Below are 288,358 nucleotides of genomic sequence, written 5' to 3'. Positions count from 1 at the left end.
GAACCCAATGTGGCTGGAACATTAGACTGTAAGAGTTTGCAACAAAAACAGTATGAGGCATTCTGGGGTTTTGAGTACATAAGCCATGGCGTCTCCATTTTGTCACCATGGGGGTTTTCATACCAGTAATGTGTTGGATGGAAACTTCTATTTTCATTGTCTTTGGGGAACATGAAGTTTTTCACTTGCTGTGGCCCAGGCAGTACAAGGAAGTCCCTCAGGCTACTGCTCAAGTGGGTCCACAGTCCTGGATCATCTAGACTTAAGGAACTAAACTCAGCAGCAGCTGTTTCTTGCGCCTCCACCACACTCTTCTCTGATCTACACTTTTCTTCAGGAATGTTCATGGTTACATCCATTTAAGATGGAAATATGGATGCTGCAGTATCTGCCAGGTCACCTGTATCTGACTAACTGGAAGATCAGGCATCTCCTCATCACTCACCTCCTCACTGGGGCCAGAAGGCTCACCGTTAACATTTGTGTCTATGTATCTCAGGAGAGCTCCTTCCTGCTTAGATAAGAAAGCAAAGGAAGCTTTTCTTTTTCTGAATGCTGCCCCAAAGGGTGGTTTCTTCTTTCACTTATGACTGCTGTTCTGTCCCAGCTATAGTGGCTCTCAACACTCAGTTGAAGGGGACAGATAAGCAGGCTGGTAGCAGGGCCTGAGTGAGGGAAGATAGCAGCATCTTAAGGGCCTAACTAGCTCCTACTACTTCAGCTGACTGCCCGTTCTCCTCTAGTGGGTTCAGGGAAGCAGCAGGAAGCTCCCTGAGAAGCTGGTGTTAATCAGCCCAGGCTCCTGGGGGTGCTAGAGAGGTAGATAAGAGGCTGCTCCTCCTCTCTCTCTCCCAGCAGCTCCTGCTGCTTTCTCTTATTCCCTCTCACCTTTTCTCCTGCCTGTTATGTCTCTTGTGCCCTCCTTCCTCCAGCACAGCACTCCACCATCTCTGTGCATCTAGAGTAGAGATAATACATCTGCGCCAGCAGCAGACACAATTTTCTACACTCTGGGTCCTAGTGGGGTGGGGTGGAGTAGGGAGGGATAAGGCCACACTGTACTTCAAAACGTATTGAATGCCAGCCTTCTGTTGCTTGGGCAGCCCTCGGGGGTGCAGTGGTTGGGTGCCCGGAGGCGCCCCCCCCACACGTTCTTGGGCATTTGGGTGAGGAAAATATGGAACTTGGGGAGGAGAGCGGTCGTTAGACTACCGCTGCAGCCCCTGTGTATGCTCCTATTGCTTTTCCTGGAGCTCAACCATACACTGGAACATATCAGTTTGACCCTCCAGTAGCATCAGCATTGCATCCCGCCACCTCTCCTCTTGCTCCCACCACCTGTCCTCTTGCATGTCCCTCCATCCTCACGTTCATTTTGTGCTTTCCTGGACTCTGACATTGTCTGCCTCCATGCATTTTGCTAAGCTCTTTCAGTGCGGGAGGACTGTATGAGCTCAGAACACTTCATCGCAAGTGCTTTCCCCCCCCCCCTCCTTTTTATCTAGCCTCTGGGACAGAGATGATAGGGGGAGTGTTGAAACATTTGCAGCTGCAGGAGGGGGGAAAAGGGAGAGTAGTATTTAAAAAGACCAATTTTTTATTTTTAGAGAATAATGGGTAGACTCTTTCACGGTGAACCAAGCTGTTAACATTACATAGCACGTGTACTTTCAGTACAAGGTTGCATTTTGCCTCTGAATGTCCCCTTAATAAAATTCCTGTATTTCAACCAGGTGACATGAATGATATCACCCTCCTGAGTACAACACGGAGATAAAGAACGGATGTTGCTTGAATGCATTCCAGTAGCTGTACTGACTGTGAATGCATCCCAAGTCTTCAGGGCAAATTAATCATTAAACATGTTTGCTTTTAGACTATGTAGTATAGTTACAAAGGTACACTCACCAGAGGTGCCTTCTCTGCCTTCAAGGTCTGGGAGCCCACCTTGGGAGGATATTGTCTCCAAGGTGATAAAACAGTTCCTGGCTGTCGGGGAGAACGCTTTCTCTGCTTGCCTGCCGTGCGCTACCCTCATCTTCCTCATCCCCAAAATCCTCATTTCTGTTGCGTGAGACTCCCCCCCCCCCCACCACCACCTGTTGCAGGAGTCCACGAGCAGAGGTGGGGTAGTGGTGGGGGCACCCACTAGGATTGCATGCAGGTTATCATAGAAGTGGCGTGTCTGGGAGTCTGACCCGGAGCTGCCGTTTGCCTTTTTGGAAGGTTTGCCTGAGCTCCTTAACTTTCACACGGCACTGCTGCAGATCCCTGTTATAGCCTCTGTCCTTCATGCCCTTGGAGGCCCCCCCCAGTATTTTGCATTTCACTATTTGGAATGGAGTTCTGATCGCTGTGTGGGGAGACAAATCCGTGCTATCAGATCCAGTACCTCCCATTCGGTCCATGCTGGAGCTCTTTTGCAATTCTGGGATTCCATAGTCACCTCTGCTGATGAGCTCTGCATGGTCACCTGTGCTGATCAGCTTGCCACGCTGGCCAAATAGGAAACGAAATTCAAAAGTTTGCAGGGCTTTCCTGTCTACCTGGCCAGTGCATCTGAGTTGAGAGCGCTGTCCACAGCGGTCACAATGGAGCACTCTGGGATAGCTCCCGGAAGCCAATACTGTTGAATTGTGTCCACACTACCCCAAATTCGACCCGGCGATGTCGATTTTAGCGCTAATCTCCTCATCAGGGAGGAGTACAGAAATCTATTTAAAGCCCTTTTAAATTGACAAAAATGGCTTTATCATGTGGATGGGTGCAGGATTAAATTGATCTAACGCTGCTAAATTTGACCTAAACTCGTAGTGTAGATGAGGGCTAAGAAGGTTAGGTGGAACACTGGTACAGTGGCAAGAGGATGTAGAGAACCTAGTAAGCATTACTCACCGGTGCAAGAGGAGAGTGTCTCATGGATACCTCCACATACTAGTAGGATATGGTCCACCCATGGAAAAATCAGAAATCCTTGAGGAAGAGATAATAAAAGTGAGAAGGCATGAATGTCAGAATAAGAGCAGAAAGGAGACATCTGACTGAATGATGGATGAAGGAATTGTCTTAAAGCAGGGGTTCTCAAACTGGGGGTTGGGACCCTTCAGAGGGTCATGAGGTTATTACATGGGGGTTGCGAGCGGTCAACCTCCACCCTGAACCCCGCTTTGCCTCCAGCATTTATAATGGTGTTAAACACTTGTTAATGTATTTAATTTATAAGGGGGGTCATACTCGAAGACTTGCTGTGTGAAAGGGGTCACCAGTAAAAAAAAGTTTGAGAGCCACTAGTCAAGATTGTTGCACAAACGTGACAAGTCAGAAAATTCAGGGCTCAAAATTCCTACTGGGTAATGAGCTTTCTTGTATTATAACTTGATCTGGCTGACCATTTTGTAATACTCTATTGGCGTATAAACTAAAGCCAAGATCCTGTGCGTTTGTGAAGTCTCTCTATTTTGTAGGATGATATTGTGGTTAATAGAAAAGACAGAGTTGGAGATCTGGGCTCTCAGCTCTGCTACAGGCTTCCTAGTAATCTTTATGCTCTTGGGAAGTCACTTGACCTCTCTAGTCTTGTCTACACTGAGAATCATCTGTTGCTGACAAAAGTGTTAGCTAAAGGGTGCCCTTGAACCTGGTTTAATTACAGTATAGTTGAGGACTAATTCCAGTTTAAAAGCAGCATTTTACCTTGACTTCTGAAACTGCATAACACTGTTCATCTTTGGCTATACTTGATGGTAAACCAACTTCAGCATGAAGCTGCATCTCTTGTAGATGTGTTAGCAGCCACAGCTTAATTACTTATTTCCTGCCATGATGGGAGAGAAGTGCGTATGGAGGAGAGTTTTGTTCTTTCACAAAAGTTTAGTGGTATCCACCTGAACTGTGAATATCTTTTGTATGAACAGTATCAAAAGCGTAATATTAAAGTATACATTTTGGTGACTAGATGTTAGAGAATAAATATATATTGCTTTACCTCCTCATAGTGTAGCTTTTTAAAAATTCCAGTTACTAGTTTCTTCTTAAAAAAAAAAAAAAAAAAAAAAAAGTGATCTTTCATTGTTCAAATAAAAGAAGAGCATATTCTTATTTGTGTCCTTCTCTTCCCCCCTCCCCCCATTGGCTTGCTTTAATTATACCACTCGGTATTAAAACTACAAACCAATAAGCAAGATACTTTACTTTTGTTTGTTTGTTTTTAATCATTTAGCAAGGGGATGTGCCAACTGAAATGTGTGCAGTCTGGCAGACTCTCTTCCTAGACTGGTTTACCCAACCCATAATCTCCCCAAGGTTGATGTGGTGGTTCACACATTGCATTCATTAAAACAGTATGTATTAGCTTGAATAATAAACTCAACTTAAGTGGCTATAGAACTCTGCTGACAAGAAGCCTAATAACTGTATCCTATGACACGTCTACATTCATGACCATGACAATTTAACTGAAATCTATTCTTTGACTATTACCTTCCTTTGCACATACCCTGGCTTATTGTAAGATGTATTAATACTAGAGAACTGTGGGTGGTGGTTTTTTGTGTATGTGTTTTTGTTTTAGGAAAAGTTTATGGGCTGGGGTGGGAGGTTACATGTGTGTCTACACAGGGAAGAGAGACTCAAAATTGCAATCAGCTTTATCTATCCATTTTATTTTTCAGAATTATTACACTTTAGACCATTTTAAATTGAAAACAAGTTTTTGAAAAGGTTTTTCCTTATGCCAAAGTAGTAATCTTGATCTCTAAAATATTTTACTTACTGTCTTAACTTTTTTTTCAATTCAGCTACACTTATAGATTCTGTAACAAATCTGAGAAAATTCTGTAGAACTAACTTGTACTTACTGTAAGCTGCATGGTTTTGGAATAGCTTCCAGCACATGTGAGAACTCTCACCCAAATATTTGCCCACTTAATGCGTGTATATATAGTTGCTCTGTGGTCATTGTCCTGTGAATACAGCCCTGGCATGCATCTGATAGGATGACCAAACGTCAAGTGTGACAAATCCAGATGGGGGTGTGGGGGGGTAATAGGAGCCTATATAAGAGAGACCCAAAAATCCAGACTGTCTCTATAAAATCAGGACGTGGTCACCGTAGCCACTGAGTCCACCACCTGCTGCAGAACTGTAATCCATAATCTAAACTTTCATTTTACTTACAAAATATTTCTATATGCTTGCAAAGAAAACACTGAAATATGTACAGTGAGATAATGGTCTGCCTGAATCTATAAAAGGCTGAAATGATAGCTCAGAGGTGTGAACTGCCTCAGTCTTCTTAACAGGGTTTTAATTGTGAAACTTAGAAATGATTGGTTAAATATTTGCTGTCTATTTTCTGCGTATTTCAAGCAGAAACTTCTAACGAATGTTAACAAAACTTTCTACAAGAGTAAAGCTTTTCTGTGTGGGAGTCAGATCTGTCTCACGTAGGCTGGCCCAAGACTCGAATAAACTCCCCCAGGACCCGGAGTACCATCACAGACCTCACCACGTCCCACTTTTAGTGCAAGGTACATTTCTTTGATCCTTGACTTATCAAACACATACTTGAGTGTGGATTTATTTTTTTTAAAAACAATAAACAAAACACTCTACTGCACACACTTCTCCCCCTAGGGAGAAAGTAAGAACAAATACGTGACAGATATTAGTTCCATTGCTTAATGCACTACTAAAAGGGCTTGGATACTATCATGATGAGCACAGTATTAGAACCTATATAGAACAGGATTATGGGATTCTTCTCTAACATGTCTCCCACACCTCCCCAGATGACTAAAGCCCCCACTGTCATCTGCATAACCACAAAAACCTCGAGTTACCTTCATGACTCTCTTCCAGTATAGTTATACCTTGTCAATACAAAATCTGTATAGGAACTGCATCATATTGAATTTTTTATAAAAATTAATGAACTGAATATGAACATATGGAACAATTATTATAATAGCCTCTTTTTTTTTAATCTATATTTTTTTTATCTTAAATGAAGCTTTAACAGAACTTCTAGTCTTCTGCACTCCTGCCACACAATCCAGGGAATCTCCCACAAAACATATATTGCTTATCATAGAGTATGTGGGCTTTTGACTGTAGGGAGGGTGAAAGAAAAATAACATTTTTATTGTCATAAGCATTCTACCTATATTATGTGAATACTTTAAAAAAAAATATATCTGCTTAACTGAAACTGTATGAATACAGTTGGATTTGTTTATTGTGCATTAATGGAAAGAAGTAGGTGGTAGGTATTTACATGGCTTGTGTAAGGGAACCCTGATGGAAAAGCAGTTAAAAACGTCTGCCTTTTTCAGGGCAGATACAAATCTATTTTTAAAATTTTGGCTTTTTACACATGCCTCTTTTCTAAAAATAAATCTAGTTAAAATTTGAAATGAAAACTTATGTTAAGGCCTAAAGCTATTGTAATCTATTAAACAGTTTAATGAAACATAATACACTACATTAATGAGCCCGCACACAGACACCTCAAATTGTAATGAGTAAAAAGATGCTGCTTTTTTAATACAGAATTGAGGTGGAAAATCTGCAACTTTTGAGGTCAACTCAAGGTTTATAAATGTCATTTTCCATCTGTCAACTCACTGATTCTACAGTTAAACTTTGTTTAATCAGTTTTAAATGCAAAACAAGTCTTCAATTTTTTATTTTTTCCTAATGTATCAGTGCATTTAAAGTAGTTTTAATTAATAAAAACAGTTTTTTAAATGTTTTTGTGCATCCTCAGTTGAATTCCAATTTCCATCTAAATGTAACTTACACAAACTAGATTTTTTTGTTTTAAACTTGGAAGTAAGAAATGCCAATTTTCAAACAAGAAACATTTGTATTCTAAGTTATGTTAAGATATATCTATATCTCTAATGAGTTTTTATATTGCATCCTCCTGGTTAGTACAAAATCTAGTTAGAGTATATTTAGTTTCAAATAAACAGTTTTAGTGGTTAAACCAACCACAAAGAATGAACCTTTCTTTAGGAAAGTAACTAAAGTACAAATGCAAAACCAAGATTCAACTAGATGGCTTAAACTGAGGTTTTTTGCTTGCTGACTTGATTAAAACTAGTGATTTCTAAATTTATCCACTATGGCTTTGGTAATAGTACAATAGGTTGTCTAGTGAGGGATAAATCCTATGCATTTTAAGGGTACATCTGCACAAAAGCTGAGAGGTGTAATTCTTGCTCATATGGATGTATGTATACCTGCTCCGCTGAAACCGATGCACTAAAATTAGCAATGTAACTGTAGCTACAAGGCGGTGGCTAGGCCAGCCTGCTGCCTATGTAGCCATGGCTTCACAGTGTGAATTTTATCATTCTAGTGAAAGCAGCAAAGAGTCCTGTGGCACCTTATAGACTAACAGATGTATTGGAGCAAGAGCTTTTGTGGGTGAATATCCACTTCGTCCGACGAAGTGAGTATTCAGCCACGAAAGCTCATTCTCCAATACGTCTGTTTACAGATCCAGACTAACATGGCTACCCCTCTGATACATCACACTAGTGGTATCTCAGTGTAACCTCTCATCCTTCCTTGTGTGGTGGCTTTATGAAAAAGCATTATACTAACTGACATGTAGTTCTAAAATTGTGCTTCATTGGCAAGCTCCTAAGAGCTCTTCCCTCTCATGTCCTGGGCTTTTATTAATGGGCCAGTTTTAACAGCTATCTTGATATTGTTTAGCTGTTGGATGCTTTATATCGTGTGGGTACTAGACAAAGATTTGGGGTTTCTCACAACAAATCTGGCCTCTTGTTAGTACAAAGGCTCTCCCAAATGTAAGGATACTATGAGTTGTAACTATCTACGTTGGCTGTGAACATTGAGCCTTTGTCTTTGGGCCTCAGTACGCTTTAGATGTGATGTAATTGCTCAGTATGTCAAGTGTTGTTGGTTGTTGTTACTGAGCAATTTTTACAGTACACAGATTAGCTTGTAAAAAGCTACACAAATTTAAGCATGCAGGCTTTACTTGTAACACATTCCTGCTCTCATTTGTAGAGAGCAAGAAATTGCTCCCTTCCAGAACTGCTATAATAAGACAGCCAACCGTTTAATGTGAACAGTAACTCTGCATCTAAACAATATACAACCTCATCTCCGGTTGAATTGTGTGGCAAAAGGCCCAAGGTAAAGTACCCTTCAACTACCTGAGAAATAACAGTAATATTTATAACAGTAGGTATCAATACAGTGGTATTTCTCAAATTGAAGGGTTGCTTTCCTAAAATGTCATCATTGGGCTATATATATAAATTTTTGTAAAGAGATGCACAGGTGAAGCTGTTGTCCCTATATACCACATGGATATTTTTTCTTCATCTTCACACCCTAATGCCACCCCTCATCCCCTTACAAAAAAAACAAAACACCAACCCTCTCAGATCAGCTGCTTGTAGGTAGGTTTAGTCATCTAGTAAATTTTTACAAGTCCTGGTTCTGCTGAGTAATTCAGATGACCTCCCAAACCATGAGTACAGTTGAATTTTTTGCCATATCCTAAGTACCATGGCTTTTTGTTTCATTATAAATCTCAATTGGGCGTCTTTATATTTACAGATTGAATGTTTGAAGAGCTTGTTTATATTCCATATTCCAAAACGGGTGGTGACTCATAGTATAACACAAATGATGTCACAGAATAGTTAATATTATCTGTTCATCTATAGGATCTTTTGATGCTATTTAGCTTTTTTTTTAAAAAGCTGTTACACTCACACACAATTGTGACTATATCCATCAAGAGTCAACTTTAAATACCTTGATTATGTGCCAGACTGGAATATACAAGTGTGTGCATGCACAATTAGTTTAAAAACTAAAATGTTAACTTGCTAAGTTTTTTTTTTTTTTTTTTTCTCATGCACTGACTGCATAGGACTGGTATTGAACTTGAACATCCTTTTTCCTTTTGCATATTCAACTCCCATTAATACTATGCTTAGTATACGGTCACACAGAGCTTGAGAATATGGAAGAGAAAATAAGTGCCTAATGACAAGTGTATCGTGCCATACAAAAACAGGACTGGATATTGCCTGTGTCTTAACATGCTTCCTCACAGGGTGAGATTTACTTTACTTGCAGAAAATCCAGTTAGTTAAGTGTTGGAGTGGGAAGGGAGGGTGAGAAGGTGAACATCATCCAATGCAGGATACCTGCATATCCTGTCAGCCACTCAACCCAACTTACATATTAGGACCACCAGATCCACAAATCTAGTGGTGGTCTTGGAGGCTGCCCTGCTGTCATTTCTCCTCCCCAACACACTGGTTATTCTAAATGGTGCAGAAGGTATTGCATGGGTCCTCCAGACTGAGGTTATTTTGCTCACAAAGCTGAAGAAGTCTACTCTGGATATCTTAGTACTGCTGGGGGCATGTGGTGGTGTGAGAGGAGAGCCTTTAGAATTCTAGGGAAAGAATATAAATCAAAAAAAACTACTGTCCCACAGATTCCAAATGCATAGTTTGGAAGAATGAATTGTGAGTAAGATGTTGTCTCCTCCCATCCCCCTTTGCACCCAAAGGCAGGTTGACACAACTCTGGGCAAGTAACTAATCACTCTAATATATGGAAGATAATTAAATAGGGAGATTCATACTTAAGATTTGGATTAAATTACTTAACCAAATGCCCAGCTTCCATGGAAGTTGACAGTGTCTCTTTGTCATGAGATTGTTTACCTGGATGGAATAACATGTATATCATCTGGGTCTCTCAAATAGCATTTAATGTTTCTAAAATCTTTCCTTCTCTTTACCAAGGCAAGAATACAATTAGAAAGGTTCAGTAAATCCAAAAATTTTTGGAGTTTACTTGTCATCTCTGCAGCATATAATGAATGACTTATTGTGATCACCTGTGGATGTAAAGAAAATACAGGACTTTAAAAATTTCCGTTTGTTCAAGAACTCCTATATCTATATATACACTTTCAATTGTAAACCAGGAGACCAGTGGCTAAATTCAGTTACAGTGGGTGCATAGGGGGCCTGGTGGAGGAAAATTTAAATTCTGCAGACTTGTAGCAGCTGTTTTAACGATTTCTAAAACTTGGTAATATAGGCTTTATTTTCAAGGTACGCTTCTCCATCCCCTCCATATCAGATAAGGAATGCCCCATGGTGAAGACTGTCTCTGTGGCAGCTGGAGGCAGACCAGATCTTTGCTCTGAGCCAGTACTTAGGACTGCCCCTCAGAAAGAACATCCCAGAATAGTCTGCCTCCAAGCAGAACACATTTTCTTTTCCATATAATCAGATTGATTTACATGTCAGAATCAGTGCAGACCTCTAGCCCTCTGTTGTTCCACCTTCAGTGGGTTGTCTTCCCCCTCATTACAATGACAGATGGATTTCTAATATGCTCATCTACAGAATCTAAATTATTAGTTTTTTCATGGCGTTGTATCAGAATTTTCTGGAATAGAATCACTGTCTAGCTTAGTGTATGAAGTCTGTGAAGAAGACAGTGACATCAGGTCTCTTGTTGGAAGGATTTTTGGCATATTTACTTCTCCCACAGGGATTGTTGAAATATTGTTGGACCCCTCTGTCGGTTGCTCAGATCTTCCTCTCTATATCAGCTTCTCTGTTGGGGTTGCCAACTTTCTAATTGCACAAAACCGAACACCCTTGTCTCGCCTCTTCTCCAAGGCCCCGTCCCCCAATCACTCCATCCGCCCTCCATCTGTCACTGGCTCTCCTCCACCCTCGCTCACTCATTTTCACCAGGCTGAGGCAGGGGGTTGGAAGTGCAGAAGGGGATGAGGGCTCTGGGCTGGGGGTGCAGGCTCCCGGGTGGGGTCAGAAATGAGGGGTTCAGGGTATGGGAAGGGGCTCTGGGCTAAGGCAGGGGGTTGGGGTGCAGGAGAGGGTGTGGGTTCCAGGTGGCGCTTGCCTCGGGTGGCTCCCCAGAAGTAGCAACATATCCCTCCGCTCCTAGGCAGAGTGACGGACAAGGGAGCTCTGTGTGCTGCTCCCGCCCTGAGCACCAGCTCCACAGCTTCCATTGGCCAGGAACTGTGGCCAGTGGGAGCTGCTGGGGTGGCACTTGTGAGTGGAGGCAGCGTGCAGAGCCACCTTGTCCATCTGTACCTCCGCCTAGGAGCTGGGGGACATGTCACTTCTGGGAAGCTTTGCAGAGTCAGATAGGGAGACTTCCAGCCCTGCGCCAACTGAACTTTTAGTGGCCTGGTCAGCAGTTCTGACCAGAGCTGCCAGGGTGCCTTTTTGACCGGCTGTTCCAGTTGAAAACCAGACACCTGTCAATCCTATTTTCTGTAGTTACTCTATATAGTGATTAGTGGAAGCTTTAAGTGTCTTGAGATGTAGCTAAAGTAGGCAGACCCCTGGAAAATATTCTGCAGCAGGAAAATCTTAAGGCTTCATCCTGCAGCCGTGGTCATATAAATGCAGATTCCAGGATCAGTCCCTTGCATTGTGTCTCTACCTCACAAAAGTAAGTCTTAACTCATTCATGAAGCACTTTGAAATCTTCAAATGGAAGAGTGTTATAGAAGGGCCCAGTACTATTGCAGGAGGATGGGACTATTACTAAAGAGATCTTCATTACTACAAAGTGGAATATTTTATATGCAGTATAACTTTTGATTTCATCAGTTTGTATAGTGTGGTATTGCTTACCTTCTGATAAAATTGCTTGTCTTCTGATAAAAATTGTAACCCTTTGCTAAAAGGGTGTCTAAAATATCCTTAAGATAGGAAGACATCTGACATATATGATCAAAAACTACCACATTCATTGACTTTAATCTTGGAAAGAATTGCACCCTGCTCCCTCCCACTTTCAAAGTAAAATTGACTAGGTTGCCAGTGGCTGAGAATGTCAGGTGTAAGGTGTTGGGGAAGGAAGAGTGCTATGTGGGTGCTCAATAATAAACTTGCTCCGTAATTGGAGGTTAACAGGCTCCACAAAGAACCTGTTTGTGGATAAAAAATTGAATTAAGATGACCACTAAACATACAAATATCTTGAGAAAAGGAAGAAAGTGAATAACCAAACCTGGCTGTTTTGGACAATTTATTTAATAAACACAAATCTACTTTTGGAAACTTGTTGGCCTGATTTCACCTTAGCTCATTCCCAGAAAGCCCCCCCAAACTCTGGGTGCCTTGGACAGAGAATTATTTCTGTATCTTGGAAAACACTTTCGACTATTTCTGGGAGCTAAAACTTGATAGACATCTCAGGAGCCCTGCTTTATTTACAGCATGCTTGAAAACACAGGGAAAATGACGTGTTTTTTTTTTTTGTTTTTTTTGTTTTTTTTTTAAACACTGCTTCTCACTATGTAACACACACAGTCTTCCTGTATGATACTTTTAAGCAATTCATACATTTAGGGAAAAGTAGCTTCTCTGGAGTCTTGTAAAACTGAGTTTTATAAAACTGTCAGTTACTAGTAGAATTTTGTTGCTGTGAATTTGTCTATAAAGCAATCTTATCTACTGACATCTTATAAACTCTGAGGTTGGAGTCTTTTTTTTGTATGATGTTGGGGATGCATTCTGCACTCAACTATCTTTATTGCCAAAACCTGCTGCACCTTGTCTAGTCCTGTGACCTCTTGCCAAAAAAATCAGCTTTTCTTCAGTTAGAAGGATTATCTGTAAAGCAAGTCTACTGTTAATAAGAGCCAATTCTACTATGCTAGTGTTTCTCTATTTAAAAGTCTGGCAGTACATACTCTGTACTTCTGTTTTTAAAAACATAGTGATTTTGCAAATAATCAAAATGCCTAACCCTAAGTAGGAAGATCTAGAAAAGTATTTTTATCCGTGATATTCACTTCCAAAGCTTATTCAAAACTTTGTTTGGGGTTTTAATGACTAAATGGTAACATTAGATTCTAAAAGTCAGGGGCAGGAATCATGTCTTCTGTAAAAATTCCCGGCACTCTCTCTGGGGTACTGTAAAACAAAGAATAAATATCACAAGAAGGAAACCGTGTAAGGACATAGTCATAGTACACATTTGAATGCTACCATTAATTTCATTAGTCACTAAAACAACCGGTAATCTTGCAGTTAGTAAGCAGTGAAATGAACTTTAACTTAAGCATAGTGATTGTGCAGATACTAGCGCACTCACAGCCTGGAAAAGAGATTTTTGTGGTGTTTCCAGTGGCTCTTCAGTGAATTAAAAAAAACCTTTAATTTTTTTTTTGTTATACAAAACTGGGTGGGGGAGAGGAAGGAGATGTATAGTGTTGATAGGTTGCAGATGACAATGTCTGGATGTCTAAACTAGTGAAGCTCAGTGAGTGACTGAGGAGGTGAAGTATGGAACTTGGCCATCAACAGAGATCTCCTGGGCACAATTTAGTTGTGCTTAGCCATGTGGTCATGATCAAGGAAATGGAGATGGGTGGGCAAAAGTTTACTACTGACTTGCATAGTTTGTGTCTCTTTCTGGGGGAAGCCGCTAATTTCCCCATATCTCAGACTTCTGAAGAATGGCAGAGGATTGAAGTTAGACCTCAATATTTCATTACTTACAAATGCAAATACACTAAAAATATTCAAAATTTTAAAATTAAACTACAGTTGTGTAAGTGATGATAGTGTCTCAATATATTTTGTTTACTATGAGATTAAATTGTGGCTTTGTTTTTTTTTTTCTGAAATATGTGGGAGATACGCAAGTATACTGAAGGTGCATGTTCCTATGCATAGTGTACGTCCACAGGGTTAGAGGCAGGTAGAATGCCTTGAAGCACTGGGGTATGTGCTGTATAGTGTATAGCATTTATACACCTTCTCTTGGAGTTTCTCCCACCTGCCTTCTCTCCTCATTCCAACACTACATCTACTGTAAGATGCTGTCTTGCTTTGAGCTTGGCAGACCCTGGCAGTACCAGCCTATGGCTTTGTCTACACTAGACTTTCATCAGTAAAACTTGTGGGGAAAAAAACACACACCCCTGAATGACAGAGTGCCAGTATGAACAGCACTTTGTTGGTGGGACAACTCTCGTGCCGACAAAGCTACCACCACTCATTGGGGGTGGAAGTTTTTTGTCTGTGGGAGAGCTCCCTCCTGCCAACAAACAGTGGCTATACTGCGCACCTTTTAGTGGCACGGCTGTAGCGGCACAACTGTGTCACTGAAAGTGTAGTGTAGTAGACATAGCCTTAATTGTGCCTCTGTTTTTGTGGGGAATGCACAAAGCTGAAGAGACTCCTCTTTTTTACAAACTTATCTGTGCTGGGACAGATGATCTGCTGATCCTAACTAGCAGGGTTATTCAGTAACTCTCACAGCAGGCTTCTTCTGAAGAGTCTGAGAATTTCCTAAAAAGCTGCAAAAACAATTCGTAGGAATATTGAATGTTAAGTAAGTGGAGGACAGAGTAGTAAACTTGTCTTACAAGTAGCTTAGCAGTTTTAACTTTTTGAGTTTAGCTTTAGTATCTTCTAAATAGCATAAAAGACTTGCTTTATGATTGTGCAGAATTCTTTTTATTCTAACTAGCTTATAAATATATTTGGCATTTTGCTATCAAACAAAACAAATTTAAAACCCTTTTTGCGTCATAGTGGTGTCTTGAAAGCAGCCTTGAAGGAGGTTTTTGAGACCCTGCTCTCCAGGAGGCAGTCTTTAAACTCTCTGGAGGGCTTTTCACAAGCCCACAGTAGCAGAAGCATAGATAAAATTGGTGCCTCTGAAAGTCCTGGTCTTGGAGGACATAATGGGGACATGTTAAATTATTTATTTATTCATGTACACTAGAGCACACTTCCAAAGCAGTTAGGAGAAACTTGTTCCAGGGTTAAACGTTGGTTCCTCTTCTGCAGTACTGTCAGTATTGTGAATAGGTACCAAATGCTTTCATGTTTTTGTTTCACTTACTTGAGTGAATCTAAAACTTTGTTGACAAATAGGAAATTGGGATGTAGGTATATCTGACTCTTGTCCTTCAAAATATAGGTCTAGCTTATAATATGTAATGACTCTGACTGTACTAGGTTCTCTGACTTTCTGTGGTGTCCACTGCCCTCTAGATTTAAACTTCAGAAGTGGATGAAAATTAGTTTTAAACCTCAATCTTATGTATGTCCATTGTTGGACTGAGAGAAAAACAGGCTGAAGTGTAAAACTGCAGGAAAAGGCTTGAGTAACGAGTTGAGGTAGAGAGGCTGGGGAAAATGTGGGTTTTTTTTTTTCTTTAAAGTAAATCTGAGGTAAAAGCATCAATGCTACTACATAATCTAACAGTTTTAAATTAGTCTGACACTAATATTAGTCTGACACTAATATTACTTAACTATTGGTATGGCTGTGTGTTAACTATATCATTTCTATTACAGGAGTCTTATCCCTCTTCATCACCAATATGGTTTGTGGAATCAGATGACCCAAACCTGACTTCAGTGTTGGAGCGATTAGAAGATATTAAGAAGAGCAATACTCTGGTGAGGAACTAGTGTTTAACTTTAACTGCAGTTCAGATTAAATGAAAAGTGGTTTCACATGGCAAGGCTGCACTCCCACCCCAACACTTTTTTGGCTGTTTTGCATATACTTTCACATCAGAATACAGCCAGCTCTTTTTAAAGTACTTAAATAGTAATTCCAAAAGGCTTGAGTTTTTTGCGTGACTTGAAATTGTCTGAGAGAACACTTGTTAAATTGTCAGTGATGTAACTTATGCACTCAAAGTAGTTTTGCACATAAGAACTTAAAACCTATTAATTTCTTAATGGGAAGCATTTGAATATTAGTCATTGGTAATTTCTGCATAATGGAAATATAATTATTTCATTACTTTTGGAGTAGTTTAATGTGTGGTTTTAGAGTAAGTGTGCTACAGAATTCAGCTGGAACTGTGGTTTCAACAGCTGTAAAATTTCTCAAATTTAAACCTGAACACTTTTTTCAGACTCTTTGCTTTTAGTAGGAAAGATTTTTAACAGATAACTAATTTGTCCTAGACAGCTTTGCATCAGGTGGCAATGAAATTGGCCACTGACATGATGGACTTGGAGGACTGTAATGTACAGATTGTTTAAATTGAAAACTGCTGGAGTAAAAGTTCTGTACCAGTAAAGGCTGTTTGGTGGCATTATTTTTGGCGTGAGAACCCTTTGGTGCAATTATTAGAATTGTATCAAATCAAAACATTACTTTCTTATACTGTGCAAGGAAGGAATGGCTTATTTTAATATAATTTGGAAGAATTATTAATTTTATACATATATGCTTAGTGTTTTTTGTAATGCTATGAACTCTCTCTACAATACAGTGAAGAAAAACCTGATATGCCAATCAAAATATATTTGTAAAAATCAGAAAACATTATTTTTAAAGGTACACTGCTACCCCGATATAATGTGGTCACGGGGACCCAAAGATCCCTACGGCGTTATAAGTGAAATGCTGTTATATTGGGATAGCGGTGGGAGGGCTGCAGCGGTGATTTAAGGAGCTCCAGGCTCCAGACGCTGCAAGGAGCTGGGGCCCTTTAAATTGCCAGCCCAGCCCTGCTGCCACAGCTCCGTGTAGCAGCAGCAGCAGGGCTCTGGCAGTGATTTAAAGGGCCCTGGGCTACCCGCAGCAGCCGGAGCCCTGGACCCTTTAAAGCGCCACCGGAGCCCCGCTGCTACCGCACTATATGTGAACCTGTGTTATATCGGGTCGCGTTATAGCAGGGTAGCTGTGTATTTAGTATTTTTTTTTTTTTAGACTAAAATATAACTGCCTAACAAAATGAAATGTTCTTGTATTTTAAGGAAGGTGACTTTTGATTGCTACAGTGACTTTTGATTGCTACAATGCTTTTGGTTTTTGTTTTTTAAAAAAAGGGGAGGGTGATACTAATTTTTTTTGCAGGATATTAGTTGCCGTGTGGATTAATATTGGTTATATATGATTCATCATATATTCATTTGTTTGAGGGTGGGGGGAAATGTTCAGCATGTAGACTTGGTTCTTGACATGTGGCTTTTAATTATCTGGATGTAAAAATGCACAGTATAAACTACATTTAGGAGACCATGCAGAAATAGCAAGGAAATTACCATATGTCTTCCAATAATTAGACATAAAGGGTAATTTCATCTTCAGTTGTTAATGTCAACACAAGCATTTTGGAGCCTTCAGGAAGAAGGCTCCCAGCTCAGGTCAACAGACTTGGGTTAGTGAAGCTTGCGCTAATGTACTAAAGATAGTTAAGGGCTTGGCTACACTTGAAAGTTACAGTGCTGGTGGTGGCTTTACAGCGCTGTAACTTACTCCCCATCCACACTGGCAAGGCACATACAGCGCTGTATCTCGCTGGCTACAGCCCAGGTTGTACTCCACCTCAGCCTGGGGAATAATGACTATAGCGCTGCTCTTGCAGCGCTGGGCTGCCAGTGTAAACAGTGATTAATCGTACTACGCTGTAACTGACCTCCAGAACCTTCCCATAATGCTTTTTAAGTAAAGATAACACTTTGTTTTGTTGTGATGCCTCTCTTTGTTTTGTTGTGAATTTGGGGCTCCCGGAACTGCTTATCTAAAAAACAAACACAACTCCTGTTTGCTCGAGCATAGGCAGGCAGGGGGATCCCTTAGTGTTTGCTTGAGGAGAGAAGCAGCCCAGAGGGAGTGGGGGGTCCGTTTTGGAGCAGCTGCGTATCTGCTCTGAAGGCTGTCTGCATTTAGTGAATGAGAGAGGGGTTGGGGAAGGGATCAAAACTTTTAAAATGATTGATTGAAGGTTGGTGTTGTGCATCTTCAAGTCCTTAGAACTTGCAAGACAGGGAGCTGACACAGTCAGCTCCAAAAATCCACGCTCCCTGTCACACTCCTCCCTGCCCCCTTTTTTGAAAAACACGTTGCAGCCACTTGAACGCTGGGATAGCTGCCCATAATACACCACTCCCAATACTGCTGCAAATGTGGCCACACTACAGCGCTGGTAGCTGTCAGTGTGGCCACACTGCAGCGCTTTCCCTATAGAGCTATACAAAGACAGCTTTAACTCCCAGCACTGTACAGCTGCAAGTGTAGCGTAAACCCTAAGGAGGGGGATGGGCTTCAGAGCCTAAGGTCCTGCCCAAAGTGCTGTCTATATGGCTGTATTTAGAGCGCTAGCATGAGTCCTGCTACCAGAGTCTGACGCAGGCTGCAAGGTTCACTCCTGGAGGCTCCAAAATGCTATGTGCACATACCTGAAGGGGCACCCCCTTAACGACTTAATGCACCCTGTTGGACCTACTTATGAGAGGAAATATGGTAAACTTCACCTTCAGTTGTGGATTTCCTTGTTGCTTTCGGTATAAGTGGAACATTCTTCTCACTGTAGTTCTTGGTTTAGTTTTGAACAATTTAGCTTTTTAATACAACCTTTAGCAGGAGGGGTTATAATGATGGTTATGTGTTCAGGTTCTGGCAGTGATCATCAGTAGACCATATGGCCAAACAAATGGTGTCCTGGGATACAACTGAAGAACTTTCCAGAACTTGCTTGGCTTGTTTAGTCTCTTTGTGAATTCATCATTGTTCAATAGTAACAAATTATTCAATAAGCACGGAATACTTTTGCTTTTATGTTTAGGTTCGGGCTGTCAAGCGATTAAAAAAAATTAATTATGCTGTTAAGCAATAATACTATTTATATAAATATTTTTGGATGTTTTCCACATTTTCAAATATATTGATTTCAATTATAGCACAGAATACAAAGTGTACAGTGCTCATTTTATTTGTTTTTAATTATAAATATTTGCACTGTAGAAATAAAAAGTTGTATTTTTCAGTTCACTTAATACAAGTACTGTAGTGCAATATCTTTATCATGGAAGTTGAATTTACAAATGTAGAATTATGTACAAAGAATAACTGCACTCAAAGCCAAAACAATGTAAAACTTTAGAGCCTACAAGTCCACTGAGTCCTCTTACTTGTTTAGCCAATCACTCAGACAAACAAGTTTGTTTGCATTTACAGGAAATAATGCTGCCCACTTATTTACAATGTCACCTGAAAGTGAGAACAGGTGTTCGCATGGCACTGTTGTAGCTGGTGTTGCAAGATATTTATGTGCCAGATGCACTAAAGTTTCATATGTCCCTTCATACTCCAACCACCATTCCAGAGGACACGTGTCCACGCTGATGATGGGTTCTGCTCAATAATGATCCAAGGCAGTGCAGACTGACACATGCTCATTTTCATCATCTGAGTCAGAGCCATCAGCAGAAAGTTGATTTTTCTTTCTTGATGGTTCGGATTCTGTAGTTTCTGCATTGGAGTGTTACTCTTTTAAGAATTCTGAAAGCAAGGTCCACATCTCGTCCCTCTGAGATTTTGGAAGGCACTGAAGATTCTTAAATTTTGGGTTTAGTGCTGTAGCTATCTTTAGAAATCTCACATTGGTACCTTCTTTGCATTTTTGTCAAATCTGAAGTGTAAATGTTAAAATGAACAACATGCTGGGTTATCCATCTAAGACTGCTATAAAAGGAAACCTATGGTAGAATGCGGGTAAAACAGAGAGCACGAGACATAGTTCTCCCCCAGGGAGTTCAGTCACAAATTTAATTAGTGTATTATTATTATTTTTTTTTTTTAAACAAGTGTCATCAACATGGAAGCATATCCTCTGGAAGGGTGGCTAAAGCATGAAGGGGCATACAAATGTTTTAGCATATCTGGCATGTAAATACCTTGCAGTGCCGGCTACAAAAGTGTCATGTGAATGTCTGTTCTCACTTTGGGCAGCATTATCTCCCGTAAATGTATACAACCCTGTTTGTCTGAGCAATTGCCTGAACAAGAAGTAAGACTGAGTGGACATGTAGGCTCTAAAGTTTTACATTGTTTTGTTATTTGAGTGCAGTTGCGTAACAAAACAAAAAATCTACATTCGTAAGTTTGTGCTTTCACAATAAAGATATGCACTCTGGTACTTGTATGAGGTAATTGAAAAATACAGTTTCTTTTGTCTATCATTTTTTACAGTGCATATATTTGTAATAAATAAAAAGTGAGCACTGTACACTTTTTGTATTCTGTGTTGTAACTGAAATCAATATATTTGAAAACGTAGAAAAACATCCAAAATATTTCATGAATTTAAATTGGTATTCTATTGTTTAACAGTGTGATTAAAACTGCGATGTAATTGTGATTAATTTTTAATTACAATTAATTTGAGTTCATCTCATAAGTTAACTGCGTTTAATCAACAGCCCTAGTTTAGAGAACTACATGAGAACTTGTGACAAAGCAGTAAAACTTGTCACAAACTTATCCATGGTTTGTCTTGTTGAATTGCATTGCATATATGCACAGTGTCTGTTTTGTGTGTGCAAATAGAAAGCTCATGGCTGGAGGAGTGAACACAGATTTTTCGTTATGCACTTCATCAGGAATGCTACCTTCATAGGGAAAGTTACTTATTTTGTTAGTGACACCTAGCAGTGACCTGTTCATCTCACCATTGTAGTTTTATAGGATATACTGCCTGTCCTGGGCCTCAGAGGGACAGGCGAGTGGTTTAGTCAGCCAGGGATTCCAAGCAGGGCCCAGAAGTAACTGTGTCCCGTTAGCCATCCTGGACCACACAAGAGAGAGGAGCTAGCTACCACAGGCAGGGAGTGGCTTAAGAGTAAAGAAGCCATGCTGAGGGAAATCTGCAGGGACTCTAGACACGGTAGAGGGGTGACCCTAGTGTCAGGTGTGCCTTTTTGCTGCTATCCTGTGTAAATTTTCCCCCAACTCTGGTCAAATTGTAAGCCTCTGGAAAAAATGCAGTTTGTACCTGCACAAGAGAGGCTTGTTAGAGTTAAGTCTCTCTAAATGTTCAGTCAGCACCAGGCATGCTCCAGCCTGGGGTGAGCAGGAGTCTTCCTGGCAGCCAGAGGGTACTTATCTGGGCAGAGGCACTGAGAGCAGGGAGACAATTGCTCCCGTGTTTTCAGTGCTCATCCTGCTGGTGGCCAATCAGAAAGGAGGAGGAAACAGCATGACTCAAATGCAGGGAGTGTGGGGGTGGAGGCATTCAGAGGAGGGGAAGGTGCATGAGTGGTTAGCTGGGGTATATGGCAGGGGGCAGAAGGATGTCTGAACACATTCTCCTCTGGGGCTCCTAGGTGCAGTTCTAGGTCCTTAGTCTTTTCTTTCCTCTGTCAGTCCATAGCTGTAAAACCCACTGACAGTCTCTCATCCCTTTTCTAGTGTCTTATCTACATAAAGGAAAACAGACTACTAGAGCTACTAGTTAGAGTAGTAGAGATCTGTGCTGTGCATCTGAGGATCTGGACCCTGCTGATGACCCAGATTAGGCATCAATATGATACCACTTGGTTTTTTTTTTCAGTTTGTTTCTTTAAAAAGTGGGAAACTACTATTTATCCAACTATACTACTTCAAAAATTTGTGATTAAAGACCATCATAATTCATATGCACAAGGGAGCTGAATGAGGGTTGCATGGACAACTTTATTTCTGGCATTTCTGAAATTTTTAGTGCTTGACTTTGCAACCTTGATAATGTGTTTTTTAATATTTTTTGACACAATACAGATATCTGTAATGTGGATAAGTTAATGTAACTATGAGCATATTAAAACTTCCTGATTTTATGAATTAAAACAAAAACAAAATTTTTCTTATTTCAGTGAAGAACATAATCTCCCTCATACAAATTATTCAAACAGTAGCAACTGTGTTTCTGCTGGGATCACTAAGGGTATGTGTTAGACGCGGCTGGCCTGTGCTGGCTGACTTGGACTTGGGGGCTCAGGATAAGGGGCTATTTAATTGCAATGTAGTCATTTGGGGCCAGGATGCAGCCCAGGGTCCAGCCAGAGCATGAATGTCCACACTGCAATGAAACAGCCCCTTAGCCCAAACCAGAGTCATCTGGCTTGGGCTAGTTGCAGGTTTTTAACCATAATGTAGACGTATACTAAGGGATCATGTAGGATGGAAGCTTCATTTTTGTTCTGCTAAAGCTTTAAACAGCTATGGAACATGCTTGGACGCAATATTTCAGTCATAGTAAGAGTTGATGTTTCTTTAAATAAAGTGACACATATGAAGCAAGATATTCTCTACTTTTTTTTTTTTCCTCCCTCTTCCCCTTCATGCTGTCCCTCCCCGCCATATTCTCTATCTATTTCCTAGAGTGGAAGGCTAGCACTTATTGCTGCATTGCTATGTATTCTTTTATCCAGTGTGTTTCCTAGGTGGTCAAAGGCACTATGCTTCACAGTGGAGCCAGGGAATACGTTAATTTTACAATTAAGGATCCCTAAAATTCTTTGTGCTGTAATAGAAAATCTCTGAAGACCATATAAAAGGGCCTCTTGTGTGGGCCAGAGTTAAATAAAACTTGTTGTCATATTCATAAAACGTGAACACAGGAATTTGAAATAAATGTCTCTAAAAATCTCTTAGAACTATAACACATCACAGCAATTTGCAAGAACAAGTTTGCAGGACCCCAGAGGGGTATAAATAATTTCATAGCTCTATTTGGAGTCACTCAGTTACCATGATATAACTCAGGTGTGTGTAAGACTATTTCACAGTTCTCTTGTGGTGTTTGTGTTTTTTAGGAAAACATCCTAATGTCCTTCTGCCTCCTGCAGAATCTTTTTTGATGTAAGATTCTGCTAAAAGAACAAAGTAGATTTTTCTTGGTAAGTGTTAATCCTGATATTAAAAAGTCAGGTATTGAGATATGAGAGGTGTCTCAGTCAGCCTACAACTGAAGTTTCCGTTAAAATGGTGCACAAGTTGAGGTGGGTAGGTATCATAGCATTCCTTCTCAGATCTGAACCTAAGAGTTCAGAAAATGAGATACTAGCACCTGAATCCTCTAAGCTTAATTACCAGCTTAGATCTGATAGCGCTGCCACCACCCAAAAATAGTGTTTTGGGGCACTCTGACCTCCCCAACCTTCCCTGGGGACCCCAAGAACCCAGATCCCTTGGGTTCTTAAAACAAGGAAAAAATAAACCATTCCCCCATCTTTCCCCCTCCCAGAATTTCTCTCCCTGGGCTATCCTGAGAGATACTGAGCCAACCTCTTAAATCACCATACAGAGAAGCATCTCCCTTCCCTTCCACAAAGAGGCAAACAGATTCAAGGAAAACAGAGAGAGATTCTATCTCTCCCCCCCTCTCCCCCATCTCCCCCACCCATCCTGGTGAGTTATCCCAATCCCCTGGAATAAAACAGGGGAAACAAAAAGAAAATCAATCAGGTTCTCTAAAAAGAAATCTTTTAATAAAAGAAAGGAAAAAGTAAAGAATTATCTCTGTAACTTCAAGATGTAAATAGTACAGGGTCCTATAGCTTACAGACTCCAGAGAGAGACTTCCCCCCAGTACCAATACAAATCAAAATATTCCCAGCAACTACACATATATAAAAGTTAACCAGCCAGATCCACAATTGCAAATAGAGTAAAACAATCAAAAAGCCTAAACTGCCTGTTTTTACTTACTATTTGGAAAGAAACTTAGAGAGCCTGTAGTAATGTCTGGTCTCTCTCAGACCCTCCAAGAGAAGAACACACAACGGACAAAGAACACACACAAAAGCTTCCCTCCACCCAATTTTAAAAGTATCTTGTCTTCTGGTCAGGTGTCCAGTTCCCTGCTTGTAACCCTTTACAGGTAGAAGAGACATTAACCCTTAACAATCTGTTTATGACAGTAGGTCTCATCAGCTATGGTCATATCCTTCTCTAAGCCATCCTGTTATGGCACCTATCTCCTGAAGATTCTCTGGCTTCTCAAATCTAGGCTGTACTCAGATACTTGGCAGGGAAGAGGAATCTAATGCACAAGAGTCACTGGTGTTCTGTCTTAGAGATTGCATCTTTCTTGGATAGCCTGGATCTATAATATCTAGCCCAGATTTTCTGAGAATTTGGGAGCCGTACATTTAAATAACAAACAAAACTCCCCAAAACAAACAACTCAGTGATGCTAAACATAGATTGACTTGGACAAAGCAGATGATAGACTGAAAGGTACATTCTCTCACCTGAGAAATGGCTTGACATGGCAGCCAGAATAGTGCAGGATAAAAGCTGACAATGTTTGTTTCAGAAGAGCAATTTGGGGCAGAGGGAGTGAGGGGAAGGCATCTGACTGTGGCCAGAGTTTCTCTTTAGTGTGTCTTAGCAGGGAAGGCTCTCAGAATACAGCTTCCTCTTTGGTTTTGAGCTGTTAACTGGGTGTTTCCTCTGAGGGTATGTCTACACTACGAAATTAGTTCAATTTAATAGAAGTCTTATTTATTTATTTTAGAAATCAATTTGATACTGTCCTTTGTGTGTCCCCACTAAGCGCATTAAGTCAGCGGTGTGCATCCACAGTGTCGAGGCTAACATCGACTTTTGGAGCATTGCACTGTGGTAACTATCCCATAGTCTCCACCCCCCCATTAGAATTCTGAGTTGCGCTCCCAATGCCTGATGGGGTAAAAACATTGGCACAGGTGGTTCTGGGTACAGGTCGTCAGCCCCCTCCCCTCCCGCCCCCCATGAAAGCAACGGGAAAAATCATTTCTTGCCTTGTTTGCTGGGTTACCTGTGCAGATGAAATACCACGGCGAGCATGGAGTCTGCTCAGCTCACTGTCCTGTACGTCTGCTGGGTGCTGCTGACAGACTCAGTACTGCAGTGCTACTCAGCAGCAGCTCCTTGCCTTTGCAAGTTGGCAAAGACTGTTACCAGTCAGTGTACCGTCTGCTGCTGTCATGGGTGCTCCTAGCCAGCCTCGGTGAGGTCGGTTGGGGGTGCCTGGACAAAAATGGGAATGACTCCCCAGATTCATTCTCTTTAAGTTTTATCTAATGGAGATTCAGTCTTGCCTAGAATATCAGGCAAGCCTGCTAAAGAACCACAGATGCAAACGGCTGCTCTGGGTCAGAGCCTCAGATATCCCGCAGAAATGATGAGCTGCATGCCATTCTAGGAGGTGCCCCTGCAACAACCCCACCCGTTGCTTCCCTCCTCCACCACCCCACTAGGCTACCGTGGCAGTTAGCCCCCCCCATTTGTGTGATGAAGTAATAAAGAGTGCTTGAATTTCAAACACTGCTTGCAGAGGCAATAGAGTCAGATCAAAGGGAGGAGGGGAGAGCGGATGGCTTACAGGGAAGTAGAGTGAACCACCATTCTGCACTTGCTCAGCCTGTAGTTGGACTGCTCCTTACTACTATCCAGGCTTCATGAGCCATGAGAGCAAGGGGTAGGCTGGGGTAGGTGCGACCGTGCAGTGCTGACGACTGGGAGAGCAGCCTGAGGCAGAAGCCTCCAGCTGGCATGATATTCCAGGCAGGACTGAATCTCCATTACAAAAACTTAAAGAGAATGCCTGAAGTCATTCTCAGTTTTGTCCAGGCACTCTCAACCAACCTTACCAAGGCCAGCCAGGAGCACCCACGGGATGACGATGATAGCTACCAGTCATACTGTACCGTCTGCCATCGGCAAGGCAAGGGGATGCCGCTATGTAGCGCTGCAATATCATGTCTGCCAGCAGCATCCAGTAGACATAATGGTGACAGTGGGGGAAAAGGCAAGAAATGATTTTTTTTTTTTTTTCCCCTCAGTTTCTTTCATGGGGGGCGCTGATGACATGTACCCACCCACAACAATGTTTTTGACCATCAGGCACTGGGAGCTCAACCCAGAATTCAAATGGTTGGCGGAGACTGCGGGAACTGTGGGATAGCTACAGTCGTCAGTTTCCTCTTCCTCAGAGCCACCTGTGAATGTCCCCTTAATTAAATTCCTGTATTTCAGCCAGGTTACCATGAACGATATCACTCTCCTGAGGAGATAAAGAATGGATGTTGCTTGAATGTCAGCAAACACTGGGACCATACGCTGCCAGGCTTCGTCATGCAATGATACCAGATTACTTGCTACTAGCATGATGTGGTAAAGTGTCCTACCATGGAGGACAGAATAAGGCTGCTCTCCCCAGAAACCTTCTGCAAAAGCTTTTAGAGTACCTCCAGGAGAGCTTCATGGAGATGTCCCTGGAGGATTTCTGCTCCATCTGCAGACGCACTAAGAGTTTTTTTTCCAGTAGCTGTACTGGCCACAACTGCATCCCAAGTCCTCAGGGCAAATTAATCATCTAAAAAACGCTTGCTTTTAAACTTTTTTTTTATATTTACAAAGGTACACTCACTAGAGGTACCTTCTACGGCTTCATGGTCCGGGATACCACCTTGGGAGGGTATTTTAGTCAGGGTGAGAAAAAGATCCTGGCTGTCGGGGGAGAATGGCATGCTCTTTGCTCTCCTCAACCTCCTCATTGTCGTCATCCTCCTTCTCATCTTCCCCATCCACAAAATCCTCTGGCATGGCAACTGAGAGTACCCCATCATCTCATCGGAGTCCACAGACAAGAGTGGGGTAGTGGGGGCGCTGCCCCCTCCCCCAAATTGCCTGCAGCTCAGCGTAGAAGTGTCATGTCTGCAGCTCTGTCCTGGAGTGTCCATTTGATTCTTTGGCTTTCTGGTACGCTTATCTCAGCTCCTTAAGTTTCACGGGGCACTGCGAGTCCCTGTTGTGGCCTTTGTCCGTCATGGACTTGGAGATTTTTTTCAAATGTTTTGGCATTCTGCCTTTTGGAAAGGAGTTCTGATAGCACAGATTCATTTTCGCCATGCAGCGATCAGATCCAGTACCTCCCGTATGGTCCAGGCTGGAGCTCTTTTTCGATTCTGGGACTCCATGGTCACTTGTGCTGATCAGCTCTCTACGTTGAGCAAACAGGAAATGAAATTCAAAAGTTTGTGGGGCTTTTCCTGTCTACCTGGGCAGTGCATCCGAGTTCAGATCGCTGTCCAGAGCGGTCACAATGGTGCACTGTGGGATAGCTCCCGGAGGCCAATATCCTGTATTTGCATCCACACTAACCCTAATTCAAACCAGCAATGTCTATTTCAGCACTACTTCCCTCATCGGGAAGGAGTGTAGAAATAGATTTTAAGAGCCCTTTATGTCAACTAAAATGGCTTTGTGTGGACAGATGCAGGGTTAATTTGATTTAACATTGCTAAATTCGACCTAAACTCGTAATGTAGACCAGGCCCTAGGCTTGTCAGAGCATTAGTACAACCATTTGTGCTGCTTGCTGGTTAATGCCAGTTAAAACAATTGTCTGATTCTAATGCCTTTCAGAAGTAGCTGCATTCCTTCTGGAATAGTGGCTGATTTTTCTGTCTTCTTTTCAAGCCCTTGAACAGAACACGGGGGTTAATCACAAGAGATGTCTATCCTTCAGTCATGATGGTCAGCTGCCTCATTTGTGAGAAAGATTAAGGACTTTTAAGTGAAGAGCTCATCTGCAGTAGAAGGCAGAATTCAAAGTTGTAATCTTTCTGATGCCTGTGCGGCTAGTAGAAAAATGAACGTGATAAGGTACAAACAGGTTTCTTGTGGCCTAGAGAAATATAAAACTTTATGAACTATTCATTTCCAACCCCTACCAAGTGCATGTAGCAGGGAAAATGTTAATGACCTATCTTTTGACAAGAAAAGGCTGCCAGCCTGTTGGAATCAGTGTCACTGCTAACCTGTAAATGGCTCTTTGAGTGCATCTCTTTCCCCGCCCCCCTCCAAACACACACTGGTATTAGGCTTCTACCTTTGCTTGAGTGGAATTCTACAAGTTGTCCACACTGACCCATGATTGGGTTACAGCCCCTTGGGTACCAACAGTGACTGATTCAGCAGGTCCACCAGGGTTCCTGATCCTTTGGGAGCCTGTGGTAGTATATAATTGCTGTGAGATCAAAACAGCTTCTTCCAAACAAAGACTGGCTTATTTTGGCCAGAATGGATTTTAAAATAACAGACCTACAAGTGTAGTCCCTTGCCTAAACTTAGCCTCTATGCCCATCTCAGGGAGGTTTGTCTTATTCCACATCTCTGATTTGGGAGAAGCAGTTTACACTGCTTGCAGCCTTCTCCCTGTCTCCGACTGTCTGTCGATCGTTTCACTGATACATCCTGGCCAGTCTCTTTCAGCTCACCCAAAAATAATGCCTCCCTTTTCTAGGGTCTGTGTGATTTTGTAAATCTTCTTTGATCCCAGGTTTAGTCTTGGGAAGAGTAAAACATCCTAGGATGCATGGAGCCAGCGAGGTAAATTCTCCTGCCACTTGATGGCCCAACCCTCGTTACCTTAACTCCTTTAAAGCTGTGTATGTAAGGGTACGTCTACACTATGGGATAATTCCGATTTTACATAAACCGGTTTTATAAAACAGATTGTATAAAGTCGAGTGCACGCGGCCACACTAAGCGCATTAATTCGGCGGTGTGCATCCATGGTCCGTGGCTAGTGTCGATTTCCGGAGCGTTGCACTGTGGGTAGCTATTCCGTAGCTATCCCATAGTTCCTGCAGTCTCCCCCGCCCCTTAGAATTCTGGATTGAGAGCCCAGTGGCTGATGGGGCAAAAATCATTGTCGCGGGTGGTTCTGGGTAAATGTCGTCAGTCATTCCTTCCTCCGGGAAAGCAACGGCAGACAACCATTTCGTGCCCTCTTTCCCTGGATTGTCCTGGCAGACGCCATAGCATGGCAACCATGGAGCCCGTTCAGCTTTTTTTTTACAGTCACCATATGTGTACTGGATGCTGCGGACAGAGATGATACTCCAGAGGTACACAGCAGCATTCATTTGCTTTTGCATGATAGCAGAGATGGTTACCAGTCGTTCTGTACTGTCTGCTGCCAGGGTAATTTGGCAATGAGATGACGATTATCTGTTCTTCTGTGCTGTCTGCTGCTATCATGGGTGCCCCTGGCTGAGGTGGGCTGGGGGCACAAAAGCAAAAGTGGGAATGACTCCCCGAGTCAATTCCTCCTTTATGGTTTCTAAAAATAGTCAGTCCTGCCTAGAATTTGGAGCAAGTGTACTAGAGAAGCAGTGTATCAGAGAGTACAGCTGCTCCATGTCAGATCCCGCAGAAATGATGAGCTACATCCATTCATGGGGGGTGCCCCTGCAACAACCCTACCTGTTGCTTCCCTCCTCCCCCAACCTTCCTGGGCTACCGTGTCAGTGTCCCCCCCCATTTGTGTCATGAGGTTATAAAGAATGCAGGAATAAGAAACAGTGACTTGTTAGTGAGATAAAATGAAGGGGAGGCAGCCTCCCTGTGCTATAACAGTCCAGGCATGACATTAAGCGGTGTGAGGGAGAGGAGCCCAGCATCCCGCTGCTAGGATAGTCCAAGCAGTACAGAATCTTTTCTTTACACCAGAAAGGGAGGGGGCTGATGGAGCTCAGCCCCCTGTGGCTATGATGAAGACGGTTACCAGCCGGTCTGTGCCATCTACTGGGAATGACCAGGAATCATTCCTATTTTTACCCAGGTGCCCCTGAGGCCATCCAGGGGTATTCAACAGTTATCAAGCATGTACCGTCTGTCACCAGGAAGGGGAGAGGAGCGGATACTGCTCTTCACTGCTGCAGCATCGCGTCTACCAGCAGCATTCAGTAGGCATAGGGTGACATTGAAAAAAGTCAAGAAACGATTTCTTTCCCTTTTTCTTTCATGTGGGGTGGGGGAGGGAGTAAATTGACGAGCTATTTCCTGAACCACGCAGGACAATGTGTTTGACCCTACAGGCATTGGGAGCTCAGCCAAGAATGCAAATACTTTTCGGAGACTGCTGTGGACTGTGGGATAGCTGGAGTCCTCAGTACCCCCTCCCTCCCTCCATGACCATCCATTTGAGTCTCTGACTTCCCGTTACACTTGTCACGCAGCACTGTGTAGCCTGTAGATTTTTTTTTTTTTTTTTTCAAACGCTTTGGCCTTTCGTCTTCTGTAATGGAGCTCTGATAGAACAGATTTGTTTCCCCATACAGCGATCAGATTCAGTATCTCCCGTACGGTCCATGCTGGAGCTCTTTTTGGATTTGGGACTGCATTGCCACCCGTGCTGATCAGAGCTCCACGCTGGGCAAACAGGAAATGAAAATCAAAATTTCGCAGGGCTTTTCCTGTTTACCTGGCCACTGCATCCAAGCCGAGATTACTGTCCAGAGTGGTCACAGTGGTGCACTGTGGGATACTGCCCGGAGGCCAATACCGTCGATTTGCGGCCACACTAACCCTAATCCGATATGGTAATACCGATTTTAACGCTACTCCTTTCGTTGGGGAGGAGTACAGAAACCGATATAAAGAGCCCTTTATATCGATATAAAGGGCCTTGTAGTGTGGACGGGTATAGTGTTAAATCGGTTTAACGCTGCTAAAATCGGTTTAAACTCGTAGTGTAGACCAGGCATAAGGCTCACTTATTTCTGCCATGGCTTTATCTCATGTGCTACGTTCTGTAACCCCGCTCCCCCCTTCTGTAGCTTCCTCTGATGTTAGCACTGTGCATTCAGGCAGGTCACAGTACAAAACTGGCCAGAGAAATTGAGTCACACAAATAATACAGACACTTTTCATCACAGCATCTTTATACATTGTTCTGATTGCTGGGGAATTTGTGGCTTGCTAACCTTGCTGGTTTTAAGGAAGGTGGTGGTGACCTTTATCAGGGGGAGCTAATGTCTCAGACAGATTGGTGCATTCCTGGAAATAGCCAGACTGGGTGGGAGAGAATTGCCGTGTGGTTGACATGCCAACTGGGGTTCAGTTCCCAGCTTTGCAGCCTTTGTGTGACCTAGAGCAAATAGTTTTACTTGATGTCTGTTTCTCTTTATGCAAGTAATGAGGTTACTTGCATACCTTACAGGGCAGTTGAGATAAAATTTGAGCTGCTCCAGAGGGAATGTGTTATTGAATTGCTAAGTATTTTTTACTATCCAGAAAGAAGTGGGTAAGGTAGGAGATAACTGGGTCTATGGGCAGCCCATGATGAGACGCCTATTGTACACTATTTCCATAGCTCTTGTGATGGGTTTGGTCACAGAGACCACCTTGGGACTGTCACCTGATGTGCTGAAACTACTTCTGAGCCCATTTTCTCTGTCAGCTTGGGACTCCAGAACCCAGCCCTGCTGAGCCAGACATGCTAATCTGCTGGAACACAGACCCAGGTCTGGACCATGCCCCCCAAACTGCAGTCTTTAACCAAAAACTGCTCAGCAAATCACTTATTTCCAGCACCCAGACACCCAGCTCCCAGTGGGATCCAAATAAATAGCTTTTACTCTGTATAAAGCTTATACAGGGTAAACTCATAAATTGTCTACCCTCAATAACACCGATAGAGAGAGATGCACAGCTGTTTGCTCCCCAAGTATTAATCACTTACTCTGGGTTTACTAATAATAAAAATCACTTTTGTTTAAGTATAAAAAGTAGGATTTAAGTGATTTTATGTAATAACAGACAGAACAAAGTTATCAAGCAACATTAAAACAGAACACGCAAGTCTAAGCCTAATTCATTAAGAAACTGAATACAGGTAAATCTCACCCTCAGATGTTCCAGTAAGCTTCTTTCACAGACTAGATGCCTTCCTAGTCTGGGCCCAATCCTTTCCCCAGTATAGTTCTTGTTAGTTCCAGCTAAGGTGGTAACTAGGGGATTTCTCATGACTGGCAGCCCCCTTAGTTCTGTTCCACCCACTTTTATATCTTTGGCACAAGGCAGGATTCCAGTACCAGGTGGCATGGTCACATGTCCTGTGAGACCCCAAGCCTCCATTCTTCCGGCCTGGCTCATAGGAAGGCTTGCAAGTAAATAGAGCCATTTACAACCAATTGTCCTAGTCAATGGGAGCCATCAAGATTCTAAACCACCATTAATGGCCCACACTTCGCATAATTACAATAGGACTTCAGAGTAGTACTTCATATTTTTAGCTTCAGATACAAGAATGATACATTCATACAAATAGGATGAACACTCGGTAGATTACGCTTAGTAATGATACCTTACAAGAGAACTTTTGCATAAAGCATATTCCAGTTACACTATATTCACACTCATAAACATATTTCCATAAACGTATGGGGTGCAATGTCACACTTGTCTAGTAGGGATTAAATAATTTGGAATTTGTTTCAAGGTGCCTCACTTCAATTGCTGGAAGCAAGGAAGAACTCCTCTTCATCCTCTTGGATGCAGGACAGTGGGAACCTTTTTCCTTCCAACTCCTGACTTTGGGAGCTTCTCTCATCCTTGTATCCCATTGGGAGAAGGAGAGGCAGAAAGTGTCTTTTTATTCTCTCATAATCCCCCTTTATTTCCCTTTTAAAAAGTGGTGGGAGGAGGGGAGCAAGGACAGAAGTAATGAGACTTTTGTCCTCTTTTCTGCAATCACACCCCACCCTATGTTGCTGCTCATAGGCTTGTTCCCCGCCCCCATTAGTAATAGTTGAGCTAAATCTTAGTCATTAGTCTACACTGCTGGGTTAGGTCAACGTAAGATGCCTTGCATGGATCTTGCTGTTGAAGTATCTTCGCTTAAATTTGGCTCCCGCTGATGTAAGTGCTTTCCTATGCTGATTTAATAACACCACTTCCCCCGAGCAGTGTAGAGTCGCAGTCAATGTAATTAGGTCGACACACTGTTCAGTTTACACACTGCGTTGCTTACATCGATTATTACTGGCTTTCAGGATTTGTCCCACAATGCCCAACACAGATAATACAATCGATACAAGCGTTCCTGGTGAGGACGTGCACTCCTGCCACAAGCTAAGTGCATGCATGTGCACACAAGTGATATTTAATAACTGCGGTGGCTGTATGCCAATGTAAGTTAGGCTGACATAATTTGGTAGCGTGGACATTGCCTTAAAGTCCATGTGCTCAGAAGCTATAGATAGCCATGTAAAAAATGACTAGACTCTTTAGAAGTTTAACTACAGCTCTTGGGCCTTTAGAAATGCTCCTACTGGGGAGTGGTCTTACAATAAAATTCACTTTTTAAAATAAAATTTTAAATAATGTTGACTCCATTTATCTCTGAATTTTAGTGCTTTTATTCTATTCCTAGGTGTATATACACACAGGCCCTCTCAGAGGTGCAGAGAGGTCTGGGCCACTTCCAGCTTTTGAGGCCACTAGCCATAATAAAAATAAAAAATGATGACACATGATATAATTTTGTGCCATCAGAATTGATATATTTTTATTAATATTTATGAACATTTTTAACTCTTTATGACTAAATCTATATCAGTTAACAAAAAAAATTGTCATTTACCAAGTCACATCTCTTATTTGCTTAAATTTGCAGCCTTAAGCTGAGAGAGTCACATTTTGATCCAATAGGGATGCGCATAGAAAAAGTTGTGAAACTTTTATCAAATGCCAAAAAATTAACAAATGTGTAAATTTGTGGCCCCCTTTGAATTTGAGGCCCAGGCCGAATGGCCCTCCTGGGCCCCCCTCTGATTGGCCCTGTATACATATGTGGTAGAGACATCCATGTGATATTTATCATCTGCCTATGGCTGCCTCACCTGCACTCCACCCACTAATCAGTCTCCTTAGGACTCTTAACATTCAGAATACATAGAAGTGTCAGCTGCTTTTAGAAAATAAAAAGCTACAGAAAAATAGCACAACACATGAGGAGTGCAGTCTTCCCAGCTGTGTTGTCTAAATATTTCCACCACACACTTTCCTCTAGATGTATGTTGGTAGTACACAGGCTTTATTGGCATGACCTATGTTATTCATGAGGAGTTGTCAGGATGACCTGCAAGTCTCAGACAGAGAAAGTGTGGCATAAGTAAGATACAAAAGAGCTATTTAGACTTTTTATTAATGTACTGGTATTGTAATTCATAGCTTTCTGCCTGCAACTAACTTTCCTTTTTAAGGAACATCAGGGTACAAAGTGGGAAAACAATTACTCATAACATTTTTTATAAACTTTTTGAAAGCAGCTTTTCTGTCAGCTAAGAGGTCTCTTAAAAATCATTGTCTTGCTACTAGTCTGAGCTAGAAACAAGTGCTTTGTGCCATTGGATAACTTGGATTTTCAGCTCCAGTGGGATAAGTCAAGTGTATCTAGCTCAGCTAATCACAAGGCCTTGTATCTTTAAAATGGCTGCCAATTCCAGGACTAGCGATGTGAAGGAATATAATTACTAATCACCAGGGCATCTAAACACCAAAATAAACTAATTGAAGTATCTACCTTGTCCTGACTGATGAGGCTGGATTGCCTCCTTAAAGGGAATTGGGGCTTTCTGGCCTAAAAATAGCTGCTTCTACTTCAGAAAGACCTGTGTAAACAGATATCTTGTTTTGCACTCTGAAAGTGTCAGGAAAACTTTTCCTAATATCTTGCAGAAGGGAGATCTATTCCTGGCTGCAATCAGTACCTTATCTCCAGCTCCTGCAGGTAAGGTTGCCACTTTGGTTGGCCGTATTCCTGGAGGTTTTGTCACAGATATAATCTTTGATTAAAGATTTATCTTTAATTCCTGGAGACTCCAGGACAGTTCTGGAGGGTTTGGCAACCTTATTCAGGCTTCATCTTCTGTATTATAGTACATAGTCCTTGTTGATCATATAGCAAATATATTATCTGCAATCCCTGCTTCTTTGACTAATTCATGTTGTTTGAGGGCTTGGAAAGGAGGAAGGAAGGAAACATTTTGTGATTTTTTGTTTGTTTGTTTGTTTGTTTGTGAGTTGCTCAAAGGTTTGGAATGTTAGTAATCATGGAAATGAATTAATGTGCACAGTTCAAGTGTAGTGGTAAGAGGCAAAATTAATGCCACTATTCCTCACATGGAGAAGTAAAGGAATTTATTCTATGCAGGGAAGTGGGAAAAGGCATAGATCTCCTCCCTCTTCGCCCCCAACACCTGACCCTCCTCTTCCCCTTCCTCCACCATCAGCAGCCTGACATGAGCCATGAATATCTACACCTGCCCCTTGTGAATTTTAATGTGTGACCTGTGAAAATCTGAGTGGTGCGGCAATCCATGTGCCTGGTTGCAACACCACCCAATCGCATTGTCACTAAGGTTTGGCTCAGCCAAAAGGTGGTCAGACCATGATCACGGTGGCCTCACCCACTCCCAGTTCTGCAGCCTATGTATGCTGTGGATACCATGACCATGTGAAGTCTCTTCATTTACATATTAACTTTATTGCAAGATACAGTAATCAATAGCACATTAACTGCTGGAATCCACTAATTCTAGTAATTTGGGCTGAGATTATGCCTGAGCCTATTACAGGAGGACCGGTGTGAGGTGAGGAGATTACTCTTCCTCTTATCCCTGCACAAGGGCCAGTCTCATTGCTTATGCTGGGACTGCTAGCTCCCACTGCTCCAGGGCTGTTACCCCAAAGTGGGTTGAAAAAGGGTAACGCCTGGCCACATGGCTCTAGGCTGTGGGGTAGTAGGCTGCATTCATATTTAAAAAGCACATTTCTCCAAGACAAGAAGCTGAGAGATTGTGCCTCTTGAGATATAATCCATTTCACTGCTCTGAGAATAGAGCAGCTTCATGGACGTTGCTGGCACAAATTTGATACTTGAGCTGTGAAACCCAGAAGGCTTCTACAGTTTCCATTGTTGACTTGCCATGCTGGTGTTTTTCTGATTTAGGAATTTATAGAAGTGTGATCATTCTAGAGAAATAGTGTCTGAAACTTAATTACTCATGTTACCATTCTGTAGACTTAATACTGTGTGGACTTAGTTCTGTACTTTTATATGTTAAAATTACAGGCGGAATGTTCAGTATCTTCCGGTGCAGAAACTTAGAAATGTGTTAAATTGTGTTTAAAATAAAACTTTTGTCTTCTTTTTTTTTAAAATTTTTATAGCTTCTTCAACAACTGAAGCGATTGATATGTGACCTCTGCAGATTATACAACCTTCCTCAACATCCAGATGTTGAGATGTTAGATCAGCCATTACCAACAGGACAGGTAAATCCAAAAGATCTAGACATCTACTGGAAATTAAAAGCCTGTTTTTTAATTCTAACAAGATTATAAACAGCAAGAAGGAAAGGAATGATCTTAAAGTAGCCAGTGTTTGGACACACAGCATTATTGCTTTATACCAAAATTTAGGGCACCTGTCCTTCCTTTTTAATTTTGTTGTAGGATTTACTTACCTTTTCTATCATTGACAGAATAATGTACAGCTCCCCCTTCCCCCTCTCTCTCTCTCTCCCTCCCCCCACCCCCATCCCAATTCCGAATGAGGGAGAGGTTGTGGGGAAGTGTTCATGTGTACAGCCTCTGGACTGTCAGTTGTGAACTTGGCCCAAGATTTTAGTCTGGGGACTCAAAAAACAAACAAACCCCATGCAGAATATTTTCCATGCTTCTAGAACAACTTTGAGTAACAATTTTCATAGTCTTACTGCATGTATCAGGAGGTCCGTAGTGAACAAAGGACATTCCTTCTCCATCACTCTATGCCCTGAAGCAGCTAGCAAGAGGCATGTTGACAACGATTTGCCTTTTTAATGTTATTGTTCTCCTCCTGTCTATTTGCCATCCTTTGAGCTCATCTGTCAAAATTAACTCCACCATTCCCCTTCCACTTGGCTGTCACATACTGCCTCACAACTCCTGGCTCCCCTCTCTTCATCTGTCATCTACTCTTATCCATGGTGACTTTAATTTATTATATTGACTGTCTCATCTGACTCATTGGCCTTCTACTTTCTCTCTCCCCATCTCATTTGGTCTTCAGTCCTGACTCAGCTCTGTCATATGAAATGACAGCCATTCCTTGGACCAAGTCTTCACTAAGCATGGGTCTCTCTATTACCTCTCTTGCTGAATTCCTGATCTCAGGCCAATAAATCAGCATCCCACAACTGTCGTTTGTGACTTTCAGACTATCAAAATCTCTGAATTTTCCACTGTTCTTGTTGTCCTTCACATCTCTAGTCTGTCCTCCCAATCTGACTTTCACCAACTGCACTGCTGCCACCGCTACCCCTCTCCACAAATGTACTTCGCTCCAGCCATGACCCATATTGTCTCCCATGGCATTGAAATCTCTGGAGAAAAATCTAGAGAACTTCTGACAATGCAAACTTTCCCTTAATCTTTTGCCATTACTGTCTAGCTCCCCAAATGACTCTACTACTTCCTCCTTGAATCCATTGTCTGTCTGCCATCTTCAACTGCTTTCTTAGTCCCCTCTTATCTAACATGCTGCTTCATCCTCAAGGAGAGAGTTGTATTTTGATATCTTCATTTATTCCTACCCTCCTGCTCTTGCTAGTAACAGATCTTTATCTCTCACCTATTCTCTTCCGACTCATACTCCTCTGACAGCCAGCCTCTCATCTTAAACCATAAAAGTCTCCTTTGTACACAGAATGGAAAGGGTCAAATGAGCTTTGGTAAGCCACATCCTCTTAAAAACAAAAGCTTTGACTCTGACTAATATATTGCCGCCTCCTTCTACTTCATCTTTCAACTTAAACAGGCTGCCTACAACTGCTGCATTAACTTCCTCACCTCAGACCACTGGATCTATTGTAATATACCTTCCACCATCTCCATTTCATGGAAATTGATGTCACTTGCTCATTCTCTTTCTGGCTGTCATAGGGGGCCTATGTTTAGTCCTCTTTGATCTCTCATGTGCCTCTGATACTATTGATTCTTAACCCACCTTTTCTTGGCTTTCATTACTGTTCTTTCCTGGTTCTCCTCTTACCTCTCCAGCCACTTTGTCAGTGGTTTCTTTGGTGGCATCTCCTCCTCTGGAAGAGGAGTCCAAAAATAGAACCCTGAGAGATTCCACTCACATGGGCCTGTCTACTCAAGTGTACTTCTCCACTTTGGATGTCATATCTGGCTGTCTTAGACATCTCTGCCTGGATGGTTTTGTTATCTCAGGCTCCCCAGGGCCGCAACTGAGCATATCTTTCTTCCCAGATGCTTTGTTACAATTAACCTACCATTCTCCCTGTCAGCATGGGCTCTTACCTAGAATTTTCAACTCCTCCCTTCTCCAGCCAAATACATAAACATCTAGGCTGTGCCATCCTGTTGCTCTTTCCTCTGATGCTTCAAAATTCACCCACTCCACTTTCTGATCCCCATAGCCAAATTGCTTAGGCAGCCTAACTAGCTCCTGCTTTAGCTAGTCTAATCTTTTGTTAAATAATTTGGATTCATTTTGTCTGACTATTTCCCACCGCAACTTGAGTCACTTTTCTACTTCCCTGTGTATTGCACATAACATCTTGGTCCTATCTCACAGAGCCTTTGCCTAAATCTGACATGGCTTTCTCCTTTTGTGTTTTCAGCTATTTAACTCTGAAATGTAATGGTGTTGTAATTGTAGAGGTCCTGACCCAAAAGGATTTGTCGGGGTGGCTTGCAAGGTTGTTGTAGGGGGATTTGTGGTACAGCTACCCTTACTTCTGCGCTGCTGCTGGTGGTGGCGCTGCCTTCAGAGCTGGACAGCTGGAGAGCGGTGGCTGCTGGCCAGGAGCCCAGCACTGAAGGCAGAGCCACCACCAGCAGCCGTGTCGAATTAAGGATGGCATGGTATGGTATTCCCACCCTTACTTCTGTGCTGCTGCCTACAGAGCTGGGCCCCCAGTCAGCAACCACCACTCTCCGGCCACCCAGCTCTGAAAGCAGCAGTGCAGAAGTATGTATGGTATGGTATGGTATTGCCACCCTTACATCTGCGCTGCCACTGTTGGGCGCTGCCTTCAGAGTTGGGCTCCCAGCCAACAGCTGCTGCTCTCCGGCTGCCCAGCTCTGAAGGCAGTGCAGAAATGAGGGTGGCAATACTGTGACCCCCTCTAAAATAACCTTGCGGCTCCCCCCCCGCAACTCCCTTTTGTGTCAGGGCCCCCAATTTGAGAAACCCTGGTCTCCCCCATGAAATCTGTGTAGTGTAGGGTTAACACACACAGAAGACAAGATTTCGAGGTGGGAGACAAGATCTCATGGTTCGTGATGCATTTTTCATGGCCATGAATTTGACAGAGCCCTAAGTATATGTAATAAGCTCTGAGAATATTCCTTTTATTTATATGGGTTAAGATAACAACGTGGCTTCTAAACTTCTGTAGAACAGCAAATGGTTGTCATGTGGTAACATAACTTACAGTAATATAGTAATGACTAAACTGGAATGTGACCAAAAATGAGCAAGATTTTAGTTGCATAGTGTATCTGTCTCTTTCCCCAGTTACACACAAGGAAAATGAAACTCCACTCTGGGATGGACTTGTAAGTCACTAGATCATCAGAAAAAGAAAGTAGTTTCACTGAACAGTTCTGGTCACACCAGGAAGCTCGAGGCAAACCTGAGATAATCTACAGCAAGTTACTGAAGAATTGATTCAACTTGCTATTCCCTATAATATGCGACAATTCATTAAAAATTCAAACTAAACCACATAGTCAATACCTTACAATAATTGCTGCACAATTCATATTTACTATAGAAGTAAACAGATTTTAGTTAGCTCATGACTTAATTGAGGCCATCATAATATCCATGTGGACTCTGAATGTTCTGAAAACCTAGATAACTTTCTGATGTCATGACAATCATTTCATTTTAGTAGGTTACCACTGTCTTTAAATAGATATCCTTGTATCATATCCTTTTAAGCTCCCACTGTGTTAGATTTTAATGTTACAGTAGCTAAACTAATAATGTCATGGCAGCATTTTAACTTGGACTTTGAACAGAAATATATCTGTGCCACTTTTCCTGGTTATGGAATAAATAAGACTGTGCATGCATCACCTTTCTGTTTGATCCATTTAGATTAAGCTGCGGTCCTGTGTGAATCTTGGTAAATGTAAATGTCATATGTACTGCATTTCTTTCCTGCCATACCAGAGCTGCTACTGTGATGCTAATTTAAAAAAAAAATCCATACAATTCATGGAACCTAATTTTGTATTCCAGAATGGAACGACTGAAGAAGTAACGTCAGAGGAGGAGGAGGAAGAAGATATGGGTGAAGTATGTGCATATGAGAATTTGTTATACTGTAAATCTGATGTTTGTGTTCAAGAGGCTGCATGATCCTTGCCTTGATTTCTAATGAAAACAAAATGCACATATTCTAGGCAAAAATGGCCCTGTGAAAAGTGCTGCAGTATGAACATTGACCAAAAAGTTCAAAGCTTTGCTGGTGTTCTCAGATAACCCTTCATCCATGAAAATATAGCTTCTCAAAGTATTCTGCTCAAAATGAGGTACTTGTATGTTAAAACATGGACATCTGTTCATTTGTTTATTCCAACAATATATTAAAAGCTTGTGCCGTATCGGCAAGTTTGCATTGTGAACCTTTATTTCCAATAGTCTATGAATTGGCTTTGTTTATGTTTTTAAAAAGTTTCCCAAGTTGAAACTGAGGCTTCATGTTGAGAGCAAATTTGTTCACTAACTCTCATAAATCAGCTGAACCATTTAAAAAAAACTTAACTTGAGATATATTGAAGAGATCAAACTTTAAGTGGGTAATATAATTGTATAGCAACATGATACTAATTTTAATAAGCTCCTTCATATATGCAACTCCCACCTCAAATTACTTCCATAATATGCTAGAATGGCTCAAGGAGAAGCAAATGTCTGTGTTTAAACAATATAAAGGTTTTATTAGACAAGAACTGTTCAGGCTTAAAATTTATATTTTTAATAAAAAGGATATTAAATACAGTTCCCTTTGTTTTTGGAATTGAGAATTAATACAACTTTTTTTTCAAAAAGAACCTAAATATACGTACCTCATGGAATGGAATAACTCTAAAGGAGTCTGCTGTGGCCAGCTACTAGGTAGAGCAGATTTAACTAGGGTTGGAGCATTTCTAGAAGTGTCTTAGAACTTGCTTGCTTTCTGCCAACCCCATATTTCTGTATAAATGACACTGGGCAAAAGGGTTGTCTTCACTATATAGAAGCAATACATTGCTTCTATGAAGTCAGATGAGTGTCAGAAATAATCCATTTGAAATCTAGTCCAGTTTTTAAAACCATATAATTTGGAGTATTTATACCAGTAGCACTGCTTATGATTATATCCTTTTTAAAAATGTTTCATCTGAAAGAACCTCACAGATGGGAAATGCACACAAAATGCTATCAAATGCACCAAGTAAGTGAAGATACTTCTAAAACCTTTCCTAGTTTTCAGGTCATCTCTGACTACCTCAAGGTTTCCAGCATATAGTTTTATACTCCCAGTCTGGCTCTTGGGTAAATAACACTTATTTTGGAATCCTTCAATACAAAATTATGTCACATCCTGTATACTTGCGGCATTACTGAAATTCAGCCTCTGTTTAGCAAGGAGGATGTAATTGGGGGTGGGGATGGGAGGAGGGGGAATGAAGCACAACAGTAGCAGGAGGGAAAAACTTGGACAACAACCCTAGAGCAAATCCTGCTTTTTAGTAACTTATGAACTCTTACCTATCTAGGTATTTGCATGGCCCTCATAATCCTAGTACTTGAACAACTTACAAATAATGATGTTAGCCTCACAACATCCTTTGAGGTAGGGAAGTACTATTCCCACTATTTTTAAAGGCACAGAGGTTAAATGACTTGTCCAAGGTCAGAATGACTGTAGAACTGAGATTTGAACCCAGATCTGGGTTGAGGTCTAATGTCTTCAACCGTGACACATACCACCTCTGTCCTTTTTTAATGTCCATGTAATGTAGATGCTCCCTCTGGCCTCTTTCAGATGAAAGCTTCACGTAGTGAACTACATGTACTTAGTTTTTCTGTCTTTCATGTTTGGCAAGCACCAAATGTGGATTAGTAAAAATCTTACAACTGCTGAGTTTCTACTGTGGAAGTGGAAAGTTGCATTTAAGATTCTGTAGAGGATGCTCTGGACAGGTTCATTTATAGCTTCTCTGGTCACGTTCCTTCTGCTCCCTTCAAAGGTGTTCTAGACCCCTTTTTTCTACCTATCTCAGTGGACTGGTAAACTGCAACCTCCCCTTCCCACAAAGATGCCTTTTTGCCACCAGAGTCTGCCTGCAGAAGTGTAGATGAGTCTGGGCCTTGTGTACAATCACACAGCCTCTCTAAATTACAAGAGAATGTCCTGTTAATGGTGATAGCAAAGGCTAGGCAAAATAAAAGTAACATCAAAAGATGACTAATTTGGTACTCTTCACAGTACACAATCTGTGCCCCCAAACCCCAGCATGGAGAGCAATCTTTTGTGCTAACTGGACTTTACAATTCATGTGTTTCAGTGAATTTTCCTCCATCTTGTAGGACATTGAAGACCTAGATCACTATGACATGAAGGAGGAAGAGCCTGTTGATGGAAAGAAATCTGAGGATGAAGGCATTGAAAAAGAGAACCTTGCAATTTTAGAAAAAATCAGAAAGAATCAAAGACAAGACCATCTAAATGTAAGTGTACCTAGGTATTGGACTTAATACACTTACACTGCAGCAGAACCCAGTGCTACATAGATCTAGCAAATAAAGTTTGCTACTATGTATGCAAACATTGTAGCTGACTTCTACCATGTGTTGGGAAAAGAAGCCTCAAGCCATGAAACTTACGAGGAGAAGCTAAACTCTGTTAAGCTGGTTTTGGTAAAAGACTTCTAAAACTCCAGAGTGAACTGATCACTACCCTAATGTCTTCTCAAAATCCTTCGCTCTGAAGGGGATCTGCTAGAGGCCTGGGTCCCAGAGAGGCACTGTGACCACTTCAAAGTGCTCCATGGCATGCCCTCTTTCATCTGAGCTGGAAAATGCCAATTTAAATTTAATTTGTTCTGTAAGGTAGATTAAAGAATTTCTGACATTTCAGCTGAAAAACGACTTTCGTGCTGGTGAGAGTGAAAACTTGCACCAAATCCATTTTTCACACTTCATAACATTTCTTAGGTCTCTTGCCAGAGGTATCTAGCCTGGTTTTCCTTCTCCCTAGTCTGTCTCCTACTTGCCGCCTCTGATGGGAGGACTGTTTTCTCTGCAGGATCAACAGGAAGCAGCTAGGTTGTAAGCAAGAGCTGTTGCTCATACCTCTTTAGAACAATTAAAGATATAAAACGCAAAGTACAGTAATCTCTGCAAGTACTGACTGAGTTAGTTTTACACCTTTCTGAAGTATTTTTACACATTTGTGTACTTTATTTAAAAATTTAAAAAAAGTGGAGTCCTATCGCCCTCTCGACTTTGGCACAGAGTATATCAAAGAAGCTTGACGACTAGCAAAATCTGTTTGATAACCACAGAAAGCAAGCTGTAGGCTGCAAAACACCTTCCTTCTTTCTGATGGTGGAAATCTCACTGCAGTTGAGGTGTTAGTGTTTGTAGGTGTTACTTTCAGGAGGCAGAACTGGGAGCAGTTTTGATCTATAGTATCATCCTTTGGAAAGCCATTAGAAATCCCCCTAGAAAATCTAACAGTAAAAGCACTGCTTAGCCTTGTAGCATCTATCCTCTCCTCAGAGGCTTGGGAACTTCATTTAGCAAATCACACTGTCTGCCAAATAATCTTCCATCTCCACAGGTTCATTCTGGGAGGGAATTCTATGACCCGTTAATGAAATAGACCATTCTTTTTATGGGTGAGTTTCTTTTCTTAATAAAAATTAGCATAACATCTCTAAGTCAAGATTTTTTTTCTTGATTTTTAAATTGAGGTGATTCAAATAAAACAGCTTTTGAAACCTTCTATTCCTGGAACCAAGACTCCTGCTAAAGAAATGGAAATTCGATTAGAGACCACGGCATGCTTGCTATAAAATAAAATATAGTTGGTTCAGTATAGTATCTTCTTTAACGCTTTTCTGAGTGGGATTTTTGAGGACCGTCTACATACTCATGCTGTTTTGTCCCTAAATCTTTATCATGACTGTCCCACTCATAAGGAATCTTTGATTTGCTGTTGGTATTTCAGTAGATATGGGTATTTGGAGACTGTCATCTGTCTAGAATGAAAATATTGGACAAAAAGTGGTTCTGCTTATGACTGGAGCCAATAATACAATCTCAGTAGCTGGGCCAGGGACATATCCAGATCTATTTTAAGCTTTTCTTGTGATTGTTAGCCTGTGCCACCTATGAAGCTCTAAATAGTTTAGAATCTGGCTACTTGAGACAGCTTCTTCCTGTTCAGTAACATCACACTTTAAAATAAGTGGAGGCACTGCACAGTTGCAAGGTATCCACCATGAAGGTTCCTCAGCTGGAACTGCTCCTGTCCCCCCCATCAGTCTGACACTGGTTGAATTTAAGCCTGGTGGAGCATTCTGAGAGTTGTGCTTTTCTTGAGATGGTGGATTGAAGGAAATAGGGTGGCTGAATGGAGGGCACTGTGCTTTTTGTTGAGTGATTCTTCTATATTCCCATACCCTGACTTCAGGTTCTTGGGTCAGAAAGTTATGCAGTTCAGAATGTTATCCCTAACTTTGTCTTTAAAATATGTATAGGCCACCTACTTCATTGCAAAAAAAAAAATAGCAGAAAGTATCTAGGAGCAAAAAAGCAATATTAAGCATAACAAGTCAAACTGGACTCTGCTTTTGCCATCCAAGGACTTGACCATTGAAGCTTGATTTTGGTTTTTAAACATTTTTTAAAATGTGTACAACTACTTAGAGCTTCAGGATAGACACCCCTTAAAGGAATATGTATATCTAAAATTCATGATCTTATGATGATGGTACAATGATTGTAGTTAAAAAACCAAAAACTTGCACAACAGTGTGAGGTGACACAATCAAGTCAGTCTGACTGTCCATGGAAATTAAATGGAGTTGAAAATAGGCCCCATAGTGTTAATTTTATTCTTTATGGTTAAGCTGTGAATTTTCTTTCCTGAAAGATTATGTACTTCCATTTGGCAAACGTTGGCTTTTCTCTTCTCTCTTTTGGAGCTGAAATGAACATTGCTGTTTTTTTTTTTTTTTGTTTGTTTGTTTGTTTCACAGCAGCAGCTTCAACTTACATAATAGCTTTCTTATGCCAACACACTCTTGTTTATGCACGAGCATCAACAAGGTCATCTGAGCCCAGGGAATGGTGTCTTCAACTCCTGTAAAGAGCCACAGTATTTTTGTGGGTCACCAGAAATAGTAGCTCCTGTTCTGGTTAAATGCCTTAAAAGATTTTGTTCCTTCAGAGCTGAGATCTGAAAGCTACAGATACACCACTGAGCTAAAATTGCATTAATTAATCTCCTACTTGCATTAATGTCCACTGCTGCACTACTAGACAACAGATGGTGGAACCATAGCAGAATGATTCTAAAATGGTATGCAATGTGCCCTACATAGTAAGAAAAAATGAACTTTGACTCAACTCTTTGGCATTAGGCTTTCTTTTCTTATAGCACAGTATGATGGAGAATTCTCTCGGTGCATTAAGGCACAAAGGCAAATCCCAAATTCCTACCTTGGTTTTTATGCAATTACTGTTGACTTTATCTTCTTCAGAGGATGGCAAAACAAACAAGTACATACGGAATTAGAAAAAGGAATCACATTTTTAATACCCATCAAACCTTCAAATTCAAAATAATTTAAAGGAGGAGGCAGACGATAACTAGTTATAGTTTTATTTGGGATCCCAAATAAAACTATATGTACCAGTCCACCCATATTTGTTAGGTTTCAAGTTTATCTGCGGTTTAATTTAGTAAGGGCTTTCTGACAGTCAGCACAGCACCAAGTGGGTATTGGAATCCAGAGTTTCACTGGTTGCTTTGTGCTCTTTTTCATAGATTGATAGATTCCAAGGCCAGAAGGGACCACCATCATGATCATCTAGTCTGACCTCCTGTATAAGATAGGTCATAGAATTTACCCAAAATAATTCCCTGAGCAGATCTTTTAGAGAAACATTCAATCTTGATTTAAAAATTGTCAATGATGGAGAGTCCACCACAATCCTTGGTAAGTTGTTCCAATGGTTAATTACCTTCACTGTTTAAAAAAAACACATTATTTCCCACCAGAATTTGTCTAGCTTCAACTTCCAGCCATTGGATCATGTTGTACCTTTCTCTGTTAGATTGAAGAGCATATTATTAAATATCCATTCCTCATGTAGGTACTTGCAGACTATTAACAGTTCACCTTCGCTTAAACAAAATAGTTTGAGCTCCTTGAGTCTTTTGCTGTAAGGCATGTTTTCTAATCCTTTAATCTTTCTCATGGCTCTTCTCTGTAACCTCTCCAATTGTTTAACATACTTCTTGAATTGTGACACCAGAACTGGACACAGCATTCCAGCAGCAGTCACATTAGTGCCAAATATAGGGATTAAATAACCTGTCTACTCCTTCTAGAGTTTCCCCTGTTCATGCATTCAAAGATTGCATTAGTTCTTTTTGGTCACAGCATTGCACTGGGAGCTTGTGTTCAGTTTATCCACCATGACCTCAATCTTTTTCAGAGTCCCTGCTTTCCAGGATAGTCCCCCATTGTGTAAATGTCCTATATTCTTTGTTCTTGGATGTATGCATTTATATTTAGCCATATTAAAATGCATATTGGTTTTGTGCCCAGCCTACTAAGTGATCCAGATTGCTCTGTATCAGTGCCCTGTCCTCTTATTTACTACTCCCCAATTTTTGTGTCATCTGCAAACTTTATTAGTGACTTTGTTTTGTTCCAGGTCATCGATAAAAATGTTAAATAGTATGGGGCCAAAACCCGATCCTTGTGGGATCCCACTGGAATTGCACCTGTTTGATTCACTGTTTACAGTTACATTTCAAAATGTATCAGCTGCCAGTTTTTAATCCATTTAATACGTACTATGTTAATTTTATATAGTTATAGTCTCTCTTAATCAAATGTCATGTGGTACCAAGTCAATGCCGTACACAAATCTAAGTATGTTTCATTAATACTATTACTTTTATCACCCAAACTTATAATATCATAAAAAAGATAACAAGTGAGTTTGACGATATTTAGTTTCAATCAACCTAAATTGATGGGCATTAATTATATCACCTTCCTTTAATTCTGTATTAATCAAGTCCTGTATCAGCTGCTCTTTTCTCTTGCCCAGCATGGATGTCAGACTGACAGGCCTATAATTACTTGGGTCATCTTGTTTCCCCAACATTAGATTTCTTCCAGTCTTCTGGAACTTATTGAAAATCAGCATTAATGGTCCAAGCAAGCGCCTTAACTTGCATCCAAGAGTACTGAAAAAGCTGGATCTGTATGTGGACGTTGCACTTCTTGATGATCCCCTCTCATTCACTATATATTGTTCCTATTCTGCAGCACGTGAGGTAGTGCTCCTTTGAACCCACACCTATTAAACCACACAACCCTGTATGATAATTCTGTCCCCTTGTGAGTTCAGGTTACACAGACAACCTTAACTTTGCATTTACAGACTTGAATGCTTCATTTTGCTGTCTGAACTTTCATCTAATATGGCTTTTATATGGAATCTCTAGTGGGTATCTTTAAAATTCCATCCATGTGCAACTGCTAAACAGCAATAGAACTCTCTTCTCTGCCCAGTTACGTCAACTAGTGAGGCAAAGGCTACTGGAGAATGCCCCCATTGCATATTAAGGGGTCGGCTCTTTGTCTGGCTTAATGGAGACAAGTAGTCAGTTGCTACTGTAAAGGCTTTGCTTCTCTCTCCCCTCTTCATCATGCACACAGAAGGTTTACCTGGTCCACCTAGGAAACAGGGAGGGTCTGACCAGGTCAGCAGAGGGATTTGTGCCCTTCCTCCATGGGTGACCAGAAGAGAGGGGTATTTGTAAGGAGGGAGGAGGAGTCGGAAAAGCCTTTTTTTATCTGGACAATGAACCATGGTTCCTTTGAAGTATTACCTCCTTATTGTGTACCTGTGCATACCAAATAAAAGGAGACAGAGCTTCAGAGGAGCCTCTGCCTCTGTCTGCATGCCTAATTGCAGATCATATTTCACAAGTTCTGTGTATTAAGAAAAATGAGTGGAATTTCAGTTTGTGTATGCAGATCCAATGGAATACTAAGATGGATGGCCCAAGAGTAATGTCCTTTGGCTATTTCTACACTATGGACTTCTGTTGACACAGCTGTGATCCCTGACTGACATAGTGGTGCCAGCAAGAGCTCCCAGTACTTTTGCTAGTGTAGCTTGTTCCTCACACAGGAGCAGGGTTACTAACTCTCTGCATTCATGGGAGGAATGCTTTGCCATCCATAAGGCCTTTGGGTTTGTGTCTTACTTTTTTATTACTGAAAAGCTCCTGGGTTTTACAAAAGCTGTTTGGTTTATCCTGATTTTTTCACCAGAGTTTTGGACCAATCAAGTATAGGAAAATACTGAATGTTTAAAATCCATAACTTTAGAGTACGTAGATGTGTTTTATGCTGATAATAAATTGGTCTTAAGTGGAGTGCTAGGTAAACATGAAACTTTGCTTTTTCTAGGTTTTGCTTTGAATTCTGGTTCTGGTTATCATTTAAAAATTTAAAGACATTAAAGTTTGAGTTTTACATATTTATCCTGACTGTTTGCATGTATTCTAGCCCCTACATCAGGGGAGGATAAACTATGACTCATGGGCCAAATCTGGTCTGTCAGGGCTTTCAGTCCAACCCGCAGGATTGCCAGCCCCATAGTGCAGTAGGGCTAAGGCGCCGCTCCCCGAAGTGGCCACTACCATGTACCTGGGGGATGGGCGGGAAGGCAGAGGGTTCCATGCGCTGCCCCCACCTGCAGGCACCGCCCCCGCAGCTCCCAGGGGCCAGGAATGGGGAACCACGGGCAATGGGAGCTTCAGGGGTGCCCCATCCCCAGGAGCCACTGCCAGACATGCTGGCCATTTCCGGGAGCAGCGCAGAGCAAAGGCAGGTAGGGAGTATGCCACTGCCAGTCCGGTGCCGCTCGAGGTAAGCGGTGCCGGTCCGGAGCCTGTACCCTGAATCCCTCCTGTACCCCAACCCCTTGCCCTGAACCCCTTCCTGTACACCACACCCCCTCCCACACCCTGCACACCAACCCCCTGCCCCAGCCCTACATTCATGGCCCTGCATACAATTTCACCACCCAGATGTGGCCCTCAGGCCAAAAAGTTTGCCAGTCCCTGCTCTACACATTTTGTATTTTGGGGGGCGGGGGAGCTAATATTACCAGATATGGCTTTTTGAGTTCTCAAATTTTGTCTTTTTCATCCAAAGTAAGGAAGCCAGTGTGACGGATTGGACCCCCCTTCTGGGATGCCACCTGATGTGCTGTGGTTTAACTGAGCCTCCCCTGCTTAATCAGCCTGGGTTCCCTCTTACTGCTTTGCTGAATTAGGCTCTCTGGCCTCTTGCAAAACATGCGCGCACGTGCGCACACACGCACTCTGAAATCAGCTCTGTGTGAGATGGCTACCCCCACACTCACGTACCCACCCCTTTTGGGAGACCAACCCAAAATACTACTGTCTTGCACTGTAGAGAAATATTCGTACAGTGCAAGCTCATAAAACTTGCCCTCTTCCCCACTGTGAAGAGAGATGTGCATGACTTCTTGCCCTCCTATTTAGAAATTACAGAAACTAGGTTAAATAATAAACAAAACAAATTTTATTAACTACAAAAGGTGAATTTTAACTGAATATAAGAAAAGTTTACTGAACAAATACAACAAAGTATGCAAGCTAAGCTCAAAATACCTAAGAAACAAGTTACAGAATGTAATTTCTTACGCATAATATTTTAGGCAGGTTGCAACGTTTCTGTAGTTTAGAGTTCCAGTTATATTTCTTTTCAGATTGGATCCTTGTCTCAGGCTGGACTCCCCCCTGCCTTCTCTTCAGGTGGCTTTAGCAGTTTCTCCTCTTGGGCAGAAGGCCATGGAGAGGAGAAGTCCTGTTTGCCTTTCTCCCCATCCTTAAAGGATTCCTGCCTTATGTAAATCCTATTTGTTTCCCAAACTTGAACCACCCCACCCCTTCCCTTCCAGAGGAGAGTTACAGACAGTCCCAGGTAATGTTTAATATCAGGTGACAAGACCACTTGACCTTGTACTGTCACAGTTGTCCCCGATGCCTCCCAGGAGGGAGAGAGAGTAGTGTCTTCATGGCTTCGTTGGTCCTTTCTGATGGCCTGTCATCTGGTGAATGTCTTCCCAATACACACCTAGTTGTAATTGTTACATAGTTCATATTTCTAACTTTAGATACATAAATGAAACATAATTACAAATCAGATAATAACATTCAGTAAATCATAACTTTTCCAATAATATCTCAAGACCCATCTTGCATAAAGTATATCTGTTGTTATGTCACAGTTATATGATAAGTATATTTTAATAAAGAATATGGAGTGAAACATTACGACCATTATTCCTTTCCCCCACATCCTCTGGATCTTCAAACACCATTAATTTCTCTCAGTTTTAGGTAACAGCCAATTTCCTAGAGAAAGTTTATCCCATCAGACTCATTCAGACTTCTGCTATCTGAGTTCAGCTACTGATAAACTGAAAAGTGTGCCTGTATGCTTGGCTCTTGTTAATGGAAATGTAACTTGAGTGAAACCACATTTTATTTGCTATCCCCGACATTGTGCTCCATTTCAGGAAGAGGCTTCTAAATAAGTCCCTATTATTATTATTATTTATTATTATTTTTAAATTCACCGAATAGGTGTGGTGAAAAATCCCTCTGAAGTACAATATCCAGTTTAGTTTGCTGTAGCTTCATAAAGAGGTAGATACCATATATACTTGATTATAAGCCAGTTCACTTATCTGACCCCCCCCCACCTCCCAAAGATGGATAAGTAAAAATGGAAAATTTTTATAACCCGTTCATAAGATGACCCTGTAATTCAGGGTTCAGCAAACTTTGGCTTCTGGGCCATCAGGATAAGCTGCTGGTGAGCTGACACGGTTTATTTACCTGGAGCGTCCACAGGCACAGAGGTAAACCTAAGTAAACAAAGTGTCCTGGTGTGCCAGCTGCTTACCCTGATGGGCCAGGACAACAACTAGTGGGGAAATTTTTTGCAGGGGAGAAGCTGGGAGTCAGGGGAGAAACCCCTATGACCACCCCCCACATGTTTTGAGGCATTTGAATGAGGTATCAGGTTTGTAAATCTAGGCAAGAATCTGAAATGTCATTCCTGTGTGTCTTAAGTGAGCAATAATACAATACTCTTTACAGCCCTTTTCTAAGGAGCTGATTACTTCTGAAAAGGGGAATTAACAGTTACATTTTATGGGCAATTTTACAGAGCCCCTGCATTTTCTTCATCTAATGTGCTCGCTGGTACAATATAATAGATTGGGTTGAAAGACAAGAGCCATGTCTGCACTAAGAGTGCTTTACTGGTACACTGTATAGGTAGGCTTGGAAGGATAGATTATCAGCATATTTCACTGTGCACACAAACCGACAAAATATATTCCCATTGATATAAGAAATGTACAGATAGGCAGAGTTTAAAAAAAAAAAGTTGCTTAAGAACTTATTGAAGTTTGATTTAAGGATATAATATAGTTTGTATATTGAGATGTGATATTGACAGTTTGTGTTTTAACAAAGATAAAGCTTTAACTTTTTTTAATCTCAGCATCTACTGTCACAAACAATGGAGGTTGACAATTATTTTACCACCACCCCATAATTTTCCGCAACTGTGAACATTTAAATACTGTAATTCCTCACTTAACATTGCATTTATGGTCCTGAAAAATGCGACTTTAAGCAAAATGATGTTAAGTGAATCTAGTTTCCCCATAAGAATTAATGTAAATGAGGGGGGTAGGTTCCTGGGAAATTTCCCCCCCACCCCCCCCACACACACAGTTTTAAACAAACAATTTAATACTGTTGTGAAGCTTAGTTGAGGTGGAGGAGTCAGAGGGTGGGATATTTCCAGGGAATGCCTTACTACTAAATGATCTAGCCATTGGTTGAGCCCTCAAAGGTTAACTCTCGCACTCTACTGTACAAAGCAGCAGGAAAGGAGGTAGGCAGACAGAGACACACTGTGAGTGTGAGAGAGAGATGCGTGTTTTCCCCTTTAAGTATAAAGAGTGGAGTCAAAAGTGCACTGCCTTGGTAATTAGATCAGCAAGCTGAGACCAGACTGAAGCTGCTGCTGCCTGGAAGCTCCCTCTGTCATGTGTTGTCCTTGTTCTATGGAAGATGGGGTAAGCGGGGTGCGGGAGGAGGGAGACGCCCTGACATTAGCCCTCCCCTCCCCAGCAAGCAGGAGTCTCGGAGAGCAGCTCCAAGGCAGAAGGGAGGAGCAGCATGCAGCTGTTCCTCCTCAAACAGCCACAATTGCTAGCCTGCTGGGTAGCTGCCGTACAGGGAACTTAGGGGAGTGAGGAGCTGATTGAGGGGTTGGGGAGGCTGTCGGTCCACCCTGGTTCCAACCACCCACTAGCTAGCTCCACTGGGCTGCCCTTCCTGCAAGCAGTGGACAAAGCAGGTGGCTGCCAAACGGACATTAGAAAGGAGCATTACACAACTTTAAACGAGCATGCTCCCTTACTGATCAGCAACAAAACGTTAACCGGGACGACTTTAAGTGAGGAGTTAATGTATTTAGACATGTGGCTAATTTTCTACAAGATTTGAAAACAAGCTACATGTATAAAAAGATAGATGTTTAAAGCCAGCAGCTTTGTGTAGAAGTATTAGTATTTTTTGTTTGCTCTTGAAAACTGGTATGCATTTTGAAGATACTGTGGCTGCACAGTTCCTAAGCACCACTGGATTGCAGCCACTCTATCTGAACTACATTAAAGGAACTTTGGGTTTTTTCCTTAAATTTGTTGCTGCAATCTTTTGCACTTCTTCCCTAAAGCATTGTCACATGTATATATTCTTGTATTGCTGTTTTCTTTGTTAAATGTAAATACAATGTACCATACTATTCAGTATGTGAAATGTTGCTAAACTAGGATTGTGGGACTGACTTGGGGATTCTGACTACATCGGTACTTGACTTCTCAACTTGCATGAAGCTAGATCTGTGAAATTAATATACTCTACCATTTAGTGGTACCTTAATAGAGTTGAGTAGACTTTGCGAGTATACAGACTTTTTTTTTTAAAGCATTAGTAATACAAATGAAGCTGTTAACTGTTGCCTGTTTTTTTAATTTTAGGGTGCAGTGTCTGGGTCAGTCCAGGCTTCAGATCGGCTTATGAAAGAGCTCAGGGATATATACAGATCACAGAGTTATAAAACAGGTAAAGTATTCTACATTTCTCTCCTTAGAAATGCAGTTCAGAAGCTTTTTATCTCTTGGTAAATATCTTCTGCTAATAGCTCTTTGTTTTGTACTTTATTTCATTATGTGCATTTTTTTTAATCTTAGCTTTAGATTTTGAAGTTGAATTACTTGAATTTTCTTTAAAAATTCCAGCTGTAAAATTTCTTTTTACTGGCTTTCATATTTTTCTAACCTGGCTTTTTTGCTACATACAATTTCATGTTAACAGTAATAGCATTAATATAACCGCTTGAGTGCCGTCTAGAGGTGATGCTGAACTCCATAGATCACATTGACTTCAGTGGGAATTGTTGTTTTTCAGCATCTCTTGGGATCTAGCCCTCCCACCCTAGGTACATAGGGCAAAAATCTTGCAGTGGTGTCCTGGTAACGTGGTACTGCATGTTACATCTGAAGCAATTTAAATATTCCTGCCACACAAGGGATTGTACTTGATTCAAAAGCCGTTTTCTATTGAATGCAATAAGTGAGAATTAGTCTTAGCCATATTTTTATCTATCAGTTCTCCTTTGATAACACTCTCTGATGCTCGGATTCTGTATGCATACAATTAACACATACACGTCCTGCCCTTTCAACTACTGAAACGATTGAAAAAAGCATGGTTGTATGTTTATTTTGTAAACAAGTGTTGATCATTTACCCAATAGATTAGCTTAGTCAGATAAAGGCTGGCTATTCTCTTTGTGCCGTATATAGAAATTGCCTGAAATAGCACAACAATGGGGTGAGTGGATTGTGTTGTCTGGTCGCTTTCTGTAGTGAGTAAAAGTTTTTTATATGGTTGTTACTGCAGATGAATTTACTATAACTTCCTGAGCAGAACATAGCCATACTGACTTAGCCCTAATGTCTTATTTCTTGCCCACACAAGGGACAAGAGTACAAGTACAGGTCAGGGTGGGAATAGGGGCAATTCCTGATCAAAAGTCTTCAGATTTGCTTGTCTGACAGGAAAATGCCTGTCCCAGCTGTCAGGATAGGAAGCCTTGTTCTCAAATAAATTAAAAAGAATGATTGCTGCTCTGATTTTGTCTAAAGGCATTTTTCTGCATTTTGCCTGTCCTATTTTGAGTTACTGTGCCAGTTTTCTCATTCTAGTGTGCCTGACCCTCATTCAGTGGCTTTGGTATTTTAATTTATATTTAAGAGATGACAGAACTGAACAAGTAAGACCACCAGTCTGAGACTGTCTCAGTTCCATTTCAGAATATTTACTTTAATATTGTTATGGATTTCCTATATTTTATCTGGTCTGAAATACAGATCTGATCATACAGAACAGTGCTAAGCTCATGCTACATGCTGCTGTCGAGTGTTCATTTTGTGACACTATCCACCACTGTCTTTTTGTTCAGATTACCCCTTTAAACCAGCACAGACTAGTCAGTGAGGCTGAGAAGAATCTACAGTTAGGCCATTTGCTCTAATCTGCATTAAATCATGGTGTGTTTTGCTGTCTCTTTGGGGATTTCAGGTTCATTTTAGGAAAGCCGTTTCCATCAAGAGCAGTATCCTTTTGAAAGGCAAGAAACCTGGTTGCTAAAGTCTTCATTAAATATGCATGTGCACTGTCTCAGGTGGATTTAATGGTATTGAGTCATTTTAGATGCAACTACTGACCCAGGGTGCCTTATTTCAATGCCTCTGTGAAGTGTTTAGGAGATTGGCGCATTATGCCAGTCTATAGGTGGACAATTTGCTAAGATTATGCTACTTTGTAGAGTGAAAGTATTGAAACCACGTGATTGTCAAATGCTGTAGCCTGAGAGCCCCATAGATAATTTTTTTTCCTCCCTACTGATTGTCTTGGTGTTAGAGGGATGAGAATGTACAGTTGTGGTCTCTGAAAGTTCTGCATGCACTTGTCTGTCTTTGCTGTGATGCCACATATCTAGTTTGAACACAGTTTTTTATAAGAAATCTGTCAAAATACACTCAGACTTCTGAGTGACTTGGTCATCCATAGCTCACAGATTTGCACCAACACTAACAATTCCAAATGCAAAGATACTAGAATAATAACTTATAATTGATTACCAGTGATAAAATCACAGCCTTTGGTATCAAAGAATCAGATGGTGGAAGTGATTACTGGAGTTGTATATTCCTTCAGAAAGGAATGAGATTTCTACAGATTGCATAGTTACCAGGCTCTCCTGTTGGAATTATAATCTTCAGAATATTCCTGCCTGTGTAATGATGTGATTTTGTTTTTTTATCCATGTAAAAATTACATCTTTAAAAACGTACCAGTCTTGCCTTATGCAGTGAAAGGTTTACTTGACTGTTTGTGTTCCCTGTACTTAATATACTGACTCCTGTAAAATGCTGTGGTGAAGTTTAGTTATGTAAGGCAACAGGCACATTTTCAGTATATTCTGTAACTTTAATTTGTACAATAAATAGTTTAAACATACACAGATCAGAGTCTCAAATCATGCTGTTTACAGACTGCCAGAGACGGACATCCTTTTGGTCTGCCGTTAGAGAGTCTGTCACTACCCACTGTGATAGCAACCTCCTTTTTTTTTTTTTTTTTTATTTTCTATTCGGTGGTTACCTTTCTGGCAACATTGATTGGATGAGCCCCCACCTGCAAATTAGGAAATTGTTGGTTTGGATTAACGTGCATAATACTAATCTTTGTACAGGAGATGAAGCCTGTTTAGCATTGAATGAGATGTGGCTATATATGTTAGGAAATATGAAGAGAACAGAAGTGGAAAAATTCTAGAATGGGAAAGGACACTCTTGATTTGTGTGGTATTCCCATTTGAAACTATTAGGAGACTTTTTTTTTTTTTTTTTGCCACCTTATTCTGAAAGTACTTCTGGTTTCCTTTAGATAACCATATCTTGAATTGTGGCTCTTATCCCTTGATGTATCTGATAGATTAATCCTTGCTTATAGCCACAGACTGGCCTGGTCAGGCACTTAAAAGGATATAACAGATTTTATATGCTTTTCCTTATTAATGGTAAAACATAATCTGTTTGGGATGGTGTTACACAGTTAATTCAGAACAGTACATTCTGGTTCCTTAATAACTTGTCTTGTCTAATACTTCCATAGGGATTTATTCAGTGGAACTTGTAAATGACAGCCTGTATGAGTGGCACGTTAAACTTCTAAAGTAAGTTTACATTTTATTTTTAAAACACTCTCTCTCCTAAAGAACCTATGTTAATGCTGTTACACAGATTACAGTGTGGAATTGACACTGTCTAGCTGGAATGTACTATGAAAGCTTCCTGGATAGAGGTCTTTGGAATTAATGCACACTGAACTGAAGTGCATTGGTAGAGCTGGCACAGAATATGCCTGAATTTACACTGTCAAACCAGTGCTCTTTTACCATAATTTTTGACCACCAAGGTTTTCTCCCCAAACCCTTACAAAATGGTGAACCTGTTATACTGAATAATATTTTAACTTGAAGAATAAATAGGTTTTGATTCTTTTTGAGTTATACAAAAGAACAGAACTGCTTTACTGGCTTTAGCAGCTTTTATTTTTATGGCTCAACAATGACATATGCCTACAATGAAAAAAATACAATTCCAGGATATAGTCCTAATCACTGTGTGTGAACTATGAAATGTTAACAAGATTGAAAATCTTAGGCTTTTTACTGCACATGTTGGCCAATATTACTGACATAGCTATACTTTTTAAAGTGTATACATCTTTTACCTTATTCCCAGAGCAATTCCCTTGAAATCATCCCTGGTGATAGGGTAACATGCTAACCTACAGATTAACCTCTAAGAAGGAAAAACATACCCCAAACCAAGCTAGTTACATCTGTCCCCTAGAAGTGGTGAAGTGGATTCCATCACACTGCTATGAGGTTCTCCCAGAACTGCATGGACACACAGGACAACTGCTGTGAGGGAACCCTCTCTGGATGGATCCCTGACCCGCCCCCAGCTGCCATGAGCACAAGCCTTGTTTCCCTCTCTGAGGGCTTGTCTTCACTAAACAGCTTTTAGCAACACAGCTGTGTCGCTACAGCCGTGCCACTAAAAGTCAGGCAGTATAGCCACTGTTTGTCGGCTCTTCTGCCGTCAAAACTTCCTCCCGCAACGAGTGGCATTTGTGTTCTCCTGCTGACAAGGCTCTGGTCACACCGATGCTTGTTGTAGCAAAACTTTTGTCTTTCTGGGGGGTTTAACACCTCTGAAAGACAAAATTGTGTCGTTCAATTATCAGTGTAGACATAGCCTTAGTGTGGTTGTAGGCATTCAGAGAAGTGCTACTGGCTTCCAGTGGAATATCTCTGGTCTTCAGCAAAGTGCTTGATGCATCCAGCCCATATTTAAACAAACTTACAAGGGACTCTCTCTGTGTTCTTACTAAAAAGTTTATTGAGATTCCAGTTCTTGAGGTAGGATTAACCTAGCACTGCAAGAACTGATAACGGGCTGCTTTTTTTGTAATCCTGCCATCAGTGTCTGCTTATAAACAGGGTTGTTGAAATTGTGCTGATAGCAAACACCGTCGGCTTTCCTAATGCCACAGACGCAGAATTTCTGATTCTATGGTAATCCGAAGAAGTGGGCTGAAAGCTTATGCTCAAATAAATTTGTTAGTTTCTAAGATGCCACAAGTACTCCTGTTCTTTTTGCGGATACAGACTAACACGGTTGCTACTCTGAAACCTATGGTAATCTAGAACTCTGCACTATACATCAAATGTAACTAGTTCAGTTAGTAGACATTGAAGGTTTGAGTACAACTGTAAAAATCCCTTCATTTAAAAGCATTTAACTTTTAGAAGGATACCAAATTTCAGTGACGAGAAAATGAATTACTATTTTCAAACAAAAGGGGTTTGTGTTTTGTTTTTTTTTTTTTTTGAATGTCTACATTTCAAATCCTTGAATAACATAAGTATGGTAAGAACATGATACATCACAGTGAATCTTCTTGGTGCTACTTTCAACTGCAGAGTGTACCTGCATTTGTGCTTTGATTTAAGAATTGTAAAAGTTAATTGAAACTGCAAGAACATTAAAGGAGATAAAGGAACTCTTAAAGGGTAATTTTCTCTTCTGTGGAAAGCCAAATAATTCATTTCATTTCTGTTTGCTTTTCCCACCTGTTTAATTCCTAGAGTTGATCCTGACAGCCCGTTACATAGTGATCTTCAGGTCTTAAAAGAAAAAGAAGGCGTAGAATACATTTTGCTCAACTTCTCATTTAAGGTAAATGGGTATCAATATAGCACTGAGAGGAAATTTTTACTGTCTGGATGTAGAAACCATTTTAAATGGTAATAGGCCATGTGCTGTATTTCAGGGGTTCTCAAACTTCATTGCACTGCAACCCCCTTCTGACAACAAAAATTACTTCACAACCCCAGAAGTGGGGACTGAAGTGTGAGCCTGCCCAAGTCCCACTGCCCCGGGTGTGAGGAGGGCAAAGCCTGAGCCCTCTGCTCTGGGCAGGGGGGCCAAAGCTGAAGCTCAAGGGCTTCATCCCCAGGTAGGGGGCCTGCAACCTGAGTCCTGCTGCCCAGGGCTGAAGCCCTTGGGCTTTGGCTTTGGCCATGGGGCTCAGGCTTCAGTCCCGGGCCCCAGCAAATCTAAGCCAGCCATGGCGACCCCATTCAAAGGGGGTGGCAACCCACCTTGGGGTCCTGACCCACAGTTTGAGAACCACTGCTCTGTTTGAAAGATGATGGTATAGCTTTCAAAAACAAATACGATTTTTAATATATTACTATCACATTCCAAGGCTGAAGTTCTGCTAGAGGTAATGTAAACTTCTACATGAATGCAAGGTGAAGATTGAACTTTTCTAACTCTATAAACTATGCATTTCCCAAAGAATAAATTGAAATATCCTTTTCTTACTGGAAATCAGTATTGCAGCATAGCTTTTAACTCTATACTTTGTTTTCAGGATAATTTTCCTTTTGATCCACCCTTTGTGCGAGTGGTATCTCCTGTGCTCACGGGAGGGTAAGTTTTTTTTTTTCTTTTTTTTGTTTTGTTTTTTTGTTTTTGTTTTTTTTTAACTCGTATAAAAAGGTTTGTAGTAGAAACTCTGCTGAAGACACCCTTGATTTCTGGGAACTGCAACTGGATTTTAAGGCAAGACCCCACAATGTATATTGATGAACTGCTGTAGGACAAGAAACTATGACAGTGCTCAGGAAATCAGACAGACACAGAGACTTGCTTCTCAATCACTGCTAATTCAAACCAGTGAGCTAAAGTAGCTTCCAGCTAGCTGCCTATATGAAATGTGTTGGTTTAGTCCATTGTGACCTTGCAAAGTGTGTATGTACACTAATTCTTTTCCCTAGAATTCCTGCTATTGATGTTAGCGGTAGCAATGATAGGTGTAACAGTAAGGATAACTGCCGGTGTCGTTAGCTCCAGGTGATTTAATCCTGCTGTGCTCAGAGCAGATGACGTGGTGGTTATAACGCTGCTGGCCAGTCTATACTGGCTTTCACACTGGTGGAGCTGCATCTCCTGTAACAGTGGGGAGTTTTAGGGGAAAAGTTAGTGCAAGCATAGCCCAGAAGCATTTAACTTGATGACCTTCTTACTCCTAAGGATGATTCCTTTAGAGTATTACTGAAGTACATTAGCTGGGCGGTGTTGGGGACGCTTATAGATATTTATTGGGATGGGATGGAATTCGGCATCAGTGTTGCAGGAAGATAAGTGACATTCTTATTAAAAAAAAAAGTCTGAATTTATTGGAAACTGGTACTGATTCTGACTCTGCCGTAACTTATTGTCAACCTTAATTCAAGAAATAGTAATTTTGAATTGTAGACATGACTGCTGCTGTCACACAAATATATAAAAAGTAATATGAAAACAGTGCACATTCATTACCCATTTAGAAGTGCACTCTCTTCCTTAAACTCATTCTTCCTGGTGCAAAATTGCTGGAAAAGAAAAGGTTAATAGCTCTAAAGATCTAGATTTTTTTCATGACTATCGGAGAGGAATGTAACACAATTCCAACTTCAGAAATGTGTCCAGCATGCCTCTGATAGTCCAGATGAAGGAAAACAGTCTGCACTTTGGGGCTTAAAACTCATGGTACTCCATCCCATTCCCTTTGTTGCCCTGGCATGTTGTGAATTGCTGATGTTCGTTCAGAGTGACTTCACAGTATGTATAGTGCATGTTGGGGAGTTATTTGGTTTAGAAGTGACAAAATGCTTGAGAAGGTGAGTTTTAAGATTAAATAATGAATGCCCCTCTAGCCTGTCTCTTCTGTGAAGAGGAGGCCATTGCACATACTTGTAAAGTTGCTGGAGTTATGTTAAATTCCTTTTTGGAAGTAACTCTAAAAACGATCCATTTGTACTATGTCCACAATAGAGCCATCAAAAATAGCATCCCTCTGCCACATTTTTCAATTCTGACTGTGTAAACTGTCCAGACTAGCTGAGTCACTGATTCTCACTAAGACTTCCCTTGTGGTTGGACAAAGCAGATTAGTTTCTCTTGTCTCTAGACATCATTCTGCTCTATATAAATAAATGTATTTGGCTAACATACTGCAATATATTGCCCTTGAAAATGCTCCCTAATTTTTTATAGATGAGCAAACAGCGTGACAGGTTAACTCATAACAGCCTGAGGGTATAACTGCATTGTAATCTCTTTACAAACTGGTCTTGAAAGATGCCAAATAAAAGCCATGTTGAATTCAAAATTTCTAATCTAACATTTATTTTTAGGTATGTCCTGGGTGGGGGTGCATTATGCATGGAACTTCTTACTAAACAGGTGAATATAAAATCAAAATCTTTTGTATTTTCTGTGTGTGTGTGTGTGTGTGTGTGTGTGTTTTTGGTTTTTTAATTGTCAAGAGTAATGGTGAAAGGGTGCAATGCTTAGTTTGGGGGGGGGGGTGGGGGGGGAGGTGATTGTAATAGCAGTTAGCATCCTGACTAGAACGAAGAATATTTCTTAGGAATAGTAATAAGAAGGTGTTTTTTGTATGTTTGCTTAAACACCACTGCCTGTTAGGAACAAAGGGCCAAATCATACACTCCTGTGGAAATGCTTGCCATAGGGGAACAAGGTCCAGGAAGCTTGAGCTGTGTAAGGGTCACCTTACTGAACTTGCATCAGGTCTTCCTCTTCACCCTGGAGGGACTGGGGAGGGAGAGGAAACAAGAAGTCCTGTTCTTTCTCCCCACCCCAAACTTGATGGATTCCTGGAGTCTGTGAGAGAGGGACCCAGATTCAGTAAAAGGCGAGATCATTTTGTCCTGCTCCTTTGAACCCCCTCCTTCCCCCCCACCTTCTATCCTAGCAGCTGCCCCACAAAATCTGATAGGGGGGTGCAGGTGCTGAGCTTCGGTGAATGTTGCTTGAAGCAGTGTTAATTTAGGAGTAGATAGCTGCTGCCTATGGAAAGAAGATTGCAGTGGACAGCATCTCCCCTACAAAAATAGCTCGTGTAAAAGTCTAGAGACTTGTGTGAACCCTGGAAAGGTAAAACAGTGCCAGAGAGGCTGCCCAGATGTGTGTGGAAACAGGATCTTTTTGCTCACTTAATTGCTTAATTGAGTCATTAAAAGGAGTTTTTTTTAAAGCTTTAATTGCTATTGTAAAGCTAGCTGAAAATGAGTAGAATTCTATAATGTAGTTGTGTTTTTCTTTGTTTTTTGTCTTACCAGATTCTGGAAATGTGTGCAACTTGGCTTTTTCCTTTTTCCTACAAGCTCTTTATGCTAACATAGTTTACTTTAGTTTCTTGTGTTTCTCTTGGGAATAACTAATTGTTTTATAGTTTTAAAAGCTATTAACCAAAAATACCATCGTTTGCTAGAGTTTAGCAAAAAGCAACATACTTTCCAGAGTGGATTTGCAAGGTGAGCGTAAGAATACAAGCACATATTCTGTAGAAGTATTTCCTTCTTCCTTTAGGGCTGGAGTAGTGCCTATTCAATAGAATCGGTCATCATGCAGATCAATGCCACTTTAGTCAAAGGAAAAGCCAGAGTACAGTTTGGAGCCAACAAGGTAAATATATTATGTATAATTATTGAAGTGACTTTTTTGTGTTGTGGGTAGATACTTGTTTTATTTTGCATTTTATGTTGACTCTTATAGAAAGCTCAAGTATAAAACAACCGTTTGGTTTTAAGATTAATTTAATGTCCATATAAACTTTTGATTTCATTTTTGTGTGCTGAAACATATTGGTGTATTTGTGGCTAGTTTGCTGGAAATGAATGTTATGAGTTTGTTAGGAAACAATTTGTGTGTGAGCCGGAGGACAAATATTTGTTTACATGGAAGGGTCAAAGAAGCAGGTGAAGCTCCTACTGTCCTCGTTCTGGCTTCTGTTAGTAATTTAATGCAGCATAAACTTCAGCCTGAACTTTCTCCCAAGATTGACTCTTCTTAAGGCTTTCTTTGCCAGTGCTCTGTCACTCTGTCCCTAGTTCTCTGTGCTCCTGAGCAGGCTCCAACCCTTCTTAAATTCTGATTAGTGCTGACTGAATCCATCCTGTATTTTCATGCCAGGATGAGTGAGGAGCCCTGCATTCCTATGCAGGATTCTGGAGCATGTCACTCTGGTACAGGGAGATTGTTGCATCCAAACTAACTTTTAAACAACTTTTTGCCTTCTCTTGGTAGTTGAGAAAAAGTACCTGAAGAAAGCTTTTTGGTAAACATTAAATATTTTAATAAAGGATGAAAAATTAATGAAATAACTATCATAGATCTTTGTATGTGACTCTAAAAGTTGTCTGATCTTACCACTATTAAGGGGACACCTGCATAGAAACAGACTAGTAATTCACCATAAAATGAGAGAGACAAACCATGTTAGGTATTCTTAAAAATGTTTACCCAGGTCCCACTTTCAAAGTGGCTTAGGCACTTAATTCTAAGTCCCATGGACCTTTCATAAGGGCTTAAGTTATGAATGAATTAGGAGACTAGATCACGTAGGCACCCTTAAAATGCATTTTACCTATTGCTTCTACTTACCCCGTGGCAGGAGACTGCTATCCTATTGGTCCAGTCCATTGACTGTTAAAAGTTAAGCAGTTTTGCTGTTCTTATCAACTTAAATTTCATCTTAGGGTGTTAAATTATAACACTGATCAGATCTGCATTGCTATGGTCAAGTGGAGTGCTAGAGTCTGCAGGCTATTTAGGCCTCAGAGCTCCAAACTGTAGCACAAATTTGTGAACCATCTCAAATTTGTGAGCCTGTTAATGTTGGAGCCATTTCTGATATTGAGTGCATGCAAACTGTGCCATTTCTACTTCTGCCTGCTCCACTTTTTAAAAAAAGAATGTCTTACCCTGAGAGCCAGGTTTTTAATATTACAAGCCTTGTGTGGAAGATGGCTAATTAGTTTGACAGTAAGAATCTTTTAAAACACGTTAGGTAGGTTGACTTTTTTAAATCTATCCACCTGGAATGTCCCTTACCCTAGAAGTCATTCATCTATGAAATGTTATGTCTACACTGCAATAAAACACCTTTGGCTGGCCTTTGTCAGCTGCGGGACTTTAAAATTGCAGAGTAGATGTCTAGGCTCAGGCTGGAACCCAGGCTCTGGGGTCCTTCCCCCTTTCAGGGTCCCAGAGTCCAGGCTCTAGCCTGAGCCCAGAGGTCTACACTGCAATTTTATAGCCCTGCAGACTGAGCCCCTCAAGCACAAGTCAGCTGATACAGGGCAGCTGGGGGTGTTTTTATTGCAGTGTAGCCATACCATTACTGTCCTAATATTTGCCTGTATTGGTACTATGTGGAAAAATTTAACTTGTACATGATTCAGAATGCAGTGGCTTAAGATAGCAGCATATTTCATGTCCCCCTAAAAAAAGACTAGGTGCAAGAACAGCACTTTAATACAATGTACTTTGAAACCTGAAGCCCTGTATTTTGTTAGTTAGCAAGTCCCATCACACAACCACTGTACGTGGCTTTTTAGTATGATGAGAGCGGACTCTTCAGTCCCCGAGGCCATGGATTTTGCAGGTTAAGACTGCAGTTGGTTTTCTTGCATGGCACCTCTTAATAGACAATTTTTTGTTCTACTTATAGTACTGTCTAACTTTTCAAACAGTTACTTTGTTTTGCTTAAGTATCTGCCCATTTTTTTTGGTCCTGCATGACTTGATGTCACTACTTGATGGTAGTATTAAATGACTTATTTTTATTTCAGAACCAATATAATCTAGCAAGAGCACAGCAGTCCTATAAGTCTCTAGTACAGATACATGAGAAAAATGGTATGTAAATGTTTACATTTTGTAATTTTGTATGTTCTTGTCTGTACAAATTGTACAGTGGCATGGAAAAGATAGTAATGCTTGAAACTAAGGGTACGTCCACGCTACCCGCTGGATGGGCAGGTAGTGATCGATATATTGGGGATCGATTTTATCACATCTTGTCTAGACACGATAAATCAATCCCTGAACGTGCTCCCTGTCGACTCCAGAACTCCACCAGAGTGAGAGGCTGAAGCGAAGTTGACAGGGGAGCTGTGGCCGTTGATCCCACACCGTGAAGACGGGAGGTAAGTCGATCTAAGATACGTCAACTTCAGCTGCGCTATTCTCGTAGCTGAAGTTGCGTATCTTAGATCAGTTGCCCCCCCAATGTATACCAGGCCTAATATAATTGCCATACAATACAAACTTTTACCTGGTTTATTTGGTAGATCTGGTTTACATGGTTTATTTGGAAGAGATGTTTTCCATTTCCAAAGAGCTTATCTAAATATAGCCAAGACATGTGAAAGCAATAATCCAATGAGAGAATGGAGTAGAAGGGTTAGAAAGTACAAATTAAAATGTGTAGCCTGAAAACTGTTCAGTCTGGCTCTGAAGGTGGGGAGATATGCTTTCCCCCATACAAAACCAGTTGCCACCAGCTGGTGCTGCTGTTCACCTGTTGTGTGGTAAGGTGGACATGGCTCCCTCTAGATATTAGTATTACTACTTTCCAGCTTCAGTGAGCCACCTGGGAGCGGATAACTGATCTAACATCCCACATCATGATTTGGCATTGTTTTGCAACTAGACAATTCACCTAGACTAGTCAACTACTTTTAAAGTTGACAAGGCTGTTACAAAGAGAAGTACAGTAACTCCTCACTTAATGTTGTAGTTATGTTCCTGAAAAATGCGACTTTAAGTGAAACTATGTTAAGTGAATCCAATTTCCTCAACAATTAATGTAAATGGGATGGTTAAGTTCCAGGACAGCTTCCCCTACTGTGCAAGCACCAGGGGCGGGGGGCTCAACCCTCAGCCCACCCACTTCATCCCTTCCCCCGCCTCTTCTTCCCCCCCCACCTCCTCCCCCTTACTTCGCATGCTGTGTCCTGGCTCCTCCCCCTTCTCCCCAAATGCCACAAGCCAGCTGATTGCCACGTTCAGGAGGGAGCAGGGAGCCTGTGCACTGAGTCCTTGCTCCTTCCCCTCCCTCCTGCCTCCAAAATACCACAAGCCAGCTGATTGCCTTGGGCAGGAGGTGGGGAAGGGAGCAGGAAGGTGCTGCGGGGTGGGGCTGGGGAGGCTGTCAGCTGTGGAGAAAGCAGGCAGCCAAACAATGTAAGAGTGGAGCATTGCACAATTTTAAATGAGTATGTTCCCTAATTGATCAGCAACGAAACAACGTTAAGTGGGATGACTTTAAGTGAGGAATTACTGTAGCTGCTATTTATACTGCCTTGCTTTGCTGACTTACTTATCAAAGAATCTTCATCTAGGGACAGGGTATGATCCAGTGGTTAAAACCTGGCACTGGGAGCCAGGAGAGCTCTGTCTCAGTTGGACTTTGGATATGTTTTTCAGGGAAACTGAGGCACACATCTGTACAATAAGCATGTCTTCTGTACCAGTGGAAGAGATGTATATTGGAAATAGTTGATTCTAAAACACTTTGAAATGTTATGATTAGCTGCTATTACTTGAGCTTTCTGGTTGTTTTCATTCTAAAAAAGTCAATATGGCTCTTTGTTTTAGTTCTACCTATATGCTACACTGATTTACCAATACACACAGCATCCACAGTATTAAAGATGTTTAAAGGCTTCTTTGTTAACTTATGGCTACTGTAGGTCCTCAGGAACAGCTTAAGTAGGCACTGTACTAATCATACAAAACTTGAGGCAGATCTCTTAAAACTTTTGCTAGCATGGTGGGTAGAATTAAATAGATACTTTTGATTTTGGCAGTGTCCATTTAAACAAAACAAAATCATGCACACCTTGGTCTCACAGACTGAACCTTCACATGATCACAAGTTATTCTGGGTGTGTAGCAACTGAAATATATATTGAAAGGTAAATTGCTTTGTTGGCATTTCTGAACGTGCGGTTATAGTTCATCATTCCCATTCCGTCCTCAGCAGGATGAAACAGACTTGTAACACCAGGAACGTCTTGGTCTATATTTTCAAACACTTGTGCAAAAGTTGAGTGTGCACTTGCAAAATGGGATATTCATATGCATATACCAATATAATCAAACAAATGAGTGTATGCAAGGCTTGCAGGATTGAAAATCATAGAAATATAGGACAGGAATGGACCTCAATAGGTCATCTAGTCCAGTCCCCTGCACTGAGGCAGGACTAAATATTATCTAGACCAGGGGTCGGCAACCTTTCAGCAGTGGTGTGCTGAGTCTTCACGTATACACTCTAATTTAAGGCTTCGCGTGCCAGCAATACATTTTTTAACATTTTTAGAAGGTCTCTCTATAAGTCTATACTGTATAACCAAACTACTGTTATATGTAAAGTAAACAAGGTTTTCAAAATATTTCAGAAGCTTAATTTAAATTTTAAAATGCAGGTCTTATTAGTTTAGCGTGATCCTTGCCCTTGCTTTTCCTTGCTGAGTTTTCCAATGTCTGGTGGCACATATTTAGATACTTTAAGCTGCACACAGGCTTCTGAGTTATATGTTGATAACCGGCTGGCAGGAGGTCAGCGGCTGGAATCCCAGATCGGCAGCTGAGGTGAGTGGAGCTGGCGACTGGTAGGGCTGAGCAGGGCCAGAAGCCTGGACCCTGTCTGGCAGGGGTCCTGCGCTGGAAGCAAGGTGAGGGGGGCTGTGGTGGGAACCCTGGCTGGTAAGGAGCCAGCAGCCGGAACCCCAGAGCAGCAGTGGGCTGGGCGGGTCAGCCCGCCCAGCTGTGGGGTTTCAGGGGTGGGCTGAGCATCTCTGCCAGCCCCCCTCTGGGGTTTCCACCACCGGCTCCTGCCAGCTGGGGTCTGAGCCTGCTGCAAGCCTGGGGTTTCTTCCCCCAGGCCAGCAGCGAGTGCTGAGTGGGACCCCAGCTGGCAGGAGCTGGCAGTGGAAACCCCCGAGTGGCAGCCTGCCACCGCTCTGGAGTTTCGGCTGTCGGCTCCTGTCAGCTGGGCTCACAGCCCGCTGCCAGCTTGGGGTTCCTTCCCCCAGTCCAGCAGCGGGCACTGAATGGGACCCCGGCTAGCAAGGGGCCAGCAACAGGAACCTCAGAGTGCCGGCGGGCTGAGCGGCTCATCCTGCCCCGCATGCCATCAAAAATCTGCTCGCATGCCACCGTTGGCACACGTACCGTAGGTTGCCGACCCTTGATCTAGACCATCCCTGACAGCTGTTTGTCTAAACCTGCTTCTTAATAACCTCTAATGACAGAGATTCCACAGCCTCCCTAGGTAACTTATTCCTGTGGTTAACTACCCTTACAACTGGGGAGGTTTTCCTAATGTCTAACCTGAATTTCTGTTGCTGCAATTTTAAGCCCATTATTTCTTGTCTTGTCTCCAGTGGTTAGAGAAAAATATATCACTCTCCTCTTTATAACAACCTTTTACGTACTTCAAGACTGTTATCATGTTCTCTTCTCCAGACTAAAACCCAGTTTCTCAATCTTTCCTCATAGTCATGTTTCTAGACCTATAATCATTTTTGTTGCTCTCCTTTGGACTTTCTCCAACTTGTCCATCTTTCCTGAAGTGTGATGCCCAGAACTGGTCACAATACTCCAGTTTTGAGGCCTTGTAAGTGCTGAGTAAAGTGGAAGAATTACTTTTCATGTCTTGCTTACAACATTCCTGCTAATACATCCCAGAATCTGGACCTTTGTCTTAACTAAAGCAGATGGAAACTAGATCACATTACTCTTTGCTGTCTATATTGGTGTCTTAAGATTTGTCTAATTCAGCAGGATGGCTGCTGCCAACAGGAGCTCAATGTTAATGCTTTATTTTCAAATATAAATACTGGGTCTGATCTTGAGTGCTTTAACTTCCACTGAAATCAATAGGAGTTTAGAGTCTGTGGTGGATTTGTTCTAGTTTTCAAATACAATTTAAATTTCAAGTATACATCAAAATAGAGCCTAAAGCTGTGTCGCACTAAAGTTAAGAGTGCCTAATGTGTTTCTTTGTTCTTCTTTAGGCTGGTACACTCCTCCAAAAGAAGATGGTTAATATTTGTGGACTGCTGTACACCTGGACCAATGTCAGACAGCTCTTTTTTTATTTCTTTCCAACACACACACAGATTCAAGCTACGAGTGCCCCTATAACAGCAGTACTGAAGACTTTAGCTATTAGATAAGTTAGTGGATAATCTGTCAGACACATCCAGTATAGTTTACAGCCTTACCATTTTGCTCTTATTAGGTATCTTGGACTGAGCAGTTTTGGCCTTTACTGTATTTGTCCCTATGGATTAAGCATATTTGGGCCACTCCCTTCCTTCTCCATTTTTGTTTAAAAGTGCAAACTTTTTAAAGCTGGCTATTGAGTTACTAAAAGATCATTCAATAGGAGTCACTCACTACTACTTACCTTTTGCAGAATGTGGACTGCAGAGACTTGCATTGTAATGTTTCATTTAAAGCCAACAAAGTTTAATACATTGTTTGTTTAATACTGTTTTAGGAAATTTCAGGTCTTGTAAATCACAGTAGTTTTTCTGGTCTAAAATGAAAACATTTGTAGTATTGCCAAATTAAAGATATAGGAAAACAACATGTATGTTAAGTCATTAAACTTTTTTCATGGTTGTGTGAGGATATGAACTGTTCCTTGGAAGAGATACTCTTTATTAGATTGTTGTATTTTTAAGCAGAGCAAGGCTGTGCCAATAAAACCTTGTAACTAGTCACTTCCACTGGGGCATCAGAATCTTGCTGGGCTGTTTCTGCTACTTGTTGGCTCAAGCTACTTAACAAAAGGAGCCACAGTATGAAGCTTGAAGTTATTTAAGATACTAAAAATCTTTTTAGGTGTTCCATTTTATTAACGGGTTGTTGCAATCATTTGTAAACTAATGAACTTATAAAGTGATTGGCACAAATCAAAATGAAAATCCTTGAACAAAAGTTTTTATATAAAAGCTACAATAAAATACAAAAAAGACATCACCTGATTCAGAGTTGTAAAAATAATGTTGCCATAGTCATGACAGTGCTTTTTGTTATTGAAAGACTAACAGGAACTATTCTTTCATTATTAGGAAATGAATCTGGGTCTGTGTAATTACTATATTTCATTGCCTTACCTAAATCAATTCTATTTTGGTTGTAGTATTAGTGATTAGACCTTTGTACTGCCAGGGATTGATATAAGGGTGTGTACCATGGATTAAGCACTTTTTTTAGCCCAGAAGCACGTGGTTTTTAGTTACAACTATCAAATTTGTGCTCTTCTTTTCTCTATCAGGCACCCATGGGCCTTTGTGCATTTGCTTCTAGATCCAGTTTTTAAGCTTGAAAGAACAGATTGAAGGAATTTGGCACTACTCCTGATACGTACTGTGTTGTTTCAAATAGTCTTCTAGGGAGTATAGTGGATGACTTGCCAGCCTTTCTGCTTACTTGGTTGTACATATATTCATATAGAATCCTGATAACCAATTGCTCAGATAGCAACCTTAAGTGAAAGGCAGAACTCTTTAAGCATTAAAGTTCCTTAAAACCTGAGGCTAAAATCTTTGAATACATTATTGAATTCTTTAATATTCTAATGGGCTAGCAGGTTGACAGATGCACACTTGGCATGCTTTGTTTTGGATTTCATTTTTCATTGCAGAATTATTTGGCAATGTACAGTAATTTGTAAACTTGCATCAAGTTTATGAATAAAGAACCATTTTAAGAATTAGTCTGTTTGTGGTTAGTCTTTGAATATAGATAGCTTTCTGTTCATGAACATGTGTGTTCCCAACCAATGCAATGTATAAAAAGAAAAACTGGTCAACAGGTCAAAACCTCTTTGAATTTCAGGCTCATAAGCACAGGTGTAAAATGCATATATGAAAAGCACCACTAAGTATGTAGACCAATGCATTCTGCACTAGATGAAGTTCCTGTTGACTTCAGGTATGGCCCCATAAAGTACACTATAATCTAAAGTATAAAAATCACATGGATCACTGGTAGTAATGCCCATGGTGGGGAGGGGGAAATAGACTTGCACAGCCACAGATGAGAAATACTCATTCACTCCTGCTACTTTATCCTCTAAGATCAATGGGACCTTCAAACTGCACATCTTGTTAACCAACAAGTGAGCAAATGGGAGGAAAGCAATCAGATTCAATCTTCCGCCTCTCTGAATATCTTCCTCTTCATCCAAACACCTTAACTTCCTTGGAATCAAGCCTCCCATACCAGCCCTCATCTAATCTTGAGTGAATGCTAGGAAAGCCAAAAGCCTACACAATCACAATCAGACATAGTTGAAAATCATTAGCCATGTAGCCAAACCTGCCTCATTTGGTAAATAGAAGCGGACAACACTGAATGCTGGGCTACCCCACAATTGCCCTTTGTCAAACAACTAACACAATCCCAGCCTTGAGTTCACAGTCTAAATCAGAAACAGGAAACAAAATAATTGTTTTCCAAGAAGAGCATATGAGAGTTTGATCCCCATTTACCTTGCAAAAATTGGAAAATCTTCCTAAACCTAAAGAATTAAAAATGCATTAGAGTGCACCTCACCTCAACTCTACTTTAACTTACAGTGGCAGTGTCATATGGCAGTCTAAGACAAAAATGGTTCTATCCTCAGCAGTTTGAGCTGCATGTGGGTAGAGGAATTGTCACCTTCAATATAGGTGACACTAACTTTCAAGTCTTATTCTCTGTATAGAAATCTCCTGCATTAAAGGGATATTAACATAGTAACTGCTGACCATTTCTGAAAGTTGTTTACAGTGTTGTAGTTTTTAGTACTAGAATATGAGATAGAGAAAAGATGGGTGAGATGTTCGAATATCTTTTGCTGGTGGAAGAGACAGACAAGATTTTGAGCTAAACAGAGCTGCTCCAAGTTTCTAAAAGAACACTTAAAAAACAGTGTTTGGTACTACAGCTGCCCAGATCTCCCTTACAAAAAAAAGCAGGTATGTGATTTTAAATTTTTTTCATTCTCTTCCCCCTCCCCCTTCCTGCCAGAGAACTGTGCAGTTGGCTTAATAGTTACTTAATAGAGGAGTAAAATGTTGTGCAGGGTGGGGGGGATTTTACCTTAAGATGTGCTGCTGAAGGTTTATGTCCCTTTTTCTTATTCATCTAGGTTGAGAAGGGCTGTTGATCAACTCTAATCCAGCTACAGCCTGTACCTTAAAATCACTCACTCACATATGTAACTGAGCCTGGAACAAACACCTTGAGACAGGAAGTTGTTTGTTTGGTTTTTTTTCTGTTTTTTTTTTTGTTTTTTGAGGAGCAGAGGAAAATGTGTAGCTTTTACTTTCTCACATCAATCCACTTGTTCCAGGCCCAGTTAATGCAGCTTTTAGGCTGGACTCTTGTTATGCCAGTGGTCTGACCCATAGCTGATAGATTCTCCTTTCCTCGTGCAATACTTGGACAGCATGTAAAGGGAGGGCATCCAGGCATGAGGCATTGCACGCTTTTGAAGCCTGTTTGTCTTTTGTGGGCTGCGGCTTAGGATGTCGCATCCCTTTTCTCCCTCCCCCTCACCCCATTCTAAAGCTACCTCCACCCAGGCAGGCATCGCTGTCTCTCCCTCCCCGATCCCCGGCAGCGTTAACAACAAACCCCACCACAACCTTCAAGCTATTTCTCCTCAGCCGCTGTCCTCAGAGTACAACTGCGCAGGAGTCACGGCGACGCTACGAGACTTGCCCAAAGTCAGACACGAAGGCCACAGCTGAGCAGGGAACCGAACCCAGGGCTCTGCGGGCTGCACCAGTCACACATGTCACGGCTCCACCGGCTGTCGTAATGTCACGTGGTCACTTCGCAGACCTTAGCCGCCCGGTCTGCATATACACCATCCCCACAACAGGGAAGCGCTTTGTAGCTGGTCACGTGCTCTGGAGGCGGAGACCGGAAGTGGGCGCCGTGCGGATGACGTACTCAGCATGCGCCGCTGTCAAGGCTTCCGGCTCCCTGCCCGCCTCTTGGTGCGCGAGGCAGGTGCCGGGAACAGAGGCGTGGGTGGCGGTTGCCATGGAGTCGGACGGCAAGGGGGCCTATGTGCTGAGTAACCTGGCTGAGGTGGTGGAGCGGATCCTGAGCTTCCTGCCCACCAAGGCATTGCTGCGGGCGGCCTGGTGAGGACGGCCCCGGGCTTCCCCTCGATCCGCACCGGGGGAGTTGGGGTCTGCCCCCGCGGGCTGAACCCTCGCCTCCCAGCTCCTTCCCTTAGACAGCCCCGGTGTCGCCCTGAGAGCTGGCTGGGCCCCGCTCTCCCCTGGAACCGGGCCCGGTTGTTCCCCGCCCCGTGCGTAGCGGGAGCCCGAGGACAGTTTGGGATCCAAGAGCACGATCCGCTCCGAGGAGCGCGTGCCCGGGCCTGTGACGCGAGCGAGTCACTCGCCGCGCCGGCGGGGGAACGGCTGGGCCCGTGGCCGGGGTGACGTGAAGCCAGCGCACAGGCTCCAGTCCCGAGAACAATATGTAAGAGGAAGCAAGGGCTGGACTCGGCCCTGCTCCGGGCTGATCAGGCCTCGCTGCTTCTGCAGGGAGGTGGGCAGGGGATGCGTTGCGGGAACAGCCCGCGTTTCCCAGCCTCTCGTGAAGTCAGCCCCGCGCTCTTTACGTCAGCCAAGCAGCGAGAGAGCCCGCGGTGCTGCCACACCGGGGTTGTTGCTTATCTAGTTGTCTGTTGCTATCCCACGCAGCCGCCCAGCTCTGGGAGAAGCTCGTGATAGTGCTTGCCATGTTTGTAAATGTTGACAAAGTATTTTGAGCTCCTCAGATCAAAGGAGTCCTAGCAGCATAAAACAAGGTTACCTTCTCCTACTCTGACAGTATTTTGTTTTGCTGATTTATATATTTGTGCTGTAGAGAGGAGCTGGGAATGAATTGTTCAGTATGCTCTTTTGACAAGTGCCCCTGACACATTATTTGCTTAATTTATGGTACTGAACAGGGCAATTCATTATCAAAGTTGCTGGCATTTTTTGAAATTCAGAAACAAATCTTAAAACAGAACCCATACAAATAATGCATTCAGTTTGTTCTTTAATAGATGTTAGAAAGCCAATCAACAATTTACACTTTGATTTAAACTTGATTTTTTTTTAAGTGCAAGAGTTTCTCATAATGTGGGGATAGATACTTCCAAGTCAAAATTTAAAAAAAAAACCCCGAAGGTCAAATGACAGCTGCTAAAATTCCTTTTTGTATATTGTAGTAAATGTTTGTATTTTAGTGTTTGCAGGTTATGGAGAGAATGTGCCCGTAGATTACTGAGAACACAGCAGAGCATAGCGTGGGTCTCTGCACTTGAGCCTGGTCCATCTGATAGTCATTCACTGGTCCGTGCATTAGCCGAAGAACTTGAGGTAGGTAAAATACCACTGTTAAATGCATACATTGGCCATTCCAATATGAATTTATAACTACTGTGGTATAATCCACATGCACACTTGCGAGTCTGTGGTGATACATTTTTCTAAAGTCAGTTCTTCCATATTGTTGTTGTTGTGCACATTTTAAGTTTCAGTTCATATCTGTACACAGCTATATAAGGATATAACATAAGAGCGGCCACACTGCATCAGACCAAAGGTCCATCTAGCCCAGTATCCTGTCTTTGATAGTGGCTAATGCCAAGTGCCCCAGAGGGAATGAACAGAACAGGTAATCATTAAGTGATCCAGTCTCTGTCGCCCACTTGATTACCTATTCTGTTCATTTCCTCTGGGGCACTTGGCATTGGCAACTGTTGAAAGACAGGATACTGGGCTAGATGGACCTTTGGTCTGACCCAGTATGACCACTCTCATGTTTCTATGTCCTTATGCAGCTGTTTTATGGTTATGGAATGTTCAGCCGCTTGGCCTTAAGTATCACATTATACAGTTTCATGATTTGTCTGACTCTTTCACTAAAAAGACATTATAAAGCTTGGTTTGGTCATACAGATCAGACATATTTCGATTCATTTTTTCTGGTCTTGACCCCTTTATCCATTGAAGTCAGAGAAACCCATTTTTGTTTTGTGATCCCCATTGTATTTCACGAGCTATGCTTTGTATTATAACCTTCATTTTGAAGTGTGACCTTAATGTTGTCTTGCAAGTTCTTGTGTGGATTAGAGCATCTGCCGGAGGGGGGAAAGCTGCTCTTGATTGCTGTCACAATCAACACTGAATGATTCTTCCCTCTGGAGATGACGGGGTTCTATTGGTAGGACCATTGACTTTAAATTTGGGGGGAGGAAGGACTTCACCAGCTGAAGCACGTGGACCAAAGGAAGCAGAGACTTTTAAAAGAGGGGTGCTTCGCTAAGCAAGGGGGCCAGTCCACTGGCACAGGTAAAAAGACCAAACTAAAGAGGGCAGGAAAGGCTGCCATGCCTAAGGACACTGTCCAAAGCCAAGACACTCAGAAGGGGAGAGATCAGACTTGGAGCGGGGGGGCTGTGGTCAGGATTTTGTTAGTTTTTGTGTTCTTTAACTCGCTAATGCTTTTTAAGAGAAAACTTTCTATAGTTAAGAAGTTCCTTTGCTAAGCCTGTGTTCTTTGTTCTCTGCCACATTGTCCCAGAATAGTTTAGCTAGCAGCCAGAGCTCCCAAGCCAGGTGAATTCTGGAGGTAACATGTCTAAGCAATTGGGAGTCCAGGAAGGCTGTGGCACTGATTCTCAAGTCCAGGCAGCTGGAATGCAGGGTCCCACTACCCAAGAAGAGTGCCAGACATGGGGTTCTGCTCTTGGGAGTATGCCTGAGAGACATGCAGCTACAAACACTGAGTGGTCACTGCTGAGACCCAAGGGGGTTAAACACACATTGGATCCAGTGGGTTAGGTCCACTCGCTCCAGACTGATGTCTGTTCAGAGAGTGGGACTGGGCCAGGCTGTAACAATAGGCAAGATTCCAGTTTTTAAACTGGATTGTAAATTTTCATTTGAGTTTTAGTAATTAAAGGTGATCGTGATAGCATGGTAAGGAAAGTTCATTTTAAAATATATTCTTATGTTGACACTGATCCTTAATTTGAGAGAATTTTAAGCAACTTAGTCTAACCAGGCAGACAGCAGTACCGACTAGGAAACAGTGGCAGGTAGTAAGTTATCTATGACAAGTCTGGGGTCCCATTTTTTCAGCATTCTGGAGAATATAAGCCATCATTTTTCATCTACAATTTTTAAAAGTTCTAACACCTTACTTAAATACACACTAGAGAATGATCAATGCATGGTTTACAGCACTTTAAAATGAGCGAAGCTGAAGCAGGTGACGTTCACTGCTGCTGATACAAACTTCAGAGAACATGGACCACCAAATAGCAAAAGAGTGAAGTATTTCTAGTTCCAAACATCAGTGAATATTTAAATAGAATATTTCTCTGGAAACACAGGTGTTCAGATCACTACAGTTGGACAGATTTATTGTTTATATAAATCAGCTCTTGAAGTGGTAACTGGATGGCTGTAGGGATTTACAACTGGACATGGAGTGCTCTGTCTTTAGGGCCACAAATGTGGGCTATATCAGTAGTGTCAAAGTTGTTCCCATCTAACAGCTGTTTGGCCAGTTACAGAATTAATGTCAGTAAAGTGCACTGAGGTTCTTTGATAAAAGGCACTAGGAGATGTACCCATGCTTGTCATAGCCAGATCGTTCCTATCACTGGCTTCCAGGAATCTCCCTCTCTTGCCTCTAGTTCATTTTGATTTTCTTTGTGGGACAAAGGTGTGGCAGCCTGCAGTTAGGTAGCAGAGTCTGCTTTTCTTATACTGTGTTTTTCATTTATCTTTTTGTACTTTACAGAATGTGCATGTGCTGCCACGAACAGTGCTCTACATAGCAGATGCAGAGACTTTCATTGGATATGAAGAGTGTCACAGACAAAAGAGGGGTATGTTATAAATCCTGTATGTACTTTTTTAAGAGAACCTTGTTATGTACAACTGTAATGGAGTAGGATGCTTAAAGGAAAACAATCCGGTAATGTGATATTGTCAAGAGGGCATTGTCATCTTGTGTTTGCATCAAGAGATGTGAGCCATGTAAATGTAGGCAATTCTATATATAGGGCCCTACCAAATTCACAGCAACGAAAAAACATGTTGCGGACCGTGAAATATGGTATTGTAGGAGGGTTGCAGAATTGCCACCCTTACTTCTGTGCTGCCTTCAGAGCTGGGCAGCTGGAGAGTGTAGAGCAGCAGCTGCTGGAGAGCCGAGCTCTGAAGGCAGCACCATCACCAGCAGCAGCACAGAAGTGAGGGCAGTATGGTATAGTGGTGGGCAGGGTTTGTCGTTTTTTGCAGGGGGTCAGGGCGGGTATGCCCAGGGCACTTTGGTTCTGTGTCCTCACCCCTTCCCCTCCCAAACACACACGCAGACAGACCAAGGCCCCTTAAACCCACAAGTGCTGGACCTGGAGAGGGGCCGGGCTGGGGGTGCACCGGCCAGGCGATCCTGCATTGCGCCGGGCTCCAGCTGCTAGTCCAGCTGGACTGAAGATGGATGGGACTTCCTCTTCCCCTGCATGTTACACTCCTGGGGCTGGGTCAGACCCATCTCTGGGAACCTCCACTGGCTGCCGGAAGCTCTGTGGCTGCTGGCTGGGAGCCCAGTTCTGAAATTTGCCCCGCTGTCAGAAGCGGTGCAAAAGTAAGGGTGGCAATATTGCATCCCCACTACAGTAGCCTTGCAACTTCCCTCCACAATACCCTTTTGGGTCGGGACCACTGTGGCTGGAACACCATGAAATTTCAGATTTAAATATCTGAAATGGTGAAATTTAAAATTTTAAAATCCTATGATTCTGAAATTTACCAAAATGGACCTTGAATTTGGTAGGGCCCTATCTTTATAGGTTCATATAATAATTAAGGCTGTTGATTAATCACAGTTAATTCACGCGATTAACTCAAAAAAGTTAATCACGATTAATTGCACTGTTAAACAATAGAATACCTAAATTTATTAAATATTTTTGGATCTTTTTCTACATTTTCACATATTTTAATTATAACACAGAATACAAAGTGTACAGTGCTCACTTTATATTATTTTTATTACAAATATTTGCACTGTAAAAATGATTAAACAAAATAAATAGTATTTTTCAATTCACCTCATACAAGTACTGTAGTGCAATCTCTGTGTCATGAAAGTGCAACTTACAAACGTAGATTTTTTTGTTTTACATAACTGCATTAAAAAACAAAACAATGTAAAACTTTAGAGCCTGCAAGTCCACTCAGTCCTACTTCTTGTTCAGCCAATCACTAAGAGAAACAAATTTGTATAATGCTTAATTACAATGTCACCTGAAAGTGAGAACAGTGTGCGAAATTTCTAAAGATAGCTACAGCACTCAACCCAAGATTTAAGAATCTGAAGTGCCTTCCAAAATCTGAGAGGGCGAGGTGTGGAGCATGCTTTCAGAAGTCTTAAAAGAGCAACAGTCTGATGTGGAAACTACAGAACCCAAACCACCAACAACAAAAAATCAACCTTCTGCTGGTGGCATCTGACTCAGATGATGAAAATGAACATGCGTTCATCCGCACTGCTTTGGATAGTTATCATGTATGTCCTCTGGAATGGTGATTGAAGCATCAAGGGACATGTGAATCTTTAGCACATATGGCATGTAAATATCTTGAGATGCCAGCTACAACAGTGCCATGTAAATGCCTGTTCTCACTTTCAAGTGACATTGTAAATAAGCGAGCAGCATTATCATCTGCAAATGTAAACAGACTTATTTGTCTGAGTGATTGGCTGAACAAAGAAGTAGGACTGAGTGGACTTGTAGGCTGTAAAGTTTTACATTGTTTTGTTTTGAATGTGGGGGGGGGGTTGTATGTAATTCTACATTTGTAAGTTCAGCTTTCATGATAGAGATTGCACTACAGTACTTGTATTAGGTGAATTGAAAAATACTATTTCTTCTTTACAGTGCGAATATTTGTAAGAAAGAATAAATATAAAGTGAGCACTGTACACTTTGTACTCTGTTGTAATTAAAATCAATATACAGTAACTCCTTGCTTAACGTTGTAGTTATGTTCCTGAAAACTGCTATTTTAAGTGAAACGATGTTAAGCAAATGCAATTTCCCCATAAGAATTAATGTAAATATGGAGGTTAGGTTCCAGGGAAATTTTTTTTTGCCTAAGTTTGTATGTAAGTTTTAAACAAACAATTTAATGCTGTTCACAGCAATGATGATTGTGAAACTTGGTTGAGGTGGTAAAGTCAGAGGGTGGGATATTTCCTAAGGAATGCCTTACTTCTAAATGATGAACTTGCACTCGACTGAGCCCTCAAAGGTTAACACATTGTTAATGTAGCCTCGCATTCTGCAAGGCAGCACGAATGGAGGAAGGGGAGACAGCACGGCAGAGAGAGACAGAAACATACACCCTGTGTTTGAGAGAGAGAGAGACGTGTATTGCCCCCTTAAGTACACTGACCCCACTCTAAGTACATTGCCGTTTTCAGTTGATCAGCAAGTTGAGACAGCAGCTGCTGCCAGCAATCTCCCTGCGTCCTAGTCCTGAGCCCTGTCGTGTCCCTACCTCTGCTCTGTGGAGATGGGGTAAAGGAGCGGGGGAGCAGGGAGAGACACACCCTGACATTAGCACCCGTCTTTCCCACACGCACACCACCCGTCTTTCCCACACGCACACCCGTCTCCCCCCCACACAGCAAGCAGGAGGGTCCCAGGAGCAGCTCCAGAGCAGAGGGTAGGAGCAACACGGCAGTGCGTGGAGGGACACCTGAACTGCCTGGCAATTGATAGCCTGCTGGGCGGCTGCTGCACAGGGAACTTAAAGGAGCGGGGAACTGATTGGGGGCGGGGGAGGGAGCTGTGGCCCACGCTGGTTCCAAGCCCCCACCAGCTAGCTCCAACAAGCTGCTTTTTCTGCAAGCAGTGGACAAAGCAGGCAGCTGCCAAATGATTTTATAAGGGAGCATTGCACAGCTTTAAACAAGCATGTTCTCTAGTTGATCAGCAACGTAACATCATTAATCGGGACCACGTTAAGTGAAGAGTTACTGTATTTGAAAATGTAGGAAACACCCCAAAATATTTAAGTAAATGATATTCTAATATTGTTTAACAGTGCAATAAATCACGATTAATTTTTTTAATGGCTTGACAGTCCTAATAATAATTATACATCAGGGTGTACTAGAACTCATTTTTTACCTCATCCTATTCAGGGTCTTTAGTTTTTCATATTCTGTATACTATAGTTCTGTAACATACATTAGCTGTATAGGATTTGTCATGTGCTGAATGAGGTGGCCAATGAGCTGCATTGTTTGATTGCATTGATTTGATGGTAAGGCACTGTTTTAATCCATATGCAAAGTCAATTCTATTGCATATGAATTTGTAACCTTTAACCTTTCTGTGCCTTAGTTTTTCCTCTTTTGTTACAGCAAGGAAAAGAAATAGTAAAGAAACAGCAATTGCACTAGAAAAGCTGTTGCCAAAACGATGCCAAGTTTTGGGCCTGGTCACTCCTGGAATTGTAGGTAAGAGGAAGCGATATAACAATCTGATTTCAAGATATAGTTCAAATGGTTAACTTTTTCAGACTACTATTTATTAGACTCCCAAATGCTCTCAAACTGAGGCACAGTCCTACAGATTTGTATGTAGACCATACTAATATCTCACTGTCTACTAATTCCAAATTGCTCAATGTCTACCACAATTTAAAGAATTCATGACAGTGCTGCTTAGTTATATGATGTGACTTGAAAATTCTTAAACTCACGTTTTTCAGTTTGCCTAGAAAAGATTGACTTTGGAAAAAATTGGATGTGCTAGATATTTGAACAAGGATCAAAGGCCTCAGTATCAGCTGATGGCTATTATGGAATTTCTTCTGGAGAAACCTGCTCAGCAGTCAAATATAAAGGTCAATGGTATAGCAGACTTGACCAACTCTTACATGATTTCTGGGATTTCAGACACAAACTTCGGAAAGCACTATAAACTCTATCCCAGTTGTGATCATATTAGCTTCCACACCCAATTATTATGGTGTTTTCATTATTTTAAGATCCAAGTGATACTTCGTGTCCAAGTGAGTTGTACAGTGTTCACATTTCTTAATCCTTGATATGACTGCAGCTCCAAAATAAGAGGTGACTATGCAGAGAGGTCATAGGCTGTACTCTCTATGTCTCCTAGACAGAGGATGGCATGAAGCACACATTACATTTTTTGGTTGGGGTCATGTTTCTGACCAGTCCCCTAGGTGTATGTTAAGAAAATCTTCCATATTTGAGGAGTCTATCTCTAATAAACTCATTGATCCAGATAACTTGGCCAAACTTCCCTGGATCTGTTTGTTCAAAATTTAAAGAAACACCATGGATTTAAAAATGGCACTTCATTTTTTTTTTTCACTTTCTGTGTTACAAGGGACATGCAATGGCTATCACTGAAAGAATTGTGGGAATTTTCCTTTATTTTTAGTTTACTTGTTCATTTGACTCTTTGTATATATTTTCCCCAGTTTGAATGAGTCATCACATTTTAAAAGTATGAACACGTGGTTGTAAACCTACAGAAATTTGCAGGGGTCAGCTATACCAAATGAGACTTTGTTTTTAATTTGACTAGCTTTCAACTTGACGATAGGTAATATTTTCAAAAGCACCTGCATCCTCATTTTTTACCCAGTTTCCCTTTATGTATGTCATTACGTGGGCAAAAGTATTTTTATCAAAATAAACAAGATATTCACGTTACACTTCTTTATCAGTTACTCCAATGGGCTCAAGCAGCAATCGACCTAAAGAAATCGAAGACGGCGAAGCTGGCTTTGCTTTATTGTTCCCTAAAATTGATGGTGTGAAAATCCATACCTTCCACTTTTTTAAAGTCTTTGATGAAAGCAAATTGACTGAAGCAGGCAAGTCATTTAATTTTATATCAAATACTTTGTGTGCTATAGCCTCAGTTTTGTAGGGGCTCTGTGTGAAGTGAGTTGTTGTATTTGTGACTGCAAAACTCAAGTTGCCTCCTGGCTGGGTGGGCGGGCACAGGTTCCCTGGAAGCATGGATCGCGATATAAATGCAAGGCTGCCAGTGATTGATAACTTTGTCCCCCCAGCAGGGTACTCAAGTACAAAGTGTAATCTTGAGAGGTGATCTTGGATTTCTTCAGTTAAATTTGAGCAGTCCTGTTGTTCCAGCTCAGTGCATGAGTGGGGATGTTGCAATCCTGGCTACAGTCATTCTCTTTTGGTAGCCGCCTGCATTATTGAACAGTCATCAGACCATAATCAGGACTGTGCAACTGGAAATATTTCAGATTGTTTGGGTTTTTTTAAACCGGGGCTCAGGGTGATTTTTTCATACTTCAACATCTGTAATCCCCAAATTGTATGCCATGGTGAGGAGCAGCGGTGTGGAGAAGAGAGCAAGAATCCCCCGGGGAATATAAAGTAATGTACAGTCAACACACTATGTGCGCAGCAAAATGTCTTGCTTGTGAATTGTAATTTGGCCAGTTTGTGTTTATGAGCTTGCTCACTTCTGCAAATTGACAGGTACCTCATCTGTGACTGGAAAAACCCCAAACGCTAAATATCGATGAGAGCTAGAAGGGGTTTGTATAGTCCTCCTGCTAACAGAGCCAGCCTTTGAGCACTATAGAAGAGTGTGTGTGTTTGAAAATGCAAACTGTCCAGCCCACCACTTGAGGGCACAGGATTACTGCGACAGCAGTGAGCTAGGCAGCATTACTGAAGGTGTTTGTGAGTAGGTGTAAATAAATATAATGAGAATAATTCAAATGCTTGGATTTCAGAGACTGAGACCCTGCCTTAAAGGTAACAAAAATTATTTTATTTGTTTTGTATTCCCAGGTCTTAAAAATAATCCAGAGCTCCGTGTGGTTCTTCTATTTGTCTACAATTCTTGGAAGCCGGGAGCTGATCGGTTTCTTAGTCAGATAATCAATCCTTTAAATGAAAAAAGTATCATCTTGGCTGGGGGGTATGTGGAGAGCTTGACGTCACTGACCTCTGAGAAGTGGGTATCTCTTTCAAGTTAATTTGTGATGAAACGTTGTGGAATCATAGCAGGGTACAGCACTGGACATGAAATCTCTGTGAATAGGGCTGAGTCAGACATCTGTGAAAGGCACCATCTAAGCACAGTGATGTCATTTTTATGCAGGGAGAGGAAATGCCAAAGGACTTCCTTTTTCTAACCAGTGTTGTTTTTCATAATAGTAATGAAGTATTAAGGAAAGTCTTGAAATCACAGTGAAAGATGATACAGGGCTGCTGCTGCTGTGTACTCCAGTAGGAAAAGCTGGAGACTTTGTCATATGGCTTTGCTTTGTGGCCTGTTACAAAAAGTAGTTTTAAATCTTGGATTCTAGAGAGCAACTTTCAGGTGAATTAGACGACATTTTCTGCTTTGAAGATTCTCTACTGGTGAGAGTTTATTCCAGTTTGGCAGTTCTTTGCTTGAAATCGATTCTGCCTTCTGTAAGCTTTAATCTTCAGCATTTGTGCTCTTTTTCTTTCTCATTATGCATTATATAGTAACACTGTAATTGCTTGGTCATTTTTAGAAAGGCCAGTCTTGCCAGCCAGTTTATAAAGGCTTTACATTTCAGATTTCATCATTGTGTGGGTGTGTGTGTGGCTGGCACCTATCATGTCTTCCAATTTGTGTGTTAAATTATTCCTTAAGTGTATTACTTCCATTTTTGTCCATTGTAATGTGAAACAAATACAGTAGACCTTCACTAGAACGTGTGTCTTTATAGCATGAATTCGGTTATAGCACGGGAGCACGCATGGATCCCATGTTAACGCAGGACTGCGCATGGATCCAAAACCCCACGTTCTAGCGAGGGTCCATTGTACTTAATTACTTCCTGTCAGGTGTTGCGATGTCAGTGATAATCCCCTGGGTTTCTGAAAATTCTGTGGCCTGGGATTCCTAACTTTTGAAAAATTGTAGAGACTGAGACTAGCAATAAGATGCTGCTTCAATATGTAGCTACTAGGTCTGTCAAGCGATTAAAAAAATTAATCTTAATCACAGTTTTAATCGAACTGTTAAAAAATATTAGAATACCATTTAAATATTTTGGGGGCTTTCTATATTTTCAAATATAGGATCAGAGTTGGGGGCATGGGGCTTCAGTCGCTCTTGAGGTTTGGGGCGCTGGGCTCCATTCCCCTCCCCACCATCCGGGGAGCTGTGGGCTAGGGCTGCTCCTGCCACCGATGCTTCCCAACCCACCCACAGGTATGCGATTAACACGTTATTACTTTCAGTTAATTGCAGGCTTTAACTGCAATTGACAGCCCTAGTAGCTATAGTAATGGATGCTCAGACAATGTTCTGATTTTAAGTACTCTTTAAACCCCATTGTGCGTAGGTATTGCAAGTTGGAGAATGCTGTGCTATAGTATGTTTGCCAAGGGAAGGGTTCGACTCGGGCAGACATCAGTATATGTCCATTATGGCTAAGAGAAAAGCCAGCATTTCCTGGTAACTAAGAAAAAGGGTGAAGCAACAGCAATCATGAGCTTTTATTTTCTAGCTCCTTCCTCCTGCTGCCCAGTTTGGTTACTTGAATTCTGAGTACTAATTTGTCCAGAGCGTATCAGGCCTATATAATTTCAAGGACTAAATAGATGGAGTCCCTGCAAACTACTGAACCTGGCACCTGGTTAAGTGATCCCACAGATCAAATCACTATTGGTGCTCAAAGGTGGGTTTATGCCAAATGTCCAAGAAGAACATCTTTCCATTGCTGAGGCATAGGAAAGGTTTGCCATTGGCTTGTGAATAGGAGGTGTCTGCCTTTGACTTGACTTATTGAAGCATCTTTGTTGCTTTTGTGGGTGACTGAAAAAATCTCTTTAGAATATTGTCGTCTATATTGGGTGTTCAGTTTGTATAAAGTTCTAGTGCAGCCTTTGTATTTAAATGTAGATCAGATCCTTTGGAATCTTTTCTAATTTGGTGCATGTTGTCTTTCAGTAACACTGAGGCTGGCGATTCCTGTGGTGTGGTTGGATTGGCTTTCAGTGGACCCCAGCTACAGAGTGCTGCAGTTTTGTTAGACCAGGATGTAATTGATGAACGGACTGTAGAAGCAGCAATGCAGCGTCTTAAAGCAGCAAACATTCCTGAGCACAACACCATTGGGTTCATGTTTGCATGTGTTGGCAGAGGATGCCAGTATTATAAAACCAAAGGGAATCTTGAAGCAGATGCATTTAGGAAGTTTTTCCCTAATGTTCCCCTATTCGGCTTTTTTGGACATGGAGAAATAGGATGTGATCGAATAGTCACTGGGAATTTCATACTGAGAGAATGCAATGACATAAAGGATGATCTACTCCATGGTTATACTACAGTTATGACTCTTATTCATCTTGGTTCAACTAAAGCAAACCAAGTTTAAACATGTTTTTTAAATACACCAGCTGAGCTACTTTGTTGTTTCCATTCCAGAGAACTGAAAAATCTGGAATGATGTGTATATATATACTATAAAAGCACCTTCCAAAATCTAAAGTAATCACTTTTGTATTGTTGTAAAATCATGTAGTCAGGATAGTGTTTAATGCAGTAGGTATGGGGACGCTTTGCATTTTGTGTAATACTGTGCAAAAGTCAGAACTGCAGGTAAATGTACATGTGTTCAAATTTTACAACAGAAGGAAGCTTTTCTTTCTTTCTCTTAAGGCTAGAAGAGTGCACAAATGCCAGTGTAGTCCAGCAAAAATGCTCAACAGTATAGAGAAGTGAACCATCAGTATTTTGATGTGATCTCTAGTATACATAAAAGCTACTGATATGTATGTGTCCGGTTCCACCTTTACCTGAGTCTTCTCTCAACAGAGATATGTACATTCCATCCAGACTTAGAACTGGGCCCTGCCTACAAGCAATAATACCTCTTTATTAGATCAAATGGATGAGAATATTTGAGCAATAACCATGAAGTGTTTATTAAATAAAATACAAAATATATGTAAAAGGTACAGTGTCTTCTATGTTTAGAGAAAAAAGCCAATTTAAAGGGACACTATCAGGTTACAAACTGAGTCCCTTCAAGAACACCTTGGATTAAAACAATTTTAAGTATCTGACATACTCTTTACTGTGTCTGCTGTTTTACTTTTGCATTTCTCAGCTTGGACAATGAAAATGTACCAGTCGCCTTTGCTCTTAGATTCTTCGGTACAAGCACAATGATGCATTGTGGAGGTTGCAGATGCTGCAAAGGGCTGTTTATTCATTTAAAAACATCCTGTGGAAGCTTAAAAATAAAAATGGAAATGTTTCCATTGGCCTCAAGTTCCTTAAAAGTTCTGGACATTTTTACTGACCCTAAAATGTGGGCCAAGCTTAGACCAAGCTATATCTCTTTTATAAATTAGTTTTTGCAAAAAGGTCTTTGTTGTTGCATTTTTCTCACTTTTACTATAATGAACAGAGAATTTTTCCCAGGCTTCTTTGGGCGTAAGTTTTTAAATGCAGTTTTTCTTTTATTACCCACTTGGAGCAATACAGCTGAATTGACAAAATATTAACTTTACTAGATACTGAATTTATACATTCAGAGTTTTATACAAAACACAGTGTAGCTTTATTATAACTCAAATATTTTGGTAGTATTTCATGCTGTCTCTAAATTCCAAATCAGGCAACTATCCTATCCCTTATGTGTTGTATGTTGGCATCAGGGTAGATTGGGAAATCTCACAGGAAGCTCTAAAATGGGAGGAAAATTCTGATCCATTATAGTTATTTGATCTTTAGTAGGAAAGAGATGCTTTTTGTGTTCTAAGACATACTGCTTGCTTTTCTGAAAACTGTTGAAAATAACTATCAGTAGTACACACCTTGAACATTTTTGGCAATATGACATGTCAGGAGAAAAATTGTCACTGACATTTATGCTCACAGTTACATCAGGACTAGTTTGTTTTGTCCTGAGGGAGGAGTCAGCAGATCATTTAATTCTCTACCATGTTACTTTGGCATTTAGAAAACATCAGCTTTCTGCATTTCTTCCATCCTGCATTTGGTAAAGCCTCAGCACTGTACTGCTTTGCTGTGAGCATACTTAACTTTGGATGTATATATTGTATTTCTTCATCCTCAGCTATTTATACTTTTTTTTTCCCCCCTTCTTCTTTGTGCTCCCACAGATATTTGTCACAGGTTTCTTCAAAAACTTCATGGTATAAAATTATATACCTCTCCCTAGTCAATGATACTGAAATTCTTGCTGAATCAGCAGCAGTATAATTCAGCAATAGCCAAAGGAAAGCTTGTATAAGAACTTTTTAAAGGGCACATATTTCAGATCACAAGAGCTGCTGAGCACTTGCAGCTTTTATTCTCTTCATTAATCAGACACTTAATGCAGCAGATCGGATTTTTTTTTCTGAAGAGGATATCTGGAGTTTCAGTGCAGGCATTTGGTATTCATTTGCTCTATGATTAAAATTATTATAGAGGAGTTTATAATGTGTGGCCATGATTCAATTCAGTTGATTCAATGGGAGTCTTTCCATTGACATCAATGGGCTTTAGGCAGAGCTCTTGTATTGCCTGTTCGGGTTTTTTAAAACTAGAAGAATTCCTATGGTGACATTGACACAAACTGTGACCATATAGATCATTATTGCAACCAAGGTCCTATAGTTGCACCAAAACTTGTACAAAGGAGGTTGTAATTTGCTGGTTATGATTGTTGTCTGTATGTGTGTATCATTTTTGTCCTCTCCATGGATCACCACCTTGTAGTGGTGGAGAGGCTTGCGTGTCTCCATGACCCCGAGAGCGATGTTGCCTGGAGCATTCATCTAACTAAAGCCTTTGATACAGTGAATCACTGTGCCCTCTGAACTGTACTTTCTAAGATGTCCTGATAAATACGTCACTGTCCTAAAATTGCTTCATGATAACATGAAAGCGACTGTTCTGAGCAGCACTGGCTCCCAGAGCGAACCTTTTAAAGTATAAACAGGAGTCAAACAGGGATGTATCATCGCTTCAACCATGTTTGCAGTTTTTATTGCCATCATTCTTTGCCTAATTGCTGGACAAAGACCACCAGTATTGAGGCAACGATCATCCATCAGCAATTCTGCTGGACTGGTCATGTCCGGATGCCACAGCATCGCCTGCCAAAACGGGTCCTGTTCTCTCAGCTGAAGAAAGGGCACCATAACGTGGGTGGACAAGGGAAAGCATTATAAGGACTTGCTGAAGGACAACCTAAAAAAGTGTAATATTGACATTGACACTTGCCCAGGATTGCTTAAAATGGAGTGAAGTCCTACACGATGGTCTCTTGCATTTTGAACTTGCCAACAAGCTGAAGAGGACAAGAGGCGTAGGAGGAAGGAGAGACTGGCTTCCAGTCATAGTCAGCACAGAAGAACAAAAAGGTTTCTGCCCCCAGAAGAGAGACTAGAAAAGGCCTTTGAAGCCCCTCCGTTTGTTCTTCAGCTGGCTTAAGAGATGGCCTCTCCACCCCTAAGAGATGCCTGAAAGAAACTGGAACAAAGGACCGTAACTATGGGGATGTGAGTGATTGCTGGACCCAGACTAGGAAGGAGTCCAGTCTGTGAAAGAAGCTTATTGGAACATCTCTGGGGGTGAGATTTCATCTGTAATCAGTTTCTGTAATCAGCTTAGATTCGCGTGTTTTGTTTTGCTTGGTAATTTACTTTCTGTTCTCCAGCCACCACACTCAAAACTCACTTAAAATCACTACCAGTGTCTCAAAGCAATCAGCTGTGCACAGATCCTGTTCGACCAGGCCACTGTGACGGGTTCGATCACAGAAACCACCTTGGGACTGTCACCTGATGTGCTGAGACTACCTCTGAGCCTGTTTTCTCTGGCAGTTTGGGCCTTCAGAACCCTGCCTTGTGGTAGCAGATACACTAATCTGCTGCAACACTGACCCAGGGTCTGAACCACACGCCCCAAAGTTGCAGCCTTAACTGAAATGGCTTAGCAAGTGCTCCTGTCCCTAGCACCCAAACACCGAGCTCCCAGTGGGGTCCAAACCCCAAATAAAACTATTTTACTCTGTATAAAGCTTATACAGGGTAAACTCATAAATTGTTTGCCCTCTATAACACTGATAGAGAGATATGCATGGCTGTTTGCTCCCCCAGGTTTTAATTAATTACTCTGGGTTAATTAATAAGCAAAAGTGATTTTATTAAATATAAAAAGTAGGATTTAAGTGGTTCCAAGTAATAACAGACAAATATTCATAACTTCAAATAAAAAAAATACACATATACAGCATAATCATAACCAGCAAATTACAGTCTTTCTATAGACAACTTTCTTGACCTTTGTACAAGATTTGATGCAACTATAGGACCTTGGTTGCAACAATGATCTATACGGTCACAGTTCATGTCAATAATGTCAAACATACCAAGTTATACTCTGCACTGTTGGCTTTTTAAAGCAGGCAATTAACAAGTATAGGTCTCTCTAATTTATCCTACTGGATGTTAAAGCTGTTAATTGTGGTATTCGGTTTGTTCTGCCCTTTGAGGATGTGATGTTAAAAGAGGCCTTTCAGGGGGATTTGGGTGCCTTCCTCCTGTGTTACATTCAGTCATTTCTGGCTACTTGGTGCTATGATTTAACTTAGTGAAAATTTAGATAAGGAAAATGTTTCATTCATTTTATTGTGCAGTTTTCCCAAAACAGCCAGGATGCTTTGAATGAAGCAAAAAGAAAAAATCTGTTCAAAACATAATAAATGGCAATGTTAGAGTTTTGTGTAAACTTAGTATGGAATGTACCAAAAGGCATTACTGTGCTCTTCCCCAGTTATTAATTTGGAATTTTGTGTTAATTGTACATGTGCCACCAAACAAAATAAACCAGAAGATTTAAGGGTGAACAATAATCATTTGAAGAGTGAAATGAGCAAGAACTTAAAAAGGCTTCCTTGGCAGCCTTCAGACTTTTCAGAGACTTCCCTGAGAAACATTTATACGTGATTTCAGAATTGCTGAGTTCAGGGCTGACTGCAATGCATCTCTTGCAGGCATGTTGTCTCGTCCTTGACACAAAGCAGAACGGAGATCAATTTGGTGAAAAAAGGAAGAAGCGAACACTTCAAAGGCACAAGATCTGCAGGCCAAAAGTTGGTGTTTACGACTTCTGGTTTATAGAAAGCAAATACGATCCTGCTTCTACACACATTGAATATGATCAGAATGTTCTTAAATGTTTGTTTTTACACTACTGTAAAATGAATAGCCTTCATATTCCAGATGAGGATACCATTGGATTGCATAAAACCATAGAAGGTAATGGAAAAATGAATTGATTATGATGCATAGCCAAATAAATGTTTGTTTATATAAAATCACACAGGAAAAGGCATTAAAATGATAGTTATCCTGTTTTTAGAGCTAAAGGCCCATATTTTCATACTTCATAACTGATTGGCCCTGGTGTCTCTATGTGGATGCCATTTGACTGACACATTCTAGTTTAACACAATACACTTCAACAAAGGAAATGTGGCTCCAGAATTTAAGATGCATGGGAAAAATACAAAACTTTCAAAGATTGCAAAATGCATTATATTACAAAAAATACTTGGATGTTCAACCCCCCATTCAAGGAAAGTACTTAAGCAAAGTCCATGCCTGTTCAGGACAGTTCTTAAGCCTGGCTTAAATTCTATTGATTTCAGTTGGACTTCAGCACCTGCTTAAGTGTTGTCCTGAATAGGGATGTTTTCAGAATCAAGGACTCAAATATTAAGGTCCATTTTCCTGCCCTTCCTAGTGCAATGGCAACTTCCTACTTCTTTTTACAATATATTTGGGAAAAAAAATTAAAATAGTGTTGGGTCTTATATGTAGGTATAGTGCATGGAGTGTTCATGTTAGGTTAGTTTTCCCTCAAAAAGCCTAGCTGGCATAAGGCTTAATTGGGGAATAAGGAATCCTCTTATTATCCCTGATGTTTTCTTATAGCAGACCTTTGGAAGAAAGCAAGAATAACCTGATGAAGATAAGAGACCACAAATCATATGATACTAAATCTTCACAATTGCATCATCTGAAAGGGATTTCAGTTACAACCTGCAGGAACAGTAAATCTGCTTTTTTTGGTCATTTTCTGTGCCTGCAGATTCCTTTTGGTCCAGCTTAATATTGAAATAAGCTTTACTTTAACAGATGAAGACGCTGGGCCTGGTCAGTCATGCCCTCTTTGCGGGGAGCAATATACTAGGATCCTGTAAATGATTAAACCCGTCTGACTTTCAGGTACAGCAAAGGTGCCTGGTAAGACTGAACCTCACCTATGAATTTTGGAAAACTGGGTGATTAAAAATGTTCATTTTCTTATTTACTTTTCAGGTAAAAATGAAGCTCTGCTGTATATCAAATGGGATCTTGGAATTCACTGATGTCCTGCCAAGAAAAAAAGGGTAATACTCTGTTTATGTACCCTTGTTTCATTTTTTCATCATATTTTATCTCCACTTTTGGAAGAGACAGAAGTTTCTATTTCTAAGTCAATAAACTGGTTTTTAGTCTTCATTTATCTAAAAAGGGCTATTTCTGACGCATCTCCAAACTCCTCCAACTATGAAGCATTAAATGGCCAAGTCAGAGAGCGTTTAAAATAAAATGTCCCCCCAAAATTAAATGGGATGACAAATATTTTAGTCACTGGGACTACTCAGATGAGTAAATTTACACATGTGCAGAAGTTTGCACAGCATCTGGCCCAATCTGAATAGCCACAGAGGTAGTGAATGTGTGTAAGTACAGGCTTTATGTCAGGCCTGCACAATTCGTAAAGCGTCGAGGGCCATATTACTCCAAAGAAAACAGCTGAGGCTGAAACCCCCTGGCCCTGCCAAAACACTCATCCCTCCCCCTCAGCGCTGCCTACCCCTGCAGAAACACCCCCCGACCCAAAGTATAAAGCCTCGCTGCCACTGCTTGCCTGCGCGCTCAGCTCATCATCCCCCCATGAAATAAGGGGAGGGGAAAAGGGGGCAGTTTGAAGGGATTTTCTGGGGCTGTGAATTAAGGGGAGGGGAAAGGGGAGCAGTGTGAAAGGGTTGGATGTGACTGTCCAACACACAAACACAGGGACCGCAGGGAGCTGGGGGGGGGGGGGGAGTCCCTGGACCAGGGAAGGGGGCAGCAGTCGGGGCAGGGCAGGTGACATGCACGCGTCTCCCCCGGGGATTTCCTGCCTGCCCACAGACAGTTCAACCAAAACCTCTCCCCCACACTACTGAGCACTACGGAGGCTGCCCTGGGACCAACCAGCACAGTAGCTGCCCCACCCCCAACCGAAGGGAGGGGGCTTAGCCAATTTCTCCCTCCCCTCCCCGAACTGCGGCTCGAGCCTAGGCCAGGCGCCCCTCCCTTGCTTGGCACTTACCAGCTCTGCCTCGTGCCCAGTGCTTTCCGCCTCAGTGGGCCCCGGAAGTGACGCACCCGCTGTACACCAGGTCAGGGGAGCGGGAGATGGAGATGTGCGGTTCTGGCTGTTAGGGTGGTTGGGGCGTGGCGCACGCGTGTGGGGCTGTGAGGTGGGGCCCCCCCGGGGCAGAGGCGTACTCAGAAGCTCCACCCCGCCACTTGCCCGCACAGTGAGCCCACGCGGGCCGCATGTTGTGCAGGCCTGCTTTATGTAAAACTTCTTTACTGCTGTAGCACCATCTCTCAGAATCTCCAAATGCTTTACAAGCTAAAGAAATGTAATCAATGTCCCTGCCAGCTGATATTTTTTTCATGAGTGTGTTTCTGGGGAAGAAAATTTCAGCTGGCACACTCACAGTATATCTCTACTAGGAAAAAAGGTGGGGGATTTTACTTTTAGTGAACACATGGTAAATCCTAGTGTGGACAAGGCAGGTATAGTTTTTGCAAGTGTTAGCAGGACCAGGTAAACCCTAGATCATGATTTCCATGAATCTGTTCTTTGTTTGAAATTATTCACTGAATGTTTTACAAGAAGATGGTTCAGCCAGTGGGTGGCTCACAAATACAAGTGGCAACTGCACACACTGGAGCTATGAAATTTGAGCTGTTTTGTTTGGCCATAAGTCATGTGGTATGTTACTGTCCCCTGATCACAACTGTCAGTCAGACCTAGTCTGCATTTGACAAATGATGCTGTTTAGGTACAGGTCAGATCAGGTTTGAACAGCCCTCACTTCTGGCTGTCCAGTTTGGAAGTATACTCCCCACCTGGCTGCTCAGAGGTGTAGCCTCTATGCAACAGGGTAAGCTGAATCTAAATCAGGGGTTCTCAAACAGGTTTGGCACCCCTCAGGGGGTCGTGAGGTTATAAAATGGGGGGTCGTGAGCGGTCAGCCTCCATCCCAAATCGCTCTCTGCCTCCAGCTTTTATAATGGTGTTAAATATATAAAAAAATGTTTTTAATGTATAAGGGGGGGGGGGTCACACTCAGAGGCTTGCTGTGTGAAAGGGGTCACCAATACAAAAGTTTGAGACTCACTGGTCTAAATTCTGTGGCTCTTGCTGGATTCTGTGACAAAATAGAAGTTTTTGTGGCTGCTTAAGTTTAAATAATGAAGGTTTGTAATGAAATACAGAAATAAGACCAATTAGTACAGGAACCCTCATGTTTATTTTGATGTTGAATTTTATTCGCTATGCTGTCCCCACATTTTCACAAACGAAAAGGAAGCAAAACCAGGTATATATACTTTTGGAATACGTGAGAAATGGGTAACTTTGGGTATAATAAAGAAAAAAAGTTTAAATTTTTTCAGTGTCCTTTTGATATTTTTACGTTCAAACTGTAAGAAAGGCAGCTATGCCTGAAAGGATTTCATACCATCTAACATTACTCTTAATGGAAAAAAATTTGACAAATGATTTGTCCTAGATTCTTTTGACTTATCCAGTGCTATTGGGTAGGGGGGATTCTTATTTTTCCATAGCTCTGCAACTGAGCATATAGCTGCTACCAATAAGTGTGTTAAGAAATCAGAGTTTTGTGGTCTAAATAAGTGCTTAACTGGTAACATCAGTAAAATTGCCAGTGAATGACAGTATTTCTGGACTATTATGCCTGGATTTTAGTGTAGTCCCTTCAGGGGTGGGGGGGAGATACCAACCAATCCACAATTCCTCCAGCAAATATTTGAAACATATTTATAGTGTTGTTTCAATCTGAAGAAAGTCAGATACCAGTGGAATATGAATTTGTATTGTGTTTTTCTACATGTGTTACCATAAAAGAAAGAGTTGCTCCAGGCCATATGCAATGACCACTGTTCATAAAAGAGCTCTTCACACAACTACTCCTCCCATTTATGTATCTAATTTATAATGTAATAAAAATAATTACCAAATGCCTGGCAGGAATTATATCTTCTGATCCCTTAGATTTCATAATTATTTTTTCCAATTCTGTGAGGGCTCTAACTAAAGCAACTCATAGTATGAATGGTTTTTAAATATTAAAAGTGAGGATTTCTAATGGGACAACCATGTTCTATATTTCATCTGTCCACTGGTTTCCCTTTTCAAATAACTGAGTCATTCTGCAAAAGCTCATCTCCTTTCCTTAACCAAAAAAAAAAAACACCCAAAAAACCCAACAGGTCTGAGGAAGACTAGAATTCCATTTTATCACAGTAAGTTTGGGAGATTCTAGGCTATCTCAAACCCTTATTTTCTCCCATAACTTTAGAGTAAGAGGTGCTATCAAGTAGACTTCCTTCTGTTTTCCCCTTGATGTTTGGGAATAAAAATCAAAGCAATTAGTAGAATAGGAAACTCCTCTTGTTCTCTTTCCACCTGTTTCTCTCTGTCCAGTGTACGTTGCCACCAATGTTCAAGACGGGTCACCCAATAAGTACCTTTTATATTGGTCACTGCCAGGTCACCTTATGATTTAGTTCTGGAAAGAATTTTCCTGTTAATTTTAGCCATTTTCTTTCCCCAACTGAGCTGAAGGACTTTCTAACATCTTACGGGAAACCTTTACTGGAATATTCTGGAAGAGGATGGTGATCCTCAGGAGCAACATTATTGTTATGGCAGTAATGTTGCCAAAACACTATAATCACCTCTTGCTTTTCAATTACTTTTTAATTTTTTTTAACAAGCACAGGTGGCTGTCTTCATATACTGTTATTAAATGGGAAAAAAACATTGACCACTACATACTTTTATGCGATGTTTGGCTAACTTAAATTTAAAACGAATCTGTAGCCATGTTTGACACTGATCTTTAAGGCAAATTGACATGACTTGCAATTTTGTATAATTAATTTTAAAACCTACGACCTCCCTAAATGCCATTCTTTTGAGGGATTCTGCAGTCATAAGTCGGACTTCATCCACAAAGAACGCTATACCATGGATTGACTTCTTTGCATTTAAATCCTGTATTTGTTGAATTTTTCTAATTTTCTGTGCAAATGGTTTCTTGGTTAATACAAAGCATGTGGGGAATAGTGGACAACTTTGCCATAGGCCTCTCTGAAATGAGAGAGGCTCTGAATATTTATTACTGACTCTTTCTTTAGCTTTTATAGATTGGTATAAGATTTCAGTCCATTTTTTTCTTTTACTTTCTAGACCTAGTCCCTTCATAAATTTCCATTTAACTTGCTCATAGATCCTTCCCACATCTAGTGAAAGTAACATACCTGACCTTACCTTTGATAGGCTTGAATGGATCACAACTAGTAACCTTTGAATGTTATCTAATAGCTGTCTTCCCTGATTAAATCCCATTTGATATATACTAGTTATTTTAAGTGTAAATGATTCTGTCAACACCTTTGCAAAATTTTTAAATTCTATATTTGATAATGAGATGTGCATAGGTGAAGTACATTCAATCTTGTATCTTTTGGCCTTTAAAATCACAGCAATATTGATTGATTTATTCATATCTGCTAATGTTTTGAAGTCCTGAAAATTACTTAGAAGTTTGGGGGAAAACTGATAAGTCAAAGATTTGCACAATTCAACTGAGACCCTTTCCATACCAGGTGCTTTACTTGAGAGCATATTTTTAATGACTAATTTGACTTCCTCGGATTCTTTCTGCAGATGTTCAGGTATAACTGGGAGCCCAGCTTCTCCAGGGTAAGAACTTGTATGACAGTGCGTCTCACTGCTGTGTTCTCTGATACCAATCATAGTATTTTTTTCTTTTTCCTGTCTTAGCCTATATGCTGAATTGTTATGGCCCTTATTTCCCATCCCATTGTACTTTTGTTTAAACTGATATACAACACAGTCTCTTTTTTCTGGCCACAGAACAGAGAGTTGTCCTCTAAGGAAAGGAGGTTTAGCCAGGTTTTTCCTTGCATCTGTCTTTTTGTGCAACTTCTCTAATTTTTTTATTTCAGAGAGAAGAAACTTGTCTTTTGTATTTCCTCCCCCTTTAATTCTAGAGAATGTCTCAATTAATTTTCCCCTCAATACTGCCTTATAAACCTTCCATAGTGTATTGGTACGCAAGTTTCCATTTTTGTCATTATTGAAAGAAATTTTGGTTTTGCTAATTACATCATTCAGTATGATAAGGTTTTCAAATAATGGATTATTCAGGTCCCAGTTGCTATGCCTCCTACAACCAAACAAATCTCTAAGTGTTGTCATGACAGGAATAGGGACTGACCATGTAAGCTCACCTCTCTTTGCTGCAGTCAGAAAATCCTTTAAGCAGGCAGACAAAGATATATAATCTTTTTGCGTGAACAGCAAATGGGGATATGAATAAAACAAATAATCCCTCACGAATGGCTTCACATTCTTCCATGAAACCAGTAGACGGAGCTGGGAAAGATTTTGTTTCAAATATGAGCCAAGGGAATTGGGTTCCTCCTTTCTACTGTCTGATCTGTCAGCTGTAGGATTTGAGGTGAGATTTAAATCTCCCTCAACAATGAGATCCTCAGAAGAAAATGTCAGGACAGGAAGAATAGCATTGGGAAAGGCTCTTTGTCCAGTGTTAGGAGCATATACCAAGCACAAGGTAATTACTCTGCCCAATAGATTTCCTTTAACTATTATGAATTTCTTCATTTTAACACTGTTTTACTTCAAGTTGAAGTCTCTTAGCTAGGAGGCTGGCCAACAAGGTGATGTTTCAAAACAGTGTGAGGAACCATTGAATCACTATTTAAAACAAAAATGTAGGTCGTATATCAGCTGGAGAGAAAGTGGAGGGAGAGGCCCTTTTATCCACATCTGGTGAGTATGTCTGAAGTCAGCCAAATTCTGTACATATATCCCAGATATATTTTGAAACCACTGGATTGAGAGAGTCCCTTGACCTCTTTGTGCTGCTTCCAGACTTTCCTGGGAGAAGGGGACAATCTCGTGAAAAAATCTAAGATGATATCATACTCTTTACATGGTGAAATACCTCAAAGATTCTCATGCTCCCTGTCTTTGCATTGGAAAAAGAAAGAACTCCCAGATAGAACTACTTGGCTGCAGACAGTCTGCAATACATTTGTCAGGGGAAAGCTCTCAGAAGATTCAAAAATGGTTCTAATGATTTCTCTATAATGTGACTTCCCTTCTTTGAAAGTAATCAGGCACTCTGATGAATGTAACACTTTTTCCTTACTATGATCTATGTGCCATCTTCTCCCAGTACATTAGCAGATTTATTTGTTTCTAATTTCTTCTTTGCTCATCCTGGTTACCAGACCCTCCACAGCACTTGTTATGTTATGGTTCCTTTGCATGTTGCTCTCCCATGGTTCTTGTTTTTTTGCTTTATTCTGTTATCTCTGAAGAGTTAAAAAAAATTAAAAAAAAAAGTTTATTAATACCAATTACCCCTCTCTTTCTCCCCCAGAACATCCCTGCCACTTAATTTCAGATGTACTCACTGTTGCAGCCATTGCTGCTGGTAGTCTCAACCAGGCTGGCACCACGCTCTGTTGAGCTGGCCCTTCGAATGTGGGCCTTCCTGACCGTGAATAAGTGACCAAAAAAAGGGGGACGGAGGAGAGATGAAGAAACACAGAATGAGAAAATATTGGTCAGAGAAGAGAGACTCAGTAAATGAATGGTGCTTTCACTAACAATGTAATATTAGCACTTTGCAACCTCCAAACACAGGTGACAAACTTTTAATATTCAGCCCCCTTGTGAGGTAGGGGGGAAGCAGAAGAAATTTGCTCAAAACCACACAGCATGCCCGTAGCAGCGCCAGGATTAGAACTCAATGTATGGGTCCCAGCTAATGTTGCTCTGGGCTGCCTCTAAGGCCTTTATTATGTAATTGGTCACTATAATACAGTTTTAACTAATTAATCATTTAAATCTGCTAAAAGCCCTTTCAAAATGCTGAAGAAAGGGATGCTTTCTTACACAGCTATTTTAAACATAGTTAACCTCCTTTTGGAGAGCTCAGTGAATACCTCACCGTCTTGACTCTTTAAAAAAACAAAAACCCACCACTTTAGACATCTGTCTTGAGAGAAGCTGTCAGTTTGCTCCTGTGTGTCCAGTTTTTGTCCTGTGGTGACTTGAATTCCTCCACACAATGTGTTGCCTTGGCTCTGTTCCTAAATGGGGTTTATTAGATGGATGGCTCCGATCTTGCTTGTTAAGATACTCTTCTCACATAGGTAATTTAACCAGTCAACGTGGGTTTAAATTATGTCAATGATTCGCTGATCTATAACTATCCCTAGCGTTCCATTTGCCCCCTCTATGCTGTATTCTTCCTCTTTAAATTCTATTGGGGGAATTGAAGTCATAATGTTCTATAACTTAACACAATGGGAAAAAACCTCTCTCAGGTGGATTATAGACCAGATTCAAATCAGCCATCTCTTTTACTCTTTTCTAGTATACCTTGTACAGCCTTCTCCTGGGGTAAGATTTCCCAGGAGCCTTCCACAGACATTTTGAATTGCTTGTAGTGAAATCTGCCTTTTGCTCTCCTAGTAACACCAAGCACGGTAAATACCTTCCTACTTTCCTCAGTGGTCTGTCTTCATGCCATTTTTTAGTTCCCATTTAGATAACAGCTGGAGTATGCTGAGATCTGCATGGGTGGCGAGGGGAATGGCCAAGGAGCTCTCTCTTCTCCCACCCCCTTGTGTGCTATACAGGAAGCTGGCACACTCAGTCCTTGCTCTTGCTTAGCAAACTGGTTAACTAGCTATATGGCCCCTTTGTGCTGCTCCACAGCAGGGGCTGGAAGCTGGCCCTATAGCATTAATAATTGTTAAAACAGAAATTCAGGTTCAGAGCTCCCCTATATAAAACCAATTCTCTCAATTAAAGAATCCTTCAAACCCCTTTTTTCAATTCACAATGTAAATATTTAGCTGCTATTGCTAAAATATAGTTAATGTTAACACTATGCCATAGATCCCAGCAATTGTGGAGGACGGTTGCTTGGTGAACTTTCCAAGGGGACAGTGTGGACATACTTGTACCACATTTTGGTAAAAGGGGCTCCCTCTTCTAAACAGGCAAAGTTAACATGCATGTTTTGCTGTTCATGGAACAGTAGAAATTTTCTGAAGAAAGTTCAATAAAGCAGCAAAGAAAACTAAGTTGCTAAAACTCAAGCCATTTGTAGTACCTGCTTCCTGATGCAATATTTGTGGGTGTAGAGAGCAAGTTTCCCAGTAAAGAAAGATACAAAATCATTTTACGACATTTCATTCCATCGGAAGAGACATAAAACCAAGACCTTGCCTATGTGACCATTAAAGTTCTCTTTGCATTTTTTTCTAAGGGAAGGAAGCATGTTAATCCCAGTACCCTGGCCATATTCCAACCTGGATAATCACATTCTGCCTTCCTGAAATTCAGCCAGGCCTTGTCTACACTAGCCCTTCCCCCAAATTATATACCACTCTAATTCAGCTCCACAGATGCTAGCAATGATGGGAATGTTAGGTTAGACAGCGCTCTCACATCTGTCAGCATTTTTACCACCAACCTATTAAGATCTGCTCTGAGCAGCATTGAACATCATGAGGGTAAAAACAATCATCTTTCACAGAACCTCTGTCTACACTATTTCTTCACTATTACTAGTCAGGATGGAGCTGCACCACTGGAAAATTTGGGGAAGGAAAAACCCAGTGTACACACAGCCCTAGAATTTGTTAGATAATGTAGCTTTCTTTATTTCATCAGGGGAGTCAGTTAGGATTTCCTGTCCTAAACTGTTGTGTAATATTTTGCTCTGTTAAACAACTGCCAGACTTCTCCCAGAGCTGGCTGCACTTTAGTAACCAGAGAAGTGATTTTTGACATATAGGAGCCAAGGAGGCTGTAGTATTTAAGTCACTGTTTGAAAATCACTTTGGATCTCTCTAAATGACAAAGGTAGGAGATTATCAGGTTCTGTTTACCCCCAGGAGACAAACTGTCTCAGAGAGGTATTTGATCTGACACAGAATTACCATTCCTCACGCCCCATCTTGATCCTACTGTGGTAAATGGCAAAACTCTCAAGAACTTCTTCAGAGAAAGTGATGGGTCTTTTAGAAAGGCTTTAAAGCTTCACAAAGGCCCCAATCCTGCATCTGTTAAAGTCCATGACACTTTTGCTGTTTACTTCACTACAAGCAGGATGAGGCAAAAGGAGAAAAAGGAAGAGTCTTTGTTAATAAATTCTCATCCCCCCCCCCCCCCGCGTCCCATGGGAAGGATCAACGAGATCATTTCTAGGCCCTAGGGACAAAGGAAAATTCTAGCACTTTTACCCTGCACTGTACACAACCAGTGTATCTACCACTAGCTCTATCCCTTTAGTTCTATCCTGCTGTCTCCACACCACTGTCCATTTCATCATTTTCCTCTATTCCCTTCCACAGTGTTTCCGTTTCACTCAGACATTCCTTCATTTTCTCATGCACCCTCTTCAGCCATCTATCCATTTCAAATGCTCCATCTTTTATCACTAATTCTCTCTCATTTTCCCTCTTTCTCCAGGTTCTGCCTCTCAAAATCAAGTTCTGCTGATGAATCCCTGAGCATGATCAAATACAGTATACAAATGTAGCTGTTTCAGATTGCTGGCAGGTTGGGAAGCAGCTCTGGCATAAGAAAAAACAAATCTTAGTAACCACTTTTACTGAAATTCTTTCACAACACAGCTGATAAAGATTTGATTATTCAGATACATCTGAGATCCTGGATTGCTCTCTGCTGTTAACCCAGCTCTTTTTCCCACAGTTCACTTTTGTGAGCTACCTTCCCCATCAGCCACATTTGAGTTTTATAAATAAGGGGAACATTCTAGCATATCCACACATAACATACACAGCCCAGAAATCTGCCATAACAACAAAGTCCAGGGTAAGGGGCAACAAGGTAAAGGAGATCTGGGTTCTGTTCCCAAGTCTGCCACAGACTTGCTATGTGACTTAGGCAATTCAACTACTGTGTCATTTTCTCTATACATAAATTAGTGTTACTTATGCTTCCTAATCTCAGGGAGTTGGTATGAGTCTAAATTAATTAACATTTATTACCTGCTAAGATCATGTGGTGCTAGAGCCATAGAAATTCTTATAAATAAATAAAACAGAGCAATCCACTTTGTTTTGTGGAGTTTCAAATCTAGATCAAATATAATGCCTAGATTAAAGACAGGTGAAAAAGTAGGCATTTTATAACACTCAATTTTTCAACCCAATACACTGTCTAAGAGGACAAGTCAAGAATGACATGAACTCACAGGCTGGCCCACCATAAATCCTACACTTAAGTCCCAAAAGATTCAATGGTAGCTGGGGTAGCTTGATTTATAGGTAACAATGTATTTTAAACAAGCATAACACCTAGCCTCTGTTTGTCAGAGGGTGGTGATGGACGGCAGGAGAGAGATCACTTGATCATTACCTGTTAGGTTCACTCCCTCTGGGGCACCTGGTATTGGCCACTGTCGGTAGACAGGACGCTGGGCTGGATGGACCTTTGATCTGACCCAGTACGGCCATTCTTATGTTCTCATGTTCTTACTGTTAATCAGTATATTGCTCGCTCTGACTAACATGTCAGAAGTGGCAGTGGAGTTATTCCTTAAAATAGAAAGGCAACAAGAGTGCAACACTGATCTCGCCACGTGTAGTAGCTACAACACTAGATTGCTTGTGGCATTCACAAAGGTGCTGACCACAGTGGACCGCTGCTTTGGGGCTCAGGAAACGAGCACTGAGTGGTGGGATCACATTGTCGTGCACGTCTGGAATGATGAGCAGTGGCTGTAGAACTTTTGGATGAGGCAAGCCACATTCATGGGACTGTGTGATGAGCTCGCACCAGCCCTATGGCACAAGGATACAAGAAAGCGAATTGCCCTGCCATTGGAGAAGCGCGTGGCAATTGCACTGTGGAAGCTGGCTACTCCACCGTGCTACCAATTGGTTGCTAACCAGTTCAGAGTGGGAAAGTCTCGTTGGACTCATGTTGACAGAATTGTGCAGGGCCATTAATCACATCCTGCTCCAAAACACTGTGACTCTGGGCAACATGCATGACATTGTGGATGGCGTTGGACAAATGAGCTTCCCTAACTGCGGAGAGGTGATAAATGGCATGCATGTTCCAGTTGGGCACCAGACCACCTCACCAGCAAGTACATTAATCAGAAGGGGTATTTCTCAATGGTTCTCGTGGATCACCGTGGGCATTTCACAAACATTAACTCAGACTGGTCCAGAAAGGTGCATGACCCGCACATCTTTCGTAACACTGGACTGTTCAGGAAGCTGCAAGCACAGCCTTTCTTCCCAGACCAGAAGATCACCCTAGGGGAAGTCGCAATGCCATTGTGATCCTGGGAGACCCTGCCTACCCCTTAATGCCATGGCTTGTGAAGCCATACACAGGGTACCGTGACAGCAGCAAGGAGCGGTTCAACAACACGCTGAGCAAGTGCGGAATGACTGTTAAATGAGCTTTTGGCCATTTAAAGGCCCACTGGTGCTTCCTCTATGGGAAGCTGGACCTGGCCGATGACAATATTCCTATGCTTATAGCCGCGTGCTGTAGACGCCATAATATTTGTGAAGGGAAGGGTGAAAGCTTCACTCAGGGCTGCACTGCTGAGGCTCAGCACCTGGAGGCTGAATTTGAACAGCCAGAGACCAGGGCTATTAGAAGGGTGCAGCGCGGGGCCATAAGGCTCAGGAATGCCTCGAGGCAGCAATCTGAAGCTGAAAACCACTAATATTTGTTGCTATGCTTGGGAATGCAGTGCTTGTAATGTTAGGGGGGGATTGTGATTGGTGCAGATGATGCAATATGAAGGTTTAAGATGACTGACGGTTGCTTTGCAGGGCTCTGTTTTCTTTCAGTTAATAGAATAAAGATTGCTTTCAAACCAACACAATTATTTTATTAAAAAACCAACAACAACCGGAGGAGAGAGACAAACAGAAAAACACATCAGCATTGAGGGAGATGGGGAAAGGGAAGTTCCCAGGAGGAGGTGGTGTCCCAGGATGGTTAAAGATTTGTGTATGTCCAGGGATCAGATCCAACCTTCTCCTTTGGAGTACAGTGCAATGGGTACTGCACTTCATCAGGGCTAAACTGCAGAGGGATGGGTGTTGAGTACAGTGGGTACTGGGAGTTTGCAGTGCTGGACTGTGACAGGGCAGGAGTGGAATGCAGCAGGTACAGACTGGAGCCAGGAGGTTGATAAGAGTGTATTGGCGGTGTCTGGGGGGCGCATGGGAAAGTTTTGCGACAGCGGCTGCAGGGGAGGGCAGGTGTGGAGCTGCTTCATTTGCAGTGCTAGTATTGCCTGGAGCATGTCCGCTTGGCGCTCCATAATCTTTAAGAGCCACTCTGTGGCTTCATTCTGGCGTACCGCATTCTCCTTTTGGTCCCTCTCTTCGCTGTCCCGCCACTCCTTCAATTCCTGATTTTCAGCCGCGGAGTGCATCATAACGTCACGCAGAAAGTCCTCCTTCGTTCTTCGTGGCTGCTTTCTACTTCTGCACAGCCGTTCAGCTGGCAATAACAAAGAGGGAGGCTGGGCTCCCAAGTTTAAATGTAACATTTTACAGAAGCAGTATTGTTTGCAACACACAGACCACTGATTAAGGGATTTAAAACACAGTCACTAACTGGCTGACCCCAGGCAAGCACACATGAGCCACAAGATCCCCAAAATGGTGAGTAGCCGCAAGGGCAGGGTAAATCAGTGTTCCCGGACCCTGCTGTACACTGGGCACGTGGCTCTTGAGGACAGTCAGCACTGTAGGGGGGGCCTGATAATCATTCCTGTCCCCACATTTTCCACAAGCTGTGTTCATTATGGAAGACATCTCACTGCTGAGGGTGAGCAGGGAATCAAGAGAGAGTCTTCTCCAAGACTGTGGCTTCTGCCCTGGCCCTTATGCGGCTCGCCGGTGTGCAGCAATGGTTTCTCCCCTCCCCCCCACTAACAACAGAGTGGCGTGGGAAAGTTACCATTAATGGGGCAAGAAACAAAGCAGCTCTGCCAAAGAACCTGTGGCAGCAGATTGCCCAGTATCTCCATGAAAGTTTCCTGGAGATCTCAGGGAGATTCCTGTGAAGTGAGGGAGTCAATCAACAGCCTGTTTCGATGCTCAGACGAGGCATGTGGTGGTATGCACATCATACAGACACAAGCCTGCTTTCTGCAACCCTCCTATCCCCAACAACTTTCTTGAGCAATTCCAAAAATCAAATCCACTTACCAGAGGCCTCCTCTCCTGTTTGTGCTTTGCCAATCTCCGACAGCTGTGACTGGCCAGCCTCCTCTGGGGTAGAAAAAAGCTCCTGGCTGCATGCATCTTTGACCTCCGAGTCGTCCTCTGCCTCTGGGTCGCCCTCCCCATCCTCGTCCAAGACTTCTTCCTCCTGGCTCGGTCCACTCTCAACTGGCATGCAAGCCACCAAAGTATCCACAGTGGCCTTCGCAGTGGAGGTGGGGTCACGACTGAGTATTGCGTCCAGCTTTTTGTAGAACCAGTAGCTCGTGGGCGCAGCAATGGAGCGATGGTTTGCCTCTCGCGCCTTGGGTAGGGCATTCTGCAGCTCCTTCGCTTCGACCCTGCACTGCAGTGTGTCCTGGTCATGGCCCCTTTCTATCATGCATCATGAAATCTGTCCTTAGGTATCATAATTCCTATGGCTGGAGAGTAGCTTGGACTGGACAGCCTCCTCTCCCCAAATGCTGATAAGGTCCAACAGCTCGGCATTGCTCCCAGTGGGGGATCACCTGGTGCGTGGAGCAGGCATAGTCACCTGGAAAGATGCACTGAGACCACTGCACATGTCACCAAGCAAACAGGAAGACTTTCAAAATTCCAAAGGAATTTACGGGGTGGGGATGACAGTCGCTCACGTGAGGGCAGGGCAATAGAGTTCAAACTGATAACCAGACAGGCAAGAACAGGCATTGTGGGACACCTCGTGGAGGCTAATCACAACACTGTAATCAACCAGGGTGTCAACACTGGCACCATGGCACAGTGCCCCCAGCACAGAAAGCTCTACGTCTCTCATCGGGGTGGTTTTTTTTACAGCGCTGCTACTGCGCAGTTTCTGTGCACTGAGTGGCTTGACAGTGTGTACACCTCAGGAGTTACAATGCAGAAAGCTGCTTTACTGCACAGAAACTTGCCAGTGTAGATAAGGCCTTAGGCAGTACTGAAGCATACCATATTAGGCTTCTCCAGAGTGACGAAGACTGCAAGGCTAATATTCCCTTTATACAGCAAGTGATGTTCCTTTGTGACAAGAGAAAACATTCCCTTGTTTTTTGAGCTCTCCCACAGTAGTCTGTATTATACTCTGGATTCAAGGTCCAATATGGGAAGACTGAGTTGCTGCCCCTTTGTTATTTCCCTAGGGAGGAATTCATCCTGTACATCCCCTGCACAAAGCCCCAGACAATGGACGTGGAGTTTAGGATCCACCCTGCAAACCAATGAGCAGGGAAGCTGCATGCATTCTTTGTGGATGTTATTCTAGTCCCTGAATTAGACTAGTGGCAGCGTTCCCTTGCATGACCCACACACAGGGATCTTTGGCCATTAGGTCCATTTAACTGTGGACTCAGTGGTCAATGCCTCCGCCCCTTCCCCAGCTCTACTGCATGCATGTGGAGAGGAGTCCCCATGCTTGCTCAATCCTGTGCTATGCATCCTGTGTATATAAAAACCTCTGAAGTTCTGTTGCATTGGGGTCACTTTTCAGCTCCTCTACCCAAAAGAAAATCTCACCTCTAAAGAACTACAAGACTGCTGGCACGTATTTTAAAAGGTTAGTAAAGGCTTGGTTTTATTATTATTTCAGTGAGTTCACAGCAATTCTAGAAAAGTATTCTCTTGCCACTAACTCCTCTGGAGCTTAATGAAATGGAGAGGGTTTCCTGTCTCAGTGATAGGGAGGATTGATTTAATCAAAATGGTGACTACAACGGTTTTGATACCCTTTACAACTGTTTCTTGATTATTGAGAGTATGTCTATAAAATAATTTTGCTTCTTCTAATTGTATTTGGTTAAGGGGGAAAATGAGCATTCAGCAAGTTTCCATTACATCAGCTGATGAAACAAGTCTATTTGTGAAAAGGGACTTCTAGTGGAGCAACTGAGTCTGCTACACAGAGGGCCCAACATGGATTTGGAGGGATAAAGACTTGAGAAGTGCAGGAGGACGAGTCAGTCGCAGCGAAGACTGCAAGTGAGTGATGTGTGAGAGCTATAGGAGCAAAGTCACAGCTCGTGGAGTTAGTGGTCACTAAGAATAAAAGTGAACTAGACTGTATTTCAGGGATTACAATGCTGGCAAAGGTGGAAATATGTGCAAATAGTTTTATGACAGGATATGAGCTGGAAAAGTACTGTTGATCTACTCCCCTGCTGTTAAAGTGTGACTACTGATTGGGCTGACCTACATAAAACTGAGTTAAGTCAGGGCACTAATATTAGCCCTGAGCTAACGATAGTCTCCAGATACTCAGGAGAATAAGCATAAGTAAAAACAGGATACCTGGGATGACTAACAAACGAAGGATATGTGAATAATGCAGCTAGGAAATGTTTTTGCACAAATGCACATTTCACTGTGTTATTCCGGAACAAGAACCTGATTTATTCTTATCTTAATCTCCAGTATAACTCCCAGCACTTTTTTTTTTTTTAAATACAACTGTAAAATATTACAGGAACATTCTGTGGCAGATGACATACCAATGTTTTAAGGTGGCCTACAAATGTATTTTAAAGTAATAACTGTGAGATTACTTTTCAGAGTAGCAGCCGTGTTAGTCTGTATCCGCAAAAAGAACAGGAGTACTTGTGGCACCTTAGAGACTAACTAATTTATTTCAGCATAAGCTTCCATGGGCTACAGATTACTGTAGTGCTGAATTGTACAAACATCTACAATCTTGTCTATGCCAGACAAGGTTTGCTGGTATAGCCTGCTATACCAGCAAACCATCCTAAGAGAGATGCAGTTTATATCAGAAAAACAGTTCTCTTGCTTATATCAGTTCCCTGAATTAAATGATTTCTTTTCTGGTTTAATTGTGTCCACATTAGGGCTTTTTCTGGCATAGTTATGTCAGCTAGGGAGGTGATTTTTTGTCCCACACTACTAACTGACATAAGTATGCTGGCAAAACTTAAATATAGTCCAGACCTAAGGTAACCATAGCTGACAGCCACTAGCATTTTTTCCATTTTTTTTTTATTAACTTAAATAACAAACAAACTTGAACCTGAGCTTGCTCCTGAACGTAGCTGTTTCTAAGGTTGTCCTCTTCAGATTCCTCTGTCCCTGTGCCTTTAGTGCTCCTGAGTTGGAGCTAACTCTCTTAGTGTGGCAACCAAATTGACTCAGTAGAATAGCTCTGCTCTCCCCATTCCCAGCACAGCTATACCGAGGGAGTCAGAAATCGTCCCTGTATGTGGCAATTCTATGGTACATTTTATTTTTTACAGTTGAAGGGTAAAATTCTCTAAAGTGCCTAAGTTGACTTTCAGTGGGACAGAGTATCCTGTATAATGTGATGCTTTTGAAAATTTTAGCCAGTGTTTTGATTTCTGAGCACTGCAGCTGACGGGCTTCTACCTGTACTTTTTTGCAAACTGGCAATGTAAAGTGAGTTATACCTTAATGTGTTATACTCTGATTTTGGATATGCTTTTAGTTACGATAGGAAACTGTGGGTCACAATGAGCTTTTGTAAAGTGAGTACAGCTGACAAAGCTGAAAAAAGGTATTCCAGAGAACTACAAATTAGAAAATAAAATATTAATAGCAAAAAGGGCGATTAATTTTGCTGAATAATCATGCATATCTAATGTATAATTCATTACATAATTTTAAATTCAAATAATTAGTATATGATTACCTGAAAATAAATTTCTACTTGATTGACTAGCTTCAGTACTCTGAAGCACTTTTACCTGCAAAGGAAGTAGAATGCTCCAATTACAAGAATTCCTAGAACAACCACTGAAGCCAAGAAAGCTGCAAACCGTTCACTTTTAATTTGGGTCTTGAGACTAGGTAGCAAAACTTCTTCACAACGGGCTCCTGTATAGTTCTCAATACACCTGTAAAACCAAGTTTAATATAAATTAGATTTTTTGGCAGGAGGGGGAGCATTTTCTGACTCAGTACAATTAATTTATATTCATTTCTATAGTGCATATTCATTTAAATCCCATTTATAGAATGATGGGAATTTCTGACATTATCCCTTGATTTTTGTAACATGACTGGAATGGGGTAAAGAAGCATCATTCTCCCCTAAAGTACACTTAAATTATCTCTTTACTATATATGCATTGTGAATCCAGTAGCTACATTATGCTCTCCTGCAGACATGCCTGTGGAAGGGGCAGATTTACTTGGGAAAAAACAGGAAGTTGCAGTTTGTTCAGTTCCAAGCACGTCATCTCAGTAGTGGGCATGAAGTTTTCCTTGTCATATAAGGAGAAGAGAGTGTGGCCTTCCAAATGTACAGAACTAAAATCAGTGGAGAGGAATCATGCTGCCTGTGCCTTCTTATCTGCACCTTTTGTAGATTTACCTTTTTCTCTCTTCCAAGAGCTGCTACTGTTATGACAGATCAAGGAAATGGGCATTCATTGCGACATGGGACATGAAAAACACTTGACAAATTGCAATGATAGTTACATTTGTAGTATATGCAGTGAAATAAAAGGCATACCAAAACATTACATGTTTTTAAAAAGCAGTTTTATTCACAGAGGGACCTAGTTAAAAGGCTTCACTGCTATTCCTACCTTGTGTCAGGCTTCTCAGAAACTTTTCCAAAACTAAGGAGAGGCAACTTCTTTGGAGATCACTGTAGCTTCTGACACAACATAACAAAATTCCTGCTGTTTAAGTGTATATTAGTGTCAGGAATCAGTGCCTGCACCAGATCTAGTCTGGAAGCAAGGCCTTCAGGAGAGCCAGGCTCTGGCAACCTAACAATCCAACTGGTATGTAGTAGGCTGCTTGATTGACTGAAAGAATAATCAGACCTGCAGCAGCTCCAGTTCAGTGGCTGATCAAAGCATTTGCCCACAGCTGTGATAGCTGCTCTTGCCTTTCCTCACTCCAAGGTCACTGGGTCCTGTCTCTCTGCTCCAATTCCTGACTCTGCCTCTGACCCTGGGCCTGGTGCCTGACCTCTGACTCCGGCTCTGATGCTTGGCTCAGTTTCCTCGCTATTGATTTCTGCTCTAACCACTGTGCGTAACTCCTGCTCAAACCACTGGGAACAACCACCCATGTCCTGGTCACCAGCAATTACAAGTAGTGCTAAAATATGTGCTAAGGGGACACACCTCACTGAGCCATATGCATAAGGCCAGGTAAGCTAATCACTCCTGTACACTTTCGATTTTCCAAACTGCCAATCACTTTACCAAACTACAAACAGAAGGGTGACTCCCATGAATTTTTTATCTATCATAAGCTCTCCTAATTTCTCCTCATAACATCCTGAGATGGACTATGTTACTTCGTTTTACAGTAATGAAGAACAGAGGACGTATTTACAAGCATTTGCAGGAGCTCCTACAACTAACCCAATAGGCTCATTTTGAAGATCTGTCCAATGTCTGTCCTGGCTGTTTGGGTACATTGCTGAGTTCTGGATTTTTAGCCTCTGTAAGTAGAACAGAGATTTGTGATTCAAGAAATTCTGTCATCCTCAGTAAATGCTGTACAAAGGGCCAAATTGTGGCTTTACTGCACAAAGAGGCTGCACATTGACAGTAACACTTGGGTTTTAGGAGGGGTGTTCCTGATGCAGACATAGGGTGTTATAAACAGATAGCTAAGGGTTAATGTCTCTTTCACCTGAAGCACCTGACCAGAGGACCAATCAGGAAACCGGATTTTTTTAACTTTGGGTGGAGGGAATTGTGTGTCTGAAGTTTTTGTTTTCCGTCTGCCTGCTTTCTCTGAGCTTTGGAGAAGTAGTTTTACTTTCTAGTCTTCTGTTTCTAAGTGTAAGGACAAAGAGATCAGATAGTAAGTTCTATGGTTTTTTTTCTTTGGTATTTGCATGAATATAAGTGCTGGAGTGCTTTGATTTGTATTCTTTTGGAATAAGGCTGTTTATTTAATATTCTTTTAAGCAATTGACCCTGTGTTGTATTATTTTAATACAGAGAGAACATTTGTACTTATTTTTCTTTCTTTTTATATAAAGCTTTCTTTTAAGACCTGTTGGAGTTTTTCTTTACTGCAGGGAAATTGAGTCTGTACTCACCAGGGAATTGGTGGGAGGAAGGAATCGGGGAGATCTGTGTGTTGGATTGCTAGCCTGATTTTTGCATTCCCTCTGGGGGGAATAGGAAAGTACTTTTTGTTTCCAGGATTGGGAACAGAGAGGGAGATTCACTCTGTTTGGGTTCACAGAGCTTGTGTCTGTGTATCTCTCCAGGAGCACCTGGAGGGGGGGAAGGGAAAAAGGATTATTTCCCTTTGTTGTGAGACTCAAGGGATTTGGGTCTTGGGGTCCCCAGGGAAGGTTTTTCAGGGGGACCAGAGTGCCCCAAAACACTCTAATTTTTTGGGTGGTGGCAGCAAGTACCAGGTCCAAGCTGGTAGCTAAGCTTGGAGGTTTTCATGCTAACCCCCATATTTTGGACGCTAAGGTCCAAATCTGGGACTAAGGTTATGTCATGGTGTGCAGCTGGTGGGATATAGACAGAATCCAGAAGCCAGTAGGAATATTATATTTTTCTTTTCTCTGCTAAGGGCTTTTTAGCAGAGAGAAACAGTTGGTTTTAAAAGGGAACCAGAGAGAATTTTTTTTTTCTCTGCTCTCGCTGGCAGTTTGTGGCTTGCATGTTAAGCGAGAAGCCATTAAGAAACTGTTGAGGGTCTTTTGTCATGCAATAGCCCTCCCATTAGGAGGCAAGTACCAGCACTTATATGCATGCAAATAAAGTGGTTTTTCTGGTTTCCCTTCATTGAACATTAGCTAGAGAGAGAAAAGGAAAAAAGCACTGTTGCTAGGCAGACTCCAGGAGGGAACAGAGCCTGCAGTTCAGAAGATAAACACCGGAGGGCACCCCAACACAAGAAAACAGGAACCATGACTTCTAAGGCAAAAATTGACGCCGAAGAACAAATCAAAAAAGCTAAACACAGGCGACAACTGGAAATAAAACAAAAAGATATAAAGATAAAAAAAAGAAAAAAACAAATCAAACAGGCAGCACACAAAAAAAAACTAAAGGAAAAAAAGTTCGCCCACCGAAGGAAACAAAAAAAAAAAAAAGTTGGCCCACCGCCAAAAAATGGAAAAGCACCAAAAAGAAAATAAAGAAAAGAAAAAACAAAAAAAACATGAACTGGAGTTGGCAAAAGCTGGGCTGCCTGTGCCAGCCAACCCTAACAACCCGGCGCCAAATATTGCTCCACAGCACAGAAAATTTCCCACCTACAAGGCAGGTGATGACACCGAGGCCTTCTTGAAAAATTTTGAAAGAGCCTGTCTTGGGTACAACATCCCCGAAGACCAGTACATGGTAGAATTGAGGTCACAGCTCAGTGGACCTTTAGCAGAGGTGGCAGCTAAAATGCCTAAGCACCAAATGAATAACTATAAACTTTTTCTAACCAAGGCCAGATACAGGATGGGGATAACCCCAAATCATGCCCGTCGGCGCTTCAAAACCCAAAAGTAAAAACCCGAGGTGTCATTTCCCAAACACGCCTACTACATTGCAAAAAACTATGAGGCCTGGATAACAGAAAACAACATTCAAACCTTGGAAAAACTAAACCTCCTCATACAAATGGAACAGTTCTTGGATGGTGTTCCTGAAGACATCACACGGTACATACAAAATGGAAATCCCAAAAATATCGCTGAGGCGGGGAAGATTGGAGCCAAATGGATGGAACTGGCAGAAAGCAAGAAAGCTACTGTCAAGGGGAACGATTACCCCAGGGGGCACACAGACCATAAACCCTACAACCGAGGACAGCCAAAGACCCCACATACCACCCACGTAAAGCCACAGATACCCTACCCTTCAACCTCACCAGTCTCCAGTAACTCACCTCGGCCCAGTGACCCATCAGATGAAAGATGCTTTAAGTGTAATGAACTGGGACATATCAAGGCCAACTGTCCCAAGAACACCATGCGAGTGCAATTCATTACACCACCATCACACCAAAAATCCCCAGGCCCGGATGCCTCTCAAATACCCTTGAAGCGAAGGAAAAATTTGAGAGTGGGCGGAAAGAAGGTTACTGCGTGGAGAGACACGGGGGCACAAGTGTCAGCTATCCACCAATCCTTCGTTGACCCCAAATTCATCAACCCAAAGGCCAAAGTTACAATTTACCCCTTCATGTCACAAGCTGTAGACTTGTCTACAGCTCAACTGCCTGTCCAGTACAAAGGCTGGTCAGGAATGTGGACTTTTGCAGTCTATGACAATTATCCTATCCCCATGCTACTGGGGGAAGACTTGGCCAACCAGGTGAGGCGGGCCAAGAGAGTGGGAATGGTTACACGTAGCCAAACCAGGCAAGCTTCCAGACCCATTCCTGTTCCTGAGCCATCCACAGAGGCCCCGTCTGTGTTACCAGAGACCCAGACAGAGGTAGTGGACCCGGATTCCATGCCTACCACTGAAACAGCCACAGCATCTCCAGTCCCAGGCCCGGAACTGGAACAGCAACCAGCACCAGCAAGTGCAACTACATCTTCAAACTCAACGCCAGAGGGCGCCAGCGAGCCAAAACTGGCAGAAGCAACAGACAGCCATACCCAAAAGGCTCAGCCAGAGCCTGAAATACCCTCAGGTGCACCAGCGAATAGCGGTTCACCAACAACGGAAACAACCCCATCACCTACATCGCTTCCAGAGGGACCAAGCCCAAGTCCACAGTCTGAGGAAGAACTGGTGACCCCAGCCTCAAGGGAACAGTTCCAGGCTGAGCAGTAAGCGGATGACAGCCTTCAGAAAGCATGGGCGGCGGCACGGAGCACCCCACCGCCTCTCAGCTCTTCTAATCGATCCCGGTTTGTTATAGACCAAGGACTTTTATACAAGTAAATTCTTTCTGGTGGACACCGGGAAAAATGGCAGCCGCAAAAACAGTTGGTGGTTCCAACTAAGTACCGGGGGAAGCTCTTAAGCTTAGCCCATGATCATCCCAGTGGCCATGCTGGGGTGAACAGAACCAAGGACCGGTTGGGGAAGTCCTTCCACTGGGAGGGGATGGGCAAGGACGTTGCCAAGTATGTCCGGTCTTGTGAGGTATGCCAAAGAGTGGGTAAGCCTCCAGACCAGGTCAAGGCCCCTCTCCAGCCACTCCCCATAATTGAGGTCCCATTTCAGCGAGTAGCTGTGAATATTCTGGGCCCTTTCCCAAAAAAGACGCCCAGAGGAAAGCAGTACGTACTGACTTTAGTGGACTTTGCTACCCGATGGCCAGAAGCAGTCGCTCTAGGCAACACCCGGGCTAACACTGTGTGCCTGGCCCTAACAGACATCTTTGCCAGGGTAGGTTGGCCCTGCGACATCCTTACAGATTCAGGGTCTAATTTCCTGGCAGGGACCATGAAAAAACTGTGGGAAACTCATGGGGTGAATCACTTGGTTGCCACCCCATACCACCATCAAACCAATGGCCTGGTGAAAAGGTTCAATGGAACTTTGGGGGCCATGATACTAAAATTCATCAACGAATTCTCCAATAATTGGGACCTAGTGTTGCAGCAGTTGCTGTTTGCCTACAGGGCTGTACCACATCCCAGTTTAGGGTTTTCACCATTTGAACTTGTGTATGGTCACGAGGTTAAGGGGCCATTACAGTTGGTGAAACAGCAATGGGAGGGGTTTACGCCTTCTCCAGGAACTAACATTCTGAACTTTGTAAGCAACCTACAAAGCACCCTCCGACACTCTTTAGCCCTTGCTAGAGAGAACCTAAAGGATGCTCAAAAAGAGCAAAAGGCCTGGTATAACAGACATGCCAAAGAACGTTCCTTCAAGGTAGTAGACCAGGTTATGGTCTTGAAGGCGCAACAGGCCCATAAAATATAAGCATCATGGGAAGGGCCATTCACGGTCCAAGAGCGCCTGGCAGCTGTAAACTACCTCATAGCATTTCCCAATTCCTCACTAAAGCCTAAAGTGTACCATGTTAATTCTCTCAAGCCTTTCTATTCCAGAGACTTACAGGTTTGTCAGTTTACAGTCCAGGGAGAGGATGCTGAGTGGCCTGACGGTGTCTACTACGACGGAAAAAAGACGGTGGCGTGGAAGAGGTGAACCTCTCAACCACCCTGGAACGTCTGCAGCGGCAACAAATCAAGGAGCTGTGCACTAGCTTCGCCCCATTGTTCTCAGCCACCCCAGGACGGACTGAACGGGCATACCACTCCATTGATACAGGTAATGCTCACCCAATTAGAACCCCACCCTACCGAGTGTCTCCTCATGCCCAAGCTGCTATAGAACGGGAGATCCAGAACATGCTACAGATGGGTATAATCCGCCCATCTACCAGTGCATGGGCATCTCCAGTGGTTCTGGTACCCAAACCCGATGGGAAAATACGCTTTTGCATGGACTACCGTAAGCTAAATGCTGTAACTCGTCCGGACAACTATCCAATGCCACGTACCGATGAGCTATTGGAAAAGTTGGGACGTGCCCAGTTCATCTCTACAATAGACTTAACCAAGGGGTACTGGCAAGTACCGCTAGATGAACCTGCCAAGGAGAGGTCAGCATTCGTCACCCATGCGGGGGTGTATGAATTCAATGTCCTTCCTTTCGGCCTTCGAAATGCACCCGCCACCTTCCAGAGGCTGGTAGATGGTCTACTAGCTGGACTGGGAGAATTTGCAGTTGCCTACCTCGATGATGTGGCCATTTTTTCAGACTCCTGGCCCGAACACCTACTACACCTGGAAAAGGTCTTTGAGCGCATCAGGCAGGCAGGACTAACTGTTAAGGCCAAAAAGTGTCAAATAGGCCAAAACAGAGTGACTTACCTGGGGCACCAGGTGGGTCGAGGAACCATAAACCCCCTACAGGCCAAGGTGGATGCTATCCAAAAGTGGCCTGTCCCACGGTCCAAGAAGCAGGTCCAATCCTTCTTAGGCTTGGCCGGATACTACAGGCGATTTGTACCACACTACAGCCAAATCGCTGCCCCACTGACCGACCTGACCAAAAAGACCCAGCCAAATGCAGTTAAGTGGACTGATGAGTGTCAAAAGGCCTTTACCCAACTTAAGGCAACGCTCATGTCTGACCCTGTGCTCAGGGCCCCGGACTTTGACAAGCCATTCCTAGTAACCACGGATGCATCTGAGCGTGGTATAGGAGCAGTGCTCATGCAGGAAGCAACAGATCACAACTTCCATCCTGTCGTGTTTCTCAGCAAGAAACTGTCTGAGAGGGAAAGTCACTGGTCAGTCAGTGAAAAGGAATGCTATGCCATTGTGTACGCCCTGGAAAAGCTACGCCCATATGTTTGGGGACGGCGGTTCCAACTACAAACTGACCATGCTGCACTAAAGTGGCTTCATACTGCCAAGGGGAACAACAAGAAACTTCTTCGTTGGAGTTTAGCTCTCCAAGATTTTGATTTTGAAATTCAACACATCACAGGAGCTTCTAATAAAGTTGCTGATGCACTCTCCCGTGAGAGTTTCCCAGAATTCAGTAGTTAAAAAGTGTTCTTAAAATGTAGAAGTCTGTTAGTTATATACTTAGTAGTATATGTAAAGGTGCATGTGTTGTAGTAATCTGTTTATTTTAAAGTTCTAGAAGGAAATCGCCGCCAGTGAGCTTCCCCACTGTCTGCAATTTGAGGGGCGTGTCATAAACAGATAGCTAAGGGTTAATGTCTCTTTCACCTGAAGCACCTGACCAGAGGACCAATCAGGAAACCGGATTTTTTTAACTCTGGGTGGAGGGAATTGTGTGTCTGAAGTCTTTGTTTTCCGTCTGCCTGCTTTCTCTGAGCTTTGGAGAAGTAGTTCTACTTTCTAGTCTTCTGTTTCTAAGTGTAAGGACAAAGAGATCAGATAGTAAGTTCTATGGTTTCTTTTCTTTGGTATTTGCATGAATATAAGTGCTGGAGTGCTTTGATTTGTATTCTTTTGGAATAAGGCTGTTTATTCAATATTCTTTTAAGCAATTGACCCTGTGTTGTATCATCTTAATACAGAGAGAACATTTGTACTTATTTTTCTTTCTTTTTATATAAAGCTTTCTTTTAAGACCTGTTGGAGTTTTTCTTTACTGCAGGGAAATTGAGTCTGTACTCACCAGGGAATTGGTGGGAGGAAGGAATCGGGGAGATCTGTGTGTTGGATTGCTAGCCTGATTTTTGCATTCCCTCTGGGGGGAATAGGAAAGTACTTTTTGTTTCCAGGATTGGGAACAGAGAGGGAGATTCACTCTGTTTGGGTTCACAGAGCTTGTGTCTGTGTATCTCTCCAGGAGCACCTGGAGGGGGGGAAGGGAAAAAGGATTATTTCCCTTTGTTGTGAGACTCAAGGGATTTGGGTCTTGGGGTCCCCAGGGAAGGTTTTTCAGGGGGACCAGAGTGCCCCAAAACACACTAATTTTTTGGGTGGTGGCAGCAGGTACCAGGTCCAGGCTGGTGGCTAAGCTTGGAGGTTTTCATGCTAACCCCCATATCTTGGACGCTAAGGTCCAAATCTGGGACTCAGGTTATTACATAGGGCCTGACCATCCACTGCTTTGTTTTTTATGTAGTCATTTACCCCTGTGAAAACGTACTCTCCCCATTTCAGAGAGGTGTAAATGGCTACACAAGATCAAAGATAACTGGGCTTCTATCTCCAGGATTATTTGGGGAGGCACAATGAAACCCAAAATTTATTGTTCTGTGGTACAGAGGTATACATCATTAAGTCTGTAGAGTCTCAGGCCAAAAACCACTCATCTGAACACTTCCCCCAAGACACAAACCATCTACCTACTAATCCAAGGTGACAAAATATACTCCACATGTATGAACTATGCAGCACAAAAGATCTTTTTTAAAAAGTCCTTTAAAAAAAGCACTGAGGAAAAGGAAGAAAGGTCTGAAAAGCAGACTGTCATTTTTTCTCATTTAATTTAAAAAGTTCAAATTTTTTTCTTTCAGATTTTGTACTCAAAATATCAGAGTTTTCAGACCAAAGCAAATTTTTACTACAGAAATAGTCATCTAACACTTGAGTTAGAGCAGCATGAACCTGTATAGCTATAGTTAATACTCTCATGCCTAAATCAGACATAGAATTCATGCTACTATATCAGTGAATTGGCCTGAGTTTGACCTCTGTTTTAGGTGAGTGATATGATTCATATGCCATCTACAATTATGGTTGTTGTAGAAGGTAGCAATGACTTTCCATGTGATCAACATCGTTGTTTATTTAAAAGGAGTTAGGCTTCTAGCGAAAAATATTGATCTTATATATACTGTTTAAAAATTGTGAATGCATCACTGAAGAATTACTAACCAAAAACATCACTTTGGAAAATTTAGATTAGACTTGGCAGATCACCTTTTATATATTCCAGTTCGCTATCATTCAAATCAGGATTTATTACACTTCATAAAGGGTCAGTATATTATTATCTTGGCTATGATGACAGTGCAGTGCAACAAAAAGACAGTGGGCCAAATTCTGCTCTTAATGATACCACTGTCAATCTGGCTAATTCAAATGAAGTTGTTATATTTACACCAGTGTAACTGAGAGAAGAACTTAGCTTGCTTTTTATGCAACTGTAGTTCAGATTTCAGTTTTGCTAGGTTATAGCCAAACTTATGGGCTAAATTATGTAAATATTATGTATAGCTACAAAAATGGTTGCATATTAATGTTGCAAAGGCTGAGTTTGCATCCCTTTTTTGGCATACTCTGGCTCTATATACAGCTTCATTTGTCATTTTGTCTCTGATTAGAACAGAAATAATCTCGGGGGGGGGAGGAGTGCACAGGTGAAATTATGAAGTCAAGAAGCACATGTGCAGAAACATATAGATCACAGTTCTTGACCCTTGGGCCCCATCTCAGAATGTTCCTTGTTGCTCCTGTCAGTGAGTTCTGCCAGGAGACATATTCAAGGCAGAAAATTTCACTTCTCCCTCCCCCACTGCCCTGTTGTACACAGGTTTCCTGGCAGGCACCTGTGTGCAATCCCCTGCTAGTATTTGACCCATAAAGTTATGTTACTGTGAAAAGGTTTGCATACAACATTTCATAACTGTTAACTGGATTTAGAACTAAATTACCTATTGACTGAATGTTGTTCAGTTGGTACTGGTGATATTATAACCAGTCCAACTTAATGGTTTGTTCATAATTCATACCATGTAAAAGTCAAAGAAATATATTTATATAGGCTGAGGCTACAAAACTTATTTACAGACATTTCTTATCTAAAGTTCTTTTAAAGACTGGCTGACTGCACCATAGAAAACTGCATTTTATTCAGTAATCACACTGTTTATATATCAGCTACTTTCTGTATCTTCTTTCCCCATTTTTCATTACTAGGAACTTTTGAAGGAAAACAGGATCTTTGTAGTTTAGGAGTACATCTGTTCCTGCTTCTTACTCCTGACTTTGAAGTTACAATCCTTTGTGACATTACTATACATTGCTATAGCTGCTATTGTAATGACGCAAAGGATTATTTGCTGAATTCTGTAAGGCGCCAAGTGCCGTTGGCTGATGAGGGTGTTCAGTGCCTCACATGACTGGGTTCATAATCATACATCTCTACAACAATATACTGTAACATCACAAGGACTGAGACTTCGTCAAGAAAAAGAAGTTGGAGTCGACTGTCCAATAGAGGACAATTCTAGAATATCTGTAATCAATCGCACAAAGAAATCTTCCTGATTTCTGAATTCCTTTGTCACACAGAGATCATATTCTCAATTTGTTGTCCAAATGTTTTCATCTCATTTTCCATCATCAAATATCAAAGCTATATAATAATGACTAAATGAACACTGTTTCTTTAAGTCCATTGCTTGAGACCTGATCTTCTCAAATTTACTATCCATGCAGAAACCTGATTCCTTAGAGATATCTAGACCCAGCTTAATCAACTGATTGCTGTAAGCTAACATTTCAGAAATTGTGGAAAAAAAACATTGCTTGCCTCATAACCTAAGTCGTGCAGAACGCAATGCCATCCACAGCCTCAGAAACCACCCTGACATTATCATTAAAGAGGCTGATACAGGAGGTGCTGTTGTCATCATGAACAGGTCTGACTACCAAAAGGAGGCCGCCAGACAACTCTCCAACACCAAATTCTACAGGCCACTTCCCTCAGATCCCCCCACTGAGGAATACACTAAGAAACTGCAACATCTACTCAGGACACTCCCTACACTAACACCGGAACAAATCAACATAACCTTAGAGCCCCGAACGGGGTTATTCTATCTACTACCCAAGATCCACAAACCCGGAAATCCTGGACGCCCCATCATCTCGGGCATTGGCACTCTCACTGAAGGACTGTTTGGATATGTGGACTCTCTACTCAGACCCTATGTCATCAGCACTCCCAGCTATCTCCGTGATACCACTGATTTCCTGAGGAAACTACGATGCATTGGTGACCTTCCAGAAAACACCATCCTAGCCACCATGGATGTAGAGGCTCTCTACACAAACATCCCACACACAGATGGAATACAAGCTGTCAGGAACAGTATCCCTGATGATGCCACAGCAAAACTGGCTGCTGAGCTCTGTGCCTTTATCCTCACACACAACTATTTCAAATTTGATGACAATATATATCTCCAGATCAGTGGCACCGCTATGGGCACCCACCTGGCCCCACAATATGCCAATATTTTTATGGCCGACCTGGAACAATGCTTCCTCAGCTCTCGTCCACTCATGCCCCTTCTCTACCTACGCTACATTGATGACATCTTCATCATCTGGACCCATGGGAAGGAGACTCTGGAAAAATTCCACCACAATTTCAACAGCTTCCACCCCACCATCAACCTCAGCCTGGACCAATCTACACGGGAGGTCCACTTCCTGGACACCACGGTGCAAATAAGTGATGGTCACATTAACACCACCCTATACCGAAAACCTACCGACCGCTATGCTTACCTTCATGCCTCCAGCTTCCATCCCAGGCACATACCATGATCCATTGTCTACAGCCAAGCACTGAGGTACAACCGCATCTGCTCTAACACCTCAGACAGAGACCAACACCTACAAAATCTCCACCAAGCATTCTCAAAACTACAATACCCGCACGAGGAAATAAGGAAACAGATTAACAGAGCCAGACGTGTACCCAGAAGCCTCCTACTGCAAGACAAACCCAAGAAAGAAACCAACAGGACTCCACTGGCCATCACATACAGTCCCCAGCTAAAACCCTTCAACGCATCATCAGGGATCTACAACCCATCCTGGACAATGATCCCACACTTTCACAGGCCTTAGGTGGCAGGCCAGTCCTCGCTCACAGGCAACCTGCCAACCTGAAACATATTCTCACCAGTAACTGCACACCGCACCATAGTAACTCTAGCTCAAGAACCAATCCATGCAAGAAACCTCGATGCCAACTCTGCCCACATATCTACACCAGCGACACCATCACAGGACCTAACCAGATCAGCCATACCATCACTGGTTCATTCACCTGCACGTACACCAATGTAATATATGCCATCATATGCCAGCAATGCCCCTCTGCTATGTACATCGGCCAAACTGGACAGTCGCTACGGAAAAGGATAAACGGACACAAATCAGATATTAGGAATGGCAATATACAAAAACCTGTAGGAGAACACTTCAACCTCCCTGGCCACACTATAGCAGACCTTAAGGTGGCCATCCTGCAGCAAAAAAACTTCAGGACCAGACTTCAAAGAGAAACTGCTGAGCTTCAGTTCATCTGCAAATTTGACACCATCAGCTCAGGATTAAACAAAGACTTTGAATGGCTTGCCAACTACAAAACCAGTTTCTCCTCCCTTGGTTTTCACACCTCAACTACTAGAACAGGGCCTAATCCTCCCTGATTGAACTAACCCCATTATCTCTATCTTGCCTGCATATATATACCTGCCCCTGGAAATTTCCACTACATGCATCTGACGAAGTGGGTATTCACCCACGAAAGCTCATGCTCCAAAACACCTGTTAGTCTATAAGGTGCCACAGGATTCTTTGCTGCTTTTACAGATCCAGACTAACATGGCTACCCCTCTGATACAGAAATTCTCTGTAGATTTTCATATAATGCAAGTTATTTGCATAGAGTCCTTCATAAAAGGTATCACAATGTTTCATTCTGAGAAATACAATAGAAATATAGCTTTAAAGAACAGTTTGTCTCATTCAAATAGAAATGGGAAATGACATACAGAACTGCAGAGAAAAACAGGCTCAGAAAAACAATGTATATGCATTTTTCCTGCATTTAACTATTACAGAAGACTAATGACAGGAAGAATGGAAGTATGCAGTGTTAGGGAAGGGAAAGGGGAATAGGTTTCAGCATACGTCTATACCATAAAGAAGAGTTTTAAGGCAAGAGCATAAGAGGAAGTGAGTGAGTGACTTAGAGAGGGAAACAAAATGGGTCAGAAGTGAGAGACACACTGTCATTGTGAAAAACCACAGAGAAGGGTCTGGGGGAAAAGCGAAGTTAGAAAAGTAGAGTCATCAGAGTAGACAGATTTGGTGGGATGAGGTGAGTAGTCAAAGAATATTTTAAAAACAGGAGGAAAACTTACAATGTGATTGTCAAGGCTGATTCCCCACTCTGTCACTCCAAGGGCAGGAAGTGGAGGGTCCACAAGGATTTTAAAAATTAATACTGGCCACTCTATTGAACGCCCAAGGTTACAGCTTTTTCTGACCTTGGCTTGGTAAATGCTGCCACCACCCACATGCAAAAAAACCCTTTGAACCCAGGAAGGAGCACTTGGGAATTCCTCCCAGTGGGCTACCCTCAAGCCCTTTCATTCCCCATCCCAGGAAGAGCTGAGAAAGAAAACAAAGGAAATTAGCTGTGGCTATCAAACAACATGCACAAACCTCTTAGAACACCAAAACTCCAATCCAGTTCTTTAAAAAGGTCAATTTTATTAAAAACAAAAAGGAAAAAAAATACATGTGGAACTTAGGCTTTTTGCTAGATCTTAAAAGAAACATTTACAAAAATTAAGCACCCAAAATAGCTTTCTTGAAGGTCCAGCTTAAAGGTTACAAGCAAACAAAAGCATTGGGCTTAGCACAGAGGAGATCCACAAGCCAAAATAAGAAATAAACCTGTTAGCTCTAACTAAACTTTCCCCATCACAATTATTTCTCCTAGGTATGGAAGATACTTCTTCATACCTGGTTCAAACCTTACACAGCATTTCTGCTTATAGCATTATTGCTCTGTGTCCCTGCAGCCCAGAGAACAACAGACAAAGGGAAAGATTCTTTCCCATTTTTAAAAAGTTCTAGTCTTCCCATTGGCTCTTTTGGTCAGGTGCCCACTCCTTTTCTTTTACCTGGGGGCTTGTTAACCCTTTATAGGTAAAGCACACAGAGAACAGCTACCAAGAGGGATCTTACAGCTAACTGGCTGACTGGGTGTCCATAAAAGGGACATACACACCCTTCATTTATCACAGTGAAGGACAGGAAGATAGAAGAAGTCACTGAAAATGTGGTGGCACATTTTTATTAACTAAAAAACAGAAGTTGTAGAAGTGGTGCCTTTAACATGAAGACCCAAGAGGCAAATAGCCAGAGAATCTAAACCTGTGAATTTCTCCCTTAAATGTCTGCATTCAGAGCTGCCATACCAGCTGGGAAGGAAAGTGGCATCTCTTAAGGAGTTTTCAGCTGTTCTACCCATTGTTGAAGTAACATCTTTGTAGAATCAGGTGGGGCTGATCTGGGGTCATGCAGCTTCCCCCTACTGCTCCTGTAGACTAACCTAGTTCCCCTTCCCCCAAAAGGCCCACAGTTGGAAAATATTGCCCTATAGCCTAAATATTCCTTGTTAAAATTTAAAGCATCATTTAAAGTGAACTATAAACTAGTGAAGCACTTTATAGAAACAGGAATGACTAATGTCAAGGTATTGGTTTATCAATTGTTTACATTTGTATCTTTTACAAACAAAATTATGAATATAGTGACCCTGCCAATGGGCATAGGACATTGTACAATCTTTTAGTCGTTTTTAAAAATGACTAAAACATTCTATTAAAAACTAAACATTTGTAGGATCTGGTACACCAGAAAGGGGAAGAAATGTAGCAAATATCAGGACAACAGTTGTTCTAAGGCACCCTAAGGAAGGGAAACATTTTTACCATATATGTTTTTAAAAGTCAGGAGAGACAGACTGGGCAGATTTCAAGGCGGAGTTCCTCACTCTAAGAACCCAATTATCCTCTTATCCCAGTATAACTCCAATGATATCAATAGGGTTTCTCAGTGACATCAAGACAAAATCCAGGCCCCTGCCTCTGAAAGGCATGTGTACGAGAACAGATTCCCATCAGGATGCAGCTGTAACAGGAGGGCTCAAAGGTAGCCAAGCACCATATTATTAAGGGCTTTTAAAATCAACTGTACCAGTTTATAATCAATCTGCCACATTACAGGCAGTCAATGTAAGAACAAGATTAAGCATGATGTGTTTGCAGTTGTGCTCAGTTCAGTGGATAAATGCTGCTATGTTGTGAAAAAGTGTCTGCAAGAGACAGAAGCCTTGCAGTAAGCCCTACTAAGAGGGCATTACACTAAGTAAGGCTTGTGGTCACAAGGACACGTGTTGCTGTTGCAATAGATTACTTGCATGCTGTTGCAACACATGTTATCTGTTGGCTGTAAACAATCCTACTATGTAGGATTCTAATATGAATTTAAAAAGGAAAAAATATAGTTTTACTGCATGCTAAGAAAAATTAGAATTTCTAATTTAAACAGAAAATGTTAAAAGAAAATAGATTTCAAATGTCTACTAGTAAAGCTGAGAGCTTTAAAACTGTGAAAACAGAATTTCAGATGGTAATCAAGATTTCCACTTGCCTTGTAAAATACATACTTTAAGGGCTAGATCATCGAGCTTGCCAAAGGGTTACAAACAGATTTAAAGGCAGCAGAAAAGAGAGAGCTGCATTGGAGGAGGAGCCAGCCACAAGAAATCTGTGAAAGGGGAACATTTAGGTCTCATAGACCACAGAATATTGCTGTAGAACTCTCCATGTCAGCATCAAGGAGGAAGGGTGGGAGTGGATTAGATCTGGGAAGGTGTGGACATTTCCAGTGGGTCTGCAATTATTTATATTCTTTACTGAGTAAGTCACTCGCCAAAATGTGCATTGTGACTCTTCATTGAGCCACAGCAGCTACTGCTGCAATTAGGCTCCAACAGTTTGTACGGTTGTGCAGGTGCTCCAGGGCTTGTCCATGGCTTTAGGTGGGATGGGAGAATTCCTTTCTCCAACCATTGTAGGAGCCATGAGCAAATCTCATTTTAATAGGCTTTGTGCAGAGAACCAGGATTTGACCCTAATAAACACACAGGAAACCCTACTGCTTTCCTTCTGATTAGTATTGTTATTAATCAGAGCAAATATTATTATTAGAACTTGTCTTCAATCAGGAAAAGCAGCGGAATTTCTTGGTTAGCAGTGGTTTGTATGAAAATACCAAGCTCTAGGCAGAATCAACCTGTGGAACTTTGCCAGTGGATATTCTATAACAGGTTTCAAAAAAGAACTAGGTCAGTTCATGGAAGATAGGTCTATCAATGGCTATTAGCCAGGATGGGCAGGGATGGTGTCCCTAGCCTCTGTTTGCCAGAAGCTGGGAATGGGCGAGAGGGGATGGATCCCTTGATGATTACCTATCTGTTCCTTCCCTCTGAAGAACCTGGCATAGGGCACTGTCAGAAGACAGGATACAGGGCTAGATGAACCTTTGTCTGATCCAGTATGGCCATTCTCATGTCCTTATATTATCCACCTGCCAATTCAGGCTAAGGGGCTGATATCCTGAATATTGATACAGGCGTTAGTGTCCAACAGAGTCCTAAAAGTTGTAAACTATCTTGACCCAATGGAAGAAAAACCAGAATATCAAATATAAAAAATATTACCATTTAAGGCCAACACTTGCAAAAGCTTGGGCAGACATAAACAGTTGTTTAGGGGGCCTTTAGAGTTAAAGCTGTGTACCCAGAGGTCTTTCAAAGCTGGCATTTGGTTGTGCACAAGTTGTCTGAGGCCATGTCTAAACTATGGAATTTTTGAAAATTAAAATGCCCACTTATACTAATAGCAGTAAGAACCTAAGCAGTGTGAAGCCAAACCAAAGGGACTTTTTCCCTAAAATGCCTTAGTGTAAACGATCTTGAGTACTTATATGACTCCCAGTACCATAGTATCTGAGTGTCTCACACTCTTTTTAATACAGCTATCTTCAAAACGCCCCTGTGAGGTAGGGGTAGTATTATTATCCCATTTTACAGATGGGGAAATGAGATGCAGAGAGATTATGCCCCAGATCCAGTAAGATGCTAAAGAGCTTAAACCCAAGACTCAGGTAATGAAGTCATAGGTTTAGGCACCTATGTCCCAATTTTGGCTACACTGCTATCCATATAACTCCTACTGACCCCTGTAACTGCCTAAACTCAGTGCCTAAGTTTTCAAGGTAAAAGTTCCCTCAGCACCTAGGTTTCTGCTCCTAAATATGTGCACTGCTGCCTCCCTCTAGGTGTCTTGATGCCTATCTCTCACCTAAGCCCCAGAATAATTCACAAACCAGTGTGCATGCCCTGAGGTGGCAATTGAGGTGCTAAGGGAACTTTTACATTGAAAACTTTGGCACAGTTGAGTTTAGGCACCTATGGGGTTCAACAGGCATTTTGCGGATCACTGAAGAGCCAAAACTGGGATTTAGGCACAAAAGGCCCTTTGTGGATCGTACCCTAAGTAACTTGCCCAAAGCTACACCGAAAGTCTGTGGCGGAGCAGGGAACTAAACCCAGGTCTCCCAAGTCTGAGCCTAGCACCCTAACCACTGAACTATCCTCCCTCTCAACACCTAAGAACCCAGTGACTTCAGCACTCCACAGAAGCAGGATGGAGTGTAGTCTAGGGTAGGGGAACCCAAACAATATTTTCAGAAGGGCCTGTTCGGGGTGTTCAAAAGTAAGTTTTCTGAGCCATGAAGAAAAGCCAGGAGGTACAAGTTAGGGTGCTAAAGCAGCAGCCCTTCACTGGCTGTTTGCATATATGCAGCCTGAAGACAGACATCACGCAGAGCAAGGACTCTCTCATACACCCTTTGGAGAGAGATGGACAAACACAGGGATGGAGAAAGAGATACAGAAAGAAACAGACAGGATTTACTGAAGATTTATAGGATTAGTCTAGGAAAGATGGAGGAGAGTCGGGACTAGGAGAGGTGAAGGGAAGAAGTAGAAATAGTTGCCACTCACATATTGGAATTTCATGTGGGAGGCACCTTGTGGAGATGCAGGAGTGGTGGTGAGGTAGAGGGGTAGCTTGAGGAAGAGAAAGCAGTACAGGAACTGACTATATGAGGACTGTATAAGTGAGGTGGCAGGAAATTGAGAGGCTTAGAGAAGGTGCTGTAACCTTAATGAATTCTGTGAGCCTTAGAGGACCTTTGTCAACCTTGCTGAGCCACAAGTTACCCCAAAACCACTCAGCAAAACTGGGATGAGCTGAATGTTGACTAAAGAGGCTGACCTAAAAAAACCAGACCCCTTCTTATCTGCGTCAAGGTCACTGAACTCAGGGCCTTTCAAAGGACCATTGGGGACACTACTAACATCAGCCAGTGAGTTGCTTTTGTGTAGAGGACTTCCTAAATCTGTGATCTGCATTATTATAGACCCACATTAATTTCTTTATGGATAGGCAGACACACCATCAAGATATACAGGAATTCTAAGCCATGGATGACTTCCCATCTGTAGTGGCACATGGTGCATATCTCTGCGATAATATCAAGGGGAAACTATGCCATCTGTAGTACTGCCAACACCAGGCATTTGAAAATTATGAGGCTGGGCCCAAAAAAGTAATGAGATTAGCTTACAAACAATGAGATTTGTTTAAAAATAACTGTTTTTTTGTATTTGCTTCCTGGTTTTTGAGCCTTCAGGGTGCACTTGGTTCATGTGTTCAAGCTTTTCTCCACAACCATGAAGTCTATAAACATACTTCCATAAAAAAAGAAAGCTGAGATTTTCACATAATGTCTAGACTCCAGGAGCTGAGACTTTTTTTAAAAACATCAAATGTTTCAGGAGTTTGCACCACTGAGTATGAAACAGAAAATGTACCTAATTCCGTGGATATGATGGCCGTACCATATGTGACACACAGGTAGTGTATACAGCTGTGCTAGATCATTACCCAGAATCATGCCACTACTTCCACATTCTGCCTTTTTCTCCTATAGTATGTAACCAATTTACAACCACAACTTACTGCCTTTGCTTTATAGTGGCAGAGTGTCTTGAGCACTCAAGAGAAGGGTTACTTCTTAATTATGTTGTCAAATTCAGTGCAACTGGCAGGGCTGGATAAAGCACAAGAGCTACAGGCCTGTGCCTAGGGCCTTAGTTCCTGGAGTTATGTGATGGGGACAGACTTTTTTTTTGTTTTTGTTTTTAAAAGTAAAAAAGTCTGGTCCTCATTGTTGCAAATGTGACACTTCTGCCAGATAGGTAATAGCAGCAAAAAGGCCATGTTCAATATATCACGAGAACTAGGGGTCACCAAATGACATTAATGGGCAGCAGGTTTAAAACAAACAAAAGGAAGCATTTTTTTTCACACAGCGCACAGTCAACCTGTGGAACTCTTTGCCAGAGGATGTTGCAAAGACCAAGACTATAACAGGGTTCAAAAAATAACTAAAGTTCATGGAGGATAGGTCCATCAATGGCTATTAGCCAGGATGGGCAGGGATGGTGTCCCTGGCTTCTGTTTGCCCGAAGCTGGGTATAGGTGACAGAGGATGGATCACTTTGGTGATTACCTGTTCTGTTCATTCCCTCCGGGGCACCTGGAACTGGCCACTGTCGGAAGACAGGATACTGGGCTAGATGGACCTTTGGTCTGACCCAGTATGGCCATTCTTATCTAGGGCCCCTTTTGACAAATAACTAAATCAGCTAAAATCTGTCACAGTACTCTCACTTGGACTTGCAGGTCTCCCTTAAAATATCAATAGTACTATTTTCAGAAGACTGAGAATCCATTTGTTCTGGCAGAGTTAGGTACAGGAGCTCAGTTGTCTTAACACGTGGTTGTTGCCTAACAGACCTTCGCAGGGAAAAGGGCATGGAAAACACCATCTTCCACCAACCCATTGGACTGGGGATAATGGGGCTAGAGATTATATGTCTAAACTTCACTAAAAATTGCTTAAGCTCATTGCCACCAAACTGCAGCCCATTATCAAACATTACTATGTCACTTATATCATGTTTAGCAAAACAGATTTGACATGCACAATCACCAGTTTAGCAGCAGTATCTCCTAGTAAAGCTATCTGAGGGAAATTAGAATAATAGTCTAGAATGCACCTTTTCCCAAGTAAATGTAAACAAATCTATGCCTACTTTGCTCCAAAGGACCAATTTTTCCTGTGCCACTAGCATGGGCTCTTTTGCTTAACTCATCATGTATTTTTGGCATGTGCAATAGGTCCTGACAACTTCTTTAATGTCACTGTTTATCTGAGACCAGTATAAAACATCTGCAGCCTACTGATGCAATAACATCTGCCTGACTTTAGAATGAGCCTGAAACAGTTGTTCTGAGAGATGTGAGCTATAGCCAGCCTCTTAATGGGGCCTTAACACAAACACCTACTTTTGAAGGGCCCTCCAACAAAGCAATCCGTGTATAGAAGGAGAAAAGTGCAGCAGGCCCAGCCTACCCACCCAGGCAGATACTCTTCCGACCCTCAAAGGGAGGAATGTCCCTGACACTGCTCATGGAGTGGAGTTATCCCTGCCTGACTAGCCGTTGGCTCTCCAGGGTGGGACCACGAGGGAGCTTCAGCTATGGTATGTCTAGAAGTAGGACTTGATTGCCTCAGTCAGTAGCTGGGCTTCTTCATGTCCTCTTATCCTCTCTGCTTCTGTCTTATCATTTGTGCCTGCTCCAACCTTTCTGAGTTTGGCCACTCTTCACTGGAAATAGCCATACTTGAAAATAACCTGCTTTTACACTGCTCTTTACTGGGTGTCCAAGCTTCATTAGCATACTGCCAGTTACCGCTTTATTGTGCATCTGGTGGCTGTTTCTGCTCAGCCTTAAACACTAAGGATATTTGCATGGGCACTTTGAAAATCCCACCAAGTACTGTATACTCAAGCAATTTGGGAGCAGCCAAATCCAAGCTGGGCACATAATTCGCTCACACTAGTGCCCTTTGATGGGGACCCAAATAGTTATTTGCATCTACCTAACATTTTAAAATATTGCCATAGTGTATAGAACCTGCCTCTTCTCTGCTTATTCTATTTCTGCAACCTGTGAGTACAGAATATATTCAGCTTAAATAGTGACCAACTCCAGTTCCTGATCTCTATCTTCTAGGCTTTTCTATCTGTTCAGCTGCTGCTGAGACAATGCTGTTCATGCAGTCCACAGATTCCCCTCAGAGGATTGCTGAAGCATCTAACATGGACTGGGAGAAGGGGAGTGGCAGTGATATTCAGAAACAAGGAGAACAGCAATGCCAGGAGAGCAGAGCACCATATACAAATAATAGTGAAGCTTTGAAAATACATTCTCAGTATTGGGTCCCCCAGCCATAGGTGGACTCCCATCCACAGAGATTTGCATAAAGCATTCTGCTTCCCTTTTTTGTCTAAGTGCCCAAAACTGGGCATCCAAATTCCTCTGCGCAGATGTAAGATAAAATAAAGAAATATTTTAGTATGAGATCGGTACCACAGATGATAAAATTGCAACTTAGTACTCTTCTCTAGCTTGTTAATGATAATGGGACAGCTGTACATAAGGTGCTCAAGCAAACATCTTTCAGCCTCGTGCTTTACAACACACCTGAGGCATTTGGATTTCACATTATGTTCTGTGTGTTTGTTATTTATATATATATTTTTAAATTGGATACTTCAGTGTTGAATTTCAACCTGCGTATGGCGACAGGTGCACCTTTGGCTGCTGAGGAAATTAAGCCAGTATTAGAAATGGCACAAAGTGAAGATGGCAGCTGACAATATATTAACATATGCCAGGTGCATTTAGAATCAGAAAATGTTATGCTGTGCAGAGAAAGTTTTTGTGCTACCCTATTTCAACTACATATAAATATCCACTTCTGCGACGTGAAAGTAGCTGTGAAATATCTAAAAGCAAACAGTAACAATCAGTTTCTATATCCTCTATAAAAGAGGCATATTTATTTTAAAGGATGATGCAATTCTACTTTAGACCAAGATCATAGTTCGCAGAATTACAACAGACTATATTGCATCATGTATCCTGCATAAACCCTGCTTGCAACATGGCATTTATCATAATGTGCTATCTATTTACATTAATGTATTTTAAGCACTTTTAAAACAGTTTTCAGGTCCACATTTTTGTTTCTTTAATCCTTTGCAATCAATGGTCAATGATTCATTCTTTGGTCTGGAGAATGTGGTTCTGAAGCCCTACACTCTAGTCATTCTTTGCATTGGCCACAGTTGGTCATATAAGAGCAACTTGGAGGCTATGCTATAGGGTGGTGCCAGGTCCCTGCTACTTTGAAGAGCTAGGCAAGACTAAGAAACACAAAATGTGATCACTTGCTTGGTGATGTCAGTCTTAAGGATGTTTTAAAGAATTAAATATTTTTGTTAATTCCACTGCACAGTGATGCACTTTTTTTCCTGTTATTTCTATTCACATCACTGCTGATTACTCAGATATCTGTGTGTAAACAGAACCTCTCTCATTTATAATTAGCCGCCTTCTCCGACTGATTAAGGAACATGCTTGGAATGAGAATATGCTTAAACAGAATGCTTCTATTTAAATTCATATAACTTGATAAGCAGCAATTAGATACACAGGAAAAATACTTCAAAGTCAAAATGAGGTAGTGAAGAAATAAGTTTTGAGTGCTAGAGTACAACAGAGATACTCTAAAGGAGTTAGCTTTTTGCCCTTCCAGGTTGCAAAATATCCTAGTGCCAGTCACTACCTGATTTTACATCAGATTTCATTTGGAACCCTTTTAAAGTGGAAATCACCTATGCTTACAAGCGTGTATTGCTAAAGAATTAATTGTTCAGGAAGTCTGTTACTCCAAATATACAGTTATCACACTAGATACACCTCCTTCACTATATATTGTGCTTAGGCAATTCCTAAGACAGAATGCTTTGAAACTGTATCTGAAGTTGTATAACCGACACCATCTAATTTTAATGTTCCACTTTCCCTCTACTTATTATTGCTACTAAAATGCTGGAAAGGAGGGTTTCTTTCTAGTTAACCAAAAATAAGGATTTTTCTTGACGGACTTTTATTTTCAATTTTTCTGCATTAATTTAAATTATATAATGTGAGTTAGTGTGGCCCAGTAGCTAGAATAAATGACCTGGAAATCAGGACTCCTACGTTCTATTCTTATCTCTTCATTTGATTCACTGAATGATGCTGGACAATTATCCTCAAGGATAAATCTCAGTGATGCGCAGTGAATATTTTAACAAGAGTTTCCTGCAAAAATGTTCTCCCTTAGCGTGTGATAAACCATGTACCAGGGCCAGCCAGTGGTGCATGTGCTTGCAGAGGAGGAGGAGGAGGGAGGGGATAGTGTATTCAAATGGAAGAGCAAAAAGCAAATGAACAAAGGCCCTTTGTTATAACCATAACCAAGGGAGAGAGGTGACAGAATGTGTCATGTTTGTATCATGTGCATTTCACACTAGAAATGTTTGTACTTTTTTGTTCCAAGAAAAATATACTAAGGTCACAATTGTGCTACTCACATGAGTAGTCCCACTTATGTAAAGCACTGTGTGAGTAAGCGTTCCAGCACTAGGTCTTGAGTTAGAGACAATATATCACAGTGCTCAATTTGTGTAATTTGAAATAGAACTGGGGATTGATTATGTGAAGACTTATTGTAGGGTTTTGGCTGCATCCTTCCCAGAGACATTGGCTAATATAGCTGTGGTTTGGTGTAATCTAGTACATTCCAAAGGCAAAAATATGCACTTCAGAAGGTTTTTGATTGTCTGTTTCTTTGTTTTCAGCCTCAAGGATAAGTAATCTCTGGCAAAGCTTAGCCAGTTAGTATTAAATTTTAACACTGTCCACTACAGGCAGGAAAATTACTTCCACTCAATCTTCAATTTGGTAGTAGAATCTCAAAAGACTCTGAGGGTACCTTTGAGCACACTACTAATCATTCTGACCCTCAGTTTATCCATCTGTAAAATTAGAATATTACCTCTCTCACAAGAAAACTGTGAAGCTTAATTCAATGAGTAAGAGGGAGATTAAGGTGTTGATTTTGATTAATTTGAATGGATGTCTGTATTTGAAAAAAAGGTAATTTTTTAAATATACACACAGGCACTTTTAAAAATCACAGATTAATCTTTTATTGGACCAACTTCTGTTGGTGAAAGAGACAAGCTTTGGAGCTACACAGAGCTCTTCTTCAGGTCAGGCTCTTTGTAGCTTGAAAGCTTGTTTCTTTCACCAACAGAAGTGGACTAATAAAAGATATTACTTCACCCACCTTGTCTCTCTAGTATCTTGGGACCAAGAAATCTACAACACTGTATCAATAAGTTAATTGATAGCAATATTAAGATCTTTGGAAATAAATACGGTACAAAGGCTAACTTCATATAAATTAGAAAATTAAAGATTTAATAATTACTGAAATCCTGTTAAAGAATTTTCCACAACCTATGTGTTACCCTGTGTTCTTCTTGCTTTTTTCTATAAAGTGTATCAATTAACAATTGTGAAAATTCTCTGTTATGATAGGCTGTGTCGAAGTATTTGATGTTATAATTTAATTTTAAGTTACAAGACTTCTACATACAGCAGGTAACATCCCTAAATTTTCGAAGTGTGAGGGAGAGTTTTAGCTCTATGCATTTTCCATTGATTTGAATTACATGGCTAAAATTTCATGCAAGGCTTGAAAATTTAGGAACCAATTACTAACAGTGCTAGAAGAGAGACAGAATGGGCCATAACCATGGTTTAGTAGTTCTCTGGTGGGCCTGTAAATTTCAGAAGAATTTAGGTTTTCATTTAAAATAAATTAAGTTTATAACCCTTATGGCTGAAACCTTTGAAATGTGACAATTAGCAGCACTGTTTTGCTGAATCTGTTGACCTCTTTAACAATAGCCGAGAGGTGGATTGACCTATTTCAGTAGAAGTTAATTCTGAAGCCTAATTATGCTGATTTAAATGTCAACTTTATTAACTATTCCACTGCTGATAATTTTAGAAGAAATAGTTAATATATGCATATCTACTATGGCTAGAAAATATAACAGTAAGAAATGGAAAACATTTATGAGATCATATAATTATCCCTTAAAAAACAATGCAGGATTGTTCCCTGCAGTCTAATCTTCAGGATTTTGTCTATTTTAGATTGGAATGTCAAACTGTGAATAATCTCACTTTGAACAGCTCTCACCATTAAAAGTTTTCCTGTTTGTTTTTTTTTAATTTCTAAATATTTCAACCCATTACTCCTAGTTATATCTGAAGGCTGAAAGAAGCCACCCAGGAATGGGGAACAGAAGTCACCAAGTGTGAGATGAAGTGAGCCCTAACATTCTAACATCCATAACCATAAGCTTTCAGTGTAAGTGCCAGCTTGCCAATTGAACCATTTAAGTTAACCAGTTCACTTATCTCAAATGAAGAATAGTTTAAAATTAGTAGAAGCAGACCTAAGATAAATATACCGGGTAACCTTTTCTTCTTGTGTCTCTGATGGGTGATTTGGCAAATAGATAGCAGCTGTTTTACATGTGGAAGAGGAGATCTTATCTGCAAAGATAGGCAGAGTTATGTCTTTCCACATTCTGTTACATACTCCCCTCCTGGAGGTCAGGTATTAGCTTTCCTCAAGCACTATAAACCTCTGTCATATGAGCATAGCATACACAGGTTGGATATTAGGAAACACTGTTTTACTAGGAGGGTGGTGAAGCACTGGAATGGGTTATCTAGGGAGGTGGTGGAATCTCCATCCTTAGAAGTTTTTAAGGCTTGGCTTGACAAAGCCTTAGCTAGGATGATTTAGTTGGTGTTGGTCCTGCTTTGAGCAGAGGATTGGACTAGATGACCTCCTGAGGTCTCTTCCAATCCTATGATTCTACAGCTACTATGCCGCTTTTTTGTCAAATGGCTTTTTAGCTGTCCCCCTGAAGCTGTGCTTTGTGATTCCTTCAATTGGATTCATAGAGCACAAACAGCCTTCACTTATGCTTTTGGCTTTCATTACATTTCCCCCCGCTAAAGTAAATATGCCATCTTCTTTGACTCCTCCCCATTTTGCTCAAGCCATACCCTTTTTATATTATAACACTTTGATATATGATGTGTAGGAGAGGAGGGAATATACTTGTATCCATTATTGCCTCTCTGTATGCCCTTCCTCCAGTTTCTTCTCTGTGAGATTAAGGGCATTTTTCTCATTCTGTACTGCATAAGAGGAGAGGAGTATAAAGCTCTAAATTATAGATACCAGTCTGAATTGTGAATACATAAATGGGTATTGCCTCATCCACCATTTTTTTCCCCCAAACATACACAGGTTTTGAAAACACTACCCTTTCTACGAACCAGACAGAAGCATTAACATTAAACCACATGATCAAGAACTGCTGAATTTACAGATAGAAACATGTTTACAGCAGCCAGGGACACACACACATTTTCACCTACCATGCTATATTTCTTTAAAGAAATATTGTTAAACTAGAACAGTATGTGTCCTTCCAATAGCTAAATCCAATGTGTGAACACACAAGCTTAAATTTCACTCACCTGCAAAATGGACTGGATACAGTAGGGATCATATAACAAATCCCGCCATTTAGGCAAAAAGGTCCATAACTGGTGCCACAGAGTTCTTCATGATCTGAAAAGAACAGATACATAGAGAGAGATTTATTATACTTTTACTCAGGAGGAACAAAGATGTGAAAAAATTATACCATGTGGTGTTTTGGGTTTTGTTTTGTTTTGTTTTCTTTAAATTATAACACAAAAGATACAACTGGCTTAAAAACACTAGAAACTAATAAGGGACAGTTTTACTCTCCAACACATCAGTATGTACCACCATGTATCTAATAAAATCAGTGATTGTAACTGTGGATACAAGTACTAAAGTTTATTTTACAAAATATATAGCAAATGTACCAGCAAATCAGAACACAGGCTTAAAGTTTGAGGAAGTGGGAGCAGTGCCATTAGTAAGGAGTGACAGAGCTTTGAAATCTTCCTCCTGGCTTTCACATTTGGGAAGCATAGTGAATATGTTGGGTCAGATGCTAGCCCTTATCAAGACTGCTTTGCACTGCTCTAGTGATGCAAAGCAGCTTTAAAATCAGTTATATGGGGATTCCTGTAGCATACTGGAATCCACAGATGTGGAGGCAGTATAGCCAATCCTATACTCCCGCTCCTCCCAGCCTAGGAGTAGAGCCAGGGAAAGGGGAGGATGGCCTAACTGCTGCTGCAGTCTAACTGTCCCTGGCAGTGAATGGCCCCTTGGACCTTTAGGCTGCTCCAATCTTCAGTGAAAATTGACCCATCCCCCTGCTGACTCCAGCCATCTTTGGTTCACCCAGCTGCACCAAGCACCAGTTTGGCACATCTGAGGAGCTAGTTCATTAATACTTGTGTGGAGAAACTGCAATATAAGATTACTTCAAACAATTACATTTGTTTCTTATAATGTAATTTCAAGAGTACATTTTTCATGATTGATTTTATACATGAATTTTCAATGTAGGCTCTTTAATAAGCTATCCAGATCCAGCATTTGGATACTCAGATTGGCATTTAGAGAAGTAATTATCCATTTTATGTACCTAAATGCCAGTCTGGGCATCTAAATGCAGGATTTGGACATCCTAGTGAGAAGTCCATGTTTTTAAAACTGGAGTAGGTGGGTGGGTTGTATATGCAAGTGAGTATATAACCATATATACGTGGGGGGAGGGAGAATTTATTTTATTAATCTCACTTATTAAACCCAAGCATTTCCTTTAAAACAGGAATAGAACAGGCCTGTGACATCACAAACCTGAGAATCATGTGTTATCTCACACTTTAGGTGTGATTATTTTCACTGTTATTTCTAGCCATATCTGAAAATGAGACTGCAGAATGCCTACTGTTCGCGTATGGCAAAATGTGCCTTCAGCAGTGCATACAAAATATACTATTATGGAAAAAGGTATCTTGATTTTCATATCTACTCTTTTGGAATAACCAATGTAGCTCACTTGTAACTCCTCTGGGGCAAAACTGTGGCTGTGAACAACAGTCCACACTAGCAAGTGGTGTTACAACATCCCACAACAGGGAGCGCTGCCAGAGGCATTGCAGTCTAAATGGGCACAATGCTTCCAGGAGCACCAGGAGAGTTCGACCATTGCTTGTAGTATGCACCATACCCACACCCATGCAGTATGCACCATACCCATACAGTGCACTGGGCTGACACTACTAATTCTGTCCTCTCACTGTCCTCTTTGGGTTATATAGTGATGCAACTGGCAGTGAAAACCCTGAGTGAAATCCTGGCTGTGTTTAACTTAATGGCAAAATTCCCATTGGATTAAATGGGGCTAGGATTTCAAAGTCAATGGGTGTTTTGCTGTGGACTTCAACAGAGCCAGGATTACAACCCTCATGTCCATGTGCTCAGTGTGCAGGAATCAGAACTGTGCATAGACCCAGTGCAAATTATCAGGAGGGTAGAAAGCTCTTTGTATTACACTTGTGTGTACAGAGCATTTACTATGGTGTGGGGGGCAGGGAGAAAACAGCTAAAGAGAAAATGTATTAACAAGTCCTTTTGAACAGAAGTGTAAATAAATTACATATGTTTTATTATCTCCATGGCAGATATGTCAGTGTAACCAGATTTGGGGTCATGTCATCTCCTGAATGAAAGGAGGGGATAAAAAAAAAAGTAGAAATCCTACTCTATGGTCTCTGAAACTGCTGGAGGGAAGGGAGAGAAGCTAAAGTAGAAAATCTCCCACCCCTTCTTCCTCTCCAACTTCCCCAAACTTATGGATGCCCATTTGAGGGAATACAGTCCTGCTGAGACTCTACAAGCTGAAATAGCCAGCTGAAGGAAGGCAGGGCCAAGGGAAATTAAGTTTATGCAGCAGCATCTCTTGGCATGCCCTCAGGAAAATTTTCATGAGAGTTAATAAGATCCTTGTTAATTTTCCTAGAGTCCTGCCCAGTGAATGGTCTTTTATTCCTCTGTAAGTAAGGCCATGGCTACACTGGCGCTTTACAGCGCTGCAACTTTCTAGCTCAGGGGTGTGAAAAGAACACCCCCCTGAGCGCTGCAAGATACAGTGCTGTAAAGCGTCAGTGTAAACAGTGCTGCAGCACTGGGAGCGTGGTTCCCAGTGCTGCAAGCTAAACCACATGAGGATGTGGAGTACGTGCAGCGCTGGGAGAGCTCTGTCCCAGCGCTGGTGCTGCGACTACACTCACACTTCAAAGCGCTGCCACGGCAGCGCTTTGAAGTTTCGAGTGTAGCCATACCCTAAGGGTAGGGCAAAGGCTCTGACTCACTGAAGAGCCATGCTGCCATGGGGGAGGAGGACCTAGGATAGTAGTTCATGCCACAGCCAACCTCCCAAATGTTCTGAGATCTGCAGGAAATTCTTGTAGAACACAGAACATCTGCCTTCTCTGCAGTCCCACTAGATATGCCTCCACTCCATGGCAAAATGTCTCAGGAACTCTGGAGAGGGAGAGACATGTAGCGAGAGAGAGAGAGTCAAAATAATCCATTTGAATAATTTGAGTATAATGCTCTGTGGGTGTGGGTGTAAATTACAGTAATGAATATTGTCATTCTTGAGTACAGTAACATCAACAAAACCAGTTCTTCAGGGAATCTCATCACAGACTTAATTCCTGGATATACTGCCACTTTCCAGAGCCGCTACTTGCAACAAAGAGGAAAAAAATGTACCCTTCATTTGTTTAAAGTAACTGCCAATAAGTGGGCTATTTAGAGAATACCTTTACACTCATGTGGGTCAAGTATCTCATCATCAATCCATTTATACTTTTCAATTATTCTGATCTGAGCAAATAGTATTTTGCTGTTGTTTATTAAAAGTAACACTGTGTAAAGTGGCCTACAAATTTTGAATAAATGAAAGAATAAAATAAAATACAAGATGCTATAATATCAAGAGAAATTATTGCAATCAATGTCGCAATTCATGGTCACCTCATTAGATAATTTTGACCAAATTCTGCCCTTAGGCATGCACAGCTCTCACCAGTGACATTAGGAGTCAAGTTTGAGCGTACAGGGCCAAAATTTGCCCCTTTAAGTTTACAGTCAGTGATTTGGAAGACTGTAATACAAGTATTATATGAGTGTCAGAAGGGGTTCTAATACAGGTAGGACTCAGATACATTAGCATCAGAGAGGGTGGAGTATTGCTTGACACTTTCTGCAGAGATTAACTGTTTTAATAACAAGACCTGCCAGTTCATCTAGCTAGTACTATACTTTGCTGACAAAATAAACTCATCTAACCTGAATTGCTATCTCTATTTTTATTCTGATTCTATTAAATCTGTTGTTAGGACAGATTGTGTTTTATTTTGAAAGACCTTGCTGTGCCTTTTTACAAGTGAAGTTAAAAAACTGTTTTAATCTAAAAATTCAAATTATAAACTTAGAGAGTCAAATGTATTCTACTGTTAAATTAGTATTACCAAGACAGAAAGGTCATACAAGATAAATGTTGATGAGAGGGAAACATTATCAATATCAATCTAGATTATAAATAAAAATTGGATATTGTCATCAACTTTTCAAATTAACACCACTGTAGAAATGGCACCAACATATTATGGACATTCTATGTCATGTATATGTGTATTTCGATATATTGCTTTACTTGCTGAGGACAGAAAATAAAGGGGGAGGCAACACATTTTATGTAGAAAGTGGTCAAACAGTTGCAACTTTATTGAACCAAAATTAAGCAAAATTGATTCTTGCAGCCCTAACACAGCAGTGGTTCAAAGTGGAAGAGGTGATAGTAGCCTCTAAGTACTCATATAACTAAGACTTACTCATATAACTAAGACCTACATTTTCAAATTGACATATTCAACACTTTATATGCACAGTCAGGTGTATGCATGTGCACATATCCAAATAGCCTTGTGCTCATGAACTGGGCCCTGTGTGTGCATATTCTGGTCAGACACATGGTAAACTGTATGCACACTTCTATCTGTACCCATTTGAAAATTTGGGCCAGAATGCCCTGTGTTTTGGGGGAACAAAAATCCTCAACACCACCTAACCCCATAGAAACCTCCTTCCCACACATATATTTGTTCCCAATCCAGAGGCTAAACTAATTACTCTTTACCCAGCAAACATTACCCTAAAGTTGCAATCCTGAATGAAAAAGAAAAAGAACTCAAAACTGTCAGGTGGCAGATTAGAAAGGATCTGCTTTGTCCTGCCTCCTTTTATAAGTAGTCCTGGGCCATATGCCAGCCAATCTCAGAACTTCTGAGAGGTATTAAGACTGGCCAATTTAATCCCTCCTTACAAAAACTGAAAGCTCTGGTCCGTTGCCCCAGGAGTAGAGTTGGCTCTCAGGAGAAGCCACAACAATCCAGCACCAGCTGTTGTAATCAGTGAAACTATAGTGAACTATAAATAAACATCTGAGTAAAAATAAACTTACAAGAAATTACCTGTTCGCATATTATTCTGACAACAATTTTTATTCTTGGTTAGAGGCTAGTTTTCTAAAACAGCACCTAAAGACAAAAATTTAAATTTAGCATTTTAATCCTATTGTATTTTGCCTGAGTAAATAACTATATGAATGTACTTTCACTTATGTTGCAAACTAAGAAGTTTGTCTACTGTAGATAAAAATATTCTGTTATACTATATGTAAACTCAATTAATTTTAAAACTAATGGCAAACATTCATACATAGAGTCAAATCCCATAAACCTTTATGGGACAGTGCTACTGATAAAGCAGATACACCTTAAGACTTGTTTGAATAATGAAAACATTGAAAAATAGTTCTGCAGAGGAATTCCTCCTGGAAGAGAATGTAGTAATTCAGGATTTACAGTGCTTAATGCTTTTAGAAAATCTACACTATTACCTACATTGATATCTGATTAAACTCTGTTGCGTTATAAATTCCAGTGCACATAAAAAAGCCAGTCATGATTCTGAAGTCAAATTAAGTTTTGCTGCAGGATTGGGCCCCATTTTTGCAATTTACTAGTATGTGAAACTTACTGTCTCACAATTCTTGGTTTTGTTGTTTGTTTGTTTTCTATTTTGTCTGATTGTAAAATTAAATTAGAAACTGTGAGTTTAATAACATTCAAAAAAGTATTAGTTATACATGGATTACAGAGGATAATTTTTTATAAGGGATATAAATTCTTCTACATTAAGACACAAACCAACCACTACCAGACAGAGCTAGGAAAAAATCTTCCTTTTTGGGAAGTTTATTCCATAACTGTCCACTGTAGGATTTCCTGTACCTTATTCTAAAACATCTAGTTGTGGCCACTGTCAGAGAGGATGCATCGTTGAATTGGACTGGTCTGGTATGGCAGAATAGTTTCCTATTTCTGAATTTATTTTGCTTTAATTCACATATCATACTGTATAGTAAACCACTAAAAATAGAACATGCAAGAATAAATTAATTGTGGCAGCATATAGCCACAGGTTAGGAGAAATATGGAGAAGTACCACCACCAGTAAGATCACAATGCCACCAGAGGACAATAGCCGCTACATCACCTTTAAAGAGGATGCAGTGTTTACTCCTCTTTGCATCATCCATCCAAGGTACTTCCTTCCTCCCAGCATTTAAAAGATTTTCTCCAGTTAAATAGCAAAACAAAGAATTTAGAAGCATTACTAGAAAGAAATGCTTCTGCCTGAACCTCTCTAGTTGTACAAAACAAGTTTATATAGAAGCTTGTTTCAAAAGATTAAAAGGATTTGTACTTACTGTATAATGTAAGTAGATAATTCTGTTCCTCACAGGAACTTAAATCACTTCTTTACTCTTTTAAGTGTCCTGACCCTACAAGAGAAATCTAAAATGGCAACTCCCTACATTACAAAGATGTAATACAAGGTCTCCACCCAAAGGGAAGTCCTCCTCTTTGGCTCTCACACATACATACAACTTTATCCACTGTAAGTGTACATAACAAAATAGAGTTAAAAGTAGTACATGGCACAAAACAAACAAAAAATCTCAAAAATAACTTACCTCAAAACTAAAATGTTTACAACAAACACATTATCTTGGAGATGTGGTATGTTCAGCAGAACCCAAGGTTTGCATTGTGTACCTGCTGTTAGAAAGCTGAAGATTTATGTGTGTGCACAGTGCAATGTGGGTGAGGTTGAGAAAAAGACAAAGGCGTACACAGAGGCCAAGTATGGACTGGGGAAACGCCCCTCTGTGCTCACAAAAGATTTCTCACATTTTCACAACTGTAATCCTAGCAGATCCTTGATTATAAACAAGTGCTGTATTGTAGGTGATATTTGGCTGAATTCCAAAGCAGTGTCCAAATTGCAACATAAAAGAATACATTGCAGCCAAGTATCTGGTTACAAGGTAAATTTAAACAAATCAGAAAACTTTTAATTTTTATCCCATAAACGATAGCGTTCCTCTTTTTAAAATGTTCCACTCCTGTGAAATACCTAAGAGCTCTCATTCCCAATCAGTTTAAATAAGATACATGACCTAACTTTACACTAACTGCTTCACCAGGTTTAATTAGCTGCAACCTCCTCTTTACTGTGATAGCTTGCCTAAGCATTGTTTAAAGCAGGGGTAGCCAACCTGAGCCTGAGAAGTAGCCAGAATTTACCAATGTACATTGCCAAAGAGCCACAGTAATAAGTCAGCAGCCCTCCATCAGCTTCCCCCACCCACCGCTCCCAGCGCCTCCCACCCACCAGCAGCCCCACCAACCAACGCCTTCCCCTCCCTCCCCGCACCTCCCGATCAGCTGTTTTGTGGCATGCAGGAGGCTCTGGGAGGGAGGGGAAGGAGCAAGGGCACAACAGGCTCAGGGACGGGGTGGAAAGGGGTGGAGTGGGGGCAGGGCCTGTGGCAGAGCCAGGGGTTGAGCAGTGAGCATCCCCTGGCACATTGGAAAGTTGGTACCTGTAGCTCCAGCCCTGGAGTTGGTGCCTATACAAGGAGCCGCATATTAACTTCTGAACAGCCGCATGTGGCTCCGGAGCCACAGGTTGGCCACTCCTGGTTTAAAAGCATATCTTATCCAGATGTTTGTTTGTATTTAAAACATTTGTTCTTTAAGATATATATGTTCTTAATATAAACATGGAACAAAAAATGCCCCACTTAATCTCAAGCAAATTAGCTTTCTCCAATCTGCTACACTTTGTCCCATAATCCATTACTTTTTAGACATCAAATAAATAATTGAACCCGGTTAACTCTGTTATAACAAATTTCCCCACTGCCACTATCAAACCTATATACTAGTCCAACATATCAGAAACTGAATTTCCAATGCCTGGTCCCTGTGTAGTCAATTACATCTGTGCAAACTAGGTGTAAACTAAAATGAATGAAGAATTTTGATTTGCTTGTAGTTTTACATTCAAATTACACAGGTGTAAATGACTAGATAGGGTGTGAGACAGTGGGGAATCAGTCCAACAAACCTCTATCTAGTCTTATTCTATCATAATTCTTATTTCCAGCACAAAGCAACAAGTTTAAAATAACTATCTCCATGCACCAGCCACTGTAACAAAACAGGTTTCAGAGTAGCAGCCATGTTAGTCTATCCGCAAAAAGAACAGGAGTACTTGTGGCACCTTAGAGACTAACAAATTTATTTGAGCATAAGCTTTCGTGGGCTACAGCCCATCCGTTGAAATCGGCTGTAGCCCACAAAAGCTTATGCTCAAATAAATTTGTTAGTTCTAAGGTGCCACAAGTACTCCTGTTCTTTTTGTAACAAAATAGTAACTTACCTCAGGCTTTTTCTTCTTTAAGCTTTGGATCCTGGAAGCAAGTGAGGATTCATGCCATAGAAGAAGCCTCTTTACCAAAAGTAACTTTATTCAGCTAAGGGGAAAATATGAATCTATTTCAACACTTACATGATTGTTGATAATACCAACTTTAGGCATATGATTTAAACTCCCTGACCCCACCCTAATTGAAACCTTTATGAAAAGTGTAACTTCTTTACCAAAACATATTTCCCATCTGTTTTATTTTTTCCATTCTACCAAATACAATATATCTTAATGCTACAACTAATTGGTGGGAAATGGATTCACACACCCTCCCACACACAAATTTCAACTAGTTCACTTTATGACCTGTAACTTTTATCTTACTTCCATTAAACTTAGAGAGCCCAATACATCCCTGGTGTAATACTGTTGAAGTTGTTAGGGTTACATCAGGGATGAATTTTCCCCAGGTATATCTCAGCTTCTGACTCCACTTTGTTTTAAAATAAGAAGGTACTATTCCATATGTTTCTGAATCGGATCAAAACTGAAATTAGAGCCCCTAGAAATTAGTGTCCAGAGGACACTAGAACGGGGGGGGGGGGAGGGAGGTGACTCTCATCATCTCAGGTGAGTACCCTAACTGGGCTAAAAGTTATGATCCATCTCCCCCTCCCTTTTTCCAAGACACACCGTAGACACCTAATTCTAAGAGAGGGTTCACCGCTAGGGTGACCAGACGTCCCGATTCTACAGGGACAGTCCCGATTTTTGGGTCTTTTTCTTATATAGGTTCCTATTACCCCCCACCCCCGTCCCGATTTTTCACACTTGCTGTCTGGTCAACCTATTCACCACTGAGAATTCCAAGCAGAAATAATTGCCTCCCTCCAGTCCAGACTTATGTGCCAAACTTCCATTGTACAGGAAGCCTGAGCACTTGACCCAGGCTTTGTGATTTTTCTAGACATCTGCAATTTAGGCGGTGCAAGTCTGAGCATTGCTGCATCTAAGGGCTTGGCTACACTCGAAACTTCAAAGCGCTGCTGCGGGAGCGCTGCCACGGCAGCGCTTTGAAGTGTGAGTGTAGTCGCAGCGCCAACGCTGGGAGAGAGGTCTCCCAGCGCTGCACGTACTCCACCTCCTCACAGGGATTAGATTAAAAAATTCTAATGTCAGCAGAACATAATGCTATACTTACATTTTTGCCTCTTCTATTATCTGAAGGTTCCATTTGATATGTCTTTAATGTCAGCTATATTGTTTGGAATTCTGTAATCCATCAAATTTAATTAGATCTGTTAATAACAATAGCCTCAATTCCACAAAGTATGTAAACATTTTAGTCAACGGGACTTAAGCACGTGCATAAAAGCTTTGCAGAACTGGAGTCTGTGAGGTATATATTGAATGTGTATATATTCTCTTATGCAGAAGCACAAGGCCCTAAACAGAGTGGAAAGCTGGGTTTTTGCTTCATGGTGGGTGATCAATTCTGTGGGTGGGCTCACTGTGCACTCTGCAACAGTTCTCTGCTCTGGAGTACAGGGTGGATTTGTTGGGACTATGGTTTGGGAAAAGCCAGTGAGTTTCTGCACAGGTTGGATCCACTAATCCACAAAGCTACATAACAGAGAAGCAGTGGATTTTGTCCAGTGCTTGTTCACCCTACAGTTGCGACTGCAGCCCATATATGAGAATGCCTCTTTCTGTGACTGAAGGTTGGGAGGAGCCCTTTGCTCAGAGCACTATGATCTGTCTCTAAATGATCATGTTTGCATTACCCCCTGCACGCTTACTAACAATTAATCTTTTATACTACTAATTTCCTGTGTACTTGAGCTTAAATTTATATTTTTAAATTATTAAATTGCCAGCTATTCTGTACATCTGTGACTTGCTTCATCCCAAGAGGACAGGAAATTAGAGAACTTGCTTGTGCAGAAAGATTTTTAAAAAGGAATTAAATTAACTGCAACACCACATATATTCCATACTTTTGTGTTGCTTTGCTCACCACACACTTTTTAAAAACAATCTCCACAAAAGTCCCTAAAGATGACAGATAAATTACTGAAATAGCTTTTCTAATATGAGTTTTTAAATACTTGCTGTTATTTTTATTATGGTAGTATCTAGAGGCGCCACTCAGAATTGGGGCCACACCATGCTATGTATTCACAGATTTTTAAGGCCAGAACATACTATTAGATCATCTAGTGTGACCTCCTATAGAATTTCACCATGTTGTCCTTGTATTTAGTCCAATCACCTGTTTGTATATTGTAAAAAAACAAAGTAAAAGATGGTCCGTTTTCCCAAAAACGTACTGTCTATTTAAAAGACACAAGTGATTGTAAAAATCAATTTGAAGCAAGTGAGACAAAAAAAACATTAATACATAAACTCAGGTTCTTAGGCCAGATATACACACAGCTAGGTGCTTTTGAATGAACTAATTTTAAACAGTAAATTTAAGATACAATATTGTATCTTTTTTGTATAAGTCCTCTACTGTCCATTCACTTACCAGTTATAAATTAGCAGTTTTCTATAGGCATTACAGTAAAATAGGTCTCAAAGTATTTGAAAGTGGGCAGATTTGTGACCTAAATGGAAATAAGTGCAGGGGACTGGACTAGATGACCTCTCAAGGTCCCTTCCAGTCCTATGATTCTATGGTGTTCTGTGCATAAGAAGCAGCATGGAGGAGAACATGGAGGTGCTTGTGAAATAAATGAGCAATGGAAGTTGGCAATGTTGGTTGAGTGGAAGGGACAGGAAGAGTGTGATAAGATATAAGAATGGATAAGCTGGGCAGAGCTAAATTATGAAAGGCCTTAAAAGGAAGAACCAGAAGCTGTATTTGATGTGGCACAGAAGGGAGAGCCAGTGGTGAGACTTGGAGGTCTTTTTACAAAAGTTAAGGAATATGCAAAAATGATACATAGAACTACCCATAAAGAAGATCTTACAGGCTACTGCAACAGCCAGGAAAGCCTCTGCAGCCAGATTGCCCTGCCAGTGAGCCATATCATTTCTGCTTCTGTCAGCAGAAGATTCAGACATCCAGCAGTTCCCAGCCGCAGGAAGTGAGATGCTTCTGAAAAGGTGTCACTCATTCTGTACAGAATCCCCATTGTAAGTTTCATGATCTGAGTGCAGGAATAGGATCAAGAAGGGAGTTTGGATGAAAAAGTGTTATTGTTCCCTCTTCCTTCACCAATGAAAACCCTGAAGAACCTTCACAGAAGGAACACCTAGGCTGCTTTTATCTACACGAGCTACACCTCAGCATAGAACTGCCCCCAAAATTAAAGAGCTGACACTGGTTACCCTTTGGCCTCCCCTCTTACTCATGTTAAGGTGTTCTTTCCTAGATCCAGATAATTAACGAAGTCTCAAATGTTTTGTGATGGTGTATTTTTGTATATACAACTTGCTTTATGTTTTTACTATAGTTTTCTCAAAACTTTTTTTAAAGGGGGGGAGGCTTCACTCTACTTGAATATGTTTGCAACAGTAACCCATCAATGACCATCATTTGTAATTCCTCCTCCCCCACCCTCAAGATTACATGAACTGATTTCAGTCTGGTTTTACTAGAAAGGGTTCTTTTCTCCTGCAGATAATGCCCTATAGCATTTAAGGCATTTTTCTTTGGCAGCAGATTATTATCACTTCTGAAAACTAGGGTTCAGACAGTACAAGTGACAACTGTAAAACTTTTAGATAATATATTGTCTCTGTGGCAAATCCTTTAGTCTTTACTCAGACAAAACTCCCATTGAGGTCAATAGGAGTTTAGTCTGAGTTATGGCTGATGGTCAAGAAAGTAGGATTGAATTTAATAGGAGTTTTGCCATCTTCCTCAATGGGAGTGGGATTATGACCCAATTAGGGGCTGCAGAATTTGTCCCACTGTTCTTTTTAACCTTTGGAATACTAACTTATTCTATATGAAGGACATCTAAAATTCTTGGTCTAAGGGATAAAGCATTTAAAATGCTTCCTCACATTAATCCATGCTGAACTCCTATGGAAATACTCATGACAGCTATATTAATAACAAATACTGTCTTCTATTTTATTGCTCTTATAATTTATGTAATGTAAGCAACAATCTCATATATAAGGCAGTTAACATACAAGTGAAATGTATTTATCTATATGCATAGCTATGTGATAGTTTTATTTACTTTGCTGTACCTGCATTTTGCCTACTAATCCATCTCCCCAGGTCTTAGTCTCATGTTCCAAACATCTAAGCATCTTCAAACATATGCCTTTTAAAAATGAATTTATCAGAGAAGTATTTCTTCCTTTTTTACCCCACACATAGAAACTTACCCCAAATTACATTGGCCACAGGCCCAGGATGATCAGTCAGTTTTAGACTCTCCAAAGAAGAGGGAGTGATGTGAGGCCAGTGCTCAGTCTCTGTTCCCCTGAGCATTGGACAGCAGAGAGGGGGTAGCATACACTTGTCTGTAACAGGATTAAGCAATGGATGTTTTGTGCTTTCCCCTAGCACTTCCAGAGGCAAAGTGCCTACTACATGCACAAATGCCATTGAGAATTGCCTGCCATGAGGCTATGTCTTAAAGCAATAATCCAGCCTTCTTCTCAGTTGCGCTACCAACTGTGAATATAGTCTTTAGAGAAGAACAAGGCCTGATGGGATATTTTTCACTCCCCATCTCTTCTCCTTCTTCATATGTCAGCCATATTTGGTGGGAGAGGGAACCAGCAAGTTATAAAGCTACATGTGGCTGGATCCAATATCAGTGACATTGAATTGTAAATTGAATAAAAGGAAAATGTTGCCAAAGAAATCATATTGGGGAGGTACAGGCACATGGAACTGACACGGCAAGAGTGCAGAGGAACAGCTAAATGTTTGGAACATTGCTGAAATAATTCAGCAAATGGACCTGTGCCATGCAGATACCTGACTGATATTTATTGCAACAATTTGTAGATAGGATCTAGCATCTGACATGCTTTTGGTGAAATTAAAATAATTTGGCAGTGGATAGATGACTTGGTGGTGGTTTTGAATTTTGCAAAATATGTTTCTCTGCCCTATCACAACTCTCAGCTGCTACTGTGGAGCAAATGATTACTTCACTGCTAGGGTGGAATATGAAAAGAATATCTTAGTAATATATTGTCCATCACCATATCGCTAGGCACCGTGCCCGGCCAATTGGCCTAAAGAGAAGCAGCTATTCTGCCAAAAGAAGAACTAAGAAAAACATAATCCACAAATGAAGAGCTAGTGAGGAGCGCAGACACAATAGTCAAAGATGCACTGTTCTATATAGAAAGACCTAGCACTGAGCGTTGAAGACAGCTACCAAGACAATCTGACAGATGTGGCAGTTTATACATGTGCTGTTGTTTCTGACAGAGCAATAACTTTTGACCTGGATTAAGTCTAGACTTACAACAAAGATGGAAGAAATGAATCCCACAATTAAAGGTGAACCAGAAGGCACTGAAGATGATCCATGTGAGTACAAATACATTTTAGTCATATAACAGGTATGAGGTTTTGTAGGTTATAATAAACAAGCTGGTCTACATATCAGAAATGTTTGAGTATTTGTGTGAGGGTGTGTGGGAATGCAAATATCTTTTGGGTTGAAGAAGTTATTTTTGGCGTGGCAGTATTTTTGCAGGTGGAAATATGAAAAACTTCAGTTCTTGTCTCTACCAAGTTGACAAAACACGACAGACATTTTATAACTATTGATTTTGCATTCCTGTAACTAAGAACAATGGCTAAATTTTTTAAGTAGACATTTTCATACTGGTAACTTGTAAGGTGTCATTTATACTTTTAAAAAGTAAGTGACAGGCATCCTATGTTTACAAGTGACGGTGGTGCATGCATAGTAACTACTTTTCAAAAAGATTTTTACTCTAGACTCGTTCTTCTAAAGAAATTCTTTCAATGCGCTTATCTTCATTCTGTATCTAACCACTGTTTTATTTCGCTGATCTCTCTCTTACTCACACACACACACAGATCTCAGTATAGCTCAATGTGCCTGCAGAAAATTGCCCACATGAGTAATTTGCTGGATTAGGGGTGCAAGAGTTAATCTACTTTAGTCTTGAACAGACCTTGTGATTGTGCCTCAATGATCACCTTTGCTCGCAGATGGTGATATTACTGCATGTACCTGCGTATACCTGCATATACCTGTGTTGTTCGTACCTGTCCCAAAACTGAATTCTTGACTTTTATGGTGGAAGGACCATCAGCAGACCGCCAATGAATGTCTTAACATCCAAGAGAAAGGACAAGCAACAGCTAAGTCCCTGACACAACAAGAACCTCTAGAAGTTGCACCATCAGGGAATCAATCTATGTACAAGAAAGAGGAACCTTCTTGATCAGGTCCCCCTGGTTGCCTTTATACTGGGAAGAAAAGGCAAAAAGTGATCAGATGAGTCTCTCAGACACGAAGGTCAGATGGGACCATCATGATAATCTCGGATGACCTCCTGCACATTGCAGGCTACAGAACTTCACCCACCTACTCCTGTAATAGGCCCATAACCTCCAGCTGAGTTACTGAAATCCTCAAATCTTGATTCAAAAACTTCCAGCAACACAGAATCCACCATTTACTGTAGTTCAAACCAGCCAATGAGCTGTGCCCTATGGTGCAGAGGAAGGTGAAACATGCCCCCCCCCCCGCCCATCTGATCTGGGAAGGGAATTCCCTCCTGACACCAAATATGCCAACCAGCTACTGCCTGAGCATGAGACCCACCAGCCAGATACCTAGGAAAGAATTCTATGTTGGGACCCTGAAAGGTCATTGAGTCCAGTACAGTCTTCTCTAACAGGACCAAGTACTGTCCCTGACAATTTTTTTTTTTTCTGCTGCCCCAGATCCCTAATGGCCCCCTCAAGGATTGAGCTCACAACACACAGTTTAGTAGGCCAATGCTCAAACCACTGAGCTATCCCGCCCACTGCAGATGGGCCATATGCCATTGTAGGCAATCTCATCATACCATCCATTTTGTAAACTCATCAAGCTCAGTCTTAAACCATATTAAGTATTTTGGCTCCCCCACACACATAAACACACTCCCGTTGGAAGGCTGTTACAGAACTTTACTCCTCTGATGGTTAGAAACCTTCATCTAATTTCAAGCATAAATTTATCGATGTCCAGTTTATATCCATTTGTTTTTATACCAAAATTGACCCCAACTTAAATAACTTCTCTCCCTCCCTTGGTGTTTATCCTTCTGATGTATTGATAGAGAACAGTCATATCTCCCCATATGCTTTGTTTTGTTAGGCTAAAGAAGTCAAGCTCCTTAAGTCTCCTCTTGTAAGGAAAAGGTTTTCTGTTTCTCTGATCATCCAAGTAGCCCTTCTCTGTGCTTGTTCCAGTTTGAATTAATCTTTCTTAAACATGGGAGACCAGAATTGCACACAATTTTCCAGATGAATTCTCACCAGTGCTTTGTCAATGGTAATAACGCATCCCTATCTCTACTGGAAATACCTTGCTGGATGCATTCTAGGATTGCATGAGCTTTTTTCATGGTCACAACACGTTGGTGGCTCCCAAGGTTCTAACTCAGAGCACATCTTTCAAATCTCTGAAATAGAGGAGGTTCAATCAGGATCTGCAGAGTCCGTATGCTTGGGGCAGCGGGGGAAGTCTCTACACTGTGTGACCTGCTAGCAGTGGCAATACTCAGAAGGAGGGCTCAGGAGTATAACTAATTAAAAAGTGACAAACAATACTTTTCCAGGTGAAGCTACCAATATGACCTGGAGGTATTATCAAGAAAATGATGCTTTATAAAGAAATAAAATTCCAGATAGCAGTTCTGCATATTTCAACAATTGTCACATAATGAACAGATGCTGTAGTTTTTGCAGCAGAAAGGGATTTCAGTTCTGCTTTTTGTACAGTAGCTTCAGCAAGCACAAAGCATATCTCAACACAGCATTTTGATCCATTTAGATCACCTCTTGACTGATATGGATTGGCCCTTCTTATTTTTTACCAAAAGCCAGAAACAATCTTAAGGACTACTTAAAGGTTTTGTCATGTCAAGGTAATAACCAATAACTCTCTTAACATCCCAGGTACACAACTGAGCTCAGCCCAGAATATCAGAAGACTTCCAGAAAATACTAGCAAAGCAGCTGTGTGATTTAAATGAAAATTCAGGACCCCAACAGTCAAGAACTAGGGATGGGATGTTAAGACTATTTCATTTTTATGAAAAATGTGTTATAAAGAGGACCTGCCATCAAAGTGTGCAGTTCTGAAACTCTCTTAAAAGTTGCAGTAGCCACAACACATATGCAAGTACAAGCAAATACCAAGAAGCTCAAAAGTAGCCTCCATATGCTTGTCAAAACCAAGATTTCAATTCCATGGATTCATAGGTTAAACTTGTGAATGGAGATGTTCATAAAGCCTTTAATATATTGTTTTCTAAAGATTACAAAAGACTTGGTTCCCTTGCACAGACGCATGTAAATATGGCACAAATACCTTTTGGTTTTATCCCAATAAAATCCTGTATCCATGTAGGACAAAGAAAATCCTAAAATGACTGGTAGAAGGGAAAGAGACTGGAGTGGTATCTTTACTCTCTCCAAATCCTTAACTATTTCCACGAATGGATATGCGGCCATCTAGCAGAAGATTTCTGTGATTCCACATTCATAGCTCTGATTTTCCCAGAGGATTACAATCAAGTAATCAGGCCAACAGATGAAGAACATTTCCAGTCTGAGTGAAGAATTTGATCTTCCTGCTGAGGCAAGAGGCCTGGGCTCAGGAAGAGAACAAAGGGTTTTTGTCCTTGGACTGGGCTAACAGAACTAGGAATCACATATGGTAAATCCCAGATGGGGCAACCAGAATCTCCCTGGTCCTTTCTTGCTCAATCTTTTTGGAATTTTGCTAAGAGAGGAAAAGGTGAAGAATGTGCATTTTCTTCCCCAGTGTAACAAACTTATTTGACACTAAATTGTGACTATGGATGCCATGGAGTAAAATATTGCACATTTTGTATTCTCACTCATTGCAAAGAGAACCACATATAGATGACCTCCTCTGGTTTAGAAACAAAAAAGGGAATTAGCTATAGAATCCTTTAAGAGTGTTGATATCATCTTGTAATCCTTAACTGCTAGCATGTTCTCTCATGCCAAAATGCAAGTTGAAGATATTGCCCTGTTATGAATGTACCAATTACACAAAAGTGATGCATGACTTGTTGTCACAACACAGGGGGCTGGGATCTCCATCTGTTCAAATAAACCATTGCCACAGAGTGTTGTTTGTAAGAACTCTCACTGCCTTCCTTCTAAATAGAAAAAGCAAAGCACAAAAGGCAAGTTAGACGGCCTTCAACCTCAACATGTTTACTTGTAATACAGATTTTCTGGGTAGTACCTCACAGGGCAACTGCCTTGAAATCTAGTTTTTGAGATTGGACTCAATGAATCTAAAAAAATGAATCTAAATCCCTTGCTAGGAATCTAGATACTTTTGTTGTGAGAGACAAGCTAATACCTTCCTCAAATTCTAGGAAGCCTTTAGAAATATTGGAACCTGAATGTCACTAAGACTGACTTCCATACATTTTATTTAATATTCTTTTATTTATTTACATTATACAAAAATAAAAAGGGCCATCTAATCAATACTTTACAAGTTATAAGAACAAATATAAAATTCCCTCTCTGAACCTTATAGTATTAAGTAGAAAACACTTAACCTGAGTTACTTCCTGTGCTTCTGCCTTATTAAGATGAGGAATTATGCATCTTGAAGGTTGAGGGCCCAAATCAATCTTGAGAATTTAGAACAAGGATTGTACTTTTTAGAGTTGCAATAAGGCCATGGCACCAGCACCTATGCTTTGGTCTCCATTTCCAGAAGATATTGGACCTCATCCAATAGCAGTGTACAATTAATAGGATTTCTGAAGAGGGATGGAAAGTTTTGGCATGATCTGAAATTGAAGGGCACAGTCCCATTTGATAAACTCTTAACAAAACTACATCCTGCCATGCCTGTAAATATTTACACAATTAGGAGCTGAAATTAAAATTGGTTCTATGTCCTTCAGCAAAACTATGGTTTCACAGTATTGAGAGTAAAATCCAATGGATGCATAATGGATAAAAGAGATATCTCTTGCAATCCTAGAACGATTGGGTCCAAACTGTAATTGACGTGGAAACTCCTTGAAGAAACAGTGGAAGGACTGGCCTTGGATATCAGCAAGAGAGCTACTTATACGAAGACTGACTCAATATCAGTGTCATAGCTGTTAATCTGGTAACTAAATATTATAGCCAAGAGCACCAGCAAACAATGATGGTCCTTACCAAGGACCAAGTTATCAAGCCTAAAATGTCATGAAAGGCTCACAAAAGGTATCTTCCAAACTACTAATCTTCTTAAATCTCAAGAACATCTTACTACTTAGGGCTTGTCTACACTTACCAGTAGCTCAGTGCTGCTGCAATCGATGCAGCGGATGTTGATGGGAGAGCGCTCTCCGGTTGACTCCAGTAATCCACCACTCCAAGAAGAGTAAAGGAAGCCAATGGGAAAGCGTCTCCAATCGACGCAACATGGTGTAGACATAACAGTAAGCTATGGCAACTCTAGTTACATTATTCACGTAACTGGAGTAGTGTAACTTAGGTCGACTTACTGTGATAGTATAGACAAGGCCTTACTCTCAGTTGTACAGTGTCAGATATTTGTCCCTCTTTTTTTCATCCTAGTTAATCCTATGTAATGGCTAATTACATATAGCTCAGCACTGTGCACCTTGTATAGGTATACCCTATCTAACCAAAGGACAAGCTGTAACATAACCCAACATAATGGAGCACTCTTCATTTATCTAAATCCCTAAATGTTTTGGATGTCCTTTAAATAATGCAAGTATACAGGGCTGAACTTTGTATTTATCTGACTAATGGATATTTGCAAGACTGTAGTATTTTGTGACATGCCTTCCAATTAAATGAAAGACATATCACAAGCAAGTTTCTCAATTGTGACCCACCACAGCCAAAGTTCTAAGTTTTATTGTTTTTTTAATTTGCCATGCCTTTCATTAAATGATAGGCATGGTAAAGTCTTCAGTCATATTATGCATGTGTAATTTCCACTTCTGTTTCTCACGCCATATCTTAAAAAAAATAAACAAAAAGAAGAATGTCTAACATATTAATACTTTGCATTAACTTATACTGAGATTACTCAATTTTATTAAAATGTCCTTCAAATTTATAAAAAATATTTATAGGCACCCTTCCTACACTTTGCACATCTACCATAAAGTAAAGCCCCACAAAATACAAGAGGACTGCTTAGGAAAATTATGCATTCTATCTGCCACCAGTGAAAAATTACAATAGGTAAGTAATGAACTTGTGTTCCCTCCGAGTATCAACGAGTATCAACTGCACACATACAGGACTAAATTCTGCCCTAAATTACACTTGTGCAACCCCTCTGAGCTCAGAGGGGTTGCACAAGTGTAAACGAGAACAGAATTTGTCCCATTATTTAAATATTTGATTTTGTATTTTAATCTTTGAGTTAGCTGGCAGATGTGTAAAATCACATGTACAGTAGGCAGGGATTTCCTATTTAACTGTATCGTGAAGAGGCCCATGTACAAACATTGTTTACTCCTCTAAGTACATGGACTATACTGTGCTCATAAAGTTTGCCCCACATAGACCAATTTCATACATGGATATATAAGCAGCTAGTGGGTAATGAAGCTTCAAGCACAGGTCTAATAGGTATTAAACTTTTCCTGATTTATGTGTCTGAAGATTCTGTTACTCAGCGCAGCTTCACTTGTGAGGTGAGGATGCTGCAAATCTGTCAGGTACATACAGGGGTATGTAATTTCTGGTATTTCATGTAGCGCTCCACAATCAGATCGTGGGCCTATGCAAGGGGAATTATTAGTTAATCAGTTTTAGATAGAAACTGGTATAAATACACACCCCAAACCCCCCACAAGTCACACTGTGTGCTCATACATTTAATTTCTTCTCTACAATAATCTCAGATCTCACTCTCATAGAACCTCATCCCCAAACACACTTTTGTTTAAATGTGTACTTTTAAAAATCAGTTTAAGTGTAATAAAATTTTAAGGTTCCCAATGTGGCATTATTTTTTATATTCATAACTCCGAGTTATAGATATTCCCCTACCAGAATCCCAGTTCTACCTCTCCTTCAATTTTTTAGTAAAGTTGAGGTTCAGATCCAAACATCACATCTCAAGACCATTCTTATTAGAAATTGGTATATTAATAACCAATTTGGCCAGTGGTTATTTGATAAAATAATAGGTCCATATCACTTTTGAGATACTGAAAAATATGTTGTAAAACTTTAATTTTAAAATGTGGTCACTGGGTGCTTCAAGTAACTAGTTTTTATAAACTAAGCACAATCCAAACACAAAATAATTGTCTAGAAACCTCTATAATAGCTAGGCTTGTGGGAGGGAAGTGCTAAAAACTGGCTTTTAGTCTTAATTCCCTGAATTTTGTCAGTTTAAAACAGGCTCTTAACCTTATTTTGATGTTTATTTTTTGCATTTAATTTTCGATTAATTTGTTCTACTTGACTGGCACTTACTCCAATAAATGGATATTATTTACTCTCCTGGTGTAATCTTTCTCAGATAGGACAATCTGCTGAATCAATATAATCTCTAGTCTGCCTCATGTAATCTTGCAGCTGCTCACTCTCTTTGTGATTATGTAATTGTCCTGGTGTACATATAAGCAAGTAGAACTTTAGTAAGGGGCGGGGGGAGAAACCTTTATCGTAAAAGCAAAATTAGGGAAGTCCTGGCACTACACTAGCAGGGCCCAAACATTGCTCAATTGAGGACTACATTAGCAACATGCCAGGAGCCCCAGGACTAAATTTAATTTGCATTGACAGTGTAGATTGTTGCAATCTTCATCTTTGGTATGAAGGTACAATTCCTATATATGACAAGTCCTAACATGCAACGATTCTAGCATCCATTTTTATTCTAGAAATGTAGCCTGTGAAAATTATGGGGTCCAGCATGCAAACATTTGTCTTCATAATCAACCAGCTCAGTCTGCAGAGATGATGGCTCCCAAGTCCAAAACACTATACTGACTTGAATAACATAGCCTGCTGAAAAGACAAATACCAACATGCAATGCTCCATCTTGGTCCAACTGCACAGAAAAGATGACGCCCCCAGAAGATGATGATTAATCCAAGCATCACAGCTCCAGGGGACAAGAGGTTTTAGTGGCAACATGCCATTCCGACCATGATGGATTTTGGATTACATTGGAACGCAATGAGCTCTTTATCCCTGGCAATTGGACGCAGGTTTCAGGTAATTCCAGAATTTGACAAATGGTCCTGATTTTTCCCTTGAGTACAACCTTGCAGCCCTATTCTTGAAATACGGGACTTGAGAAAGACCATGATGTGGTGGGGACTTTGGTATTTTGCTGTGGTGCTGCTTGGGGCAAATTCAGGATGGTGATGTCTCACATCTCCCCCTGCATATTAAAGATGTGGTAGCAAATAGCACCAGGAAGCCACAGAGGTGCCTCCATCCTCATGTGGGGAGGACCAAATAAGGCAACTTTGCACCTTACCATGCACTAACAGCCAACCTCCTTGGGAGCAACAAATCCCAGGCTCAGTTGCCAGTAGGGTGACCAGATAGCAAATGTGAAAAATCAGGACAAGAGGTGGGGGGTAATAGGAGCCTATATAAGAAAAAGACCCAAAAATCCAGACTGTCCCTATAAAATTGGGACATCTGGTCACCCTAGTTGCCAGGTTAGTACACACCTGTCCTTCCTGCCCCTACCCCAGAGCAATACCTCAGTGCAGGGCCCCATTTTAGGGATAGGATGCTCCTCGTGACTCCCCTCCCCCACTCTAAGTTGGGGTTCCCACATCAATAGCTCCTCCCCTCGCACAATGTAGGACAAGAGGAGGGTCTCTCCTCAACAGCTCTTCCCTCCCCTCCCCAATGCAGGAGGAGGAGGTTTTAATAGCTCCTCCCCCCCAATCTAGGGCGGTGGGGGAGGGCCACTCCTGAACAGTTCCTCCTCTCCCCTAATCTAGGCGGGGGGGGGTCTCTCCTCAACAGTTCCTCCTCTCCCCCAATCTAGGCGGGGGGGGTCTCTCCTCAACAGTTCCTCCTCTCCCCCAATCTAGGCGGGGGGGGGTCTCTCATCAACAGTTCCTCCTCTCCCCCAATCTAGGCGGGGGGGGTCTCTCATCAACAGTTCCTCCTCTCCCCCAATCTAGGCGGGGGGGTTCCTCTCCGCAGTAGCTCCTCCCCTCCCCCCTAAGGCGAAGAGAGCGTCTCTCAGAAGCCACTCCTAGCCCTCACGAGAGGGTGGAGTCATACGTCAGGAGCCCGCTCTCCTCAGGCACCCCTCCCTTACCCCATCCTTGGGTGGTGAGGCCTTTCCTCAAGGGTCCCCCCTCCTGAGACAGGGGCTCCTGCCTTCCTTCCTCCCTTTCCCCCTACCGTAGTACTACGAGCCTTACGCAGTCCGTCGTCTCCATTGGGCCTGCATGACCCACGTGACGCTGAGCGTGCGCCCCAAGACGAACTGAGCTGCCACAGCCGGTTGTTTCCTAGGCGACCCAGAAGAAAGGGAGCGCGCCGGAGAGCGAGCGAGGAGTAGGACAGGGCACGTGCACGCGCCACAGCGAGCTAGAGTGCGCGCGCGTTGGAACCCCGATCTCTGGAGAGCGCGCGCCAGCTTGATCCCGGGAGCTGCTGCAGCTGCAGAGCGGAGCGGGATGTCAGGATTCCGGGCATCAGGTATGTGTCTCCCGACCCCGCCTCCCCCAGCACTCCCGCAGGACAGGGTTTGCACACGTGCCCAGTCCCACCCGCAGTGGGAGGCGCTGGGGACCCCCCCTCCATAATATACCCATAGCCCTGCAAACCACCTTCGGCCTCTGCCGGAGCAGGGCATCCCCCACATAGCGGGCTGCGTGGGTCAGTATGGCAGAGAGCAGGGCATCCCGCATTTAACGGGGCTGTGCGGGTCTGTGTGGCAGGGAGCAGGGCATCCCCCATATAATGGGGCTGTGCGGGTCCCTTTGGACAGAGCAGGGCATCCCCCATGTAACGGGACTGTGTGGGTTTGTATGGCAGGGAGCAAGGCATCCCGCATTTAAAGGGACTGTGTGGGTCCCTGTGGGGAGAGCAGGGCATCCCCCATATAACAGGACTGTGCGGGTCTCTATAGCAGGTAGCAGGGCATCCCCCATATAAGGGGCTGTCCGGGGCTGTGTGGCAGGTAGCAGGGCAACCCCTATATAATGGGGCTGTGCGGGTCTGTATCAAAGGGAGCAGGGCATCCCCCATATAACGGGACTGTATAGCAGGTCTATATGACAGGGAGCAGGGTATCCTCCATATAACAGGGCTGATTGGGGCAATATGGCTGGGAGCTGGGCATCCCCCATAGACCAGGACTGTGAAGTCCTTATGGCAGGGAGCAGGGCATCCCCCATGTAATGGAGCTATTTGGATCTGTATCGAAGGGAGCAAGGTATCCCCCATATAACGGGTCTGTATAGCAGGTTTGTATGGCTGGGAGTTGGGCATCCCCATATAACAGAGCTGTGCAGGTCCATATGGCTGGGAGCAGAGCATCCCCCATATAACAGGGCTGTGCAGGTCCCTGTGGCAGGGAGCAGGTCATTCCTCCGTATAACAGGGCTGATTGTATGGCTGGAAGCAGGGCATCCCCCATAGACCAGGCCTGTGAAGTTTCTGTGGTATGAAGCTGGGCATCCCTCATATAAAAGGGCTGTGTGGCTGGGAGCAAGGCATCCCCCATAGACTAGGGCTGTGAAGTCCTTATGGCAGGCAGCAGGGCATTTCACATGTAATGGTCTGTGGGATCCTCATGGCAGGGTATGGTCTTATGATCCTATATGATTTTCTATGGCAAGGAATTCCCCCCCTTCTTCCTCCCCATAAAGCAGGCTTTAGCACAGAATATTGCTCTTTCCCAGCCCCCTTCATTTTACAGAGTGTAAAGTTGCTATGTGCTGGAGCAGGTCAGGTCATCCTTCAAAAACCATCCATCCCGATGGAACGGGCTGTGGGCACCCAATGGCATGGTGCATGGCAAAGTACTGTCTTCCCTACATATTGGGATTTCTGTGGAGTTCCTATAGCAAGGTGCATTGTGATCTATCTGTCTTTCCTGTCCCAAGGATAAATATACAAAACTGGTATGCTGAGGAGTTCCTAAAGCAGGTTACGTGTCAGTCCATCCTCTCCTTTCAGTGTAATAAATATGCCCTGGGTTCTGGAGGTAAGACACGGCAGCATAGCACCCACCATGCAAATAACAGGTGGACTGTGGATTCCTATACTAGTATATGTGGCAGTGCCCTTAATACAACAGGCATACTCGTGATTCCCTGTAGATGGGGTATATAAGTAGTGTATTGTGTAGGCACTACCCTTTTTGTAATTGCCCCTGGTGCAGATCGTGTCTTAGATGCCTTTCTCTGCTCATTATTTCTATTAAGTGCATCATTAATTTATTAATAAATATAAATAGATGTGGGAAGATGGACTCCGAAATATTTGTACTTAATGAAAAAGAAGATACTGAACTTCTTGTGTTTAAGAAAGAAAAGCTAAACAAAAAAGATATAAGCTCTGGCTGGTGTGGAGTTGTACGAAGTATGTGGAGGGTTGCATAGGATTTGATCCAGTTCTTAGTTGCTGATGAGTTTTCCAATTCTGTGATTTGTCAGTAGCTGTAAAACCAGAAAAATTGTTTTCCATCGTTGCTTAGTTGTACCTTGCTAGTCCTGGTCTACATTACTGGATCTTTCACAAGGATACAAGTAATTAGCAACACTTTAGCAGGTACATGATTAATAATTACATACTTGATCCTAGAAAGAGGCCTTGGGAATCACCTTATACCATATTCATCCCCAGATATAAGTATAAAGAATCGCAGGAGCCTGGGGGCATTAATGCATTTCTCTCGCCCCTGCGCCCCCCCAAATCCATCTTTTGTATGATTTCTTCAAGATAATGCTTCTTGAATGATGCCTTCATTCTAAATGCTGTAAATCCATAAAATTATACTGTGACTCTTGTCAACAAGGTTCTGACCTACATTAGCATGGTATCACATCACAGCAAGAAGACCAGCAATAGTTTTTGAAGGCCAAATCCATAAGGACTCTTTTTTTTTTATTCAGGAAAATTTTTAGTTTTTCCTCTGTAATCTGCTACATAGTTATGTAGCACAGAATTAACAGTCTTTTTTTTTTCATTACACACATGTATAGGGATGAAATCAGTAAACATTGGAGATCCATCTGCAAACATAAGATGTCATAGCATGTCACATTAACTTAATTTAATGAGGTTCCTAAGTTAACATGAATCACTATTTCAGTTTGTTGTCCTATTGTCCACATATAAAGGGACTGGTAAATGTGGTTTGATGTAAATGTCTGTATACTGTACATGCATATTTGATAACAGACGATCACTTGGCTGAACACCAGACTGAGTGCACACCCCTTGAGCCACATTTGCTTGTAGGTACAAGAGATTTAATATGTAACAGGTATAACACAAGTGTGTATAATATGTAATACAAATGTACCCACACACACACACAAACACATCTTCTATATTGAATCCAGAGTGTGTGTGAGGTGCATTGCCATATATTGCCGGCTATGTTTGCTGAAAAAGCGCAACAGGACTGAGCTAAGCATTCTGTGGTAGTTTTAATCTGAAGATTCTCGTGCTTGTATCCATTGAAGTGAAAACCAGTGTTGTTTTATTATTTTGTTTGTTGTGACCATTAATTGATATTTACAAATATGGCAAGATTTTGTTTATGATTTTTGCTTAATATATTGTAAAAATTGTATTATCTGTAAAGGATTGAACTGAGATTATACTGGTACTGTATGGTTCTTCTAGTTCTTGTGCAGATACTGTACATTCCTGCAGATCAGGTATGTCAGAATACTTGTAAAAAGTTCATTAATGTAGTATGAGCACACTAGAGCTATTCCACACAAATTAGACAACAGCTGTTCGGTATTGACATATAGAGTCTTTTGTTGAGAGATGAGATGTTGGCATTAAATAATTGTTACCTTGAGCTTGTGAACTGTTGCGAGACAGTGTACTTTGTGCAGAAAAGGAAAGGAATGCTTCTCCCTCTCGTATGAAAGGTTCAGAACAGGAAACTAGCGCATGCTGCTTTGAACACGCTGTGTCCTGGGCAGCATTACAGTGGGCTGATGGTCAGAAAAATGACTGCAGGTCCAATTCAGTGAGTAAAGTGCCTGCGTGCCTGAGGCAGTGCATATGCTCACTGACTCCGACATATTTCTGAACAAATTGTAGTAACTTCATGTTCATTTTTCTCACTGAGTTGCAGAATTAACTATGCAGACCCTGTACACAGTGTGGTATGTTTCTCTGTCAAAGGATGAGAAAGTCTGGGTCAGACAAGAAAGTTTACGGCTAGCCTGATGGGCAACTACAAATTCTACACAAAAGAAAGGTGTATCAAGAGTGAGCAATTATTTCAGTCTTAGAACTAAAATATAACAGGGCTGTATGCAGACAGGGGATGTTAGTAAGGGCATGACAAAGGTCAGCTAAGCAGGGATCTACCTTGATCTACCATGCATGGGGCTATGCTTGCAGTGTGTGTGTGCAATTAATAGCCTAGAGCTCAGTTGAAATGTCTGTGACTGGGTGAGGTAATATCTTTTATTGGACCAACTTTGGTTAGTGAGAGAGACAAGCTTTCCAGCTTACACAGAGCTCTTCTTCGGATCTGGGCAATGAACTCAGAGGGTCACAGTTAAATACAAGGTGGAACAGATTGTTTAGCGTAAGTAGTTAACACATATTTAAAGGGACCATTCAAGGTGCAGTGGCCAATTAACACCTCTCCAGTCATAGGGGCAAAAAATAAAATGGGGGGACAAAAGAGGCAGTTAAGAGGGTTATAGATTGTTGTAATAAGCCATAAATCCAGCTGTGACACTCTGAGTAAATTTTCCAGACCTGAAGAAGAGCACTGTATAAGCTTGAAAGCTTGTCTCTCTTTACTTCACCCACCTTGTCTCTCTAATATCCTGAGACCAATACAAGTACAACACTGCCTGTGATTTGTGACAGATATTCTGGATGCAACATAGGGTGTAGAGTTAACTGTTTCCATAGGCACCATGTCTGTCCCAATGTATGAGTGTGTGGATGATGATATAGCTGTTTTAGAGGGGCACAACTGGAAAGCTATGGGGGTTTATGCAGTTCAGTACTCACCACCACCATTCTCGTTGTGCCACATGGCTATTTCTGCTGTGATGGCTAATGGCAATTTTCTTGCATCCCTGGTTGGCTGGGTGCTGGATACTTGTTTCCTCTCAGATTGTCTCTGTGCTAATGTATGGTGAAGGAGCTCTGAGTTTCCCTTTGTATGGACTTCTTTTATTAAAGGGGGTGGAGGTAGCAAATTTCTGGGATGGTTAAGGGCTTTTGCGTTTTAGTATATCCAAAGCAAAAGTGGGAAAAGTTAGACTGCCGTACCAGCAGAAGTCCAGCCTCTTTACCAGAAGGCAAAAGTCTACATGTTCCAGCATCTGCATGTGTTTAAATTTCCTGCCCTACATGAATGCAGAAAAAGCAGTTATTCTAATCGTGCTCCATAGTGTAAACACTGTACAGGAGTACAGTGTACTCTTACCTCTTTAAAGGAGTAGTGAATGGAGCTCAGTGTAAGGATGCCACCTTACTCGGCCCATCTGCTTCCTGGAGGACTCGGTTACTTTACGGACAAAAAGTTTCATCTTTGTTAATGCTGCAGAGCTACTATAGCCATGGGAAAGTGAGCTGGGGTCTCTTCTGCCACATGTATTATCATCAAAAGTGTCAGCTAAGTTCTATTTGCAGAATCTTGATTGCTAGTGGTTATATAAGAGGAAGAAAATACTAGATTTATTTATTTATTTTGAATCCTAGATTGAGTGCCTGCTCCCATGGAAACCACAGGCAAAACTCCCATTAGCTTCAATGGGTACAGGAGCAGGCCCCGAGTCTGCAGTGGAGCAATACAGAAAGTTTGTTCTTTTGACTTCTAAAATTGATCTGACTATCACCAAGCCAGAATAAATATAAAACTTCACCGATACTTTTAGAGTTGCTTATCAGTTTAGCTCCACTTTAATGTATTTTGTGAAATTCCAGCTTTATATTTTTTGGTGTTATGCTTGTTGTTATTGTAGTGCTAAACTTGCCCTGTGCCACCCTTTGGCTGCACAGGCCCTTGCCCTTGAGGGAATCAATGAGCAAGGTGGTTACAGGGTACAGCAGGCCCTGAAGTTGCACAAGAGGTAATGGGCGGATTCCTTCACAGTCTCTGTCCTTGAAGACCCAGTTCCTCAAGCTATATGCTGTGCTTGGAGTTGGCTTGATGAGAATGATGTAATAGAGTTTAATACTTAATTTAGTTATAGGGTCCAAATCAGCCCTCAGTTACACCCATGTAATCCCAGCAAAATCATTGGTGGTGCATGAATTTAAGCAGAGGCAGAATCTGTTACGTATACTTGAGAAGCATATGGAGGTGATTCAATTTCTAAAGAATTCTTTATGGAACATCTGCTTATTCCTTGGTTTATTCAAAACTGTAATGTTTCCACTGTAAAAATTTCTCCCTCTGTCCCACTTCCATTTTATCTTTTCCCTTATACTATGATCATTTAGATTGTGAGCTTTTCAGGGCCAGTACCATGTTTTTCCTTGCTTTATAAAGTACCATGTACATCTATGGCACTGTGTACAAATATAATTACATAAAAAAACTATGTTAAGGGAACTTTAGGTTGTGAAGTCAAGCTTTCAAAAGTTAGGAAATGCCAGATTAAGATTGTCTGTGCAACTTTAATTCACCCCCTTGTGTGTACATCCTTTACACAGAATGAGGTGTATGTGTGTAGGGGGTTGTCCTGTGGAAAAAATTGTAATCATAATTAAATACTGTATCATAATGCAGATTTAAAGATACACGGGCAACCTTTAATCTGGAATTTCCCAATTTTTAAGAACTTGACTTTTCAGGCAAAATAGCAGTCTTGTAACATAGAAAAACCTCAGAAATTCCAAGCAACAACTAACAGAAAAGAGAAAACATTCTACTATGTGCAACTGTAACAATTCTCCCAATAAAATATTATCAGCAGGATTTTAACCTTAAACTTACAACACTTACCTGTTACTTGAGCTACAGACTAATTACAGAAGGAGAAGGTGGTTGTCTCAGAGTTGAAGGATAGGCTATGGGGGCCAAGTGCTGGGTCTGAAGGTGAGAAGGAGGATCCTCCCAACCTACCTTTCTCATTCTCTTCTCTCCTGGAATTGGGGGAGCTCCTGCCCTATGTGCTGTACCCAGATAGGGGGTGGACCACTAGGGACATATTTTTAATCCAGGGGAGTGGTTGGGGAGAGCCTGGCTTGGCTCTCTCCCCTCAACCCTCCTTAGGGTGACCAGACAGCAAATGTGAAAAATCAGGACAGGGGGTGGGAGGTAATAGGAGCTTATATAAGAAACAGACCCAAAAATTGGGACTGTCCCTATAAAATCGGGACATCTAGTCATCCTAACCCTCCTCCTCTCCCGCCCTAGAAGCTCCTGGGCTTTCCTGATGCAGTGTGCACTGATGTTTTGACAGTGTCATGAACCTCACTTTAGAATGTTCATATACAGTTGTTATTTTGGCAGGCTGCCAGATTTTTCCTGAGCCAGGCAAGTGGGGGATATGAGATGACCATTTTAAACAATATATATCTTAGCTAAATCTGCATGAAATGTCACGGGACAAAGAAAGGGCACTTTTATAGCCAGGGGGCTATTTCCCTATTGAACTTCAAAGGCCTTTTGTAAACAATGGGGGTGTCAGAGCTTCTCAAAAAAAAAAAAAGTTGCAAGAAACTTTCATAATGGAAAGTGTTAGGAAACTTAAATGCAGGGGTCACTACCAGCTTCTCCCTGTAATTAAAGATGAGAATTCCCAAACATAAAGGGTAAAATCCTGACCCTATTGAAGTCAGTGGGAGTTTTGCTATTGGCTTCAATGGGTATATCTATGCTGCAATTAAACACATGCAGATGGCCCGTGCCATCTGATTTGTGCCCTCAGGGCTCTCCCCTCATGGGGTCCCAGTGTCTGAATGTCTGCACTGCAATTTTATAGCCCTGCAGCCTAAGCCCCCCTAGCCCAAGTTAGGTGACATGGACCAGCCACAGGTGTTTAACTGCAGCGTAGGTATACCCATTAAAGCTGATGGCAAAACTCCCACTATCATCATTTGGGTCAGGATTTCACCCAATGTTTTCATTTGTCCAAGTCCACCGTATAATTTCTGTGGGAAATCCACCATCTGAACTATCAGCCCTTCTGGCTGAAGGTATACCTCTCTACTGATTTACATTTTCTAAATGAAGCCTTAGGCCTTCTTACTGCAAAAACTGAATTCCAAAAAGTTTTTTAGTTAGCTCATGAGCTCTTAGCTGTAATAATTTACATTAGCAAACTGCCAAGGTATGATCACTGGGCATGTGATGTGCATCAGTCAGTAAACAACCCATGACTTTTCTCCATATCTAATAGGATAGTGGAATTTACAGGCCCCTTCTAATAAATTATCACATTCTTATCTGGAAAGATAAAATTAGGTTTGGAAAACAGCTTCTTTTTATTTTAAATAGAAATGGGAGACAGCTCAAGATACTCATGTTCACTTACACAATCGATCCATAAATAAAAGAACCTTTAAAATACGCACTTGTAACTATTATTCATCAGGTTTTTTTCTCTATCCTTTCTGCCCACTCCCATTCTAAGTAATTTGATTGTTCACTGATTATTTTTAAATAAGTAGGATTTTTGAGCAGGGAAACTGATAGTAAACTACATAGATAGAAATGTTTAACTTTTAAAGGTGTTAGTTATAAAAAAAAAATCTCAAAAAGGCAAATACTACTTGGAGTCATTATAATATGTGACCATATCGTATCTTCCAGTTGGGACAACAGAGCTTAGGAAGCTCCAAGGTTCACTTAAGAGTATCTTACACAAGTTCCCATTGGCAAGAAGAGATTCAGAGAAGACTGCTGAGTACACGTGGCCTCTAGACCTCTAAGGGCTCTATGATCCATGGGAAAAGGAAGTTCCAAAGCCTCAGGAGGGCTCATGGCTGTCCCTCTGTAGTGCTGTCTTCCTGCATACACTTCTCCCCCACCTCAAGAGCCATGATGCTGTTGGTTCTTTAATCCATGCTTTTGTGATACTCACCCTTTCTCAAAAGGGTCTTTCAGGAAGTTAATTATGGTAGGTGTAACATTATTTTAATTTTGCAAGACATCCACCTTCCTAGCAAGGATTATGCTGAGGAGAGAAGTGACTCTCTAGTGCCACCTTGGCATTGCCCTCCCTACTCTGATCTCTGTGTCCCAAGTTACAGTGAGCAGGGGCAGAGGAGTTTATATAGGCTCCTGGCATGGGGGCAACATGCCGCAGAGGCACCATCCACCCTGCTCTGCTATCCCCCACTTTTCTTTCTTTTCCACCCAGTTTAATTTATCTTTGCTCACTTCCCTGCCTTGCAGTGAAGGGAAGCATATGGCACTGCAGTGTCCACCTGATTGCTATATATGCACTTATCATGCGGTCCTCATGCAGGAACCCATCGTACATTTCTTATTCAGGAAAAACTTCCATTGACTTCAGATGCTTTTTAAGTGTTTATTCTTTCCCGTGAATGAGAGTTGTTCACAAAGAATTAACAAAACGGATCCCTATTTGTGCATCCTCAAACTCCTATATTAGTAACATCTGTGTTAAGGTAATGCTCAAAGGCAATAAGGATTGGGGGACCCATTGTGCTGCGTGCTGTACAAACACAGATAAGAGGTAATCTCTGCCCTGTTTAAAATCTAAAATATTTTTCGTTGGAACAATGTGTATGGTGATGGGTATCTTACCTTAGGCATGCAGATAGTACTGTATATCTAATTAGTAACTCAGTCTTTATATTTTTACTCCATAGCACAAACCCACTTCTGGTATTTTTTGCTTAAGTGCAAAACCAAACATCCTAAATACTTTCTATTTTTATTATTTTATCTAATAGTTTTAAACAAACAGTTTTTTTAAATGCTTCTTTTTTATATGTAGGGTTTTAGTCTAGAGCTACCAGATATATATATATAATTTATTTATTTTAAAGAGACATTAATGTCATCATATTTGTTACTATATGTTAATGACCAGGTCCTACAAAATCAAGTACTGTTGCCTCCTGTGGGACAACATATGAGTGTAAGGGTCTGCCAGTGTAGACTCCTTTGCCATAATCAGGCTTCAAGTTATAAAAAACTGAAATAATGTTTACAGTCTAACTTTCTATTATGTATTTTGCTGGTTCAGAGAGATACCAATAAGTATATTTTTAAAAAATCACAATTTTGCATGGATTCTTCTAATCTACAAGTAACCCATAAAATTAATACAGCTAAAAGTTCAAAGAAATTGTATCTACCTTTTCAGTTTGTTTACTTTTTGCATGTGACAGCTAACCCTGTGTGTACTGCTCATTTCCCCCGTCATTAGTTTGGATCTTTCACACAGCAGAATGGGCGAGAAAAAAAAATAAAACGAAATGTGATTGTAAAACAACAAAGTTGGTAGAGGGAATAAGAAGCATGTATATTACCTGAAACTACCTTGACCTTTGGAGCGGGGACTATCTTGTTGTCATATGTGTGTTCAGTGCCAACAACAGTGGGGCCATGCTCTCCTATTAGAGTATGTAGGTCATACACCAGGAGTGAGCAAACTTTTTGGCCTGAGGTCCACATCTGGGTATGGAAATTGTATAGTGGGCCATGAATGCTCACAAAATTGGGGATTAGGGTGAGGGAGTGGGTGAGGGTTCTGTATGGGGGTGCAGGCTCTAGGGTGGGGCCAGAAATGAGGAGTTCAGGGTGCGGAAAGGGGCTCCAGGCTGGGGCATAGGGTTGGGGTGCTGGGTGAGGCGGGTTCTGGCTGGGGGTACAGGCTCTGGGGTGGGGCTGGAGATGAGGGGTTTGCAGTACAGGAGGGTGCTCCAGGCTGGGACCAAGGGGTTCAGAGGGCAGGAGAGGGATCAGGGTTGGGGCAGAGAGTTGTAGCACAGGAGGGGGTCAGAGGTGCAGGTTCTAGGTGATGCTTACCTCAAGCAGCTCCCGGAAGCAGCGGCATGTCCTCCTCCTAGCTCCTACATGGAGGTGCTGCCAGGCAGCTCAGCACGCTGCCCCTTCCACAGGCACCGCTCCCATTGGCCATGGTTCCAATGGGAGCTGTGGGGGCAGCGTGCCGAGCCCCCTGGCTTCCCCTATGCATAGGAGCTGGAAGGGGAGACATGCTGCTGCTTCCGGGAGCCACGCAGAGCCACAGCACACGTGGAGCGGGGCAAGCCCCCAGCTGGAGCTCCGGAGCGGGGCAAGCCCCGGACCTCACTCCCTGGCGGAAGCTCGAGGGCCAGATTAAAACATCCGAAGGGCCAGATGCGTCCTCCAGGCCATAGTTTGTCCACCGCTGCCATACACAGTACTTATTGTCACTTTAAAAAAAATTGGGTTAACTTCATTTTGACTGAGTTCTTTAAGCCTCACTTTGATCAGCGAAACCAGTCTGGTTGCCACTTTTTTATTCTCATGCCACTAGCACAACATTATTTAGGTTTCCTGTAAGATTGCAGGGGAATGATTCACTTTAAAACACGAAACAATACACTTTTTTTCACTTAATTTTGAAAGCATTGGATAAAGTTAACTAGAGAGAGGAAGAAGAATCAAGTATTGCTCAACTGACAAATTTAGAAATAAAAGGCAATGGTTGATAGTGAATGAATTAGTCCTATCTGATGGCTCTCTGACGGCTTAAATGAATTAGGATGTTGGCATCAGTTCGTTTTCAATTGAGCAGGTATCCATATCCTGCTCCAAAAAACACCGCCTCAGTTGGCATGCTTATTAGAGAGACAAGGTGGATGAGGAAATATCTTTCATTGGACCAGCATCTGTTTATTGAGAGAGATAAGCTTTCATCAACAGAAGTTGGTCCAGTGAAAGATATTACTTCACCCACCTTGTCTCTGTAATATTCTTGGATGGACGCGGCTACAACACCACTGCATACAACAGTGGCATACTTGTTGACAGCCTCAGTGGAGAGAGTGAGGATTTAATGGGCCAGGTGCAGAATGAGCTTTCATTAAAGTTGGACTTTAAGTTGCACTTAAAGTTGGAACCTCCAGATCAAGGTTGAAGCACTGATCCACACTGGCCTGGAAGCTTGCACTTGCACTATTGACTGTTTTGTAGGTAAATAGAAGATTTCACTCTTAGCACCTTCCATCCTTTCACAAGCTCTGTGCCTTTCACAGGCTCTAAAATTCGTGTTGAAGTATATTCATCTTTTAGATTGTAAGCTGTCTGGGGCAGGATCTGTCTCCTCTGTTTAGCAGTGTCTAATGCAGTGAGGCCCTGATTCTGATTGGGGAAATACCATAATTTAAGTGATTATTAATAATAATGTTTAAAAGAAACAAAGAGCCAGAAACAAAAATACATCTCTTGCTATTTAAGAATTAGGTATTATAGAGAAACAGCGGGCTTGGTGATATTTTGATCCTCTAGAAGGACTCTGGACATCTGATCTTGGTGCTAAACAGTGGTTTCATTAAAACAGTTTATCAAAGTGGTTCACAGGCTGAAATGGAATGTTTTGCTATTGCTTTCATTGCATGCACAGAGCATATTGCATGAACAGCATTTGGCAGGAGCAAATGTAGTGTATCTGAAACCTTTAATTATATACTGTAGGCATCTCTGTCTGGGTCAGAAGATACCACATTATCAAATGACATGATGTAGTCATTCAGAACTCATGCGACAGCTTGATCATTCATTGAATGATTGGTCTCTATTAAGCAATATTTTCATTAGAGCCTAGGTGTGAAATGTTTGAATCTCTTGTTACCTGATTGATATAAGACATGAAGGGAGCTGTGTTCAATGAAATTTTTACAGCAGCAAAGACAGTGTGTATTATGCTCTGTGTCACACTTCCACTTGTTGTATGGTACTAGCAGTTCAAAAAGTTTCCAAGGTATTTCAGTTTCATTGAATTTCATTTTGCGCGTGTATGCAGCATCATATAATACTATATAAGCTCAGTTTAAACACAAATTAAAGAGAAATGAAGAAAAATTGTAATGTTTGGGGATATTTACACTATTCTGTTTTCCAAACTAAAGGTAGAATAAGTTTAAAATTAAGGCACAGGAGTGGGAATCAGGAAGTCTAAGGTTATGTCTACATTGCGCACCTTATAACAGCACCACTGTGCCACTGCGCCATTGTAAGGTGCACAGTGTACCTGCTCTTTGTTGCTGGGAGAGAGCTCTCTCGGTGACAAAATAAAGCCACCCTCAACGAGGGGCGGTAGCTTAATCGACAGGAGAATGTCTCCTGCTGACGAAGGGCTGTCCACACCAGCGTTTTTCATGGTTAAAACTTTTCTCACTCAGGGGTGTGAAGAAAACTCAGCCCTAAATGACAAAAGTTTTAACAACGAAAGTGCATTGTAGACAAAGCCTAAATTATATTTATGGCCTTGCCACGTACTTACTGAATTACTATAGGCATTTCATTCGACCTCTCTATATCGCAGTTTCCCCATCTGTACAAGGGAGATAGCATCTGTCTCGCACAGGGTTGTGAGGCTTACTTCATTTGTTTGTAAAGTGCTTTGAGATCCTAAGATGGAAGCTGCTATTGAATGGTAAATTATTAACTATAGTAGAGTCTCATTAGTGGCTGATAGGTTTTGCAAGTCTGACAAAATATGGCAGTTCTGGGTTTGGCGTACAGCTATTCCAGATATATGGATTCCTGCTTTGAACTTGTCCGTCTGGCAGAGTCACCAGCTGCCACAGAGAATTTGCAGGGGGCGGAAAATCTTTTCTTTCTTTTTTTTTTTTTTTTAATGCCATCTCTCTTCTCCACATTTCACTCTGCCTAAAAGTCAGGCAGCTAATTTTCTCTTTCCTAGCACTTATGCTTTAAAGAAGAAACAATAGAGTGGTAGAACTGAGACTATTTGAAAAATGCAAAAAATTCTGGCTTCTCACATTAAATTGGCCTGTGACTAACTACAGTGGTATCAATTAATCATAATAATAATTAATAATGTGTTTTTCCATATCCCTGGTTTCTCAGACCACCAAAGAACTCTCTGCCTTGCAATAGATGGGTTACATTTTCAGTACAAACTATATACCCATTTGGGCTGGGATCAGCACTTTTACTCTTCCCCTAGGAGAAGTGATGATTGTAGCATTTATCATACATAAAGGAATCTACCATAAATAGCTGCCAAAAAAGTAGATCAGCAAAGAGAACAAATTGAGCAGTATCCAGGATCTCAGAAACCTTTTCAGCTAGTATCAGAGGGTAGCCATGTTAGTCCGTATCCACAAAAACAACAAGGAGTGGGTAAAAAACCTCACTTCTTCAGATGCAGAAGGGAGGTTTTTTACCTGCGAAAGCTTGTGCCCAAATAAATCTGTTAGTCTTTAAGGTGCCACCGGACTCCTTTTTGTTTTTCAGCTGGTGGAGCTGATGGTGAGTTAAGGAAACCACTCCCTCAGTGCTCTCCTAAAGCTCCCATTTTGGAGCAATAACAGATATGAGTGGGTATATGTGGAAAGGTGCCAATAAAGGTACCTGACAACCGAATTCCATCTGAAAGAGACCATTCTAGTATGTCAGAGCATGAGGCTGTTGAGCATCCTGACTAGACCTTGTACTGTGGACCAGAGCACATTCATGCTCACTCAAAAAACTGAGAGTCCACAGACAAAATACTGTGAGCTGGTTTAAAAAATATTACTGCCAGGAGAATAGCGGACTTGTCCCAGTGGTGGTCTGTTGGTGCAGGAAGAATATCTTTCTGAAGGATGTACTCCAATCCCTGGTCACCCTAATTATGGATGTGACTCTCATAGGCTGTAGGGAAGAAACAAGAAAAAACAGTACAATACAGTTGGTCCAAAAGAAAAGTTTAAAAAAAAGCCATACTAATGTGGTAAATATGAGGGTATTTCATCTGTCTTTTCTGGAAGTGAGGAAAGAATGGAAAGAAAATCATGTACTGGTCTAATCAGACAGCGCTTTGCCTTTAGCAGAGAGAAATGAGGTGCGGGAGACCAAGGTCCAAAATCTCTTCTTTGCTTCCTCTAGCAGGGTGTAGGAAAAAATGGAGTAGACCCAGGTGTCAAAATGATCTCCCAAGGGAAAACTCTGAGAGTCCAAACTCTAGGTTTTCACTGCCGTGTGCAGAAATCACCAACAGAAGCCTGATCACCTCTGCTGACCTTGGCAGAAATAAAAGTTGCTCTCCTCCAGACACTTTGTGCATTCCAAGCAAAGGGAATGTCAAGACAGATGGGCTTTATTTCTAGTAAGTATTGTATATTTAGAGGGCTTGGATTGACTTTGTGGGAGCTGGACTTGATCACCTTGCTTTGCCTTGAATAGAGGAAGGGGAAAGAAGGGATTAGCCAGCACGAAAAATAAGCTGATTCATGCTGGTGATCAGGTTCAGTACATGACCCTTATAGGCTATTTTTTCTTCCCCTCTATCTTGAGCAACAAGACTTGACTGATGGCTTAGTTTTATATTACTGTTTCATCATACCCTTGCTAAGAGATCCCTCCCATTCATTACTGAAGGAACCACCCATCTGCTCACAGAGATGCTTGGGACATAAACAAGGGAGGAAATGTATGGCAAGGGCTAATCAAATATATGCTATGAAGCCACCTGCTGCCCTGGTCTCCTGTCAAGGCATTTAGGTTGGTGGGGTTTGAACTGCCAATCATCCCATAATATAATCTCAAAATAAAAGGAGGGGCTGGAAGAGTTGATCTGTGGCATATTCAGGGAGACTGATGATATTTTTATCCCTCTTTTTAGATTTTGTCTCTGTGTTTTTTGGGGGCGGGGGTGTGTATACACTTAAACCAGTTCTAGGATTTATGCACCAGCCCATGTTGCCTTTTTGATAATTATTGTTTTCAGTTGTATTTTGGTTGCTGCTCAGAGGCCCTTTAGAAATAAACACCTAACAACTAAAAATCTAGCAATAGATAGTGATACTGTGCAAACTGGTTGTCTAGAAACTTGTAGCACACATTTTCTTCACAACCTTCTACTTTGAGTCCTAGATGCTGGGACTGAATGAGAGGGAGTAGATCACTGGTTAATTGCCCTGTTGTGTTCAGTCCCTCAGAAGCATCCGGTACTAGTGGCCACTGACAGGAGGCAGGATACTGGGCTAGATGAACCATTGGTCTGAGCCAGTGTGGTCATTCTCAATGCTAACATTAGAAAATGTACACATCTGAGATGGCTACGCTATTACAGCTAGTATGGGAAAAGGAATATTTGTTTTATTTTAAATGATTGTGTGCAGTATATGTGGAATTTTCATATGGAAGTATTTGATAAAGCCCATAACTAGCAGATCTGAGCCTTGATCCTGCAGTATTCAAGCCTGCAAAACGTCCATCAAAGTCAGCCCTAGCAGGGATACTCAACAGAGCCGCCCGGGGGGGGGAGCAATTTGGGGCCTCTGAAGCGGGGTCCTTCACTCGCTCTGGGGGCCCCGGAAAACTCTCGCAGGGCCTGGGCCCCCAGAGCTTCTTTCACTCCGGGTCTTTGGCGGCAATTCAGCGGTGGGGGGTCCTTCCGCTCCGGGACCTGCCACCAAAGTGCCCCGAAGACCCGCGGTGGGGAGTCCTTCCACTTCGGGACCCGCGGTGGGGGGTCCTTCTGCCCCGAGACCCACCACTGAAGTGCCGAGTCTTCGGCAGCAATTCGGCAGTGGAGGCCCCTGCCACAGAAGACCCCAGGCCCCCTGAATCCTCTGGGCGGCCCTGGTACTCAAACTCATTTACAGTGTAAGTTCTTATTTTAAAAACATTGTCTTGTGGACCACTTCTCTACCATTGTGTAACATCTTTGTGGTAATTTCAGCAAATACTTATGTGGCGAAATGGTTGTGTGTGTGTGTGTGTGAGAGAGAGAGAGAGTCGGTTAGTCAGTCGTTGAGGGGGGAGGGGAATCAGAGAAGCCAGCATTTTGTGACCAACCAGCTCTCAGAGGCCTATCAGCAGTCCATGGACCCCAGTTTGAAAACTTCTGGATGATAAAATCTACCTCTTGAACTTTCATTGGTTAGTTCTGTGGGTTGTCAGCCACCGTGTATCTTTGGATACTTGAGTAAATCCTACCATGTGCTGAAGGATGCAGAATCTGTAGTCTTAGTCACTATTTTTCAGTGTCTGGAAAAAGTTAGCTCTTGAGCTCCAAAGTTAAATAAACAGGTAATTTGACTTGTTCAGCTATGTTTTTACTTCAAAAGTCTTACACACCATCTAGTGATGATAGTGCTCTGGAAAGGTCATGACAGTGGCTTAAAGCTTTAGCCTTATGGCCAAATTCTGCCCTTACGTACTCTGGTGTAAATTCAATAATTCCACTGTCTCCTGGTGTGAGAGAGAGGAAAGTTTGTCCCTTGTCAGGAATATATTTTAGAATGCCACATTTTCTTACCCTAAGATAGAAAGACTTTGACAGTCAATATGATTGATTGTGTTTTGGACCATTTCTTTTTCTTTAGCAAAGCAACAATCAAGTTAAAACAGACGGGAAAAACAGATCTGTGTAGCTTCTCACATTTGTATGGCTCATACGGTATCCTCCTTTCTGCAGAATGAAGGGAGGCACTTGTAGTAACTTGCTACGAGGTGAGTCAGGCAACAGCTTATGTTGGTGAGAACAGCCTGCATGACATGCTTCCAGTGTGACATACATTGTAATCACATATAGCACAAGGGTTCCTCAGGGCTCTTGAAATGAGGCATGTCAAGTCTCAAGGTGGTTTGAGCTGGCCTCAGCACCACAGAGTCATGCTCCAGATGCTATCCACAAACCAGCATGTGAATTAGTGGCAAAATACACTGTATGCGAATGCTGCTAGAGTTTGAACTAACAGTTCTGTAGCCTCAGAATCCCTTCAGAGGTTGAAAGCATGTGGCTGTTCAGAGAGGACCAGTTGTGTCATCTCTTCCTGATGGGCCTTGGCTAGGGTTGCCAGAACGCCCGCTCAAAAAGAGACACTGGCGGCTCTGGTCAGCACCGCTGACCGGACCATTAAAAGTCCAGTCAGTAGCACAGCGGAGCTAATGCAGGCTCCCTGCCTGCCCTGGCTCTGCGCAGCTCCCCGGAAGCAGATGGCATGTCCGGCCCCTAGGTGCAGGGATGATCAGCGAAGCCCTGCATGCTGCCCGTGCCCCCAGCACCAGCTCCTCAGCTCCCTTTGACTTGAAAGTGCGGCCAATGCGAGCTGCAGGGGCGGTGTCTGCAGATGAGGGCAGCATGCTCCGTGCAGAGCCGCCTGACTGCACCTCCGTATAGCTGCTTCTGGGAGCAGCGTGGAGCTAAGACAGGCAGGGAGCCTGCCTTAGCCCCGCTGTACCACCAACCAGGAGCTGTCTGAGGTAAGTGCCATCCGGCCAGAACCCCCTCCTGGACCCCCAACCCCCTACCCCAGGTCGGAATCGCCTCCCGCACCCTAACTCCCTCCCAGACCCACACTCCAACCTCCCGCCTCAGGTTGGAACCCCTTCTTGCACTGTAACCCCCTCCCAAACCTTGCACCTCCACCCACACACCAAACCCCGCCCCAAGACGGAATCCCCTCCCGCTCCCAAACTCCGTCCAAGAGCCTGCACCCCACACCCCCTTCTGCACCTGCATCCCTACCCCAGCCCTGAGCCCCCTCGCAGAGCCCACACCCTATACCTCATCCTGCATCTGTCTACCCTACCCCAGCCCTGAGCCCCCTCCTGCACCCAAACTCCCTCCCGGAGCCCACACCCCTTCCCGCACTCCAACCCCCTGCCCCAGCCCTGAGCCCGCTCCCATACTCCAAATCCCTTGGCCCCAGTCCGTAGCCCCTTCGTGTACTCCAAACCCCTCATCCACAGCCCCAACTCAAACACTGCACCCCCAGCTGGAGCCCTCCCCCCTCCCATACCCCAACTCCCTGCCCCAGCCCAGTGAAAGTAAGTGAGGGTGGCTGGAGTAAGTGGGAGTGGGGCCTCAGAGAGGGGAGGGGCCTCAGGGAAGAGACAGGACAAGGGTGTTCAGTTTTGTGTAATTAGAAAGTTGGCAACCCTGGCCTTGGCCTCCTTGAATTTGGCAAATCCCATTCCCAGTCCTATGGGAACTGCTTCCATCCATTCCTCTGACAACAACCCCACATCATTTTCACTGGAAGTGTTCCCATTCTATGTGTATAAGAGGATGGTGTGTCTATGTCACTGGATTATTAAAGAATGTTCATGTTTATTTAAAAAGGCATACCTGCCAGAAAAATCTTTTCTGTACAGTTATGGGTTCAAGTCTAATTCTTGGAAAAGTTGACTGGTCCTAAAAAGAAACTCATACCTGTTCTTTATTTCCCATGCCGTCAATTGCTCCTCCTCCAAATTCTTCACCCTGTCTTCAGTGTCATTCACACAAGGTGCAGTATCTTATAAATATATAATAATTTAATGGAACTATCAAGATGTATAGCTATTCCAAACTTGAGTAACTATGTCAGCATATTGCTGAAACCTTTGCCTAAATTAGATTGTGAGCTCTTTGGAGCAGGGCCTATGTCATTTAAAAGAAATTGCTTTGTAAAGTACCTAGCACATTTTTGTGTGCTGTATAAATAATAAAAGTGTGCCCTAATTTTTCTAGCCCAGACAGATTAGCTATCAGGATCTTAAAAATCATATAATTTTGCTTGTTCCTCTTGCGCTTGCCTCTATTTAATCCTGTCATGGTTCTAGCAGCTGAGTTCTCTGACAGCTATTACTGGAAACAAATGAAAGCCTGGAATCCCAAATTTTTCGAAGGGTATAAAACATGAATTTCAACAGTTCCTGAGCCTTCAGATGCTAAAATCATGTCTGAATTAAGTATGTATGTATGTTGAAAGTGAGGGCTGGTGCAAATAATTGGAATTATGTGATTTTTTTAAGGACTAGTATCTCATGAATTGTAAAGAATAGACATGAATGATCACAAGATATCAAACCTTAAAACTGTCAGTGAACCTTTGATCTAACAGTACATTGTTGGCACTGTGCCAGGATCTACTGTAGCAAGTCCCTGATCTCAGGCCAATATAACTTTAATTCCTTGCATGTATCCTTGTTTTACTGGAGACATTTTATTGATTTGCTGTTCCTTATCTTTCTAATTAAAGTAAGCCTTTAAAACAAAATTACTTAGTCATTTTGGTGAGCAGATTTCATATATACTCCCAGTAAGGAATATACTGACACTGCAGGTTTCACTTTTTCTTAGGAAGCAGCATGGTACAGCACAATGGGTTTCAACCTTTTTTCATTTACGTACCCCCCAAAATTTTTGAATGGAGTTGCGGACCACTTTGGGAATCTTAGGCTTAGCCCCAGTTGAAAACCACTGTTCTGTAGTAACAGTGTTCTGTAGTAACACTGAAAACAGTTGAAAACCACTGTTCTGTAGTAACAGGACTCTTTCACAGAACCTCTAGATATAGTCTGCAAACCCCTAGGGGTCCGTGGACCACAGATTGAAAACCACTGGTGTAGCAGATTGAACCATGGGCAGGGAGCCAGGAACACAATAGTTCTGATCCCAACTCTGGTACTGACTTGTTGCGTGGCTTTGGGTTTTGTTTCTAGATTCTAATTAGTGCAAAGGTTCTCAAACTCTGGTCTGTGGACCACCAGTGATCCGCAAGCTTCATTCAGGTGGTCTGTGGATAGTTCTCTCTAAGGTGCACGCCTGGGCAGCCACACACAAGAGATTGAAGGGCCACCCACTTAATTAGTGGAGCCGCGCAGTCGTGGCTCCACTAATTAGTTGCCTGGACCCTGGAGAAGATGCACATGTAAGGTGAAGTGGTGGCCTTGGGGGGAATAGGAGGTAGGTGGGAGAGGGCAGTGGGATGAGAAGAGGGGGTGCGGGGAATTTTGGATGTGAAGGGCTGCGGCGGCCAGAGAAAGAGGCAATTTTCCTCATCTCCAAGGCTGCAGCTGCTGGGGAGAGACTGCCATCCTTCCCAGCCCCAGCTCTGTGGCTGCTGTGGCGAAGGAGAGACCCCCACTCCTTCCCATGCACAGCTCGGGGGTTGCCGTGATGGGGGAGAGAGGGCACATCCATCCTATTAGAAAGGTAAGACTACTGATATTAAAATATGAGTTGTGTGCTTTTATCTGTAGAACAAAAAAAGTAATTTTTTTTTATATAGCACTTTTATCCAAAGCACTGTACAATAGTTAGCTAATGGTACAAACAACATTTTGGATGATCATTGAGTGGTCCGCCGAGACCCTCAGCAATTTTCAAGTGGTCCGCAAAAAAAAAAATTGAACCATTGAATTAGTCGATGGATGCACTAGACACTAGATTTTATGGTGAGTGATTAATGAAAATCAATTTAATCAAAGGGACTTTCTGATCTCAAGAGATCAACCACATTGCCAGGTCAATATATAACTCAGATCTTATCCAATAATCACGCTGCTGCCGTTAATCCTTTAGTAACTAAAATCTAAAGGTTTATTATAAGAGAAAAGAAGAAGAGAATTACAAATGGTTAATAGATCATTACATACAAGAATGGCAATGTTCTTATACCAGATTTGTAGCAGGGACTGTATAGACTGCTGGCTTGTAAAGTCTCTGGCAACTTCCAAAAGATTGGAAGCTCCTCAGCCCATAGTTCAATTATGCTCCTTTTAGTTGTAAGTCCACAGTCCAGAGAATCAGAGCCAGGCCCGGCTCCAGGTTTTTTACCGCCCCAAGAGGGTGAGGGGGAGCCATGATTGGCGGCACTTTGGAAGTTGCTCTACCGCTGCCGCTTCATTCTTCAGGGCAATTCAGTGGCAGGTCCTTTTCTTCAAGAGGGACTGAGGGAATTGCCGCTGAAGACCCGGACGTGCCGCCCCCTTCCATGGGCTGCCCCAAGCACCAGCTTGCTGCGCTGGTGCCTGGAGCCAGCCCTGATCAGAGCAGGAAAGAGGAAACATGGAGATGATTCAAGGGTCTTTTATACTCTCTGCCATGTGCTTATAATGTTACTGTCCCAAAATAAAGCTCACACATTACAGTTTGTGGAAAATTACTACTAACACAAGAAGGAGTCCAGGGTCAGATGAGCATGTCATATGCCCCTGCATGGCTTGCTGACTCACAGGAGCAGCCATTGGCCACTTGGAAGCTAAGGCACCTTCAGGAAGAGACATCTGGGCAGAATAAGTTTCTTCTATGGCCCATTGTGAGAGTTAATTGCCTTGGGTGAGCCATCAACACAAAGCTGTCTGTTTTCAATGTAGATTTTACCTGGTTGGAGTTACCCTAGGAATACAAATCTGTAGTCAATATTCATAACTTCAGATACAAAAATAATACATACATTTAAACAGGATAATCATCTTTAGTGAATCATAATTTTTCCGTTGACAACTTACATGACATACTTGTACAATTTTTGTTGCAATTGTCAAACAGTGGGAATATTAATGATATAAATGGTCATATTTCAATCATATAGCATCCTATATAGAATCTATTTACATCAGATTTCCTTGTATGCGACACTATCACAATTGCAACCAGTGGAAGAGCCCAAGCTAATTCCCTTGTTTAAAAGAAAGGCAGCTGATGGTAGGTTATTGAAAGGAAGGATGAACCAGTGGTTATGGCACTAACCTAGGACTTAGGAGACCTGGGTTCAATTGTTTTTTCTACCACAAACTTCCCTTGTGCCCTTGGGTAGGTCACTTAGTCTGTCTTTGCTTAGTTCCTCATCTGTAAAATGGGGATAGTAATATCTCACAGGAGTGTTGTGAAGATAAAAACATTAAAGAGTGTGATGTATTCTGAGATCTACTGATGAAAAGCAACATTTAAGAAATACATGGTGATATTATTATTTTCTGGTACATCCTTCCCCTTGTCCATCATGCTCTGAATTTGCCTATATATTTTTGCGGTGTTTGGAGTGTGTGTGTGGAGTGGCTGGGGGGGGGGGGAGCTTGTAGGATCTAATAGTTGGACAGGGATGGTTGTTTTAGTTTCGTAGGTGATCTGATGGGATGAAGTTGGTGGATTGAACTTTTTTTTTTTCTTTCAGTTAAGGAGTTATGTCCTCCTCATGTGTATGGAGTTTTGTACAAAACTTCTAAAACTATGGGTAGGTATTTTAAACATAAATATGAAGAAATAAATTATCCATACTTATTTGCACTGTTGGTGTATCCTTGTTGGTCCCAGGATCTAAGAGTGAAAAGGTAGGGGAGGAAATATCTTTTATTGGTCCAAAAAAAGAGATTACCTCTCTTACCTTGTCTCTCTTAAGATATAAATAATACATTTTGAAAAGCTTTACTCCACCTTGCAGGAAAAAGAAAAAAAAAGTACCCTTTATTTTCTGTGCGTTCTTGAACTATTCCTTTCTGGTGCTTCAGTAATCCTCTTTTATGTTCTACCTAAAATAACTTATGAATCAGTTAACTCCAGTCAAATAAGTTCTGAAAACCCCATTACACCTCAATTAGTGAAATGTACTCCTTAAGTTCCAGTTACATAGAAAATCGATAATTGTTTTAATATTTCAGTTCATTGCACAGACAAATTAGAGCCTCTTGTCTCCAAAATACAATTAGATACAGACACTTAATGATTAGCAACTAAAGTGATTTTTAAAAAAGTGTAATTACCTAATTAAACTCCAAAATATCTACTTTAATTGTTCAATATGAGAGAGAAATGGAAGAAAAATTAAAATTTTGTGCAGCAGACATATTGTAAGAGGCAATATTCTTCACAGAGCCATATCTCAGATCCTACTTGTGCTTAGACTAAAGGTAACTCTGAATATTAGCCATTTACATTTGCATAGCTCAGCTTTGCACCGGGCCACCATACCCTTATTATGGTTGGTGAAGTGGGTGGCGGTTCTTCTCCCTGGCCCCTGGAGCAAGGTTCTGAGCCATTATGTGGGGCGGTGAGCTCATGCAAATGCGTTCCCTGCTGCCCCTTCCCACCACAAGTGGCTTTTATTCTAGCTTGTTTGTGTATCTTGCTGCTCCTCCTCTCTCCTGTAGTCCCCTAAAGTTATATAGCAACCCTGTGGAGCTGCTGTGGGGGAAGGAAGGAGGCAAGAGCTGGGTCTCAAAATTAGTTCCCTTCTCTATTCCTCCCCCCAAAAAGACCCCGTTGTCTCATTCCTAAGTACAAGCATTAGGTATTGACACCCAACTCGCTAACAGTGAGCAGGGAAGGAAACTAGACCTAAAAGATGTGCTTTGTATGTGCATTTCCCTTCTGATGTAATCTTTCATAACTCAGTTGGGGTAGAGATGTAAAGTGATCTGCAAGAGTCAGGAAAGAATTTTACTGTCATGTAGAGTATTGCACTTTAGGCCATATAGATGGTGTGGGCTGCTTCACCTTCTGAGGCAGGATACAAGATTTTGATTAACAATATGTAATATGTGCACCACGATGAAATGCAGTAGTTGTTTGTGAATTTACAATCTAAGCCACCAGGCTATTTGTCACTAAAAACTAAACTACAGGGAGTTATTTTAGATTTGGGAGAAGACCAGTGTATTTCATATTAATAGGCTGACCATGTGCCATTATGCAGCTGACATTAAGATATACAGTAAAACTACTAATTCATACAAATGAAATGTATCCTTGCTAGAAAGATGCCCATAGCATTTATGAAAGATGAGGTAACCTAGCTATTTTCCAACAGCAGCAAGTTTCTGTTGCAGTGTAGTGTTTTTTAATGTAAAAGCTTCACTTCTAGATATTGAATTTGACTTCCCTGTACCTTTATAAAGAGAAGAATTTGAAAGCCTAGTCATAATTCAAAAATTGTGCTGCACACAGTGTTGGAACACACTTCAGTATTCAGTCTACTAGTGCAATTTTTTAACTTTTGTTTTTTATAAATTTCCAAATATGTTTAATAATACAGCTCTGCATGGGAGCAGAGAGTGTAGTCCAACATTTAGAAGAGTGGACTTGGTATGCGGATATTTGGGTATATTCATAGCTGGACTCCATCCTCAGTGTATGACACCAAGCAAAAGTCAGCCCCTGTCTCAGTTACCTGTCTGTAATATGAATATTGTATTTAACTGCCTCTCATGGGTGGGATTTGTTAAAATGTATTCAGATGCAGGGAACTACACCTCTACCCGGATATAACACAACCCGATATAACACAGGTTCGCATAGAACGAGGTAAACCTCTGACACGCTGCTTTGAGCAGCATGTTAAGGGTGCCGGGTTGGGGCCGAGAGGTTGGATAAGGGGCAGAGGGTCTCGGGGGCGGTCAGGGGCTCCTCCCTCCCAGGGTCTAGGAGGCAGGAGCTGTGGGGGAGCAATTTTGGGGGCCCCGCAGTCCTAGAGTTGCCCGGGGGATTAGCGGGAGGCTGGGAGCAGCCCGCTCCACTTCCCTTGCCCCGGCCCCAGCTGTGTCACTGGGGGAGGGGGCTTGAGGGAAGGGATACCCCCCGCACTCACTGGCAGCAGTGGAAGTGGGACAGCCCGGCCCCAGCCTGCTCCACTCTGCCAGCTCCCAGCCGTGGCGCTCCACCTCCCACTGCAGGTGAGTGCGGGACCTTCCCCCACTCCCAAGCAACACGGCTAGGGCTAGGGCTAGGGCTGGGGCTGGGGCAAGGAAAGCGGAGCGGGCTGGGGCTGCATCACTCCGTTTCCTGCCGCCGGTGAGTCCTATTGGCATCCAGTGGGGGTGGGCGGGCAAAGCCCACCCACTTCTAAAGGACCTCCCCCCAGCCTAACAGGAGGACCCACAGGTCTGGGACACCAAGTAATTATGGGGGGCAACTAATGAAAAAACAGGATCGGGAGTGAGGTCATAGGGCTGAACGAAGGGAACCTGATGAGGACACCGAGCAGAGAACCCCGGACAACCGCCGCTGGTGAGTACGGAGGGCAGCCTTTCCCCCACCTCCCTGCACTCACTGCCGGCGGGAAGCGGAGCGCCACAGCTGGGAGGTGGCGGCGCTCTGCTTTCCACCGCAGGTGAGTGCAGGACCTTTTCCTGACACTCCCGGGGCCGGGGCAAGGAAAGCAGAGCAGGCTGGGGCCACGTCACTCCGCTTCCCGCCGCAGGTGAGTGGCTAGGGATCGGAGCAGTCAGGACAGGGAGCAGGGGGGCTGGCTAGGGGGTGGGGTCCTGGGGGTGATTAGGGACAGGGGTCTCTGGAGGGGACAGTCTGGGAACAAGGAACAGTGGGGGCCACAAGGCTCCAACAGGACTGAAGAGTCCCTTGGAATAAAAAGAAAACAAAAGGCAACCTTAACATTGCATTAACCTTAGAAAACATGAATGAAATCCTGGCTCCATTGAAATCAATGAGATCTTTGCTATGGACTTCAATGAGACCAGGATTTTCACCTCATATGTACAGTTAACTGTTTCTAAAAAATAAGTCTGAAAATACTTAAAAAGTTAAGCAGAAGTGCAACCCAGAACTGTAGGTAAAACTTCGGTGTAAGAAAAAATAGCAGTCTAGCATAACAAGACATGGCTTTTCTGTGGAATCCTCTTTACCTTAGTACTCCCTCCAAACACTGACTAGGCTTACCTTGATCAACTTGTGAGAGCTGAGAAGATCACAAGACATGGTTGCAGGATGGTGACTTTTTTGAGTAATATGAATTTCCTGGATCACCAGGGAATGAGCTAAGGACTAGAAATAAAATCAGAGACTGAATTCTCTGTTGGCCCAAGCAAATGCAACTCCAGTGAGGTTGAGTTGGCACTGCACTCATTTACACCAGCAATGCATTTTACCCAAGTGTTTCATCTACGGTATTGCCAACCCCAGACATTCAGAAATCATGATCTGGGCCCCAAAAATCGTGAGATTTAAAAAAAGAAATAAATAAATTTTGGACTATTTGTATTTGCCTTCTAGTTTTGGAGCCTTCAGGATGCACTCAGTTCATATATTCAAGCTTTTTCTCTGCAGCCACGAGGGCTTGAAACTTGTTTTAAACGTAAGTTGAGGAGTTGGGGCTTTAAGTAATGCATCAGATATCGGAAGGCTCATGATAAAATTGTGTGAGTTGGCAACACAGCACCTAACACTGATCAGTACGTTCATTAGGCAGGACAGCAACCACAGAACACTAGGTAGTCTCAGATGGCCACCCATGCTGCCACTAAAACCAGCCCAAACTTGCTAACCTTTAGAAAGATGAGTAAAACCAACTTTTTAAGCATGTCATTGCAAATTTAGTGTTATTTACTGAAGCAAAATAAAATACACCTCAGGTGACAGTTTGGAAATTTGAGGGATGATGTGACAATAAGAGGATGCTATCCCTGAGTAACAGCTCCAACAGATCCCAACGCTTGCCCTGATTAATAAGCTTACTTCTGAGAGAGCTAGTAGTGACCTTGATATTTAGGTTGCTTAACAGTTTCCATTATAAAAAATTCTTTTAAGGCTTTACTTTTTCTAACACCTCTATTATTTGCAGCAGGCCTTTAAAATTCAGTAGAGAGAAAACCCTCAGGCTATAGAAGTGCCTTTTCTTTGTCCCATGAAATTCTGTTCAGCTGTAGCTAAGATACAGATTGTTAAAAATCATGATTTTCCCTGCTCTGGTATGTGTTGTTTTTTTTTCAGGAACATTTTGGAAGCATGACAAAATAATAACTGAACACAAACATTTGACTAACAGACGTTTTGGAGCATGAGCTTTCGTGGGTGAATACCCACTTCCTCAGATGCATGTCTGACATGCATCTGAGGAAGTGGGTATTCACCCACGAAAGCTCATGCTCCAAAACGTCTGTTAGTCTATAAGGTGCCACAGGATTCTTTGCTGCTTTTACAGATCCAGACTAACACGGCTACCCTCTGATACAAACATTTGAAAGATTCTGGGCTTATGGTGCCATGAAGGTCCCAGAAGGTGCAGTGGCACACATGGCATTGAGAATCCTGGGTTGCTGCTGGAGCAGCAGTGGGGAGTGGTGAGCCATATCGAGCTCCCTCCAACTCTCACCACAGCATTATACCTGGCAGGTTGCCCCAGAATCCCATCACCATCCCTCCCTCTCTGAGGGGGCACCAAATTGAGCAGGTGCTCCCCCAATTCCTGGGTTTGTGGGAAAAGACCCAGGCTGGGATCCCTCCATAGACTCATAGACTCTAGGACTGGAAGGGACCTCGAGAGGTCATCGAGTCCAGTCCCCTGCCCTCATGGCAGGACCAAATACTGTCTAGACCATCCCTAATAGACATTTATCTAACCTACTCTTAAATATCTCCAGAGATGGAGATTCCACAACTTCCCTAGGCAATCTATTCCAGTGTTTAACTACCCTGACAGTTAGGAACTATTTCCTAATGTCCAACCTAAATCTCCCTTGCTGCAGTTTAAGCCCATTGCTTCTTGTTCTATCATTGGAGGCTAAGGTGAACAAGTTTTCTCCCTCCCCCTGATGACACCCTTTTAGATACCTGAAAACTGCTATCATGTCCCCTCTCAGTCTTCTCTTTTCCAAACTAAACAAACCCAATTCCTTCAGCCTTCCTTCATAGGTCATGTTCTCAAGACCTTTAATCATTCTTGTTGCTCTTCTCTGGACCCTCTCCAATTTCTCCACATCTTTCTTGAAATGCGGTGCCCAGAACTGGACACAATACTCCAGTTGAGGCCTAACCAGCGCAGAGTAAAGCGGAAGAATGACTTCTCGTGTCTTGTTTACAACACACCTGTTAATGCATCCCAGAATCACGTTTGCTTTTTTTGCAACAGTATCACACTGTTGACTCATATTAAGCTTGTGGTCCACTATGACCCCTAGATCTCTTTCTGCCATACTCCTTCCTAGACAGTCTCTTCCCATTCTGTATGTGTGAAACTGATTGTTCCTTCCTAAGTGGAGCACTTTGCATTTATCTTTATTGAACTTCATCCTGTTTACCTCAGACCATTTCTCCAACTTGTCCAGATCATTTTGAATTTTGACCCTGTCCTCCAAAGCAGTTGCAATCCCTCCCAGTTTGGTATCGTCCGCAAACTTAATAAGCATACTTTCTATGCCAACATCTAAATCGTTGATGAAGATATTGAACAGAACCGGTCCCAAAACAGAACCCTGCGGAACCCCACTTGTTATACACTCCATAAGTGTCCTGGACTAAGTGTACATAGCCCCAGCCCATTCCTCCCCTCTGGAAACACAACATGGGATAGAAGCACTCCAGCTCCTAAGGAGTGGGAAAGAGAAAGGGCTGGACTGGGCTCCCTCTGAACCCTGCACATGGAACCAGAATCCTATTTTCCTACTGCAGATGATAACCTTCTCCTGCTGTTAGCTAACGTTAGGTCCTGTACCTCAAGCTGTGCTGCAGTGCTGAAAGTTTTGTGTTCAAACCTTGATAATGATTCACAATGGAGGGATTGTTACAGTTGTACATAACAGAATTTATTTTTACATTTTAAAAAAACTGGGAAATTACATACAAATAACCTGTGTATATGGATTGTGAGATAGTCTTTAATTACATGATCACATACTATTTTTCCACAGCATTCTGGTTCATTCAGGGCACAGGATGATCCACAAAGGGGTAGAGCTGTATGAGCGCCTGCAAATCTGGCATTTCCTAATGTTTAAGTGCTTGATTTTCCAACTTAAACATCTTTTAATATATTTTTTTCTTTGTAATATAGTACTGTGTATACACTTGTTGACCAGTAAAGTCTTAACAATTGCAAAATCCACCCTTGCTTTCCCTTTCTTTTTAATATGAAACCTTCTGAAATCCCGCTTGTTTCCCTGCAGACTCCTCTGGAATTCCTTACATTAGAGCTGTCAGAAGGATTAGGAATCTGCAGTGTAAACATTTGATGTACGCCAGCATGTTTCCAAAGTGATAACAAAATTCATTTACTGTTGATGCCCAATATGTGATATTTTAATGCTCATACATTTTTTCTAAACAGCAGTTTTGGTTTGGTTTTTCGGAACAAGGGTTCATCTTGTTGGACTACCTACATGCCATGTTTGGGGTTCTAAAAATTGACTTCTCCGAATACACCCCTTTTTTAAAAATGTAATAAGTATAGAAAGCATCTTCTTACACTGAAAACCAACTGCATGGTTTCCTTCAAACTTTCAAAAAGCATTCATTTAGAATGAGAAATGTATTTACTAGAGCCCTGATGGTGAGAATCATGTGTCAAGCCTAACCAATTGTAAGAGGAGATATTTATTTTAAATTTTAAGTGATATCTGTACAGGAGTTGGTAAAAACTCTTTCCGCCACCACAGCATCTGTAAAGTCCTAAACTGCAGAACTGTTTGGGGCAGTGGCCCTGCCAAATCCTAGTTATTGTCACACAGTTGTAAAGTGGAATCCCTTCCAGTTGTGAGGATTTTATGTTGCTGAAGGAAATCATTTGGATCTGTTACTGAGCCTCTGTTGTGGCAAAGCCGTGTCTTGAGGGAATACATTCTATGTCTACTCTACTTGAATTGAGGTCATTGTTGCTCACTGAAGTGGTGACAGAGTTGCAGGCTGTAGTTTATAAACTAGACCCAAATTTTTCCTAACAGAGGAATGCCAGCAAGGAAGTGTTGTGTTTTCTGTCAGTGAAGATTCTTAATGCCTCCCTTCAGAAGAGCAGCCTCTAAGAAACATTCTTGAAGCATCATTTGATGTGGAAAATGTTTCCAGCTGTGGACCTGTTTTGAACCTTTATTTGGGCTGATTGAGAAGATTATAACAGGGTAAATCAGACAGCCTCCAGAATTTTCAGAGTTTCTTGACTCCATGCAGTAGCATTTCAGGTTTCAGTAAGATACATAAATTGGACTAATAGTGCTGTTTAATGATCTTTTCCTGACAGTGAATGAAGGTCACGACCATGCTGATCTTATCTTTTTCCTTTTTTTTAAGCTCTCATCTACCTTCCATGCTGTTGATCATGAAGTTTCTTGACACATCTGTGGTTCATACCCAGAGGTACGTGGAGCCAGTCTATTTCTTTCTTTTTTAAAAGATCCCAGCGCGATACTATTAGGTGATTAACCGCTCCTCCTCTCCTATGATGACTCCATCCATTTCCCTTTTCCTCTAGGCTTCTAGATAGCTCCATGACTTACTTATGATTGACTAACAGGGATAGCAAGAATTTTGATGCTCCCATCACTTCCCATTTAACTTTGGAATAGGTATAATTTTCATTCACCGATTGAGATTAGAGCCTAATGTTTCTAGTAAAAAAAAAAAACCTTCCCAATGTATGTTCTATTAGTGTAAATGCTTCAAAGTCACAGAGAAGTTGAAAAATGGGAAAACTCTGTAAAGCAACCCTGGCATTCTTGCTGGATTTATTTGCTTTCAGAGCATGCTGCCAGGGTTCTCCATTTTCCTCCACAGATTTTGCAAAGCTGGTGTCATAACCTTAGTCCCAGATTTGGACCTTAGCGTCCAAAATATGGGGGTTAGCATGAAAACCTCCAAGCTTAGTTACCAGCTTGGACCTGGTACTTGCTGCCACCACCCAAAAATTTTAGAGTGTTTTGGGGCACTCTGGTCCCTCTGAAAAAACCTTCCCTGGGGACCCCAAGACCCAAATCCCTTGAGTCTCACAACAAAGGGAAATAATCCTTTTTCCCTTCCCCCCTCCAGGTGCTCCTGGAGAGATACACAGACACAAGCTCTGTGAACCTACACAGAGTGACTCCCCCTCTCGGTTTCCAGTCCTGGAAACAAAAAAAATACTTTCCTATTCCCCCAGAGGGAATGCAAAATCAGGCTAGCAAATCCAACACACACAGATCTCCCCCCCGATTTCTTCCTCCCACCAATTCCCTGGTGAGTACAGACTCAATTTCCCTGAAGTAAAGAAAAACTCCAACAGGTCTTAAAAGAAAGCTTTATATAAAAAAAGAAAGAAAAATACATACCAATGGTCTCTCTGTATTAAGATGATACAATACAGGGTCGATTGCTTAAAAGAATATTGAATAAACAGCCTTATTCAAAAGAATACAAATCAAAGCACTCCAGCACTTATATTCATGCAAATACCAAAGAAAAGAAACCATATAACTTACTATCTGATCTCTTTGTCCTTACACTTAGAAACAGAAGACTAGAAAGTAGAAACTACTTCTCCAAAGCTCAGAGAAAGCAGGCAGACAGACAAAAGACTCAGACACAAACTCCCTCCACCCAGAGTTGAAAAAATCCGGTTTCCTGATTGGTCCTCTGGTCAGGTGCTTCAGGTGGAAGAGACATTAACCCTTAGCTATCTGTTTATGACAGCTGGTGTGTGCAGGGATATGGGGATGGGGTGGTGGAGATTGAATTTTGTTGCTTTGGTCAGGTAAATAGTTCTGTTTTAGATTTTCATTTCTTGTGTGTATTCTTTTGTACAAGAATCTAGAACTGTGTTATATGTACTTTCAAAGGAATGTTAGTGTGTGTGTGTGTGTGTGTGTGTGCATATATATATATATAAAAAACCTGGGCTGTGTGCTCTTGATATACAGTGACCTCAGTTCAGCTCCACAGAGTACAAGTTAGCACAGACTTTGGTTCAGAATGTTTAAATTGCACCTTCCCATCCCTCATCCTTTCTTCTCTCTCTCTCTCTCTCTCTCTCTCCCTCCCTCTTCTTAGTTCTACAGTGCACACAGAGCTTGTTGTATTTGCATATATGTAGTAAGGCTGTGTAATAAAATATCCTGTTCGTAATGAAAAAGTACCAGGGTACAGAGTTTTAAGACTGCTCTTGAATTTTCGTGATTACTATCTGGGTATGCAATATACACACATTCTTGCATACTTTTTACTGTTACGTATCATCTTTCATCCCAAAGCGCTTTCCAAAAAGTAGCATATACATATAGTCCCACTGAAATTCAACCACCTCTTGGTTGGAAGGCAACAGTCAGTTAGTCCACTGTATGGCCAACCGTAAAGGTTAACAAAGTAACTCAAACAGGGAAGAGTTCTGGGTAATAGCACCAGCATAAACCCCTACTCTAGTACCATAGCATATATAATATCCAGGCAGAGCAGATAGGAACTTTTAAGGTCTTCTCTGAGAAGGACACACAGTGAACTGTATAGAATTTAATTCATCTGCCCCAGAAGAATGAAGGGCTAAGTCAACCCTGCTGAGATTTGAACCTATGATACCAGGGAGTCTATACATGACAAATCTGACTTCTCTAACTATGTATAAGATTGGGAAGGCTGGATGATAAAACCATGCTTTACATCAAATTGAAGCCTGTGTATTGGCTCCAGACCTTTTCTCAGTAGGTGCAGGCTAGTATTTTAATGATTTCAGCTTAATGAATGTGGGATCGCACTAGATACATCCTCCCAGTTTGACAGCAAACCATTGATAACCACTCTCTGAGTATAGTCTTTGAACCAGTTTTGTACCCACCTTATACTAATTTCATCTAGATCACATTTCCCTAGTTTGCTTATGAGAATGTTGTGTGGGACTGTGTCAAAAGCCTTACTAAAATTGAGCTGTATCACATCTGCTGCTTCCCCCCTATTCACTAGGCCAGTAGCCCTGTCAAAGAAGGAAATGAGGTTGGTTTGGCATGATTTGTTCTTGACAAATCCATACTGGCTGTTCCTTGTAACCCTATTATACTCTAGATCATCTGGATGCCTATAAATTGATGATTTAATAATTTGTTCCAGTATCTTTCCAGGTATCAAAATTAGGCTGATTTGTTCATAATTCCCTGAGTCCTATTTTTTTTCACCGTTTTAAAGATAGGTGCTATGTTTGCCCCTCTCCAGTCTTCTGGGACCTCACCCATCCTCCAGGAGTTCTCAAAAGTAATTCCTAATGGTTCTGAGATTGCTTCAGCTAGTTCTTTAAGTACTGTAGGATTACTTTTATCAGGTCCTGCTGACTGAATACATCTAACTTATCTAATATTCTTTAACCTGCTCTTTCCCTATGTTGGCTTGTAGTCCCTCCCTCTTGTTAATGCTAATTGTGTTGAGTATCTGGTCACCATTAACTTTTTTAGCGAATACTGAAGCAAAATAGACATTAAATACTTCAGCTTTCTTGATGTCATCCATTATTAGCTCTCCTTCCCCACTAAATACAGTGCCTAAACTTTCCTTAGTCATTCTCTTGCTCCTTTTGTATTTAAAGAACCTTTTCTTAATTACTTTTATGTCCCTTGCTTGTTGTCACGCTATCTGGAGTGGCTCACAACTGTGAGTGCCTAGCTCAGGGCAGACTGTCAGAAAACAGGGCAGGCACCTCAAACTCGTGGTATGTTCTATAATTAGATTTCACCAAGCCAGTGACAAAGGTGAACTCCTGGATAACTATACCAGTCTTAACGTGGAGTCACAGACAGTCCACTTAGACTTTCCAGTCTATCTTGCCACCCAGACAATCTGGACTTTGTGATAAATTGTAATAAATTGCCCTGGGAGGTTGTGGGATCTCGATCATTGGAGATTTTTAAGAACTGGTTAGACAAACACCTGTTAGGAATGATCGAGTTTGTCATGGTATAATTCCCCACTCTGAACCTTAGCGTCCAAAAGATGGGGTACCAGCATGAATTCCTCTAAGCTCAATTACCAGCTTAGAACCTGTAGCGCTGCCACCAACCAGGAATTCCAGTGCCTGGTACACTCTGGCCCCCCCAAAACCTTGCCTGGGGACCCCCAAGACCCAGACCCTCTTTATCTTAACACAAGGAAAGTAAACCCTTTCACTCACCGTTGCCTCTCCCAGGCTTCCCCTCCCTGGGTTACCCTGGAAGATCACTGTGATTCAAACTCCTTGAATCTTAACACAGAGAGGAAAATGCACCTTCCGCCCTCCTTCTCTCTTCCCCTCCCAGATTCTCCCTGAGAGAGACAGTAATCTAACACAGAGAGAAATTAGCCTCTCTCTCCCCCTTCCCTCCTTTCTCCCCACCAATTCCCTGGTGAATCCAGACCCCGTCCCCTGGGGTCTCACACCAGAATTAAAAAAAACAATCAGGTTCTTAAACAAGAAACTTTTAATTAAAGAGAGAAAACAGTAAAAATTATCTTTGTAAATTTAAAATGGAATATGTTGCAGGGTCTTTCAGCTATAGACACTGGGAATACCCTCCCAGCCTAAGTATACAAGTACATATTAAAATCCTTCCAGCCAAATACACTTTTGAACTCCTTCAAGCCAAATACACATTTGCAAATAAAGAAAACAAACATAAGCCTAACTCGCTTTATCTACCTAGTACTTACTATTTTGAATCTATAAGAACCTGTATCAGGGAGATTGGAGAGAAACCTGGTTGCACGCCTGGTCCCTCTGAGCCCCCAGAGTGAACAACAACCAAATTCTAACAGCACACACAAAAACTTCCCTCCCTCAAGATTTGAAAGTATCCTGTCTCCTGATTGGTCCTCCGGTCAGGTGACAGCCAGGCTCACAGATCTTGTTAACCCTTTACAGGCAAAAGAGATATGAAGTACTTCTGTTCTATTAACTCTTACTTATCTGTTTATGACAGAGTTAATACTAGAGCGCAGGGGACTCGACTAGATGATCTCTCGAGGTCCCTTCCCATCCTATGAGTCTATGATAAAATGGTTACTTACACCAAAAATCACATCACATTTAGATTGCTTCCAGTCCCAAGAGACCAGTCACTTACCCCAGATCAATTGGTACTCTAAATCAATGATTCTCGAACTTTTTTTCTTCACGGACCACTTGAAAATTGCCGAGGGTCTCAGCAGACCACTTAATGATCTTTCCAAATGTTGTTTGTACCATTAGCTAACTATTGTAAAGCACTTTGGATAAAAGCGCTATATAAAAAAACCTTAATAATTGTTTTTTTGTTCTACAAATAAAAGCACACAACTCATATTTTAATATCAGTAGTCTTACCTTCTAATGTGATGGATGTGCCCTCTCTACCTCGCTGCAGCAGCCCCTGAGCTAGGGCTGGTAAGGAGAGGGGTCTCTCCCCTGCCACGGCAGCCCTCGAGCTGGGGCTGGGAAGGAGGGTGGGGTCTTTCCCCTGCCACGGCAGCCCCAGAGCTGAGGCTGGAAAGGAGGAGGGGGTCTCTCCCTCGCCACAGCAGCCACAAAGCTGAGGCTGGAAAGGAGGAGGGGGTCTCTCCCTCGCCACAGCAGCCACAGAGCTGAGGCTGGGAAGGAGTTAGGGGGTCTCTCCCTCACCACAGCAGCCACAGAGCTGAGGCTGGGAAGAAGTTAGGGGGTCTCTCCCTCACCACAGCAGCCACAGAGCTGGGGCTGGGAAGGAGGAGGGGGTCTCTCCCTCACCACAGCAGCCACAGAGCTGGGGCTGGGAAGGAGGAGGGGGTCTCTCCCTCACCACAGCAGCCACAGAGCTGAGGCTGGGAAGAAGTTAGGGGGTCTCTCCCTCGCCACAGCAGCCACAAAGTTGAGGCTGGGAAGGAGGAGGGGGTCTCTCCCTCGCCACAGCAGCCACAGAGCTGAGGCTGGGAAGAAGTTAGGGGGTCTCTCCCTCGCCACAGCAGCCACAAAGTTGAGGCTGTGAAGGAGTTAGGTGGTCTCTCCCTCACCACAGCAGCCACAGAGCTAGGGCTGGGAAGGAGGAGGGGGTCTCTCCCTCACCACAGCAGCCACAGAGCTGAGGCTGGGAAGGACGAGGGGGTCTCTCCCTCACCACAGCAGCCACAGAGCTGAGGCTGGGAAGGAGGAGGGGGTCTCTCCCTCGCCACAGCAGCCACAGAGCTGAGGCTGGGAAGGAGGAGGGGGTCTCTCCCTCGCCACAGCAGCCACAGAGCTGAGGCTGGGAAGGAGGGCTGTTTTTGCCCAGCAGCCGCAGCCAGTGCCGTAACAAGGGCAAGGTGAGTGAGGCACTTGCCTCAGGCACGCAAAGCAGAGGTGCACAGCTCTACCGCGATCGGCACAGCTTCAGCGGCAGCTCTACCAGCACTGCTTCTTTGGTGGCAGGTCCCTGAGTCCGTCTCAGAAGGAAGGACCTGCTGCCAAATTGCCACCGCCATCTTTGGTGGCAATTTAGCGGTGGGTCCCTGAGTCCGTCTCAGAGGGAAGGACCTGCCGCCAAATTGCCACCGCCTTTTCATTCATTCTTCGGCAGCAATTCTAGGTAGCCTAATGGGTTGCACCAGCCCTGCTTCGGCTATTCTCTTGTACTCCTCCTTAGCAGTTTGTCCTTGTTTCTACTTTTTGTATGATTCCTTTTTGATTTTTAGGTCATTAGAGAGCTCATGATGGAGCCATACTGTCCTCTTACGGTTCTTCTTATCTTTACTTTGTTTTGGGGTAGTTTGCAGTTGTGCCATTAATATTGTCTCCTTCAGAGACTGCCAGCTCTCCTGAACTCCTTTTCCCCTTAGATTGTTTTCCCATGGAAGTTTACCTACCAGTTCTCTGCGATTGTTAGTCTATTTTTTAAATCCATTACCCTTATTCTTCTGCTCTCACTCCTTCCTTTTCTTAGAATCATGAAATCTATCATTTCATGATCACTTTTACCCAAATTGCCTTCCACTTTCAGATCTGTTACCAATTCCTCCCTGTTGGTCAAAATCAAATCTAAAATGGCTGTTCCCCTGATTGCTTCCTCCATTTTCTGGAACAAAACATTGTCCACAATATATTCCAGGAACTTATTTGAAATTTTATGTTTTGCTATATTATTTGTCAAAAAGATGTCTGGGTAGTGAAAGTTCCCCATTACTACCAGGTTTTGTGTTTTGGATATTTGTTCTAGAAATACCTCATCCACTTCTTCCTGATTTGGTGGTCTGTAGTCAAATCTCCTTTCTTTTATCCTCCCATCACTCAAAAACAGTTGATGGGACTTTGACCAAACTTTCCTTTAAAAATATACCACGTTAGAAAATTTCAACCTGAAAGGTAGAAACTTTAGGGAGCTATGAGCTTCTCAATACAAAGCTCATCCTGGGAAGTGTTTTGTAGCCTTATCTACAATAGTCTCTACCTTTAGCCTGCTATAGGCCCTAGTTCAGCAAATCATTTAAGCATGTGCTTAAATCTCACTAAAGTCAATGGAACTTAAGTAAGTGCTTTGCTGCTTTAGGAGCATAATGAACAAACTTATAGCTAGGGCCTAAGCCAAGATCTATTGAAGCCAATGAAAAGACTCCCATTGACTTCAAATGAGTGTTGGATCAGCCTGCAGTGCATCAGAATGAGTTTATCTAAATACATATGCAAATTCTGTTTATAATCAGATTTTTAATTGCAAGTTTCTTAGATCAGTATGGTATATATGTTAGTCTATACAATTATTTATTATTTTAAGGCCAGATCATGCTTGCTCTATTCAGATGAATATTTCCATTAATTTCAGTTGGTCTACCTGCATGAGTAAAGTGGTTAAGATTTAGACCCTAGCCTTTTGAATACTCAAGCATATAGGCAATCTAAGAATAAATTAATTGGCTTTTATTGTGTTACAGGCATGCAGTATATGAAATAATGCTTTGGAAATTGCTGTACTAGTAATTATAGTAGTACTTCTAGTAGTTGTACTAGCAATTTTAGGTTAATTATTTGATTTTAAGGGATTGCTGAGGTTCATACTGTCAGTATATTAAACATCTTTATCATATCCTATAAAAGTTTGGCTTATATTATGAATTTTTGGAAAAAGAAGTATAGGATACCTAAATGATTTGAATGATGCAATTTGTAATTGATTTTAGTAATGTTTAAAACTCAGGAGACATTTTAGTACAATAATGGCAATTTTTCAATGTGAATGTCAGCTATACCCTAACTTCATACATTTGTGTGGCACTCATTTTAATGTACTCCTAATTAATAAGAGTACATTTTTTATCTTTCACCAACAGTCTCCTTAACTTCATTGTGGCTAATCACATGCACTGTATAACCCTGGAAACAGCTTTTAAAAGTCTCTCATTATATCACTCAGATTCATTTTTATTTTTTATCACTATAGTTTCCCAAATACTTAATTTAGAAGGGTAGTGGCTTGTTTTGTTTAGATTTATATTTTGGACTTTTACATTGTTTTTTACAATTTAGGGTTGAATATTAGTGCTTGTGACAGCAAGGCACATCAGCTGCTACCAATGGCTTCATTCTAGCAAGCTTGTCCATTACAGTTTTGGTGTTGCACCTCAGTCCTGTGATACAGCACAAATGCACAGGCATATGTTTGGCCTTGGGCAAAGATTGCCCGTTAGCCAAACAGGTTTATGAGCTTGATAGGTAAAAACATTCTCTAGATACTAGACAGATCATTATACATGAGAGTGTGAGTCAAGACCAAGGAGAGCTTTCCTAAAGATGCTAAGGGATTTAGCAGCACAAGTCCCACGGAAGTTATTTGGACTTGTGCTCCTAAATCCTTTCACCTTAACTAACACTCTCATATGTACAGGTCTGTATAGTATGTCGAGAATAAGCTCAGTGGACTTTGTGAGGACTTATGCTCCTAAACCTCTTCGCCTCTTTCGAAAATCTGCTCCTAAGACCTTGCCCATCACTCTAAATTTTCTGATTGTTTAAAGCCAAGCCTGTAATATTATTTAAATCTAAGAGTGTGTGCGTAGGGGTCTGAAAAGCTACAATATATTTTCAAAGTTCTGTGATGAGGCAGTCTTAACCCAGAATAAAAGCGTCACCAGAAAAAGGGGTGGGTGGGTGGCTTTTGTGGGGAAAAAAACTGCTGTACAAACTACATTGTATGAAAATGAATGTTACACTAACTGCAACTGAGTTCTAGATAATACATTTTACCTCTTGTAGAAACCTTGCCTTGAAATGCTGAAAATTGTCTGCAGAGGAGCTGAAGTTAGTTAAATACTGGAACAACTGCTGATTTATTTGCATCTTTCAACATGACCAATCCTCAGTAAGTACCATATGATAAAGTTACAAATGCTTTTCCATTCAATGAGTCAAATCCCATTCACGTAAAACCCTCTGTGCCAAATTCTCCTGATCTCAAGAAGGTTACATCAGTATTGCTGGGAAGAGAATTTTAAGTTTGGGATAAGAGATGCAGGATTTGCTCAGTTGTCTGTGGTCCCAGAATTAGTGCAAAAACAACTAAATGAATATTGTAAACTTTTCTGAAATATTGTTAATAGTGAATTACCAATAACTAATATATAAAATTATTTTCAGGTCTATCGAAATTTTTGTTTTCCTGCCAACAAGCCTGCGTTAAGACTATTTGTCAACACTGTTTCATTTGCTTTTTCACTGTCACTTCATTATCTAGCTCTCATTTAATCTACTTAAGAGTCCAAAAGGTTTAAAGAAAAAAAGAACAGTTGGAAGCTGAAAGAGCTTCTCTAACACTTTTCAGTTTGTTCTATAATACCGGTAGTCAGACTGTGGTCCACTTCCAAAATACAAGCCAGCATCTTCAGTTAGTATGTGGTACAAAAGCATTAAATCAGAGAAGAGAAAAGTCTGACCAAATACCAGAAAAAAATCTCCTACTGATCAGATCTTTTTAGACAGTGAAATAATTTTCAGTGGAAGTGGTAAAAGTTTCATTCCTTGAGACATGTAAAATTATATTGGACAAAGAACTAAATAAAGAGACACTGGCTAGATGACCCAAAGGATCTTTTGCACTAATTTCTATGATTGTGTGAAACAATCATAGGTCATTGCAAGCCCTTTATTTCAGTCATAATAGTGTCTTCACATTGTTAAAGTGACCTTCCCAGGTAATCCGTGCAGTGGTACTACTCCATTGTAATTCTAATGCTTAGACTCTGAGCAATACTGCCTTTTCCCACCTCTTCAGCTTAGACTTTTATCCTTCTTCATCCACATCTTATGTTCTTGCCTCCAAACTCTTACAAGACACACAATTTAGGCAAGAGCTCTTCTAAATTATTCAGGTTTTGTGAGAAAGATGAAGTCTTATTCAGGTTGGTTGAATAACTGGAGGATTATAATAGGCTCTTTTTTAAAAAAATCAATGCAACTTTTGCAGTCAAATAAGAAAGGAAAGTTGCATGTAAGGCACTTTTTAACTGTATCCCTAAGAAAGAAAAATACCTTCCCAACCATCACACCTATCTGTCGAAAACTTGAATGAGATAGCCTGGCATTTCTTCAGAATTTAACAAGCTCTCCCAGATTAAAGCTAAGAGGTTTATGGTTACAACACAGTGTGAGTCAAATGGAAAGAGAGGCATTCACTGGAATCCGTAAAGAATCTGTCCCTGCTGGGACTTGACAGGCAAACCCTCTACACTAACAAAGTTGTCCATCACATACACTATATATTAAGTACTGGGCAATAACTTATTTTTTCTCTAAGTAAGTGGTTTCTTATTGTAAGTCATATAGACACACATACATGGTGGTTTTACCCTTGTATGTGTGCATGGAGTTCCCATTAACATTAAGAAGGACAGAGAATGCATAACCAGTTTTAAAATTATGTTCTACACATATATGGATGGGAAGAATTTATCTGGGATCCTCCTATAATTTTATTGCTCTTCTTACTCAATAACTCTCCTCGAAAATCCTAGAGCGTTAGCAACCCTTTCTCTGGTTGAGTAGGGCAAGATGTGGCAGCATTCAGAACTTTTCTAAATATTGACCAGAGGTCAATGAAGGGCAATAGAATGTATGTATTACCTTAGAGCACTGGTTCTCAAACCATGGGGAAGGCTTGCCAGTGGAAGCACAGGAATGTGTCAAGGGAGGGGCAAACTGTGTGCTTCTTTAAAAAAAAAAAATGCTCTGGCTGTCAGCCCTGGCTGGCTCTGGCTCATGCAGAAAGTTCATGCACGCCGAGATGGCAGAGATAAATGAGACAGCCAAAGCCCTGTCCCCCAGGGCTAACAGCTGAAGCACCACCACTTGGGCTCTCCTCCCTCCACCCCCTCAATCTCTCACCAGGAGGCAGCCCAGGCTTGGGTTCTCCTTCCCCTCTTCTCCCATCAACGCCTCAATCCCTCACCTCAATGCAGCGGGGCTCTGGCTGTCAGCCCCAGAAGAGCAGCAGCAGCGCAGAAGTAAGGGTAGCAATGGGGCACTAAGTCTGTTGTGAAAAGTGATATTGATGAATATTACTTTTCTCATTACCCCCCTTACTTCTGTGCTGCTGCCGCTGGGTGCCTGGCCAGCAGCCGCTGCTCTCTGATCTGCCTTCAGAACTGGGTGCTGGTATATGTACTCGGGAAGGAGGCATAAACAACTACAGACACCAAGAAGGGCAGCCCAGTCAAATAAGTGTGAGAATCACTGCCTTAGAGTGATTTGTACTCTGGTTAGTAAAATGCTTGACCATTGTTCACTGATCTCACTACAAAAAGGAGGGGGTTTAGCTACATGCCTTCATGTCATTGATTCTCTTTTCTAGTTTGCAAGTATACTTTGCTATGTAATTCACAGTTTGTTTCTTTGTGTGTTGGTTGAATATTTATATTTTATGTGCATGAAAAGGCTTCAGCTCTGCAGTCTGAATCCAATTTTGCCCTTGTGTGCATGTGAGGATCCTATTAACCTCAGTGGGAGCGACCTTTCACAGATGAGGATAGATTTTGGCACGATATAACATTTCTCCACGTGTATTATCAAAAATGACACACAAATACCAGTAATCAAGCCTTTTGCCTTCATTATGGGAAATGTTAGTCCTGCTACTTGTGGAAATTTCCCATTTCTTACTGCTTATATTTGTTTCCATTTCCTTATTCACCATTTTTAGGCCTACAATAGAAGGTGGAGTTTCAGAAGTTGAGATAATTTCACAACAAGTAGAAGAGGAGACTAAAAGCTTAGCTCCTGTACAACTTGTTAACTTCACTTATCGAGATTTACCCCTTGCTGCGCTTGATCTCTCTGTGGCTGGGTCCCAGCTCTTGTCAAATTTGGATGAGGAGTACCAAAGAGAAGGGTAAGTACTAAGGATATCCTAAAGGATTTTCATGGTTTACGGAAGAGAAAGCCATGAGATGGAGAGAGAAGGCCAGCCAATTTCACTTGAATCCATTCTAAAAGCGTCTTTTTCTAATGTAGCTATTTAGTTGTTTTCAGACTCCTTGTAATAAAGTAATTTCTGGCTCCCATGTGAACACAGTGCATATTAGGAAACTGCTGTCAGAGAGAAAACTAAAGCTTGGGCCATACTAAAATGTTAGGTCAACCCAGCTACATCACTCAGGGGTATGAAAAATCCACACCCTTCAGTGATGTAGTTAAGCTGACCTAACCCCTGGTATAAATAGTGCTCGGTCAACTGAATAATTCTTCCTTTGACCTAGCTACTGCCTCTTGGGGAGGTGGATTACCTGTTGCGATGGTAGAACCACTCCCTTCAGTATCTACACCAAAGTGCTACAATGGCACAGAAATGCTGTGGCATTCCAAGTGTAAACAAGCCGTAAGTTGAGTCTTTTGCCCTGACTTTGGCTCTTCCCCATAAAAACAAAACAACAAAAATGCAGAAAAGCCATTTCAGAGGTCCTCTGTGATAGATGCCTCAGGAGAGTGTTCCATGGTGAGATGCACGGGTCAGTGACAGTGGTCCACATGTTTGAGTGGACATTTCCTGACCTGGTGATTATCATTATGCAGCACAACCTCCTAAGCCTCATGCAGATTATTTCTGTTTCTAAAAGAAGAATTTGCTCTGGTAGGCTGTGAATGAGGATGTTGCTATTCAGAATATATATCAAGCATCGGCAACCTTTGTCATGCAGCTCATCAGGGAAAGGCCCTGGCGGGCCAGGCCAGTTGGTTTACCTGCCGCATCCACAGGTTCGGCCGATCGCAGCTCCCCCTGGTTGTGGTTTGTCATCCCAGGCCAATAGGGGCTGCGGGAAGCGGAATAGGCCGAGGGATGTGCTGGCCGCTCTTCCTGCAGCCCCCATTGGCCTGGGACAGTGAATCACGGCCATTAGGAGCTGCGATCAGCCAAACCTGCGGATGCAGCAGGTAAACAAACTGGCCTGGCCCGCCAGGGACTTTCCCTGATGGGCCGCATGCCAAATGTTGCCGATCCCTGATATATATGCACAATAATGTTGTTGATAGAACAAACGTGCTGATTCTGGCTACATTTACACAGGGAGTTAAAATTGAGTTCATTATATTTGTTAGAAAATGTCTTTGGAAATGAGAGAATTAAAACACTTACTAAATATACTCTTCAACTGAGTATATTAAAGGTAAAAGAATGTTTAATACTGAATCACAGTATATATGAGAACGGCAAAGCATTTTACCTAGATCCATTATTTTTATAAGTAGTGGTTTATAAGTAGCTACCTTAAAAATTTAACAAACCCAGCACCTTGATTGTCTAAAAGGCAGGGAATACCAATAGTGGGGGAGTGTAGAAGGCTCTGTTCTGCCTTCAGACATATGGATGCAACTTCTGTTGGTCTGAAGGCCAAATTGAGCTTTTTACGAGGCCAGTTAACAAGTCAAAATTTCACTGTAATTTACAGGTAAAACAAGTAGCATGTAAACAGATTTTGCACATGGTAGTAGTAAGAGTTGTTTATATTTATGCCTGTATCTGTAATTTGCATTCCATGCATCTGAAGAAGTGGACTTTTTACCCACAAAAGCTTTTATGGATACAGACTAATACAGCTACCCCTCTGATAACTGACTGCACAATGACTCATTTGGAAAGCTGTCTCCCTTAGTATGCGAATCTATATAAAACTAGCATCACCTTTGATAAGGAGACCAGTTGCCCAACATTGGATTATATAGCTACTGTTCATTACTATTTCAGTTTATATCATACCAAATGTATATAGCTACTTTTACTGCATGATCTATCTACAAACACTTCACAGTAAATCACTCTGAGATTTCAGGATGAAGACATAAAAAGATTTATATAAGCTTCAAATTGTTGACAATTAAATATGTTTTAATCTACTCTTAGAAATCAGCAAAGATGAGGCATCCTTGATCTACACTCAGCAGGTATTCCATGCTGCAGTCAGGAAACAGAATGAGGGGAAAGTTCTTGCCACTAGTTTTTTTTCCAAATTGGACTTCATGAGATATCTTCAGAAATTCCAAACAAGGGGAAATAAATTTCAGTTAGCGTATATAAATATGATGCAATACCACGTGTGTCTAAAGAGGCACTTTATAATTAATTAGAGTATGCAGGTGCAAGCCTGAGGCTATATTGCTATTGGATAAATATAAAACAAGTTTAGTGCATTTATTCAACCCTTGTAGCTGCAGATTTCACCATCTGAAGCTCCATTCTTCAAAGTCCAAAGATAAGTTACAATGGGTACTTCAACCTGCTTGCATCCTGGGTACAGAAACAGACCTGTCAGTCACGGACAGCAGGAGAATGCCTCTCTCTCTCTGAAATTCCTGCCAGATTTATCTGCCTCTGCAGTGGCCAGTGGCTCAACCAGGCGTCCCTGCTATGAAGCTTTTCTGTGGAAAATTCCAGACTTTATTTCAAATTTCTGACTAGCAGATTGGCTGAAAAATGTGTCTAATTCCCAGCGGTGTCACAGGACTTAATTTGCCTTGTGGGGAGATTGGCCCCTCAACTGTGCTTCCGCTTGGAGGCATTTGCAGTGGTTGGTGCTCCTGCAGGCTTCAGGGAGTGAGTTAGACTGAAAAAAGTCAGAGGCAAAGGGAAAGGTCTGTGTGGTCTGCCTCACCCTCTTACCTACTGTTTTTTGTGGGAGCTTGGCTGTTCTATGGGCAGAGTGCAGCTTCCTCCTCACAGCCCAAACTGGGCAGGATCACCTCAATCTATCCTTCCTCAGGCAGGAAAGAAGCTGGGCAGGAGTGGAATAGCCGACTCCAGGGGAAAGCAGCTCCTCCACCCCTCTCTCCACAATGGGAATGACTTCAGAGAGGCAGTGTGCCAGATGGTAGATTACACTTAAATCCCAATAATCCTCACCAGCAACCATGCTCCCAGCTGTGAAGGTCAATCACCTCCTCCTCCCCTTTATCTCCCTGCAGGCTGTAAATGTACATAGCACAGACTCTGCCAACATCACAGACTGCAGCAAGATGTCTTTGGGGCTGTCTCCCTCTTCTAGCTGCCACCTCACCTCTATAACAGGCGTCCTGGGATTCCCAGGCTGCCACCTCCAGGGAAAACACACAACCATATGGCTGATCTACTTCCGATGTGGTAGAGAGGGGTACAGCTTCTGTGAAAGCCCATCTTTGAACCTCAGGCCTGTACCTTCCTGAGAGACCCAAAAAGGGCCCATGTTGGGTAGAGGACACAATATGTCCCAGCCCCTTTGAAAACAGGGAGATTGCTAGCCACCTGAAATATTTTTGGAGCAGTCTCTGAGCCCAGTTTCTCTCCCCCATCTGAAGCAGGATTATGAAGACAAATTCCCAAAGGGTAATTAATTAAACTTAGTGGTGTTTTCCCTGCTCACCTTCACAGAGTTCAGTGTGGCAGATCCATGCAAAAAGAACTGGGCCAGAGACTTGTGCAGACTCCTCTGGGCATGCCTGCACATACACACACACACAACAGGGAATTCTTCCTTTTTGTGAGGGAAGGCCTGCTATCTGAATCAGAGTTAGGGGATCAAATAATAAAAATATATTAACAACAAACCAACCAACCAAAAGAAGTGGAGGATAGACTTTTAGGCAGAGTACAGAGTATTGTGAAACTATGCTTAGGACAGTGATTCTCAAACTTTTGTACTGATGACCCCTTTTGCCTAGCAAGTTTCTGAATGTGACCTCTCCCTTATAAATTAAAAACACATTCTTATATATTTAACACTATTATAAAGGCTGGAGGTGAAGCAAGGTTTGGGGGTGGAGGCTGACAGCTTGCGACCCCCACCTCTCATGTAATAACCTTGCAACCCCCTGAAGGGTTACAACCCCCAGTTTTGAGAACCCCAGGCTTAGGAGGTCTGTAGCTGCCCCGGAACTTACCCTGCAGGCTGGTGCAAAGTCTGTAGTTTAATTACAATGTTAAACAAGTGAAACATAGCCTTGAGAGTCTCCAGGAAGGCTGAATGTAAGTATATAAAGAGTGTCCCTGCAAGAAGGTCGAAGTGTTAGCAGCATGCTCAAGTAAAGGGAGTTTTGTGTGAATCTCAACATTAAGTGCTTCCTTAGGGCAACAACCCTTATAGATTGAACTCCTGAAAGTCTCATAGTACTTCATATCCGTTAAAATACACTGCCTATAGCTACTATATCCAGTCAGACAAGTACTGAAGTTGGAAGCTTTCTCGGTTGAGAGAGAGCCAGTTCTGTGCTTCTAATTCAGACAAGTAGTCTTCAAGCTGTCCTAGTATTCATTCCTAGAGTTAAGTGAAAAAATATTCTTTCTTCTGTTAAGCATCAAAGCCTAATCCTTAGGACTACTGACAATCTTAGGCCAGAGAAGTTATCTCCCCTGTATTAAGATTTGATAGATGGTCACATGACCATCAATATATAAATTCACCAAAATTTAACATATTAGTTATCTTGTCTTTAACCAATGCCACTTTTTATCAGAAGGCTTCTCCACACCATAGAGTGCAGGGGAAGATGGAGGATGTATAATATACCTCATTTGGAATGTCCATACCTAAAGAGATAAGCCTGTTCCTGACCCTGGAGGTACACCACATTGAAAATCCTATTGTAACAGATCCATGGACCTTAGCACTATGAAGAATAGAAAAACGTGTCTGCCACAGATCAAATAATGCACTTGTACAGAGGGTGAGAACAAAATAACCAAAAGGTTCTATTCAACCCTCAGTGTTCCTGTGATGTTCTCATTAAGGCTATTGGGAGTTGTTCCTGATATTGGAGAGAGTGGACGCCAAAATAGAAGTGTTTTTGTAAGGGAAATTGTTAACCAGAAATCTACTGAGTGTTTAAAAATGAGTTAAAAGTAGCTTCAGGTGCCACTCCTAATTTTTATGGTTTTATGTTGGTATTTTCTGTTTTATAAAAATATTTTCTCTCCCCACTGCCATGTAAAAGACCCGTACAACTAATGGGAAATTGATGGGAAAGAGTGAAACTGAATATAGACAGAACATATTAAATGCACAAATAAATAAACACATTGAAAAAATGCTAGATAAATATTTTTTTAATCTCATAATAGATTAAAAAACTTAGCCAGAAGTGAAAATGTTTTGGGTTTTGTTTTTGGTGTGTGTGTGGGTGGGTTGGGGGGCGGGGGAGGTTGTTTAATTTAAGTAATGGACAGTGTCCCTAAATATGAAAAAAAAATTAGTCTGGTCCATATCTTGTGCTGGTTATGTGTTTTATTTGGTGGATATACCTGTATGAATTTTTTTAACTATTTGTCTTAGTTTGTTACTTCTGTGCTGAGCCACATTTAAATCTACTTACGTTTGCTTGTGTAGAGAGTAAAATAAACTGTAGAAATTAAAAAAAAAATTATGGGAAGTAGAGTAAGAGGAGGAAGCAGAGAAGAGAGAGCAGTGAAATAGAAACATTGGGGGCTGGAGTTTGGAACAGCTGGGGATGGAAAAAATGGTCAAAGACTTGTCAACAATATTAGGAAGTTAAACGTGAGACTAATAAACCTTCATCCTATTAATTTTTAAGTCATTTTACAAACAGTAATTAATGCATTCAACCTTCCTGTGAGAAAGGGATGGAAGTATCATTATCTACATTTTACAAACAGGGAAACTGAGGTACAGAATTTAAAGGCCAAATTTTCAAAAGTGACATTTGATTTTTGGTGCTGTAATTATTAGGTAGTGAGTTTAGATCATTTTATTTAGTAGGATCAGAATCACGGCCCTGAAGTATGAATTTCAGAGATGCTGAGCAGCGGCAGCTCTCAGTGAACTCAGTAGCAAAATTTCCACCGACTTTAATGGTGCAGGATCAATTCCTTGGTGTCTTAAGATAGTCGCTAGCCTAAGGCCAAACAGCAAGTCTTTGTATTTACAATAACCCTTCTAAATTTTTCTGTAAACAAAGCTCTTCGGATAGACTTTTTTTTAAACTTTCCTATGTTTATTTTAATGATTTCTTCTTGTGCAATGTCCTGGGCAGTCTTCTCCAGACTTGAAGTGTAGAATTAAGGCTGGATTACATCTTTGTGCTGGTTCACTCCCCTTCTCCAGATGAAATGTCAGTGCATATTTATGTAGATGAGATTCAGGATTCTTGCACCTGAATCTCTCAGCCTTTGGATATTTTCAAAATTGCTTTTCTTTCTGATTTATCAAAGTTCTTTTCATAGTCTACACTGTAATAATAGACTCTACAGCATGGCTTGTTTTATTCCACAATGACCTGATTCCACTGTTTGCAGATGAACCACAGTAAAATCACTTTAATAAAATTAGAATAATAAAGTCAAGAGGTGAAATACTGGCTCCAGTAAAGTTTGGGAGCTTCACCATTGACTTCACTTTGGGGCCAGGATTTCACCAGTACTTTGTTCACTAGTACTATTATGATGAACTGATATAACCCTGACACAATGTGACAACCAACAATGTGGAGGTGAATGCCTGGCTGCGAAGATGGTGTCGCCAGGAGGGCTTTGGCTTCCTCAACCACGGGGTGCTATTCGAGGAAGGACTGCTAGGCACAGATGGTGTTCACCTTTCGAGGAGGGGAAAGGCCTTATTTGCGCACAGACTGGCTAACCTAGTAAGGAGGGCTTTAAACTAGGTTCGACGGGGACAGGTGAGCAAACCCCACAGGTAAGTGGGGAACAAGACCTGGGAGATGGGTTGGAAACAGGAGGGAGCATGGGCTATAATGGCAGAGAGAAAGGAGGGTCAGGACAAAGCTGGGAGGCAAGATCAAACCAGTATCTTAGATGCCTATATACAAATGCAAGAAGTATGGGTAATAAGCAGGAAGAACTGGAAGTGCTAATAAATAAATACAACTATGACATTGTTGGCATTACTGAATCTTGGTGGGATAATACACATGACTGGAATGTTGGTGTGGATGGGTATAGTTTGCTCAGGAAGGATAGACAGGGGAAAAAGGGAGGAGGTGTTGCCTTATATATTAAAAATGTACACACTTGGACTGAGGTGGAGATGGACATAGGAGATGGAAGTGTTGAGAGTCTCTGGGTTAGGCTAAAAGGGGTAAAAAACACGGGTGATGTCGTGCTGGGAGTCTACTACAGGCCACCTAATCAGGTGGAAGAGGTGGATGAGGCTTTTTTCAAACAACTAACAAAATCATCCAAAGCCCAAGATTTGGTGGTAATGGGGGACTTCAACTATCCAGATATATGTTGGGAAAATAACACCGCGGGGCACAGACTATCCAATAAGTTCCTGAACTGCATTGCAGACAACTTTTTATTTCAGAAAGTTGAAAAAGCTACTGGGGGGAAGCTGTTCTAGACTTGATTTTAACAAATAGGGAGGAACTCATTGAGAATTTGAAAGTAGAAGGAAGCTTGGGTGAAAGTGATCATGAAATCATAGAGTTTGCAATTCTAAGGAAGGGTAGAAGGGAGTACAGCAAAATAGAGACAATGGATTTCAGGAAGGCGGATTTTGGTAAGCTCAGAGAGCTGATAGGTGAGGTCCCATGGGAATCAAGACTGAGGGGAAAAACAACTGAGGAGAGTTGGCAGTTTTTCAAAGGGACGCTATTAAGGGCCCAAAAGCAAGCTATTCCGATGGTTAGGAAAGATAGAAAATATGGCAAAAGACCACCTTGGCTTAACCACGAGATCTTGCGTGACCTATAAAATAAAAAGGCTTCATATAAAAAGTGGAAACTAGGTCAGATTACAAAGGACGAATATAGGCAAATAACACAGGAATGCAGAGGCAAGATTAGAAAGGCAAAGGCACAAAATGAGCTCAAACTAGCTATGGGAATAAAGGGAAACAAGAAGACTTTTTATCAATACATTAGAAGCAAGAGGAAGACCAAGGACAGGGTAGGCCCACTGCTCAGGGAGGAGGGGGAAACAGTAACGGGAGACTTGGAAATGGCAGAGATGCTTAATGACTTCTTTGTTTCGGTCTTCACTGAGAAGTCTGAAGGAATGTCTAATATAGTGAATGCTTACGGGAAGAGGGTAGGTTTAGAAGATAAAATAAAAAAAGAGCAAGTAAAAAATCACTTAGAAAAGTTAGATGCCTGCAAGTCACCAGGGCCTGATGAAATGCATCCTAGAATACTCAAGGAGTTAATAGAGGAGGTATCTGAGCCTCTAGCTATTATCTTTGGGAAATCATGGGAGACGGGGAATATTCCAGAAGACTGGAAGGGGGCAAATATAGTGCCCATCTATAAAAAGGGAAATAAAAACAACCCAGGAAACTACAGACCAGTTAGTTTAACTTCTGTGCCAGGGAAGATAATAGAGCAGGTAATTAAAGAAATCATCTGCAAACACTTGGAAGGTGGTAAGGTGATAGGGAATAGCCAGCATGGATTTGTAAAGAACAAATCATGTCAAACTAATCTGATAGCATTCTTTGATAGGATAACGAGCCTTGTGGATAAGGGAGAAGCGGTGGATGTGATATACCTAGACTTTAGTAAGGCATTTGATACGGTCTCGCATGATATTCTTATAGATAAACTAGGAAAGTACAATTTAGATGGGGCTACTGTAAGGTGGGTGCATAACTGGCTGGATAACCATACTCAAAGAGTAGTTATTAATGGCTCCCAATCCTGCTGGAAAGGTATAACAAGTGGGGTTCTGCAGGGGTCTGTTTGGGACCGGCTCTGTTCAATATCTTCATCAACGATTTAGATGTTGGCATAGAAAGTACGCTTATTAAGTTTGCGGACGATACCAAACTGGGAGGGATTGCAACTGCTTTGGAGGACAGGGTCAAAATTCAAAATGATCTGGACAAATTGGAGAAATGGTCCGAGGTAAACAGGATGAAGTTCAATAAAGATAAATGCAAAGTGCTCCACTTAGGAAGGAACAATCATTTTCACACATACAGAATGGGAAGAGACTGTCTAGGAAGGAGTATGGCAGAAAGAGATCTATGGGTCATAGTAGACCACAAGCTTAATATGAGTCAACAGTGTGATACTGTTGCAAAAAAAGCAAACGTGATTCTGGGATGCATTAACAGGTGTGTTGTAAACAAGACACGAGAAGTCATTCTTCTGCTTTACTCTGCGCTGGTTAGGCCTCAACTGGAGTATTGTGTCCAGTTCTGGGCACCGCATTTCAAGAAAAATGTGGAGAAATTGGAGAGGGCCCAGAGAAGAGCAACAAGAATGATTAAAGGTCTTGAGAACATGACCTATGAAGGAAGGCTGAAGGAATTGGGTTTGTTTAGTTTGGAAAAGAGAAGACTGAGAGGGGACATGATAGCAGTTTTCAGGTATCTAAAAGGATGTCATCAGGAGGAGGGAGAAAACTTGTTCACCTTAGCCTCCAATGATAGAACAAGAAGCAATGGGCTTAAACTGCAGCAAGGGAGATTTAGGTTGGACATTAGAAAAAAGTTCCTAACTGTCAGGATAGTTAAACACTGGAATAGATTGCCTAGGGAAGTTGTGGAATCTCCATCTCTGGAGATATTTAAGAGTAGGTTAGATAAATGTCTATTAGGGATGGTCTAGACAGTATTTGGTCCTGCCATGAGGGCAGGGGACTGGACTCGATGACCTCTCGAGGTCCCTTCCAGTCCTAGAGTCTATGAGTCTATAACCTGTAGTTGTATAAAATAGGTCCCTCATGTTTCTCTTATCTTGAATGAATTCCTCTTCTACAGTTCTTCAGATTTCTTGTTCTCTATCTTATGGTGGGCCATGCAAGGTAACTCCAGCTCTTCCTGTTACTGTGAACATTTCTGTGCTTTTAGAGTTCTGTTAGTTATTTCTGCTTTGTAATAAAGAAGTGATATTTGGGGGTAAAGGAATATTTTCTTTTCCCAAGATATAAAATTGCATATTAACTATCTCTGCATAGCATTCTTCATATCTTTTTAGAATCTATAAAGCTTTTGGTTAAGTTTGTGACATACAGAAAGCAGCACATTACTTAAAAGATTGCAAGTATTGTGTTAATTGAAAAAATAACTGGACCCTAATCCTACAAGGATTTATGCACATGCATAACTTTACATGTGTGTGTTAATGTATGTAAATATTAAGCATGTGCATAAGTCTTTACAAGATCAGAGCTAGAGTAGTGACATTTCATGGAAGATTTTGCACAGCAGCTGTGCAGTGCTGCATGTCACTACAATGCTTCAACCCAATTACTTCTGTTACTACCGTGGAATGTTGTGGGGTGTTTTCCTTCATTATTTTTGTGTTGCTGTTGATTTTTATTAGTTTTCTTGACATGTTCAGTATTCCTATTCTAGATTTATTTTTCATCCTCGTTCCTGTTGTCTTGTAAAAGGTTTAAACATTCTGTTCTTTCTGGCATTTTACATTGCCTCTTCATTTTCACTTTGGTTTTTGTGATCTCATTTCTTCTTATTATTTTATTTGTAAAACACCAAGAATGTGCTAATTTTGCTTCTTCAGACAGTTTAGTCTGGCTTCTATGTTTGCATCAGATGGTGCTATTTTCTTCATTATTTCTGTTTTTTTCCAAATCTTTGAATTATTATTTTGATTTCTGTCTAGTATTTTTAACTGTTTGCTGCAAGACTTAGAGGGGCATTAACTAAAATGGGTTTAAGTTTCTGCCTTTCTTCCTTGGTTTGCCACTTGATACTGTAAGGGCTTTTACTATTCTACATCACGCCTCTTAATTACTCTGTTCAACTCATAGAGGTCAATGAAGATATCAGACTGATCCATGATGAATTCCTCAGCCCCAAGGAGGGAGATGAGGTGGAGAGCTTTTAAGGCTGAACTGTATCATGCAGTGAGCAAGCTCTCTATTTACAAAAGTGATGTTTGGTTGGTTTTTGGTTGGTTTTTTTTTAAACATATGCATAACTGCCAGACATGAACTGGGGCCAGAAAGATGGAACAAAAGCTGAACAGCAAAATGCACTGAAGGAGACTGTAACGATGATTTGTTCTCTTGTGCAGTACTACATCATTGTTACTCTGTGTGCTCTGGTCCAAATCTAAGACCTGCATTGCAGCAGAAAATGTTCTCCCTCTTTTCCACTTTGAGCATTTGGCACTCTGAATTCTGTGTGATAACTGGCTCTTTATTGCAGAACATGTAAAATGTTGCACTGCTCAGTCAGTATGTTGCAAACATGTTCCGTGATTTCGAAATGTCTTTCTAATTCTTTTCTGACACAGATCATTCAAAATCTTCATGTGAACGCTCTTACCTCTGGTGGGTTGTTTCTGTTTGTGTCATTGTGCAGAGGACCCTTTCAACCTGATCTACATTAGCCTTTCTCCCTAATGTTTCCCACCAGTACTCCCGCTGGTATAGCTAAACCACTGGAAGCACTAATACAGGTAATGCAGTGACTGCCCATATCTTAACCAAGATGCCATGTAGACCTGTTGTGCGTAGCTAGTAATTACACTAGTGGAGCTGCAGCAGTGGTAGTAATGGTGGGAATTTCAGGGAAAAGGCCAATGTGAGTGCAACTGGAATACTTGGTAGTGTGCACAGTCGTCTGGTACAAGCTCGGAAGCAAGTGCAGTTGGTTCTTCACATGCCTTATCCTTTTGATAGGTTCCCATTTGAACACTCGCACACCTGTAATACTAAAGGAGGAAACTTTATAACGGAGCTGTCAGAAAAGAAAGGTTGCAAATCCCCTCAGTATTAAAACTTATTTAAAGAAATAATTCATAAAGTTATTCTTAGCTATGCCTCTAAGGAGCAATCCATTTGGAGGGTACAAGGCTGTACGTGTCTCTCAGAGTTTCTCAGATCTTCGAGGTGCTACTTGCAAGCTCCAGCCAGACTCTGCTGCCTTGTTTCCCTCAGCCAGGTCTAAGCTGCTACCCATATTTGCTTCATCACTTTCTAATCTAACTATCACTTCCTGGTCGAGTCTTGCCTTCTGTTGGCTAATTGCTAATCTGCATTTGTGTCCATCCCTAGATATAACCTGTTGCCCAATTTTAGCCTGCAAATCATTATGAGGAAGGTGAATGTTTACTAATTAGTCAAAAAGGCTGGTTACTATGCCATGAACATTTGGCTGGTTGGTTTGTTTTGCAACACAAGTAAACAGAAACAGTGACAAATGTTAGTAGCTTGAATGGAGTGATTATGATTGCTCATTACCAAAGAAATGTGGTAATTTTTTTCCCAGTTTTGTTCAGTGTTGAACATCTTTTTTTAAAACCTGTGTATTAGTGCTTTAAACTATGCTAGTAATAGATTGGCTTTGTGAAAAGCCATATTGAAAGTGTCTTTTTTAAAAATTCCTGATAATTTCTAACCATATAGATTTCAAATGCCCCATAATAAAACTGTGCACTTGTATATTGACTACCATGAAAAGATTCCAATATGCTTTACGAACATTAATTTGTTTTACCTCATATGGGTGTTGTGAGGCTAAGTGTTAAAAATAATTCACATTTAAAATAAAATGTTAGGAAAACTGTCCCATTATCACGCACATGCCTAGTCCTGAGTTCAAAGTTCCATTTCCCCCCTTACTTTGGATTTCAGAGTTTGCGATGTCTTCAGATATTGTGGTGGAAATGCAGGCTCCTCACCCCAGGCTTGCTATGCCTGTGTCTAGTGGTCAGAGCAGATGACTTGCTGTGTGAGTTTGGGCAAATAGCTGAACCTCTCTGCATAATTTTCTGTATATATGAAGTGAGAATGACAACTAATGGTGTAAAATTCCTTTAAATCCTCAGATGACAGATTATACATGAGTGCACCTTGTAAATAAGTGAAAGAGCAAGTAGTTTTCCAGTTTTTAATTTTAAAATGTATTTGTAATTTTGAGATAAAGATTCATAGTGTGTTAATTATAAAGAATCCTAAGCATTCTAATGCTTTGCAGTTCACCTTTAAGAACAATGCTTTCCAAACTGTAATCCGATACTTTTGTTGCATGGTTTTTGTACAGAATGAAAAATTGCTACCTGCATAGACTGCCAGTGCAGAGCTAGGGAGGCTAACTTTATTTTTCATGCATTATCAGTTCTTTAAGTAGTTACTAACTTAAACGATTAAATAATGTTAATCATTATAGTGCCAGTGTGTAGTATATGCTAAGTAATGCAATCTACTTAAGCGTATGTATGTTCAGTGTCCTTAGAAGTCTTGAGAATATTGAGATTTTTAAAGTATGTAGCTAGGCCATCTACTGATCACATTGAGAATAGGAAAAAGGGAAAAGAAAAGAGTTACGCTATGGAAAAGGAAGAGCTATGTATTGGTGAAATAGAAGAGAAAAAAGATATAAGAACAAGAGAGAAGCATTAAGAAAATAAATAAGGTTATTCATTATTGTAAATAAAAATATAACCACCAGGAGAGTGATCAGAAAATTATTCAAAACTAAAATAACAGCCATAATGAAGAATTAACCTGGTCTGAAATTGATCTTTAAAAAAACCCTACCAAAAAATCTAATGGCAAAAGGTCTCAGTCCACATAAAGACCTGTCCCCAGCCTCTTTGGAAGATTAGCACTTAAGTATTGAAAAGAAGAATAGTGGTTAAAATATGTAAACAGGAAGCAGGAGTTAGAGGTTCTGTTCCCTGCTGTGCCACAGCTCTCTGTGTGCCTCTATTTTCCTGCCTATTAAAAGGGAACAAATGTATTAAGCTGACTTGCCAGGGACTTGAGAGTGAGGCTTAGCTTATTTATGTTTGTGAAGCAGTATAAGATCCTTGGATAGAAGAACGTCAGAGTATTTTTATTTTTTCAATTTTCCCACAAAAACAGCAAAAATTCTGAAAAAGAACAACTTTTGCTTCACTTTTCAGTGATGTTCCTTATAGCTTGTGGCATTGGGAGTGCTTTCAAAGCCAAGTTCTATAGACCGAACTAGCGCGGAAGTTTGCAGTGTTGTTGTAGCTACATTGGTCCGAGGATATTAGAGAGACAGTGAGTGAGATAATATATTTTATTGGACCAACTTCTGTTGGTGAGACAGACACGCTTTTGAGCTCTTCTTCACGTCTGGGATCAGTTTTGAGCACTGAACTGAGATCTAGAAGATAAGGGAGTACATCAGCTTCTGTCTATGAGATACTTTTTTCTCTGGTGACCAAATTGCAATTTTTCTGTGTGCCCCAGACTACTGGGAGGATTTTCCCCCTTGTTTTGCCTCAAAACCCTATTTCTTCCCAGAGGCCTTGTGTTTGAGCCACCAGCAGAGTAGTACTGAATGCAACTCCTTTAGGAGCCTGTCACAATCTCACCTTAAAACTGGGCAGAAGGTTAGCAGCACCCCTATTTCCCAACCACCTGTGTGCCTTAAATTTTTCTTTTTTTCCCCCTCTCTTTTTGGTGTTTTAGTTTTTTTGTTTTAATAATAGTTTAAAAATCTAGAACTCCCAGTCTTTTACAGTTCATATAGTAGTGTTTTGTTTCACATTTTTTCGGTCAGCTTGTTTGAGACAGAGAAGCAGTATCTGGTGATTTCAGACGTTTACTCCAGAGTCTTGATGCATTTGAACTAAGGATGTGTACTGTATGTATGTACTGTAAACCTTGCCAGATCTTTGAAGTTTAAAGTGTCTGCACAGGAGGTCTTTTAGGATTAGTTAATCAATCCAATGGGGGAAGGAACATTTCACTAAAATGCTCTGTTCTGAAGAGACTCCTGAGAGCTACACTCGAAACTTCAAAGCGCTGCCGCGGGAGCACTTTGAAGTGTGAGTGTAGTCGCAGCGCTAGCGCTGGGAGAGAGGTCTTCCAGCGCTGCACATACTCCACATCCTCATGGGGTTTATCTTGCAGCGCTCAGGGGGGTGTTTTTTTTACACCTCTGAGCGAGAAAGTTGCAACGCTGTAAAGCGCCAGTGTAGCCATGGCCTAAGTCCCTGAGTGATGCTTACGTAGCATTGAGACCTCCCCGTGTCTCATTTTTGAAGGTGTGGCGTATGGATACATCAGGGAAGGCTATGTGATGTTGATGTGGTAGGGGTTTTTTTCAGGTGTTTGACTCCCATATGAATTATGCCTCCACTGCATCCACTTGATCACTGATCTTGTCACCCTTCCCTTCTTCAAGCATCCACTGCCGCCTTTTGTAACATCATAGGCACTGGCTCTGGTGCACAGGGTAGGCTGAAGCACGACGGCATGCCTGCTTTGGCAACTTTCCTTCCCAAGTCATCGCAAAGATTAAGTGGTGTAGTGGTCGAAGACCATAATACTCACTGCCAGAGGAACTACCACCAACTTCATCACTTTCCAGTCTAACTACAAAGAATGAGTCTTTGCCTTGGCCTTCACAAATAAAAGCATATAGCACACACATCAAAACAAACATACACGAATTTTTTTCTTCTTGGGGAGTGAGGAAGGAACCACACATGACAGATGTTAGTCATATTGCTTAATGCATTGTTTAAAAGCACTCAGATACAATGGTGATGGGCCTGGTATAAAAATGTGACTAGAATAGAGGGTCTTGTTGAGTCCTCTAGACAAGGAAGAACTTCCTCCACAGTACAGGTGTAATTAAGGATGCCCATTACATTCAGGTCATTTCAGTCAATATATGTAACTAGCATCCAACTCTATATTAATTCAGAAAATTAGATAAGAGAGGCTGCATTTAACACAGAAATTAATAAAAGTAAATAGGATTTGTAAAATCTTTTAACTTTACTGATGGTCACATCTATTCTAGCAGAACTTCTCTCATTTAGAGTCCATTACTCTTTACCCTCTCTTCCTTTCTCTCTCTCTTTCTCTCTTCTGCCCTCCCTGCCCCCTTTGTTTTATTTCCTTAGATCTAACTGGCTAAAGCCGTGCTGTGGGAGACGAGCAGCTGTGTGGCAGGTATTTTTGCTCAGTGCAAGTCTCAACAGTTTCCTGGTAGCCTGTGTAGTGTTGGTGGTGATTCTCCTGACTCTGGAACTCCTAATAGATATAAAGCTTCTCCAGTGTGAGTAGCAGGCTTTTTAAAAAAATTTGATCTAAGATAAATGATGTTTAAATTTAACTTGCTTGGGGGAGGGGGGTTGATCATGTAAGTAGTTTAAAAATTAAATAATGACCTTTACTGTACTTTTAATACAGTGGAACCATGGTATAGTGAAATCCTCCCCATCCCCCTTCCCCACAAAGCAAATTTGTTATGGAACAGATTTTCAGAGGATGCAGGTAGAATTCACCTGCAAAAATGTGCCCATACCTTGTTTACCTGCAAAAACTGCACAGTCCCATTATGATAACCTTCTCCAATTTGCATACACCAGAAAACAGGGCATTTGTGCAGTCAAAAGGGCACTTCTGTGATAATTACCCAGTTGTCCATTCACATGTACTTATGCAAATAGGTGTGCATGGATTTTGTTGGTGCAGTTGGTGCTCTCTCTTTCAGTGATTTGTCCCTATAAACAGAGATTTGTTGGAACTGAAATTCCAGTTTGCATCTGGCAATGCAGTGAAACAATTAAGACTTTTCTTCTACTTCACTGACATATTGTAAGACAAATAACAACAACACTAGTGAAGTTTTGTTATATCCAGGTTCACTCTACACAGGTTCCATGGTACAGGCAATTTTTAATTGTGTTGCTTTGCTTTCTGGTTGAGCTGTTCTTTCACTGTTCTCTCCCTCCATTCTTTTTCGCTCAGTCACACAAAACTCATCTGAATGTAAGCACCAGCAACAAGTTTTCCTGTGCTAAATATTATAGGTGCCCTTTAAAAAATAAATTATGTAGAAATTTATAGAAATAACTGTAAGGGGTTTAAATACATCCACAATGGCAAAAAAATGTACTACTGGAGATTAAGGAACTCTAGGGTGAAATTCTTGAGCTCTGCTATTTGACTTCAATGGTCTCAGGATTTCATCCCAGTTTATGCAGTATAATGGAGTGCTGTAAAGCAGTGATTTTCAACCAAGGGTCCAGAGCCCCTGGCGGACGGGGAGCAGGTTTCCGGGGCTCCACCAAGCAGAAACAGTGTTAGACTTGCTGGGGCCCAGGGCAGAAAGCCAAAGTCCCACTGCATGGGGCTGAAGCATGGGGCCTTGAGCCCCACCACCTGGGGCTGATGCAGAAGCCTGAGCAACTTAGCTTTACGGTTGCATGCGACCCTGGGCAATTGCTCAGCTTGCTATCCTTTAATGCCAGTCCTGGCAGAAACCAGTTATTGTGGCACAGGTGGGCCATGGAGTTTTTATAACATGTCTGAGGGGGGCCTCAGAAAGAAAAAGGTTGAGAACCCCGACTGTAAAGGTAATATTAAGGGAGCCACTAGAGCAGCCTGAGTTGTTATTTTGTTTTATAGACCCTGTAAAAAAGAATGCTGACTCGGCCTTCTCCTGCATCCTGCTTGTATTTGATCTGGTCCCCTTATACCTCTCCATATGCACACCTCAAACACTTCTATGAAAACACCCCTTCCAGCCTCAGACAACCCCATCAGCTATTTGTGAGGCTCTGCCGTCCTTGCTAACCCAACTCCTCTGTGTACAGGGAAGTCAGGAGGTGGCTCCAAAATGCAGTCTTCTAAGTATTGGGGGTTATCGGTTATGGGATTCAATCTTTAGAGCTGAACTAAGAGAGGATCACAGACAAATTCAGTGATGACACTTTGATAGGTGAGGTGCATATGCTGAAGTTAACACTGCTAGTAAAGCTAATGGTTGAATCCTAAACATTGGATTTATTTGCTTGTGTGGGTTTGTCTTAGACTTTTAACACTATTTTGGAGGGATCGCCTGCATTCTTTACCATTTGCTCCCCCATCAATACTTCTCTCTGAGGAGTGCTGCATATTACATTCTTCAGAGCCCACCAACATCTACCCTACACATCAGCCAGAGAGGTTTGTGACAGGCAAACAGATGGTACTAGGCTGACCATTTTGTCTCTGCACTACTTTCCACTCTTGCTGGCCCTGGGCGTAACAGACTGCTGCATGGCAATGCATTGCATTGACACTAAACCATCAACACACCATGCTTCTCATTATTTCGTGTAGCTTTTGTTACATTAAATTCCTTCAGTTTTTTTCTTTAACCACTTATGGAATATATGGGAGGAGTTTACATAAATACTATAGTTTTGTGAAATGAAGACTGTATTTTTTACTTAATCTTTCAAAAGCCATTAGTGTGCAATTATGTTTTATAAAAATGTAATTGTAGCATATAATGATTCCCTGTAGTATATGAAAGCAACGTATACAAGTGTATTAAGGATTTGCTATGGTACATCACTGCCAATTTTGTTTCTAATAAAAGCCATTAATCCACATTATAGACTGCAGTCACCAAGGAAATCTGTGTTTTTAATGGTTTTGAATTACATGTGCAAAATATTGTGCAAAAAATCAGGCTTCTATGATTGCTAAAATCCCAGGGCAAAATTCTCCTCTCAGATTCTTAGTGCCGATTTCAGTTGCGCTCTGCACTTGTTCAGTGGGCACAACTCCTTGTTGTCATCAACGGAAATTGTATCTACAAAAGTGCAGATTATGCAAATGAGAAATTAATAGACCTTGAGTGAATTTAGCATGAAGATATTTTATATGACAGACTCTATGTACATTAACTAAATAATCTCTTATTACCCCAATAATGTACGGAAGTATTGTTATCCATATTTTGTGGATGGAAAAATGAAGGTAGATTAAGTCACTTGTCCAGGGTCTGAGAGAAGGGGTTCATTAGCAGAGCCATGATTAGAATTCTTTAGTTTTTGGCTCCTCTTCATCTCTAGACCATGCACCTCCATCTCTTTGCCAAACCACTTCCTATAGTGGTGGGAGTGACTTACTACTGCCCTTTTCCTGCAATTGGATACATATAGGCACATTTGCATACCTGCATTAAGTCCTATTGAAATCAGTGGGCCTTCACACAGGTGCAAGAATCCACCTGTGTGTATTTACTTACTGGATCTGGGCCTGTGTAAGTACTTGTATAGCCGTACAATGAAAATGAATATAAAGATGAAACCATGCCTTAGTGGGAATTTGTTTGGCCTTATTTGTTGTAAGGGTTTTATCATTTCACAGTGTTAAAACAACAGTATGACAGCCCAGAAGAGAATTGCAGCATGTTTGAAAATGATTTTTAATGATTTTTAGAGGTGCTGAATTTCTACAGCTCCCTTCATAGGTACTGGAACTAGGGGTGCTGAGGCTACGGCTGCACCCCCTGGCTTGAAGTGGTTTCAGTTATATACAGGGTTTACAGTTTAGTTCAATGGCTCTCAACACTGCCACTATAAAAAATTGTTCCAGCACCCCATCTCCCTTTTGAGTTCAGTGGGAGCTGCAGGTACTGAAAACCTATCCAAAAAAACAAAAACAAAAAAAGAAGTCGTCAAGTCATAGCCTTTGTCTAGTTTTTTTGTTTGTTTGATTTTTCTTCTTTTCTTTAAGAATGTTAATTTTTTTTAAAAGTTTACAAACGTAAGAAATTCAGAGGTAAGGCTGCGCTTCTACAACAAGCCAGATTCACACAAATAGTAGCCTGTGACTCTGTCCCACTAGAGTTTGGACAATGTAGTGTTCTCATATTGTTTCTGAAACAATCATGTCGTTTCTACAGTTCAGCGTGAGGAAGTCTGTATGTTCAGTTGGAATGTCTTTAAGGAAGAGAAGGCAATTGAGAGTGGCGGAATGTCAACTCGGTTTATGGGACATTGATTCAGCTCTTGTTCAGGAACTTCTTGCCTGGAAGGTTATTTGAAACTGTTGATGCCACGCAGGCACTTTAATTGTGTCACTATCCTGCAGTATATCCAGCAGTCTTTGTTGCACATATTGCAGCATGAGAAATCCATTTCTCCCCACCCCAAATTCCCATATGTTATACCTTGCTTGCACACTAGGGGGCAGATGGAGGCCTGCATGTCAATGGATTGCTATTAGAATGCCTCCCCACAAATGGATTTCCCCCCATTTCCCAGCCTTGCCCTATTGTTTAAGCAGCATGTTGGTGAAATTGTCTAAAGTATTGTTTGCTGATTTCTTTTTTATTAATCAGTAATTGTGTATCTGCTCAAATTCAGTGATACCATACGTGGCAATTTCTGCTGACCCCTGTGACAGACCCAAACCAGTGGGGTGCAGGAGTCTGGTACAGGGCAAATATACTGGTCACTGGATGAGTAGTCTTCTGTTCCCTGAGTGACCAGAGCAGGGCTGCACTAGAGTAATCAGGAACCTGCTAGCAGGGCCGGCTCCAGGCCACAGCACGCCAAGCGCGTGCTTGGGGCGGCACGCCGCGCGGGGCGCTCTGCCGGTTCCCGGGAGGGCAGCAGGCGGCTCCGATGGACCTCCCACAGGCATGCCTGCGGAGGGTCTGCTGGTCCCACGGCTCCGGTGGAGCATCCACAGGCACGCCTGCGGGAGGTCCACCAGAGCCATGGGACCAGCGGACCCCCCCCCCCTGCAGGGAAGCCTGCGGGAGGTCCACTGGAGCCGCAGGACCAGCGAGCGGCACAGCGCCCCCCGCGGCGTGCCGCAGTGCTTGGGGCGGCGAAATTGCTAGAGCTCGCCCTGCCTGCTAGAACCAATTAAGGCAGACAGACTGATTAGAACACCTGCAGCCAATCAAGACAGGCTAATCAAGGCACCTGGGTTTAAAATGGAGCTTACTCCAGTCAGGTGAGGGGGAGCTAGAGGAGAGAAAGTGTGTGTGAGGAGCTGAGAGTGGGAGGGTGTGCTGCTGGAAGACTGAGGAGTACAAGCGTTATCAGACACCAGGAGGAAGGTCCTGTGGTGAGGATAAAGAAGGTGTTTGGAGGAGGCCATAGGGAAGTAGCCCAGGGAGTTGTAGTTGTCATGCAGCTGTTACAGGAGGCACTATAGACAGCTGCAATCCACAGGGCCCTGGGCTGGAACCTGGAGTAGAGGGTGGGCCCGGGTTCCCTCCCAACTCCTGATCAGACATAGAAGGTATTGACCCAGACTGTGGGGAAGATCACTGAGGTGAGCAAATCTGCTGATAAGCGCTGGACCCACCAAGGTAGAGGAGAAACTTTGTCACACCTCTATTACCATATCTTAAGGAATATCAGTGGCAACTAAATTGATGTTATTCCTTGAATCCTAATCCCCCTCCCCTCCCATTATTCTGCTACAACGTGACATCTTCATGCACACAAAGATGTCCAAAACACTTTTCCGTTATGCAGTAACTCAGCCTGTCTTCTCAAGCAGTTTTGATCCTTTGTAGACAAGTTCCTAGGGCCTAGGCAGCACACAGGGTTTGGGGGGAGAATTTCTTGTCTCTTGTGCATTTTCCTATGAGACTGCAGGAATATGAACTTGGATACATGTACTGAACATGTCCTTTCAGTGTTCTGCTTTGCTATGTGAACAAAGCTCTCCTCATCGTTGACACCCACCATGTGCAGATAGCCTTGCAGCTTAACATGTCCAGAAAGTCCTCCATGTCTCAAAGGTACATTAACCCTTTATAGACAGCCCAGGCCTGAATCTTTCTGACATGGTAATACAGTGGTCCTCAGTGGGGTAACACAAAGACAAACTTGGCAGTTTGACAGCTATATGCTTACTGAAACATATTGTTTGAAATGGTGTGATTCCTGTAATACATTTTTCTTTATTTTGAATCTCCACTTACAGCATTTTATCAATAGGTTCTGTACATTTGTTAATACAGTTTAGAGTTAAATGTGTTCATAGTATGTGTATTCTCCTGCTAGCAATTCATCTTTATTAGGTAGTTTGATGTCAGATGATATTTCACATTTTTCTAATCCACCTCAATTGGATTCATGTGCAGGGATCAAATATTGTTAAAAGATACATTAGTTCTTCAAGGTATTTCTAATACTGGTCTCAATGCAGGTGTCCATTTTGGTATTGTAGAATCACACCAACTGTGAGTGGGGCAGGGTCTTGATGCCTTGTTCTTCTGTGAAAGCTGTGGCCAATATGTTCCATAGCTAGACACTGAATAAGCGATCACTTCTGAAAATCAGGCCATTTACTTAGGAGCCTAATATGGATAAAAGAATCTAAGTTTATGCATCTGTTCTTGAAAAACTTGTTCAAAACAATTATTGGTCTTCCAGAATAAATTAAAATATTAAAAAAAAATTTAAAGAAATAATGAATAATTCTTTTTGTTAGTTTATAGAATTTTACTATTAAGTTTTTAGTTGCACAGAATTTAGTCTCATCTCCTAGTAAAGCCAATGGGACTTGTGCCCTTATATCCTGGAACAATGACAATACAGGATATTGCGCACCAAAGATTTGATTCTGTAGCAGCTCTGCACATAGGACAGATGCAGAATCTGACCTGCATTGTCATTCCTGTGTTCCTTTTTTCCTACAAGGCTTCAAACTGGGCTGACATCTTTTGATAGAATTGTGATTCATCTCCATCCCAAGCAGCCCACTGCCCCAACCAGGACGTGGGTGGTCTGACCTAGTCGTCAGAACAGAAGTCAGGCTGAGTCAGACACCAGGAGGTCAGAGGGCAAACTGGGAGTCAGGAGGCAGGGTCAGGTTACCAGGAGATCAGGCAGTAGGAGCTGGTATTGCAGAAGATGCAGTCCTAAGCAAGGGAAACCCAGTTGCATGGACAATTTCCTGTTCCTGCAATTCGTTTAAATAGAAACTGAGGACCAGTCAGGACCCCGAGCATTCCACCAATTAGATCCCAGGATAGGAGTCTTCTGTTAGAGTTCAGCTTCTATTCTGACAGCAATTAGCAGATCACTGGTTGGTGAGTTGGAACTTATTAGCACCTAAGAGCCCAATGGACCAGGGTTCAAGATACCCACTGCCTCCAAAGCCACTACTAGAGAAAGGGAATGGAGAGTCTCCACAGTCACCAAGAAGAACTGGCTGAGAGAAGAGTGGCACAAAAGCCCCTTCCTACGGAGTATTTTTTCCTTTCTCAGATTGTCTTGGAGTAGCCTAGTCCCACACTGCCTATTCCAACTCCTAGCTTTGTTTTTCAGAGGCTCCAACTGCATGTTTCACTACTGGAGTGACTTGCAGCCTCCTATCTGCAGGTGGCTTACCACAAAGGTGACCCACTTTCAAAACAGAAAACGGGGACGAACCCATTCATTCCTCAGCCTCTCTCCTGAGACTTCCAGTTAGGGTAGGTTTCAGTGGTGTTGGCAGCTGTGAACTGTGTCACCTGGGAATAATGAGTGAGATCACCTACTGATTTTACATAAGGCACTGAACAGCCATCAGATAACAACTTTATGGTCACTACTGACCTGAATTGATTTGAATGAGCAACTTAAGAGGGTAAAGCTCCATGTCCCATTGTGTCCAGAATCTTTTTTATGTTTTCATTATAGTGTTTCAGATGAAATGCTTCTCTTTAAATGTAAGTGGCAATGGTACTAGTCACCATTATATATAAATTGCTACCTGGTGCTAAAATTATGCTTCATTATATTGTGTTAATTACAGTTTCAAGTGCATCACAGTTTGCAGGAATTATTCACTGGATCAGCCTAGTCATCCTGTCTGTGTTCTTTTCAGAGGTATGTATAATGCATGGTGAAACACAATTGATTTGGATGCAGGGCCCAGTCCTGCTCCCACTGATGTCAGTGGGAGTTTTGTATCAGAGGGGTAGCTGTGTTAGTCTGGATCTGTAAAAGCAGCAAAGAATCCTGTGGCACCTTATAGACTAACAGACGTTTTGGAGCATGAGCTTTCGTGGGTGAATACCCACTTCGTCAGATGCAATCTGACGAAGTGGGTATTCACCCACGAAAGCTCATGCTCCAAAACGTCTGTTAGTCTATAAGGTGCCACAGGATTCTTTGCTCCTTTAGTGGGAGTTTTGACACTAGGAACAGGAGCAGGCACATGGTGTGTTTTAAAAAGAAAATAAGTCAGCTTTTGCCATTCATATTTGGAAAAGCAACAGATCCTGTTTGTATTGACAGTCATTCTCTTTATTAGAGATAATTAGAATGGACCAGGAAAAATGGAAGAATGTTGCCATACAAATATAAGAGCAAAATTGTGAGGAGAGAGAATTATATCTGTATCATCTCAAATCAGTCCCTTTAAATGATGGGAAATGGGCCTGGTTCTGAAGTTCTCACTCCAGTAAAGTTCTCATTGGCCTCAATGGGAGTCTTGCTGGAATAAGAAATCCGAGACTTCGTCTTATACAAAGCTTGGTTCTGAATAAGAATGAATCATTTCCTTTCATAATTACTTAAGCAGTTCTCTCTATTTTTTCTAAATATTTTCCTTACATCTATATTACTGCTGTATAGGAAAGTAATTAAATACAGCAAATTAGATACAAAGTAAGAATGAACAATGGTGAATTTCTGTGCAAATATATATTGGTACCATAATTGAATAAATTCATTCATTGGAAAAGCCCATATTGATAATACAATAAATGACTAAACTGAAATCACTGACTATAGTTTGCAACTTTATTCCAAAAAATGTCATATGTGTTAAAATATTAACAATATATCTAAAGTGCTTCCAAAACAGCAATTTGTATTATTCCTCCAGGACATACTACGCATATTGTTACAAAAATCCTATTACGTGGTTGTGTGTTTTTAAATTACACCAATATCCATGCCATGCCAGAAGACCTCCTGGAATTTCTACATACCTGAAGAATATTTTTCTAGTTTTGCTAGGGGAAAGGATTTGCATCCAAGTAAAACAGAACTTAGAGGCTGCACCTAAGAGTTCAGTTTAGCTTAAGGTTATGAGTATTAGAAGAAGCAGGGCCTTGATAGTTACAGCTGTTGCTGGAAACCACTCTTGTTGGACATATAGTTAGTTTTATTACATAGCCATTTATTTCTATGGTTCTATTAATGGATTTTAAAAAAATACCAAATTTAATCAATGAATACACACAACCCTAAACCGTACACTTTTTTGCTCTCAACCTCCAAATCCTGAGTCTGAACCTTTCCTACTGATTATGGTTCAGAAATAAATATTAAGATAGGCAAAGTTGTTTGGCTACCTTCCATCCCCATTTTCTGTGTGTATTGTATTTTTTCTTCTCTCTATGTTTAGGACAATACAGGTATTGGGAGTGAATCTCCCCTCACTGCATTTAGTACCCCTTGTCCTACCCACTTTGCCGTTTGCTTCCGTCTTTCCAAATTGATTAATTTCATTCACCAGTTTGACCATAGTTTCAATTTACATTTAAAAAAACCCACCAATAAAGATATAAAGTAGCCATATGAGGAGCACAAAGCAGCTAGGATTTTTGGAGTTCGATTTATCAATCAAGCCTTTGGAAACTTTTAAGAGTCATAGGCTGGGCTAATAATAGCTGCAAACATCATGTACTTCACCACTGTGACAGAAGCAGCTCCACAGAACACCTGAAAGCACTTGCAAACCATAAATTGAGAACCACTGGGGAAGGGGAAGAGTGAATTTTTCCCCTTTGCTGCTGCTATTGTTTTGTTGGAGATAGTTTTCTACAACATTGGATTAACAGGGCAGCAACAATTCTTTTTACATTGTGATGATCATCATCAAAATAGAACAGAGAAACTTATTTTTCTCATCTAAAATATTGTCCAATGCTCCAGAAATGGCAGCCCTGAAAAAGGCAGAGGATCTCTTACAGCATTTTCATTACATTTATTTATTTCCTGTTCCTGATGTGACAGATTTGTCTTTGTTTGGGGTGGGTAGGAAAGAATTTTGCTCTGTGTTTTAGTGAGACTTTTACAATCATTCACTGTTCAGATCAGGCTGGGCAGAAAAATAGCATAATGATTTCACAAAGAGGGTTGGGCTTTTCGTTTGATTGATCAAACCTTATCAGATGCCTGTTGAATATGATCGAACACTTATAATACTAGTTTCCCCAAACCACACAAAGGCACTTGTGCTCAAAATTTGGAAAATTGTGATTGATCGAAATCTTTGGTTTATAACAGATAAAGTTTACAACTTTAACTATAGTAGTGCTATTAACACCCATTTTAATGTCTCATTACAGTTAAATAAGAGCTCGCTTTCTGCTTGATTGAAATATAGTGGATAAATGTGGCAGGTACTTGCAGCTGCTAACAATATTAAGTTGCTACTCCTCCAGCATTTTCCTTCTATCTTTACACTTGTGCTATAGCCACAAGTCTTACCCCGAATTTACTGCACTGTGTTAATTTTATATTCTCCTCATGTTAGTCTCCGAAGACTTTCCAACATATCACAATATCTTTTTTCAGTAACATGCATATAACTTTTTGCAAATGCTGAAATTAGAGTTACTGGTTGTGATGCTTTGCCTGTTAGTCTCTGTTTACATATGTCAAGCCTGTACACCAAACAATACCCAGATGTTAAGACAGAAGAGGAGATAGAATGTCAGAGGGATATTGGGGCAAAAAACAAAAGCAGCAGTCAAGGCTAATTCAGGATTGCACCATATCAAGAGGGTAAAACCAGCCCTGATTATACTTGGATGAGAAAAGGCAGACAGCGGACTTGGCATCAACTTTGGTAAGTGGTGTGGGGTCTGAATATATTTCAATAATCTTATGACATTGGTATTAGGGGCCAAATTCTGCAGCCCTCACTCACTCCAATTGTTCCATTGAAGATAATGGGACTATTCATGTGAGAGAGCCCTGCAGGTGTGGGCTTGTTTAGCCTGTAGTACTCTGCTGTTGCGTTGCTTTATATAGGCCCAGTTCAGCACAGCACGTAAGCACTCTACTGACTTTAGTCACAGGAGTAGTCCCATTGAGGTCAACCGGACTGTTCCCATGCTTAAAATTAAGTACACACTGAATCAGGGTCTTTTTTTCCCCAAAGGTTTTGGAATGGGAAAGCATTCAGCAGGGTTTGGGGTTCCAATAGTTAAGATATTAATTGTCTGGGTTTTTTTAAGTTTGAGTTAAAATGTATTAATTGACTTGTCGCATTAAGAAGCGAAAGAAGACAAAATGAAACATATCACTCAAATTACATATAAACAAAATATTCATTGTAGTCTCTCATACTTCTCCTTTATAACAATCTCTAGGAAGATTAAAACGTCTTAAGGGAGAGTCCTACAGAATTTAATTAGAATTAAGCCAATATGGTTCTGTAGACATTACTGAGGAAAAAACCTATAGAATTTAATAGAAAATAATATCCTTTCTGTATATTTTTTCCCTAAAGAATCCTATAGTAGTAATATAATTCTCCATTAAATTCTGTAGTAAGTTTCAAGCAACCTACCAGCATAGAAAGATTAGAATTTAAAGAAAGGTATATGATTCTTCCATAATGAACTGGAACTTTACCCTTCTGAATGTTTTCCTCCATTCCCTGTGCATACTAGTTTTATTATCGTAGGGTTCCTTTAGTGTGCTGGATTGTTGGCCATGTATGTGTATTTGGGGAGTTGCTAAGAAGAATTGATATTGACAGCATTTGGTTTTGGGAACAGGTGGTGCAGAGGAAAACCTGGAAAAAATTACCCGGATTTTATAAACTGATATAAAAAAATCAGTTAAACTTTGGCTATGAAGTCTTTGATAGAGTCCAGAAGTTTAACTTCTAATGCTTTGTAAATCTAGCTCTGCTCAGCCATCCAACTTTGTAGCTACCCAACAAGGTGGATTCAGGAGAGCATAGGATTTTGTGGAGGGATGGGACTTTAGCACAAAGCCTTCCTAAAATTTCATCTCTCTTATCTCAGCCCCTTTTTCTCAAGAACATTTCTGACCCATGCAGTGTGCTATACTGGTGCTTCTGCTGGACTCTCTTCAGGCTTCATTTCTAGCTGCTGATGAATCCCTGCATCTTCTACACCATGCCCCAGGGATGTAGATAAAACCCCTGGTCCAGACGTGACCAGAAGGAACTTCTGATGTAGGAAAGCCAAAGACTAAGTTTGTGTCAAATTCATATTTGGCTCTTGGTAGCGTGCTGTGCAGCAAATAGGTCACTGAGCCAGGTCCATAAAACACTTCTGAATCTAGAATTCTGAGTTTAGAATCCATTGTGATTCTCAGTGACTATATTCTAAGGACAAATTTGGTACAATGCGTGTTACAAGAATGTTTGTCTGAATGCACCTGTAGAATTTATATACTATGTAATATAGAAAAAAAATTGATAGTTGCTAGTGTTAGAGAATTTAGGTGTTTATGCCCGCAATCTTGGTGTCACTCTGCTATTGCAGTTAAGTATTATTAATTATTGTGGATATATTGTACAATAGGACCACAACAATTGTAATGCAGAGCATGTGGAAAATATTTTGTACTGGTTTAATAATATGTGAGATGTAGTAATTGTTATCCTTTTCTTTCTTTTTTCTTGTAGAAGTTTGTCTGAGGAGAAGCTGAATGAGATGATACCCATGTGTTAGAACCCTGAGTGTCAGGTTAAAGATGATAACATGTTCCTGATTCTCCAGTGGTATGGGAATGGTAGGTACTAATAATTGGGGAAGCACTTCTAAGAAGTGTCAGCCCTTAAAAAGGTAAATTAAAACACTTCTAAGCAGTGTTTGAAATGAGTAATTTGTGGGATGACCTGGGTTGCAGGAGATAAAACTCTCATAGATGAGTGCAAGGTATTCTTCTTGGGGAAGGTTTACTCCAGGTATTTTGAGTGCATTGAAAAACAAAAGTTTGCTTTTCAGAGTAATTATGCCAGCAAACAATAAATGCTGCAGTGGGGGGAGGGGATGGGGGAGAGCTACACCAGGGATTGGAAAGATTGTCCTTTCCCCCACACTCCCCTGTCTCCTTTCAGGACAAACAGTACTGCTGAGCTACACGTAGTACTCTCCTTTACCTAACCCTAATGAGCCAAATACATCCATTTACTCACTCTTTTGGTTTCTTTACTCTAGGGATTAATTTGACCCAGTAAGTCACAGAATAATCAATTGTATATTAACCATGCAAGGAATAAAGTATGTAATAAAATTATTGAGTGTACATTCACGGTAGGTTAACTCATGCAAATTGTGGGAATTCACATGACGGCTCAGCAAAGACCTCGGCCAAGTTTCCCTACCAAAGTAGATAGAAAAATTGTAGTACCACTGCAGAGAGCTAATTCTCTTTACTTGACAATAGTAGGTCACATTGTTAAGGGGACACTATCAACTACCTCATTTCTGTCTGAAAACTGTGTACCTTTTTTTTGTAACACCTAAGATTACTGTAATGAAAATAATTTACTAAAAGTATTTTTCCAGTTTCTCTTTGTGAATTTAATAATACTTTTTGTGTAATCAGTTATTCAGTTTCTTTCTTGATGAAGACATTTACAAACATGAGAGGTAAAAACATTTGTAAAGTTTAGGGATTTTTAATGGTTTTTTATAATAAATTCAGTGTATTCTATTTAAAAGATGCTGTATCACAAACTGAATATCTTATACATTTTTCAATTTTAAATAATTCAAGTTGACAATGTCCCTTTAAGCCAAAAGGTAAAGTGTATTAGATGCTTGTATTCAAGTTTACACATCAAAATTTCAATGTACCATGACAGCTGCATTGTTAAACAGAACATCTACAGGTACACATTTACTATAATGGTAGAAAATGTCTATATATAGATAACAGAATAACACGGCTTCTCGTCTTTGCCTTTTTCTTACAGAGACCAGTTTAAGTGACATTGTATCATATTGCTAGAGTTCATACTTAAACTTTGGTAAATATTAGAATCACAATCCAGTTTTAATTCATTTACATTTTGATTGTGTAAATAAGATGTTCTAATCATTATTCTCTTTTATCTTTCAGATCCTGCCACAGATTCTGTTTTTAAATGCACTGTACCAATATATCACATTATCACATTAAATATATTTTTGTTTGCCCAAGAAATGCGTTTGATTGTTTTGGTTTGGTTTTTGGGGGGGGCAGGGGCGGGATTAAAATGTTGTTTGTAAGTAACACCAACATTTTTTTTATTCCAGTATTTATCATTAACTTGACAGGTTCAAAATACTATATATGGAAATGTGTCTAATGAAGCTCTTTTGAGTGTAGGAGTTCTCAAAAACAACCATGGAAGCGTGTTGCCAACATGTGTTCTCTGTTAAGGCCAGAGGTTGGTGAGAGAGGGTGATATTAGCTTGGAATTACATTCATAAGCATTGGCTGATGTGTACGAAGAACACTGCAGGTGTATGTTGGGATACACACAGTGTTTAAGACACATTAACCATGCCCTCCTACCTATATGTCCACAGAGTAGAAAATGAATGCATGATTAAAAAGACCTCTGTACAATTTTTTAAATTAACATGTTAATGAATGTTCTGTTGATGAAAGGTGCAGCCCTGAAGACATCTGTCCACAGAACAAGGAGCTGTCAGGCTTGTTTACAGGAGCCCTCCCATGTATCTGTATTCTGTTCTGGAGACTCTGCCTCTAGGTTGAGAGGCTGGTGCAGACTTCATGGTTGCTCTTCCTTTGGTCTCTGTCCAGAGGCCATCAACAAGAGTGCTGATTGTGAGGGTGGTTTTCCCTGAGGTGGACACCTGTCATCTAGAAACTGGACCGAGACCCACTGGTTCATTCCACATACACCATGAAACAGCCGTCAAATAATTATTTTCAGTCATTGCTGACTTGCACCAATTCACACCAGCAAAATAGAGGTAAAAGGCCTTTTGTTACTGGCTACCCCATAAAATGAGCTAGCCAAACCCCTTAAAATGACAGTATTGCGGCCTGATTAAAACATTGCAAAGGGGACTTAAAGAAGCAGCTGCATTATGTGAAAAAAAAATATTATGCCCCCTAAATAGAGAGTTTCAGACAATCCATATTCAGGGTTGTGAGCCAAAGAGTTGTGCTGTTTATTCTCTTTGTAGTGGATACCTTATTATTCCAAAGATAAAATGTCTTTGTGCATTCTCTATCCATGGCAAAAATAAATGCTTTTCATAAGCAGTTTCTGAGTGTATGCTAACTATTTAGCAGTCCTCCATTGCTCATTGACTTAGCTTTTCACAAATACTGTACTTTCTAAGCATAGGACAAAATGGGCCAAACTCATCCCTCATGTCGCTCCATTGAAGTCAATGGAGTGGCAACAGGGAAGAATGTGTCCCAAGATTTAAATGAAGGAATGTTTCCTTTTAAATTTCCTATTAACAGCCTGCTGCAGAATTTACTTTGCCTGGCTTTTAGCTTACTTGCTGAAAGCTTCTTTGCAAATTCTTGATCAGAATCTCAGCAGATTTTTACACGAAAAACAAATCTTCAATTATAGACATGCCTTACAGGATTTGATTCTGTTTCTGGAAAGGAGCTGGTAGAGTCAGGGCTTTTGAATATGATTTTTTGGTTTTTCAAATCCTTGTTCTTTTGGAGCAAGGACTGAGAACTCTAATACTTATAGGAATGTCAACCAATGTGTGTTTTCAATGGGAATGTTGTGTAATGAAAATGCTGTAAGTGCAGGACTATTCAGATGTCCTAAGGGTCTGATCTTGAGATTTGCTGAACACCTGCAACTCCAGTTGACTTCAGCTCAGGATTTGAATTTACTCCCATGTTCGTGCTCCCACATAATATCGGTGAGTATGGAATTGTTAGATGAGCTGTTCCTTAGATGGAACCTTAAAATGTTATGTAGTTCTTTTGGGATCCTTCAGATGAAAAAGTATTTTATATATGTAAGTTTATCAGCAGCAGCATTGGTTCCTGATGGCTGTTCGAGGTCCTATAACACTTCTCAAACGGGAAAAGAGTAATCACACTAATTATCCTGACTGGCATACTCCCTCTCAGTAAAACAAACTCAGATGTCCAATGCTTTGTGTGAACTACTTTTAAGTGCACATTAGCTGATCCATTTGCCTGCGTAGTCATTGAACTACTGGTATTGTTCTTTTAAAAACTCTGGGCTTGATTCTGCAGTGCCTTGCAGCCAGTGTAGTCATTTATATCTGCGTAAAGTGAGTATAAAAGGCTACCCATCTGATTTGGAGCAGTTTCAACTCACTTTGTTCGGGTGAAAACAGCTACAGAAAGTGCAAGGCAATCGATAATCAGGCTCTTGCATATGAACAGTATTATTTGGAAGAACCCAATGCTATTCTGTGTTTACGTTACAGTTATTGTGTTCAGAGTCTGGTAGCAGCATAAACTCAGAGTTTTTTTTTTTAATATATTCATATTTGGAATGAATAGAAGATACGTATATTCACAGTCATTTTCATTCTTTTTTCCTGCAAAATTCTGACTTCTTTCCTGGCCTGGGCAGCTCTCTCACATGTCTACCAAGCTCTCTCTGATTAATTATATTTTTAGATAGGCAGAATAACATTTTGGTGTATTTTACAAGCCACACATCTACGTTTTAATCCTCCTCTTGCATTTTAATCTGAGTTCTGCACTGCCACAGGCAGAATGGCGCCCTAACTTTTGTGTGAGTGAAATTACGGTAATTTTTAATTTTATTTTGATCTTTTAAAAACACCAACACCAGAAAAAAATGTGAAAGATGCTGTTGGAATTTTTATAGGAATTTATTACTGTTCACTTATTATTCCTCTTTTCTAACAAAATACTCTAACCTTTCGTTGTTTGCTAAATAGCAAAAGTGGGTGCAGACATTTTCCTCCCTGCACTCTGACTCTCTGGGACTTTAAAATGAGAAAATGCTCCTTTGCTGTGAAGAGAGAGAAAAACAGCCCAGGAGCATGTAGGGGTTAATTGTCTTATTAATTCAAGGCGATTTCTGAATGAGTGTCATGCAAATTATAATAAATTGCTGTCTTTTTCTTAATATTTCTTGTTAGACTATTTTGAGAATTGTGGTTCTCGGTATATGGGATTATATTGAAAACAAAATAGAGGTAAGTAAAAGTACCACAACCAACACTGTTTGTATTTCAGCATGGCAAAGTAAGAATAATTAACTACTTCTGCAGTGTGTGCTTTAGCTATAGGAATTGATGCATTTACACTCTGAGAGATTTATGCATGTTGCTCGCTGCACACAAAGGTGAAATTAGATGCAAATTTAAACACTGTCCACAGTGGGAAGTATCAGACTGATGCTGGTTAGAACAGTGTTTTAAACACATCTGTTTCTATCACAGTTTTAGTGTGATTTTGCTGACTGGTGTGGACAAGAATTTCTTTTTGAGACCCGTGCAAGTCAAATGTGATTATATAATCCCTGTCCACATTATAATGATAACAGAGTCTGAGGATCTGGTTAACAATGTGATTGAGAGTTGTAGTGTAGATGAGGCCTAACCATGCTTCCATAATCAAGTTAAAACTAGAGCTGGTAGGAAAATTTTCATCACAAAGAGTTTTTGTTGGAAAATGCTACATTAACAACACCAAACATTTTCACTAAATCATATAGATTTCAACAAACATTTATTTATGGAAAAAACTTCAAAAATGTTGAAACATCCCATTTTAATATGTTCAGAACTAAAACTTTAGATTTTTGTTGTTGTTTCAAAAAAAAGATTTATTTGGCTTTTCCTCCCAATCCAGGGTGGGGAAAAAAAGTCAAAATCTCAAAATTTCCATGGAGGAGAAAATCCGTTTTCCAATTGGGTCTAGTAAAAACTCTGAAAGTCCAAACATAAAGCCATTTGTGGGGACATTAAGTATCGTCTGCGATACAGTTTGTTAACTGTGTTGCTAACCCACTCCCCAGACTTGATTCTGGATGTAGTATAGACAAGACATAGACTAATCCCCCACCATACATCTGTCACACAGTTTTATAACAGATAACAAACTCCTGTCCATACTTGTCAAGGAGACTGTGGCTGGAACCTGCTAGCAATAACTGTGTTCAGGCCTGTTTGTAGCTATTATGGTTTTGACCAAGAGTAGATAAGGCCTTAATGTACATAACTAACAAAATGATAATTACTTAAGAATTTACACAGCTAAAGTGCAACAGTAATTAGTGTACGTTATAATTTCAGTAATTGTAGGATTGCTGTGATAGAAACAGAGATTAAATGGAATGTAGAGCTAATAAACTAAAAGCTGTGCAGGAGAGGACAGGAAATTTGGTTTTCATTACATATAAAGCCACATTTAGAAGTGTGGAAATCTTCCAAAGCTAAACCTTGAGCCATTTATCTGGCTTGCATATTCCAAGTGAGACATACAGTATGGGTTGGAAGCCAGGTGGTACTTGATGTTATCCAGCAAAACATCAATTTCAACAGTTTCATTTCACTTTTTAAAGGGAAGTGTTATGTTCTAGCATCCTCCAGATGGTGCCAGTGAGGATTATGACTTGTTATTTGTGTCTTTCCAGTGGATTGTGTTTATGTTCAGTTCTTGATGCGTGTTGCTTATAATGGGGTACATCTTGTTTCCCTGTGCAAACCATGAATAAATGGGCCTTACACTGGGACTTTCACAGGGGCTAGGGGCACAGAATTCTGCCTTATGCCTTTCCAGGATGTGGTGGGCCAGCCCAAGCATTATTATTAACCTTGCCCTCAATTCTATTCTCTCTGCTTTGCTAATAAGCCCAGCCTTGACATGCCATTTGTCCACTTTTCCCACAAACCTTTCCATGCCTTCTCCCACATTGTCCTTCCTGAGCTGATTCCCCATGGCCACTAACCTCTCCTTATTCAGGTCTCCTGAAGATCCATGTTTGCCAGGACACCTACAGAAAGCTAGCCAGCTAATCATGACAGTCATGGAGTCCTTGGAGATAGTCTTTATGTCTCTGACAAACACAGAACACCCAGCATTGAATTACTAGGATGTGGTCAAGTGCCACCTGATCACTTCACTTGTTTATTGTTCCCCTTTACTCCACCTCTTTCTCCCTGCATCTTTTTAAAATGCAAGTTCTTTCAGGCAGGGACTGTGTCCTCTTTTGTGTTTGTACTGCTGCCGCACCTAGTGGCTGGTAATAAACAGCAATAATAATACAACTCCTGGGTTGTAATAGCATTTGGGGCATCACCTGTACATGGAGATTTTGGCCAATGGAATGGTTGCAGAACTCCCTGACCATGGCTCCCCCTCACCTCTAAAAGTGCAGATGAAGTCACTAAGAAATTCTGCTTCACAGCATGCAGAGGATGCAGCTTTTTTGTGGCCTGCTCACCTTGAAACATACCCAGTTTATCATAACTGCACCACTTTTGTTCATTAAGAGCCTTCCAAGATCACTAAGGAGGGTGGGAGGATATGTGACCCTTAGAAAGGGTTTGGAAATGCTATTCATTTAAAAATCTTTCTCATTTTAGGTATTTGATGGTGCTGTAATAATTTTATCCTTGGCTCCAATGGTGGCCTCTACTGTGGCAAATGGCCCAAGCAGTCCTTGGGATGCCATCAGTCTCATTATCACTCTGAGAATTTGGAGAGTTAAGAGAATTATTGATGGTAAGTGGTGATTAAACTTGCTGTCTTGAGAATTGGTTGGTTGGTTGGTTAAGAAAAGGATTGTAGCCCTCGGAATTGCTTTTAGAGAATTTCTTTATTGTTCTCCTTCCTCTAAATTTTAAAAGCAATAAACAGGTATTTAGTGTTGTGACTCCCACTGGTGGGTGAGAATAGAAATTAATTCCATGGCTGCTTTATGAATCCTTCTTCCAGCCTCCTCTATCTTGATCCATTCTGCTTTCAGTTCCTGCCTCTGGTATAACTTTGTGTCTGATTCCTCATACTTTCTTTGTACCTTGGAGATTCCTCACTGAAAATTTTCCACAAATCTGTCTCTGCTATTAATTTGAGTATAATTAGCTGTGTGCCAGGGCTGTTTTGCCCCGGATTCCAGGACACACCTCCTTTGGGAAGCACTTGGAGAGAGGCAAGCAGCTTGAAGACTTAAGACTGCAGAGAACAAGAGCAGTGTCTGAGAGCAGAAACAAGAATTCAAGGAAGGGGCTATTAGCATGGGTGGAGGGCAGTCAGATCTATTATCAAACTGTAAATTGTTTTGCTATCAGTTTATGGGATTCCCGGATGCAGGGAAGAGGAATGCAAAATGAATGAGGCCAAAGTAGGATCACTTTGCTTCTGTGAGAGAGAGAGCATTTCACAGTGGCATTTATGTTCCAGATACAGTAACTCCTCACTTAACATTGTAGTTATGTTCCTGAGAAATGCAACTATAAGTGAAACAATGTTAAACAAATCCAATTTTCCCATAAGATTTAATGTAAATGCAGGGGGCTAGGTTCCAAGGAAATTTTGGGGGGCAGACAAAAGGTATTATATACTGTACAGTACTGTACTGTGGTTGGGAAGTGCCCCTGGCTTACCCCACACAGGCACAGCCCGCTGCAGGCAAGGCCACTAGGAAACACCTTTGCAGCAACAGCGGCAGCTTGCCCGGAGAAGAACAGGCTCAGACTTTGCCAGGAATGCTCCAGGCCTGCCTCTTCCTGTCCCCGCTTCACTCCGGGCCCACCTCTTCCCACCCCCACTCCACCTCCTCTCCGGAGCACACCACATCCGCTCCCCCCTCCCCAAGTCCTAAGATGCAGTGCTTCCCCACTACTGCCCCTCCCTCCCAGAAATTCCAAGCAGGAAGTGCTGGGAGTGATGGGGAGGAGCGGAGAAGCCCTGCATCTCCACTCCTCCCTCTCCCTCCCAGAAAATGCTAGGCTCCACTAAACAGCTGTGGGGGAAGCGCTGGAAGGGAGGAGGAGGAAGCAGAGAAGGAACTTGTGCAATGCTTCCTTGTAAAGTCGCTGCTCTGCCACAGAATCCTACAAGCAGGCAGGCAAACGACGTTATAAGGGAGCATTGCACAACTTTAAATAAGCATGTTCACTAATTGAGCAGGGATGTAACATTGAAACAAAGTTATGCGGGATGACATTAAATGAGGAGTTACTGTACTGAGGACTCCCAAGTTCCAAAGGGAGAGAATGCAGCCCAGTATGGTGACGTACTGAGACCAAAGTTCAGGATCTGATTCAGGTTGTGAAGAACATCAAGAAAAACAGTAAAATTTGCATAGTCATCCTGAACAAAGTGAGCTGGCCTTAACTGTGACTTGGTGAAGATTTTCAAAGGCATAAAGGGCAGGTAGGCACCCATCTCCTATTGAAAGTCAAAGGGAGTTAGGTTCCTAACTGCTGTTTGTACCTTTGAAACTCTTACCCTTAGTCGTCTATTTCCCTCATATAGATATTTCCTGCAGTTGTATTTAGGAGTCGATGTTAAAATGCATAGGGTCTGGAATAGCTCTTCTCCTAGAAGCTGGTGCACAGCCGCACTTTTCAAATGTTAGTTCAAATGTTTCTGCAGAATACAAAGCAGAAAATGCTCTTAACCAGCCAGTTAGAAGATCTGTGATAAGTGCTGGAATAGATCGACATTAATGCAAATGCATTTCAGCTCTAGTTTTGCCTGTATTTCAAGTGATGGTTCGCAGCTGAGGATCTAACATCCAGGGTTCAAACCCTGCTGATGACCCACATCAGGGGTCCTTGTGGTTGCAGGTGATCAAATTCCTTCTCCAAAAGAAATGCTATAGTTCAATCACAAATTGTTGGGTTTCATAGAGCAATTACTAGTGAAATCCTATGGTCTGTGTTACACAGAAAGTCAGATCGAATGATTGTGATGATTCCTTCTGGTTTTAAAATATATGCAGACATCTCCTCTGATAAGCTAAACTGCTGCTGAATTTCTTCAAGCACTTGTTTGTTTTTTTCCAGCATATGTGCTGCCAGTGAAAGTGGAGATGGAGATGGTGATTCACCAATATGAGAAGGCAAAGGTCATTCAAGATGAGCAGCTGGAAAGGCTAACCCAGATCTGCCAAGAGCAAGGGGTAAAAATTCCATTATATTTTTATTTACATGTTGTCTGTCAAAGAGACTGGTTTTGTAAAGACTGAAAGATGACAGACTTGAACTGTAGAACTCTCTAGGATGTTAAAGTTTCTAGCTACTTTCAGGAAATTGCATCCTGTGTTGTATTTATTCTTACCTCCCATATGTGAAACTGGCACAACTGTAGAACATTTGTTGTTTGAAAGGTGGTCTCTTCCCCTTGCTTCTGTATGTGTATCTTGAAGGGGATAGTAACTTTTTTTTTTCATTTTTAATGGAAGAGAATAACTTCAATAACTAATTTATCAGCTATCAATATGTCAGAGACTCTTTTGACCAACTCAAAAGTGCGGCAGAAGAAGCTTCTATCTAGTTTCTGGGAGCAATTCAAGGTTTTAGAATCTTTCCAGGTCCAAAATTTTTTAATAAATCAGTATTAAAATAAAAGCAAGGTCAATGTTAAAAAAAGAAATTGTTTCAAATGAACTCATTTACATTAAAAAAACAAAGAGGGAGTACTATCTTCGAAAATACTGGTTTTGGCAGTGAACTAAATATTTTGAATGACTTTTAATATCATGAAATGAGCTTTCAGTTTCCTTGCTTTTAAATTGGTTATTTTAGTAGAAACCAGTCACATACTGTAGGCCCAAACTAAGTAAAGCATCTAATTGCTTTTTAAACCAGAAAAAAATTGCTATCCTATCAAACCGATTGCTGTAGTAGTAATTAATATGAATTGTATTGCACATAGAGGCCCCAGCTGAGATCAGGGCCCCATTGTGCTAGGTGCTGTACAAACACACAGAGTGATAATCAGTCCCTACTCCAAAGAGTTTACAGTCTATGTACACATGTCAGACAGAAAGTGGAAGGTTAAAGAAAGGTGAAGTGACTTGCTCAAGGTCACACAACACATCGATGAGATAACTGAGACTCCAGAGCCTGGTCTCCACCTATTAATTAAATTCACCTAGCTATATCACTCAGACCCTAGATTCCCTGTAAGCTGTGCAGCCACGCAGAAGGCTGTTTAGGGCCATGCAGGTCACCCAGCCCAGCCCAGCCCCTCTGGAGCTGCTGAGGAGAGGATCCCCTCCCCCAGTCTGGCCCATGCCCACCGGAGCTGCTGCAGCTGGGAAGAGGAGCCCCTCCCATGGTCCGGCCCAGGCCCACAAAAACTGCTGCAGCTGGGAAGAGGAGCCCCTCCCATGGTCCAGACCAGCCCTGCCAGAGCCACCGCAGCTGGGGATAGGAGCCCCTCCCGTGGCCCAGACCAGGCCCACTGGAGCTGCCAGGGAGAGGAGCCCTTTCCCCGGCCCAGCCCCGCCGGAGCTGCCGTGGCCAGGGAGAGGAGCCCCTCCCCTGGCCTGGCCCAGGCCTGCCAGAGCTGCCAGGGAGAGGGGTCCTTCTCCCAGCCCAGGCCTGCTGGAGCTGCTGCAGCTGGGAGAGTCACCTCTCCCCACAAGCCCAGGTGCTGCTCCGGGGAGAGAGAGCTGGGTGGACCCCTGTCTCCCTGCTGTAGCCCTGGGGCAGCCTGCACACCAAACGCCTCACACATCACCTCCATATTGGTGCACATAACAAAATTCATTCCACACATGGATGGGAAAAACTAGAGGGAACACTCCTTGGGCCTGTGAAAAATGTTGTGCCTTGTGCAACGTAGTTAGCTGAACCTAACCCCCACTGTAGATGCAGCTAGGTCGATGGAAGAATTCTTCCATTGACCAAGCTACTGCCTCTCGGAGAAGTGGTTTATCTACATAGACAGAAAAACCCCTTCCATCAATGTAGGAAGCATCTACATTATAGTACTACAGTGGCACAGCTGCAGTGCTGTAGCTATGTCTCTAGCTGCTGTAGAATAGCCATACCCCTGGTCTCCTAGTGCTCTGTGATCATGGATTGACAAATGTAGCTCCCATTGCATTAAGGGGAGTTGTGTATAGTCTCAGTTTAGAAATTTCCAGTGCCTACTCTTTTCATGGACTGTTGTTCATAGTTCTGTTTAGACAGGGCTTGTAAGTTCAGCCTTAATGAGTTTCCAAGTCTTAGGCCCCAGACTTCCCAAAACTTACACTCTTAAGTACATGTGTAAGTCTGTGTAGGATTGGGGCCTTAACTGTTCCAGATGTTAGTAACAATGCTTAGCACATCTTCACATCCATTAACTAATTATCCTTCTAATGCCCTTGTGAGTTAAGTAGGTAAATAATAATATCACCGTTTCAGAAATGAGAGAGAAGTGATAATTGACCAAGACCATGCAGTGACCAGTGACAGAGTGGGGACTTGAACCTACAATTTCCTGAATCCCATTCCAGTGTCTAATTTTCTAGCCCACGCTATTTGGTTACTACTCTTCCCTAAATGGACAATGTCAGGTTAAAATCATCCACTTTTAATAAGTGCATTTCCATATCCATGTTACAGGTAATTCCTTCAACTATGAAAACTTAAAAAGTATTGAGCCTCATTCTCTCTCACTGTCTTAACCTGGGTGAGGCCCCTTTTCCTTGACAGAGTGATGTAAAAGGGTCTTTGAGTAAATGAGAATTAGTCCCATTCTATCTAATCTTTCACAGTTTGTGCGTGTGTTTTCCTTCCTTCATTTTTCTAACATTGGACAACAGGAATAAGCCAGTCCCTTTTTCTTTGAGTGTGTGACATTTCACTTTTAAAAAGCGACAAAAAGTCGCTTTTTACAGATCCAGACTAACACGGCTACCCCTCTGATACATTTCACTTTTAGGTTCTCATACACTAGCACAAGGCTAAAGGCTTTAATTTGAGACACTGCAGGGGATTGATTTGATTTTCCTTTTTGTTTTTCAATTAAAATCTCTCTTCACTAGAACGGGAAGAAGAAATTTTAGTTCATGGAAATGTTTCTTTTGATCTGAGGTTTGGGGAAAGCTTTATTTTCACAGAAGCTAAATTCTGGGATATATTTGGCTTGATGGTGCCCAGGAGAAGCATTTTGGAAGGAAGCCTGTTATCCTTACTCAGGGAAATCTCCCATTCACTAGGAGTTTTAGTTGTGCAGAAAACACAGGGTCAGCTGTCAAGAGAGGTAACAGGATATGGCTACACGTACAGCTGTACAGCGCTGCCACAGGAGCACTCCCGCAGCAGCGCTTTGAAGTGCAAGTGTGGTCACGGCGCCAGCGCTGGGAGAGAGCGGTCGTGGCGCCAGCGCTGGGAGAGAGCTCTCCCAGTGCTGCAGGTACTCCACCTCCCCGTGGGGATTAGCTTACAGCACTGGGAGCCAGTGCTCTGGCACTGTTTACAGTGGCGCTTTACAGTGTTGTAACTTGCTGCGCTCAGGGGGCTGTTTTTTCACAGCCCTGAGCGAGAAAGTTGCAGCGCTGTAAAGCACCTGTGTAGCCAAGGCCATAGGCTCATTTCTGGCACTCAGCCCAAGCCAGGCTGAAGCAAGAGACAAGAACGGCACCACCCAAGCACTGGGCGGAAGACAAAGCAAGACATACAGCCTAGAGGGATGGCAAGGTATCAGAAAACTAGAGCAAAGCCCTACAAATGCTCTCTTTCATGTATGGTTAAATACTATGAAAACCTAGAATCCCTAGTCTGTGCTGTAATGGTTAGTACACCCGTATATCCAACAAAAAGAAATGTTGCATTGCTCGACGGAGTAAATCCATGGAAACAGAATAGGGTCTTTCCTAGCTTCGAGTTGGCATCAACTACAGTAAAAATATATACTAAAGAAAAGTGACAGCATACTGATCTCCTTTTTTTCATATCTTGTGCCAAAGAAATGTCTCGGCTGTATATTATGAGGTAAATGCACTAATTTGCCACAACATAAGACATTGACACAAGTACTGCATCCTCCCTTCATAAATTGACAGCTTCATAAGCAAGTGGAGAATAAGCTGTCAGCATTATAATATCACATTGATACTGTATGTAATGTGTGGTTGAGAAAACACATCTTAATGTTCTTTAACATCTAAAATTCTGTCTGGCTTCCGAACACCTGCTTTTACACCATTATTAACATTTTCAGCTTTCGAAATGCTGACCTCTTCTCCTTGGAGTTTGCTGTCTTGAAAGTTTTTGTGTTCATGTTTTTTGAGCTAACTATGTAGATTTTGGACAGAAAAGTTCCAATAAAAAGAGGTTCCCCTATGATGGTAACATCTGGAAAAGACACATGCAAAGAGGAAAAAGCATTATTTTTAAGTTTCAAAGCATTGTATATATAGTGAGAGATTAAAAATATGGGGCAGATCCATAGCCAGAGTAAATTCCCACAGGTCCAGTGGAGATACAACAGTTTACACCAGCTGAGGATTTGCCCGGTAGGTAGGTAGATAGGTAGGGGTGTGTGTGTGTGTGTGTGTGTGTGTGTGTGTGAAGGGTCAGTTCTGAGCTGCTTATTCAGGCAAAACTCTCAGTGAATTCAGTGAGTTTTGCATGATTTAGGAGCTCAGGTTTACTCTAAAGATCTGGACAAGAGAGAAGCAGGCAGACTAAAACTTGAGTACTCTTCCTGAAGTTGATATTTTATGAGCAAGCTAGTGATTTGCATTGATTTACAAATTATTATAGGCGGGTCTGGTAGAACTGCCTGTAGTTAAGGCTGCCTGACACTATCCGTTGTAAGACCCGGTTTTCAGTTCTTATAATTTTGCCAGACATTAACCATAGGGACTGAAAATTTTCATTTCTGCTGTCTGCCTCAGGCTGAATTTTTCTGGAAAATTTCACCCAAAATGGTTCAGCTGTTTCTCAAAACAAGGTTAGGGGAAATGTGTTATTTTGCTCATGTTAAAAAAAAAACTTCTGCCCATGGGCCACATCCATCCCACTGGATCATCCTGCCCGGTCCCTGAGCTCTCGGCCAGGGAGGCTAGTCCTGGCCCCTCCCCCGCTGTCCCCCCTCCCCCACAGAGCCACGCCGCCGAACGGGCAATGCTCTGCGTGGCGGAGCTGCGCAATTCTGCCGAGCAGAGCGGCAGCGTGTCTGGCTCTGGCCAGCGTGGCAGCCAGACATGCTGCTCTGCATGCTCTGCTTGGCACGGTAAGTGGGCTGGGGCCGGGATGTTGTACAAGGGGCGGGGGTACCCCGGGGGGCAGACAGGGAGCAGGGGGCGGTTGAATGGGGCAGAGGTTCTGGGGGGGTGGTCAGGGGATGGGGAACAGTGGGGGTTGTATAGGCATGGGGTTCCAGGGAGCAGGGGTGTGGATGGAGTCGGGACAGTCAGGGGACTTGGAGCAGCGGGATTGGATAGGAGGTGGGGTCCCAGGGGGTGGTTAGGGGTGGGGGGTCCCAGCAGGGGCAGTTAGAGGATAAGGAGCTTGGGGGGGCGTTGGATGGGTCAAGGGTTCTGAGGGGGGTAGTTAAGAAGGCACAGCCTTCTCTACCCATCCCTCTATCCAGTTTTGCAACTCCAGTGTGGCCCTCGGGCCAAAAAGTTTGCTCATCCCTGCTCTGGTGTCCCTTGGCTTTGGAGCAAAAATTTCACATTTGGCAGGATGGTGGCCTGTATGTCAGGGATGTGCTTTTTGCCATCACTGTGAAAATCTGCCCAAATTTGACCAAGTTTTAAGCCTTTAAAAAACCACAGTTTATACATTATCCGTAAAGACTTGCGGGGGCTTTGCAGCTAAATTCCCTGAAGATTCCATCCATGCTGAGTACACTCCAGACCAGGTCTGAGCAGGACTTGCCCTGGAATTGTAACTCTGGGCTGCTGCAGGTTGAGTCCAGGCACCAGAACTGAGAGCAGAGAGACTCTCTCCCCTGTGGTCTCAATGCACCCTGTGCTAGATCCAGGCAATGTGGAGGAGGAAGCTGCCTGATTCAAATGCTGAGGGGACAAGAGAGAAACCTGGAGAGAGGGGCAAGGGGAGTAAATTGAGACCAGGGTCTTGGGGATGAGATGAGACTAAGACTGGAGGTGGCAGGAAAGTTGGAACATAGAAGTTGAGCTGGGGAGACTAGGACCAGCTGAGCAAGGAGACTTAGCCTTAGTCTACTCTACGGGATTAGGTCAAATTTATTCGCATTAGGTCAATTTAAAAATGACTGCGTCCACACAACCAGCTGTGTTCCGTCAACCTAAAAGGCTCTTAAAATCGACTTCTGTACTCCTCCCTGACAAGGGGAGTAGCGCTAAAATCGACCTTGCTGGGTCGAATTTGGGGTAGTGTGGGTGCAAGTTGACAGTATCGTCTTCCGGGAGCTATCCCAGAGTGCTCCATTGTGACCGCTCTGGACAGCACTTTGAACTCCAATGCACTAGCCAGGTACACAGGAAAAGCCCCGGGAACTTTTGAATTTCATTTCCTGTTTCGTCAGCATGGCAAATTCAGCAGCACAGGTGACCATGCAGTCCCCCCAGAATCGTAGAGCATAGAATGTTTCTACTCTCCTCCTATCATCTCCGTCCCTGAGGTTATTGCAGAGTAGAAGGCGAAAAAACCACACTTGTGATGACATTTTCTGAGCTCATGCAGTCCTCTCGCACTGATAGGGCACAGGAGGTATTCAGTGGCAGAGGCCAGGAAAGAATTAAGTGCGTGCGAAGAGCGGAGGCAGGATGCTATGCTGAAGCTAATGAGGGAGCAAACAGACATGATGAAGCATCTGTTGGGGAAGCAAATGGACATGATGAAGCGTCTCGTCTGTTGGAGCTGCAGGAAAGCCAACAAGTGCACAGATCCCTGCTGCATCCACCACCTACCCTCCTCCCCATGTTCCATAGCCTCCTCACCCAGATGCCCAAGAATGCGGCGGGGGAGGCTCCAGGCACCCAGCCACTCCACTGCAGAGGATGGCCCAAGCAACAGAAGGCTGTCATTCAAACAGTTTGATTTTTAATGTGGCTACAATAAGCAATGTGGCCTTGTCCTTCCCTCCTCCCCAACCCCTCTCAGGTTACCTTGTCCGTTATCTTTTTTTTTTTTTTAATTAATAAAGAAAGAATGCATGGTTTCAAAACAATAGTTACTTTATTTCGAAGTGGGGCGGGTGGTTGGCTTACAGGGAATTAAAATCAACAAAGGGGGCGGTTTTGTATCAAGGAGAAACACACACAACTGTCACACCGAAGCCTGGCCAGTCACAAAACTGGTTTTCAAAGCCTCTCTGATGCACAGCGTGCCTTGCTGTGCTCTTCTAATCGCCCTGGTGTCTGGCTGCTCAAAATCGGACGCCAGGCGATTTGCCTCAACCTCCCACCCCACCATAAACGGCTCCCCCTTATTCTCACAGATATTATGGAGCACGCAGCAAGCAGCAATAACAATGGTAATGTTGGTTGCACGGAAGTCTGACCAACAGCACCAGTGAGCTTTTAAATGTCCAAAGGCACATTCTACCACCATTCTGCACTTGCTCCGCCTATAGTTGAACTGCTCCTTACTACTGTCCAGGCTTCATGAACGGATCCCCCGAGCAGGAGAGCAGAGTTGTAGCGGAAGCTGTGGATGAGGATGGTAAGCAGTCCTACTGCACCATCTGCTGCTAGCAGCACCCACGAGGACCAGAACGGATCCCCCGAGCTCGTTGCTGGGGAACAGGAGAGCAGAGTTGCAGTGGAAGCAGTGGAGCCATACACCATGCCCTGAAGGTTGCTAGGAGCCGGGCAGGGAAGACGTTCCCAGAACCCCCGGCCAAACTACAAGTCAGATGAGGACGGTTAGCAGTCCTACTGCACCGTCTGCTGCGAAGGCAAGGAGCTGCTGCTGTGTAGCAGTGCCAGCTGCTGCAGTTGCTTCTGTGTCGAATGCTTGGAGGTCTGAGTAGGGCAAGGGTACCTCGGCGAAGGCAAAAGAGCAAGAGCCCTGGAACTGTTACATGTGTCAACCACAGAAATGCTATGAGGTGTTATGGTGCCAACCAGACTAGAATGTGTAGCTGCAAGACTTCTTCACCAGTGACAAAGGACAGGAATATGATGCACCTAAAATCTAAAAAGGCCCGCACATTTCCCAGAGTCACTATCCTTGATAACAGAACGTCAATGATTGCATTAGCTGCTTGGATCACAGCAGCCTGCATAGTAGACTTGCTCACAACAGCAGCGGTGACGGTGAGCTGAGCAGGCTCCAGGCTTGCCATGATATGGTGTCTGCATGGATAACCCAGGAAAAATGGTGCGAAACAATTGTCTGCCATTGCTTTCACAGAGGGAGGGGTGACTGACGACATGTACCCAAAACCACCTATGACAATGTTTTTGCCCCATCAGGCATTGGGAGCTTAACCCAGAATTCCATTGGGTGGCAGAGACTGCAGGGACTGTGGGATAGCTACCCACAGTGCACCACTCCATAAATCAATGCTAGCCACGTTAGTGAGGACGCACTCCGCCGACTTAATGCTCTTAGTGTGGACATACGCAATCGACTGTATATAATCGATTTCTAAAAATCAACTTCTATAAAATTGTCCTAATTTTGTAATGTAGACATACCATAAGACTGAAGATCAAGGGAGAAAGGAAACTGGGACAGCAAACTTCTGGGGTGAGAGGAAGGAGGTGGGGGAAGCAAAGAGAGACAGTGATTTTATAAATATGACATATTCTGTTTTAAAGAGAGTAAAATGGACAGATCACATTCTACGACTTTGCACATAACATAGTAAGTTGTGTGTACAATTTATCTTTTGTGAATGTGTTATAGAATAGATCATAGAGCAGATGTAACAGTGAGGTCAGTTTTTAAAAAATTAACAAACAGAAAATATACATCTAAATATTGACTTGCTCTTTTAATTACATTTATTTTTATGGGGGAAAGTTTGAAGGGGGAAAGGGAGATTGGCAGATGATCAGGTATCACATCTATAAAATACATATCCATTCTGGAATGATATAAGAGACATACATTTGCAAACATAAAAAACTCTTTCCAGATGTTGAATTTTGGCTGGTCATACCTTTGAAAGTCAGAATATATTTTATGAATTAAAGTACCATACACTACTATTTTGACCTTTTCGGTGTCCCACTGAAATTGTTTGAATTTCTGGTATTTTATTCAGTCCCCACTTGTTAGAAAAGCTACAATTAAAAGAGCGGGCAGTCAAGGTAGAAAGTATTAAAAATACTGACATGACATAACTGCATTAGAACTCACAGTAATAACTATTTATAAAATGGACTGGGTTAATCTATGCCCATTGTAATTTTGTAGTAAATATTATAACAAACACACAAAGTTACAAATTTTGTAGTAAATATTATAACAAACACACAAAGTGAAAACAGTTTTATTAGACTACCTTAAAATAAATGAATCCAAAGCTTTCATTAATGTGCAAATTCCAGTCAAGAAAGGTGTAGCTGTAACTTTGGTGTCAACTGTGAGGGAATTTCCATCCCACTACCAGTTCCAGTCATAGGTCATCAGTTTATTAACTTTCTTGCGTAACTTCCTGCTTAAGAATGATTCAGCTTATGATCCGACCAAGACTGAAAATACAGTCATATCACAAGAGCTGCTTTTCTGTCAAACCATGTAGCATTGGGTTTTTCATCATTATTAAAACCATAACTATGGAAGCTAAGACTATTTTTTTAACTTAGTAATTTGTAAAACAGCTGCTAGTTTAATGGCATGGCTATTTAACTGGTAAAATTACCTATCAGAGAAATAACTTATGTTATCCTTTTGCAATAACTTTAATTTATTTCTAACTACCAGTCATTTTCCTAGTGAATGGCAGGCAGCCAAGGTCATCCATGTTTCATTCTGACCATAAATCATTAGTTTGCAACTATCTCTTGATTTTTATTGTTACCAACAATGGCTAAACTTAATGGAAATAAACATTGGATTGTATCCCAGTGGCAGATGAGTTTTAGGGCAGGGCATTCTGTACAGACAGCACTAATAGAATTGAGCAAAATTAATGCTAGTGCATTAGACACGAGCTAGCTTCTGGCTAAAGTGTTCATTGATCTCTCCAAGGCTCTGTCAATCATACTCCGTTGCTGGACTGTTAAAAAGAAGTACCATATGATTCACTGCTAAATCTGTCCCATCTTGATTCTTATATGAGTGTTATACAACAATAGACAGGATGGATGGCACTCTTTATAAATCCAGTCAGATAATGGCAGATGTTCCATAGAGTTCCATATTGGTCTCTGTCATTTTATCTGTTTATAAATAATTACCTAGTGCATTGCATTAAGTTGGGATATGTATTGTAATGCACTCTAATTCTTACTCTTTTGTTTACAGCCAAAGCATCACTAATTGTGTTATAACAGCATGTACAACTAATTTTGCAAAGGGCAAGTTAGTTTAATTCTCCCAACAGTGTAATAATGAGCTTTACCTCCAAAATGTGCAATCTAGTTATTACTCTCTTTGTTAAATCCTTCAGAATGACTGGATAGTTTCAAAAGCCAATCAGAATTTGAAGGCAATTTCTCTTAAATCAGTGTAACTATCAACAAAATCACAGGCTTAAAAATATTAAGAATCTTGAGACATTTAATTTTCTGGCTTAGAATTTGCTCAGCCAATGACATAATTGTTCAGTTACTGTAAGCTGAAATGGTAAGAAATACTATGCCCAGTATCACACCAGAAAAAGAGTTCATAACAGAAGAAAGGAGTTGCCTAATCTCACAGAAAATAGCTTTAAACCCCTTTTCCTCAATAACGAAAGCACTAATGTTTCAGTCATGCACAACACATTGATTTTACACACCTCAGCACATATAAATATGAAACCCATCCTTACTATAACAAATAATATTTTAAATAATAGTGGAGATGTAACAAATTATCCACATTGAGTGAGTTTAAGATTGCCTAGAGTCCCTTTTACTGTTTCAAAAGGGGCATATGACTCAAGTCTTATGAAAGTTCCAGAGATACAGCTGATAAAAGTCCTGCAAGTTTTGACTCTCAGACAGTGGGACAACAAGATAGATTCTACCAGGCCTAGAACAAATTGTAATCTATTTTGTATTTTCTGAAGTTACTGGAAACGTGGTTCCTTTTAGATAAAAGTTTTTCTTAGATGGTAAGCTGTTTGGAGTGGGAACCATGTTTTCTAGTGTGGGATTTTTTTTGTTTGTTTTTCCCTCCTACACTTAGGACAATAGGAGCCTGTTCTTAATTGCGGCTTTTGGATTCTACCACAATATAACTAGTTAAAACAATAAGCTGGTTTTACAACATACTTAGTTAAAGCAAGCCCAAAAATTAAGACATTTTGGAAAGCTGTTGCAGACTCCATAAAGGAGATAACAGGGTGTCAACTGTCAGATAACCCCTTAGTATTTATATTAACTTGTCTTGAAAACACTGTATCTTATAAAAGCCATAAAAAATTGGTCACTCCTAGTTGTTGTTACAATTACTACAGCAAAGTAGTGGAATAGGAGTGACTGCCCTCTAAATCTATTGAGTGGTATCAAAAAGTATGGGAAATTCTGATTCTAGAATATTTATCCCATCAAGGTAAAGGTTTAGAGGGAAGAAGCGAAAAAGATAAGTTTCCAACAGATTTGTAAGTAATTTTGGAGTGTCCTGGAAGACAGTCATCACTCGCCATCATGCCTGATAGTTTGAGAACTTTCTTTGAAAATAAAGCAAGGGCGAAACCCCTTTAATAGTCAAACTCAAAATTAAGATAATAAAATAAGGCAGATAGATAGGAACCATCTCACTACTAGTCATAACCTTTATTTTCATTGGCTTGTTTATACTAGATAAACCTATTTTAATAAATCCTATAGCAGTGTCAGCATCTTAAACGTCTTATCTTAAGTATAAAGCACAACAAAAAATTAAGTTATGTATTCTCCCTAGATGAATAATTGGATGTAACTAATTTTAAAATGATCTTTTGCGTAAATCCCATTTGTGAGCTAAAATGATTAGAAGATGTCATGTCTCATCCTTTATTTTTCCCTAAATATTTTAATAAATATCCATTTGTTTTTCATAGTAGTATTAGTTTATAATATCACTAAACGGTGATTTTTCCCCTCCCTTTTTTTCAAACATGCTAATTTAAATTAATAGATTGTTTTTGTTTTGTAAACATTTTAAACTGAATTTCATATATCTTATTTACTGTTGTCAGTAATCAGTTTAAGAGTTTACATCTCAGTTGGCCAAACTGTATAGATTATCTTACATAAATAATGGACAAAGTGGGAGTGTCATGAAGATCATTAATACAACACACTCATTCTCCTGCCCTGGTGGTAGAAAAGCTGTAGTAGACAAATGGTAGCATTTTATGTCCACTTTCCACTGATGTGAATGACTGCACAAGTTTCATGGGAGTGATGAATGGGAAGTTAAATACTGACCGTACCAAATGCAGGGGGGCGGGGGAACCTACCTCAACTCTTTATAGCTGGGTGGGTTTCAGTAAGTGTGAGAGTCATCAGTATTTCTGCTATTAACTTCTACATGTCTGTGTACTGTTGCTCAACACACATGCATTCCATTGAAGTAAATAGAACTATGCTGATTTACACCTGCTAAGCATCTGGTCCTCTAAGTGCATTCCTTTAACAGCCACTCTGATCCTCCATGTTGGTCTTTAGCCCAGCTGAACCAGCATAGAAGTAAGAGTGAAAACAGGACAAACAACCAGATCATATTTGCAAAGAGCAATAAAAAAGGATTCAGATATTGTTGGGGAAGTGTATAAGGCCTGTGTATGCTTCTCATGCCTCAAAAACAGGGAAGGGAAACTTTCCACACTACCTGAGACATCAAGTACAGATTTCTGAGGCAGATAAAACTAGATGTTTTGCAGAAATACATAGGTGGACACTTTAGCAGGGCTGGCGATGTGGTGTGTGGTTTTGTCCTTTGGCCATAAGATGGCAGTAAAGCCACTTCTTTTATTTTACTTTATCAGCAATATTGCACTGTTCACCCGAATTACTGTTCTTCACTATCTTTGTGACTCCAGTTTCATTCACCAGTCAGAATATTTATCTTCCGCTAAGATATGAATTTTTCCAATTTACGTTATAAAGATTTGCTTTGAGGAAGTGGAATTGTCTAGTGATTAAAGCACAGAAGTGGGAGGCTGGAGATCTGGGTTCTATTTACATTTCTGCCACAGATTTGTTGTGTGACTTTGGGTCAGTTTCCGTACCTCAGTTTCCCCATGTTTACTTATTGTAAATAGTTTAATCTGTTTGCTTTCTGAAAGAGCTTAAATTAAAATTGGCTTTTGTTTTCCAGTCAGTCATGAACAAGACTGAAAGAAAGAGAACAGCAGAGCTATTATAAATGTTCCCCATAATCTGTTTCTCGCCTATGATTTGTGTGGTTTTTTTTAAAGATGAAATTTTGCGAGGTTTTATTTCATTATTTTAGTTCATGTTCTTCTAAAGATTCAGTATTGAAAGTTGAAATTCTCTGTTATCCACCTGCTCATTGTAGTATCTAAGCTGGAAAACAGAGGTCAGGGGATTGGTAATGAAATGTAAAATCTTTCTATAAATCTATCTATAAATTGTTGATTCATATCTGGACCAAACTGGCATTTACGAAAAGTCATTATCACCATCTGGCTTTTGAAGTAGGAAGCTATTGTGAAAGGAGTTGGTGGTCCCTGTCCTGTTCTTTCTTCGGCCATGTCTACACTTACAAGCTTACAGTGGCACAGCTGTACCGAAGCAGCTGTGCAACTGTAAGATTGCTCGTGTGGCTGCTGTATGCCAATGGGAGAGAGCTCTCCCATCGACGTCATAAACCCAGCTCAATGAGCAGCGATAGCTATGTTGGTGGGAGAATATCTCCTGCCAGTATAGCATTGTGCACACAAGCGCTTATGCCAGCAAAACTAATGTCACTCAAGGGTGTGTTTTTTCACACCCCTGAACGACAAAAGTTTTGCTGACATAAGTGCTAGTGTAGACATGGCTTTAGTTAATAGGTAGCCACAAAACCACTACTGTCAATATGCTTGTTGGAAGTTTCAGTGGAGAGCTCAAGGATTGACAGGGGATAGAGACTAAATGTCTCTCTCACTCCTTACATGTGTGTCTTACAGGCCAAGTGCCCCTCCCTGTACTGTGGGTTGAAGACTTCAGTCTCCAGGGCTACCAGTCTGGTATCTTTTTTTTAGTACATGGAAGCTGTTGTCCACTTTCCACTCAAGTAATACATGAATCTCAACCTGGAAGAGCCCTAGAGTGACCAGACAGCAAGTGTGAAAAATTGGGACAGAGGTGTGGGGTAATAGGAGCCTATATAAGAAAAAGACCCAAAAATCGGGACTGTCTCTATAAAATCGGGACATCCGGTCACCCTAGAACCCACTTCTCTCTATAGCTGACCACTAATCCAGTGTTCATACTAAATCAATGGAGACCATTGCTCTGATAGCCTGACAATCATGCTGAATCATGGCTTTTCAACAGAGGACTCAGTGGAATGTACACTACAGAATGAACTGAGTCCTGCCTTACATGGAATGAATTAGGACCACCACATGGGTAATCTGACAGCAAGATGGATTTGAGTCAGCATCTCAGAGAGGAAACCCAGAACCATATTCAATTAGCTAACATACCATTGCATGCAAGTTTTTAAGAACTAAGTTGCTAATTTCCCTTCAGTTATAGAAGTGTAGTGACAGGTGCATTGCACTGTGCACACCGTAAGACTGTCCTTTCGGCCTTGCAAAGTCTTTTCAGATCTTTTAGTTAAGAGGCACAACGCTGGAAATTTGAAATGCATTAACCTATCACTTCGCTAATTTTCTTTTTCCTCTCACTGTGTGTAATTAGAATTATATTGGTCACCACCATACGTCTCCATGTTTTGAAAGAGTTGCAGCCCAATGCATTCCTTCCTCAGAATTGTGGTGGCTTGGGTGTGGGGGTTGTAATGTAGAGGAAGGAGTGAAGAAATCCTCAGCCCTCAAATGAGGATTCAGAGGACCCCTCTTGTCCCTGCCAGGAGGGAGATTTCTTTCTTACATCACAGGAGGCATGTGTCTGTCAAACACAGGGCAATATACTGGTTCTGTCATTGAGATTGCTACTCTCTAGCTCTCTGCCTTTTGATCATTGTCACTTTTATTGTACACAGTGCCGCCCAGCATAGGATGTAACTTATTCAAAAATAATAGCAATAATGGATCAAATCCTGCCCCCTTCCCTGCAGTTCTAGAGGGCCTTGCCTGCAGCAGAACAGTTATGGTTCGGTTGTTAGAGGGAGGAGGTCCTTGGGTGTAGTGGGGAGAAACCCCTCCATGGAATTCATCAGTGCAAAGTCCAGATATTAGAGCTGTGTGTCAGTAACAGGAATCACCCTGAATGATGGTTGAAATGATATACAGTGAAACCTGTATTGGAGATCACATTTATTAGACAATTTTTTCTTTTAAGAAACTGCCCCAAAGTGTATCTCCAAGCTGAGTGAATACAATTTCCCCCAACCTTTCTTGGAAGACCATCAACATCCAGGCAATCAAACAACAGCTTGAGTGCTAATCTAAACTCTGCATATCTGGGGAATAATGATTTCCAGGTAGGGTTTACTTGTGTCACATCATTTTATGTTGTTTTTCCCATAGTTTGAAATTAGGCAGTTGAGAGCCCACCTAGCTCAGCAAGATCTGGACCTAGCTGCTGAGAGGGAGGCTGCACTGCAAGTACCCCACATGCTGAGCAAGCAGAGCAGCAATAGATATAAGGTAGTGGCAACTGGAGACTCCGATGATGAGGCCACTGAGAACATCACCGAGTTACGACCACCACGAGGTGAGTGCTATGTCTGGTGCCAATTGCTTCTGCTGTTACCTTACATGGAATTGTTGAATTCACTGATTATTCTCATTTTACAAGTGAATTGATTACATCCCTGGAGACTGCACTTACCCATTTGCAAGGAAGCCAGGTCTGCTTCAGAATGGCAGATGTTCTATTTGTGAACAAATTCCAGCCAGAGCCAATAAACTGACCCTGGAAGAAAATGACTGTGGTGCTCTCCTTCGTGGTTCTGATGCTTATATCTGACAAGCATTAAAGTGCAGCAGCCAAGTCAGAATTGGCAAAGAATTATTCGCTCAGTGATAAAAGCATGGAAAATAGGGAGGAACATTGGAAAACATTATCAGCCTTGGGGCCACCCACATTTCTGTGATTTGAAGCAGGCACAGGGCAGTTTTGAACTGAAGTCACATTTCACATCTGCTTGTCTGTTTGTGGAGCAACCTGGTCTCAAAGTATTTGTATTAATAGTCAAATAGTAATATTTACAGTGAAACACTCTTTATATGGATTTTTATAGTAACAAATTAAATATGTTGGGCCAGGTTTGTCCCTGATGTTATCAGCACTATTACATCAGGGATTTATTTGACCTATTGTGCTAATGAGCCCAATTTTTAAACATGGTCACCTAGGTTGAAGACCTTGTTTCTCCAAATGACCAGACATATATAAACATACACACATCCCTAATATGAACGTGTCCGATTTTAGTACCCAGGTGTGGAATTATGCACCCTCGCTTTGGCACCTAATTTTAAACATAAGCATCCATAGAAACCCTGCATCATCTGTAATATTCTGGGAGCTGTATAATATTCTGTGAACATTAACACTGGGTTAGCAAACAGTAAAAACAAAGACGTATTCAGTGTGGGGAAGTGGCAAATAGCTACACACCTAAACTAAGTCAGGAGCTTTATCTAGCCTTTGCTGTTGTACAGACTGTAGATGTTACCTTTTTCCTGATGTGAGCATGAATCTGGGAGACTAATACTCTGACCTTCACATTAGTATGACCCATAACCATGCACTATATATTGCTAATGAAAGAGCGTAATGCCATGTGTCAGCTTGCTGAAATGGAATAAATAATATGTTCACCAAAAGTGTAGGTGCCTTTTCATGACATGAGCTGTGAACGTACAATTCACAATGCACAGTTCTTGTTATATAAACAGGATCTTGTTCACATGGCACCTTCACCAAACATTCAAAGGCATAGAATGTGGCATTGTGATTGTTGGACCTGCGTCGGCTGTTAAATGTACCTCTAGCTCTTTTATCCCATTGTGTATTACAACAGTTGTATGGCCCTGGTTATAAAAAGAGATCTGTACCAATTTTTGGAAGTCAGTATATTGCTAAAGAGTGTTGATTTTCGTGAAGCAAGCGTATGAATATAAAGAGCTGATATAGGGCAATATACAATATAGGATCTAATAGAAGTATCTGTTCCATAACATTTCTACCACATGAGGATATAACCCACATAATGATGTTAAAGCTGATGAAACAAACTTTTCTACTCAATTTTTTTTTTTAATTTCAAAGTATTTGGGAGAATAGAATCATAAATTGTAAGACTGAAAGGGACCTCGAGAGGTCTTCCAGTCCAGTCCCCTGCACTCAAGGCAGGACTAACTATTATGTAGACAATCCCTGACAGGTGTTCGTCTAACCTACTCTTAAAAATCTCCAATGACAGAGATACAACAACTTCCATAAGTTTATTCCAGTGCTTAACTACCCTGACAGAAAGTTTTTCCTACTGTCTAACCTAAACCACCCTTGCTGCAATTTAAGCTCATTGCTTCTTGTCCTATCCTGAGAGGTTAAAGAGGACATTTTTCTCCCACCTCCTTGTAACAACCTTTTATATCTGAAAACTGTTATCATGTCTCCTCTCAGTCTTCTCTTCCTCAGACTAAACAAACCCAGTTTTTTCAATCTTCCTTTGTAGGTCATATTTTCTAGACCTTTAATCATTTTTGTTGCTCTTCTCTGGATTCTCTACAGTTTGTCCACATCTTTCCTGAAATGTGGCACCTAGAACTGAACACAATACTCCATTTGAAGTAAATCAGTTCGGAGTATAGTAGAACTATTTCTCATGTTTCACTTATAACACTCATGCTAATACATCCCGGAATGATGTTTGCTTTTTTTGCAACAATGTTGCAGTGTTGACTCATATTTAGCTTGTGATCCAGTATGACCCCCAGATCCCTTTCCGCAGTACTCCTTCCTAGGTAGTCATTTCCCATTTTGTACGTGTGCAACTGATTGTTCCTTCCTAAGCGGAGTACTTTTCATTTGTCCTTATTGAATTTCATCCTATTTACTTCAGACCATTTCTCCAGTTTATCCAGATCATTTTGAATTTTAATCCTATCCTAAGCACTTGCAACCCCTTCCAGCTTGGTATTGTCCGCAAACTTTATAAGTGTACTCTCTATGCCATTATCTAAATCATTAATGAAGATATTGAACAGAACCTGACCCCAAACTGATCCCTGTGGGACCTCACTTGATATGCCTTCCAGCATGACTGTGAACCACTGATAACTACTCTCTGGGAATAGTTTCCAACCAGTTATGCACCCCCTTATAGTAGCTCCATCTAAGTTGCATTTTCCTAGTTCATTTATTACAAGGTCATGTGAGACAGTATCAAAAGCCTTACTAAAGTTAACATATACTACATCTACTGCTTCCCCTTCCCCCCGATCCACAAGGCTTATTACCCTATGAAATAAAGCTATTGGGTTTATATTGATTTGTTCTTGACAAATCCATGCTGACTGTTACTTATCACCTTATTATCTTCTGTGTGTTTAATTTCTCAATTTTTTGCTCCATTATCTTTCCGGGTACTGAAGTTAAGCTGACTGGTCTGTAATTCACCGGCTTGTCCTTTATTCCCCTTTTCATAGATTGGCACTATATTTGCCCTTTTCCAGTCCTCTGGAATCTCTCCCGTCTTCCATGACTTTTTGAAGATAATCGTTAATGGCTCAGATATCTGTCAGCTCTTTGAGTATTCTGGGATGTATTTCATCAGGTCCTGGTGGCTTGAAGTCATCTAACTTGTCTAAGTAATTTTTAACTTGTTCTTTTTCTATTTTAGCCTCCGATCCTACCTCATTTTCACTGGCATTCATTAAGTTAGAAGTCCAATCGCTACTAAACATTTTGGTGAAAATTGAAACAAAAAAGTCATTTAGCATTTCTGCCATTTCCACATTTTCTGTTATTGTTTTCCTCCCTCACTGAGTAATGGGCCTACCCTGTCTTTGGTCTTCCTCTTGGTTCTAATGTATTTGTAGAATGTTTTCTTTAAACTCTTTATTTCTCTAGCTAATTTAATCTCATTTTGTGCATTGGCCTTTCTAATTTTGTACCTACATACTTGTGTTGTTTGTTTATAGTCATCCTTTGTAATTTGACCTAGTTTCCACTTTTTGTGGGACTCTTTTTTGAGTTTCAGGTCATTGAAGATCTCCTAATTAAGCCAGGGTAGTCTCTTACCATACTTCCTATCTTTCTTACACAGTGAGACCGTTTGCTCTTGTGCCCTTAATAATGTTTCTTTGAAAAACTGCCAACTCTCTTGAACTGTTTTTCCCCTTAGATTCCATTTGCTATAGTCTGCATTCTTGAAATCTATTAACTTTATTGTGAATATATGGACATCAATTGCTTATACTAGTTCCAATCTCTTTTCTTCTTTCTCCATGTGCTTTTTAGACCCCCTCTGGCATTTTGCCTGATAATTTTAGTGGGATGGTCGCTAACTCTAGAATGGAGAATTGCAATATTAATCCATTTCAATTAGAACTCTTCTTTCAGTCAAATACACAGAATTCAGTATGCATAGGGTTTTAACTTAAAGGCCCAAAAGAGCTCCCAAAACTTGTCAGATAATTCCCTGTTCTTTGCTAAATATTAAATTAGTAACAATGAACCAAGTTAAATATTTTGGCATTGTGGTTTTTGTTCTTTCTTTTTACTAATTTGCAGTTATGATCACAATTTATCTATATGTCACCCACCCAAATCAATGGGTGGGATAAATTGATCGGAATAGCAGTGAAAGGGGCACAGTCCCAGTGGCAGAGGAGGGAAACATTTGCCAGGGGACAATAGGTATCTCCTTACCCTGGGAGTCTCTGGCACCCATTGGCCAGCAGAAGGGAGAGGGGTGCTGATTGACCAGCATTCCACAGCTCCTAGGATTTAACTCAGCACAGGGACCATGTGGAGCCTCTTTGAGCTCCGTTTCAGCAGCCCACCTTATCCACCAGAACTAGGAATGGGAACCGAGCCTGACAGATGCTTTGGGTCTAGCTGATTGCCTGTTTAGGAGGTCAGGAAGGATTTTTTTCTCCCATGGGCCAGTTGTGGAGGACCATGGAGTTTTTTGCCTTCCTCACAACACCTTCGAGCCACAGTGGGTTAAGTATGAATGTGCATAGTACCGAACTGTTGGTGTTTATATGTCGCAACTTGCAGCCATTTTCCAGTACGGTTAAGAGAATAAAATGAATGATTCCCAGACGTCAGAGAACTGGGATTTTGGTGATGGGCCTTGATTTCATGTGATAGGGTCAGACCTTGTAGCCGTCGTGGGCTGAGGTTCCCACCCTGCTGTCTCCCCTCATGAGAGGAAGGGTGCTGGAGTAAGAGAATGCTGAGTCCTTGAGGATAGGCTGAGGAGAGCCTACCCCACATTATGGGTTATATGGTAATGAGTCCTGTAACCCCTGCATTGTAACTAATTAAATGTCTAATATAGGAGAATATGGGTGATGGGCAGGTAGCACCCCTCTCTAATGTTAAAGTTTAATAAAAAGTTGTGGCCTGCCACTTAATTCCATGCCTGGATCTGTCCTTGTTTTGCTGCTGTGTCTACATCAATAACTATTTGAGCTTTCAAATTGTATTTAGAAAAAGCAGAAAGTGGATTGTTGTATGCTGCCCCATAAATGCATTTCCTCCTTTTTGTCAAATTTCAGAGGTTTCCCCAGGATGATACTTTATAATTTATGCATATATTCCTTGAGGGTTACATTTGGAATTGAAGAAAGTTATGCATTGTATAAATACAATTGCTTAAATTATAGTGACGTCAAATAGATTTCAATATGTCTTATAGATATTAATGCTTGTTACTGAAACCTTGAAAACATACATTTAGCAAATAATAAAAACGATTACTACTTTACATTTTCTATTCCTGAATATCATACTGTTATGTTAGAATTAAGTGGTCATGCTGGAAATCTAGAATTAATCTCTGATGTCAAGGGAATCAACTGAAAATGTAAAGGAAAGATTTTCATTATGAATCCTATATTGTGTACAAAAAACGATGTTAAATTAACATTTCAAATATTTGACTTTGTAACCTAAAGTTGGAAACACCATTTTTGAGGTGCACTGAATGAAGCAGGGGTCCTATGGAAAAATAGTGTGTGATTATGTAATTAAAAACTATGTCATAAGCATACACACAAGGGGGCCAATTTAAGGTTGCACACACAATGGTAAATCTGCCATTTTCTACCTTTCAAGTGCTAAACTTTGCAAGCTTAAATATTATTATTTTAATGTCATTTTTATAGATTTAATTTTCTATATTATTTTTTAAAAAGAAAGAGGTTAAACCAAATCCTGTTATGCACAAATGTAACAACTCTCCTCCAATCATGCATCATCAACAAGATTTGAATCCTGAACCTTCAGTGTTGCTGCACAAATTACTGTGTTAGCTGGCAGCTGGAGAAGGCTGTTATTCCAAAGAGGATGGGTAGGCCACTGGGACCATATACCCATCCAGGTGTGTCTGTAGAGAACCCAGCCCAATCCTTCTCCCCTTCCTCACAACTGCTCCAGTATCTCCCAGGCATTCCCAGTATAATCTGTGCTGCTACTGTTGTTGCTTCTGTGTCGGTTATTGTTTTGGCATGCTGCCAAAATTTTCCTGAGATGTGCAATAGCAATTTCTATAGAACAGATCTCAGCAAAATTTGAATGTTATTTCTTGGGACAAAGAAAGGGCATTTCAATAGCCCAAAGTGCTACTGCAGCTGGGGCATTCTATCTGTCTAGCAGGGGCAGGGAAATCCAGTTAGTCCCAGATCCCTTGTTTTTCCCACACATACCAGTAAGCCTGCCTACATACTAGGGCAGATGATGAACACATACTTTCCATTCTTGCCCCATCTTGGCCCCCAAAACTGCACTGATTCTGCTGAATGCAGGGCCTTCCACAGCCCTTACTTTGTCCTGCAGAAAGCCCACAGTTTTTTTCTATACATGATTGTGCTACTTTGACCCCAGGATTGTGTGTTGCAAACTGCCCTGCAAGTCAACCAGTCTTACGAATCATTTTATCTACATCTTCTCCCAACTGTGCCCCTCTTAATTAAATTCTCTATCTTGTCAAAACCACTTCTGATCAGAATAATATATTTGAGTGATTCATATCATGGCATCTAGGAACTATGAAGAATACATGGTAATGCCTATAGCAGCTAAGGTAGGGAATGGCATGAATAATACACGACTATGACAAACCTGTTTTTGTGGACCTCTCAAGATCTTTCCAGGTTTGGATAGCCCTGAATTGTGTCAAACCAATGGGCTTTAGCTGGCTAAAGAACTTAGTGCATGGGAAAACGGGGTATTCCTGCCAAAGCTAATCTTATTTCCCTTGTTCATAGGGAACAATGGAAACATTCAGTATCAACTACTTTACCATGTGGTGTTACAGAATAAAAAAGCATTCAGACTTCTGCTCATTTCCCTGCATGTGAGTTTTATGAGACAGTGCATAAGTTAAAGCTCCTCGGGGGCAGCTCTAGCGTGCACTGTGGTATTTACACTGGATTTTGTGTAACCATTTTCAGCAGCATTCAATAAAATAAGTCAGGTAACCCTGCATCACATGTTACACACAGCACCTCAGAGACATAGACTTCCTCAAAGACATACATACACCAGGAGAATACTTTCTGCACTGGCAACTCATGTAGCTTTCAATGTACATTTTCAAACTGGTTTTGTTATTGCACAACTGTTTTTTGCCTTCCTTTGTTTCTAAAGTGAAGTAATTGCTGGTGGCATTGAGGAGAGTGAAGTGCTCTGTCCATACCATACCATGAAAGTGTTCCAAAATGGCCCTGTCAACATGCCTCATGCTTGTCACCTCTGTGAGGTGACAGTCTTGTTCGGCCTCCATAGCAGAATAATTCTTATGCTAAGCCTGTGAATAACAGGCCTATTGTTTAATTGGCATGTTTTAGTCTCTGCAAGGTACGCCACTTCCGAGAATTCTACTGTGGGTAGGAATAGCTGTGTGGAGTGTACTAATGTTGAATATCTTTCTGGGCCAGTTTGGCCAAGAGATGCAGGAAACATTTCCTCTTAAACTTGTCCTGAGTGTAGACTTTATGTGCTGGAAAGATTTTTACTAGATCTCTAAAGCAGACAACTATGGAGGCTAAAAAATTTACCTTAACACACCATCAATAGGGTTCCCTTATCAATGACAATGGAGGATGACTATCAACAGATGAGTTCATACTAATAATATGAGCACCAGGGTAAGGAGCTAGGAATTCCAGAGTTCAGCTCTGACATTACCAGTCTCCATGAATAACGCATTTTCTCCTAATGCAAAATTTGGATAATAATACTTACCTATTTTACAGGAATGTTGTGAGAATTAACAGGTTGGTTTGTAAAGAGTTGAGGAAGAAAACTGCTACATATAAATGCTAAGTGGTGCTGGTAAGTCATTTTTAGGAATCACATGAACATTCTTTGCATAATAGTGAAAGGAATCTTCTAGATGTTACCCTCTCTCCTCTCTTCCTCCCAGAAAAAGATCAGTGATGCAATAGCAAAACTTATTCTCACTGTTCATCTCTAGATTACAAAGGAAGTTTTTCCTGTCAAGTTCTTGACTCACACAATATGTAGCTAGTCATGGTCAGAATAACATCTATTCCTTTTCTGTTTAGATTTGCTCCAGCACAAATCATTTTTAAAGCTTGAGATACAAAGTTCCATGTTTCAGGGAATGTCAAGTTCACAGGGCCCCATATAGTCATTAATACTTCCTTCCAAAATTTATTATTCTTTAATCTGTCCCATAATATGTGAATTACAGTCCCTGGTGGAAATTCCACATTTTTCTGCATATATCATTTCAGTCTTTGAAATTCTACAATACTGACATAGTTTTTAAATTAATACACAGACCTAGGCCAGGAGAAGAGAAGCCCAACTGTGTTGCTTTGCATTGCAGAAGGGTTATTTTAGATATTCTGAGACAAATTTCCATTTTTATGAGGTTGGCAATGAAGTTTTACCTTTGGGGAAAAGGTAATACTGCTGCAATTTATGAGCATGTTTAGTGAAAACGAACGCATGCTGTACCCATTCGTACCCATATTTATGTACGTCTTTATCAAAGCAAGTAAAGAAAATGGCATTTAGTGGATATGAAAAATTCCAGTGCTTTCTAGGGGCTCCATTAGGATTATTCTCAAGCAGGCAGAAAAGTTAAAGCATTACAGTGGAAATGGATTTTACTAATTGTTGCTGATAATGGTAATTCAGTTATATGAATCAAACCTGGTTTTCAAATAGCCAGTTCCCTTTGGTACTTGTATGTTTGTTTGTCTGTCCCCATGCATGCTACTTGATGGGAGCTTTCTTTGCAATTACTTACATGTTTTTTTTAAAAGCCAGGAAAGATGTATACACCTTTTGAGCTGACTGTTAGACCTAATAATATCTTGATTGCACTGCACTAACACACTAAAATGCCTTGTTAGACCTCACTCTGTCCATGCAAGACTGGGAATTTGACTTTTCTGTATGTGTCTGATTTAGAAGACACAGTGTTTCATGAATCCTCATGCAGTGACCTCTCACAAGAGTGGATGGGGCCATCCAAATCAGTCCTTAAAACAGAACCTCCATGCATATAGTGTGTAGTTATTGAAGTGTGTATTAACAATATAGAGAGGAAGACACACTTTGCATTTCGAGAACCAGTGAACATTTAACTATCTGTACAAAGTTAAACCTCCTTGCCTCAAGTCTGTGGCTGCTTTGCATGTGTGTAGTAGACAGGTAAAGTTATACCGTGAGGGAATTTAAGTTCAAACAAAGATTCTGTAGTCATAGGGTCTTATTTACAGAGCTAATGAGCACCCACAAAGCCAACTGAAATAAAAGAGAACTTCAGACAAAGAGTAGCCTGTAGTCCAGTGTAGAAGAATAGAGGGTGAAATTTTCAGAAGTGACTGAGAAGAACAGGTCCCACTGAAAATCATTTTAAGAATTGAAATCCAGTGGGACTTGTGCTCCTAAGTCATATGGGGTACGTCTACAATGCAAAGAGAAACCTGGGGTGCCGAGTCTCAGAGCCTGGGTCAATTGATTTGGGCTCATGGGACTTGGGCTGAAAGGCTAAAAATAGCAGTGAAAACATTCCCAATGAAGACCCTTTTCACTCCCCAGGTTTCAGAGCCTGGGCTCCATGTCTGCACTGCTGTTTTTTGAGTCTGAAGTGTAGACACACCTTTGGGCACTTTTGAGAACCCCAGTCCTAACAAAAAGCTCAGAACTTAGGTCAGTGACTGGTGGTGTTGACATAACACAGCAAACACTGGTTTTCTGAATCAAAGTATATTTTTTATTTTTAAATTCTTAAAATATTCTTATCACAGATGTCACTGGGCATCTTGACCTCATTTAGAGCGGACTCCAATAACACATTGATTAAATCAACACACAGGTGATTTATCAGCGAAAACTGGGGCCAAAGTCACCCTTGAAGTCACCTGCTGTCATTTTTAGAGGTTTTTCTGCTACAGCAATATATGCTAATAAAGGAAGAGGCAGTGTGACTCAGGATTTCCCAAACCAACAACCCTTCTATGTCTCAGGTGTATTTTTGATTGTGAATCATACTGATTCTCTTGTCTCCTGTGGCTATTAACGTTGACATTTCTGTCAAGATGGTTGGAGCACATCCTCCCAAATTCTCACATGCACAGCCAGTCTTTGCAGCAACTGGATATCCATGTGAATGGAAAAGCCTTGTGAACATTACAGCTGTCACTAATGTGAGAATCTGCTGTTGCATAGAAAACAGAAGGAAGTCTCCCCTGGAGATTGTCAGCCACCCACCCTTGTTCCATTGACAGGTATGTTCCATGTCACTAGAGTGAAAGAGGGATGTGGTGGAGGCACCAAGGTAGGGACTGTGAAATTCCACTCAGGTCATCTTGTTTAAACCCATTAGGATGAACAGTCCAGCACAGAGGAGAGGACGTTGACATGACCCTATTGATGTTTGGCTGTAGGTGACTTCATAATAAATTGATGACAGCAACATTTGTTTGGAAATGGGGTCAGTTCCAGAGTTTGGGAAAAGTGGGAATTCAGATGGGTATGATCAGAAAGTTCTGAAGTACCAAAGGTGAATTGTAAATAAGTAGGTCAATATCAGATTATTTGCATTTCTAAAGTGCCATTAGCGTAGTTTGTAGGCACTCTGCATAAGTTTGTTTAGTGCATAGAAGGTGGAATTTTCTGAAGTGCTCAATGTTGGCCCAAATCTGCTCCCACTGAAGTCAGCAGTAAAACTCCTGTTGTCTTCAATGGGAACAGAATTAGATCAACACTGAGCACTTTTGAAAAATCCTACCTGTAAAGCCCCCTAAATGCAAGCCCTTCTTCTGAACAGCTTCTTGTCAGAAGGGTCACATTCCTAGTGGGATCATACTCTTCCCTAAAGAAAACGCATGCATGAAAAGATGGGTGTTGCACCATGTCCTGCAGATTATACAACTGATTCATCCCAGTGGAAAGATGTTTCATAGCCAAGGACCTACCACAAAGAAAGTTCTGCCCCCAGATACTCATGAAGGATAGTCTGTGCTCTGTCCCCTGAAGTCCTTGTTGACCACAGCTGTTCTTCTGAGTCACAGAATGAGTGGCAAAGAGAGGTAGGTGGGACCTAAATACTGTTTGTAGGTGAGGACCAGGACCTTAAACTAGAGAGGCAACGATTTTAAAGTGTGAAGCACCAGTGTGTCATGGGAGAATGAAGCATATGAAGCTGCAGTGTCTTTGGGGAAACTCACTTTTGTGGGTTGTCGGTGTGATCTCAAAAAGCCATGTTATACCAAAAGCTTTATTTTACATTGTGTATGCACTTTGGTACATATCAATCTGCTTCCTTACTATATGGCTGCATCATACTAATCCTCTTTTCTGTTTGCATGTGAACTCAAGTTGAGGATTGCTGGGAGCACTGCTGGCCAAAGACAGAGTAGCACAATGCTTCTCACAGATCTTAACTTTAAAAATACACAGGCAAGCAGGGAAGCCCCTGTGAAAACTGAGGCTTGGTTATATAACCCTATGATCCACATGAATTAATTGTCACATGACAAGCAGTGTGGCTCTGAATGTGGGCATTCTTATTTAAGGAGCCTTTTCTAAGACAGAAACATTAATGTGTAGCTCCTACTCCTTCTTTATTCTTTTAGCCCTGAGCTGCTGTCTTACCATTAACGTCATGGCAAATCCCAAAGGGACATAGATTGAACACCACACATATCAATCTTCAGCTAGTTTTTTTAAGACAGTCTGGCTGGATGTTCAGTCTGTGTCCATCGTTAGCAATCTTATCCCACTGAACCTTTCAGCACTCACATGATTGCTGGCTATGTAGTAGCATTCCTTGGTAAACACGCTTTGTAATTTGCTGTTCTTCCATTCTAATAACATGTCTGTATCAAGAAAGCTGCCAAAACTGAACCAGTGCTGATGGGAGGGCAGTTGCTGGTTTCAGCTACAAATATCCTCATTGGTGATCTGATCCAGCCACTTAATATGGAGGAGCTAGTGAAGATGACGAAAATAAAAAACATCAATCCACCACTCTTCAGCCTTCCTCAGCCCCTGCCTTTCGCTGACACACAATAAAGTTGGTATAACTGTGGCTGGGTCGATCCGCAGTGTCGTAGCAATCTTAACGTCATAACATCTCCACAGAGGCCACTGAAGGGCCTACATCTTTTGAGCATCCTACACCACTGTTTGGGATGCTTCCCAAGTTTTTGACAGTTGCCATCTTTTCAGTGTCCCGTTTGATCAGGTTAATACTGAGTGGGTTGTAATCTGGAGTTGCATCTGCTTGATGGTAAAGGCCATGGAAATAGTTTTATCCACATTAATAACCAGACAAATTCGTGCTGCTTTTCCACCAACCAGATCAGCCATCAGCTGCAACCATTCACTGAACTGAGCCAACAAGACAACATCCAAGTTGCCAGACAGCCTTCCATTTTGAACTGCTTATTGCCCACAAAGTCTTCGAGACTGTCATCTGATGAGGAATGGCTTTGTTTGTCATCAGTTCTTTTGCTGCCAGCTCAGTGCTGGGGCCTCAGCCCTTCAAACATCAACCATGGATCAGTGAGCCACTGTCTAGTCTCATATTAAAGCAATTAGCTATAATGGAACCTGGAATTTTGAATATGGTTATATTATCCAGAGAGACTGCTAATGTAGATAGTAAAAGATAACCAAAATCATGAGACAATAATGAAGTTAAGCCATCTCTAATCAGAGCTGATGTACCAGTGACAACCCTGTATTAAAATAATAGGCAGAATTGTACTGGAAAAGCACAGAAATCTGCTTTTGGAGCTCCAGTTCGAATATATACAGTGATGTTTGTTACCGCTTTGAATTTACTTTTGAAATCGTTTTTAGTTGTCAGGTTTCAAATTTAACAAGTCCCCGTCCTAATGTGACAAGGAACATACTGAACAATGGCTCAACAGCCTTTGTTGCTGTACTTGTGTATTCATTTTCCTCTCTTTATTGTGGTTTTCCTTTCCATAGGTTTCTAAATGCTATTGGTACTCAAGGGGAAAGATACCAGTGATGGAGCTGCAAGATCTCATTCTTAAGAAACCACAGAATAAAGATTGTGTCAGTGTGTCTGTATAGTGAGAGGTAATAATGTTGTATCACTCCACTCTAAAGACTCATGACCTCACAGAGATTCTGCTGCTGAAGAAAGAATAATTCCACGGTCTAGGAAATTCAACTCCAATAGACAGAAGTCAGCAGAATCATTGACAATAAAAAGATGAAATAAAATGCTTTAATAATAAAATATTTCCAAGTAACATGAAGAAGCTTTTTTTAGAAAAAAGACTCAACCATAAAGATGTACAAATGGTATTTATTGTGTGCAGAGGTTTTGCAGATTCATACACTGGGATCATTGATGAAACAATTGTTACAGTCACTATGGAGGGATTAGAGGACTAGAAGAGGAATCTGCCTTGATGGACAGAATGGCATTTATGTTCCACCAAATTTATGATATTTTTATAGGTTCAGGAGAGAGAGAGAGAGATTACATTGTCATCTCATGGGTTGGAAGGGACTTTACTCCAAATAGTTTATTATTCCCAGGAAATTTTCAGTTTATGTTCTATATTTTTACAGGGGGAAAAAAGGCAGACTATTTGAAACTGTTCATCAGAAACTTACCAGTTGCTGTGTGAAGGTTCCTGACCAGGAGCCCCACATTTTTCAAAGGCAAGATTTTGGATAGCAGGCTAAAGTGCTAGCTCCATCCCCCCTGAAGAGAATGGATGGGCCTAGCTTTATAATGCACACAGCAGCTCAAGCAGCTGACCCACGGAAAATGGTTGACTTTAAATTCAGGGAAGAAGGTTATTTCAGTTTTCATAAGAGAGAGGCTATTAACGCCAGTGTCCTGGCTAAACCACAGTTTGGATAATTGCCTTCCTTCCTAATGAAATTCCCACTCTAATCTTAGGGTATGTCTGCACTACAAAATTAGGATGAATTTATAGAAGTCAGTTTTTCAGAAATCATTTTTATACAGTCGACTGTGTGTGTCCCCACAAAAAATGCTCTAAGTGCATTAAGTCGGCGGACTGCGTCCACAGTACTGAGGCTAGTGTCAACTTCCAGAGCGTTGCACTGTGGGTAGCTGTGAGTAGCTATCCCACAGTTCCCGTGGTCTCCGCTGCCCATTGGGATTCTGGGTTCAGACCCTAATGCCTGATGAGGCAAAAACAGTGTCGTGGGTGGTTCTGGGTAAATGTCATCAGGTCCCCTCTCCTTCCCTCCCTCCGTGAAAGCAATGGCAGACAATCATTTTGCGCCTTTTTTCCTGGATTACCTGTGCAGACGCCATACCACGGCAAGCATGGAACCCACACAGCTAACCATCACCGTAACTCTCCTGGGTGCTGGCAGATGTGAGACTGCATTGCTACACAGCAGGAGCTCATTGCCTTTTGGCAGCAGACGGTGCGTTACGACTGGTAGCCGTCTTTGTCATATTCCTGGGTGCTCTTTTAACCGATCTTGGTGAGGTCAGTCACGGGCGCCTGGGCAGACTCCTGCTGAACACCCAGGAGACGACAATGGCTAGCAGTCGTAATGCAGCATCTTCTGCTGAGCACCCAGGAGCTGACAACGGCTAGCAGTCAAACTGCACCGTCTGCTGCCACCCTAAAGATGTAAAAGATAAATGGAATGGATCAAAACAAGAAATAGACCCAATTTGTTTTGTATTCATTTGCTTCCTCCTGCCCTCCGTGAAATCAACGGCCTGCTAAACCCAGGATTTTGAATTCCATCCTTGACGGGGCCATTCTGTGTGACAGTTGTTTGCGTTTCTCCTTGATGCAAAACCACCCCCTTTGTGGACTGTAATTCCCTGTAAGCCATATCGTCAGTCGCCTCTCCCTCCGTCAGAGCAGACAATCATTTCGCACCTTTTTTCAGCCCAGACGCCATAGCACTGGGATCATGGAGCCTGCTTAGATCACCGCGGCAATTATGAGCACTGTAAACACCAGGCGCAGTATCCTGGAGTATGTGCAGAACCAGAACCTGCCAAAGAAAAACCAGGTGAAGAGGCGACGGCAGTGCGCTGACAAGACTGATGAGGACATAGACATGGACATAGACTTCTCGCAAAGTATGGGCCCCAGCAGTGTGCACATCATGGTGTTAATGGGGCAGGTTCATGCTGTGGAACTCCAATTCTGGGCCCGGGAAACAAGCACAGACTGGTGAGACCGCATAGTGTTGCAGGTCTGGGACGATTCCCAGTGACTGTGAAACTTTTGCATGTGTAAGGGCACTTTCATGGAACTTTGTAACTTGCTTTCCCCTGCCCTGAAGCACCAGAATACCAAGATGAGAGCAGTCCTCACAGTTGAGAAGCGAGTGGCGATAGCCCTGTGGAAGCTTGCAACGCCAGACAGCTACCGGTCAGTCGGGCATCATTTTGGAGTGGGCAAATCTACTGTGGGGGCTGCTGTGATCCAAGTAGCCCACGCAATAAAAGATCTGCTGATATCAGGGGTAGTGACTCTGGGAAATGTGCAGGTCATAGTCAATGGGTTTGCTGCAATGGGATTCCCTAACTATGGTGGGGCAATAGACGGAACCCATATCCCTATCTTGGCACCGGAGCACCAAGCCAGCGAGTACATAAACTGAAAGGGGTACTTTTCAATGCTGCTGCAAGCACTGGTGGATCACAAGGGACGTTTCACCAACATCAACGTGGGATGGCCGGGAAAGGTACATGACGCTTGCGTCTTCAGGAACTCTGGTCTGTTTCAAAAGCTGCAGGAAGGGACTTTCTTCCCAGACCAGAAAATAATCACTGGGGATGTTCAAATGCCTACAGTTATTCTTGGGGACCCAGCCTACCCCTTAATGCCATGGCTTATGAAGCCATACACAGGCAGCATGGACAGTAGTCAGGAGCTGTTCAACTATAGGCTGAGCAAGTGCAGAATGGTGGTAGAATGTGCATTTGGACATTTAAAAGCGTGCTGTCGCAGTTTACTGACTCGGATAGACCTCAGCGAAACCAGTATTCCCATTGTTATTACTGTTTGTTGTGCGCTCCACAATATCTGTGAGAGTAAGGGGGAGACATTTATGGTGGAGTGAGAGGTTGAGGCAAATCACCTGGCCACTGCTTATGCGCAGCCAGACACCAGGGCGATTAGAAGAGCACAGCAGGACGCGCTGTGCATCAGAGAATCCTTGAAAACCAGTTTCATGACTGGCCAGGCTACGGTGTGAAAGTTCTGTTTGTTTCTCTGTGATGAACACACCCCCCCTTGGTTCACTCCACTTCCCTGTAAGCTGAACACCCTCTCCTCCCCCCTTCGATCACCGCTTGCAGAGGCAATAAAGTCATTGTTGCTTCACATTCATGCATTCTTTAATAATTCATCACACAAATAGGAGGATAACTGCCAAGGTAGCCTGGGAGGGGTAGGGGCGGAGGGAAGTGCAGGCTGGGGTGGGGGAGGAGGGAAGGACAAGGCCATGCTGCACTTTAAAACTTAAACTTAAAAACTTTAAAACTTATTTGAAGGCCAGCCTTCTGTTGCTTGGGCAATCCTCTGGGGTGGAGTGGCTGGGTGGCCGGAGGCCCTCCCCACCGCGTTCTTGGGCGTCTGGGTGAGGAGGCTATGGAACTTGGGGAGGAGGGCAGTTGGTTACACAGGTGCTGTAGTGGTGGTCTGTGCTCCTGCTGCCTTTCCTGCAGCTCAACCATACGCTGGAGCATATCAGTTTGATGTTCCAGCAGCCAGAGCATCAACTCTTGCCTTCTGTCAGCAAGCTGAGGCCACCTATCCTCTTCAGCCCGCCAGCTCTCCTCGTGTTCCTGTTGTGTTTTCCTGCACTCTGACATCGTCTGCCTCCATGCATTCTGATGTGCTCTGTCAGTGTGGGAGGACAGCAGTAGCTCTGAGAACATCTCATCCTGAGTGCGTTTTTTTCGCCTTCTAATCTTCACTAGCCTCTTCGAAGGCGAAACATTTGCAGCTGCTGGGGGAAAAAGGAGATTGGTGGTGAAAAAGACACATTTTAGAGAACTATAGGATCACTCTTTCCATTAAACCTTGCTGTTCACATTACACAGCACATGTGCTTTCATGACAAGGTAGCATTTTGCCTCTTATATTGAGGGGCTGCTGGTGTGGTGTGAGAGATCACTCATGCAGTGCCAGGCAACAGAATTCGGCTTGCAGGCAGCCATGGTAAGCCACAGTCTTTTGGCTTCTTTAACTTTCATAACATGTGGGAATGGTTTCAAACAGCAGAGCCCTCATTTCCCATACCAAGCGGCCGTTGGGTTGGCCATTTAAAATGGGTTTGCAATTTAAAAGGAGGGGCTGCGGTTTGTAGGTTAGCGTGCAGCACAAACCCAAATACCCCCGTCCCCGGCCACGCTATTCTCTGGGATGATCACTTCACCCCTCCCCCCACCGCTTGGCTAACAGTGGGGAACATTTCTGTTCAGCCACAGGCAAACAGCCCAGCAGGAGCAGGCACCTCTGAATGTCCCCTTAATAAAAGCACCCTGTTTCAGCCAGGTGACCATGAATGATATCACTCTCCTGAGGATAACATAGAGAGAGATAAGGAATGGATGTTGTCTGAATGCCAGCAAACACCAGGATTTCCGCTCCATCCCCATACGTTAACAGACTTTTTGCAGTAGCTGTACTGGCTGTGAATGTCAGGGCAGATTAATCATTAAACACACTTGCCTTTAAGCCATGTGTAAAATTTACAAAGGTACACTCACCAGAGGTCCCTTCTCCGCCTACAGGGTCTGTGAGCATGCCTTGGGTGGGTTTGGGGGGTACTGGCTCCAGGTCCAGGGTGAGAAACATACCTTTGGCTGTTGGGAAAACCGGTTTCTCTGCTTCCTTGCTGTGAACTATCTTCAGTGTCTTCATCGTCATCATCCTCCTCATCCCCAAAACCCGCTTCCTTGTTGCGTGATTCTCCATTGACGGAGTCAAAGCACAGGGTTGGGGTAGTGGTGGCTGCAACACCTAGCACGACATGCAGCTCAGCGTAGAAGCGGCACATCTGTGGCTCTGCCCCAGACCTTCCATTTGCCTCTCTGGTTTTGTGGTAGGCTTGTCTTAGCTCCTTAATTTTCACGCGGCACTGTTATGCATCCCTATTATGGCCTCTGTCCTTCATGTCCTTTGAGACTTTTTCTAATGTTCTGGCATTTCGTTTATTGGAACGGAGTTCAGCTAGCATGGATTCGTCTCCCCATATGGCGAGCAGATCCCATACCTCCCTTTTGGTCCATGCTGGAGCTCTTTTGCAATCCTGGGACTCCATCATGGTTACCTCTGCTGATGAGATCTGCGCTCACCTGCACCTTGCCACGCTGGCCAAACAGGAAATGAGATTCAAAAGTTCATGGGCCTTTTCCTGCCTACCTGGCCAATGCATCTGAGTTGAGAGCGCTGTCCAGAGTGGTCACAATGGAGCACTCTGGGATAGCTCCCGGAGGCCAATACCGTCAAATTGCATGCACGCTACGCCAATTCAACCCGGCAAAGCCGATTTCAGCGCTAATCCCCTTGTCGGAGGTTGAGTAAAGAAATTGATTTAAAGAGCCCTTAAAGTAAAAAAAAAGGGCTTTGTCGTATGTACGGGTCCAGGCTTAAATCAAGGTAACGCTGCTAAATTCGACCTAAAGTCGTAGTGTAGACCAGGCCTTAGTTGGATTCAATACTAGTCTTCACTTCCTGTCCTGAATTGTGCAGTTCTGCTGTGCATTGTTACACAGCTGCCTCATTCCATCTAGTGGCCGCATTTCACTGGCAGTTGAAGTGATTCCTTGTATCTATTTTTGTCAGGGTCAGCATTAATTTACACCCTAATTCATTGAGCAGTGTCTTGCCATAGACAGCAGTCTATCCTACTTTCTTCTTTCCAGGGCCTGTCTTTCTCCTTGCTATGCACCACAGTTTCCAATCCACTGAGAAATGTGAAATCATCTTCACTTCCTGAATGTGCAGATAAATTGGGGTTCCTATGGGTAAGAGAGATCCTGATTCCATGGCTTTTATTAACAGCGCTGTTGCTTGCAGTCCAAATCTAAAAATTTAACAAGCTCCATCCCAGTGTAGAAATGTTTTGATTCCTCTAGGCATATCAAACAAAAAAGGAGAGCCAAGTGGGACTGTAAGCATAACTATTGGAGTCCAGTGTCTGAACCATGTTTCCAAGGTCACCATCTCCAATATGTGAGAGGAAAACTTATATTTTTTCTTGCTTCTCCAATCCATCAGCTTAGGCTGTGGAATAAGATTGGCTTTATGGAAGAGACTGTGGAGGCCACATAATTGTATCTCATAAAGATCCAAGCTATCTGTAGGAAAAGATAAAATAGTCTTATCTCCTGGATCCTGGAAATTGTGAGTTCTCCATGGAATGAAATCAAAAGAAAATTCCACCTGTGAAGAGGAGACAGAGGATGAATCTGAAAGGTGAATTGATACTTAAGAGAATCAATATAGAATTTGAGAGAAGAGAACTATATAGTATTTTAGATTATACAGACAATCTGCCCTCTCCCAAAAGCTGTTCTCTCCTCCTTGTATACACTGACATCCTTCCTACAGTCAGCTGTTGTTTTAGTTCAATTGAATGTGCTAAAGGACAGGGACATTTTTATCTGATTTTTAAATCAACATGATCTGCCTTTGTGGTGCTATATTATATTGCATAAATAATATGTTTTTTTTCTTCTTCTAATAGTGTCCCTATGGGTGCTCCACTGTAGGTGTGTTTGCATCCCTGCACTGCTGATCAGAGAACTTTGGTAGCAGTGTCCGTTGGGCCTGCACCTGTGCTGCTTCTCCTCATGCTGTGCCACGAGGCTAGCCAGATAGAACCATTCCACAGCTATTGTAGTGAGATGGGCATCGTAGCTCCACCTCTTGGGATTCCTGAAGGAGATGCAGACTATGGTGGAGGACTTCCCCTTTGAGGGTGTGAACCTCGTTGCCGAGAAGACTGACACCTCTCTCCCCTCAAAGGATTCCAGGGCCACTCTCAGGTCACTGGGAATCTACACATTGGGGCAAAAGAGACATTTTAGCTATCAGTACCAACAAAGGCCTTATTCGTCCCAATTCCCATCACAACGGAACTATGAGCCCCAGAGGAAAAAGGAAAAGTTCTCCAAGTGAAAGCCTTTGGGCTCCCAGTCCTCGACCCAAACGCCTGCCCCTAAACACCACTTTTGATGGGCAGGTTGAGGCACCATGAGACCACTCCCCACTATTATCTGTGACCATGCACCCATTTGGCGACCTGTGTTCTGCAGTGTCTGGGAGCAGATAACCTCAGACAGATAGGTCCTAGAGATCATCAGATCCAACTATTCCATCTACTTCACCACTCTACCCCCTCCAAACACTCTTCCCCATCCCTCTTCAGGGACCCTTCTACTACAGTGGGAGATAGATCACCTCCTGCAGATAAGAGCCTTAGAACCTGTATCTCAACATCTACCAGGAAAGGCTTCTATTCTCGCTACTTCCTAATATTCAAAAGGAAGGGAGGTTGGAGACCCATCCTGGACCTCAGAGTTCTCAACAAGTTCATCAAAGCTCAGAAGTTCCAGATGGTCGCCTTATCAACGATCATTCCGTCACTGAAACAGAGAGACTGGTTTTTGGCCCTCGACCTACAAGATGCCTACTTTCACATTTCAGTGCTACCGGCTCACAGATGTCTCCTTGGATTCACACTGGGGCACAATTATTACCAATACAAAGTCCTTCCCTTGGAACTTTCATTGGCCCCAAGAGTATTTTCCAAAGTTCTCTCAGTGATGGCCACCCATCTATGATCACAAGGGATAATGATCTACCCTTACCTGGACGATTGTCTCCTCAGAGCCCGGTCACTTCAGGAGGCTCTTTGAGCCACCAACAACATGATATGCTTGTTCATGGGCCTGCAGATCAATTTCCAGAGGTCGACCCTCACACCAGTTCAATGCCTGGAATTCATAGGGGCCAACCTAGATACACTACAGACCAAAGTCTTCCTACATCAGGACAGGTTTCTATCCCTGATATCACTTATAGACACTGCTCAATGCAGCCCTCAAGTGCCAGCCAGAATCTGCCTCCAGTTCCTGGAGCATATGGCAGCTGGCATGGCGGTAATTCCACCTGCCAAACTTCACATGCAATGCCTACAGCCATGGTTCAGCTCAGTTTACAGAGTGAACAGGGACAATCTGGACAAACCCCTGTCACTGCCCACCTGGATCAGGAACTCCTGGACTGGTGGAAGAATCTGGCCAATGCATGCAAAGGGATCCCCTTTTCTCAGGCACCACCTTTGTCACTCCTTACCACCAACACATCCCTCATAGGATGGGGCCTGCATTTAAACAGCTTCACAGCTCAAAGCAAATGGCCACCTGCAAAGATATCCTTGCATATCAATCTCCTTGAGTTGAGAGCAGTCAGGAACACCTATGCCCATTTCCTCCTGCTGATAACAGGATCACATATAAAGATCCTAACAGATAACATAGCCTGCATGTATTATATCAACCATCAGGGGGAAGCCAGATCACCCTCTCTTTGCACTGAGGCAATGAAATTGTGTAATCTCTCACAATGTTACCTTATCCGTGGCTTACCTCCCAGACACACAAAACATGATAGCGGACAAACGCAGTCACACATTCCCGCACAACCACAAGTGGGAGATGCACCCGTCAGTACTTCACAACTTATTCATGCAGTGGGGAACATCATCCACAGATCTGTTCACCACTTACCAGAACAAGAAGTGTCCACGATACTATTCCAGGGCAGGGGTCGGTCAGCACTCTCTGGGTGATGCCCTCCTCCTCCCATGGGACAAAGACGTTTTTTACTCCTTCTCTCTGTTTCCTCTTCTGCTGAAAGTCTTGCTGAAGATAAAGAGGGACAGCTCTCATATAATTCTGATTGCTCCCACGAGGCCAAAACAGGCCTGGTACCCTTACCTGAAGCAGCTCACAATGTTCACCTGCAGAAATGGTCCAAGTTTCAGGTTTGGTGCACATCCCACCAGATCTCTCCAGTATCAGCAACTCTTCCACATGTTCTGGAATATACCCTGACCCTTAAAAAATCGAGGTTATCCCTGAGCTCTCTCAGGGTCCACCTAGTAGCTATTACAGCATTTCACCAAACCATAGAAGGGTACTCAGTACTCTTGCACCCAACCACTAAAAGTTTTGTTGAGAATTACAAACCTCTTCCCTCAACCTCGACTTCATACCCCCTCGTGGGATCTAAACCTAGTGTTGAAAGAGCTGACTAGGCCCCCCTTCGAACCTACGCCACCTGTTCACTAGCACACTGATCGATGAAAACGGTCTTTCTGGTTGCAGTTACCTCAGTTAGAATAGAGGAAATAGCAGCTTTGATGGTGCATCACCCATACACAGTATTCTTCTCTGACAAGCTTACACTTAGGCCACATTCAAGGTTCATGCCTAAAGTGACCTCCTTGTTTCACATGAATCAGTCTATTCACCTTCCCGCCTCCTCCCTCAAGCCTCACTGAGACAATAGGGAAGCCATACTGCATATCCTTGATGTCAGGAGAGCCTGTGCATTCTACCTCAATAGGACAAAGGCCTTCAGGAAGTCCCCTAGACTATTTCTTTCTATGGCGGAAAGATCTAAGGGCTCAGCAACATCAACCCAAAGACTCTCCAAGTGGGTCTCTAATTGCATGAGACGGTGCTGCCAAATTCATAACATGATCCCTCCAGAGTCGGTCCGTAAACATTCCACTATATCCATCCCCTGCTCTGTCGCCTTCCTCAAGGATGTCCCCATCTCTGAGATCTGCAGAGCAGCGACATGGGCATCAGTTCACACCTTCGCAGAACATTATGCAATCAGCAGGGACTCTGCCTCAGATGCCATCTTTAGCTCTGTCGTCTGTGACTAACCCATCCCCAAAGTCCCAGTCCTCCAAGGAGGGTACTGTTCGGGAGTCACCTACAGTGGAGCACCCATAGGGGGACACATCTTTGAAGAACCATTATTACTCCATAAGGTAACTTCTTTTATACACACATAACATTCAGAGGTTTCCAACTTTTAATTTTTTTTTTAAATCCATGAGTACAACGGTATGGAAGTTAACAATGAATAATAACACTTGGCATAACTTGAGTTTATTGTAACCTATTGCTTCTAAAGCATTTGGGATTCCCATATGATTAAAAACCAGTTTGTTAATTGCCAGTTTGCTTCAATATAATCATTCAATGCTTGCTTCATGCCTAGTATGCATATGCTCATGTTGCTCTGCCATAGTATTTTATTGCAAAGGTTGCACAAGCTAAAAGGCTGGGTAATTTTATGCTCACTAACAACATTTTTAGCAATGTAAATGGAGATAATAAAGCCAATCTCACACTCCACAGTATAGACTGTTTATCTGCTGTGTTGGATAAAGAATGTTTCCCTCCACATACAGCACTGCACAGTTAGCTAAGTGAATTATAAGAAGCTTCCTTTGGCATATCAGATATTGGCCACTGCCCAGGTCAAGATGCTGGATTAGTTGGACTAGTGGTATCCAAGTCAGTATGGCAAATTTTATGTTGATTTGTTTGAAAACTATCCATTCACGCATCATAAATGTTATGTTGATTGATATACAAATTCTTAGATTGAAACATACATGAAATCTGGAAGGAGTTCTGATGTCCAATATGAGTTTTGACATATGGAACCAAAAGCAGACAAGCAACTGTTTATTTCAGGCTGGGTTATGTCGCCTTTTTCATTTCTCTTTCCAGAATATTTCTTAAGTCATCTCTGAATTAGAGTCATATGTTGTTCAAGGATCACAAGAGATTTCTGTAACATACAGAAAATCTAGTGAGATCTTTAAATTGATCAAGGCTGTAATATCTGCACCCCCTGATGCTCGCCCCAGAAAGTTATGTATACACCTGAAAAATGCATGCTAGATCTATAAAGTGTACATATACTAGCTTTGAAGGTTGTGGCATTTATAGTATAAATTATGAATGATTGAAATGAAGTGTATTTTAAGAGCTGATAGCTGAAAAGCAATGCAATGTACTCCTAATCCAGTAGCATTGCCTTGAGCTACTATGAGGCCTCTTTTTAAACTCAGACATTAGCACAAAGCACACCTCTGACTGCAGGCATTTAAAGATCAACAGGGGCCAAAAAAGCTTTTAAGATCCAGTGAAACCAGGAAAACAACCATGTTCCCTTTCAGTGTCAAGTTAGATTGCCATCTTATGAGTGCAGCTATTTCAGGTACAGAGTGCTTAGTGGTTTGGGTCTTGTTGTGTGGAGAAAGTGTTCCATGGAAAACATCTGTTTCTTTCACCTGCAAACCACAATGTGCTGTGAAAAGGCAGGACTGTAGCCACAGAGACCCAAGGGGATGTGGGAAATCTGGCTCATAGGGATGAGCATGATTTTCTGAAACATGGTATCAAAAAGAACACTTAAAAGGAGAGGATGCTTTTAAAGCATGTGATACACCGCAAATTGGATAGATCAGATAGCTTTTAAGCTTGAAGTTCTTACTGTATGCTCTCATTATGTTCATAATGGGAATCGTTCAGTTCTGCTCAAAATTGTGATAAAATATGTGTATATTTTGCAGTTACTGTAAAATTCTCATTGTTTTACCATAAGAGAATTCATTCTTGGAGGGAAAAAAAATCAATTGACAGTCAGCTACTGTACAGAAAACAGAACCTCTTTAGTGACTATAAAATCCGCAGTACAGCTGGTGTTTTTCTGTTAGTGCTCTCATTACATATTTTTCAGTCTAAAATCAGATGCAGATTTCATATGTGTTGTTACATACGATGATCAGATCCTCTGCTGGTGTCAGTCATCAGAGTTCAGTCGAAGTCAACAGAGAACTTGCACCCCCTGATGATTGGCCCTTAATTCGTTCTGAAAATAATTATCATTGCAGAAATAAGGGACGAGAACTTCAGCTAGTGTAAATCAGCATTACTCCATTGGCTTAATGGAGCACTGTGAATTTACTCCAGCTCAGGATCTAGCCCAACGACCCTTACCATTTGGGACTGTTGTTCGATATCCCAAGCATTTCAGGCATTGTGCTGTTTTGAGGTGTAACTTCCATTGGTTTGATAAATTCTGGAACAGTCTCATGTTCTTTTGATTTATCAGGTGAATCAGTGTGGCATAGTGTAGTTTCTTTCCCCCACCTAAATTCCCTGTTCTGTTTATAGGAACTTACTGGGTATAGGTTAGCATTTCTATTAGTTAACTCTGTATCAGAGCCAACAAGCTGAACATCAGAGTGAGGGAAAAGAGGCCAGAAACAGACTGAAGCTTCCAGAGAGAAAGATGAAAAATCATCAAAATGGAGTGTGACGGCAGAACAGGTTTACAAAAAAAATTACAAGTGAAAGAAAGAGATCCCCAGAACCACCTGGTTAGCATCCCAGAATACTGAGAAAGGGATTGAATTAAATACTAATACCCCTAAGCCAGAGCTGAGACTTTCAAGTCAAATCCCCAATGCTAGAGAAGCTTCTAGAAGTATTGATCACTCACAGATTAAGGGAACAGCTGCAGATTGGTAAGAAATGGTCAGCATGGATTCATAAGTGGGAGGTCATGATTAACAGAGAAGCAACACAAGACAAGAGTATCACTGCTGTTCCAAAACCATAGCGAATCATCCCCTTCATAAAGAATAATCAGGTAGAAGGAGATTGCTCAGTAGTGTAACTTCAGACATCAGATTTAGAATATTTATATTCCTTGGTATAAAAGGCTCAGAAGCCAGCAGAATTGATATAAACGTTTGTCCTTTCAAAGCGGATCGTATGAGTGTGTGGGTCAAGTCTTATCCGCTCTGTGTGGACATTAAAAATCCCCTGGCATGTTTTATAGGTGTAAGGAGTTGCCATGGTTAAAATGTAACCTCTTCCCCTGTTTTTGTTCTGTCAGCTGAGTGCTGCCCTCTGCCCCAAAAGTGGCTACATTTCAGTGTCACAGTAAGTATATGGCTTGCTTACCATTTCAGGAGCTGCAGGTGACTAGCTCCTGTGAAAATAAGGTGGTTTATTTAGGTGGCTAAATGAAAATTTAGGTGCCTAACCTGCATTATAGGTGACCCCAAAGCTACATCGTTCATCCATGGTATAACCCCACTGAAGTAAGCAGAGCTGCTCCCTAGAAGAATGAGTCCTCTATAGTCTAGACATTCTGAACGGTAATGTGACAAAACTGTAGAAGAAGGAAACACCCTTAATAATACATAATTCCTTGGATTTATTTTGCTGTGTTAACTGACTCCTTTTTTCAGCCATATATCAATGCACAGGAGTAACTATTCCCTAGCACAGTGTTTCCCAAACTTGGGACACCACTTGTGTAGGGAAAGCCCCTGGCGGGCCGGACCGGTTTGTTTACCTGCCCCGTATGCAGGTCTGACCGATCGCGGCTCCCACTGGATGCGGATCACTGCTCCAGGCCAATGGGAGCTGCTGGAATCAGCGTGGGCTGAGGGACATACTGGCCGCCGCTTCCAGCAGCTCCCATTGGCCGGGAGCAGTGATCTGTGTCCAGTGGGAGCCGCGATCGGCCGGACCTGCGTACGGGGCAGGAAAACAAACCGGCCCGGCCTGCCAGGGGCTTTCCCTACACAAGTGGTGTCCCAAGTTTAGGGGACACTGCCCTAGCATATTTCCTTGTATCCTTAATAAATCTGTGTTAATGGCGTTCATAGAATGTCAGGGTTGGAAGGGCCCTCACGAGGTCATTTAGTCCAACCCCCTGCTCAAAGCAGGGCCAATCTCCAGACAGATTTTTACCCCAGTTCCCTAAATGCCCCCCTCAAGGATTGAACTCACAACATGGGGTTTAGCTGGTCAATGCTCAAACCACTGAGCTATCCCTCCCCCCATTCATTTCATCTGACTTGGTAGAATACCTACAGGTTTTATTTTTTGTTTAATCTTACAGGGAAGGATGATTTTTGTCTCTAAAACACAGGACTTGGAGCCAGGAGATATGTGTTCTACCGCTGCTGCTGCCTGTGTGACTTTGGGCAAACTTGTCTTGGTTTCTCCAGTCTATAAACGGGGGATAATAATATGCAGCTATTCCCCAGGGGTGCTGTGCTGCTGTGCTTGTTGCTGTTTGTAATGCACTTTGAGATCCTTGAATGCAGATCTATAGTACACCTCTACCCCGATGTAACGCGACCCGATATAACACAAATTCAGATATAACGCGGTAAAGCAGTGCTCTGGGGGGCGGGACTGCGCACTTCGGTGGATCAGCATGTCAGTGTGTCTGGCTCCGACATGCTGCTCTGAGCGGCATGTTACGGGTGGGAGGCGGGCAGGAGGTGGGTGGGCAAGCGGGGTGAGGAGGCGAATGGGGAGGTGAGCAGCAGACAGGAGGGCGGTGAAGAGGCAGGCAGGCGGGAAGACAGCAAGCAGGAGAGTGGCAGACAGATGGTGAGGAGACTAGCAGTCAGGCAGGCAGGCAGGCGGGTGGGTAGGTGAAGTGAGGAGGCAAGCAGCGGCCAAGCGGTGGGAGCGCTGGGCTGACGGTGAGAAGACTAGTGGGGGGCTGATTTGTCCCAGGCCCTGCACCCCTCTAGAGACGGCTCCGACACACTGCTCTGAGCAGCATGTTAAGGGTGGGAGGCGGACAGGAGGTGGGTGGGCAAGCGGGGTGAGGAGGCGAATGGGGAGGTGAGCAGCAGGCAGGAGGAGGATGAGAAGGCAGGCGGGCAGGAAGACAGCAAGCAGGAGAGTGGCGGGCGGGCACACGCAGGGAGGTGCGCCGGACAGACGGTGAGGAGACTAGGGGAGGCGAGCAGTGGGCAGGCGGGCAGGTAGGTGGGGTGAGGAGGCAAGAAGCAGCCAAGCAGTCGGGAGCACTGAGGTGACGGTGAGAAGACTAGCGGAGAGGCTGATTTGTCCCAGGCCCTGCACCCCTCTAGAGACGGCTCCGACACTGCTCTGAGCGTCGTGTTAAGGGTGCCAGGCCAGGGCCGAGGGGTTGGGTAAGGGGCAGAGGGTCTTGGGGGGCGGTCAGGGGACAAGGAGCCTTCCCTACCCAATATAATGCAGTTTCACCTATAATGCAGTAAGATTTTTTGGCTCCCAAGGACTGCATTGTATTGGGGTAGAGGTGTAGTGCAAACCACAGTTTTATAGATTACACTTTCAGAGTAATTACAGTGGCTTTGGATGTAAGCCTTTTGAGTAAGGAGATGATTAGCAGCACACAGACAATAGGGACTATACCTTATAGAGTTAAACATCCAAACAACTTAGGATCCCTGGAGAGTTAAGCTCCCAACTGAATATGATTGTCACTTTAAATCAATAACCATTGATTGCAAAGAGTGGCATTAATTCTACTGTGTGCTGAGAGAAATGTCCCAATCTGTCTCATTTTAAGTGAAGGGGTTGCCATTCTTCATTTCAGAAGGCTTGAATTAGGTTAATAACAGTTTTAGAATTTGGATCAGGAAATTTGTGTTTTGTTTTTCTAGAACCCCTTCACAGAAGTCTTCCATTTGCTACTATATAAAGAAACTTTAAAAGTGCTCAGTGAGGAACTGGACCCAAAATCCTTATCCAGGCCAAACTCCCATTTACCTTTAGTGCCCGAGTCAGGGCTGCAAGATCAGGCTTGTTGTGAGACTGCTTCCAAATACACCATTGCCTATCTAAAAGCAGCTTATAACCTCACAATGTGTGTCATCAAAGACTCAATGAATGGGGCTAAGGTAAATGATGCAGGAGAGTGTTGCATAGTATGGTATTTCAGTCACATGGATTAGAAAAAATAAATAAATGGCTTTCTAATAGCATTCCCTCTTACTCTTCCAGAGGCCATGGTCAAGGATGATATGAACAACTACATCAGTCAATATTACAATGAGCCCAGCAGTGGTGAGTTTTCTTTAAAGATTTAGATTTAAACTGAATTTCAGAGTATCAGACATGTGTAACTGCTGTATTGCACTGAATGACATAGAACAAGCAAGACTGAGCAATTAAGTAGATCAACCTGGGAAATTAAACCAATCTCTAAACCTATCGTGTTTTCCATTAAAATTTATATCAAGGTGATAATCTCTAAAGGATAAGGGACCTGATCTTGCTCCCACTGAAGTCAACCATAATGGTTTCAAGATCCAGGTGTGCATTTTTCCTAGAGTAAGTTATCCAGTCAATAGAGTGGTTCAAATGGCCATGGAAAAGAAACCTAGGGAGGAAATAAATGAATAGAAAATCAATTGGAAGTTAACTTAGACAAACCCCTTGCTGGGAACCTTTTAGAAAGGTTAAACTGAATGAATGAAGGCTAAGAAAACTCAGTGCCAGACAACATTGACTTGTGAGCAGTAGCACTGCATCATACTTCAAATGGATTTCTTTACTTTGAGCTGAATTGTAGCCACTAAAGGGTCATAAGATATCATTTTGCACTGCACTGAACGGCTTTCATACACGAATACCCAGTAGCTTGGATTTTAAAAGGTATGCAATAAAGCAAATAGTCAAAGCAATTCACTTGACTCTCTGCAAATTTGGTTAACAAAAATACCACTGCTTATGTGGCATTTTTATGTTCCACTTAAAAAAAATTTACTCCCAAATGTGTTTAAAAATAATCAGGAGTATATCAGCTAATATACACCTTCTTGTGTCCGTGTGACCACAGATTCCATTATGGGACATTTGCAAATATAGCATTTTTTGGATACACAAATTTAAACTGCAAGCTCTTTGGGGCAGGGGCTGTCTCTTTTTGTTCTGTGTTTGTACATCACCCAGCACAATGGGGTCCTGTTTTATTACCAGGGCTCCTAGGAACTATGGAAAATCCAAATAAAATAATTACATTTCTATGAATGAAAACTATATCCACTTACCAACTAATTTTATGTGAAAATATGCTGTTGAGACTATCGTCACACATTTCAGAGGCAGGCCGTTTTCAATTGACATTTCTATTATTTTACTTACAGACAGCGGAGTTCCTGAAGCTGGTATTTGTGTCATTACCACAACAGCCATTGACGTGCACCACCCCAACATATCTTCTGACCTGTTCACAGTGGAAGTGCCCATGAAGATAGGAAGTAATGGAACTTCTGCTAGTGTCACATCAGGAAGCGCCTCCAGATCTACAGACAGCTCTGTAACCAGAGCCCAGAGTGACAGCAGCCAAACCTTTGGTTCTTCCACAGACTGCAGTACTACCCGGGAGGAAACCTCTGAATACGGCCCTTTAGACAGGGCTGGGAATGCAAAACATGATCAAATCGATTCTGCAAGGCATAGGGTCAGCAATGCAGTAGTTCAGGAACTGTTATCATCATTGTCAGAGGATTCTTGCTTGACACAAAAAGGCTTAGATCCAGTCAACCTTAAATTGCCTAGTCCAGCAGGGTCCGCCAAAGCCAGTCCTGAGCTAGAACATAGAGTGAACATTTACAACAAGAAGAACCAAGAGAGCTTTGACGTGCTCCAGATTAAGCCAGTTATTCACCTTCAGCAAACTGCCTCGGTGATCAATGAAAAGTACAAATCTTTGGAATCCAAAGAGCAGAAGATTAGTAGGGTCCCAGATTCATAGTTCTCCACAGTGGTAGGAAAAGATGAGACATTCTAGAGCTTTAATGGCACCCTCAGAACAATTACTGGCTGGATATCTTGCTCCTTGTGTGGTTTGAATGAATTGAATATTCATAAAATGCATGATTTCTGAAAGCCAACATGAATCCATGACATTTCTAGCTTCAGACGTCCTCAGGCCAAGCCCTGGATGAAGAGAAAATATTCTGTATTACAAAAATAATGACCTCAAAGATGTACATATTCTTAATCTTGGTTTTGTGAGGTTTTTTTAAAAATACAACAATTTTTATGGAACTCTTAACAGCCTTCTGTCAGGTCAAGCTTCAGCAGGGTATGGTACATGCAGATGTAAACTTCTCCTTCTACGATTTCTTACTGTCCCTTTGTACATGACGACAGCTGTAAACCCCTTTGTACAAATTCTGCAGTTATTTTTGTTCTTCCCAAAATCTTTTTTCAAGGAGCACTTTGGATGATGCAGATTAAAGGGGGAAAGTGTGATCTGTTTTTATTTTAGCATGAGCTCTTTAAAGACAATATTTTGGAAAAGAAAATATCGTTTTCACTTCCAAGTCAACACGAGTGAAAAATGGACATTTTGCAAATTCAATTTTAATTAAAAAAAACAAAGAAAATAGATGTTCATTCAGTGTTTTTATTCATAGATTGAGAGGTAGGCTAGATTCATGAGATTGTTACTGTGACTCTAAATCTTCCATTTTGGAAAATATTTTAATCTCATTTACATTTGACTCAGAGTTTAATGAAGTAGTTCATTGAACTCACGTGACTTTACAGTCACTATTGAAAGTGGACACACTTTTTTTTTATAATCACAAGAATTTTTAAGACAGTTCAGCTACTTAAGACAATTTGAAAGATAACGCTAAAGTTCTCCTCTAACCTGGTAGTACCTAGCGGTAGGTGTGACGCCTTTGGCCCAGATCCTCAGCTATGGCTGAGGAGTGCTCAGTACGACGCAGGAGTTTATGCCAAGGTAGATGGCCAGCTACATGCTCAGCTCATGCCCAGGGATAAGTTAGGAGAGTCAGAAGGCTGCTTGCTGTAACTTGTGCTGCCTGCTAATAGCCTCAAGAGCCCAATATGGAGGCCAGACCTCTTTTCCCCAGCTGCATACCGCCTAAAGGCCACAGGGATAGGGATGGCATAAGGACCAGTACACCAGTTGTATGCCTCTAGCAGTTCCCCCTGCCATGGAGTCATCCTCCCATGGCCAGCTGTTGTTATTTATTATTATTTGCATGCCAAATTTAAGACCTGTTTGCGCCAGTGGTGCAACCCAAAGCAACCACAGTACGGCTCAAAGTATGGGGCATTGAGTTTATTTCTATTTATTTATAGTTGAATTATTTACAATTTACAGAACAGATCCAGTGAAAATCCATGTGCTTTTCTGTCCCTTTTAGATACTGTGCTGGTTGTATGGGAAGGTGTATTGGTCAAATCCACCTTTACAAGTATTAGGGGCCCACCTGTCCTGGCAAAAACAAATATGCAGGTCCTAGGGTTTCAGTGGAAGTTACCCATGCACTATCAGGGACAGTCAGGCCCTAGAAGACTTGCTCATGTGTGAAAATTGGGCATTATCAAAGGAAACGATTGGTTAATATCTTACTTGCTAGACTAGAGCACTTGCAAGTATTTCAGCTGTAGGTTGGGATAAGAACATAGGACCTGCCATTAGCAGGTCAGACCAATGGTACATCAATCCAATAGCCTGTTTCCACCAGTGGCCAGTGCTGGGTGATTCAAAGGAAGGCGTAAAACCTGTACAGTGCACCTAATTGTGTATCACTGTACCACGAAGAGAAAGGAGACTTTCTGACCTCAGCTAGTGATCCGCCTATGTTCCCCTGCTGCTGTTTTTAGTCATAGAAAGTTTTATGAAACTTACTTTTGCATTCATAATATTTTGCATCATGGAGTTGCATTATAAGTGATATCCATGTTCTAGTTTTAATTTGCTGCATCCTAAGTTCGGTGAGTGCCCCCTTATTCTTTTGTTAGATCGCTGTCTATAAAACAAATTCACAAAATGCAACTGTTTCTGCTCACAAGACTAAGTGGGCAGTAAAGGCCATTTTTTCAGGAGTGCTCATCATTCACAACTGGGACCAGGTTTTCAAAAGAGCACAGCTGCTCTGTAGGCACCTGAATGGGAGCTGCTGGGTGATAAGTACCTCTGAAAATGGCCATAAATGGGATCAGTCAAAAAGCTCCCCAACAGAAAAGGCACAACTGCTTTCCTTTTCCTTGCAAGGTAGTCAACTGCAATTTTTTGTGTTTTTAACTGAAGTATGTGATGTCTGGTTTTAATGAAAAGCCACATATTGTCCAACTATTTGCTAAATTGATACATTTCTCCACCATTTAATTCCCCAAACTTGTACCTGCTTCCCTAGGGAATGTTAAAAAAGGAGACATGAGTTTCCATAAAGTTCCCCTTCAACGTTGCCCTACTCTGGATCAATCTACAAATGCCTCTTATATATTTGGACACAAACTGCTTATTCATTTGCATTTTGCTGAGTCTTGTGGTGAGTGGGTGGAATGAGCTTCCAAGTGAAGTGGTTAAGTCAAGTACTAATATATTTAAACAAAAATTGGATGACTGTGTGGAATTTGATAGATTGAAGGGGATCATTAGTTCTGTGCTTGGGAGAAGCTTGGGAGTCCCTGGGACTGGAGGGAATTTTGCATTGATCATTCTTTTTCCACAGATCAGCAATGGATTTTTTGCTTTACATGGGAGCATTTTGCCTTTCAATGACACACCCAGCTTTTAAAAAGTATCCAGTCAAACACTGATGTTGTCAGACTCCTTCCAGGCATGCAGCGTTCCTGGCTGGCGTTTGGTACTGTACAGCTGTGTAACTAGTTTTTAAAAAGCCAAGGCAAACACTTATGCATGAGCTTAACTTTACTACTGAGAATAGTACTAGAGATTTGTTACTAACAGCAGTAAAATTAAGCACATGAGTGTTTGCAGGATCAGGACTGAAGAATTCGTTTTTATCAAATTGAGACGTATGGTAACTCAATCAAATGTGCATAAAACATACTTCTGTAATCCATGCACGCTGTGGGTATTTGTCATTTTCATAGATAAGTGGCCGGTGCTAAATTCCTTCTAAGCTGCGCAGTTTCACAGCAGGCTATAAAGGGCCGCAGCAGCAGGGGCCTGGAGAGGAGAGAGGTAGGGGGTGGGCAGGGACTGGTGAAGGGAGCAAATTGGGGTGTGCAGGGCTGCCGGGGGCCTCTCCTGGCTCAAGGA

The 288,358-nt window shown here is 41.8% G+C and overlaps 5 protein-coding genes and 1 long non-coding RNA gene across 21 annotated transcripts in view; 4 read left to right on the top strand and 2 right to left on the bottom strand.

Annotated features, from left to right (window-relative positions):
• UBE2Q2 (ubiquitin conjugating enzyme E2 Q2) overlaps positions 1-70,328 on the top strand; it is a 79,461-nt gene extending 9,133 nt beyond the window's left edge. For 3 of the 5 annotated variants that reach the window (XM_050967037.1, XM_050967036.1, XM_050967033.1), the window contains exons 2-13: positions 15,378-15,482; positions 35,818-35,922; positions 39,908-39,964; positions 42,245-42,385; positions 53,072-53,156; positions 56,277-56,337; positions 58,321-58,411; positions 59,112-59,170; positions 60,919-60,967; positions 62,117-62,212; positions 64,381-64,447; positions 68,617-70,328. In XM_050967037.1, the coding sequence (XP_050822994.1) occupies positions 35,893-35,922; positions 39,908-39,964; positions 42,245-42,385; positions 53,072-53,156; positions 56,277-56,337; positions 58,321-58,411; positions 59,112-59,170; positions 60,919-60,967; positions 62,117-62,212; positions 64,381-64,447; positions 68,617-68,648 (768 nt within the window). In that variant the 5' untranslated portion in view covers positions 15,378-15,482; positions 35,818-35,892 and the 3' untranslated portion in view covers positions 68,649-70,328. The other 2 variants (XM_050967035.1, XM_050967034.1) reach the window with 2 other exon arrangements.
• Positions 70,329-72,403: 2,075 nt separating this feature from the next.
• Positions 72,404-91,226, top strand: FBXO22 (F-box protein 22). The gene is made up of 7 exons (XM_050967024.1): positions 72,404-72,753; positions 73,857-73,989; positions 76,424-76,511; positions 80,063-80,158; positions 81,400-81,549; positions 82,508-82,673; positions 84,651-91,226. Exons 1-7 carry the CDS (start codon positions 72,422-72,424, stop codon positions 85,075-85,077), a joined length of 1,392 nt encoding a protein of 463 aa, XP_050822981.1. The 5' UTR covers positions 72,404-72,421; the 3' UTR covers positions 85,078-91,226.
• Positions 91,227-95,472: 4,246 nt separating this feature from the next.
• On the bottom strand, positions 95,473-158,252 carry NRG4 (neuregulin 4). 8 transcript variants are annotated; one of them, XM_050967118.1, is made up of 9 exons: positions 158,164-158,210; positions 151,085-151,181; positions 143,559-143,652; positions 141,538-141,612; positions 140,237-140,302; positions 135,284-135,377; positions 108,091-108,240; positions 97,547-97,626; positions 95,473-97,444 (listed from the first exon to the last, which is right to left on the bottom strand). In XM_050967118.1, the coding sequence occupies exons 5-9, from the start codon at positions 140,244-140,246 to the stop codon at positions 97,431-97,433; spliced, it is 348 nt and encodes a 115-aa protein (XP_050823075.1). In that variant the 5' UTR covers positions 140,247-140,302; positions 141,538-141,612; positions 143,559-143,652; positions 151,085-151,181; positions 158,164-158,210; the 3' UTR covers positions 95,473-97,430. The 8 variants fall into 8 exon arrangements, with proteins under 8 accessions (XP_050823075.1, XP_050823073.1, XP_050823076.1 ...); XM_050967116.1 differs by lacking the exon at positions 151,085-151,181 and having other exon boundaries at positions 158,164-158,252; XM_050967119.1 differs by lacking the exon at positions 151,085-151,181 and having other exon boundaries at positions 158,144-158,210.
• A 102-nt stretch (positions 158,253-158,354) lies between these two features.
• Positions 158,355-285,652, top strand: TMEM266 (transmembrane protein 266). 4 transcript variants are annotated; one of them, XM_050967010.1, is made up of 13 exons: positions 158,357-158,443; positions 180,998-181,057; positions 188,833-188,898; positions 197,699-197,804; positions 200,637-200,825; positions 216,731-216,885; positions 224,376-224,449; positions 233,701-233,757; positions 236,152-236,290; positions 238,579-238,694; positions 254,255-254,441; positions 283,306-283,368; positions 284,451-285,652. In XM_050967010.1, the coding sequence occupies exons 4-13, from the start codon at positions 197,791-197,793 to the stop codon at positions 285,059-285,061; spliced, it is 1,605 nt and encodes a 534-aa protein (XP_050822967.1). In that variant the 5' UTR covers positions 158,357-158,443; positions 180,998-181,057; positions 188,833-188,898; positions 197,699-197,790; the 3' UTR covers positions 285,062-285,652. The 4 variants fall into 4 exon arrangements, with proteins under 4 accessions (XP_050822966.1, XP_050822967.1, XP_050822968.1 ...); XM_050967009.1 differs by lacking the exon at positions 180,998-181,057 and having other exon boundaries at positions 158,355-158,443; XM_050967011.1 differs by lacking the exons at positions 158,357-158,443; positions 180,998-181,057; positions 188,833-188,898; positions 197,699-197,804; positions 216,731-216,885 and having other exon boundaries at positions 200,725-200,825.
• LOC127057903 (uncharacterized) lies at positions 226,380-230,594 on the top strand. Its single transcript, XR_007776227.1, has 3 exons — positions 226,380-227,426; positions 229,245-229,351; positions 230,541-230,594. It is a non-coding gene; the product is annotated as an uncharacterized LOC127057903 (long non-coding RNA).
• On the bottom strand, positions 270,883-274,715 carry LOC127057887 (uncharacterized). 2 transcript variants are annotated; one of them, XM_050967106.1, is made up of 3 exons: positions 274,325-274,715; positions 272,164-273,841; positions 270,883-271,400 (listed from the first exon to the last, which is right to left on the bottom strand). In XM_050967106.1, exons 2-3 carry the CDS (start codon positions 272,369-272,371, stop codon positions 270,904-270,906), a joined length of 705 nt encoding a protein of 234 aa, XP_050823063.1. In that variant the 5' UTR covers positions 272,372-273,841; positions 274,325-274,715; the 3' UTR covers positions 270,883-270,903. The 2 variants fall into 2 exon arrangements, with proteins under 2 accessions (XP_050823063.1, XP_050823064.1); XM_050967107.1 differs by having other exon boundaries at positions 270,883-271,397.
• Positions 285,653-288,358: the final 2,706 nt, after the last annotated feature.

This window comes from Gopherus flavomarginatus, chromosome 9 (assembly GCF_025201925.1).
Source record: "Gopherus flavomarginatus isolate rGopFla2 chromosome 9, rGopFla2.mat.asm, whole genome shotgun sequence".
In the NCBI taxonomy this organism is placed as follows: domain Eukaryota; kingdom Metazoa; phylum Chordata; order Testudines; family Testudinidae; genus Gopherus; species Gopherus flavomarginatus.
The sequence above is the reverse complement of the archived record's forward strand: the minus strand, read 5'-3'. Positions and strand labels throughout refer to the sequence as shown.

What these genes read in the sequence shown, in the direction of transcription:
- NRG4 (XM_050967116.1), bottom strand. An exon ending in GTATCCAGTCCATTTTGCAG is followed by an intron (nt 108,241 to 135,283) that starts GTGAGTGAAATT and finishes TTGGTTTTACAG; the next exon opens with GTGTATTGAGAACTATACAG. An exon ending in GCATTCTACTTCCTTTGCAG is followed by an intron (nt 97,627 to 108,090) that starts GTAAAAGTGCTT and finishes ATTCACGGTCAG; the next exon opens with GAAGGCCCACATTCGAAGGG.
- FBXO22 (XM_050967024.1), top strand. Translation starts at nt 72,422, where the DNA reads ATGTCACGTGGTCACTTCGCAGACCTTAGCCGCCCGGTCTGCATATAC. An exon ending in GCATTGCTGCGGGCGGCCTG is followed by an intron (nt 72,754 to 73,856) that starts GTGAGGACGGCC and finishes TTTGTATTTTAG; the next exon opens with TGTTTGCAGGTTATGGAGAG. An exon ending in AAGCAAATTGACTGAAGCAG is followed by an intron (nt 81,550 to 82,507) that starts GCAAGTCATTTA and finishes TTGTATTCCCAG; the next exon opens with GTCTTAAAAATAATCCAGAG.
- LOC127057887 (XM_050967106.1), bottom strand. Translation starts at nt 272,371, where the DNA reads ATGGAGAATCACGCAACAAGGAAGCGGGTTTTGGGGATGAGGAGGATG. An exon ending in AGGCGGAGAAGGGACCTCTG is followed by an intron (nt 271,401 to 272,163) that starts GTGAGTGTACCT and finishes TTTTTCCCCCAG; the next exon opens with CAGCTGCAAATGTTTCGCCT.
- TMEM266 (XM_050967009.1), top strand. An exon ending in GAGGAGTACCAAAGAGAAGG is followed by an intron (nt 200,826 to 216,730) that starts GTAAGTACTAAG and finishes TTATTTCCTTAG; the next exon opens with ATCTAACTGGCTAAAGCCGT. An exon ending in CGAGTTACGACCACCACGAG is followed by an intron (nt 254,442 to 283,305) that starts GTGAGTGCTATG and finishes TTACTCTTCCAG; the next exon opens with AGGCCATGGTCAAGGATGAT.